This window comes from Pezoporus flaviventris, unplaced genomic scaffold (genome assembly GCF_033815535.1).
Source record: "Pezoporus flaviventris isolate CSIRO_AGI_PZ_B2104156 unplaced genomic scaffold, CSIRO_AGI_Pfla_v1 ptg000015l, whole genome shotgun sequence".
Lineage (NCBI taxonomy): Eukaryota > Metazoa > Chordata > Aves > Psittaciformes > Psittacidae > Pezoporus > Pezoporus flaviventris.
The window spans coordinates 20,565,392-20,827,878 of NW_026892563.1; the positions used below are offsets into that span (position 1 = coordinate 20,565,392).

General features: G+C 41.2%; 1 protein-coding gene and 1 long non-coding RNA gene across 6 annotated transcripts; both read left to right on the forward strand.

The window, feature by feature from the left end:
• The first annotated feature begins 1,187 nt into the window (after positions 1-1,187).
• On the forward strand, positions 1,188-2,058 carry LOC133269449 (uncharacterized). The gene is made up of 2 exons (XR_009743460.1): positions 1,188-1,255; positions 1,819-2,058. It is a non-coding gene; the product is annotated as an uncharacterized LOC133269449 (long non-coding RNA).
• Positions 2,059-31,930: 29,872 nt separating this feature from the next.
• APP (amyloid beta precursor protein) lies at positions 31,931-237,095 on the forward strand. 5 transcript variants are annotated; one of them, XM_061453748.1, is made up of 17 exons: positions 31,931-32,155; positions 68,623-68,790; positions 94,451-94,580; positions 125,923-126,035; positions 127,470-127,663; positions 144,367-144,572; positions 154,455-154,622; positions 168,708-168,841; positions 177,526-177,600; positions 178,577-178,726; positions 189,100-189,228; positions 191,288-191,387; positions 207,506-207,727; positions 214,178-214,231; positions 224,912-225,012; positions 228,041-228,187; positions 235,840-237,095. In XM_061453748.1, exons 1-17 carry the CDS (start codon positions 32,099-32,101, stop codon positions 235,939-235,941), a joined length of 2,250 nt encoding a protein of 749 aa, XP_061309732.1. In that variant the 5' UTR covers positions 31,931-32,098; the 3' UTR covers positions 235,942-237,095. The 5 variants fall into 5 exon arrangements, with proteins under 5 accessions (XP_061309732.1, XP_061309733.1, XP_061309736.1 ...); XM_061453747.1 differs by having other exon boundaries at positions 31,932-32,155; positions 178,568-178,726; XM_061453749.1 differs by lacking the exon at positions 214,178-214,231 and having other exon boundaries at positions 178,568-178,726.
• Positions 237,096-262,487: the final 25,392 nt, after the last annotated feature.

A 262,487-nucleotide genomic window follows, 5' to 3' on the forward strand; every position in this document is an offset into this window, starting at 1 on the left:
CACTCCAGAAAAGTTTTTGTGTCTTCTGTTGTAAGTACTAACTGCTGAGTGTGGCATGTCTTTGGTAACATACACTGGAACAGGGAAGTGGGGTGTCCTCATTTTCTCTGCAATGACTATTTTGGACATGTAGGTACTCATATGATTTGCCTTCTCAGATCCTTCACAGTTTCAGCAAAAGGGATAAGGATTATGGCTTCTTGCTGCTGTGCTTCCTTTTCATGGAATCCCTTGAGTGGGAAGGGTGCTCAGGAAGTCTCTGGCTCAAGCTCCTGCTCAAAGCAGGATGAGCTTTGGGATCAGGCCAGGCTGCTCAGGGCTTTCTGCATTTGGGTCTTGAAAATCACTATGGATGGAGGTTTTTCTTTTCTTCTCCTACAGATGACAGCCATTATCCTGGTGGTAAGACCATTCTCTTGAAGTAAGCAGGCTGAACAGGCCCCAGCAGAATGGGAGTTCTGGCATTTTATATAACGAAGGATAGCAGCAGCATCCTTCTACCAAGGATGCAGCCACTACTGCAGTCTCTTTAACACGTGGTTGTCAGGTGCTTTCTGAGAGTGTATGTTGGAGTATGGGTTTCAGAAGGTGCTAGTAAGGATTGACTTTGTGGTTAATTTAATGGCAGTAAAATGGCAGTTAAAATGGAATTTAACTGTATGATTTCTTTATATGCATAGGGACACATCTTCTCTAATGTACTCTTCCCTTGTCAGTGGTCTTTTCCTGCTTCAGCTCCTTGATATTCTCAAAATGTCCTTCAAAAATTGTACTCAAGTTATGTTGTGGACAAACTCTATCAAAATTAAAGGACAAAAGGTTCATTAATGTTGATGAATAATGAATCATAGGATGTTGCCCTCAGATAAACCAGCTATAAACATTAATACAAGTGACCATTTAATGTAAATACAAATATGATATTATAATTTATTTTCTGTTTCCTTCTGTTTGCTAATTCATTGATGTATTAACTTGCTTAACTGGAAAAAAGACTTTGCAAATAACAATTTCATTTGATACTTATAAATTATTAATACTAATAGTTTAGGAATTGAAGAGTGCAGGTCAATTGGAATGATGCTACCACCTGTGACACATGGTTTTCCCAGCTTGCCTTTATCTTCCTGTTGCTGAAGGTTTGGATCAGCACGGGTCTCCTCATAATCTCTGATTTGTGTGTACTATATCTGTGCAGGACAAGGATGAAAAAGCTCAGAAGAGACTCCTACCTACCATGTGTCCTACAGTCTCTGTAAGTAACCAGTGTACTGAAGGAAGAAGGAAAACACCTCTGTCCCCATGTATGCTCTCTTGCACTAGCAGATGGGCTGAAACATAATACCTTTCCTCTGTCCCCATGTATGCTCTCTTGCACTAGCAGATGGGCTGAAACATAATACCTTTAAGGACTGTATACATCAGAATTTGTTTGTTCTGCTGAATGGTATGCCATGCAAGGTACAGAAATTTTATGGTTGGTGCAGCTGTTGGATTCTTACTAGCATTGATCTGATTTCTCACTGCTTATTAAGAAATTACTCACACTTGTGATGAGCATCTTACAATGATAAGTCATACAATAGCTTTTTTATGCTACATCTTTCCAGCATTCATGAAGCTGTTTGGTTTTGCCTTAAGAAAGGAAAGTGAGTCTGAGTAGCTGCTCAGCTCCTCACTCTCTGACTTCACTTTTATTTTCTCATGACCTAAATTTTCAGATGTTGGGCATAGAATTATTATGATGTAACTCATGATCAATAACTCATGATCACATTACTGAAATGATTCATTATGGATTGTAACGTTTCACACTAGGAGGGTGGTTTCTAGCTGAGTACCTTCAATGCAGCTAGACTGCAAGCAAACACCTCTGTTTAGCTTTGATCATGGATTACACTGGAGTGGATAAGCTGCGTAACAAGAGTTCATCAAGGATCCTTTGGATGCAGGGTCTCTGAAGCATAAACAAGCAGGTTGTATCGTGACGAGCTCTCAGAATTAATCTGTTTCCTATTCATTCAATGAAAAAAAGAATAAGCTTTTCTCATTCTAGAACTGCTCATTCATTACTTTGGAGAGACAAAACCCCTTTGTTTTGTTGTTTGTTTATTTTAAAAAGGCATCTAATTTTTCCTCATAATTTCTGTTAAACTGCTCCATTCATGATAAGACTCAGTTGATCTTAATAAAGTTCTATCAGTAAGGCATTTGACCCAGTGAGTTTTAAAGCAGTAGACTTTTCTCCTACATGTGTTTGTTTAATTGCTACTACCTTACAACTTACCAGGTGGTCACATTCCTGTTTTGTATTATACATGGGTATTGTCTTCATGGGCTTGAGGATGGTTTCTTTACCATATCCTAATAAACACCATGATTACCATGGGGCCCTGATTATAACCAATAGGCAGTACATTCTCTTCAATCTCCTGAGTAAAAATCCTCTTAAACTTTACAATACTATTCAGAAAAAAAGCCAAAATGGTAAATGTTATTTCACTTTGTATTTTGTCTTGTTGGCAATCATTGTCCCTGCTCTGTGGTCAATACAGTGTGCTGCAAGTGATTTACAACACGGTTAAATCTGTTTTAACCATTAGAGCCCAGAACTGCCTTAACGCCTTTTGGCAAAATACCTTCCAGGGGCCCAAATAAGCTTTTGGATTTGATAGTCCCCATGTTGATATTCTCAGCGAAAGCTGATGAGTGCTTGCAGCAGGAGCAGCTTTGCGCTGAGATGTACCAAGTATTTGTCATGTATACTATGAAAATATTGGTGTTTTCCTACAGGTAGTCTGGTAAAGATTTAGTATCATCCTCAGTGTTTTGTTTTTATAAAGGTTAGAAATGTAGTTAAAAAGGGACAGTGGAGGATTCTGGAAGAAGCTTGCAAGCAAAACAACCCTGAAACTGCTCTTAGTGTTATTTTGTTGTGGACACTCAGCATCATGTGAGACGGTAAAGGGAGAAGTATGTTTCTGGGATGTTGGCACATAACTAGGAGGAACTGAAAAAATATTCATCAAAAGCAGTGTGGCCAGCAGGTCGAGGGACGTCATCCTGCCCCTCTACTCTGCTCTTGTGAGACCCCACCTGCAGTGCTGCATTCAGCTCTGGGTCCCCAAACACAAGAGGGAAGTGGACCTTGAATGAGCCCAGAGGAGCCCACAAAGATGCTCAAAGGGCTGGAACACCTCTCCTGTGAAGACAGGCTGAGAGAGCTGGGCTTGTTCAGCCTGGAGAAAAAGAAGGCTTCAGGGAGAACTTAGAGCAGCTTCTGGTGCTTAAAAGGCACCTACAAGAAAGCTGAAGAGGGGCTTTTTACAAGGGCAGGTAGGGACAGGATAAGGGGTAATGGTTTTAAACTGGAAGAGGGTGGTGAGGCCCTGGCACAGGTTGCCCAGAGAAGCTGTGGCTGCCCCATCCCTGACAGCATTCAAGGCCAGGTTGGATGGGGCGTTGAGCAACCTTTTTGAGTGGAAGATGTCCCTTCCATTGGCAGAGGGTTGGAATGAGATGAGTTTTAAGGTCCCTTCCAACCCAAGCCGTTGTATGGAAACAGCAAGAGAATTAATTTCATACTGCTTACATGAGACTAGAATGTCTCAGTCATTTATATAAATGCACTGACACATAAAATTAAGAAAAATGTCACTGTTGACTTTTGTTCTTAAGTGCTTTTTTATTCTCAACCCAAGAAAAACTTCTAGAAAAATCAATGCTTGTTAGCAGCTGCGAAATTTACTTTTCTACTCAAAATTTTGTTTTAATGAATTGAAACTTGCCTTTACAATAGTTTAGCTGCTGCTCAGGCCTTGGAGGTAACTTTCTATTTATTGCCAGCACTCCAATCCAAAACTGCTGCCTTGTAGCATAGCCACAGGACTTTAAGTTTTCAGACTAGGTCTGCCATACATTTTCCATGAAAAATAATGAAGGTCAGTGTTTCTCATCTAGAAACCCTTAGCCAGGACATCATCTATTTCATAGATTTACTTGGCAAAGCATTCTAGGAATGTAATCATTTGAGATGTCTCACAGACAAGAGATAAGTGCTGTTACGTGGAGGTGTGTTGCTAATACTGATGGGCAGAAAGTAATTGCTTTGTGGTTACTGGTAGTGTGATGTATACGTGGATACACACCCAAAGAGCAGAAAGCAGGGAACGATGGATTTAGAAAGATAGCTCTGATAACGTCTTTGCTGTTCTGTTAAATTATTAAGGCTACTTTGGCTTGAGTGCCTCCAAGAAGAGACCTGGGTCCTGAGGTCCCTGCTCTTTGCCTTTGCCCAGACTGTGGTCCCCAGGTGCTGGCTCATAGCCATTTAAAGCCTTGCATCCCATCAGGACGGGGGTCAGAAAGGATGTCAGGCAGGACCAGGAAAGCCTCTCCTGAGTCTACCCCTGAAGTAAACCATGGTTCCTGCTCCAGCACAGCACAGCCCTGGGGTTGTTGGACCATGCTGCCACTGCATGTTGAGGTCCCGTATCATTATCCGAGCAGTATGGCCACCTCTGCCACTGCCACTCTGTGGGGTGATGAGGAGACCCAGGCTGCCAGGGGAAAGCCTGCAGCTGCTACATCTGTTTTCTGTTCAGCCCAGGTGACAAACAGGAATGAGGTAGTGCAGGCAGGAGTACCCTGGGGAGGGATGTTCAGAAACAGCGAAGGCGGAGCTGCCCAACAGCCCTGCAGGCAGCATTTGCCCTTCCTGTGCAGACTGTTTCCAGAAAGACTGTGCTGAGGTCCTGGGGGAAACTCCTGCTGGAACTGGACTCATCAAAACTGTTGTGAACCTCCTTAAAAGTGTATGGCTCATGCCCTCCCTGGGCATGGGATTGCGGTTCTTCCCATGTGCCTAAATTTGTGCTGTTTCTTTCTCTGCTGCTTCCTATTTTTATTTTGCTCTAGCCAGTACTGGGAACATAAACTGAGGCAGATGTTGCATTTGCCATCTCCTAATCTTTAAGCTGACCTGCAGCCATAAAATCAGGGAATTTAGTATTTTTACTTCTGCATCTGAGCATTCCATGCTGAGTCTGACAAGGAGGCCCCTCTTCGCACACTGCTCTCCAGAAGGTGCTGAATGTTTTCCAGTAAGGAATAAGTCTGGTGAAATACCTGGGTTTTGTTATCCCAAATGAGCTGTGTGTAACAGCCAAATAAACATAGTTTGCTTGGGGCAGGATGAAGGAGGGGTAGAAATGGAAAACTGATGAGCTAAACTCAAAAACCTGAAAGTAATAGTAGTGTTGTTTTTGCCTCCAGAGCCTCTAATTTCTCTCTGAATGCTCTAACCCTGTGCTTCTGGGTAATACAGAGTCAGGGGGACCACCCCTGCCAGTCTAGGAATTCAAATGGAGTCAAGTTGCATGTTTTGAATGAGATGAAATGTACTGTGGAAGATTCTAATTCCTGTAAAGCAAAGATTTAAAGATCTGAAAATTTATCTGAACTATATGTGCATGTAACCTTTTGCTTCTCTCACTGTTCAATGAAAATAAACCTAGCTTTTGCACATCTCTGTTATGGACCAAATAGAAGAGATGATGCTAGAAAGGCTTTATATCCTCACACTTCCAGTAAATGATTTTACAATACCAGACTCGCGGCCTGCCTCTTCATGCAAATGTTTATGAAGTACCCAATGTATATCTCAAAGGCATAGCAGGGACAGATGCAGTTCTTTTGAGTATGACCTCATTAGGTCCTCTATAACTGTTTGAGGAAGTCTTGCTGAAAATGGTTGCCTTCAAACAGTATCCTCGTTGTCCTTCTGCATGTAAGAGAATTGAGCAAGAAGATCATAGTGGAAAAAAAACCAGAAAATTTTAGTACAACACAGAGCTGTTGAGATCAGGATGAAAGCACCAAGAAGGCATTTTTATGGTGAATTTTGTGAGCTTTGTGATAGAGGTTTCATAAAATATAAAATATAAGATCACTTTCTTTCTGGTTAGGTTCTGACCAAAAGAAAAGAGGATTTAGTTTGTTCTTTGTAAAATAAATAAAAAACATTAGTCAGATGGCCCGTCAGTAAGGATGGGTATAAACTGTGTTCACTGGGCACCACACAGATAAGAGCAAGTTTGCCCCTATTCTAAAAGCGTGAAGATTTGGAGAAGGCTTCAGTGTTAGCCTTCTCTGCTCCTATGAAAACAAGTGTGTGTCTTTAATTTTCAATCATAGAAATAAACCACCAAATTGTGGTAAAACTGAATAACTTTAGAATAATACTGACATTCAAACAAAAGCCTGAGCCAAATTTAGGAGTACAAATTCTGCCATCCCATTTAACCACAGCGTAAGATGTTCCCTCTTCCTTAAATAAATAGTTATGGTCATTGCAGGTGCTACCTGTTCATAAATGTTGTGCCTTACTATCTCTCTAACCTAAACCTGAAGCTCTGTATAGCAGGCGGCTGCAGGAGATCAAATGTGCCTGTTTCTAAATATATACATGCAAATGTGCTAGGACTGAGTTGGCTGAAAATGTTGTTTCTCCATGTGAAACACTGAGGGAGAAGAGATTGCTTTTCACATGGATTTCTTTTCTCCTTTGGGATCATTCTAACAAATTGTTTTCTGTTTGGGTGGAAAAATCTATCTGCCCTTCATTCCAGTTGATTTTAATTCCCCCATCACCTGTGCTGCTAGGAAAGCAGCAGATAGAAAGGGCCAGGTGAGGAACAGGAAGCAGCAGGCAAGGAAAACACTGATTTTTATCCAATACTACAGTTGTTTCCCTAACCCTGTGCTTGTGTATGGATGGTTGGTTTGGAAGGCACACCATAGGGAAAATAAATCAATAAAAGGTGTTCTCACAAGTTTGAAATTAAACATTTATGAAGCGTGGACAGAGAAAGCAGGTCTTGTGGTCACATTTTTTTCCACTACCCAAAATTCAGTGGAAATTTTCATGAGACTTTTTTCAATTTATAACAAAAGTTTGGGGATTTTTAATTTCTTTATGGTTCTAGATATGACTTTTGTAATTGGCCAATGAATTTCATTGGGGAAAGATTCTGATGTGCCTTCTGGGTAGCTGTTAAGGAATGATGAATTCCCATACTGTAAAGCTCCAGATTTTTATTCTTGTCACAAGGCAGGTAACCTGACAACTGGTCTTACTAAAGAATAGAAAAACTAATGCAGTCAATATAGCCTTGGAATGTGTTTCCTTTAACATCTATCAAATGACAATTAAAATCTTCTAATTAATGCAGTAATCTCTCTCTTTTCATGTGAACTGTATTAAGTCTACTCCTGATTGACTTAAATTTGTTCATTAACTAGAAATCTGAGGGGCTGCAGAAAAGCATTATTTCATGAGCTATTATTCCACTTGCAAAAAATGTTGTAAACCAGCAAGAAACAAATGAATGTCTAAAAGCCAAAGGCATGAATGATGTTGTAATTATTAAATCTGGACAAAGGGCCAGTTCCACAACTGCCTTAGGTCTCTACTGTGGCTCACTTCCGCGTGACACAAAGGGAGAGGCATAACTTTAGGCAGCCTTGCTACATGTCAGAATAACCTCCCTAAACCAGAACAAATTATGAAGTCAGGGGTGTGAGGATGACACCAGCTCTCAGAGTGTGAGCTCCAAACGGGGCAGGAGAGGATTCATACCATGCGTTTGGACAGCAGTACCTCTTCTGAAGGGAATGTAAAGACCATCACTGAGCTTTGCTATGGGCAATAAGGCCCCTGGTGTTACACTGGTGCTCCATAGTGATGCGCAGTGTGGAGTTCCCTGACTTGGTCTGAGCAAGAAAGCTGTGGGAGAGGGGACTACCACAAACCCTACAAAGACAGGGCACCATGTTCTCCAACTGCCCTTGCTCTCCTCTCCCAAAGCCTGGTATTTCTGTGCTGCGTTACCTAAACTTTCTGTTTCTGTTGCTCTTAGCACTTGTAGCTCTTAGCTGATCATCTGCTTAGGGTTTCTGCAAACCAGCCTGGCATGAGGGGGAAAGCATTGATAAGAAAAGTGAAGGAAGAAAGGTGTGCTTCAGAGATGCTGCCTACCGAATACACAAAGGAAGCATCCAGAATCAGACAAAACGCTGCACAGCGTAAATTGCTCTTGTCATCCAATGTACTACTCACTGCCTCAAGGAGAGGAGTTGCTTTTGTTTCGTTCCTGTTTTACACAAAACATGGTGTTCAGTATGCCCAGCTGAACTTGGGAGAATTTGAGCTAACTTGTTTCGTCAAAAAATTCCCTCCAATATTATTTATTGACGTTGAAATGTCGCTCTTCTAAGAAGAAATGGCTGAAGAATAACCATCTGAAAAAGGGATATTCTAAGGCTGTCTCAACAACAAAAAAAAAAAAAAAAGCAATGTCTTTGGGACAGAAATGCATCTTGTTTTCAAGAAAGGTACTCTAAATGTATGGTACCTGCATGTTGTGTTTTAAGCGCAGCCAGTAACTCAGAACCACACAGCCACGTGCTCACTCCCCGCTTCTTCCTCCGCCTGCTCCCGGAGGGATGGGGAGGAGAATTGAAAGAACGTAACTCCCACAGGTTGAGATAAGAACAGTTTCGTAACTAAGGTATAACACAAATCACTACTGCTACCACCAATAATAATAATGATAAGGGAAATAACAGGGGAAGAGAATACAACCGCTCACCATTCTCTGACCGATACCCAGCCTGACCCAAGTAGTGATCTCGCCCTCCCTGGTAACTGCCCCCAGTTTATATACTGGGCATGACATGCTGTGGTATGGAATACCTCTTTGGCTAGTTTGAGTCAGGTGTCCTGTCTATGCTTCCTCCCAGCTTCCCCTCCTCCCTGGCAGAGCATGAGACTCACAAAGTCCTTGGTCAGACTAAACATTACTGAGCAGTAACTAAAAACATCGGTGTTATCAGCACTGTTCCAGGCTGAAAGTCAAAAACACAGCACTGCACCAGCTACTAAGAAGGAGAAAAAATGACTGCTACTGCTGAACCCAAGACAGTACCCACCCCTTATTCCATACCATTCATGTCATTCTCAGATCCCACACTTTTCAATATGCCATCACTCTTGTCTTATATATATACATATATATATACACACACACACACAAAGAGAGAGATATCATTCCCTACTGCGTGAACCAGTCCCTATAAAGCTGCTGAGTCCATTCGGTCCATGATGTCAGGCTCCATCTTTTGTAACAGCCTTTCAGAACAGGATGGACAGTGTGCAGTGTTGGGTTGTTGCCTGCTGATGACACCACAAAACTCATCGGGTCACTGCTGAGCTCATCTGGTTTTCTCAAAGTTCATTCTTTGTTGAGATGATAGTCAGAAGGAAGTCGGGGTCAGTCACTGGTTACCTGAAGGCATCTAGTTGGTGAGCTATAGAAGTGCTACATAGCAGGCAATAGCATACAAGTAAGTTCAGTGGCTGTTTTCCCCTAAAATCAAATCCCCTTGAGGTATACATCGGACTTCCCCATCTTCCCACACTACCCACCAAGTATATCTGGGTCCCTGAGCAAAAGCAATCCCACGAATGGGTTTGCCTTTACCTGAAGTAGGAATAACCCAGACTGTCTTCCCCAGCAAATTCTTCATATGCATCACGGGAACTTTGTCCCCCTCTACAATACATAAAAGTTCTGACTGGGCTGGGCCAGCCCTGTTGGCAGATCCTCTGGTGTTGACCAACCAGGTGGCCTTTGGTAAGTGTGTATCCCAATGCTTGAAAGTTCCCCCACCCATTGCTCGCAGTGTAGTTTTTAACAGCCCATTGTACCGTTCCATTTTCCCAGAGGCTGGTGCGTGGTAGGGGATGTGATATACCCACTCAATGCCATGCTCTTTGGCCCAAATATCTATAAGGTTATTTCGGAAATGAGTCCCATTGTCTGACTCAATTCTCTCTGGGGTGCCGTGTCGCCACAAAATCTGTTTCTCAAGGCCCAGGATAGTGTTCCGGGCAGTGGCATGGGGCACAGCGTATGTTTCCAGCCACCCGGTGGTTGCTTCCACCATGGTAAGCACATGGCGCTTGCCTTGGCGGGTTGGTGGCAGTGTGATATAGTCAATCTGCCAGGCCTCCCCATATTTATACTTCAACCATCGTCCTCCATACCAAAGCGGCTTTAACCGCTTGGCTTGTTTAATTGCAGCACATGTTTCACACTCATGAATAACCTGGGCAATAGTGTCCATTGTTAAGTCCACCCCTCGATCACGGGCCCATCTATATGTTGCATCTCTGCCCTGATGGCCTGAAGTGTCATGGGCCCACCGGGCCAAAAATAATTCCCCCTTATGTTGCCAATCTAAACCCAACTGAGCCACTTCAATCTTAGCCGCTTTATCCACTTGTTGGTTGTTCTGGTGTTCCTCAGCGGCCTAACTCTTGGGTACATGGGCATCTACATGACGTACCTTCACCACCAGATTCTGCACCCGGGCAGCGATATCTTTCCACAGTGCAGCAGCTCAGATGGGTTCACCTCTGCGTTGCCAGTTGCTCTGCTTCTATTGCTGCAACCACCCCCACAGGGCATTTGCCACCATCCATGAGTCAGTATAGAGATAAAGTACTGGCCACTTTTCTCATTCAGCAGGGTAACTGAGGTACATGATCTAAGATCTTGGATGGTTTATCCATTGATTTTAATGCAAAACAAGTGTAACATTTTCATTTTATTCTCTTTATCCCAGCTGAAGAACGGATCTCTTGACCTTGCAAAGTGGATATGAATATATATTTGCACAGCAGCAATGCTTTAGATTTTATTTTTACAACAGAAGTTAAAAGTCACATCAGCATCAGGATGAAAAGCACCCTACTCAGACTTGTTGATATAAAATAAATCACTGGGTACTAAAGTAAAAGATGAATCCCTGAGGCATCTGGTTACACATAAGAAAATAATGTCCTGTGACTTAATTCCTTGGACTTTCAAATATGCACTCAGGCAAATAGCATACCCGAATTTACTTTCACTGTCTGCTGCTCTGATGTTCTGACTGTAACAGTGTATATGCATTCTTTTAAATACTGTGTCTCCCTATTTAAAATTCAGCCCTGGATTTGGATGCATACAGATTGAAATTGCCTTAAATCTATGATACAGAAAACAGCTGTGGTAATTGATCTATTACATTGTCTAAAGATAAACTGTATAGACAAGTGAGGAAGAGCATAGAAAATGAAGGGTTAAGTGACGATGTGAACAGAAACTGAGCTTGAAATTGGAGCTGTTCTAAATTGAGAAAACAACATAGCTCCAAGGTGTTTTATGACTTGAAAAGCTATTCATTCTTTACATAACATTACCATTAGTTACCTATGTAGGTTGTATTATAATAAAGCTGAGAGTTAACTGAACCTTACATTTTATAGGTGCACGTTTAATTAAATTGTATGTTTTATCTGTAGTAATAAAATACGAGACTCATCTGAGTTAACACATAGTTTTACAGTTTTAAGGCCTGAAACATCTCCAGCATCTCCATTCAGGGCTCTTTGGTATATGAGCCATAACATCCATTGGGGGAAAGTGCTAATCTCCGAACCTTTTCATTTGCAGCTAGAAAGCTATCCTGCTCATCATGCTGATGCTGTATTAAGCAAGTAAATAAACCAGCTTCCTGTTCTGGAATGAAGTGAACCTACAGACTCAAAGGAAAATTCTCCTAATCATCATAGAGCACTCAGCTTTGCATACGATTTAAATCTAAAAGCACCAACACAGGGTAGTATAATGAAAATGTATTTTCAAGCCATGCTGAAGGACACGAAACTGTTTCCTGTTGATGCTGGAGGACAGAGGAGGACACTTTTACGTAAGACTGCATTACATGAGAAGCTCTTAACCATCTGCACTGTGCTTGCAGTGTTTTGTTTCTAGTCATTGTTGACAGAGAATAATATTTCATATTTCTCCCTATTACAACAGGCTTAAAAGTGTTTTCTTCCAGGTATAGCCCAGGAAAAGGCCTGATTCAGTATATCCTGCTTCTTGAATTTTGTCACCAGAAGAACTGAATTTGTTTGATGTGTACCTCTAGATTATGATTTTGCAAACTGAATTTCCAAAATTTTTCCAAGGAAAACCAATGATCTGATCTGTCATCGCTCCCTTATTTTAGCACAGTCACTTGTCATAAAATCCTAGAATGGTTTGGATTGGAAGGGGCCTTGAAACTAATGTAGTTCCAACCCCCTGCCATGGGTAGGGACACCTTCTACTAGACCAAGTTGCTCAAAACCCCATCCATCCTGGCCTTGAACACTTACAGGGATGGGGCATCCACACCTTTACTATTTGTCCTTTTTTTGAAAACTAAAAAAGTTTCAACCCAGTTCCCCCTCAAATCAGCACAGAACCCCCTCTTTTTGCTAATGAAGTTGTCTCTATTTGGCAAAGCCCTGCATTCAGCTCTGCAAGCGGTCCAGTTGCATCACCATGCTTAAAAGGAGGCTGGGAAGTTGTGTGTGATCATCCAGCACATTGGAGGGGCCTGAGGGGGCTGGAACCTGCCAGGCCCTCTCTACAGTTCCTGTGGCTGCAGCTGAGACACAGCGCATGCTCCCAGCTCCAGGAAAGGTTTTAAACCAGAACATCCACTGGTAGGGAGTTATGTTATGTTGAAGCCAGTGCTATGCTTCGACTGTCCAGCCTGCATGACAGAGAGCTGTGAGGAACCAAGTGTGCTGAATGTCAGTTTTCAGAACATGCTGGAGTTTGGCCTATTCCTGTTTGTGTATAAATGTGTCAAGGCTTATGAATGGATTCAGACTGCTTTCAGTCCATCCTGACATCTCCTGAGCTCTAGCAACAGAGACAGTATGATATGAAACTTTTAAGTTAGAATGGGGTGTGATTGAAAGTCATTGAAATTCAACTTAGCCAAAGCTTGTGTGAGTAAGGAATGATTTGGACAAAACAAACCAGGAAACATTTCTTCTGGAATTGGATACAAAATTTCTTTGCGGTACTTTAGTGTCCATGAAAACTCAAAGATTTTCATGTCCACTTCTGTTGTTGACGTCCAAGATAATTTTTAGAGATAAGTTATCTGATATCAGTTTATTTCGTTTTCTCTAAAGGGTTTGCTGTAATTTGGGTGTTCTCTGACTGAACTGGAAGAGAATGAAAGAAATAACCTTTTTTATTATTGTTTTTTTGCTATCTTACATTAATTTTCCAACTACAATGGATTTGCAGTGGACTCTCAGCTCTCATGTAGCTGCTGAGTTCTCTATAAGTCAGTGGAGCCAATGACAACCTCTACAAAAAGCAATCATTACTTGTACTCTGAAGATCATCCTTGATTAGTAATGGTAATGATCTGTTTTCATCAGAGGGCAGAACACATCTATCGTAAAGATTAACAATCTGTTTTTCTCTAAAACACTGCTAGTAGGTGTTTTGGAAAGCTTGGGCAAGCATCTCTAGCTGAAGCTGAAGCCTTAGTCTCCCAAGTACAAGTTTCTGTTGTCTAACAATGTTTACCATGTAGTTATGCAAAAACATGTAACACTATACCCTTGATTGTAATACACAGTGGAAATGTATCTTTTGATAATTCTTTTTGAGGTTTTTAGCTTCGTGAATTCTTAGATAAAAAAAATCATAAGCTGACTCTTAAAAAAACTACCTTTTATTAGAAACCAATGCCTTGAACAGTCATTCCCAAGAGAAATAGTATTACACAGGTAACAGGAAATCACGAGTCATTTATGGTTTGGTCTTTGAGTGTAAATTCTCTTTGAGCAAAGATAGTATTCTTTCATCTCCCTATAATAGCACCCAGGGTTTGAATTTGAGACGTTGGGTGTTGCAGTGATGTATACATAATAACGCATTCCATGCACATTTACTGGGCAGATTTGCATGTTATTCTTTTCAGTGTGCACCCCAGAAGAAGAGAAGAACCAAAGATTATTTGAAGAAGAAGTATTTTGTTATCATGCCGGACCAGCCTTCCTGGTCTCTGTGACGAGATCACTGGCTGTGTGATGAAAGGGAGAGCAGTGGGTGAGAGGGTGTTCTATACCTCGACTTTAGCAAGACCTTTGACACTATTTCCTACAGTATTCTTGCTGCCAAATCGGTGAGATCTGGACAGCATAAGTGGACAATAAAGTGGGTAGAAATTTGGCTGGACTGCTGGGCTTGAAGGGTGGTAATCAGCAGTACAAAGGCCAGCTGGCAGCTGATTACTAGTAGCATGCCTCAGGGGTCAATACCGTGGCCAAGACTGTTAATGGCTTTATTTACAACGTGGGCAATTCAACTGAGTGTGTGCTCAACATGTCCCTTCTAGCATAAATTATTCTATGGTTATTTTCATTTGGGGACTCACCAAATAGGTAGGGTTGAACACAAGCAGATGTAAATGAATTCACTCAGTGAGTGTGCTAGCTCTCCTTGCTTTTAAGGAGCACTTATTTCAGAACAGTGCTTGACAAAGTGTGGATGCAATAACACGCTGACTTCATCTATAGCATAGCACAAAGAAAGTGGCATAGGACCAGGATGGACAGATCTGTCCTGAACTGGTATACTCCTGTTGGCTGAGGTGCTGCTCCTGGGACTGCCTCTTATGTGAAAAAACAATCAGTAAATAATGGTCTATGATCTAATGGTCTAATCTGACATGGTAAATGCAAACAAGTTGGATAGCCTTAGTGTTGCTTCAGATGCTGTTTTCCTGTGGCTCAGGATCACCCTCAGAGATCTACCTACTCTTTCACTGGCTAATATGTGTTTCTCTATGACCTGCCCTAAAACCTAGATATGCCATTTTTTCTCAGAACAAAAGTGGTATAAATCCCACTGTTTTGGGCATTTGTATGAGAAAGAAGTATTGCCCTGTAGTAGATAAGAAATCTAGTATTTGCCTGGAAAAGAAAAACTTCCATGTCCAGGAGAGAGGTAGCAGCCAGTTTGTTTTCTAACGGTTTGAGGTCTGGAAATTTTTATTGGTGGGTTTTGTGACCCTCTGTACCAAAATAGTTGTATTTTACCCTTGAAGCAATATGTGATTTGAGAAAAAAAAAAAAAGAAAATCCCTTGGCATTATATCCATTGGCTAGTTATTTCTAGACACCTGTTCCCACCTGCTGTTTTATAAACTACAGATTTAAAACACTTCAAATAGAACACAAGACACTCATTTTTCTGTTCCCATCTTCTGTTTTCAGTGTGCCTGATGTACACAATATGATTCATCCCTGTTCCTTTTACACTTCCTGACTACCAGTAGTTTAGGATGAAGCTTTTTTTTTTCCTTCTCAGCTGACATTTTCTTCAGGAGCAAAGGGCAGGGAAATATTTTAAAGTAAATTTAGTGTTTGAGAGTGTTGCTAAAATAGCGTGGGAACTTCTTTCCTCAGTGAAATCTGAAAAAGGCACAAATTTCATCCATTTTTTTGCTGGTGTTCTTCTATCCTAACCTGAAAGGAAAGCTTTAAGGAAAAAGAGGTCATTTAATTTTCCATACCATCTGGATTTCTCCACCCTATGTTTTCCTTCTCTTTGCCCTTCCAGTTTTTATTCCTGCTGTTTATATTTTTTTATTTCTTCTCATTTATTCCTCCCACCTATTCTGTCTCTCTTATGTGCTTTCCCCCGTCTGCATTTCATTTTCCATCTCAATTTCTCAACTTCCTTCTGATTTCAAACTTCTGCTTGCTCCTAATTCTTTTCTGTCTTTCTTGGGTATGAAGGCTCTAAATTATATGCCAAGAGTAGGCAAATATCTCATATTATAAAACCATATTGGTCTTAACGGCTACTGGCAAAAAAAACCAAACAAACCAAAACCACAATACTCAAATGCTCTGTCAATACTCAAATCTTTTCAATACTCAAATATTTTCTCTCAGTTGGAATACTTTTTCCCCTAGATACTTCCCATATTTTTGGTTATACAGATGGAAGCAAGAAAAAGTGAAAAAATATAATCTACTATATTAAAAGACAAATGCTTCCATTAATGTAAAATGCTACTGCCTCAAACATACAAATCTGCAGAATCAAAACTTGATTTCTTGTTCATTTTTTCTTGCTCATTTTCAAGCTGCAACGGAGATAAGACCAGTACACAAAGCCCACAGCAAGGAACAGACACAATTCATCTTAAAACACTGTGCAACTGCATACTTATAAATCCTTATGACAGACTTTTCTTACATTATAAAATGTAAAATATACATTTTATTGCTCCATACTTATTCAGCCATTTTGTTTCATTTCCAAAGTTACTGTCCACAGCAAAGATGATTATCACTTGTGTGATGTCAGAGAGACAGCGAGCACATTAAGCACAGAGACAGCGAGCACATTAAGCACAAACTCTTAGCATCTACCTATAGCAAATGATATCATAACTAACTTTGGTTTGCCCCGTTTGATAATGTCAAAGTCTTCCACAGGCAAGTTAAGTAATGCACAGTGTTATTTCAGGGCAACGCTTCTTTCTGTAAAAAGCACTTGCACCATTATTTCCTTTCCCATTCCCATTTTAACATATAACCATTTCTAAAAAGGCAAGATTGGGGGTTTCTTTCTTTCATAAAGCCATTATTTGTATTCTCAAGTCGGGAGGGTGTTTTTGCATCATTTCTTCTTGTGGAGGCAGAAAATCAATAATTGCCTTCAAAAAGAATGCATGTCAGAACCTGACAGAGGGAAAGGTATCCCTGCCATCATGCGTATGACTCCAGTAGACTCCACAACTCTACTTCTGTCCTTTGTAACCTTAAAAAAATCCTCTTAACATTGGACTTTGGATGTACTTTGAAGTCAGCAGTTCATTAAGTGTGTCATTCAGGTACTGAATCAACCTATAAAACATTTACATTCTTCAGAAGAATTTATCGTGTACTGACAGGAATAATGAAATAGGCCCATTTTTAGAATGCCCTAGAAGATCAGCTTCCTCTTCAACACTCAACCACAGCAAAGTTTTATGGTACAGATGGTGCTTCCTCAAATAAAGACTTGCCAAATAGACAAAGATCTATGATCAGACTGGATGAAGACCATCCACCCACAACTTCCATTTTCCAGGACGGTAACCTCAGGGTTTCAGCTGGACTTTGCAATAGATGCTAAAGACTCTGCGGGATCATTTCAGTGATGCTGCTGATATAAATAAACCCAGTAACTTGATCAGCTGTGTAGCTTTAACAGTTTTATCAGGAGAGTTCCTTATAAAAATTTCAAAAATGTTACATTGGTTTATTAACTGCAGGAGCTTAGGGGAACTTTTACCAAAACAGTTGTATTTTTACATGCTCTGGAAGGGGAAGAGGGATTTAACTGCCTCTCCTCCAACAGACAGTCTTACTGAGCCCAGTAAAGCTCATTGTTTCATTGCTCACAGATAGACACCTACTTGTGAGCAGATGCTGTTCTTTTCAGTGGGTTTATTCAAGTGCTTGAAGTTGTACACTTCCTTAATTACTTTCCTGAATCGAAACTCTGAGATGACATTCTTTTGGTTGACTCAGTCATTTCCTATTTGGCTGCACTTCTCTTCACAAAAATGATTGTGTTTGCTCTCCAGTGTCTAAACAAGCAGTCAGAAATGCCTCCACAAATCTCTGGATGCCAATACCAATGGCAAAACAAAGGTACCCCATAGCACTTTAGATTTGGCATTTTCACTTTTATTGATAAAACCCCATTTTTTTCATCAACTGCGTTTGTCCTTTCTGATTTATTTTTATATGCACAACTTTTAGAAACACAGCAAAATATGATTTACAGAATTATATCCAATTGACTGTACGTGGGAATATCTAGAAAGAAGGAGCACTGTTCAAAGCACTGATTTTTAAAGATTCGTTAGTTGTGAAATACATTCATGCTTCTTGGCTTGTTTCTGGTTTTCTATTCACTTCTGTTATTTAACTCAACACAGCACTTGCTTTATTGTGAACTCAGCCTGCCTCAAAGGAAAAAAAAAAGTCAGATCACTCTAAATCATATCTCAGTAACAGTAAGAGATAGTATCTTCTGTTTGTTATGCCTGCAAAAAAATGGCTAGACCAACAGGACTGCCAAGGCTCATAAAACTCTTGCATCACTACCAATTTATTGGCATGACTCTATCATACCTTCCTTTGATGTGTACTGGCTCATGCAGCATTAAGTTTCTTTGATTTTAACTCTCTGTGTGTGCTTAGGCATCTCTTTTGTAGTGGATATTTTTGGCTTGTTACATTTATGACTGTTTCTTTCTAAGGAAATTGATGTACAAGATTACCTTCAAATATGGTGTTCTGAAAAAGGGAGGGTCTGCTCAGTTTGATAAGCTCTTTTCTTTTTGAATATTGAGATAATTGAGTCTAAAAAGATATGCTCCAATATTTTCTTACTTGACAAATAATTTTTAAAGGTCATTACTTCAGATAGTCTTTTTTTTTTTCCTTAAAAGGCGTTGAATCTCCTTTGTCTACTATAAAGACCCAGCTCTATAGTAGGCAACATAATCAGCCACTTTCATTATTATATTGTATGATAGTATGACTTCATTCCTAATGCAATTTACTTGAATATTTTGGCAGATGTGTGCATGAGACTAGAGGAGCCGAACTTCTCTTAAATCACATCCTGAAACAACAACAGATTGTGTTGTAGATCTAGCTATGCAGAAGTTTCCAGCTCTGCTCATAACTTACTGCACATTAAAGGAGACATAAGGAAAGTACACCCTCCAAAACACTGAAAACCACTCTATGATATGACCATAAATGACATGCATAGATAAGTAATCTGTGATGAAGAGGTGTGCATAGCACTGCTACATAGTCAACAGAGGTCAGTAAATGTGCCCACTTGTGATTCCAATGACAGCAATTAGAAGAAGCAAAGACTTTTTTTTGTGAAAGACACCTTTTTTTCCTACTTTTATGTGCTTATATGTTGCTTTTTTTAGGACAAGTGACAATACCAAAATGTGATTCTTTCTGCAGGCTGCAAACTGTGCTGGCACTGTGGGGTTTTAGGAACGTGTGTGCAAATGTGTTACTTGTTGCTATACAGTAATGAGGACAGGTCAGAGAAATTCTTCTAGAACTTGGAATGAAGTCTCATGAGCGTCTGAAGAATCTCCATCAACAAATTCATAGCAGCCTCTGCGATCTGTGTCTCCGCCTAAACATAGGGGTACTCAAATGGCAGAACGCTGCTGAGGATGAAGCAGGATTGTCAAACACAGGCTTCAACCACAACCTCAAGGAGCACTGAGGTAACTTTTAAGATATGCTGGGTTGAGGGACAAGTTCTAGAACTTGATAAAATGTTCTGTGGAAAATCAGAGTGACTAAAATCTGCATCAATATTCTTATTTCATCCTTGTACTTTCTTTTGCATGTTTTCATTGGTGTTACCTGTTCTAGATCTAACATCTTTGACTAGGATAGTTTCAACTTGAATTAAGTCAACTTTAAACTGATCACAGGGCAGAAATATTCTATGTGAAGCATTAGATGTAAAGCTTTCTGGACTTTGGTTGTAGAGAACAATTATTAGCTCAAACCTGAAAGCATTATTAGTTCTCTACAGCATCTAAAAAACAAAGGAAAAATAATGACAAAACTAATTCCATTCTGCAGACCTTGATATTTGAATGAGCTTCTCTAATATGCTGAGATTAAAAATACAAGCAAATATGCTCGAAATGTGGGATCATCAAGCTCTAAGTGCCATGGAAGATAAGCTTATCTCATCTTTAATACTATTTCCTCTTTTCTTGACTTCCTGAGATCTTGACTTAAAGATCTATTTAAAGAAAAGAAGAAAATCAGATCAAAACATAATACTGGAGGTGCCACCTGGGTTGGCAAATCAGTAAAAGATGTACTTAGATCTGAATTGGGTAATATAACAAAGTACACCAACGATTTCAAACCTCTGATCAGAAAAAAAAACAACTCTTAAAACATGCCAGACATTCATGACTTTGAATAATCTTGTGTTTAAATGCATGTTTGAACGCACGAACTCAGAGATTACACAGGGTAAAAAACAACCCCAAGTAAAATCAGAAAATGTCTTACCAAAATTTGAATAGGAATATGCATCCCAAATATAAACAGAGACAACATTGCTTTTGTAAGTAGCTGATTGTTGGTCTGCAACACATTAAAAAATAGTTGCAAAAGCAATAGACAATAACAATTGGATTTTGGGTGGAATAGAGACCCAGTTCCCATGCCTCAAATGTCACTGAGTATCTTTCTTCTACCATCAAGATCCAATGAAAACTTAAGGATAGAATCTCAGTCTCCGGACTTTTCTCTTATTTGCAAGAGGTGAACTTCAACAGACACTTCCCACTGAAGAAAAACAACCAAAAAATAAACAACAAAAAAACCCCAAACCAAACACCAAAACAAAACCAAAGCAATACTTAAATGTAAAGCTATGATTGAAAAAAAAGTAAAAGATAAAGAAAAAATAAAAGCTGTTATTTCCTCTATTGCCTGGCGTATTTTAAGTTTAAGAATCAGAAATCAGGAGGCTGTGACTGTAATTGGCTTTTGTTACTTAGATGTTACTGAGAAGATTTCCTGGGTCTATCTGGCACTGCCTTTGGGGTCTTTGGTTTGGAGTTTTGCCTACTTCGAACTTGAAAGCAAGAGAAACTAGTGTTGGTTGCAGAGCTGCTTCAAGCTGTCTCAGTCCCTAGACAAGATAAAGAACCACCTCCCTTAGACACAGCTTCTTCTTACTACTTCCTGAGGGAAGTGTTGCACAGCTACTCCTTCCTGCACCTCACCACTTCAGAACTGAGCCTCCAAGACTTCCAAGAGCCTCGCCGCAGTCAATAGGATTATTCATATGTTATATATTAACTACAGTAAATGCTGTAATGGCTCAATGCCAACAGCTATTTGTCACAGAGATATTCTTTTGCAGAAAGCAACCATATTCAGCAGCAAAAGAAAAGGACCATTTTGAGAAAATGGGAAGTAGAAATCTACCTGAACATAGAAAAGAGTGGGGTTGGCTGCCTTGGCTGGTACAATAATTTCTTTTAGGGAGCCTCTGACTACCCAGGACTTACTTCTAAATGGCTCTGTTAGAGTCCTCATCTGCCCACTGGAAGCATGAAAGGCCATTAGTAGAGAGTCAATGGTGTCTAATAAGCTCAGAAATCCTGGGGCTGTGTCACTGGGGCAGTGGAGCTGTTTGACATCCATTCCTTCCAATTCTATTAATGAGAGCAAAAAGTGTTAAAGTTTGACTTGTGTTTCTTGTGTTTTAGTTTCTAGTGTAGTAACCTATATTTAACTTTAACTTTCAAAATTAAAAGCCTGATCTTTTCAGTTCCCATTTCTACTATTCATTTAAATAAATATACAGATGGAAAGCTATTTTCAGAAGTGCTCAATGTTGGCTTCTATTCTGTGGAAGTCAGCAATAAAACTCCTACTGATTTTTACCTGGGAGTAGAACTATGTCAACTCTGAACGGTTTTGAAAAACACAACTTTAGCATCATTTTGACTAAGTGCTGCCCATGTATAATCCTGAAGAAATTAAGTCAAAACATTTAATTAAATATATCACTGTATTTTCAGTCCATATTTTCTCTTTAACATGGGTCCCTTGTCTGCACAGGCAGAGACATAGCACAGAGTAAGTCAACTACTTCCTACGGATGCTGCTGCTTAATTCAGACTACTGTTATGACATATTATGTAGCTCTCAAAGTTTATCTGAAATGTGTTGGAAATACACCAGCCATTTGTATCCTTGCTGCTACACATAAGTCCTTTCCTTTTTTTTTATTTTTTAATGCGGATATCTGAAGGAATTTAGGTAATTATATTTGAGCTTGAGCAACATACCATTAACATCCGACCTAAACACAGTAGCTGATGCACTTCTGCAAGAGCAGAAAAATGTATCTTTACTCATAGTAATTCCTATTGATGCATATATATCTATATTCACAGACATGTACATGTACATGGACATACATATTTTGGTAATGTAAGCACACTGATTTTTAGTGTCTTTTTCACACTAGGTTCAGGATGTTTCCTGAAGAATGAACCTGTGGTTCCAGTGATAGTTTAAGCCTATATAGGCTGAGATGACTGTACAAACAAATCTCACAAAAAAACCCCAAGCTGTGTGTTTCAGCCAAATCAGTTCTGAATGGACTCACTACCTACATGCGGGTGCTGGAGTAAGACAGAAGGTGGAAAAGCCAGGCTGAAAGCAGAGATCAGTTACCCTCACACGGGCTGGTTTAAATGGCTGTGGAATTGCATCAGAGTATCTTCAGTATTTTTTTTTTTTACATGAACTGGAGACTGTAGGATTGTTCTCTCCAAATTCCATCTGGTATCCGCTAGTTAATAAAAAGGCTTTTGTTGATCATGATGAGACCTGGGTCAGCCTGCAAGCATGTAGTAAGTACAAGAAATGTCCTGCTTTCTTAAACATTTTTCATGAGATTAAGTGATCAGTGACGACTCAGTTCTGAATGTCACCAACATGCAGCAAGGCTAATGTGTTGCTGCCACCAGCCCACATGATTAATGGGGGTCAGGGCTGCTTTTCTCATCTAGATTTATAGATCTAGATCAATAACTACCTTAACAGATCTTTAGCTAAAAAATACACCATAGTGAGTGTATCATGTTATAAATATTTATATGTGTATATGATATATATATTTAATATACTCATGTATAGAAATAATTTCTGGGCAGAGATATAATGTTTAAGCCAGGAGGAGGGTGAAGGAATAGTTACTTTCATAGTGTGACAGTAAGAGCTCTACTACATTTGGTGTAAAAAGCATAAGCCAAATGGAACAGATTAACTATTGGACCCATTAATATTTGATTTATCTGCTTAATTACCTGCAAATATTTTTTTTTTAATTTGCTACCTTAGAGGCTGCACATAAGCATTTATATCTGCTTATTATTGTCAATACATTTAGGTTTATAGCCATGGTTTAGCAGATATACTGTACAGCTATTACAATAGAAATACTTGTACATTATGTTTTGCTAATCTGCTAATTCTAGTAGAACTTTTCATTTATTTACTCTGCCGTAAGAATTTCTCTTCTGTCTCTGGAAATTGAATTTGTATGAGGTTTCCTGAATGTATTATGTTCAAAACTCAGAGCAAATGACAGCTATATTTGCCACCTCAGCTGTGCTGTAAACTGCCTGCCACCTCTTAAAACATGCGGTTTTGTTTTATAATTGGAAAAACAATTGAGGCTCTACTTGGGGTAATGAATGTGCAAGTAAGATATGTCAGGTGATTTATTTGAAATAACCTCAGTGATTTTAGAGTCATTTCTCACATTTTCAAAAGTGGCTTTAAATTAAATGAAGTCAGGTTCGAACTAAGTGCTTTTGAAAACAGAATGTAGTGAGCTTTAACTGGATTTTAGCTTTTACAGCTTAATCTGATTCCCTCTATGATTGCATAGTGCAGTAGCTCACAGTAAACTGAACCCAGAGTTAGTTTGTGGGGAGGTCTTTATGCACAAAGATAGGCTTCAGACATAGGTGTCAGAGTCTGTTCTCTCTTCTGTTCTGTGTTGCTATCATGAAAAAAACAGATGGTTCTTGAAATGTCTAACATGACACTGATCCTCTTTAACTTTGTGTGTTTCCATGCTAATATAAAAGCTGCCACATCACTTTCAATGCTTCACTAGTAGCTCATTAAAAAAATGCAAAGAATAATGTCAGCATCTCTGTTACAATGAATATTTTGATGTTCACACCTCTGCTGATGGGCGCATGAACAACCACACTGTGTGAGCTGCGCAGGTGCTGGGTGCCTGGGCCTCAGCCCGAAGGCAGGTAAGGGGCAGCCCTGCAGCCCTCCAACCCTGCTGGCTGCTGAGGCAGAAGGCACAGCATATACAAGCCCTCTGTATCCAGCATGAGCAGGTTGGGATACTGTGTTAACAGCTGATGAGAAGAGCCTTGCTTTAGCTTGCCAGTACACAAAGTCTAGTTTTATAGCCTTTTTCAATGGAACCAGTGAGTGCCTGTCACAAATTCTGCTTTGGAGAAGGAAATTTCATCTACTGTCCTACTCCCAGTATGTTTTTGTGTCTTGGCTGTAAGTGAGGGAAAGATAGGTCCTCTTTTCTTTATTATTTCGTGTGTGTGTGCATAAAGGAATAAGGCAGATGTATGCTAAATCAACTTGTAGAAATATTTTAAAATCCTTTTACTGAGAGAAATTGCAGGGTGACTACAAAACGCAGAATATCTAAGAATGGCATTATTCTTGTATACAGAACAGTCTGCGGTTCTTCACTGCAATTGCCCCCCACCTCCTTCTTCAGCACAAAACCATCCATTACAAAGCTCCTGCAGTCACTGATTTATGGGCTGGTGATCAAACTTTCATGCTTCTAATACTGTGAGTATTTTATAAAAGATGGTTGCAATTCCTAGATGGACTGAGCATGTCTGTTCCTGTACTGTTGTGCAGCTGCTTTATTATGCTCCTGGCCTCTCATCAGTGATTTCGGTCTTACTATGAGACTCTACAGAAACTAATCTCTCGGAAGAGTTCATTTATATTTTGATGATCACCTAATCTGCATAGCTGCACTGCGCAATATGCTTTGTAATAACAGTTTGTGATACCCATGTGCTGATAGCCACCCTACAGCCAGTTTTCAAGGCCATGTGAGATGATACCGGTCCTTGTCCCAGAATGATATCAACTGTCTCACCAAGTAATCTGATCCTGTGTGCCTATTAGCCTAGCCACATTATTTTGAGCATCAGCTAATATATGAGAAAATGCCTCAGTGCAAATTTCTGAGGACACTGAGTCAGCCCGCCTGGCAAATGTGAATTACAGCTGCAGGGAGGGTCCATAACAGGGCTCAGCAAAGGATGTAATATTTTGAAGCTTCCTCCTCTTCCCCATTCTTGCGTTTTATTCTGCAAAATAAATTCACCTCTGGATGATAACCATAGGAGGCATGAGAAATCTCTGCAGCATGTAATAATACAGGAAGCCAACAAGAAGCATTACTTTTAATTTAAAGCACATTTTCCCTTTATTTTCAGGTCTACAACTTGGCTTGAACTGCAGATCTTGAAAAAAATACCAGATTTTTGTAACAAGAACAGGCCTTCTGCACAGGCTATTCCATGACACTCTTTCACGGTCTCCTAATATGAATTTACAAACGGCGAGTTACAGATGCACACTTTAGCCTCTGCCTCCCACTTCTCCTACCACAAATGCTGCTGCAGCATGGCACTGGGAATGCAAATATATCAGCACTGTGGAGGGTGATGCCATTTGTCAGAGTGAAAGCCCCAGTTGTTTACAGAGAGAGCATCTGGGGCTACAGCAGCATCACTGTTGTTTATAGCTCACATTTCCATCCCTCCAGCTGGAGCCATAGTCTTTCAGGTAATGCTTTTAGTTTCTCAAATAGCTGTATAGGGAACGACATGACAGAAACCTGTGGCACATACACACCCATCTACTGCTGAAATCATTGTACCCATGTAAGAGTTTCTTGGATTTGGTGTTTCTGTTCACATTTGAGGGGCAGGCTTATGGCTTCACAGACTTCCTTATCACCTGCCGAGTATCGGTGGAGTTGTGTTCCAGCTAAATTTGTCATTTTATAACATAAAGGCCTCAGACTACACTTCCTCTGAACAGCCTCTCTTGACTGCTTCAGCTTTTCACAGCCTTAAGAAAACCTAGTATATTATTTTCTTCAGGAACAGTTGAGGAAAGGCTAGTTCATGTGGTGAGTTAAGCCTCCTATAAGCAAGTTGAGGAACAGGGATGCTTTCATTGAAATTTCTTGACAAACAGATGCTCTGCATTAAGTTGGGTCCACTACTGTTCTTAAATTTATTGGTTTTAATTTCACCACTGCAAACTAGCTGACACCTTCAAAATCGAGTCGAGCATTGCCTTTGGGTCTTTGAGCATCTCAACCTGCTGTGTTAGCAATTAGCAGGTATTTTAGGATCTGGGGAACTATGCTGAAAGAATCAAAATAACAATGTATTTTCTCATTCTGTACAAATGTCTTCAGTTAACTGAACTTAGAATCGAAGACGTATTTTATGTATATATATATACACACATACACCATCTGCCGAATTTCCTGTTTGTTTCTTATTTCAGTTCCAAGACAGTGTTGAAACAAAGCACCGTGTCTGACTGTACAGACAGCTCCTTTTACTCAGCTAGCAACCTCTTTTTTATCTTGGGATCCATTCAAATAACCATGGAAGGCTTGTGTGGCTTGGAATTCAAAAATACCAAGACTTGTTTAATAACTGTGCAGTTAGTTGATTTATCAGCCACACCCTTCTCTCATGTACAAAGTCTGTAAGGGAAATCAGGTATGTGTTAATATGGTCAATCTCATACTATGGAAGAGGAGGTAACAAGAACCCAAAAGCTGGGAGGAGTGTTCAGGAAGTCCTGGTTTTTGGGGAGGGCTGGACACATGTAAAACAGCAGGACAGCTCTGGGCAAAGCTGCAGAAGAGCTAGATCCCATGGAGAGGAAGCTGTGGACAAAGCTCTAGAGCTGTGTCTGTGGAGAGATGGGCAAAGCACCAGGTAAGCATAGGAGGGGACAAAAATACTAAGTAAATCTTTAACAGAGAAAAAAAAAAATAAAAAAAAAAATTTAATGACGTCTGAATAGTGCTTAAAAAGCTTAGTAGTGCACTCAGATATTGAGAGAAATCAAATACATCCTGTTAGTTGCCTCTACTTTTGTGAAATATTAATGATTTGGGGTATTCACACCACAAACTGCAATGTTGTTTTATCTGGGAATACAAATCACAGTAGAACAAGCTGCTGAAAAGTGGCTGAGAGCACCATAACCATTTCATCTGGTGGCCTTCATAACATGCAAAAAGCACATTGTAACTTTCAGTTACAGGGGTGCAAATAGCTAACTATCATTTGAATAGTTGCTCTGGAGTTCCTGTGGAGTTAGATGCTCCCAAGGGCCTGCTTTAGCCTTTCAGAAGTGCTGACTGTCCTCTGAGCAGTGCTAAACAAGACTTGCCTGAAAAAAAAATTGGCTTGTTGTACTGTAGGGTGACTTTTTTATTTGTTGGGAAAAGCATGTTAGTATTGAGTTGTTTGCATATAGGACGGTAAGGAAAAATACCACCAGAAAGCCTGCTCCTGCAATACTTTACTGGTAAATTGACCACAAGGCATGAGGCCAAAAGTATCTAGGAAGATTCAGTGCGTGAAGTGGTGAACAAGAAAAAAAAAGGAATGTTAAATGTTTAGCCCTGATTCTGCTAGGAATATATGCATTATGTAGTAATTGGGTGCCCAACATCAGGAGTACAGAATCAAATGAAGAAGCAGCCACCATCAGCAAGCAACAGCAGCTTCTGTCAATGAAGGGAGAAGCTGTAATAACACTCAATCTGTTTGGTAAGGAATGATGGCCATGTATGCTCACACCCTAATCACTGGAGCAATTACTGTTGTTTGCATCTCCATTTCATTTCCTCAACTGAGCACTCCTGGGATTCTGGACTGTGATTTCATTAGTCACTTGGCATTGCCATTTGTATTGTGTACCTGCTCCAGTAGATACCATCTACTCTTAATACTTCTGTGCTATGCAGAACAAATCATTTGCATTTGAGTAGGTCGCTATGGCTACTGCCTACCTAACTGTGTACTGCACCGGTAAAAGCCAAAACCTGACAGCGCTTTGCAGAATTCAGACAAGGATCAACTGTTCACTATTTGAAATCATATCCACATCTATTGTCATTGCTAACAGCATGCACTTGTGTAGGGTTGATTAGGTAGAATCTCTCCCTTCCTATTTCGGATTAATATTTAGAGAGTCTCTTTCTCAGGGCTGCGGACTGACTCCAAAGGAATAAAATGTCTCTAGAGGACACTTGCATGACAGTGAGCAGATTAATTATACCTGCAGTGGTTCAAGGTGTAGCACAATATCGAAAGGTTTCCCATTAAAATTAATTCCATACTATCCGGAAATACAAATTCCTGCTGAAATTGTCTGAAGTAAATATGGCAATTTATGCTGTAGTAGTTTTCAGAGTACAGAAAAACTCCTTAACTGGGACTAACACAGAAGGCGCCACCTCAGTAGGATCCAAGCCTTTAACCTGCAGAGGTTCTCTCAGAAACACTAACCCTAGTGCTTTGTTCTGCTCCCTCTATGAATCACAAAGGCAGGGAAAATGTGTTATCCCCAGCAAAGAAAATGGTGAGCGCTGAAGTGAAGCAACTCCAGAAGGAGACAGTGAGTCAGCATCAAAGTCTGAATCAAAACTCAAGTTTGCCAACTTGGAGCCCTCTCCTCAGAGTTGAGAGCAAGTGGAGAAATCTCCATTAAAGTACTGGCTGTAGTATTGTACTGAAAGAATCTGTCTGAGGAATCATCCTTACTAACAAAAATACACCTGAGAGTCGGACTAATAACACTAATTTTGTTGATGTGCATGAAATAAGCATCCACCATCGGAAATTCAGTGAACATCGGTAAATTACATGTATTCTACAAAACCACTTGCACTTACTTGCAGATATCTGACAATGCTGTCATTGTGTCCATGCCACAGGCTGCCTGTCCCCCTTCAGAAAACATGCATGAATCCTTCCATTACAACTCTCTGCTGGGAGATCCATGGAAGGGGCAGGTTTATTGCGTAAAAGTAACTGAAGCATGTTCCAAGGGTTGTGATACTGCTTTTGTTTCCCCCCGAAACACCTTCAATGAGATATTGTTTTGGGAGGGGGGCTGGAGAATTTAAAAATTTCTCTCTCTCCACCAAAAGAAAGGACTCTTTTCAGGACAAAATATACATCTGACCCGACAATGTGCTGCTTTGGTGAGTGTGGCAACAAAACATAGGTGAAATGCCTCTTCACTTATTTACCACTGGAATTTATTAGGTTATGAAGCAGGCTGAGGTGTTTTATTGCCTATTGCAGAGTAATATCAGCATTTGTGGATAAGGTCCACTTGCTTCATGAGTGTTCAATGAGAAAACTGTAAGGCTGAACAATATTTCTATATAGGTAATATATTAAAACGGAAAGGCTGTAAAATAATATTAAACATCATTTGCACATACACAGGCCGAGTACAGAAGTGGTCAAAAAATGAAACTTGACATGCATACTTGCTCATCACTTTGAAAGTTATCAGATTTAGACTGAATAACAAAGTTCAGCAATTAAAGAGAAAATCACATCTGATCAAAGTTTGGGATTACAAGCTGAAAGCATTTTATTAGATTCAAAAGTCCCATCATGCTGTGATCCAACCTGTGCTGCTCTCATCCTCGGAAAGACCATTTCCATTGTTCACCCGGTTGTGAGGTGGTAGCGGGCTTCACTGGATGCCAGCTGGGACAGCTTCCAAGGCCTGGTAAGACTGAATTTCTATGCTGAGATGACAAGTAGGGAAAGCAAGGAAAAAAGTGTATTGGACCTTCTGTAGAGATCCTGAAAAGAGAACATGGAAAATAGGACACAATCTCTGCTTTATTTCCTACCAGCAGGTCATCTCCAAATTTTGTACACCTCACAAACAGCTTTCAGAAGAGTCTTTAGTTATGACCTTTCAGCATGGTTAGCTTCATGAAATCTTAGCAAATATTGTCACTGGATTTCAAATATTGTCACTGGATTTTGGATATTGTCACTAGTTTTTATTGGCTGTAAATGGAAACACCTATCTTACAGATGTCTTCCAGTACATTTGCCTTTCCCTACCTCTTCATTTGAACTTCCCTGCTCTCCCCCAAGGTGTGCAATCCCACTTGACTGCCCCACTCCCAGCCACTGGGGAGAAAGGACCTCCAGTCTGCCCACTGTGAGGAAAGAATCAGGCTTGGCTCATCCAGAGAAACAGCAGTGGAAATAATGTTTGATTTTAGCACTAGAAGGAAGTGACTACAAAGATTTACCAAGCCAACTTACAACAAAAGGGCTATATGAATCTATTTTGGTCTTCCATCTATCCCATTTGAAAGCCTAATTTTTTATTTTTATATCCTCCCCCCCCCCCCCCCGAATTTGGAGAAAGCTTCCTTCTGATTGCCTCCATTGTTTCTGGGAAGAATTGGTTTTGAATCACCTCCATCAGCTTCAGCAGGATGTTGGTTATCTGCAACCATGGCACTGCCTTTCCAGTGGCTGAGTGTATAAGTCAACCAGTTAGAATCGTGCACAGCAAATCCTTCCCTAACCCCTCAAAGCCATGTGATCATTATCCCAAGAATCAGAACAGTATTACATTATTACAGATAAACCTGCCACTGTTGCTGTTTAACTCATTTTAGGTTGTGTTGTGTCATTGAAGTGTGTTTCTTAAAAGCACCTACCAATTGCACTTGTTGGATATATTTCAGATCTGTATGTCTGGAGGGGAGGGAGGAGCCTCATGTGTTATCTGCCTGTCAGAGATGTCTCAAATTCAGTAAGCATGACGAGCAGTTCCCCAAAGCCTTCATACATTGCTGGTTTGTTCACTTGGATGAGAAGATTCATACTTGTCTAAGAACAGTCTTCTAACTGTATAGGGCCTGGCTATGGGGACAAAACATAGTGTAATAGGGTTTCCCTCAGCATGTTGCAGCCTGCCTGCACACAGCAACTCAGGTTGCTCTCCCCTGGTATGTGAGCACCCGTCTGCATCCGGTGCAGCTTTTGCCAAGAGCCTCGGTGGATTTCAGTTCTGACCGCAACAGAAGATGAGTGTGAGTGGCAGTGACAACAGAGTCCAGGCTTCTGATCTGAGCCATATGCTGCGGAGATGCCGACCTCCAGCCGCTTACGTGGCCTGGGTGCAGGTCCCTATTACAGCGTGGGTCCACTAGCTGCCACCTTTGGAGCCCTGGTGGGAGCAGAGATGCTGCCATGGAGTCCACCAGTCATAGGCAGAATGGGTCAGGTGGTGTCACACTGAATTTTGGATACAATAGCAGCTGTTTCAACATGAAACTCTCCTAATACTCATTTTCAGCTCTCCTTACAGCTTTACTATACCAATACTTGAGAAGCCAAGAAAGTAGTTTGCTTTGGCCTCTTGATTACAAGCTGTCTGACAAAAGCCCTACATTTTAGCTTTATTTCTTTCTCCTTCAAGTACAATAAATCTCTGCTCTGCCGATGCTCCCATGTGCCTTTGTTACCGATAGCAGTCCCACAAATTTAGCATTGATCTTGCAATTAGCAGTGGGCAAAGGAATACCATGGGGACCACAGCTGCCTCCCTACGCTGACAAACATGAGGCTTAGGCTTCTGGCACTTCAGGTACAGCCCACCTGTGCTTGCTCATCACCTCCACCTGGATAGCGACTGAAGACCCCAGGCTGGTGTGTGGCCTTGCCAGGAAAGCCAGAACTTGTTAAATAGCCTCCAAATCACCTAGCTGTTTGGATTTGGTGTTTTTTTTTTTTTTTTTGTGGACGCCCTGCAACCATGGCGGTTGCATTCCTGTACACAACACTACAGAGGGGTGATGGCGCACCGAAGCCCCGGGACTCCTGCGGGGGCCCTCCTGCAGCAGCAGTGGGCAGGGCGGTGCGGTGGCTTTAAAACGGTTATCGATGGTGTCCAGACAGCCAAGAAGGACTCTGCACCTGCGAACTACCGCTACGAGGGCAACCCCTCCAATGCTTTAAGGCTAGCCTAGGAGCCAGCCCGAGGCCGCACCGAGCCGCCTTGCTGCTTATGCCTAACCCCACGGTGGCCGGGCACGGGGGCCACGGCGCGGTGGTCCGGAGGAGAAAGGCGGGCCCGCTCCAGCCCGCCGGCGCTGAGGGCCGCCCCAAGCGCTGCTCCGCCCGGGCGCCGCCGCTAGGGGTCTCCGCGGGGCGGGGAGAGCCGGGCCGGGCCGCACCGCACCGCACCGCCCGCTCGGGGGCGGTCCGGACCATCAGCTGACCGGCCCCGCCGCGCCGCTCGGCTGGTGCCCCCGCAGCTCAGTTGCTCTTCCCGGCAGCAGTGCGGCCCCTCGGATTTACAGCCGGACCCTGCCGTCTCTCGCCGGCCGGCCTCCCTCTTTCCCTTCCTCCCCCCCTCCCGGCCGCCGCGATGCTGCCCCACTTAGCCCTCCTGTTGCTGGCCTCCGGCGCCGCTCGGGCTCTCGAGGTAAGCGGGGCAGGGGGCGGCCGGGCGGGGGCTTCCCCGCCGTCCTCCTCCTCCGACGCTTTGTCTTCCCGCAGCCGCCTCTGCGCCGGGGGCTCAGCCGGGGCGGGGCGGGCGAGGTTCTCCAGCACCTTCAGGCAGCCGGGCGGGGGGGGGGGGGGGCTTCTTTCCTGGCTGCCGTCGCCCTCCTGCCACCGAACAATAGGGGTGCTCCCGCCGAGCGGGGCGGCGAGGAGGAAGTGGGCTTGGAGAGCCCAGGACTGGCACCAGCCGCCCCCGCCACGGATGTCCGCGGCGGGCTGTGAGCGGCCGGCTCCGTCCCTGCTGCCGGGGCCGGCTCCCTTCGTTGTCCGGCTGCCGGTCGCTCCCCCGTTAACTTCGGCCCCCGCGGAGCCGCTTGGCGCGGCGGGCGGGGGTCGGGGCGTCGGCTCCAGCCGACGGGCGGGGTGGGGGAAGGGGCGAGCGCGCCCCGCGGAGACGCTGGCTCTGCCGAGAGGGTTCCTCCGCCGGGGACTGGGAAGGGAAACTTCCCCTGCGTGCGGGAGCGCTGCGGGCGGGGCACCTGGCGGCATCCCCTTGCGGGGCAGGAGCCGCGGGACGCAGAGCCGGGCTGCGGGGGTGCTGCCGGGGGAGGAGGGCAGGGCAGCGCCTCCCCCATGGCGCACCCGCAGGCAGGTGTGCGCGGCGGCAGTGGGGAGATCCCCGCGGGCTGGCGCAGGGGCCCTGCCCGTGCGGCGCGGGGCTGCGTGGGAAGGGGGCGGTGGCCGGGGCCGAGCGGTGCCGTGTTCCCCTTCTTCCCCTCTGCTCCTCCTCCTCCCCCCGCGGGCCGGTGCCGGGCGGCGCGGAGCCGCGAGAAGATGGCGCCTCTGCAGTGCAGCAGAGACGCGCCGCTGTGCGCGCTGCGGACGCCAGAAGCCCGCGCCCCTCCGCTGCCGCCCCTGCCCGCCCTGGCCTGCCTCCACCCTCCGACCGGGGTCCCTCAGTGTAGGGCTGGGGGTGGGAGGGGTTTCCAGTACCGCCCCTCCGGCCGGGGGTGCCAGCGCACAGCGGTTCCTGCCGGGGAAAGGGGAGCCGGGAGCATCCTGGTGAGGGGCGCAAGTCCCGACCTTAAAGGGGAGCCGGTATGGGTGGTGTCGGTGTTCCCCCACGCAAAAAGGTGTGGGAGAGGAGAGTTATCTTCTGGGCTCTTTTCGTCCCTGGTTGCCAGACCTTGGTCTTGAGACCTCAGTTTTTGCCCTTCTCTAGTGTTAACCCCTACTTCTGCATTTAGGGGCTCAAGGGGATGGGAGAAGTGAGGTGAATGCCAACCTTGAGACAGGAAGCGAAGCCTGAAGCTTGTGCCCTCCCCTGGGGAGGGGGATGCAGCCCTGTGGCTCAGGTGCCCCTCCCGGGAGGTACCTTGGTACCTGACACACAAGAGGAGACAGCTCTTCATCCTGGCTCTCCATGCCCAGTGCCAAGGCTGCCAGCCACAGGCTCTTGCTTCGCTGAGTGTTCTTGCCGGTATTGAGCAGTGTTTATCAAGCTGAGCAGTTGTAAAGATGTGCAGAGGTTTAAAGCTTCCAGTTCCAAAACTCATTTGGTTTTTATCAGCTTGATGCAACCATTTGTTGTCTGAGTGCAACAGAAGGAAATCTCTGCCTTGGGTGCGCAAGTGAAGTGAAAAATGTGGTTTTACTATTGAGTCTGTGTGTCAGGATAGACCACGGAGGGATGGGTGTTTCTGTTGGGTCCCTGTCACCCTGGCCTTACAGATAGGGATGTAGGCATTGCCACTGTAAAGGTGCTCACAAGAAAGGGGGCTTGGATTTTGCACCAAAACCGTTCAAAGGAGATTCTGTACTTGGAGACCTCCGCAATGGTGTCAGCCTCTGATAATCCAGAATATTCAGAGACATCTTTCGCCTTGAAGCGTTTGCTTCAGTGAGCACTGATGTTTTTGCAACAGCTTTCAATCTTGTTCTGTCATTCCACATGAAACATCTGAAGCTTTGCATTTATCCTATTTTGTTTGTGGTGGGTTTTTTTAATGTTTGGTAGCTGGGTAGGTTTAGGGTCTGGTTGTCTTGTGACCAGCATTTGTCAGTTTTGATACTCAAAGGCTGACGTTTTGGGAAGTGTTTTTGTAATAAAAAGGTATTTCATAATAGGAATTGTGTACGTACATTTACTGCACTGGAATTGTCGTCTTATACTCAAGTGTGAGACTGATGTTTGAGTTAGATTCTCTTTAGATCTTCTGAAATGAAACATTTTCCCTGCCATTTTAACAAATGCTTTGCGGAAAGCAAGAAAGAACCTGCACTTTGCTTTTACAGTTACAGGGAATGGTATAAGGAGGAGGGAAAGTGGGAACAAAACAAATTCTTTCTATATTACACATGAAGAATTCCTCTCTAAAATTGCAGGGAGATTAATATTTATTTATGCAGCTTTAAAGGAAATAATCCTTAGTGATGCTGTGGTGATGTTGTGGTTGCTTAGCATGCTGCTTCTGCCACTCAGGTGACTCATACTTACTGGGGTTAGGAAATCCATTAGCTGAGAGCTCTCAATTTTCAAAACTTGGATTTTTCAGTAGCTGTTTTTCCATTTAGTATCTTTCCATTTATTGCCTGATTTCAATAGATAAATTGACAGTAATTATCCATGTGAATTTACGTTAATGATCCATGTTCTTCTAATTATTGATTATTGGGATTTCTGCCATGCCTGCTCTGCTTGCTGCTCTAGCTCCATGTTTGTAAGTGAGACTCTTTTACCAGCTGACGGAAATCAAGTTAACGCATTGATATCATGCAGGCTGGCTCTCAGAAGGTTAGTTGATAAAAATTACATTGCCTGACAGTTGTTTGTTTTTTTTTTTTTTAATGGATAATGTAGTGCTTTATAGGTTCTTATTTTTTTTTTCTTTAAGCGGAAAACCCTGTATACTTCTTTCTTCATTGTTTAGTTTTCAAGCAGACTTTAAGAAATTACTTTGTAACATGGGAAGGGGAATGAAGCCTTTCCTTGCCTTCCATTACAGGCTGTTGGTTTCTCTTCCCATTGGTTCTGTTCCCAAATTCCCCTGGTAAAGCCTTTGTGTCTGTTGGAGGGTCCGTTTTTGTGCTGCCTGTTTAAAATGCTGCTGTGCTGGTATGGGTGGCTGCATGCGTCAGTGGGGCAGGGCAGGCTCTGTGGGTCCTGATGCACCATCGGGACCCTTGGCAGTCAGGTGAATAAATGAGCTGAATGAAAAATGCAGCATCTCCTTTGCTCCCTCATTTGCCTTTTGTTTGATTAACAAGCAACAGATGATTTTGAGACTCGCTTTCTCTCCAAATGTGTTTTCAGGGTGGGGGGGGTGGGTGATCAGCTGTTGTGCTGCTTCACAAAACACATGAAAACATGAGGGAGCTGACAGATTCTTATTTCCATTTTTTCCCATGAGCCATTTCTATGACAGATGCAAGTGATCTTTCTTAATCAGTTGTAATTGATTGGAGTTGCATTGTGTGGCAAACCTACAAGAAATATAGATCATCTTTGATGGCTTTTCATGACTTCCCTTTGCATGCGTTTAATAGACTGTAAAGGATAATAAACAGCTTGGTTTGTAAGATGTATGGAAAAGAGGGATGACAATTTCTTTTGATTGGCAGTTCTTTTCCAATACAAAGCTTAGCAAAATAGCTGAAGAACATTTTAACTTCATGTCACTGCTTGATGAATTGGCAGCTGTTTTTCTGAGCAGAATAATTTCTTTCTTTTTTTTTTAATAATTAAAAAATAATTAACACAGGCTGTTGGGTGTGGAGACTTCATTAAGAAATTTCTAGGTAGGATCGCAGGAGGTCTCTGGTCCAGAGGAGACTCAGAGATCTCCTCTGAGATCAGACCAGGCTGCGCTGGGCTTTCTGCAGTTGCGTCTTGAAAACAGAGCTCCAAGAACAGAGCCTGTGCACGCTTGCTGGGCACCTTGCCTCATCCATGTTTGGTTGGTTCACCTTTGCATTTAAACATGTCTCCAAGCTGTTACTTGTTTATTTTTAACGCAGTGTCTCTTACGCTTAATTTGCATCCTTAATCCTGAATTTTTTGAGCAAGTGTTGTTTTGACATGTCGCATCTTCCAAAAAATGTATGCAATATCCAGGAGTCAAAAAAATTGTATTTGGGTTTAATAAAAAAGTGTTTGTATCTGTCAAAGGTCTGTGTGTATGTATACACATAATGCATTAAAATCACCTGTGTTTATATAATGTATGAAAATGTAAATTGAAATCCCTGATATATTTGCATAATTAATGTATGGCATTAAAATCACCATATGTGTACGTCTGTGTATATACATTAGTGTATAGGATGTATTCAACCAGTAGTTAGTTATATATCTGCTTATATCCAGATAATGAAGAGATGAAGTTCTAGACTGCTCCTGATAAAAACATAATTGGATCTGTATATGGTAATAGGTTCATTGAAGTTAGGTGAGCTGTCTGGTGTGGTTTTAACACGTACGTCTAGAGCTGTGTGTTATTAGATTTAAAGTCTGGGGATTTTGAAAAAAAATCCTGTGGTGTAAGAAGATTAGAAGTAAAGCAAATTGAAAATACTGAATGACTTCCTGTAAGCTTGGTTAACTGTTAGAGCATGCTCTCGCAATGAGAGTTTACAGCAGTTGCCTCTAGGCTGAGGATTGCCAAGAGCAGTGTTGGTAACAAGTTTGGGCCTGGAATAATTTGGAGGCAAGGGACTCTTCTTAATAGAAGTTAAACTTTCACCCTGACCTGCTTTTTGGTTTTGTTTATAACTGAATGAAGTCTTTTGATGAGGCTTTGTTCCCACAACTTGATCTAGAATCTGTCCTCCTTCCCTGATGGTCCTTTAGAAACACCTACAGTTAATGTTTGAAAACAAATTTTCCATCCCTTTTGGTGATACCAGACCAGCTGACAGTATCAGCCAGTAATGGCTGGTGTGTGGTTTTGAGTCTTCAGCTCTAAATAAGTCACTTTTCTGCCCTTGATTATCGCGTGACAGTGGTTCTGAAACCTGGATATTTGTCATCTTTTTTTCATTAATTTTCATTTAAAAATAACGTTTAGGGACCAGCCTGATTATTAAGTCTTGGTGTGCTCTGTTGTAGATTCCAAAAGCTCTGGAGATGCCTCCAGTATACCAAAAATAGCTTCCTTTCCTTGTGAGAATTTAGTCATTTAACAAAAGAGAAATGAAATAAAGGGGGATTGATTGTAAAGACAATTAATGTGTGTGTGTGTGTATATATGAGTGCTTAGTAAAAAAATATAATGCCATACCTCAAGCTCCTTGCTATGTGGAGGATATAGGATTGTTTTGACACACTGCATGTTGTGAACACATGCTTAACAATGATTCAAATAAGTACAAATCCAAAGTTCACCTGATGGAAATATGGGTAAGGGGTGATACAGTCCACTTTTTAATTTAATTAGTTAAATTTAATTAATATAATTAGTGCCATTATCTTGCATTGGTGCGGAAAACATGCTTTCCAGATGATAAGCATGAATGCAAAGATACTAGAATAAGTGATGCTTTTTAGAAAGGGGGAAAACCTTAAACCAGCTACTGGCGATAAGAACACTGCTCTTCTATAGTTGCGTGTTTTAGGCTTCTTGCCCTCCTTTGATTAATAGAAACAGGAGAGCGATAGATACAGGTATTGCTGGTTTCTTTATTGTAGCTCCCAGTGTAACAGCTTTTTAAGTGCTGTGGTTTCTTCTGAGAAGGAGGACTTCTGGCTTTTGATTTCTTGATGGCCCTCCCAGCAAGTTCAGGAGAACTTGATCTTGAGGACTTAAAAGGTAGGTGTAGATTGTGATGATTTACAAGGGTGTCCAAAAGAAGCAAACCATCTAGTGAACTGATGGCATACCATGGACTGTGGGACAGCTGAGCTTTAAACAGAGGAGCATATGAACCAGGACGTGTTTTTTGTTACCTGGCTGCTCTTTTCAAGTGGTAGTTAAACACTCCTGTTCAGCTGTCAGCCTGCCTAGCTCTGGAGGTGGCTGCTGAAAGCTGCTCTTCCTGCTTTCACCAATGGCCACCACTATGTAAGCTCAGTCTTTTCAGTGCTCTTTGACCCATCTCTAGGCTGGTTTTATCTTATGTCATCTTATGCCACATTGAACGAAATAAGCTGTACTTTCTTTGATAGATGTCATCTTTTGGCAGATGCTTCAGAGACCCAAGCTGGAAAATGGGCACAAACAATTGAACTAGCTCAGCTGAAAGAGCAAGGAGCTGCTTTGGGGAAGACCGTGAACCTCTAAAACCGTGTTTGTTGAAGTCTGTATAATAGCATTTAATTAAGGTGTTAGTCCACTAGCTTCCCTCTTGTAACCTGCTGCAGGGTATGAGCAGTCTTCTCACAGCTAACTCTTCTTTAGTTCCAGATTGCTGAAGGTTAACATTAAGTTGCTGCAAAAGGTAGAAATCCCTAAGGGGCTTCATTCAGGGATGGATAACTGTTCGGTTTCCACTGACCCATTTTGAGCTAATCCAGATAAGAATTCTCTATTTGTCCTTTTCTAGTCTGTCTTCCCATAGAGCAGAGCTTATCTATTCAACCACAGTAGATAACGTGACAGGAATGGGGCAAACCTGGCTTTACCTGTTAGTAAAGGCATTTAAAATTGCTCCTTTTCAGAGCAGCTACCAGTGTGATCCAGTATGACAGTTTGTATGCTTCACGTAATTTCTGTTTGGAATTGCAATCAGTAGAACAAAGTGCATGTTTAATAGGAGTTCCAGATGGGTTCAGGGGGCAGAGTGAGCAAAACCGTGCATTGTTTGGGAACTGTATTAATACTGGACTTCAAGATTTTTCAAACTATGAAGGAGAAGTTTAGAGATACACAGCTCAAATTCAGGTAATACAGTTATTTGGTGCTAACAGATTTGACATGCACAATTAATTTGGGGTGTTTTTCATAGTGAAGGTGCAAGTTGCCTCATTCACCTTGAAAATTTAGTAGTGGTATCCAATGGACACACATAGAAAAAAAAACCAAAACAACAAAAAAGTAGAGATGGGGCAGGATTTTGGAGTTATTCCTGATCTCCCGGTTATACTATCACATTGTCTTTGTTCCTGTGGCAAACCTTCTCCTACCTTATCAGCACATTTTTGAAGTAGAGATTGCTTATTCTGAGAGCTCTAATCCTTATAACGTTGTGGTTTTTTTCTCTAAATTATGATTTCTGCAAAGGGCTGATATCCTCCCTCCCGCCCTTGCTTTGTCAGATACCATAATTCAGTTTTGAGACAAATGGCTAACTTGTTCTTCTTTCTATGCTTAGTTGAGTAAATTTATTTGTAGTTTTAGCTTTGGATCGCAAATAGAGATTACTGAGCTGATACAGTAGTTTTAAAGCATTCTTCTTTCTCATCGTTTGAAAGGTAGCTTGGAAACATAAGGACATTTGTTCCCTATGTCTTACCTGAAAACATGGAGGGAGGAATTTTTTTGATGTATAATGGTTAAAGGTTTGATTCTGTTGTAGTTAATTTTCAAAGCTCCTTGTAGAATCATAGAATCGTTAGGGTTGGAAAGGACCTTAAGATCATCTAGTTCCAACCCCCCTGCTGCGGGCAGAGACACCTTACGCTAAATCATACACCCAAGGCCTTGTCCAACCTGGTCTTGAATGCTGCCAGGGATGGAGCATTCACAACCTCCCTGGGCAACCTATTCCAGTGCCTCACCAGCCTAACAGGAAAGAATTTCTTCCTTATATCCAATCTAAACTTCCCCTGTTTAAGTTTTAACCCGTTACCCCTTGTCCTGTCACTACAGTCTCTAATGAAGAGTCCCTCCCCAGCATCCCTGTAAATGAAGTCATGACTTCCAGTTGTTTGGTTTTCCTTCGAAAAAAGACCCCTTCTTTTTAATATGCATCCCATAAAATGCCTGTAAATTTGTTCTCATAAACAGTGAAAAATACGGTATTATCTAAGGGAAGATAAACTGGGGAAAAGAAGAAAACACTTAATGCAGCTAAAAGGTAGTGGCTTTAAAATTGCATTTGTTAGTTTGGGCTTGTTTGTTTATAGATGTTGTAAACCTAAATGTACTAAATGTTGATTGGTGATAGTTTTAATTGTTGAGTATGGAAATAAGGGGGTTTTGTGCATGCCTAGCATTGGCAAGCATCTAGACATGTAGCATGTAGCTTTTGGGTTGTTTTGAAGCTTTTTTGGTGTTCTTCTGCAGCTCTGGAGTTGTAAAGCCTGAAAAGTCAAAGACCAAATAAGGGACCCAGAGTACGTGGTGTGTTTGAGGGAGTTTTAAAGACTTCTGAAGGTCCCCAAAGGGACCTGGGCAGTGGCAGTCTCTTTCACTTTTGATTAGATTCATTTCTACTTTGGCATTGAGTTCTTTTGTTTCTCATAGTGGTGATACAAGTTGTGAGGATCTTGTTTTCATTTTCTTGCTAGCGTTAATGCCTGAAAAGCCAGTTGCCACGTGCAAAGTGTTCTTCATAGCTGTGACCGCATCTCTGAGCTGTTGAAGCGTTTCACATTCTACTGCTCTAGCCTGTCAAGCCTGTTTGAATCTAGGCTGAGGTGACATCTCTGATAAAAACTGTGACTTGCCTGGTTGAGTTGCAGCCTGTTTTGTTTTGGTGAATGGCCAAGACGAGATGGGTCAGCATGAGAGGGGTAGATGCCCATTATGGGCAGTTCCTACTGTGTGCTCAGGGAGGGAGGGTTATGGTACCCATGTGTGTGTTGGCCTCCTGTGATCAGCTCTTGCCTTGCCATAGCTGACAGGCTTTGTTAAGTGCCTAACTAATTAAAGGGGGGCTTTCCTTTGGGCAGAAGAGCTAATGCCTTTCTGAAGGTGTTTGCAGGAAAAGCCGATAAACAGCTGAGGTTGGATGATGAACAGCAGGGTAAAATCACGGCAGTTTTACTTTGAAATCACAATCTAAACTATTTCTGAAAATTTATTTAAATGAGACTTAGGATTTGTCAAACAGCTTTAGATTAATATATAGTTACAATACAAATTCTAAATTGCTAAGTTCCTGTTTAAATCTAACAGAACTTCTGTGGGTGATGGGCAGAAATACTGAAGGTCAAGACCCAGGCTCTGCAGACTGAAGCTGACATACGCTGCTTGGCTCGCTGAATCAATCTCTTCTGTTTGTGTGGGGCTGCACATGCTTGAATATAAATGCATGCATGCATGTTTGTAATGTGTTTTAAGGAAATTGTATCTCTTAACTGGTAAGAGGAAGAAAGCTTTAATTAAATCTGTCCCTTAAAACTTCCGAGTAATGAAAGGCTGTTATGTACTCCTTTTATAAGTAGAAAGGCAAAATGTGATTTAAATGGAGCAGTTGACTTGTGGGACTCAACAGTAGCAGGTAGGAGTCTTCTGTTGTTGTAAAACTGGTGTTTGACATCACGGCTAGTAATTCAGTGGCCATCTCATTTTAATGAGGGATGTTGAGGCCTGGAGCCTGTATGGAAAATGGGCCATGGGAAGAATTATTGTTGGGTGAAGCCAGCAGTGCATCCTGCTGTTCTCCCTGCCCTGGGCTCCTCCTCTGCCTGCATCTCCTGCCCCCTTGCCACCCTGCAACTGAGCAGCAGGCTTTGCTGTGGGGCAAGTTTAGATAAAATCAGCATAGATTTGATGTTACCCTGCTGTGTGCTAGATGTGGGCTTGGGGAGCTGAGCCCATCCTCTCTAAGAAGGGCTCACAAAAGAGAAGGCTGGGACAGGAATTACTCTGTTGCTCTGACGGATAAAGGTAATAACTGGGGGGAGGGAGGAGTTTTTAAATTCCATCTCCGGAGGTAAAACCAGATGAGAAAAACGATCTGTAATTTGTCAGAAGGAAGAGCACGCTTTAGTTGCTTTCACAGAAAGGAAGTATCGGGCAAGGAAAGGCATGCCATGTACTGCTGTCTTGAAGGCACTTACATAGGAAACTGGGGACCTGTTTTTGACAGTATGGGCTTGGGGCAAGCTGAGAAGGGAAACTCATGTTTTTGGCTCCAGATGTGAAGACTGTGCAACTAATTTTTACCAAAGAAGTAAATACAAGATGTTGGGCTTAATCATGGTGAACAAGAGAAATGTAATAGCTTGGGATGTGCAGGAGGTCAGATCAGATGTTCTCTGTTCAGATTGTGGGATTTAAATCCCATACCTGTGGGGAGCTTCCCATGCCTTTAAGCATGCACCCCAAGGGGAATACAGCAGTGTCCAGTCCAACAAGATTTTGTAGACAGTAACACTGTTTGCAAATACAGCATAAGTTATTTGCTTGTTGATTTTAGGATAAGAGTTTTGGTGTTACCAAGATCTAATTATAAGCATTAAACTTGTTTTACTTATTTTATTTAAACCTGTTGTGAGCTGCTTAGTATGGTTTGGGATTTCACAGATAAGTGCCTTACTATTTGCAGAACTATTCAAAGAAACAATTGGAAAGTGTCTGTTCTTAGTGTTAAGTTGTGATAAAAGGTAAGTGATAAGCTTTCTAAGCCCTTTGAAAGGTATAGGGATTTTATCAGTCCTGCTGAAACAAAAGGGGTTGGAGCTGGACATCAGCAGGCTGGGCTGGTTGGGGCTATTTCTCATGCTGCTGGGTAGTGCCAAGCAAGTTTGGATTGTATCTGCTTACGTCTTTGCTTCATGCATTAGCCCAGCTCTGTGGTGTTCCAAAACAGAAATTTTAAAAGAAACAATTTTTAAGGAGTTGGCTTGAGGTGTAAGTGACCTTAACAGATAAAGGAATACTTTAATGCATTTTCAAGCCTTCTCATTTTTTAAATGGCTGAGCCTGCAAAAGGCAAAAACCTTGGGAGGATCATCACTAAATAATGTATCTTAGGAGTGATAGCTCCCCAGTGTTTCTGTGACAGCTGAGGCTGATGTAAAATGCCATGTGAGCCCTCGGGAATGCTGCATTTAAGCCGGAGTGCAGACTTTGGTTTTGTCCATTACTTACTGCTTTTTAGTTACAGAGAATGATTTGGGTGAGGAATTAAGCACATCAGAAATCTACAAGTTAATTTTCAGTATGGTACCCTTGCCGAGAGCTTTCCCTGGAATTAGGCTTCTGGCAAGGTATGCGCTCATCGAGGGAGGTGAAAGAAAATTGAAGTGACTGTGGGTGTCTCTGCTTATCTCGCCACTCCGTCAGAGCACCATTTGTTTTGTTCAGCCTGTGCTTGTCTGAAGTCTTAAGATTTGCTTTGAATTCTTGCCTTTACTTTGCCCATTCCAAAAGAGTGTGTACAGACACCTCTTAGGTTCTCCCTCCCTTTGCCCAGCACTGCAATTCTGGGGTTTCTTCTCTGCAGCTCTCCTGCCCATCCTGGCTGATGGATGGGTGTTGTCAGGAGCTGTCCCTCCAGGGCTTTTGAGTGTCTTCCACGCGGGTGAAAATTCCTGTTCTTATTATGCCATCAATAAATGCTTTTGTAATTCATGTTAAATATGTCTTTGGGTCAGTGCTGTGTCTGTCAGGTCTTTTTTGGTATTCAGCTGCTTTTGTCTTGCTCTAACAGTTTTAATTCTTGTTTCAGGAGAAACAGTGCAGTATAAGGTTTATCTAGGAAGAAAAAAAAACCAAAACCCAGTAAAAAACACCCCAAAGAAATGCCACCCCCAGCTGTTAGTCTAGCTATCTTACTTCAAGAACCATAATGGTGTCACAGGTTTCCTAATTCAAAGGCTGCTTTTAATCATGTCAGCAGCCAAATTGTTGGTCTGCCTGAAGGTGATCTGCAAGGGAGGAAAAACAGGAAGACCTTGTATGCTGCCCTGTGGTTTGTGACTTAATAGTTTTCTTGAGTTAATGGGAAGAGGCAATAAACAACTTCAAGAGTGTTTTTTGAGAGCTAGTGAATCTCTTACAAGAATCAAGTGCAAGAGCAGGGAGAAAGCTTTACAATTACTAATTAATCTTCATGTGGTTTAGCACTTAATTAAAATGCCTATAAATTCTGTTAATGTATAACTTGCAGATTCAATCTTCTACCGCTTGCTTTGAATTAACAATGTATATTGTAGGATACCAGGTTCCTTTGCTAAACCAGGTGGTACAAAAATCCAGAACTGATGGGGATTTTTTTTTTTTTTTGAATCAAAATGCTCAGAAAAGGAAGGGGCTGTTTTTTTCAGCCAGCCATTCCCATGGCTCTAATTACATGTTATGAAAAAGCACATAAAACTTCCTCTGGGAAGTGCCTCTGCGTTTTCAGCCCTATGTAGTTGAATCACTTATGGCATCTAAATTGGTACAGTGTCGAGAATATTAAAGGTTTTGAATTGTGTGTACCACATCCCTTTGTTCTGCTTGTGCTTTGAAAGGAGAAAATGCATCTGAGGCAGGAAGGGTACACAGGTTTTGGGTAGCCTGCCTACCTTGTTGGGATGTGGCTCTTCAGATCCATAAAAGATGCTTTGCTGTGTGCGATTTTTAAGTTTCCTTTAGGACACTGGGGACGATACAGCTTTCTGAAGTACTTCTTTTAAAATTATGGGTTTTGTTCTTGGAAATATTACTTTGGAAAATTTGTTTAAATTGGAGGTTTGGTAATGGGTGGGTTTCACTGATTGCAAGTCTGTTATTCTGGTTATACACTCATGTCTTTCAGAGGGTTTACCTCTGCAGTGGAAATGTTGAGTGTCAGGAGCAGAAGATGCAAAGAGTGTAGAAATGCAGTAGGGGTTGAACATGTATAGAGCTAAACTGAGACTTTGCATGTCTTTTTAAACATATTTGTACAAATCTGTGCTACTGGTTTGTTTTAGTCTGCTTAGAAACTTACCCTCCCCTTTGTCTTTTCCTCTCAGACCTGAAATGATACTTCAAAAATTCCTTAGTTTAAAAAAAAACAACAAACCCATAACTAAAGCAAATGATTTTTCTTTTTGTTTGTTTTGTGGTGTTCTTTTAGAGTGCGTTTTTGGTGTGTGTTTTTTGCCAGAGGGGTAGCTGCCCCTCTGACATACTTTATTCTTGAACCTTCCCAGACTGATTCTCCCATCTTTGTGATCACATGTATTGTATTAAGATGTTTCTGGTGCTCAGAATAGTAAATGCTGGTCTTTTTGGTTTTGGTCTTAGCCAGTTTTATGTACAGTATGTGGTGTGAGTTATGTGCAATGCCTAGATTTGGTATAAGGGTGCAAGCAAGCTGTATTCCCTTACAAATGACAGTAATGGGCAGGTGGCTTGTAAACCAACACTTGACAAGTTAATTGCATGAGTTTCAATACACCTTAAAAAAAAAAAAGAACAAAAAAAAAAAAACAACCCTAAAATGGAAAGGATATAATAGCTTTGTTTTCAGAGGCAGTGCGCTGGTTATGAATATGTGTCTGCAGAATAAATAATGCAGTTCTACAGCTTGCATTGTTTTGATTAGGTGTTCAGAAATGCTTATCATAATTGCTGGATTGTTGGCACTTGCAACAGGCAGCTGGGAATTTTTGAGAAATTGCTCACTTGTGGAAAAATGAAGTTTTGTTTAAACGTAGCTAAAAATGCAGTATTGATGAAGGAGAGGCTCTTATTTGGAATGAAAATGCCTCATCTCAGCAAGCCTGTGCTGTCCCCTCAATATTCAGTAAAGTTTTAATTTTGTAGTTGGTTTCCATGCTAATGCAAGCAGTGTTATGACTTGTGTGAAGAAATATGCTAGTTTAATTTTGTAGACGTGGGTTGGTTGCCTGAAACTGTAATATATAGCCCTGTTGTACTTGAAGGTACACATAGAGCAAATACTGTGTTAACGCTGGTTTAGTGGACACACCTATATCTCAGGGTGGATTTCTCTCTCTTCCTGGTTCTTAATGATGGGAGGAGATGGGAAAGATGCATTAATTATTACAACCAAAGCATGTGATTTTATCACTAGGAAAGTGATGTGCAGTGCATGCCTCTGTTGGCTTTGGTGCTGGAAAGTTTTACTAACTCGTGTTTTTGTCTGCTTGGCATGGCTGCACCATCTCTGCTGTGCCTGCCACCTCTGCTCCCTGGTCTGCCTCCCTTCTTCAGTCCTCGTCCTCAGAGCTGTGGTGCGAGCCACAGGTTTCTGCTTTATGCCATGGCAGAAGCACCTCTCTTGTGCCCTGTGCAGAGATGGAGTTTCTGCCTTTTGCTGCAGATTTTGGTTTGCGTTAGCGAGTGGGTGTGCTTGACTCGGATTGTTGTTTTCCCTTCTCTGTGTGCGAGCACATACAGTTCCCACACAGATAATTTTTCTGAGGTGTCAGAAGGAAACAATTTTCTCTCAATGAAAATTAGCTCTTAAAATGATCTTCTTTAGAAGTGGGGGTGGGTGAGTATCTACTGATTCCCTTCTCCTGGGGAATTGATGCAGGACCAGAGTAGGCTTTGGCAGGGTACTACAGCTCCCCTACTGGCTGCATCTTTTTGTCAGCTTCGCCCATACCTTTAGGAGCTGAGGCACTCCTGATACAGTTGAACAGTTGCTACGGTTTTGAGGGAGACTGCCTCCCTGTCCCTACCAGTTCTGAATGAGTTTATACTACATGGCACTAGTTGTCAGTTTGCCAGCAGGTCTGATTGGTGTCTCAGTTATTTCTAATAACTTTGTAAAAGTAAGTGAAGAAAAAAGACCAGCATCCAGAACCCTAGCTATTTTGGACTAGGTGCATTTTGTGCACCTACGTTAGAGCCTCTTGGGAGGTGGAAGAAGTCATGATGAGCCTTGTTTGGCTATCTGACATGTGCTGCTATCAGTTGAGAAACTCCATTGAAAAGACATGTTAAGCCTTGAAGGGGAAGATACCACAGCAAGTATAGAGAATGGAATAGGTTTGTGTTACAATACAGGGTGAGTTGGTGCAGCAGTTTGGCTTCAAGAAACTTGGTGAGTCTGATTTTGGTGTTCCCTTTTGATTAAAGTTGGTGCCTTTATTCTGTGCCTATATTAGTATTTATGTTCAAATCGCAACCATGAGCAAGGTGGGGCTTATGGGTTGACTTACTGGGCTTGGTGCTGTGCTGCAGCGTCACCTTGGAGCATGCTGGCTTCTTCATGGTGGAACCCAACTAGAAGATGTTCTTCAGGAACACGCCTGAAACATGCTGGCCCCTCATGGGTGCCCGTGCCACATGGCTGGACTAGGTGTGATTGGTAGTGAAATGCACTGAGGACTGGTAGAAGCACAGCTGTTCTACTTTGTAGGTCCTTCCTGTGTTTAATGTAGTCTCAGCTGCAGCAGTGGTGGGAGGGACAATGTCTTCCAGCCATGGCAGCTTGTAGGGACACTTAGTTTGTCTTAGGGTAGTGTAGTTACTGAACCATGGTCAGAAATGCAACAGCACATGCTAAAAAGAAAATAAACTGCTTTAGAAATTTCTTTGTGACTGGTGATTGTAATGCAAGGAGTTGATGCCTGTTGTGTCACCCATCTAATATAAAGGCACTCGGGTTGCCATGTCTGTTGGTCAGAAGTTGTGAGTACACATCACTGTCCTTCCAAGGCTCCTAATGAAGGGGATGAGGGATATGGTCTTAAATAGTGTTTGTAAACAGAAAAGTTCAGCTTGCAGATGTTTTTTTGTTTGTTTGGTTGGTTTTTTTTTTTTTGCACCTCTCCCCTTTTTATAAGGGAAAAAAAGAAGTGCCCGTTTGGGAATGACCGGTTAAAACAATCCCCATCTCTTCCAAAGCACTTCAGTGACTCCTTCATGTAATCTAAAAGCACATTCCTCTGAGGGCAGCAAGGGCGCTGTCACATCCGCTGTTGCAAATGCATTAGCACTGAGGAAATGTGCTGAGCCGGCATGTGGCTGGGACCCAGGCTCCCCAGGCATCCCTTCCTAACCTCGAGGGGTTTGTTGTGTTCATCATTTAAAGGAGCAGTGCAAGAGCAAGGAACAGGTTCCTGTGTCCTTTGCGGTAGCTGAATGCTTTCTTTCTGGCTGTGAAGTGGATGTTTTAAGAATGTTTTGATGTGGTTTGTATGTTATGTTTATATCTAGGCTAAAGCTGGCAGAACTGGATGCCCAACCTGTAGGGGTGTGTGTGGTTTTGGTTGGATTTTTTTTCTAAGTACTGATTATGTGGACTCTCTAATAAAATTAAAAGAAATTATTGCTCACTTAAAATACAGAGGCTAGCTCAGGTTTTCTTGTTTTGTTTTTTGTTTATAAATTCTTGGCAAGTCATCTCCTATGTTGTTACCTATTTGGTGTGAAGATGTAAACAGCTTCAGAGATGTGAAAGTAAGATGACCCTTGCTAAATGGGGTGATGACCATAGGGTGGAAATAAAAAGCCTATGGTAGGTGAAAATCAGTCTTGAGGTGGCACTGCAGGCTGTTGGAGTTGCGAACAGTGTTTGTGCTTGTGTGTTGACATGTATGCATCCTAAAGATAACTAATGCTAATTACGGCCAGCTGTAGAGCGCCTATCTGAGGAGAGGGTCAGATGCACAGGGCTCATTGGTGTCTCTGAATTTGTATTTGCTCACTTGAGTGGAAAATGTAAGCTTAGGGTTATCTAATGCACCTCGCCTTAATAAACAGTACATTAGATTCAGCCTGCTAATACTATCCTAAAGTTGACCTTTGCAGTAATAAAGTCAAAGGTGAAGTGTAGCAGCTCAGATAATACTGATACGTACTTGCAGGAACTGAATGTGTACAGCATGCAAGCATCTCTAGACTGATTTGCACTGTCTTCCACCATCATTGTTATTGCTGGAAGAGATGTTCTGTCTTACCTGTAATTGTATATGAATTGGGATGACAGAGATGCTGCAAGGCTGGGCTCTGCTGTGTGTCAGGGCCTTAGAAAGGAGATAAGATTGGAGCTGTAAGAATATGAACAGCTTCATATGGCAGCTCGCATCTGAGCGTTAGGCTTTTCTTTTGCAGAAAGCAAGCAGTATTTTTCAGTAATCTAATAAGCCTTGATGGATGCAGTAATGTTCTCACCTAAGCATTACTTTTACTCGTGGTTTTCAGATGTTTGCTGAAGTTACTGTTGCAGTGTGTTAAGTTGGCAGCAGAGGGGAAATGTGTCGAGGTGGCTGACAAAAGCAAATGTCAAGTTACCATTCTTGAATTAGGATGAGATGAAAAGTCAAATGATCTGCCTGTCTTAGAGGGAGATGTCTTAACTCTTTAATGCTGAAAGCAGGCAAGCACCTGGCTGGATCCCTGGGGGGTCAGGCAGGGTGGCATCATGTTGTAAAGAGGCACAGAGGTTAGCTTGCTTTGTTGCTTTGGCTTTTGCCTCCGTTTTCAGATTCTGAACTATTTCAGGTTGTGTTTTCAATGTGTGAAGCATACTTGTTTGTTCTTCTGTGTGTTGTCCTCATTGCAAGTTGGTGTTAATTAGGCCACTGCTATATGTAGTTTTTGCTGACAGATGGGCTTTGCACAGACTCGTGCAGTGTGTTGCTCTGCTGTGGCTGCTCAGTCTTGTGTACTGCCAGCTTGGGCACTTGCAGTTGCCTCAATTGATTTGGTCTCGGTGCGACCAGATCCAATGGCGCCCTGCATGATCTTGTTACGTTTGCATCGTGTGGCTTGCACTGAGTGTTTTGATGCCTGCCTGACCACAGGTTTATTATTCTGCCTTTTGTAATTTGTTATAAATTGAATGGAGAATTAGAAAATGGGATAACATTTCTGTAATAAAAAAAATTCCACGTGATCCATGCATACAGTGTTGCTGTGGTAGCTCAAAAAGGGTTGTCTCAGCCCTTCATGTGCTGGTAGCAGAAAAGGAAGCTGCCCGACTGAGTTTGTGGTCCAGTTCATCACCATCCTGACTTAAGAAGCTAACAGTCCCTGGGATTGTCTAACAGGTAACATCATTCTTCAAAACAAGAAATCAGCGGAAAATCTGCTTGGAATTGGTCTGTCTTAAGACGAGTGTTTTGGTTTATAGGTGGTTTCTGTAGCTTCAGTGGCACCTAGTTTTGTGAGCAAGCATTGTTCTGCTCCAAGGAAGCAATGGATACTCCAACCAGTGTGTTGATCTGGTTGGGCAAGGAGCATTTTGCACTTTGCCTTGTGGGTTTGTTTGGGACACTGTGCTGAGGTTACTGTTTGTTTTGTTTGTGAGAAGATAATTCCACCTTTTACTCTTTAACTTGTGTCGTTGGCAAACTGGCTAGAGGTCTGTATTGTCCAGTGGATTTAGCTAGTGTATGGGGTGGAGTTGTCACTGCTGTGCTGTTGTGTATATTGCAGCAGTCTTGGTTGTGCAGAAAAATAAAAGGCTGTCTATTTTAATTTTCCTTTTTGTCTGCCTGTTTTCCTCCCCTCATCCTTGCCCTAAGGTCAGAGATGGGTATTCTAGGCAGCATGTGTGCCAGTTTTTCTAAGGAGTAATAATTGCCTTTGATTCTTCAGGTTTGTTATTATTTAATAATAATAATCAAATAGCAAGTTATTTAATAAGAACAAGGGCTTTATTGTTTGTTTGGAGTATTGTGTTCAGCTCTGGAGCCCTCAACATAAGAAGGACATGGACTTGCTGGAGCAAGTCCGGAGGAGGGCTACAAAGGTGCTCAGAAGGCTGAAACACCTTTCCTGTGAAGACCAGATGAGAGAGTTGGGCTTGTTCAGCCTGGAGAAGACTCCGCAAAGACTTTATAGCAGTTTTCCAGTACCTAAAGGGAGGCCTACAAAAAAGGTGGAGACCCTTAAAGGGCCTGTAGTGACAGGACGAGGGAAATGGCTTTAAAGTGATAGAGGAGAGATTTAGGTCATATTAGGAAGAAATTCTTCCCTGTGAGAGTGGTGAGACACTGTCACAGGTTGCTCAGAGAAGTTGTGGATGCCCCATCCCTGGCAGTGTTCAAGGCCAGGTTAGACAGGGCTTTGAGCAACCTGGTCTAGTGGAAGGTGTCCGTGCATGGCAGGGGGGTTGGAACCAAGTCCCTTCCAACCCAAACCATTCTGTGATTCTATCCTTGTTAAAGTAACTTTCTTTCATCAGGTAAGGGTGATGTGGAGGGAGACTGCAGATCTAAGAAATAAATTAATATTTTTAATAAATTTTTTGGTGGATGTTTTGTAGAGCAGTTTTGTGTGAGATACGCTTTTTCTTTACAGTTTAAAGCAAGGATTTAATTGCTGGCAATTTCAAACTGGGTTTAGTTTCATGGCCTCAATGAATTTTTGAAAACAAGATGATCCATTTAGGAAGGAAATTATTTTTGTTAATTGTATTAAGGTCAGCTTTGATAGTTGAATTAATGCAGACATATATCCGTATTGATGAAAATGTGATGTTTCTTTCGGATCTCTTGATTGTGAAGGTGGATGTGAAAAAAAGAAAATTGAATAGAATATAAATGAACTATTTTTGTCACAGAGTCCAATTATAGTTCCTGAAACTGGCTCCTGACAGCCAGCTTCATTCCACGTTCTGCACTTATTTTGGTATTCCTTGAAGCTTGGTAGACATTTAAATTGATACCGTCTTTGTGTTTGCTCTGCCTCAGTCTGTTTGTCCATAACAGATGTTTTCCAAAGCTGAATGGGGTATTTCAGATTGACTAATAGCAAGTACTTTCTGTGATGCTGTAATCTTACATTTCCATCATTCAAAATTCAGCAGAACTGCCTGGGAAAGCTTTGAAAGTGGAGTGGGCTAAAAGAAAAAAAGTGGGCATCCTTTCTCTTCCTCTCCTCTGACATCCCTTCAGTCATGTCCCCCTTCTCCTTACTGCATTTCCTCTCCAAGGAAACCCTGTAGTGGTTTCTTCTGAGGGGAACTGTAGGGAGTATTTTTATTACAGCTGATCCCATTTTACTAATGGCAAGGGAAGACAAGTCTTGTGGTAGCGACTCTACTTTCTGTCCCTTGTAAACTGTGCTGTGCAAAGAGAGAGGAAGAACTTACCTTTGCTTTGCACGTGTGCTTTCTTATTATATGATGAAGTAGTAAAGAAGTTGCATGTGCAGGTTCAGAATGAAAATGTCAACCATGTAACACTAGTCCATTCCAAAAATGAATGCTTGTGTTGATTTGTGTTGCATTGGAAACCTGGGATTTGTGAAAGTCTGAATGGCAGCTGGAACAATGCAGGTTTTGTAGCCATGTGCTGTTTTCAGCAGAATAAAGAATGAGGGAAAGAGTGCTTGAATGGTGGTCTGGAGAAGCTATTTGATAAATAAAATTGATTTGGGCTGTTTGCTTTTTATAGTAGTTTGCTGTTAACTCTCCAGTCTGCTTCACATAAAATTTTAGCAGTAGTAATTTGTGTCTTAACTTTGTCTTTCTGAAAAGACTTTGCAGAAAGTTTAATATACAGATAGTACAGTAAAAATAGTTCCATATCCCCAAATCTAGATTTACAGAAACAAGTTTTTAGGATTTTTCAACCCATCTGGTTAAAGTTTTGTGCTGTGTTTGAGTCAAGCAGTGCCACCTTGGGGCAAGTCACAGTGGGGCAAGGGCACTGATAATTTTTAACAAGCTTGCCACCTTACTGGATAAAGCAGAGTAATGTGCTTACTGTACTGTGAAATACCATCTGAGAGTTAATGCATTCTGTTGGTGTAGCTGCATCCCCAAGGGATGTTCCTCCTTGGAGGGTGGGGTGAGCCCTGCATGGCTGTGTGCCCTGCAGGCACTATGTACTGTCTGCACTGCGCTGTCCTCTCCAGTGATCCTAACACTTGGTGTTATCTGGACTTTTAAAAATGGGTACTAATGTATTTAATGAAATACAGTGTTGTTTTGGGGGAGCGGGAAAGACATCCTTTGAGGGGATCTTACTGTAGGAACATTTCTAGGTATGTCCACCTCACAGCTCTGACCCAGATATTCAGCCTAGTTGGGGTGGTACAACACAACCACAGAAAGTGTGGTCTGAACCCTTGCAGGTCTTTAATTCAGTCTCCTCTTCAATGGCAGTGGTGGCTTTTCAATGGTTCAGAAGGTTGTTTGGATATCTCTTACTGAAGTGTCTTCCGTTTCCCTCAATGCAGCAGTACTTTGCCGGTGACCTGAATGGTCCTGAACCTAGAAGAGAAACTCAGTGGTGGTTTTCTTCCTCCTTTACAGCTGCTTCTGAAAACATCTTCATATTGCTGTTTCTGTACCTTGTTTTTTTCATGCAAGCCCCGGTGCAGGTGATCAGTCAGCTTTTTCATGCTTCAGATGTTGCTGTATGTGTAATCATATGCATCTGTTGTGTGGTTGTTGAAATGGATTTACAGTGTCTGCTTATTCAGGCTAGTCGCTTTTGACAGATTTTAATGAAAAGTTGCTGATCAAGAGTGGGTAGGTGCATGTTTGGACAGCTTGTGTCTAAGAAATGAGGAGGTTGCCTGAGCTAGACATAGAACATAGTATTTGTATGGAGAAGAGAGTTTTCCAAGTCTTGTGAAAACAAGCCAAAAAAGCCTGGTGACACAACTGCCCTGAAACCTTGCAAAGATCAGAAAATGGTATGAAATCCGTACTTGCTTGGAAAGGTTTAAGAACTGATGGCATGACATTTAAAACAAACCTTCATTTAATTTATTCTGCTATACAGTGTGGGAAGAAGTGTGTGTTGTAGACTCTGAACTTAACAGGCAAACATTCTGAAGATTTGCTGAGATGTTGAAAGGCATGGATATGGAATTCAGCTCACTATGAATGTGTAAGGACACACCTGGTGAAAACAATAACTCTTTCTGTTGAAAGCTGAGAAATTGTTGTAGAAGAACCAAAATTTTCACAGTAGTTTGCATTTGGAACTTGATAAAGTGAACAGATGTTTGCCAAGGTCAGGAAATGGTGAGGGGAGGAAAAATCCCTGTGTGATATTTTACCAATACTTAGTGCTCCTTGGAGCCAGGGTTGAGTTCATTGCTGTAATTTACTTCTGAAATGTAAAAAATGTTATTTTTATTGTGATTTGACACAACTGAGTTCACTTTTCAAAATCTTTGTTATATTAATACGAATTAAAACACTCGTTATGTCTGTTTCATGTGATGAATTACTTTGTATGCTTTTCATGTTTGAAAATAATAGGATGTTTTATATAAAAGTATGTACATTTTTTAAGGGAAGTAAGTCTCTATAGGCGCCCACAGTAGGTACTGAGCCTTCCTTCAGGAATTTGATCTGTTCAGGGATCAGTGCATGAGACCAAGAGACTGCTTGAGGTCTGTGCTAAAGATTGCAGTGAGTGCGTCTAAAGGAAGTACATAGACTGGTTATTCCTATGGCTTGTCTGAAATACTAGTATTCTTTCACTGTTACTGTACTGCTTCTTAGCCTCATTTCGTTAGTTTAGATTTGATGTTTATTTTCTGCCTTTATGTAACAAAATATATCTGAAGCTAAACTTCTGGTGGTATTCTTGGTTACCTTGAAAGAACTTCAGCTTTCCTCATGTTTATAACAATGCAAGTAAAAAAACAATGCTGGTGTTAATGGATGATAGTCTCTATTACATTAGCAGAGGGAAGAACCATGTAATGTACACTGGCTGATGCCAGAGAGTGAGGATGAAAGATATTGTTGGTGACCATGTCAGCAAAAAGGAAAACCATGCTGTTGGTTGGAATGACTTGAGGGGCTCTTAAAAGTTACACAGTTTCCAAAGTAATGTGGTTGTTGCTGATTTTGCCAATACAGAGCTGTACCATGAATGCCCATTGGTATTGGTATGCACATACATCCTGCGAGCGTAATAACTAGGAATTGCTGTATTTTCAGTTTCAGGTCATGCATTGTGTGGAGTACTTAATCACTGCAGACTAAAGGTGATGATGAATGCGTGGCTAAGCCTGGGCTGGGCACAAGTAAGAGGGCTGTGTATCCTCTCCTGTTGCCAGGATTTCTGGGTCTGAACACTATGCTGCTGTGCTGTGTTAAGTTGAAGCCTCTTGATATCTCAGCAAACACTGGGAAGCCATGCCTGCCTTCCTGAGTTCATGGGTAGGAAGGGGGGAGCTGTGGGAAGGCTGCTTGCCTGTAGATCAGTGTTGAGCTTGTCTCTTGCTGGAAGGTGGTGGTTACCACTGAGAAGGATCCTAAGCTCCAGTGCAAGTCTGACCTTTTCAGCTAGTTTGGGTTGCAAGCACTAAGCAGTCCTTGGTGACTTACTGTATGAAGGTAGTGCTTGAGATAATGTCAAGGCTAACATGAAGCTGGAAAACTACCTGCTTGGACATTTGAGCTCTGTGATGCACTCCCTGCCCATAGCAGTGCACTTGGAACCAGATGATCTTTGAGGTCCGGTCCAACCTAAACCATTCTGTGATCTTTTTACTCTTTTCTTACTTCCCCATTGGCATTTTCAAGGAATTTTACCAAAATAATTGCAGCTCATATTCTGAGCTGCTGCTTGTTTCACCAACTGAATGGGGCTGGAGATGGGAAGGAGAACATGAAGGGAGTCTTCTGAAGGTGGGAAATAGGCAGCTGTTGGCCACTCTAGAATATCTTAGCCTTTACATGGAATGAGAGCAGAGTTTTAAGGTGATACCTGATGTCAGCTGTATTTTGTGTTGTATTTTTAGTAGTACAGTTTCTTTCAACCTCTCAGCATGACAAGAGAAACCATTTGTAAAAGACATACCAGATTTAAAGGTTTCTTGCTCTGAGATTGAGTGTGTGAAAACAAGTGTGTGCAGCTTTCAGAGAGCATATTGTTCAGAAGAGGAAAAAACATTCAGAAAAGAGACGGTGTTGCAGCTTGGGGCAACTGTTTTGTCAGCGTAGGTCATAAAGAATTTTTAATATCTGCAAATAAATCTGTGGAGAGGACTGGAGAGGAAATACTGTTATGTGTTGCCACACTGTGCGGATCATGGATAGCTTGTGTACATCTAGTACTGTGGTCAAATTCCTGATGAGGCATCAGCATCCCTACTTAGAGTCCTTAAGCATTGCAGCAAGTGAAGTAAAATAAACATTATTTCTGCTTTCACTGCACATTTTGACCTAGCTAGACTTAAAGTTGACAGCCATCTTGCTTGTTTTTCTGTTAGTGAATAGAAATAAGGTTGCTTGTACTTCCGTTATGAGGCATCCTAAGTGTTCAGTAGGACTTTTATTTGGTTACAGAGCCTGGAGCTGTACTACAGAAAAGTTTTTCTTCCCCTCTGTCAATGGAGAGTGTGTGACATCTTTCACACACTCTTATTATATCTCAGTAAAACAGTGGGAGTTGGGAAAGTGTATCATCCTGATGATAATCGTCACAAATGAAGAAACAATACTACATCTGATGAGTTTTACAAAGCAAGATGCTGTATTAATCTTCCAGATTATTCATTCAAAAGACAAAAAATCTGCACTCTTTGAAGGATTTGTGTTCAAAATACCAGTAATATAATGGCAGTATTGAAAAATGAGCATTTTTGTCTTGAAGTATGTGGTTTCAACATGATTAAAGAAACTGAAGATTATTTTTTTTTATTCCCTTAGGAACGGGCTAATGCTTTGGGGGCTTTAGCTTATTTGTAAGGAAACAGCACTTCATCTTTATTATGTTGTTTTATTTGGACCAGTTCTCTCATCTGATAACAATAATTAACAATGAACAATCTCATCTGCATTATTTGATGATCTGAAAGTGCCTCAGAGTTGATCTTGACCTCTTTCATACAACTTTAAATTCAATTACTATGAATTTGTAGTAGTCTTTAAGGATGTTCATAAGCCTCCAAATCAAATGTCTGTGAGAATCTCTCTCCTGTTCTCACTGTTGTCAAGATGGAGAGCAGTTGCTGTTAGTGAGCAGACCTACCGGAGGACACTCGGGGTCTTTAGTATAGTTTAAACCCCCCAAAACTCCCATTCTGAATTTTGGCATCTAGTCCACCTCTTCAGTCACTTACTTTCTCTATCCTTGCCTGCATGTGAAACATTTGTGTGAGCTTCTGTTAAGTGTAATAAGAGCATGTCCTCATGGAAGAGTGAGAGCTGTCTGGCACAATTTTTCTCATGTTTCAAAGTTTTGCATAGGTAAGCTTGTATGCGATACCTACTGCTGCATTATCAGAAAGTTGTGGTAATAACTGGAAGAAAGTCCTTGAATTTATAGGATCTAATCCTCCCCCCACTGTAGTGCTCGGTAAGATCAGAAATCCAGAACCCATGGTGGTGATACCTATTGTGAATAGGAAAGAGAGAGAACATCAGAACATGCTTTCTTTTCTGTGAAATCAGAAAGGTTTCTTTGTAAAGACCATCTGCGGAAGAATTCAGATGAAGGCTGTGTCTCTAAATGTACATTTTTTTAGACCCAAAGAACAGGTACTCTAAGATACCCCACAGGTAGGGTTTGGAAATTTAAATGCATGACTCGGAAAAATTCATGTGCTTCTGTAGCATTGGCCTTCATGTATGGGGCAGTTGGCTCCTGTTCTGTAGTGCTTCCTACATATTAGTTGGGGGGGGGGGGGGGTGTTTTGCTTTTTTTTTTTTTTGCCCTTTTTTTTTTTTTTTGTCAACTTGAATTGCATAATGGATTTTGGAAAGTTGTCGACTTCTCACAGTTATCTGATTCTTTCCAGATATCCAGATTCCAATTATCCAGTTCTCTTTCCTATGTCATTGGAAATTGATTTAAGTCTGACTGAATTCCCTTAAGTCTGATTTTTGGGTTGTTTTATTTAGTTCTTCAAGCTGAGGAGTTGTGTTTTATAGAATAACTGGCTTGCATGGTCAAGCCAATAACTCCTTTGGTTTATTATTTCCGATAAGATTAAGACTCCTGGCTCCTGGGTGGTGGTGTTTGTTTGTTTAATTATTTTATTTTTTATTTAGTAGTGGGTGATTCAAATACCCTGAAAAGAGATCCAGGGCAGGATTTGTTTCAGCATGGCACGTCTAGTAATGCTGTATTAATTACCTTATCACTATTGCTGTTGTGAGGAGGTAGAATTTCATACACATTTATGGAGGGAGGGTTGAAGGACCGGACCTTCTGTTCAACTCAGAATGAATCAAAATCTGTCAGCCATCTATTTGACTTTGCCATGTAGCAACTAGTATCAGGCTTCTGTATGTGTTTGGAAAGTAATCCAGGTAATTCGCTATGTTGTTTAATCCTAGTGTTGACGTATTAGTTCCTTTTGGCTTGCTCACATTGGTATTTTTGTGAGCTAAAAAAGGTTTGTCTAATTAGAGATGTGTTGGCATCTTGGGTAGGGTAAATAATACCTTAGGAAGGTTCTTATGGACGTGCTCTTCCTTGTAGCAGTCAGAGAGTCCTCAACTTGCTAAACACTAGTGGTTAAAGTCAGCAAATGCCAGAAATACCTTGTTAATTCATCTCCACATTATTTGTGGAATGAAATTGATAATAGTAATAGTAGTAAGCCATCCAGTGGGACAACTTTCAGAGAAGACTGTGACTCACAGGCTTGATGACTGGGCAAAGAATAGTTCTGCATCAGATTAATATGAGAGGGACCTTTGGCATATGTATGGACTGCTGTAACAGTGTAAAATAGCTGAAGCGCGCTTCATGTTAAAACTAGTGAGTTACATCAGACTTCTCACATGTCTCTGTTCAGATACTTGTAGTTCAGCCAAATGGCAGCAGAGGAGGATGCCATTCTACATAGTTTGAAGAATAACATAAGCAATGTGGTCTGCTAAACTAAGCAGTTAATTTGTCGATGTAGGTTGTGCCTCTGTGCTGAGGGCAGATAATGATCTGTATGCAAAATAAATAATGACAGTAAAGTGTCAACCTCAGAGCTTCCTTTGAAATTCAGTTGATGAAGGGTGGAGGTCCTGTTTCACAAACAAAACATCAGCTCTTCTGGTCGTGAATTTCTGCTCGGGTAGATAAGGGTTTGTTCAGTCAGACTGTAACAGAAGAAAAATCTGCTGAGCAGACGGGTTTCAGCTTCTGTTCCTTCTTGGAGGAGCTTACAAAATGCACTGTATATTTCCTCCACTGCAGTAATAATTCTGCGGCTTTGGAGTAATTAGTTCAGTATTTCATTGTTGTCTTTCTGCAGCAGGAAAATGATGAAGCCTGCAGGATTTTCCAAATCTGGAAAAATCTGGTATCCCTTAAGGAGGTTTTTCAGGAAAACTTGGGTGCCTTGTGTACTTTAACTCACTTTGTCTAATTACTATAGTGTCAAAAATGCAGGATGTTTTTTATTACTGTGTAATAAATTAGTCATAGAAGAGTCAAGCTTGGAAGTGTAATTAGAGTATTGTGGTTTTCATACTGGGCATGTTTTTTTAAGTTTATTATTATTTATTTAGAAAGTTACAAGGCCAAGCATTTAAACAGAGCCCTTTAAAATGGGAGTGGGCTGTAAACAAAGTCTGCTGCTGTGTCCTGATGGCATCCCATATAGAACCTAAAAAGAATAAAAACAGTGCTGAAGGAGTAATTTAAATAACTTATTTCCTTCTTTCTTCTTCAAAATCCTTCTAAATGAAAGATACGATTCTGTGACAGGTTGAATACTAACAAATTTTATGGAATAGGGGTAAGATGCAAGTATCTCTCAAATGGAATAACGTCCTCTTTACAAACTATCCTTTGCAGCCCAGTTTTAGCAGGAAAAGTTGACAAAATAAACAGTGTAAAAATGCAGCAAAGATGTTGTATGGAAGACTTCTTTTTCCTTGAGATGCATAAGTGAATGAGGAACTGGAAATGTGATGAATGAGATGCGAAGCCATCTTAAAGTCAACAGCTACTTTGCATGAATTTCTGAAAAGTGAGGAGTGCTATTCTGTTTAAAAATAAGTCAGTAATTTAGATAGCACTGACATTTGAGTGATGTGGTTAATTTGAGAAGCTGACATTGCTCAAATATTAACTTGCTTATCAAATTGAACTAGATTGTTCCTCAATTTTTGACCTGGCAGATACAACTTAAATTTGTTTCATGGGTTGGGGTCTGGCTCTGCGTATGGTAATTTTCCATTTCACATAATTCACTCTTTCGTAAGAAAAAAGATGCTTTAACATAAATGAAAATTAGACCTTATTTATAACTCTTGTGTACTTGCTCTTGCCATGTAATTTCAATTTTACATGAGTAAGTTTCATGGGTATAATAGGATCTCAAAAGCTATTACTAAGCTTGGAATAGTTCTGTAGCCTGTTGTGTCGCTGTGAAATATACTTTTTTCTTATACTTGATATGTTTATATAAGATAAAGTAAGTGATAGTGGCTCTGAGTGTTGGAGTAGAAAATAAAATGCTGGAATTACATGGTTTGTACTGAATTATTTCAGTTGAAAATCTCAATTTGGTTCTTTAAAAAAAATACTGTGTTTTGGGGTAATGACAGGCTTTCAGGTGATGACATTTAAAGTCAGTATCATAAAATTTCTGCATTGCTGGACATACCAAAAGAAATCATAACACTTGTCGTATATATATTGGTGTTATTAAACACTTCTTTTGTCAAAATTGCACACTTGCTGGATTCCATTTTTTTCCTTCTTTTTTTTCCCAAGTTAGATGATGGAGGATATTTAATTCTGACAGGAATTCGTGTGTTTTCTAATTTTGTGTGAGTTTTGTTTGGTTTTGTTTGTGGTTTTTTGTTTGTTGTGTACTCTGCTGCTATTAGTCAGCACATTATATAGCCATGTAAATAACTAGATTGCTTCAGCATCTCAATTGAGGGGCTTTTTGTTTAAAAAAAAAAACCAAAACAAAACAAACCCAAAACCATAAATCCAACCAAAAAAACTTCTTAATACACTCTTAATTTTCCTTGCAAAATCTTTATTTCCCACCCTGCTCCCTGGCTGATACTTTCCTCACATTTTTGACCAGATGCTGGTTTTTGTAGCTGAATTATAGTTTTTCAGAGTCCTCTCGGGAGCATGGAAACGTTTGCATGGTGAAGCTGGACAGGCTCTGCAGGGGCCCAGGCTGGGGAAATCCTGCCTCTCTTGGGTGTGTGCTCGCACTTGTATGCAGGTCTGGTCTTTGTTATAGATACGATAGCAAAATTGCTGCTGAAGTCTTACAAGTATCTCGTGTAAACAATTGGTTTCTGGATTGCTCAGCCCTTTGGGGATGGGAGCACTCTACCTCCCAGTTGCTTCATGAGATATCTTTGAATGCTCAGTGCTTAGTCCTGGCTGATTTTTGGTTTGATTTTGGAACTTGTTTTGATTCCAGGGTAGACTGATGCCTGAGCCCTGGGTTCAGGTAGCATGCTACCAGTGCTTGGAATGTGACCTGAGGGAAGTGTTAAAACTAAGACGTATGCAATAAATACAGCATATGTAAATGGTATGGGTGGGGACAGTGGTCATCTGCCAGAAGGTAGTTCTGATAAAACTATTGCTTTCTCTGTAGCCTTGGAGACAGATTTGCTTTTAATATATTTGTAGAGCATGCCATCCTTGAGCTGCTGTGGAGAAGTGGGCAGTGTGCTGTTGTGATGCCCTTTTAGCATTGGTATTGGGTTGATAGCATGCCAGGAGGACTGCATACAAGTATTTACTCTTGGGTCAAATAGGGCAAATAAACATCTCTGATTTTCCAGGAGCTTTTCAGTGGAGATTTTTGTTTCTCAACCAAATTTCAGGTGCTTTTTAGTTTACAGAGTGCTTAAGCTTCTTCAAATCTGATGGCATTTTGTAAAGCAGATCTGGATCTTCTCAGGGATTTCTATAGTTTAGGGACATTACTGTTTGCCAGAAATCTTTGTCTTCAGAAGGGAGCAACTGTACTGAGCAACCAGTAATTTTTTTTTTTTCTTTTTGGCCTGTTTCAATAGGCTGTTGACAACAATAATTGCTGTTGCTGTTTGTATATTAACGTTATACAATAAAACCCTGTTTCTGAATTATTCATGTTGATTTTGACAACCTCTTGCGACACAGTTCGTCTCCAAGGAGAAGCACAGCGATGGAAATTTTTCTTGGTTTTGAGACAGCTATCTTAAAGCTGTGGGGAGACAATAATTTGATATTTCCTCCCTTTCTAATTTGAGTGCTTTATTTTTTTTCTTTTTTTTTCTTTGTCCTGATTGTATTTATAAGAAGAGTTGTTTTTTGTTTGTTTTTTTTTTTAATTTATGTATGTGAGCAGGATTTTAAATGTAAATAGACTTTAAAGCATTTGTGTTCTGTCTAGGTACCTAATAAAACTAGGAGGAGAACTAGCATTTTATGGCTTAAATTGGAAGGCTGAAAGTCTGTATTCTCTTACACTCTTCTCTAAAGTGAATGGTTAACCAGCGGGCAAGAAGCCGTGGATTTGTGTCTGGTGACATGAGCCTGTATTAGCATGACATTTGCCTGCTTTGAACTGTAGACTTCTGGAATTGAGGATTGATCTTCACTTGTAGGGTGCAGCAGACCAGACATAGTCCAGTGGAAGAAACTTGGTCTTCCTACTGGGGTTAACAGGGTTATCTGCAGTTTTCCTCACTGAGTGTATGAGGCCAAGCAGAGAGTCCTTTTACACTCAGTACCTTTAGTTTTAGTGCCACTCTTTATATGAGAAAATAGCTATGAGCAGCTCTGCTTCAAAGATAGAATTCTGTTTTGTTAATAGCCATAGAGGAGGCAAACTGCTTTGCACACAAATTGGTGCTGCTGCAGTTAGTGAGAAACCTCAGATTTCAACATGAATGTGGTATAAAAGTTTGCATGAAGTACAGGCATGGTTTGGAAGGGTGGCGTGTTACTTGAGTATGCTTAATGCTTCACAAATTTTGAGCCCCTGTTTGATTTTTATTGTCAGCAGAAGTTATTAAACCTAAAAACTGTAGTCACCGACTTCTTGGTTGAATGTTTGGAACTGGTGTTAGCATTAAAAATGGAAAGCAGTGAAGGATTATTTTAATCACTTCCTAAAATAAGGAGGACATTTGTTGTTCTTGAGTATGGAGGTTGTTACAGAATGTCCTCTCCTTGAAAGTAACTGCAAATGAAGCAATTAATACAGATTAAATACGCTTTGAAGGCTTACGAAAGTAGCTTCAGGTTAGTGTTTGCAGAATAAAACAACCTAAATCATGGTAGCTGTCTTAGGGACCACTGGGGAATGTTTTTTTATGTTTCGATGTTTAATAATAGCACATACAAGGTCTGGTGCTTATTTTCATATTATATTGTAGTCCTTAATTATAAGTTAATAGTGGAGCTATCTGGAGTGCAGTTGTGTTACTTTAGTCTCTATGGAAAACCTCTTGAGGGTAAAACCTTGCAGCCTATGTTTTCTGAATATAGCCTTAGTTGTGAAAAAAAAACAATGCTTGTTGTTGAAATAGGGATTATGAAAAGCTATTAGTGAATACACTAATTACTTTTGTAACTGCAGAAAGCAGTGACACAGAGTGGATGGAGAGAAGGCTATGCTTTCTGTCTGAAATAATGGTGTTTGATAGGAAAAAGCCCTTTGATGTTAAAATTAAATGGTAATGAGTTAAAAAAAATTCTCACACTTTGATAAGGTAGACTGTTCCTTTGTAAATTTTGTAATTAGGTAAACTTCTTTCAGTCCTCTGTATTCTGCTACCAAAATCCTTTTTGAGTGTCTCAGAAACTGTATAAATGGCATCCAGCATGCCTTATGGATGTGGAGTGCATGGATGTACTAAAGACCCTTTGCACCTCTACTCAAATGTGTTAAATTACCAGGGCTGAAGATGGGAAAGCAACGGTACCACTGTACTATAATTTAGCATGGGAAGGAAACAGATTCCCTACATACTAATCTCTTAATGCTTACATGATGGGTTTTCTTGTATTTAGTTTGATATTTTGATATCAAACAAGTACTTGGAATGATTGTTTTCCCTCTCAAAAGAATCAGAAAAATACCATGAAACTTCTGTTTTCAAAGACGTGCTCCAGTAATTAAACAAAGTCATTCAGGTGTATTTTCCAGGACTTAACCTTCTTTTGTTCTAAACTATTTAATTGACACAGTCTGTTGGGAAAACAGCTGAATTATGTCAGTCTTCTTTCCTTATTCAAAGCAGTTATAACCAATAAGCAGTTATATATCTGATAGGCTTTCTCTTCCGGAGTTGTCTTCTGATCCTAGTCTTTAGTGTTGACTGGTTTTCCTTTTTTTAATATCCCCACCTATAGGATGAGTTCTTAACTATGCTTTCTCTTTGAGAGTAGGCAAAATGCCAAGAACCTGTACGTGAAAGGTATTTTAATTTTCATTACTGTCAAATAACATTTTAAATGCTTCAGCATGTAACTGCTCATAAGAAGGAGATGTGGCAGAAGAGCACGCAGGATGGTGTGCACAACTGGAGGTGAAATGAGTCTGTCAGCTGAACGACAGGCCCCTGCGATGCTGAAACTCTTTAAGGGAGAGCCTGCTGTCAGCATTGAGCATTAGCACGGCTGTGGATCCTTTCTTTCCAAATGTGTACCCTCGCTACACTTTTGAAAGTTAATAATTAAAAGATGCATAACAACTTAATAATTTTGTTTCCTCTATAAAAAATGTCAAGCTGGTACCTCAACATCTTGTGACATACTAGGCTAGTGTATACAGAGCTCTAAATAGTGTACAATTGATTGAGGTAATCTTTCAGAATGCATTAGTTGCCGTTTTTAAAATTCAGGTAGTTCCCATTCTAGAAATACATCTGTGATCCAGATGTGGTGTAGAAGTGATGAGTAGCATTTTATTTACAAACTGGATATACTGTGAAAGCCAAAGCATAACTTTGGGGTCACTGTGAGCCGACATGCTAATCGGTCCTACTGTTATTTAATGATTTGCCAAGAGGCTTGGAAAAAGCACGTGCTACTTCTTTGAGGTCATATGCAAAATAGACAAAAATAATATGTGATTACAGTTTTGTTAATAAGCTTGGAGATTTTTACTTTTGCAGAATACTAGTAAAGGAAATAATTGCTGTTAATGTCATTTGTGTTGCATGAGTTATTCTTTGGGAGACTAATCTGCCCAAGAGCTTTAGGATTAGTCAAGGAGAGATTTGCCGCTATAGGCGTTATTGTAACAAACTGGACTGTAGCTTTATGTTATTCAGCATTACTGGATAAAAGCTGCTTATCTGTGTAGATCAGTGCTCTAGATTATTTAATTGCATTGTAATGCAGATGATTTTTCTTGTCAGAAAATGAATGTAAATGAATTAAACCACTGGCTGTGAAGAAAATGTGAATGATACATAAAATTCTTCACCAGGTTGCTTATTTAAGCTGGATATACCTTTTGATATGACCAGTGATTCGTGAATTTGCGTGTTTAAGAATATTATGGCAGCATGTATGGGACAAATTACCACATTTAGTTTTATCTTACTCTCCTGCCATTTGTTGAGTTGTTAACTTATCTTTTGAAGTGCATGTATTCTTAAAGTGCTACTTCCTCCCCACTATCTCCCAAAATACTGTTGTTCAGTCCTCTTTATGATAAAACTGCTGCTGGATGTCTCTGTTAAAGTCAGTAATAGTTCATTAGGTTTTACCGTATCAATAAGTTATGCAGACTAGAATCCTCTCTTGAAATCAACTAAGTTTAACCTTTTATTTTTGGCTTTCAGTTTGGTTTAACTTGGCAGTGTTAGGTTTACTGTTGGACTCAATGATGTCAGACGTCTTTTGCAACCTAAATCATCCTGTGATCTAAATGTTTAGTTCTGTTGACAGTGTGTATTAATTGCTCCAATATTTCTTTATGATTAGAAACATTTAGCTGTCCTAATCAATATAAAGAAGTGCTATGCAGAGCAGTTCATCAGTGTGACCCTGCCAGCTCAAAATGTAGAAAGCTCCATGTGATCATGGCTTGCGCTGGTAATGTCATTAAGCTGGGAGATGTTATGTGATTTTTGAAGGGAATGAGATTGTAAGTAGACAGTCACAGGTTGTCATATTGTTAGAGCTAAATTGATACCACTCTTAAGTAAATAGTCCCTTTGTTTTCTGCCACTTTTAGGTGCCTTCTTAGCTTCCTTGGGTAAGGCAGAAAATAATCAAAAGTTCCCTATTACAAAGCCACTAGGGAAGGTCTCCATGAAATTACAGCTTAAGATTTTGAGTGAAAAAAGATAAGTAGATCTCCTACTGTACTATTAATTTAATAGAGATCTCAGGTGGAAGAGCTGACTCTGAGTAGGTTTCACATTACGCACGTCACCTGTGGAATGACGCGCTTCTATTTTTATTGAAGTTTTGATAGGGTTGTGGTGCATCTATAAAGAAAGAAAATCATTAATTTGGAGGATTTTTTTGCAAGTGTTTGATACAGATGTGTCAAGTTTGATATGTTCTCCAGTTTCTGAAGATGTTAGAGGGAGTAAGCCAGTGATAGTTTCACTAATTAAAGCAAGCCAGACAAGGTGTCATCCTGGTTACTGGAAAACTCTCTAATTACCCAGTGGAAGGACAGTGATGGTTGACTGTTAAATCATACAGTGCTTACTCCTTCCACTGGAGAAGAAAAATTGAGATAGTAAAGAGAAATCTGTGCCAATATAAGTGTTCCTGAGGGCAGGAAAATTAATGTTGTTTTCTAAAAAAAAGAAAAATAAAAAGGAAAACAAAAACCCAACTTGTCTTAATTGTGGCATTTTAACTAACAATGCTAAGCTAATAGGGTAGTTAGATGTTGACTGCAATGTTTCTTGGTGTGATTTTATTATTCATGAAGCTGTTTTGTGTTTGTTTAAGTAAAGAGTAGGGAAACTGAAGATACAGGGTTTGCATACCTCGTGTGAGACAGTAATTCTGTTTCTTCAGTTTTTCATTAATTTTTAAAATGTTTCTGATTTTCCCCTTGAGAAGCCTTCTAGCTAAAGATTAAAAGTTAAAAATAGATATTTAAACCTAATTGCATATTCTGCTGTACCTCAAGTGTGACATGCTTGCCTTTGGGGCATATGGGGCAATGGAGAGCCATGGACTCCTCTCTTGAGGAATTTAGCTTGAAGAGGAGATTTATCTTTGTGTTGTGTTTTCTCAGATGGTAAAACTGAAGCGAGTACTTTCAGCTTATACCTTCTGAGGTTGGCTACATGAGAGAACAGAAGGCTGAAAGAGAGAACTCTTGACTTGTTTGCCTTAATACTGCAGTCCCATGGGAGGGATTTAAACCAGTGTTGAGGTTTGTGGGGGAGGAGTGTTAAGGTGGTTTATAAATACATATTATAAGGTGGGAAGCTCACAGATATTCCAGAAGTGCATGTAATTGGGAAGTAGTTGAGGGCATCTCTGATGTTTGGCTCTGTACCCCAGAAGATGGGGCACTTAAAGGGGGAAGGCAGCTGGGTGGTGCTGAGTCAGGGTGTTGCAGGGAGCGTGCCCAAAGGAGGTGAGCAAGAGCACTATAGGGTGGCCTGTCATCAACCTGGGTGTTTTAATGCTTGTTTGAGTAGATGACAGTCTGTAATATTTGGCTGTGAGCTAGACCTTTAGCAGTCCCATATTGATACCATCCCAGCCACTGCATTTTAAGATTCAGTTGAGACGAATCTCACTTGGAAACTGCTGCTTTTAACCCATGGTCTTTATAAGGCATGATAAGATAAAAGCCTGTGTGCTAAACGCTGGAAAAAAGATACATTGTGGGTTTTTTTTAGGAAGCTCTTGGGGAAAACTTGTTACTTTTTTGTTAATTATTAGTGAACTCTTCCTCTCAGTACACTGAATACATGTGGAAAATAAAATTCTATAATCATGCTTCAAGAATGATCGTTGTTGTGTGTTTAACCAAGTTGACAAGGTGACTATATTTGGGCAACAGTTTGGTTACAGCTTTAAAATCTGTGTTAGAATCATAGAATAGTTAGGAAAGGACCTTAAGATCATCTAGTTCCAACCCCCCTGCCATGGGCAGGGACACCTCACACTAAACCATGCCACCCAAGGCTCTGTCCAACCTGGCCTTGAAAACCACCAGGGATGGAGCATTCACAGCCTCCCTGGGCAACCCATTCCAGTGCCTCACCACCCTAGCAGGAAAGAATTTCTTCCTTATATCCAATCTAAACTTCCCCTGTTTAAGTTTGAGCCCATTACCCCTTGTCCTATCACTACAGTCCCTAATGAAGAGTCCCTCTCCAGCATCCCTGTAGGCCCCCTTCAGATACTGGAATGCTGCTATGAGGTCTCCACGCAGCCTTCTCTTCTCCAGGCTGAACAGCCCCAACTTCCTCAGCCTGACTTCATACGGGAGGTGCTCCAGCCCCCTGATCAGAGGAGGGCCACGAGGATGGACTTGTTCCAACAGTTCCATGTCCTTTTTATGTTGAGGACACCAGAACTGCACACAGTATTCCAAGTGAGGTCTCACAAGAGCAGAGTAGAGGGGCAGGATCAGTATTGTGTTCTGGATTCGTATGAAGACTGCATTAACGCTTCTCAAACCTGCGTGAATCAAACAGTTTCAGCCTTTGCTGCCATGGGTGGGTAAGCCTAGGGTTTGGTTCAGGCTTGCTTGAGCTGTTTCTGCTTTGGATAGACTGAAATGTCAGGTGTGGAATTAAACCTTTTTTTGTCATTTCTTCTTCTTCTTGCAGGTGCCAGCTGATGGAAACGCTGGGCTGCTGGCAGAGCCCCAGATTGCCATGTTCTGTGGGAAACTGAACATGCACATGAACGTGCAGAACGGAAAGTGGGAGTCAGACCCCTCTGGCACCAAGACCTGCATTGGGACAAAGGAAGGGATTCTCCAGTACTGCCAGGAAGTAAGTCCCATCCTCGAAAACAGCTGTGGTGGTTCTTCTTCTAAAGCACTAAGCTGCAGGGGTGTGCTGGAGAGCCAAGTCTGTAGGGACATTCCCTGTCTATTTTCCTTTTTCTCTCCTACTCCGTTGTCTTTTGTCCTTTTTAAAGAAGCTTTCTCTAGAACCTGTTAAACAGCTTCAAAAAGCGGTTGCTGGGGGAATTACAGGGACTGTTATTGGACAATTCCGTCCCTGTGTCTTCTACCCATGGGGGATAATTTTTGTATAGTGTATGCAGGGTGAGCTTCTTACAAAGTATTTTGAATAAAGCTGTGGTGACAGTTTATTCTTTAAAATGCCTTTGTTCTTTCTGGGCTGATCTTGAAAGAGTCAGCTGTAACATGTCTTCTGTCATCCTGCCATGATACTGAAATACACTGGGGCAGTCCAGAGTTACTGGTCTCTGCTGCACACTGAACCATTCAGGTTTTCTTAATAGATAAAGCCTGCCCTACAGATGAAGTCACAATGATTGATTTCATATTTCAGAGGAGAAACTTATTACCACTCCCTTATGTCCTAAGAACAGATTGTGGATCTAATTTTGTTTTGTCTCCATGCTGTGATACCGTGATGACCTCGTACCAGTGTGTGTGACAATGTGAAAAGAAAATGTGGATTTCATGCTATGAAACAAAAGGGCATGGCTTGAGTTTCTTTAGTCCTTATGTCTTTTTGTACCACCTCTGTTTTTTATTATATTTTCTTTTAAAGCAGGGGCTATTGCTTATTGCCATGGCAGTAGCTACATTGCTTCCTAAATGTCAAATCAATTCCTGTGAAAATGCCTCTTTAGAAAGCAATATAATTCATGCTTAGGGTCTCTGCTCTTTTAGCATCTCTATTCCCGTCTTTTACCCATTGATTGTTCCTTCTGTTTCTTGCAGTGTTTTATTCGTTTTTTTTTCCCAGGTTTGGGCTTTATGGTCTAGAACATTCATTTTAATGTTGTAGTGGTTACTAAAATTATTTTTCACCAGTAGCTTTGTCTTTTTACTGAGTATTACTTTGTGAAATTAATACTTTTGTTTACCACTGACTAAAATACCAAAGGTAACCTACTAGTAAGGTTTTGGAGGTTTCTGCGGACCTTCTGTTGTCTGATTTATATAAAGTTAATTTATGCGTAGTGAAATTACTGAAGGTGAGAAAAAGAGTAAGAAGATGGAAGTAGAGAAGCAGTTAATAAATGTCCATAGGGTAATAAGGCTCTATTTAAAGTTATAGAAAGAAATACATGAATTTACAGGAATTAAGAGTAGAAAGTTTGGGAGGTTTTAAGGCATGAATAGCTCAGTAACTTGGCAATTCAGTTACAAATACCACTGGTAGGGAAGGGCTCCAGAATGAGGCCTTGGAACTGTAAATCTCAGCTGGATGTGAGCCCATTTTGGAATTGTGGGTGGCATTTGAAAAAAACCCGAACAAAAAAACCCTCCCACACCCAAACAAACTCAAAAACCCCTCTTAAAAAGAGGGAAGAGGAAAGCAAAAGCAGTCAGAAGGTAGCAGCCTCATACTGTTAGATTACAAAGGGAGTAATAAGGAAAATATTTTTTTGACTTCATGTGAGAAAAAATGTCTTTGCCATGAGAGTGGCCATGTGGTGGCACAGGCACCCAAGCAGGCTGTACAGTCCCCACCCTTGGAGACTAGGAGAGCTGAACTGGGCAAGGGCCTGAGCAAATTGGTCTGGCTTAGAGGTAGGCCCTGCCTGGAGTAGAGGAAGGTCTGGTGACCTCTCCAGGTCACTTTAACCGGAGGTTGGTTGTTTTTTTTTTTGCCAGTCTCAAATTTTTCTCCTGACTTGAGAAACAGAGACCTTTGTTATGTGTGTTTTTAAGGGTAAATTTTGAAACTCCGTTGTGGTGGTAGCCTTGATTTGGGTACTCAAAAGTTCTTCTGCTTATTAGATGATCATGTCACAACTTCAGAGATTCTCTTTAGCTACAGTTAAAAGCACAGCTTAGGGTGTTCTGCCCTGTTGTGGGGCAAGGTGCTAGCAGGTTTACTCCCTAAAAATGGGGTGGACATCTTACACATAATCATATTGATTAGCTAAAATCAGTGTGTGATAAAGCAGTGTACTTTCATTAACCTGAAGTGATCAGCTCTGCTGTGGTGTGCTATAAAACATAGGAATCTGGCTGAAAAAAAACCAACCAACCTTTCTTTGCTGTGCTTACCAGTATGCTTCCTGCTTCTTGGTGGGAAACTGCTGGTGTCCTGGCTCTTCTGCCCTATCTTTCCCCCATGCATGCCAGCAACTGGCTGTAGGACGCAAGGCCGGATGCCTGGATGGTGGGCAGAGCCCTGGTCTGGAAGGTGCATGGAGTGCAGAAGGACTTAAATTTCTCCTACAGAGATGTACCAGGAGCCTTGTATTTTTTCTTGATATTGCCTTCGTTGCCTCTCCTCGTCCATTGCCAGCGTAGGTGGATTTTGAAGTCTTGATGTAGAAAGTAGCAGTTGAGGAGCATTGCAAGGGCAGAAAGGAAGGAATGGGGAATAAGCAGAACCACCTACATGTTTTAAAGGTTTATATGGCTTGTTGTTGCTTCGCTTCATTTTGAGTGGGAGCTCAGTGCAGCACAGGAACTGTCTGAATTTATATTTGGACAAAACATCACACAGTTTAAAGATGATAAAGCTCAGACTGTATGTTACTCATTTGAAAGGAAGTGGAGATACTTGAACGCTGCCTTCTAACTTCTTTGACCTCAGTTAAACTGCTACTGAATAAGTGGTTGTGGAAGCACAGTACATCCATCTCGTCTGCCTTCATACCTGTGCATTCTCCAGAGCTCAGCCAAAGCTGATGGCTTTTCTTCTTTTTAATTTAAATACAAGCTAATCAAGCTTTCTTAGGTGGAATGAGATGATGGTTACAGAAGTACTGTTTGCTAGTGGTCTTTCTAACGTCAGACTAGCTAGCATGCCTTCATATTAATTGTACCTGTGCTGAAAAGTAAAATGGCATGAGTTGCTGCAGGACTTGAATCTTGCAGATCATGCCCATGCAACATTGCTTTAGTGTAAAGGGAGTGGTTACAACTGCATGTGTGCCAAAATCATTAATGTGGTGTGAGTGTAGCTGACGCTTCACATCAGGCCATCAGTCAGTATAGTCCTGCTGCTGACATTGCAGTACCAGCTGTTTTGGAGGGGTGTTGGAAAAACCCTGCCATACATGATTGCTGGATAACCAGCCCCTTGGGGAAGGTTTCATCCTAACAGCCCCTGATGGGTGATTAGCTGATGCCATAAAATAGGTAGGGACCACTGCACCTGGAGTTTGCTCTTTCTTGTTTTGTGGAAGAAGCCAGTTGCCCCCACCCATACATATTAAAGCACTGAAGTGACATATTACGGTTGAAGGAAGGTGCATTTCAACGCCCATCAGCTCCTTGTCTTGCTGAACAGTTTTCATGAAACTGATCTGGAGCTTGCCCTTTGGCAAAGTGTGTTTTCAGAGTCATGTGAATATGCAGAGTTAGGAGGTTAATTTAGGTGTGCTCATTTCCCTGTTTAAACAGAATGAGTGCTCAGAATGAACAAACCGGTGTATATTTTATTACATTAGCAGTTTTGAACAACTCCTATGGTCTAAATTTTATGTCTAGTAATTAGGATACATTATATGAGTTCCTTGAAGGACTGAAATCATTTTGCCATCTGTGCTGAGCTTGGTGTCCAAAATGAACTGTAAAAACAATACAGCTGGCAAAAAAATCATTTTGTCTAATACATTTTTTTTCCCTACTCAGTTTAGTTTGGAGGTGCTCATTTGCATTTTAAATATGTGTGGAGCTGTTCCGTTTCGGGTTGGTCTTAGTTTTTTTTTAATGCTTAGCATAACTTACAGATGTAGGGTGTATGTTTGCCCTGGCAGGTGTTACATCTGGCATTTCTAAAACCATATCATGACTGCTTGATTTCTTTTGTCCACTTTCTTTCTAAGTGCCACTGATATCCACAAGCATTTTTTCACTGAACGTGTATTTATTAAAGTCCTCCCCAGAAAGGAAAAAGAGAAGAATTAATAATGAATGCTGCTATACTCCTAATTGCATCTTTGTGTTACATAGAGCAGAAAATAGTAGGGTAAATTCAGATAACAGGTAATTCATTATAGCTGTTGACAGAAGAGTGTTGACATTTCTAATCTCTAAGCATAATACTTTTTAAAATTACCTTCTTGTCATTTTTATCAAATATTCTGTGTTAATGCCATGGGTTTTACCAGGAACTTTGCCTAAACATGAAGCCACTTCTTAGCCAGATCCAGCACAAGCTGGAAAGTGACCATAATAAGGCCTTGAAATTAACTCACCACACAACCCCCAGCTTCAAAGCAGTCCTCAAGTCCCCTGTTTTGTAGGTGGGTCGAAAAGGCCATCGAATGACTTCCCTATCTTCGTTTTTACTTACTTGCTTGGCTCCCTACCACCACCATTTTCAATAATCCTTTTACTCTTGTTGCCCTGGGCCCATGTCAGGCAGAATCAGGCAGGACTAATGGCAGCAGTTCCCTCCTTCTCCAGTCTTTGTCCTTGTTGAGAGCTTCTGAAGGTTTGTTAAAGGGTTGCTGAACTACCAGGGATGCTGATGTTATAAAAAGGAAAAAAATAATTTGATCTTTTCTTCTGAGAAGAGAATTTGAGATGTGATGAAAATGGTCTTGCTGCTTTGATAATGGTTTCTCTCCATGTTACCTTGTCATTTTCATCCTAGTATGTTGTTTTTATCAAGGCTGCATAATGTGCTCTTTCTAGTTTCTCAAACCAAATAGCCATTGTATTGAAGAACAAAATCAATTGTAAACCTGTACCACTCTAAATTCAGCAGCCTGAAAAGCCATACATTTTGCTCTGAGGAAAATGATCCATTTAATGAAACGTCATGGAAAACATACAGATTTTTGGCAGCACAGATTGTCCTGAAAAACAAATGACATTTTCAAGAGAAATGTGTGTTGGTATATTCTGAGACATGTACAGTCATGCTTAAAAGTTCAGGTGAACAGTATATTAGCACTTTTGGCATTGATTATTGAGGGGTTTTGTTTTTTTTTTTGATGTAGCTTTTGGTCGACAGCGCAAGTTGAATTAGTTCATTCTGTCTGCCACTGCTTAACTCTCATTTGCTTCAATGGAGGCTTAGATTTTGGAAATGCAGGGTCTGCTGCTTGGTGGTATATTTACCCTTAATATGCTCACCATAGAACCCTCTTGAAAAAGAAGGCTGGGCTTTTGAGCCCAGACTGTAGTGTACCATTTAAATACATTTCAAATCAAGTGGCTAATGAAACTTGGAGCATATGTTACAAGATAATGCCTGCCTTTCATGAATGAAATAAAAAGGGTCCCCTGTCGTTTTCTCCCTACACAGACCTTTTTTTGCATGTCTCTAAGAAATAAAAAACATGAGGATCTTAGTATGTTGCTGCTTTCATGATTAGTTTTCCAGCTCTTTTTGAAGCAGCACTTTTTTTTCCTTGTGGAAGGAGGCTGCTTCTGCTTTGAGGTGGAGGGGGGAAGAAAGGTGAAAATAGGCAAGGATCGCATAAATATTTATTTAAGCAAGTGTGTGCTGCAGTGTTTAATGAAGCTGCAATGCTGCATTTTCCTCTAGATTAAATTTGAATTTTGCAGACATGATGGACTAGATGAATGGTTCAACTTAATCTGCGGGTTCCACCAGCACAGTGTTTGTGCCAGGAATGCAATTATTCCTTCTGTCCTTTAAAATACATGAATGTAAAGGCTGTATGCATGGTAGTCCTATTGCCTTTTTTGGCTCATAGTTGAGCTAGCAGACAATGATATAGCATGTGATGAAGATGTCAAAAGAAATCTGCTAAATTGGAGATAAAAAAGACAGGAAGAAAATGTTTTACATTGTCATCAACATGCTGTGCTCTGTGCTTGCGGCTTTGCTCCTCAAGGTTACAGAAGGACCAGCTAACCGTGTTTGCACGAGTCTCTCTGCATACAAAGGGAAGGGAGCAAAGCTCAGCTGGTCCAGTGCTTGGCCTTATTGGAGCCCAAGAAACTTCTGAGAGGGCTGTGTAGCTTTGGAGGAAGTCTGTAGAGTTGTTACCTCTCCTGCACTTGGTGGGGGCAACACAGCGGATCTTTACTGCTGTGTTTCTCCATTCTTTTTTCCCTCTGACACACACAGTTATCATAGTAAGTTGTCTGCTGTTTCCTTTACAGATACATCTCCCAAACATCTTACGCTATGTAGCTCTGAGATGGGCTGGTAGCAGCTGTCCTTTAGTAAATAATATTATAAGCCCAAGAGATATTAGGCATGAAGTGTGATGATTATCTTAAGGAAAGAAAAATGTATTATAAATGTACAGCTGTTACATATCAGCCCTTTTAAGGAGGGAATGTCCTTGGTGATATACTTTCTTTTTCCTCTACCTTTTTAGACCACGCTTGCATGGTTTGGCACAAATCTATCCCACTTTTGCTAAAGGTCATTCTGGGACCTCTCTAACTCCTGACAGCTTCCACTATGATGTAGTTTTTATTCTTAGGGGGTTGGTTTCAGAGGTAGATCAGTTTCTTGATCCAGCTTCTGTGTTAGCACTGGCTCATGAAGAGGTATTAGCAGTAAGCGGACAAAAGAGGAAGGAATCGTGCTCTGGCGATATCAGACTTGTGTCCATTTAAGGGCACTGAAACAGCAGCTCTAACAGCAAGTGTACCTCTGCAGATGGTGGTCCTGAGAGCTGAGGCTACCTGCAGGGTTTGGAGGTCTGCGTGATTTTGAGTGCTTAAAGGGATTTCAGCTCTTTCTGGTCTTCATACAGAAGACCAGAAAGAGCTGAAACAGAAAGACACAAAAAGTCTCTGTGCAGGACTGTGTGTATGTGTGAATAGGGAGTATACTTTGTCTTACTGCTTTTTCTTCTGGTATTGCGGTGGTAGTGGTACTTGATTCTAGGGGTTTTCTTTTTTTGCGGGGGAAGAAGTGGGCAGGTTTCTTTTTTCTCCTTTTTCCCCCCACCCCTTGCTTTTTTAGCTCTCCCCTGTTTCACCTGTGTCCATGTACTTTGAAATATATGGAAATCAGAAATAATGACTACAGATACGTTGATTTTACTGTAACAGTGCATGTGAAGCTTATTAGTGGCGGTTAGTGGGCTGATCTGTCCAGATTGGTCACACAGAATAGGTTCATGTTCAGAAGTCTGTCCTTGCAAGTAAAAGGACATAACACTCATAGATAGCTTCAATTGCCAGTTCTGTAGGCAAAAATAAAAAAGTAAAGACAGCTTCTTGTGCTGTGTAGCTTTGAAGTTGTCTGGAAGGTGATGCTTGCTTGAATTCATAGCAGGGCAGTGCTGCTAGATTGGATGGGAGAAATACTTCTTGATTTCTAGAACATTCACTTTTTTTCCCCAGGCAGCTTATTACCACCACTTTGTAATTCATACGGCAGCATAATAATCTAGTCAGCTTTTATCCTGTTAAAATTATTAGGTAGTGCTGTACTGAGTGCCTGCTTTAATCTTCCAAAGACTGAATACCTCTGGCTAAAAAATTCCACTGATATTCTGTTTTTCTAGATTTACAAAAAATTGTTCTAGGTGGTTGTTGATTAATTTTAATTATAATTATGAAGATGTTTCTGAATATCTGGCCAACTATTGATGGCTTCATCCACCTTTTCCCGTTTTGTATACATATAACATGGGTTTTTTTAATGAGTTTAAACAGAATTTTAGCCTTTATTTTCTTTTATTTGAGGAGGGTGAGACCTTAGGGTAAACCCTTGCTAGGGAAAGAGAAAGACTCCTTCTCTTTAGGTAAGACAGGACCTTCTGCTAGGAAGTGTTTAGAGGATGCATCACTGTATCTGTTAAAACATCAGCTTTGTATTTTGTGGGTACTGGTAACGGTTACATATATTAACAGGAGAGAAAAAAAGAAAATTACTTGTGTGGTAATGACAATACCATGTTTAATTTTTTTCTTCTGTTAATCTGGATATGAGAAAATACGATCTGATACACATTTTTTTCTTGCTAGCTTAGTTTCTTTTTCTATAAATATCAGTGTAGGTCAGAAGAGCACTGACCCCATGGAAATGTAATGATGTGCAAGATGTCCTAATTCCAGTTTGAAGAAACTGCACAAGGTTTCCATTAGAATATAAACCAAGGCAATTTAATTTGGTTCTTGTCGTAAGTCATATGTCTTCATAGGCATTTATAAAACATCTCATGTCCTCCATTCATTATTACTCCTTTCTTCCATTTGGCCTGGAAAGAGAGCTCTGCCAGAGAGTTGTGCTCAATAAATGACTTCTTTGTAAATTTAACTTTGGGTTGCATATGGGAAACTGTAATGTTTTGAGGCACTATCAAGATCCTTTAGTATTTTGCTTTTCCTTCTTTGAGCTAATTACAGACTTTTAAAAAAAAAAAATTAAAAAAATTATTTTGATGAGCATTTCTTTAAACGTCTGTGAAGTGTTGCAGCTTATGTTGCTTGTCCAAGTTCCCACACAGCTTGGCAAGTCGGTGTACACCATCAAAGAGGAATAAAAAAATCAGAAGGGATCATCCAAGGAATAACATTTATGCTTCTAAACAAGGAACCTAAGAGGATAGAATAAGACTGATCTTATTAAAGCTGAACTTGTAATATCTTGTAAGTTAATATGTGTATACTTTTTTTTTGGTGTTTTAGAGGAGATTGTCATAGAAACTCACATTTTGAGCTATTGCCGAGAACTCATTAGTGGATATGCTAATACGTGATTACTTGCTGAAGTCTGGAAGATGGCTGTTAAGATGCTGGTGTCAGTATGGATCAGAGCCTCTCTGTTGAGCAGCGGTGTGATGTGTTCCTATCATGGTTTCATTCCTTTACCCCAGGCATTTCACATGAAGAGCACTGCTGTGGTTTGGGGTTCAGAGCAACATAGAAGACTAAGAAGTCTTCCATATTCAATCAGTTTTGAATTTCCTCAGTGTCCCCACTTCTGCATACTTTCAGCTTCAGCATCCTGAGCTGTTGTAGCTTAAGATCTGTTGCAGGAACAGTCTCTCTTATGAGACAGTCATATTATGTGAGCTAATTTTAGAGTTTCTTACCAAACTAAGAGCAGTGCTGCTACAGAGCTGTTTAGCAGAAGTGTTGAGTTTAAGCAGTACATGCTGTTGCAGAAAGAGTCAGTTTTCTTTCCTCTTCCTCCTCATTTCTTCTCTGCCAGATTTTAGCATATGTCTGATCTTGCAGTGAGGACATTTAGGGAGCTGAACTGCACAAAGCTAAACCCCGCAAACAAACAGAAAAAAACCATGAGTTTCTTTCTTAACCCAGCTCACCAAAGGAGGTGGAAGGGGAAAGCAGGACTTCTTATGACAGCTGACCAGAGGATGGCTTTGCTGTAGTGTTTGAACAGCTGGAGAAGGAGAAGCTTTTTAGGTGTTTTTGAAGGCACTGCATCTTTTTGTCTCTTGGCTTTATGTGTTTTCAGAAGAACACATCCAGTTAAGCCCAAAATTTCCCCAGCAAGTTTTCTCTGGCGATAAGACAAAGACAACAGGAGCAATTTAAATGGGGGGGGGGGGGAAGGATGTTATAAGGTCTAGAAGACAGATGTCAAATCAAGCCTGTAATGAAGAACGGGCCACATGTTAGAGATGCAAATGTGGCTCCATGATTTAATTTTGGGCAGCAGTAGGGCCATTAGTGGAGAACAAACAAATTCAAAATACCAGAATGTGTGCAGAAAAGGAGAGAAAAGAAGCCAGGTGAAAATGAAGAAATGTGAACAAGGCTGGTATTTTTAGTCAGGATGATGACAGCAGGAAGGACAGAAAAGAATTGATGGATGAATGAAAGACTGAGATATTTGATATATGCAATATCCTTGTCGTGATTATCTGATCTGAAACGGAGTTTTCTTGGATCACATGGTAAACTACTTCCACAGGCCTGCCATAAGTATTTTGACAAAAAGGATATGGACCCTCCGTATCAAGTGTAGAGTCCTAACTGCTGCTTGTTTTGTTGTTGCTTTTGCTTCTTCCATGGTTTTGCAACTAGAGGTGGAGTGGGCTGTTCTCAGGAACATCAGTCTTGTGCTGTTTTCTAAGATTAGGGTTCTTTGTTGCTTTTTAGCAAACATAAATCCTGTCTTAAACGTAATGCAGAAGTGGATTAGATATTTGCAAATTAATGGGATGTATTTATCACACTGTTGCCATGTCATAGAAGAGGGAGAAGCTCTGGGCTGACTTACAGGGCTTTAGAGGGTCAGTGTGGTGGTTGCCACAGGGGAGTGGCAATAGATTGATGCAGAACTGCTTGCACTGCACTAGGAGTTTGATACAGAGCTATTTGAAGTCTGTGTAAATCCTTACATTGACTTTGCTGCTTAAATTCTCCATTGGAGAAAGAACTGCAGTTTAGTTTAATGTCTCACTTTCATGAGTACTAAAGAAATTAATGCTTATCTCTGAAGCAGTTACTCTGCTGAACAACAGAAACTGCTAAGCCACAGAGCGCAGTAATAAGGTAGATTGCATCATAACATAATCCTGGAGATAAGAGCTTTTAAAGCTTTGATCTGCTTTTTTTCATCTCCTGAAGTTTCAACAGAAGCGTAGGTGCAGTTCTGCAAAGTAAGAAGTAATCTCTCTCACAGAATGAGCCAATGCAGCACAGAGTGTTAAGGGTTTTTTGTTTCTTCATCAGCTTGAAAATCCTTTCCATCTGGAAGTACTTGATGGAAAGGTCAGACTTGATTTACTTATTTTTACTTGGTCCAGTTCAGTGAACTTAGTTCCTGTTGGAGAAAGGGTGCCATAGATTCAATTAATTTAATATAACTTAACGTATTGTTTGCCGGTCTTGCTCTGAAACGGAAGTGAGAGACATAAATTATTATACTTGCTTTTACTATTAAAGTTCTTTTTGGATTTTAAGGAATTGTCAAGTTGGAGGATCATGTAAGAATAAAAAATCACCAGATTGTGTTACTGCTACCTGAGTTGGGATTACCCTGATGACTCCAAATAGAATTGTTCATGTAGCAGTTAATATTAAAAAAAAATACATTTTTTTCTACTGAGCTGCTGTTCATGGTGCCAATCTGTTACATACTGTTATAGGAAACATTTTTGATGATGAAGAGCATGATGCCAAAGGTTGAGTTTGATAGTACTTGTCAAATGGTACTTGAAGCTCCTTGTTATTCTTTCCTTGATGCCTTTGCCTGGCTCTCCTGTGCAGAATATGCTGGGTTTGAGGTGTTTGGTTGGATGCAGCCACAACAGTTGCATGTTAATTAGTTGCCTCAAGCAACTGATTAATTGGGGAATTCTTACACAGTGAACAAGAAGAAATGATAGTGGACTCTGGTAGATTCCATCAGCACCTTTTATAAGTCAGTGTACTCAGCATGTGGTGTCCTCTTCTGGGCATTTGTAGCTTCTGTTTTCTTAGCTTCAGAATTGGAAATGTTAATCTGCATCATACTAAAATGTTCTTTTTTTTTCTTTTCTTTCTTCCCCTTCCCCCCCCACCCTTTTATTTTTTTGTTTCCCCCTACCAGCAGTCAGAGTGAGGTAACTGAAGGTTTTCATATACTGTTTACTTTGTGAAAGGTTTTTGTGTGGCTGCCTGGTAGGAGCCTGTTAGAGGAACCTAATCTTCATCTGTGCAAGGGGCACTAATGTCCAGCATGGGGATAATGAAAAGCTTAGGCAGAAAGAGGACTGATGCTATATGCAGACCTGCCCTCTCCATTGGCTTTGTTAAAGCATATTCAACCAGGGTCATGCTTTCTTTCCTGGTTTTTAATGCTACCATGCCATTTTTCCAGTGTATCTTAAAAATAACAATCAGCAAGACAGGAAACCAACTTGAGTGCCAGCAGTCAGGAATGACTGAATTTGCAGTCTGAAGCCTAAGTTTTTTTAACACAGTAGAGCATTTTCTATGGTTATGTCTTTGTATTTCTTTGGAGATTGTGTCTCTGTGAGAATGGGTTACAAGCTTCAACTGAAATTAAATCCTATTGCACACCTCATTGCTGTCCCCTTCAAAAGTCTCCTATAAGCTTGAGGTATATGAAGTTCAGAAAGTTGGTGCTAAGCTCTTAAAAATGATAGTAGTATTTAACTTATTCCACCCTCATGTACTCAGAGATGGTAGAAGGTGTTTTTGAATCATGCTTTAGGACCACCTTACTTGAGGTAGCGTGGTTCAGATTTCTAGTAACAGCAGGTCACCCAAGGTAGGAGTTACAGCTTGGCAAATAGCTGTGTCATGCTTTCGGTAACCTGTTAACACTTACTCATGTGAAGTAGACATCACTTTTTAAATATCATGTTTCATTTGTACATGCTTGAGCTAGTATAGCTTGATTCACATAGTACGTGGATTGAGATTTGCCCTTTTGACTTTATGACAGTGTCTGGCTGAGATGGTTGCTCTCTGCTCTTGGATGCTCACCCATGGTGTGAGAGGGTTGGGAGACCTCTGGCGAGAGGCATGGCGCAGAAGGATATGTGCATGGGCATGTTCTGGCTGTGCAGCATTTTGGATTGGAAAACAGATGCGGGATTACATCCCTTCCTACTCTGTCCTGAAAAAATTCAGGATCAGCGCATCTCAGGGATTCATAATCAACTTGGATTTTTTAAGTATAAACTAACGCTCCCTTTACCCATCTTGCTTTTGAGCACCTTCAAATGCACGTCCCATTTCTGCTGGAGAATAAGGTCTTACATATATTGGTGTGGAAGTTTTGTTGGATCTGGTTGGACTTAATATTATGCCACAGCAGTGTTGTTCTCTAGGGATTAACATCACTGTGGTCAGTTGAGTCATTGGGAGCAATTTGAAGCGCTTCTGGTTTCTCCATTTGGCGACCTTCCTAATCCTTTTGAGATTGTTCTTTTGTAGGAGATGGAAAGCCAAAGAGCAAAAAAAGCTTTTCACTTTTCTGGCTTTTTTTTTGCGTTGGTGGATTCAGTCTTTCTGTTAGAGAAGTCAGTGTCAGGGTTCCCATTGACTTCAGTGGAGCATGCAGTACAAGGCCTCGAAAAAAACGTTTTACCATCTGTATGGGAACAGACTGCAGGAAGGAGAAGGCTGGCAAGAGAATGTTTAGCTTCTTTTTTGGTGGGGGATGGAGCACTAAGACAGTTTGTTCTTTGATTTACACACTTCTGAGCTGCTTCTGTTAAAGGCACAGATGCCTATAGACAACCCAATGACTGGGAGTGTTGTGTACATCTAGACTTGGTGCTTATATACATGCTTAAGATTTGTCAGCTTTTGTCAGAACCATTCCCATGTCTGTGAGGTTCAATAGCCAGCTCTACAGCAATGTTCGTTACCTGTTAAGTAAAAAGATTACTCAAAAGCTTTGATCCCTGTTGTCTTCTCTGCTGTTGGAAGATGTTGGAGCCTGTGAGTAGTGGGGCTTGCTGAAAATATGCAGTGGTGGAGTGTGGGTCTGAGGGGCTCTGAGCTCCACCTCATGTGTTCTTGCTGCTGGAAAATAAACCAAGCCAGGTGGGTCTCTTGTGGTAATGTAGCAGCAGAGGGGGGGTTTTCTGCTACATTGGTTTTCCTTCTGAAAAAACAGTAATAAGGTGCTGTGATTTTACTAATAAAGAGTGCAGACTGAGTGTTCTGCAGCTGAATTGCCCTGGGAGACGATACAGGTGTCCTTCTATTTCAGATCTCAGTCTGTCACTACCGGCGTTGCTCCAGTGTGCACATGCTGTCCGACAGATTGGAAGTCTGTTGGGGAAGAAGGATGGTAGGGCTTCACTATATAGTAAAGCACAGATGATGATGCATGCTTCATTTCTTTCTTTGCTTTCAAAACCTGTAGACTCCAGGGCACAACTTCATCTGAAGGATCGTTGGCTGAAAGCTCTTGTTCTCAAAAGGGGAGGTGGTTGAGAGGTTCTCCTGTTAAATACCCACATGGACATCCTCCATGGACTCAGGGTGGCAGCTTATTTCTTTAGCAGCTACAGTATTTAGCAGAAAATTGGGATTAGTTTGGTTTTCAGTCCAATTTAGCAGGTGGAAATGAAGTACCAACCAGTCTAAGCTTTCTTACGAAGACATTTGCAGGTGGCAGTTGTTACATCCCTTTCCATTCCCTTCTTCTCTTCTGTCAAGTGCAGTTTACAAGTAAAAGTTAATTCTAAGGGATCTGGAGAGCCATAGTGCTTCTAATGGCTAATGAAAATTTCCTAATACCCTATTGGACATTAACTTTAAGTAATGCTCCGTGTGTGTTACCAAAGACATGAGCAGTAGATCCTGTTCCATATAGAGCAGAATTTGCACCATGTATGTACGAGCTGCTTTCTCAGGAGATTTTCTTCCTTGTGTCACCTGCTCAGGTTTCCATTGCTTTCACACTGGAAAACTGTTCCAGATTAATAATGCAAGTGTAAACTAAAATATTGAATAAGTCCATGTGGATCTAATCAGGCTGAAGTACATGCGTGCAGCTTATTCAACATTCAGACTGCAGTACTGAAATTTATTGTCTTGAGTTTTGGAACATTGTTTTTTTATAGTCTTCTATTTGAAACAGACACATGTGAAATGTTAAAGACTAAATTTATTTCTGTCTTGGTAGTGGCTCCAAATTGTGGGTCCCTTGAGTAGATTAGGCTTTAGAAAACGCTTAAGAGACAGTTTCTGTAGATGAGCTTTGACTATGAACTTCATTTAATCTGATATATAGTTAATATTGCTAATGGAATTAAGAAATACCTGATTTATCTTCAGACATGTATTCTCTAGGTTGCTGTCCTAAGAGAGCAGTTTGCAGGCAGAATAACTATATCTGTGCACGATAGTGGTGAGGCAGTTGACTACTGTGGACCAACTGTTCTGAGAAAGAACTTGAATACTAAATATACTGTGTTTGTATTTTAAAGCTGTAGTCTATATAATGTGTATTTCATGCACAAGCACAAGAATTAATGAAAAATATTGCTGCTTGATTTAAGAGGAAAAAAAGTGCAGTATCATCCTAGAGCTACTGACATAATTGCTGTAGGTATCCTTTCTTGAAGAACCAAGGCAGGGAAATATAAAATGGAATGCACATTCCTCTGCCATTCACAAACAAGAAATGTAACTGATCTGAATGTTTATACAGATGTGCTCCCTTTAGCTTCATTCTTCATGTTCAACTTTTTATTATTATTATTTTTAAGGTCAAGTTGTATTTCAGAACATCAGGTAGTCTGTTTCTAACTTGCAGATTTCCCAGACTTTTCCTGTATTCCTTTCACTACAGAACTAAACCATGCATGGTTTCCTTGTATTCTGGATAACAGAGTACAACAGCAGTTTCAGAATACGACCTTACGTTACCACTTCACATTCTTTGTACTAGAGCCTGAAGCTGGTTTCATGAAAAGGGAACTCACAGCCGCGTTTGTCTCTTGGGGCATGCGTACAACTGAATCTAGGCTCTTAGATTAATAAATTACCCTTTTGCTATTTCCCCAGTAAACTCAACAATGCATAAATTAATTAGATTATTAAAAGTGAGTTCCCACACCTGTTACTTTGTGACAGTCCTTGCATGGCTCCAAAGGCAACTTTGTCATAAAGTAGGTAATCTTGTAAGCAGTGGAAGTTGGAAATTATTGAATAGAGGACAATTATTTTATTTCTTTTCCAATTATAGTTTTATAGCTTTTATGCTACTGCTTAGGTATATTTTGTACTGTGCAGTACTCGAAGAGCATAACTAACAACTTAGTTACAGTCACATAGTGTTCCTGTTTGACAAGACAGGTGGGAAGTTTCTTTAGGTGAAGCTCTTGAAACTAGTTCAGGTAGATAATCTGATGATTTAAAATGTGTATTATAGCCCATATTTATTGATTATTTCTTTCAAAACCCAGGGAAATGGAAATTGCGGCTTTCCACATGTAGTGATTTTCAAAAAGCTATTAAATTGTTTAATTTCATACCTTTAGAATTGCACCCCAGGTTTAGGCAGAAATTGCTGGTACAAAATCTGTTTCTTTCCCTGCTGGCCCTTGAAACGCTGTCATGCCTGAGGTGACATGGTGTTTCATTTTCATAATGAAAATACAATGACAGGTCAGATGTTTGTTTGGGGGTTTTGTTATTGTTGTGGTGATGTTTATTGCTTGTTGTGGTTTGTGTGGGGCATTTTTTTTTGGTTTTTTTTTTTTTTTAATGTTTGAATTTTTTTAGAAGAATAGTCCTACTAAGGACTGCTTCTCCAACATCAGGTAGCTGAGCCTTTGTTGCAGTCCCTTGGATGCTGGTACTGTAGCCAGCACAGTTTTGTTTAAACACCTATGTAAAACTGTGTATCGGTTGCCTTGAACAGATCACTGTCAGTTTGTATATTGATGTCGGTGTGTATTGACACTCCTTCCTTGTGCCTTACGTTCCTCCCACTGACGTGCGCTGTTGGAGGGATGGCAGCCTGCAGAAGAATATGGAAATCCTGACCCAAATTCTCTAGCTGCTTACACTGTCCCATCTTCCTTGATTAGGGGGACACAGTGCTTCAGGCAACCCTTAAATCCATAAAGAAGGAATGGGGTGGATGAAATCTTCTATCATGACTAAAAGAGATTTTTATTTATTTAATATCTGTCTATCTGTCTGTCTATCTTTAATCCTGGCTGCTTGTTATTTCCCTCTTGGGAACACAGGAGTCCATATCCTTTGTGCGTGATAAAAATATCCTGTAACTTCATTAGATATTATTCCATCTCACTGCTCTAATACTTAATCTTATTCCTGCAGAACTTTAACTAAAAAATACGAAGGTACAAGCAAACAAAAAAGGACAAAATAGAACCCTCCAAACCCCAAACTGTTAATTGCTGCTGGCAGTGCCACAGAGTAACAGGCAGATATAATCTCATTTTCTGTGTTTGTGCTCAAGTGGAGTAAAATTGTGAACAGGCATATGGTGGCAAGACAAAGCGGGCCTTGCTGTCTCCCTGCGAGTAAAACTTTCTGCTACAAAGAGCTAGAAGTGCTCATTGCATTTAAACCAGTAAGTGCTTAAGGTGGACAGGGAAGCAGTTTAGAAGCGACCATAAGTCCACCTGTGTTTACTCTGAGGTTTTACAGTATGAGGAGCTGGATATGCTTCATAATTACACAGAAGAGACTTTAGACTCCTGATATGGTAAGTGGATTTTGCCTGGCAGAGCTAAGTTTTTGGTTTGGTTTCCTTACTGCATGTAAACATACTTGTGTTATAAAATGAAGGACTTGAAATGTGCTTGACCATGCAGCTTTACTTCTGCTTTCATAGTTTTCTGTCTTGCTTGTGTGCAGAGGAAGGCACTCAGAGAAAGCCAGTGTGCAAGCGTTCAGTTAAGTCTGAGTGAAGTCACAGGGCTCTGTGCGTGAATTAGGTTGAGTAGGTTATCACACATCTGGCAGATTTTCTGAATGCTTTAATTACAAGGTAAGTGGCAGTCTTCCATGAAATTCCAGGTTAAGGCACATAGGGATTTTTAAGAGATGAGACTGTGTACATGTGAAACTTCGTGTGGATGAACCAACCCACCTGGCCACTGTACCAAAACCAGCCCGCGTTTCTACCACTGTCAGTGCCAGAATGTCCTGGGTTCAGCTGCAACAGTTATTTTTAGGTTTTTTCTCCTTCCTAGAAGCTGGTGCAGTGCTGTGTTTTGGCTTTAGTCTGACAGTGCTGATAAAACACCCTTGTGCTAGTTGTTAACTCTGATCAAGGACCACACATAGCATGTTTTTTTTTGTGTTGGTGTGTCAATCTTTCTAAAGGTTGCATGACTTCTACCCTCCACCTTGCTTGGCAGTGAGGCAATGGAATGGGTTGCTTAGGGAAGTGGTGAATTTTCCATCCCTGGCGGTGTTCAAGGCCAGGTTGGACAGAGCCTTGGGTGTCATGGTTTAGTGGAAGGTGTCCTTGCCCATGGCAGGGGGGGTTGGAACTAGATGATCTTAAGGTCCTTTTCAACCCTAACTATTCTATGATTCTATAATTCAGTGCAAGGGTTGTGCCTGTGCCTCTAAAATCTCTGTGTTTGGGCAAGAGGACTGCAGAGCTGATGTACCAGAGGTTACTGTGGTTTAGGGTTACAGTGGCTGCTGTTTTGCCTGGTTAGCCTGCAGGCCTAACCAAGAGTTATGGCTAGAGCAGGTGCACAGGAAGCAAGGGTTAAAAATCATACCTGGGGCCAGCAGTTGCTGAAGAAACAGGCAAAAAATTAGGATAGCTGGTTGAAATGGGAGGAATCATAAAGGTAACAAACATTCATTGCCTGTGTTGTGTGCTGCATATGTTGTGTGTGCAATACAGTGATTGATTTTTCCTCATTTATAAATGAGAGCTTAAGGGAGAGTATTTATTTCCACAAGACTTTGTGAGGCTCATCTTTTTTTCATAGAGGTTTTTAGTTTGACATAATTTTTAGTCTTTAAATTACATGACTTTGCAGCACTAAGTAACAACAAAACCAACACAAAACCCAACCAAGCGAACACCAACAACAGCAAAACAAATCCCAAACAAAATCCCAGACCACCACTCTTTAAAAATTCTTGCTTCCCTAGTCCCAATTGGGTTTTAAATCTTACTGAATAAAGATTGAAAATTACCTTATGCCGAGACCCTCTACAGTAATGTAGAAAAGTGTTTGTAAAAACTAGTAATAAACTAGAATATTTTGACATGAGACATGTATAATAACTGGAACCTGTGTATAGCTGTCTATTTTCCAGATACAGGGCTGCAACACTGAGAACAGGGCATTTCATTCAGGGCTGGCGGTGCTTGTGTCATTGCTGCTCATGTGATGCCACTACTGCTGCAGCTGATCCAGGACAGCTGGGACTCTGCAGCATCGCTGCTCCTGAACTCATGGATTGGAAGGCTTGCAGAGACATTGTGCATGTACCCACAGGAACAATTACTGTGTTCTCTGTGTGGACATGCCAAACACTTGAGAATGTGTTCAGCGTGTAGGCTCGCTGCTGCTCTTCAGTAACGTACCAATGTAAAACACTGGGAAGGAGCTGTTCTTCTGTTTCTTTCTGTGTTTTGAACATGTAGGTTGCTTTCTGCCCTCTGAAAGGAAAATCCTTCAGAAGGATTTTATTTATTTACTTGAAGATACACTCCAGAAAGAAACAGAATTAGTTTTGATCCAGCTACAGTTTGTTAATCTGGAACTGAAGGCTTTTTTCATAGTTGAAGCATTATTTAGCTGTCCTTCAGATGTGCTTACTGTCAAAGGACGTTTTCCACAAACCATTTTAAGACCACAGTCTTCCTAAACACTTGTGGGTATTTTGTGCTTACAGTAGCTGTCCACTGACTACTTCACTGAAGTGGTAAAGAAAAATCTCTTAAAGCACAGCGATAAATAGTTACCTGTGTCACATCTGTGACTCGTCTGATAATTTCTGTGAACAGTTCTCATTCTTAAGGTAACATGGATAGTGTAAGTATAGAATATTCGTAGTACAAAGTTTCATAGTCCAGTTGTAAGTAAACTTGCTCACAGACCAGCTTGTTTGGTTGGGAATGTAGGGGACAAGAGTAGGAGGGAGAGTCTGGATGTAATCCAAAGTGTATCCTAGTTTGCTTATCTTCCCCTTTCTTTAAGTAAATCAAGTCATTCAGATGATTCAAGTTGTTAAAGGTGCAACTGCTAAAGCAACCCTAATTAGTTTCTGACTGTTTGCAACAGTAATTTCTTCATTTATTTTATCTATATGAGCATTCCTTGCTAGTCAGTCTTGCATTTAGTTTTTAATACAGATACTGTCACTGGCTGTCTGAGACAGGTTTCAAGCAGAATGGCAGCTTGTAAATACCTGTCAGCTCTGGAGTGCTTTAGCACCTGTCCATCAGTGGCACGTTGCAGAGAGACTGAGCAGACTCTTGTCATTGGGAGAGTAGGAGTTGAGCGTTATAACTGAATTCAGGCTGGTTTCAAAGTCTTCCTGTGCCAGGTGCTGAAGCTTAGGGTCAAAGAAGATCTAGAAACCAAATGTGTGATCTGATTTAAGCCAGGATGTCATGGCTAGGTACAGCAAACAACTGAAGGATAAGGAAAGAGGGTAGAAGGAAATTATAGTAAGAAAAATATGTCCACTTCAAACTGATACAGGATTTGGTGCAGTTAAACTAAAACACATCTCTGATTTGGAACAGCATTCAAACTGATGTGGTATGCACTTTGGAGAAAAAATGGAGGTGTTTAAATAAAAAATGGCAATTCATTACATGTTAATTTTGCACCTTAATTTTAAAAAGTTTGGTTTTGCCTGTTGCCCAGGATCTCTGCCATTCCAAATTGATGGCAAAGGTGGACACCAGTTCCTGATTATGCCTTACGTTCTTTACTCGAAAATAGTGTTTCTTTCTTCCTTTTTTTTTTTTTGTATTTCATGTTAAGTGTAACCCTACCCTGTATTTTACAAGGAGTGCATGAGTGCATGTACTTCTGTGTATTTGCAAGTGTGTGGATGTATGTGTTTCATACTCCATTAGTAACTTGGATCATTTGTTCTGAAGATGAATCTTGGTCTCTTCCCTAGGATGATTCTGCTTTTGGAATACAGAGGAAAAGATCCTTAAGTTCAAGCAGAAATAAGAATAAATCTGTATCACTGATTCCATCCATATACATTATAATAGTACTGCATGTTTTATATTTACATATTTCTATTGTTATTCTAATTGTGTAAGAAAAAATGCATCAGTAAATTGAAATAGCTCCACTAAACCCCTAGTCACGAGCTAACCTTGTAAACCTTTCAAAAATTTATTTGAATATATGATAAAAGAAGCAATATTCTGAATGGTTGTAGTTACTCTAGATGATGAGAGGTGTAATGAATAATACCAAGAGGTGAAATACTATGGTTTTGTGTGTAAATGTCATTTAGTTTCAGAGATGACTGTGCCTCATGATTATGCTCAACCATTACTTCAGGATCGCATCAAGATGTACAGAGTTCATTTGCTGTGTGTTTATGACTGTGTAGAGAAAAGCCTACTTGTATAATCATATATCAGGGATTGAATAAAAAAAAAGTATTGCTCAGAGATCTCAGTTGAGTTTAATGCTGGTGTTTGAGCCCTGGTGAAGGATTACCCTGAGAGGCTGTGGAGTCTCCATCCTGGAGATACATAAGAGTTGTCTGGACACAGTCCTGAGCAACCAGCTTTTGAGCAGAGGAGTAGGGCCAGGAGACCTCCAGAGCTCCCTTCCACCCTCAAACAAGTGTAGTAAATCAAGACGCTCACAAGTTTTAAATTTACGAAGGTGTTTGTAAGCTTCAGCCAAGCTTGGCCATACTAAATGGACTGTCTGTGGAGTTGGGTCCTTCTGCGCAGGATATGTGATCTCCTCGCTGCTCTTCAGCTCATCCTCATCCAAGTCCCCCTGAGCTGTTTCCCCCATGCACTGGGCCTGGTATTCCAGGAGGGCCTCGCCGCCCCATGCACCTGCGAGCAATGCTTGCCTCTTGCCCATAGCATACTGGTGACTGTCATCCTCTGGCCCATCTGGACTTTCCTGAAATGATCTCCCCACCCTATGTGTGTGCCTGGCATTCCTGGTGTGTGCACCCGCCTGTGTTGGCTGTGCCAGAAGGTCTCCCAGCTGGTCTTCGGTCCGCAGGTGGCGGGGGTGGTTGTGGTGGTGGCTGCGTGTACGCTGCTTTGTTTTAATGGTTTCCTCAGTTGTATCTTTTTGGTTTTCCTAGATTTGTTCTCCTGTTAGGTAACACATACTCGACTAGTTTATTGTAGCACTGTCACCCCTCTATCAACACCTTTGTATGCAGACAGATTAAAATGCCCTTTCTTTCCTTAAGCATATCTGCGTTTGAGTCCTAAATCCGTTTGTCACCAGGCTTGGTAGTGGTAAATGAGAATGTAAACAAGATTACACTAAATACTAAGTAGTCAGAGTGCAGAGGCTTTTTAGATGTTTGTTTCTGAAGTCGGTGTAATAGGGGAAGCTTAGTAATGAAAATGGAAGTAAATTAAGATCTAGGTATGACTTGGTTGACAGTTAAAAGTTTTAGATTATGTTGACCTCTGTTTCTTCCACTGTTTCCTTTGAAATATACTAAAGGAATTACTCTGCAAGCAAGTTACAATAACGGTGGAAGTTTGGATCTCCTGTAGCTTCCTATTCTTGCTTGCCCTAACTCTAGAAGGACCAGTGGCTCATTAGGGACACTAAAAATAAATGCGAGACTCATTTTTCTGTGCCACTAAGTAGGTCCCACTTCAATTCAGAGCAAAAACCTTACGTAAGTTTAGTGAAGAGAGCTTTCCTCAGTGCGTGCACGCTGCTGGCATTAACATACTGATAATGAAATCCAAAGCCTGTTTTCTCTTGTGAAGGGTGGACGGAGCTTTGTGCGAGCTGTCAAAAGAAATTAGGAGTTTAGTAACTGATGTAGAAACAGAAGAGGAGGGTTCTTTGTATGTCTTCGCCCCTGTGTGCTCTTGACAAATTCTGTTAACTACTAGAATTTGGTCCACTGTACTAACCAGAGCCCAAAAAGGTGGGTTTGGCAAATGTAAAAAATAAAACACTGATTTCCCCCTCTCCCCTCACAATCCTATTGTTTCAGTAAGGTTCTACAGTAGAGTTCTCCTTAGGAAAGCAACCAAGTGTGTCTTTATTCTCACAGATCAGAATCCTATTTTCTGTCATTTTAAAGCTACCCCCATGTTCCTGTGGATGCATAAATTGCTTTGAGGTGTTTTTTTTCCTTAATTTCATTTTTTTTAACATTCCAGTCAAAACTTTGTGACATTTTTATTTTTTTTTTTAGTTACCTTCACTTAAGGCATTTGCTTCCTCTGTATGTGACAAGTGCTGCTTAACCCCAAGCAACGTTAAAATGTCTCTGATGAGAGCGTCTCAGTGACACAGTGATACATCAAGTGCGTGGTTTGTGACAGCATGCAGTATTACGTAGCTGTGGGCTGTAATTACTCAGATGTGATGTCTGCAGGCATAAGAACTTGGAAGAGTGCAGCATGATGATGCTAAAGGCATCACAGAAGGATCTGATTTTCTTGCATCTTGGCTTGTTAGCTCTTCAGGCAGCCATGATGCCCTGTGGAGTAATATTTATACAGTAGCTGAGGTGTGAAATTTCCTCGTCATGGTGACCTCCTAATCCATTTTGGCTGTGCTGTGACAAGAGTCAGGGGCATGAGCATGTTTGGTGGAGCTGAGGGGACCCAAGAGAAAAGAGATTGAAGAGGAAAGGAGAGCTTTCCTTGAATTTGGAGCCTTGCTGTTCCAGTTCAGAGTTCAGTATTTGAAGCAGTGGTGGAGCAGAGGGAGCAGCAAGCTCCTCTGCTTTATACAAGTACTGTAAAAATGGTGATATATTTGTAATGTGGACAGTGACCATCAGCCCATGTCACCTGCTGACAAAAAGAGCAAAGCAAAGCTGCAGTCTTCTGAGTGCAGGAAACTTTCACTCTTAAGTTCTGAGTTCTACTCTGTGGACTTTCTTAAAGTGAACTGTGTCTTGTGTGCTGGGTTAATGTAGGTTGCTGTCTGAAACCTCTGCACACTAATTGTTGTGAGCTGAGTGTGCTGTTAAAGCTGGCAAAAAAAACTTATCAGATGGCTTCTGTGAAGTACTTAACACAAAGCAAGAGATATCTGTCTAAAAAATGCTGTTTTGTAATAGCAAGGTTGACATTCAGTCTCTTTAGTATAAGCATTGTTTCATAGTGTTTCTATAGTAATTTTCTTGGCATTGTCACTGTGCCTGGCCTTGTTTTGTCTATTAAGCTGTTAATATAGTTCAATTTTACAATTATTTTAGTGCCCTCCTGTCTTTTAATGGAAGTAAGAAGCTTGACCCAAGTGTTTCAAATTATGCTGTGATTACTTTCTTTTGTTACCATGCCTGTGACCCAGTCCATGTTCACTCAAAGACTGCTGATCTCAAATCTGAAAAGGCTGTACTCTTGTTTATTAGTGTCTTTTAAAGTTTGAAACAAGCTGCAGTTCAATAGTCTGCATCCTTCATTTTTGCCACAATTACATTTTAAGTCTTCGGTCAGGGAAGTGCCCGCTGGGATGCTGTGAGCTTGGGGGAGATAGGTGGTGGAGATAAATCCTTTTTCCTCAGGGCACTGCTCCTAAGTTTCGCAGGGTGATTTTCCAAGCATTGGGTTTAGAATCCCAAAATTCACCAAATCTCAGCCCAGCTCTCTTTAGCTGGAGTCATGTTCCTTTTTCTACAGGGTGTTTTTAGACCATCTCCAATTACTTATTTTTCCTCAGGCTCGTTTCTGTTTCTGTCTTTTCCACTGGTAGGTATACGTAGACTGTAGTTTTCAGTCCACCTAAATCCTCAGATCTGACATACTTGGAAATTGGTAAGGATTGCTTGGGGAAAGGCAAAGGAAAACTAGTACCTTCTGAGTATGATGCTAGGGCAGATAGACTGCTGATTTGAAAACTCAGAAGCGAGAGCCATAGGCTGTGTTAGCAACTGCTGTGGTGCAGTGCGAGCTGGGAGTGAAGCAGCAGCGGCTGAGCATCCATGCTGGGGGCACTGTGCAGGCTTCACTTTAGTTAGCTCTAGTCTGCTGTGGCCTGGACTATCTATCTGCTAGGTGTGCCCCAGGAACACATATTCCCATTCAGTTTTATCCATAAGGAATGTGTTTTGCATGCTCTGAAATTTTTCACAGCATGAACCGCAGCATAGTGTTCAGACAGTGTCTCAGGGAACCAAAATGCACATGTAGAAGGTGACAGGGAGGTGGATCTGTACAAAAGGTCAGTAGCTCAGACCTCTTCTTGACAAAAGAGGCCAGATAAGCCCTTACTGACAGTAAAATTAGAAAAGGGATAAAGGGACTGAGGGACATAAAAAAACAAATACGTGGCTTGATCGAAGCTGTGGCTTGCCAATAAATACGTCATCCAGTTTGCTGGTGGCATGGTTGTGGGCATAGAAGAGCATTGCAGTATTAAAAGCAGACAGGATTTTGATCTCGGCATTTTAAGTAAGTTGGGGATAGGTTTATATAGGTGATGTAAACCTAAATATGAAAAACTGATTCAACAGGCTGTTAATAGTACACAGACTGCAGTGGGATAGTATTATGATACTTGCTAAAATTATTGTAGTAACATAAATATGCTGTTAATTTTAGATGCATGGAGATTAGGCACAGTATATGGAGTTTTCCAAGGAGAGCAACAGCCTAGACATGGAGGAGAGGGTATCTTAGTCAACTGTAAAATCTGTTTAGCTGATCTCTAGCTTAAGCAAATGTGATCTCTACCTTAAGCAAGTTACATTTTGACAACCAGCTGTTGACCACCATAGTATTCTGAGCTGACAGCTCAGATGATGAACAAGCACACCAGTTTTCCAAGTAAGTGCACATACACCATGAAGTAAAAATGTTACTTAGCAGAAGAGGGAGACGATGGGAAAAGAGAATATTGTATTGTGATATCCATGTTCCAAATGTGTAACAGTATTGCATGACCCAGAGTGCATACCTGTGATAATATTTGTCTTTTTTACTCTTCTAATGCTAGGTTTACCCCGAATTACAAATCACCAATGTTGTTGAAGCCAACCAGCCCGTTACAATCCAGAACTGGTGCAAGAGGGGATGGAAGCAGTGCAATAGTCACCCACATATTGTGGTTCCCTACAGGTGTTTGGGTGAGTGACTGAGTTTCAGTCTGTCTTGCTCTGTGTTTTTTTGTTGTTTTTTTTTTTTTTTTTTTTACTTTTTGGTCTGTTCATGAAAAATATAGAGAATCTACATAAATGTCTTTTATACCTCTGTGCTGTCATCTTCTCTGAGGTGGGTTTCGCCCAGTTTTTCAGTCCTTTGGAACTGAATTAACTGGAGAGAAGATGTGCCTGCTCTTCCTGATACTATATTCATGAATGACTGCAAACCACATTTCTGCTTATTACGCGGTGTTTGTCATTTCCCCTCTTTTTCTCCAGTAAAGACATGCATGTGTGCACCTAGTTTACTGTCTTTTTGCTTATAAACCATTACCGTTTCCCTAAATAAATACCTTCTTCCCCCTCCCCACCCACATTATCTTTTGAACATCTAGTAATTGGTCTCTGTTGTGGTTTAACCCCAGCCAGCAACTAAGCCCCACGCAGCTACATGCTTACTTATGCAGATTTGGTCAGTGCCCTGGAGAACTTAGCATCTAATTAAGATGAAAGGCAATGTCATCACAAGAGCAAATGAATATAAATTGCCCATGAATAAATTTAATCTGGAAATTACAAGGAAGTTTAGGCAAGAGTAAGGTGCTCCAACAGTTGTCTTGCAAAAGGAATAAGAAGTCTAGTAATTTAGAAGGAAGTTCATAAATTTATGATAGCCCTCTATGTGCAGTTCCCTGCAGGAGTGAGGAACTGGACTTGTCTTTCCTGAGTTGTGGTTTTGAATGAAAAACTATCAAGAGTTAAGTGCCATGTGTGCTGTCTTAGGTAGCAAGGTAGGCTTTGTTTGCTGGAGGCAAAATATTTAGATATTTAAGCACCTCATGTCCATTAATGCTTTGCCTTTAGCTCCTATATGCTATTTTAACTGCCTCCCCTCCATTGTGTAATGTCCTCATAATTGAGCTTCTGCAGTTGTGCCTCCCTCTTTGTGTTTGTCATCCTTCTCCTATGCTGCCATTCATCTTTTGAACATGACTACAGTAAAACTAACAGAAACAAAAGCCTTAGATACCCATGTTTTCAAGAGTTTACTGGGGGGGGGGGGGGCGGAAGTAGCCACATAATTACTTCCACTGGAGGAACAATGGTAAACAGGCTGTTATCTGTCATGTGTCCATCAACCAACCAGCCCTCTTCTTGTTGTGTATGGTTAAAGTTAGACTTCCTTGCATGTGGTGAAAGTTTATTAGAGGAGGAGGCTGGAGGAGTGGGTCATTTTCCCACACGTAAGGCTGGGAGTACAGCCCATCATACGAAGTCAGGCTTGCGCAGTATGCAGCAGTGGGTGTTCATCTGTTGCGAGCAGCCCATGTTCTCTTTTCGTGTTGGCTTACTGCTTTCATAGTGGTGAAGCTGGTCATGAGGTGAACAGATCCTTTGGAAAGAGCAGAAGTCTTGGAGGATGGGGAAAAAAAGTGTTGTTTGGGGTTTTTTATGAAGACTGTTCATTTAATTTTCCTGTTGGCCAGTTACCCTTTTGATTTATTACTTCAATTTTTCTGTAGTCTGAAAGTTGTGGTCAGATACCTTAAATACTCTGAGTCCCTTATATGTCAGGGGACCTGGAGTATTCAAGGTATTTGACAGATTATCTTTTTAATAATTTTATACAATATCATGTTGGCTTTTTTGGGGGGGGGGTAACTAATCTTGTAGCCTGCGCTAACAGCTCAGTAAGAGGATACTGATTATATTAATTATCACCATAAGCAGTATTATGTCTACCTTGGAATATTTTTCCTAAATTCTATGTGTTATGGAGTTAAGGAGTTCTGAGAGGTTAATTTTTTTTTTCTATATCTCTCTCCGGTTAGTACTTCTTCAGTGTTAAAAGATACATTTTCAAGAAGTTTAATGTTGCTGTCAGTGCTGCGTGTGGTAGCTGCTAGTGGGCAATTTCAGAAGTTGGGCACTAGCAGTGCCCGTTCTTCAGTAATTTTAGTGCAAGCAGCCCCCTCATGCCAGACCATGGTTAAATCCATGGACTCTGGTCAGAATTAAGATGCCAGAAGGGAGTTTGGCAGTGGGCAGCTCATTGCAGGGTTGAGGCTTATAAATTTCACTTGGCTGTGACAGTTGCTTCCAGGATCTGGAGTCAGCTTATGGTTTTATCCATCTTGACATTTGCTTTCCACAGAGGTGAGAAACAGCGAGTGACAGAAATGTGTCTGCTTTCAGGCCAGAGCATCTTCACAGTCCATTTGCATACCAGTTTTCAGCTGAGGCTTTCTGAGACATGTAGAGAGCATATCGCTACAGCACTTGGCTGCTTCATGAATATTTTGCTCTGAGACTTGTGCATGATGGTAGTTACTGCAGCTATTTGTAGCAGTATACTTTAGTAATATTGATCAGATTTATTAGATTACACAGCTTCATATTTTATTTTCTTAAGTGTGTGCAACTAAAGCATAGAAACAGTAATTTAAATAGAATCATAGAATCACAGAAACATTTGGGTTGGAAAGGACCTTAAGACCATCAAGTTCCAACCCCTCTGCCATGGGCAGGGGCACCTCATGCTAAACCGTGTTACCCAAGGCTCTGTCCAGCCTGGCCTTGGACACCGCCAGGGATGGAGCATTCACAGCTTCCATGGGCAGCCCATTCCAGTGCCTCACCACCCTCACAGGAATAAGGCAGAATGAAAGCTTCTTATTTGAGTCAGCCATGGGTCTTTGCAGTTACCACATAAAAACACCCCTAAAAATATTCTAATTGAACCCAAAGAAGAAAAGCATCTGGTTTAATTTAATTTTAAGATAAGATTTGGTGCCTTTGTGCATGGCTTTGCAATGTTCTTAAAACTGTCAGCTTCTAGAAAATGTTCTGTGCAATAAATATGATTTACTGATATATTCACTGCATGCTTCCTGGAACACGGGGGATTACTGCACAGTTTCAGCTCATTGAAGAGGGAAAGCTTCTTGTGAAAAGAAAATTGTTGGGTAAATTTTAGTTACCTTTCTGAAAATGCTGAAAGCGTTTGACTTAAAACCGTCTTTATTTTTATCTTCCTGATTTTAGAAAATGACATCTTCCAGTGTGTGCTTGTTATGAATCAAAGCTCTGTTAGCCATCTTATGATAGAAATGGGAATCTAGGTGGAAATTTGGTCTCTTGAATGACAGTGTCAGACCTCTGTTTTCAGGGGAACAAAAAATCTGGGGTTTGAGGTTGGTTTGGTTTTTTTTGGAGGTAGGATGTTTTTACTAATACGAAGAGTAAAGGGTTAAATTATGCTATTTGAGTGAGGAGAGTGCTGTTTGACCTACAGCCACAAATGTGTTTTGGTGCTCAGGGAATGATGACGAGCCATGAGATGTACTGGTGGAAGAGTGAAGATCTGCAGCACTTCCTTGGCATGGTGCTGAGCGCAGGCGCTGGCATCCTCACACCCTCAGTATGCAAAAAGCAGGTGCTTTTAAGACAAGCCCTCCAAAATAGTGATAGTAAGCTTGCTGTGGGGCACGGCTGCAGGGTTTCATCAGGTAGTGCCAAGAAGCCCAGGATTTCCACTTCGCTGTATGGAGACTGGCCTTGAAAAATGTTCTGGCTGCGAACCTGGCCTTGTTAATGTTGGAGGAAGATCTGTCACCCGTTGCAGCATCGAGGCAGGAGTTCTGCCTGTGTTGGGGCAGTGTGGGCAAAAAGCAGTTCTAGTTTGCTCTTTCCTCCCTTCACTTCTTGCCTGAGAAAAAGCAGCTGGCAAATTTGTGCAGTGTGGACTGTGAAATGAGGTAATTCACTCTGTGTTCCTGGCTGGCAGTGGGAACAGGCATCCTTCTCCCAGTGTTCTGATTCTTTGAATGCCTTGGATAAATGTATGGTTACACTTCTGAATAGGTGGTGTTTCATTTACTGTTGGTGAAATACACCCGAGCCTAGCTGCTCATTGTGCACTGGAACCCCGGACAGAGGAAAAGCTAAGTTGGGCAGATGTCTGTGGATCAGTGTATGAGCATGGGGAAGAAACAACTGTGAGCTGGGGTAAAGGGAAGTTACAGGGGCACTGATTAACTGGGCTGAGTAAAGTCCTTGCTTGTATACTCACATGTGACTCTCTTTCATTATCCTGTTAATGTATGCTGCTAAGCACTGTATTCAGGCAGTGTCTGAAGGATCCAGATGTATTGGAATATCATTATGTATGTAGCCTCTGTCAGTCAAAATGTGATTACTTGCAATCTTTTGTTCATAAACAAGTGGATTAGGTTATATGACAAGTATATTTTGCTGTTCATTTATGCAGTGAAAAGCTGGCTTTTGTTTCCTAGTTTTAACAAAGACATCTTGAAAATATTTATTAACTTGTCAGGCTTTATTACTCTTAACAGCTTGTAAAGTTAACCACTTGTTGATGTCAGAATGAAGGGCATACCAAAGTTTTGATACACATTCCTAGCCAATAATACCAAAGAAAACACTGAGGTTATGCCTGGAATGAATCATTTAAATAGAGAAATAGAGATATATGTAATTGTCAGTTCTTTTGGTTTATCTTGTAGGTCACTTGGCATTTTAACTGGGATTTTTTCACATAAGCATGTGAAATGCTGTTTTCTTCTACTGCATGACATTACTTGCCTGTTTTTCACTTTCATTCCTTCCCTCTCTCAGTGCAGTGCACCTATTTCTGGCTGCAGTGGCAGAGCTTCTCTTCTGGGTACTTCAGCTTTTCCGTTCAACATAATGAATGGAATTTGCCTAATCAACACTATGACGTTAAATAATTGTCTCAGAGTTCTCCTGTCCCTGCTAGTTTAGCTGCATGCCTTCAGCTTGCCTCAGTCTCTGCTTAGCCATGTCAGTGATGGAGACACGCCTCACACCACACTGTTCCTAAAATACAGAAATGCAGTTAGTTTCAGCCTACACGACTCCATCGTGTCTGTTTTTTCTGACTGGTAGCTGACGGGAAGGAAAGATCTCCAAAAATACTGACAATCTGAATGGCTTAGTGGGTAGGGCACAGGTAGAGAAATCCTAGGCACAGTGAAAGGTGAAGCTTTTCATTGGGGAAAGTGTTCCATCTCTCTTTGCTCCCTCGCAGACAGCGTTCCTGCCTGCTAGTGGTGTTTTTGGTACAGTGCTGGTGGGCAGATGAGAAAGCCCTGCCCGCTCAGGCTAGGCACACACACATCTTCGTGAAACTGAAGTGCTGCAGGGATAATGAGGTCTGCTAACACACTGTCTTCCTTCCACTGCTGCAAAGCCTTGGCAGGTGGTCCCTAGCCAGGGCCCTGCCCAGCTCCAAACCCATGCTTGGCTGCAGGCTGGTAGCTCTTTGCTGTTGTGTCAACAATAGGGATTTTTCCTGTTTCTGCATCCTCATGGCTGAGATAACTCGGGAAAGCTCTTAGGGCCTCAGTTCTTTAAGTGTGTTAAGTGTGCTTATATGCAGCACTGTAATTAAGAGCATGCGCCGATATGATATGCTTCATTGAATAGAAATGGTTTTCTATTATACCTGAATGCTGGCTCAAATTTTGTGGTCAGCTTCTGTAATAGAGAAGAAAGTGGCTGTTAAGCATCAGTTGGGTTACTGATCATGCATGCAAACAATAGTGAGTTTATCTTTTTATGGTAGTTCTAAGCAGCTGTGTTGCCTCATGTTTTATAACTGAGTCTTTCCAGCTACCTTCTTTGCAGAGCAGGACTGTACGAACTGTTACAGTGGCCTTTTGCATGTTTAAGGGGGCAAAATATCATCTGCTTGGAGGAAGAGGTGGGGAGTGGGCAGAGAAATCCTGAATGCGATCACCCATCAGGAGCACGAAAACTTCCTCAGGCAGTCATGGATCTGTTTCTGGAGTTTTCCACCTCCTCACTGGAGCCAAACATCAGCTCAGCTGTTGATTTAGCCAAATCCTAGCTGAAGGCATAGAAACCCTGAAGTGAAGAAATACAGCAAAATTAGCATTCTGGTGGTGGCCAGAATATGCCTTTATATATGATTAAGGGTAAATATAAAAAATTTTTTTGTAAGCCCATAAAAAGGAAATAAATCTAAACTTGTATGTTTCTGTGTATTTATAGGGTATATGTTTTACTTGTTTGGTGACTGCAGTAAGGTTTTAATAAGAAAAGGATTTGTGGAACTGGTCACAACACAAACACTTTTTGAGATCTTGAATGTGACAGGTCTGCCGAGCTACTCATAACACAATAAAAAATACTACTTACAGGTACACACTGAAAATGAGGAGTATATTTGTCCCTTACAGTAGACAAAGGAAGCCAGAACAAGTGGTGTGTACACTTCAGTGCTTTATATAAAATCAGTTAAGCACAAAAAGTAGGACTGAAAGAATATTAGTAAGGTTAAAAAGAGCTCAAAAATTAGGAAAGGAGGGAAGCTAAGGTTGCCTCCTAACTGTAGTTTGACCCTTCCTGTGCAAGAGGTACCAGGGAGGCCGCAGTTTCAGGGCAGCCCCATCTGCCTGCCCTGTTTGACTGTGTGCACATGAATGGGCCATGAGGTGTTCCCTTCTGACCTTCTAGCTTGGCCTCTCCTGCAGCCTTAGTTACTGCTCACCACTCGAATCCTGCCTGAAGGCAAAAGTAATTTTCCTTTTAGAAATCTCTCTAACCTTACCCAAGGACTTTGGACCCACAGGTTTAGTTTTATAACCCTTATGAGGAGGTTATAAATCCTCCTTATGAGGAGCATCATCCCTAGTTTATAGTTGAAAGGCTGGGAGAAGCTTCAAAACCCAAAGTATCTATTGGTAGTCAGGCTCCAAATTGTGAAATGCTTGAAATAGCATTCATGTGTATGTGCACTTATGCACAGGATTCTTTATGAAGCACACCGGGTTTATCTGATTTTGATAGATGTGTGCATTCACAGGCACACAACCTGTAAGTAACACATGAAACCACATAAATCCCATAGCTTGTTCATTGTATGCATCCAGCTTTTGGAACAGACAAACCCGGAACTTTCAATCTGAGCAGCTTTGAGGTGTCACAGATCTGATTAATCTTTTTTTTTTTTTTTTTTTGGTGTTTCCTTCAACTTAGAGTACTTAATTTTGCAATGGGAGGATTCTGCTAATTAAAGCGTGTTATTATTTGCTTACCCTTCTAAGAAGGAAATATGGGGAGAGGGAGAGAAAGGAAGTGTACATGTTACCAGATGTCATTAAATTGGTTTGCATTTGAAGCATCTTCCCACAGATTTCTATCACCTAACTGAGAGCAGTGGTAAGATCTTCATGCTAAATATGTTCTGGTCTCCAAGGAGGACTGAATGTTTCAAACAGATTTGATAGTTTTTAACTGCAAAGGAAGAGTCAGTGATGGGAATCACTGGGTATTTCTAAAAGATGCTGGGGAAGAGCCTGGATATGCATTTCAATACGCTTATTTGGGGTGTGTGTGTGTGTTTTTTGAGGTGCTGGAATAGGCATAGGGATATTGGACTTGTCAGGGAGTATGATACAGTGCAAGAGGCTCTTTCAGTTTTGGGTTTTTTTTTAAGGGAGTAAGCAAATGGATAGTGTGTCTACTTTGATTTTCCGAAAGAAATTTAACAAGGTCCATTACCAGAAGCTATTAAAGAAATTAATCTACCATGGAATAGAAAACTCTTATGTGGCTAAATAAGAAGAAAGATTTTAAAAAGGCAGGAATTAATGGTCTGTCCTCAAGGTTGAGAAAGGTCACTAGTAGAATCTCAAGAGATCAGATCTTGTGCCTATGACATTTAAAGTCTTTGTGATTTAGAAAAGAGGCTAAATAAGTGGCCAATTTAATGATGACACTAAGTTACTCAAGTTAGAATTAATAAAGGCAAAGTATGAAGAATTTCAGATGAGTCTTTGCCTGAAGGTAAAATGGCAGGTGAAAACTGATGTAGTAAAGGCAATGTACATGGATGAAGCACAAAATAAATTTATCTCCGTGTATACAGTGATACTGTGATTAGCCTCTAACTTCTCAAGACTGATACCTTGGGTATTAATAGCCTGTGAAAACATGAATTCATTAATGTCAAAAAAAACAGTGTTAGAGTTTATTAGGAAAGGGATGGGGAACAAGATGCAGAACATAACTGTACCACTGGGTTAGTTGCAGACTTCCCTGTATTTGTGAACACTGTGTGCAGTTCTGGCCTTCCTCATAAGTGTATAATAGAAACTGAAGAATTTAGAGCAATAGTGAGTGCTTGAAGAATGACATGGCTTCTATAGAAGAAATAACACAGTCTTTCCAGTGTAGAAAGGAAGATGTCTGGAGGCTCTGAAATGCCTTTGTGAAGTCATGAGTAGCTTGGAAAGGATGGATGAGTGTCGTGGTTTAAACCCAGTCAGGTAATTCGTTCGCTCACTTCCCCCCCTTTCTTGCCCTCCCCCCACTCTCGGAGGGACGGAGAGGAGAATCAAAAGAATGCAATTCCCACGGGTTGAGATAAGAACAGTTTAGTAACTAAGGTATAACACAAATCACTACTGCTACCACCAATGATAATAATGATAAAGGAAATAACAAGGGAAGAGAATACACCTCACCACCCGCTGACCGATAACTCGCCCCCCAAGCCCGACCAAGCTCCGACCGATACCTCCTCCAACCCTGCAGTCTCCCAGCCCTTCCCGCTAACTCCCAGTTACCTCCTGGGCATGACGTGCTGTGGTATGGAATACCTCTTTGGTCAGTTTGGGTCAGGTGTCCTGTCTCTGCTTCCTCCCAGCTTCCCCTCCTCCCTGGCAGAGCATGAGGCTCACAAAGTCCTTGGCCAAACCAAAACATCTCTATCAGCTCTGTTCCCAAGCTGAAAGTCAAAACACTGCACTGCACCAGCTACCAAGGAGGAGAAACATGACTGCTACTGCTGAACCCAGGACAATGAGTAATGGTCATTCACCATATGAGAGGTTATCAGATGAGACTAGCAGGCTTCAGGCCCCCGGCAAACAGAAGTCGTTGCATAGTTGTAGATTTTGTTGCACATTGTGTATACAAGCTGCTCATCTTCCTGCCACAGTGTCTGGTGCCTGCTGTGAGCCTGTGAAGGTTCAAAGCCCAACAGGACAGTTCACTGCAGGCTCACTCATGAGGTGTTGGGAACCTTAGTCTTGCATTGGTGGAGGTGGGGGTGAGACATTGTCTTGAGGAAGTACTCTTGTCTGCTCCTCGACACTTTACACCCTTTATTGATGTTGTGTCGAGGGTACCTGCTGTGGACCATTTGAGCTAAAAGTTGGTGGTTTTTTGAACTGAGATACGTGTTCTCATAATTATGTGGGTTCCTTTCCTGTGGGAAAGAGTGCTTACCCCCATCCTTTCTAACCTGCTCCTCTGTTTTTCTGTATCTCGGAGGGCTGCTTTTGTCCATGTGCTGCTTTTGTTGCCAAGTCTCCCTCTCACTCCAGGTTCTCCAGCCTTGCTCTCTTCTTTGGCTGACCAGGCGCTACTGTCTTGTCTTTACCATTCTACTTAGGTCTCCTCCCCCCAGGCACTGATGTTTCTCTACCTCTCCTTTCCTTCTGAGTAATCCTCTTCCTAGCTAGGCATCCGTCTCCTCAGCATGTCCTCTCCTGCTTCCTCTCAGCATCTACTATCCAAGTTAGTCTTACTTGCATCCCCTTCCCTGCTCTTCGTCAGCTCTGCCATGCATCTCTTATCGTCTCATTTCAAATGTCACTTTGATGCTACCTGAGCCAGGCAGATAGCGGGACCCTGTGATCCTTCCTGGGATCAGCGAGATCAGTCTGGTGTAGCACAAAGGCAAGGTAGGACTCTCCTGGTTTTGGCTGGGATAATTTTCTTCCTAGTAGCTGATTTATTATGAGAATCATGTTGATAATACACTGATGATTTAGTTGTTTCTTAGCAGTGTTTACGCACTAAACTAAGGACTTTTCTGTTTCTCACCCACCCCAGCAGCATGCAGGCAGGGGGTGCACAAGGAGTTGGAGGGGAAATAGCTGGGACAGCTGTCCCCAACATCATGCTTGACGTATAAACAAGGAGCAGTGCTGGCTGGGGAGTGCTACTTGGGAACTGGCTGGGCATCACTTGGCAGGTGATGAGCAACTGCATTTTGCATCACTTGAATATTCTAGTTCTTGTATTATTACTACTGGTAGTAGTTTACCTTCTGTTCTTGTCCTATTAAACCATCTTTATCTCGATGCACAAATTTTACAATTTTTTTTTTTTTCCCCCCAGTTCTCTCCCTATCCCACTGCAGGGGGGTGAGTGAGCAGCTGTGTGTGATGTTCAGCTGACTGAGTTAAACCATGACAAGCACTTGAGAAAAATCCCCTCTTGTCACAGCAAAAACATGCTCTGGGTTCTGAGCAGTAAGGTGTTTGTGCACACCTGCCAGGACTTCATCAGATGTGAATAAAGGGGTAATTGCCTCAACTTTCCTTCTATTTTATATTTTGTTTTCAACAGATTTACCTTATTGAAGTGTTCTCAATTACAACTATTACAGACAGGCTGACAGTTGTTTCGAATGTTGCTTCGTTTGTGTTGAAGGAAGATCCTATTGCTGACCTACCTGCTGTGAGATATTCTACTTAAGGCTAGCTAAACTAAGATGACTTTGTATAACAAAAATGGTCGTTGGTTTCCGCTTTTGTGGTATCTGATTATTATTGTAAATGGTCTTCTATTTACCCTTTACAGTGAAAAATGCAGGTCTGTGATTCCATATTTTCTTACAGCTACATTGACTATTTATTTTTTTTTAACATAAACCACAACACCCCCCCCCTTAAATCCTTAAAATGTTTTTTTCCCTCTCCCCTATTTCTATCCCATGTGTGGCTGTGAACATAGGATGAGTTGAAGATTTTTTTCTGTCTTTATTTGAAGTTCATTGTCTTGTAGGCTGGATGGAAGAACATTGTCGTGTCTTTTTAAAATGCTAGCGTTGTTCTTCCAGTGCATCAAACCCAACATTACAACTGAATAAAATGGGTTTTGAAATCCAAAGGAGGAAAAGCTGCAGGAGTGGGCAGAATTTTAGGGAAGGAGTCTTTTTGTTATGAGCAATGCTATTGAAACCACAGTTCCAAAATCTTGTTGGAAAAGTGGATTAGGCTTGTGACATGCTCTTAAAATACACATTCCTTGACTGAGGCTTCACCGTCCTCTCTGCCATGTAGGCAGGAAATAACAAGCAAGGTAGTGATGCCACTTGATCATTCCTTTGTGCAGAAGCAAATGACTGAATTCTTTGGGAATGCTGGGTACAGTTCCTTTGGGGTTTTGTCTTTGAATGTGTCTGTTACTGCTTCTGGAGTGCCCTCGGGTCTGGGAACAGCCGAATCACCTCTCATTGAATGGAACATAAATTGGTTATGCTTCCAGGTTGTCAGCAGCCTCTCTGCAATGCACCTTGAGTTGTATGTTGTGTCCACGTTGTTTCTTTCATTACTTTCAGCAGTATTATTGTGCTCATGTAATTTAGAGGTGACTTTTCATTTAAGCTCTGCCACTTTAAGTCCTGAAGTGGTTTCTAGCTTTGGTATTTTTTTCTTTGTTGCAATACTTCCATCAAGACATCAGAAGTACTGTTAAAGAAAAATGTGGGGGTTTTAAGTAGAACAGTAAAATGGCTCTAAGTTTTTTAACCACAGCAACAACAACAAAAACATGCTATAACCAGCAGTATATATATTAGGTTTTTGTTGTCAGAGTGCTGGTATAAATTAATGTCCATATTTGTCTCTTTAATTTAGAGAGGAAAAACCCTGTATTTAAGTGGCGTTCTGTGAAGTGTTTTGTCCCTCATTGAAAGACCTTAAACACCTGTTTATAAATATGCCCTTACATTCTCATCCTGAGTGGATAGCCTGCCACTGGGAGGAAGCTTGTGTCAGAAAGTTCATCTGTAACCTTGGAAAACTGTAAGCAAAATGACTTTCAGTAAGTGTCGGATAAAGCTTGGTTATTTTTCAGCAAAGTATTTCTCATTTAGGGCACTTTGCCCATCAGGTAAAGAGGACCAATAGACCTAGTACTTATGATGTGACAGCGCCGTGCCACAGTGTTTATCTGCCCTCAAAGGATAAACTATCCATAACTGGCAAGGGGGGGGGGGGAGGCATGGCAGCATTATAGGGCTGTGCTTGAACTGCTGGAAGTTGCTTGGTTCATTCATCAGACCTCATCTGTGACAGCCTTGGGGTGAAGGAGAGATACAGCCTTGTGTTGGACCCAGCAGCTTTCCCAGGAAATGGCAAGCTGGTATTCAAGGGCTACAGGGCTGTGTCCACAGAGCTATGCTGGGGTGACACCACCCATATTCCCGCTTGATGGATTGCTGAGCTCAGAGTGGGTCTCTAGGGAAGAGTTACAGCACTTCATGCTTGTGTAAACATCCAAAGTCCTTGCAAGATGAACATGCTGACATTTGAAGGTCAAACATGCTTCTAGACTTCCAGTCCCTTCTGCACAAGCACGGGCATCTTTATCATGCAAGCAGAAATTCCCTTTGGGCTCCATTCTCCCTCACATGAAACCTTATACTTGTGATCAGTGTTAAAAACTACAGTGTAACACGAGACATTTTGTGGTGAAATGTGGGGGTTTGTTTTCTTGCAATCTGTGAGAATGAAGCATCCATTTACCATCTAGGGATTCAGGTTTTGATGAATCCATGTAGACAGCAGATTCTCTTTGAAATTGAAAAGCAAGCTATTTTTAGTATGCTGTCTTGTGGGGTGGGTAGCAACAGAAACTCAAGAACTTTCTCATGTAGTCACATTTGGTGTTTTGTTGTTTTTAATAGAATTGTCCTGAATTCTTTCAATTCTTGCTTTTGATGAGTTTGATGGGGAGATAGGGGATATCGTTTGGTTTGGTTTGTATGTGTTGGTTTTGTTGGTGTTTTTTTGTTTGTTGTTTTTAAAGTTTGCTTTTCTTGAAGCTCTTCAAATTTGGACACATGATTTGTCAACAGCCCCAAAACCCAAGAGCTGATTAGACTACAACTAGCAGCCCTCCATCCCACCCCTCTTCCAAAAGAAGTGGAGCAGTAGTGTATGTTTTTTAAGGAACCATTTTGACTGTGTAAGATTTTTTGTGCTCTGAAAGGACAAAAGCTGTGGCAGGGGTAAGTGGTCAGGATGGGTTGGGTGGTTCAAGGAACCGCCAGCTCAGCCTCTGGAAGCCAGGTCCTGCTGCTGATGGAAAAGTACTCTGCCCCTCCAAAGTGACCTGTTACTTCCTACCATCATCTTGCCTGCCGATCTTCTCTGGCCTGTTGGTATAGGGGTATCACTAGTTTCTCTAGTTTACTCAAGTCTGTTGTTACAGGAAGCTTAAAGGAAGAACAGCTACAGTACTCAGGAGTAGGAATGCACTGGCATTCACTTACCAATGGGAAGTTTGGGACTTTTTAATCCTATGCTTACATTTATTCATTTCCTCTCCATGAGACAGCTTGCATTGATTTTATTTGAATGGGACTGTACTCTGCTCTTCTCAACTTGCAGCTTTATTGGGCTAAAACTGAAGAAACAAGCCAGTGTAGGGGAGTTACAAAGTGATGGAAGTGAAAACTGATTCTGCAAAGAGGTTGTGCATGGCCAGTTTGGTTTTTAAACTTCTTGATCTGCTTATGTGTAGAACATACCAGCATAATACTTAATAATAGCCACAACCTGCTTGTTAGCAAAAGTAAAGCTAATAGCTTTAATACTCCATTAGCTTAAAGAATTGGTACTGGGTTACTGATTACAGTATAATCTTTCCTCATGAGTGGTTTCATCTGTATTAGTGAATATATGAGCAGTTCTGCATTTTGCTCTCACTGTGAATTTAAACTTTATTCAGCCATTTTGAGCTTTCTTACTGACCTTCAGCTTCATAAATAGTACGTTTTTTAAGATTGTTCAGAATCACTTGGAAATTATTAATGATCACTAAGGGAGCTTAAAGGGCAATTTGCTCCAGTTAAATATGTGAACCTGGAGCTAATGCAAAGTACTTCAGTTTTACTAGAACATAATGAGTATGCTTAAAAAAAAGATTATTTACAGTCATAACCTTTCTTCTTAATCCCCTGAATTTTTGTTGTTGTTTTCCACCCAGGAATTTTTTGTGTGTGCCTAAAAACTTCAGGCTTGATAGGAAGGAGTTGTATCTTAGTTCTGTACTCAAACCTGTCCGTTAAATATGCTTCCTAATTGTTTAGTTTGAAATATCAGAAGGCAGCAAAAGCCTGTACTAGGGATAATGAATGACAGTTGTGATTATTGGAAGTTATTTACTTTCTGCTTTAATATGTTTGATCTTTAAGTCCCAATGGCTTTATCAGCAAGTTCTTGATGTGCAAAATATTTAAATTACCCCATTTTTCCCTATTAGATCATTGCAACTAGGTCAACTGAAAATCAAATTATAACAATTCGATATCAAAATTAATTTTGGTAACAGAAATTAATTTTGGCTTTGTAATAATACTGGCTTCTGTTACTTTTTCCAGAAGGTACTTAGGTGAATACATTAGCAGTTTCTGCTCCTTAGGAACTCTGATCCTCCATACTTCAGAGGAGACAGGCTTTTATTATCCCCTGGGCTGTTGAGTTGGTCTTTTATATGATGTGGTTTTATACCTTTATATTGCAGTTTAACCTAAGACACAATTTCTGAATAGATGATATTTTGTCAAGTCATTCCCTTCCCCTCATGACTGTTCCTAATCTGTTAGAACATGACTATTTACAATCAGCTCCCTGTGACTACAGCTGTTTGGAACCAGTCCACCCAACAGAGATTACAAACCCTTTGGGAAAAGGACTATCTTACCATGTTGATGATACTTAACACAGAGGAGCATCCTGCGCTGTCGGTGAAAAGCCTGCAATTTCACCTTTCAGTACAAATGAAAAATGATCAACAGCATGCACATGAGCTTACAACCAGAACTGTTTCCTTTTACCTGTTCTCTTGGATTTGTTTATTCAGTCTGTTCTAAATATGGGATAGGCAAGATCGTTCCCTTCGCATAATGTGGACTTTTGTGTGTGTGCATAGTTTTCTTTTTGGAGAACAACCTTCAGGAGTATTTCCTTCTTACCGTGAAATCCCTCGTAAGCTCTGTAATCAACCTCAAATTCAGCTCCCTGCGTACCAGGCAATTTTTTTACCTCTGTTTTGTGATCTCACCAAGCTTGAATTGAATTACATACATTTCCTTTAGTCTGGGAAGAAATGAAGTCTTTTGGACAGGGTTTCCATCTCATGGTGCCTGCAGTACCATAGGGAGGCCAATAGCTATCTGTGAGAGCACAGAGCCACCCTTTTTTTTTGAGAGAAACAGTGACCTGGGTTGGCCTAAGCCAGTGTAAAATAGCATTTACACTATGCACAGGCTTTGCAAAATGCAAGCTCCTGTACTCATGAATGGCCTTTTAACTACAAAGGGGGGTTTTCTGTAGTTATGTTGGGTTTAATACTCTTATATACCGAGTTGACACTGAAAGTAGAAAACATAGCATGTGTGAGTCACAGTCATTGCTGTATTGTCATAGAGCACTGATGTCATCAAACTTTAATGTTTCTTTTCACATTTCGAAGTTTGGGCATGGGGAAGCTAGCCTTCAGTCTGGTTACAGTGTGAACTTCCCCTCCACATGCCCTTTTGCTCCATTCTGTAAATCATAACCATTTTGATGTGTCACTTTGTCAATTAGTTTGGGAAGCAAGGTTTTTAGATTAAAACCTGACTGAATCTTAAGCTAACATTTTTTTTCCTGTAGCTTACCAAGAACCTTTTTAGTACTTCATTTGTTCTCCTTCATTAGCCAACAGTGATCTCCCAAGTTGATTTGGCATATCATAAAGGAGTAATACTGAAGTCTCATATACCTTTCCTTCTGTTAAGCTTTAAAATGGTAGGTAGGCAGCTGCAAATTTTTATTTCAATTTTCAGTTATGTAACTGCTCTCAAAATTTATAAAATGTCTCCTGTGTCAAGGTGTTTCACGAGTAACTTAAATTCTAATAAAAATTGAAGCTGTAATTTCAATTCTAATGCCATTTTTATTACATATGAGCAATTGGCTGCGTACGATTACTGTTATTTGGTCTGTTACAACAGAATCAATTTGCAGCAGGTTTTTGTACATTATTATTCTTAAGAAAAATGTGCTCTAAAATAGCTGGACTCAGCAGAGTGCATGCTAAGTTTAGTTATGAGCATCTGAGAAGTGGGAGGATGCCCTTCTGAGCCTCCTGAGCACACTGAGGTCCCCCTCCACTCTTCCAGTGATATGCAAGGTGTCTCTGAAGTTGCTCACTGCCCAAAAATCCTCTGGTTGTCAGCTGCAAGTCTGCAGGAGAAAGTATGAATGATGTCTTCGCTGCGTTTTGTCCTATGTGCCACACCGCTTGTGACCAAACATTCCTCTTTGGTGCTGGTTATGAGTAGATAGTATCTGTTTGGGACACTGGTGCCTAGAAGCACCTTCCTCCCCACCTCCTCCCGACTCCTGAGTGTGGGCCTCTCATTTTGTCTGCCCATGAAACTGACTCTGCTATCCCCCTTGTTTGGATAGATAACAGGAGAACAAACCATTCAGTTAAACTTACATGCTCATACAGAGTGTGTGTAGGCATCTGTGAACTAGACAAGGCACCGCTTTCTTGATGATACTGTAGTTTGCAACAGCTTCAAAAACCCAAGCAGTACGTCACACGATGGGTGCAGAAATAATGATGTTTTGAAGGCCAGTGTGACTGAAATGAAGTCAAGGATTGTTGCTACTTTGATTTGTTGCTAGCATAAGGGGAGATTTAAGGTATGGATAGAATCATGGGGTCATTTATGACAGAAGTGGCTTCTGAACTTTTCAGAGTCCATTTTACTGCTGGAGGCAGGGCTGATACTGAATTTTAACCAGCTACTCAGGGCTTTGTCTGGTGTGATCTTGAAAACCTGCAAGAATAGATTCTGCAACCTCTTGGCAGCTTTTTCCTTATATTTAATTATACTTGTGATTATTCCTCCACAAGTTTATCTATTTGGGATCTCTCCCGTTTCAAACTATGGCCACTCTCTCTTCCTGCAGTGCAATGCTGTGAAGCAGCCCACTGTGTCTTCATGATGTCTTCATGGGTATGATTAGGCAGATACTAACTCCCTTGAAGCTATTTCTTCTCCAGGGTGAACAAGCCCTACTCCCTCAGTCTCATAGGCCAAGTTTTCTGGTCTCCTCAGTAGTCCCCTGTTGAACTCACTCCTTTTCATCTGTATCTTTCTTGTACTGGAATGTCCTGAAGTGGACACAGTATCCTACATACAGTCTAAAGAGTGCAAAGTACAAGGGGTTAGTCACTTCCTTCAATCTACTATATATGCTTCTGTTTGTACAGCCCAGGACACCACTGGCCATCTTTGCTGTCAGAACATGCTTGTGTTCCACTTGCTCTTGGACCCAGCTGAGACTTTTCTGCAGAGTTCCTCCCTAGCCTGTATTATTCCAACAGCTTATTCCTTCCCAGGGGCAGGACTTGGTGTTGAGTTTCCTATCAGCTCACTCCTCCAGCCTTTCTGAACAGCAGCTCTGCTGGTAAGTGTGTTGGCTGGTAATACTGCAAAGTCGTTTGCCCAGAAGTGGTGACAATTTGAGTGGAAGGTTGGTCTTGGCAAATAGAATATTTAGGGCTCAGCAGTATTGTGGAAAGTGATGGCTTAGGTAGTTAATAATCAGCAACGTATTTTTTGCTAAGGTGATCTTCAGCTGCTATTTATGGGGGTATTTATTCACTCATCAGAGCCTTTGCACAAGATGGCATTGAAGAAACAATTACCGCCTGAACTCGATTTCACAGTGATTTCTGTTCTTTGCCAGAAGAGAGAGAGTGAGCAACAACTTAATTAAATTACTGCTGAAGTAAAAAGAATATTTTTTTTTAATACAGAAATGTGCAGTGTGAAGGTGTTTGAGAGGAAGGATGGACAGACAAATGACCTACCAAACAAATAAACCAGACCTAAAATCTTACTGAAGTAAGATTTTCTTGTTTAAAGTGTTTTATTTTAACAACATTCCCTTGTTTAAAATGTTTTATATTCCTCATTGGACTCCTAGCATTTGAAATGGACAAACCTTCAAGGCATCTGTAGGATTTTCATTCTTCCTACCTATGTGTAAGCTTATGGCCATTACTCCCTCTTAGACATCAGTGACTAGTGGGACCTTTGCTAGCCTTACTCCTGATTCCTGATGCTTTACCACAGTTACTAAGAATTGCCCAAGATCTCGTTGTATAATAATGCAAAAAACAGTGGGATTACTGGACCCAGTTGTGCTGAATCGTTTCCAAGCATCTTGCCTTTATGCCATTTTACTGTTTGATAGGTGTCTTTAGCAAGTCACTAGTATGCATACATAAGTTATTAATGAAGTGCATGAAGTGTCACTTCAGCCAGAAGGGAGGCATGAGTTTAAACTGCTTGGAGATTTGCACTTGCAGATCTTGCTGCAAAACATATCTGCTACCTGCTGTGAGAGAGTGAACAGAAACAGTGGCAACTGACGTGCAGCTTGTCATGCATCTCAGCAGCAGCAGAACATGATGTTAATAGCTAGAGTGTTAAAAATCATGCTTTTGGTAGCATTTATAAAGCATAATCTGTTTGCAATTCACCCATCTTATAGCGTGGAAAAAAATCAAGACAGATTGGGGAAAAATAAGATTCACAAAGATATGATTGCTTAAGATTTGGAATGTTAAATCTACTTTTGAGAAATATTAAGTTATACTTGATATTTATAGTTAAACATAAGGAAGAGCGTTAAAATGGGCCCTGCAGTATCTGTCATCTTTATTTATCAAATCATGGTATGCAGTTTTGCTAATAATTTCTGAAAAGGTTCTTAGGAATGGTTTTAGTTTTTAAAAGCCACTAACTTTTTCTTCTCCTTTGATATTTTTGGAAAACCAGCTTCATTAAAATCTTGCTGAGTACAGAGGAGGGTCAGTGTTGCCTTGAATAGACCTGGGAATGGTTGACGACGTTCCTTCTTGAGATAAATCATTTAGCATACAGATTGAAAACAGTTAAAACCAATGCTGCTTTTACTAAGGGAATCTTACCTTACTAAAAGAAGCATTTGCAAATTCGGGGAGGCTCTTCTGCGGCATCATTCTGGTAATAGGTTCTCCGGGGGGGGGGGCAGAAATATTTTGATTTTCCATTCTCTTTCATTTCCTATTCCCTGCACCCCACACATTGCTTTTGGTACTTGACAAGGATGTGTGCACTTCAGTGTGGAAGAGAAAAAAAAAATCAACTGTTTTGGAGGAGAAATGCTTATGAAAAAAACATTTTGGGTGTTGTTTTCCATGCAAACTTTCAGGGGCACAGGTAGTTCAAGATACTCTTATCTTTTGCCCCTGCAGTTCCTTTCCAGACTGAGTTGGTCGGTCTTTGAGGAACAACATTTCTGTGTTTGTTTCACTGCAGCTTGCTGTAAAAAGCTACACAGAGACAGGATGTTTGCCAAAAAGAATGGCAGCTGGCATGTAATGGCAGGCATATAACTGCATCTTTCCGACAGTTCTGCATAAACAGCCTGCACATACTTCCTTGTGGAGTAAAAGTGCTGTTGTCATTGAAAGTATCACTTCCTATTTCCCTCCTGATTTTTTTTCTCTTTACTTGGTTGTGGCCCAGGATACTTGAAATAATGTCCATTGTCCCGGTATTCTTGACAGAATCTCACTAATTGTTCACAAATGGTCTAATTAAGCCTTTCACATTTCAAGTTTGTTCCTTAGAGTTTTCCAGTATTCTTTTTTCAGGATTATTCATTTCTGTGAATTTTAGCAACTGTTGTTTGTACATCAAATAATTTCCAATCAGTTCTTGGGTTATTCTTTCCCTCCAGTTTGAGGAACCCAGTAGTGTTCCCTCTGTTATGCTGTACATAGAATCAGTCTTGTCTGACTTACCTTGGCTTCCAGCACCTTCCAGATTTTCATTGCCTGTTCTTTTTATAGCACTGTGGAAAATCTGTTTTAGCTAGATATACTGCTGTTAGTTTAGACTGGGACCTTGAATTCCCCCCACATAACCCCTCTGCTCCAAAAAACACTGAAATACCCCACCAAATTACCCTGTCCAAGCACCCACAGGGTGACATCCTTTACTTTATAATCTTGTTTCCCACTGTAAGCAGCGAGATTCCTATCCCCAGTGCATTTGCCAGCTCTCCAGAGCAGCTGATCATGTCCCGATACAGATATATCGAACAGGGCTCCTGCAATGATGGAGTCGAAGTGAAAAGTCTATCTGGAAAGTCTGTTGGGGCTGTAGAGAAGAGAGGCGAAGGAAGCAATAAGCAATTAAGCACGGTGCAGGAGGAGGAGAAAAGGTGTTTACTTGGGCAGTATCACTTAGGAGCTCTGTGACTAAGGCAGGACAGTGAAGCTATCCAGAATGACATTTCTAGACTTTATTCATGCAGTTTCCTAACTATTTCCAAGAAATTAGGGAGGATTGTATAATTGGAAGGGAGGGGGCTATGTATGCAGCTAATACTCTTAATTTCTGCCAGAAGCTTTGCAGATATAACCAGTGCACTGAGGAATTGGGAGGGAGAGCAACTCAATCCTGAGTTTTGTCAACCTCCCAGGCTCGACTTTGCAGCCTGCTTTTGGGCCTGTTTCTCAGAAATCATGTTCAAGAGGCAGCATTCTGACTTGTGGTGTGGAGAAAAAAAGTTTGCTAGTGTGAGTGATTGGTGCATAGGGAAAGCAAACTGAAGGGAAAACCCTTCAGATAGTCTGTTTTGGGGGACCTTTCTTGCTGATCACACTGGTAAATTCTGGGAGTATGTTTTTTTACTTTGTGGGCTTTTTAGGAAGATGGGGCAGGAGGAAGAATCCCAGCATAACCCATAATGGCATAACCCATGATGCTTGGGTAATGGGCTTTAAGCACAGTTCTGTTATATTGCATTAATGAGTAAGAGAGGGACAGAAAAGGCATCTTACTGTACTCTCAGCAAGATTGTTCCTTGAAGATAGGAATGATAAGTGGAAAAAAGAAGTAAATGAACTTCATGCTTCAGTGAACCGTGGAGGTGCAGCAGACCTTTGAGGAATGTTTATATGCTTTGTCTATAAAGATGCCAGAATGTGTGATGATGTATATTTGAATCTTATTGCGTGTAAACAGATGTATCTGTTACTGGCATAATGCGTCAAATCTGAATGATGCTTGTGTTCTTGCCTGGAAAGTACGACAGAAAATTCTGTCAGGCAAATAAGTAGTGAAGTGAGCAGAAAGTCCATTTATGTCTATGATCAAAGAGCTACAAAGGAATGAAGAGAAAGGTTTGAGAATAGCCCCTTTTTATGTATGGTGTCTTATGAAAATGAAGACATAATAAAAACCATGAAATACAGGCTTATTCATTATTTTCATTCAGACAAATGTACATAAGGGATTTTAGCCCTTCAACTCCAGAATTTTGTGTGAGCTATTTGGGCTTTCCCATAATCACAGTAGAGCACATGATATATCAACAGTAGCGCTCCATGTCAGTGGGTTCATTATAGTGGCTTTTCTTTTACTTTGATCTTATGTCCCAAGTAAGGTCATATGTTTGTGAAAAGTACTGTAATAGTTTTCTCAGAATGGCTCTAGGAGCATCAAGGTGCTAAGATGTAGTACAGCTAGAATTGCCATTCAGTTTTTAATCTAATAGAAGAGCTTTGCTCAGCCCAAATAGTTGAATTTTGTAGCCTAATAAATGGCTAAATGTTGTCAATAGTAAAGGTGGTTTACTTGAGAGTACTTGCATCAGGGTGTATTTGTCTCTATGTTTGCCAAGTAACAGAACAATAAACCACTTTTTAGAGGGTGTACTCTTTACATTTTCAAGTTCCTTTGCAAGCAGGAATACAAGGATATTCAAGGGCTGCTCTGAAGCAGAAAAATACTAAAGCAATAGGCACTTGCTTTGATGCTGCAAAAATGTCTGGAGAACCATTGGCCTTTTTTTGGATGCTTAAAACATAGTGGATGGTTTTGCTCCAAAAAATAATAAAAACCCCAGCTATAGTTATGGCAAATAACTTCTTGGAACTTTATGAAGACAAAAGGATTGATACAGAGACAAGTTAATGGGACTGGTGTTGGTTTCAGCCGAGTCTCTTGAAGATGGAAGAGCTGCTGTTCCAGCCAGAGGTGGCTGTGCAGATTGTGCTGTCACTTGTGCCTTCTGCCCTTCAAATGTGGGGGTCTGCATTGCTGTCCATCTGCCATGCCATGTGTCTTTTACTGAAATTCGTGCTATAGGTTTCAGATAGAACAGTGGAGTAGGGACAGGTTTTTTACAGAGCTCTCTTTTGGGCACAGTCTTATGGGCAAGAGTGAAGCCAGTTACTCAACAGAAAAATGTAGATGATCCAAGCTGCCAGGCCACAGATCCATGTTTTATCAACACCACCATGCCTTTCTCTTGGCTGATGGATGGGGGCTAGGTAGAGGCCTCTAACCTTGGTGTTTGGGATGGGGTTGAGGAAGGTGGGTTTGAGCTTTTAAGGCTTGCAGGGTTTTGGTGCAAAACCAGTCCCTCCACCTCCCTGCTGGTGTCCCCATGTCCAAGCTCCCTTGAAGTGTGACTTTCACTAGTGAGTACCTGGGGTGGGGTTCAGCATTGTTCGACGCTGCTCTCAATGCTTGTAAATTACAGGGGGATGACATACACTAGGGTGGTATTTGATACCTGAGTGGGTACTGGTATTAATATTGGCAGCTCTTCATAGGTAACAGTATAGGTAGAAATTATCTTTTGTGGGTGCTTTTACATACTTCCTGAATACTGCTTCTTTTGAACTTTCATTTAAAATTAAATTTGAAATTGGAGAAATCTACAAAACCATTGTTGAGGGTGTTAAAATCCTGTAAACTAGACTGAAGATCTTTAACTTAAGATCCAGCTTAACATATCTCTTGCCCAAGTTCAGAGGAAAGCAGTGCTGTGGGCCAGGGCAGGTATCTATGCCCAGGGAGTTTGGAATGGCAGCAAACCCTCATTCAGATTGGCTTTTGACAGGCACAGCCTCTCCCTCTTGATCTGTAGATAACAAGTATAAAATAGTGAACTACACTGGTTCTGTATGTTACTGAATCATTTTACTGAGAAATGAAAAACATAAAGCATCTGTAGGTGCTTTGCATCTTCTCACCTTTTCTGGACTTCTAAAGGGAAAGCATTTTTCAATAAAATGTTGCTTCTTTGCACTGGAAGCCAATGTGTTTGGCTTGCACTCTGATGCAGATTGCAGTGAACTTTTAATTACCAATGTTATAAATAAAAGCAAGCATCATATGGAAAGACTTGTATAAACATCACCTTTAATAAAAGCACTAAAGCTGTATGGCTGCTTACATAAATGTAATAATATATGTGTAACATAATATGTAATAACTAAATGTTGGGTAGGCACAAGAACTAGCAGAGATGTTGTGGGGAGCTGAGCTCTTGTGCTTGGGGAGCAGAGCAGAGCAAAGCCAGGGACAGGGAAAGGCGCAGGGCTGACCTGCTCCTTGCTGCACTGTGCTGAGCGCGTGATGGCTCGGGGTAATCTGTGCGAAGTCACAGTGAAAAGACACATCTCTGAATGTTCTCAAATATGCGTGGTGCAAGCACTTGAGCTTTGTACATGCTTAGCAAGGGCCTTGTTCTTATTGTTGACACAGAAAATGAAGCCTCGAGTCCTAGAGCCTCAGTGTGTGTGCTGCCTCATGCAAAATTTAGCACAGGCTTTGTTTGAAAGTACTCCTCAGAATATAATTTGCACATGCTTGTTTGTAGGTTGGGGTCCTAACCATCTGCATCCATCCAATGTCATGGATTTTGGTTTATTTACCTTTATTATCGAATCTTTTTCTGTGCAATGGTGGATGGATTCTCACATCCCATCTGGTTTATGCAGTGCATGGAAAGTCTGATGATCAGGACTGTCTCTTTCTCAGGATATAGTATTTTTATATTTAATTACTTTTCACTGATACTGTACCTGCCATTAAACAGGTAACTTAGTCATTTTATGAGTGTGCCCACTTGATGAGTCTTTTTCTTCCTAGAGAAGATTTAAAAGAGTGTATGATCAGTTGCCTTCACTATAATATTAATTCTTACTAGGGATAGAAAAGCATTACATCAAGAATCTTAGTCTTTGCTGTGTTGAAAAATGACATTTCTGAACCAGAACTTCTGGTCTTACAGCCCAAAACCTGTTGTTCCAAGAGTATTTTCAGAGAATAGGACGTGCTTGACCAAAATAGAATTATTTAATAGTAAAATGTAGCATCATAACCTTTAGAAAAACTGTCTTTGAAAAATGTAAACTGCTGCTCTCTTGTAATACACCACGATGGGGTGATATGAAGAAGTATGCTACAAATGCAATGAAGAATTGGGCATCAGGAAGGGGATTACTGACATTAGGAAACAAATAATGAGAATTATAAAATGAAATTAAACTGTGACTTACTGTGTTAGCACAATTCATGTTTTACTGCTGTGCAGTAAAAGAAGGTGCAGGTTTGAGTTAGCAACTAGGAACTTATCAAAAGGGCAAGCAGTGGATTGTCAGCCTTCAGCTAAGTGAATGGTGGGCACAGGATGGTGTTTTTTAATGTGGTAAAGTGATCTCTGTCCAGAATTCCCCTTCAGGACTGTTTTTGCCAGATGGGTTAGAAACCCGCAAGCCAGGGAAGTCTGGTTTTGTCCAGCCCTTCCCTGCAAGAGTGGGTAAACAGGTACTGGAAAACAAGTAGTTCTTACACTTGTGTGTTGGATCACTTGAGGGAGTTTATTGATTTATGAGTTCACCACAAGACAAATTGTGCCATGGTGGTTTATTATTGGAGTACCTCAGTAGAGCACAGATGTACAGCTGTAATCAAATACAAGAGATGCTGAAGAAGGCAGAAGAGTACAGGAAAAAGTGATAAATGTAAGACCAACAGAAGTAGTGCCAGTGGTGGTGGTAATGCATGGTGTGGGTTTGGTACAAATTTTGTAGACCCTTCCATCCCTGGCATGGTTGTGGTTTAGCCATAGTGCACTGGCGGCTGGATAGGGCAGTGGTGGTAAGGTACTGGTAAGGACCAGGAGGCAGCATGGGGCCAGGGAGGCTTTTAAGGCAGTGCCGCTACCTAGGGAAATGCTCCTCCAACTTGAGCCTCACAGACAGGGTGTGAAGGACAGTGTGGTGGGGTGCAAGTTGGTATGTTGCTGTACTGGAAGAAAAAATAATATTGGAGTTGAATTATGTGTAGTGATCTCAGCACCTGACAGTGAAATTACAACCAGTGCTGGGCTGGGATGATTCATCAGCCAAGAAAAATGCACAGTTACCTCAGTCATGGCTTATACTGGCAAACAGAAGTACTACTGTAAATCTTCCTTATTTTTAGAGCTGTGCACATTGCCCTCTCCTCTTAGGAGGCACGGGATTGGTTGTTCCCCCTGTGTATGCTGTGGGTTACTTGTTGAAGAAAGCAAAGAATCTCCAAAGTCTTAGGATTCAGCAGCATTGAAAGTTAAATGTGCACTGGAATGACACAGGTAGAAGCTTCTATGCAAATCAAAAGTGTTTGACGTGCTTCTTTCTGCTGGATTTGTGTTTCTATTAGACTAGCCCAGGCAAAATAAATGTTGCAGTTGTCAAGTAAATTCAGTTTAGTTCATCGAACTGCCACGTGAACATTGAATTATTTAAAGCAACAACCAAAATAGAACAAAAGTTCAAAGCTTTGCATTAACCTTTAGTAAAAATTATAATGAAATGAATGAATAAAGTTTCCAGTGCATGAACTCTTTGCATGTGTAAATAATGGGTAGAATTAGATTTTATTTGTAATAAAAAATTGAATTGAAGGCAGAAGGTGTCACATGCAAAGTTGCAAGTGATTGCTGCTGCCCAGATGTTCACAACCCTGAATAATTTATTAGAATTCTGTATAAAGAAGTGGTTAGATTAAACAACCACCCTTCTCCCCAGCTCCTTCTTTCCTTCTGAAAACCATAGGGGAATTTGATCCAATGGATTGCTTATTTCTCTGAAATTCAGAAAGTGGTTGCAAAATGGAGCCTCATTTGAAATGAGAATTTGGGTTGCTGTTGGGATGCTGTTACCTTATTTTCAAGGAATCTGATTCTATAAAGCAGATGCACATTTTGTGTATAAAAGTCAAATCTAATACTCTACATTCAATTATATCCAAATGTCTTGTGTTTCTTTAGTGTACAGCCATTCAAGAAAGTGGGAAGTTTTTGTTGTTTAGGTGGTTTGGGGATCTTTTTTTAGGTTGGGTTTTTTTTTTGGTAGTGTATGTGTTGGGGGTGTTTTGGTTTTTGTGTTTTTTTTGTTTTTTTTGTGAGGGTTTTGTTTTGTTTTGTTTTTAAATTTACTTACACACTCATGCATACTGTTAATGACACCACAGCCCAGGCTGCATTGCCCAGAAGTTTGGACATGCAGCTTTCCATCTTGCATTTGGTGGCTGTAACTCAGTGGTACGTCTGTATTCGTTACTTTGGCCAAAATGACATGGGGTTATTTTTGTCAGTGATGAGGTATACCATTAATTGCATTCTAACTTCAGGCACACAATATTCTGATGATACTGCAGGGAGTTAAGGTCAATGGAATAGCTTCATTCAGAGGTTATCTGTTGCATGTGTACACATTTGGACTTGTGTGCCTGTGTGTGTCAGAAGTCAGATAGGCGATGCCAGCTCACACACATGCTTGTGTGCACAGCCTCTTGTGGTGGTTTAAACCCAGCCAGACAGCTTGTTCACTCACTTCCCCCCCTTCTTGCCCTCCCCCTACTCCCAGAGTGACGGAGAGGAGAATCGAAAAGAATGCAACTCCCATGGGTTGAGATAAGAACAACCCAGTAACTAAGGTATAACACAAATCACTACTGCTACCACCAATAATAACAATAATAAAGGAAATAACAAGGGAAGAGAATACAACACCTCATCACCAGCCAACCGATAACTCGCCCTCCCCCCCCAAGGCCAACCAGGCATTGACCGATGCCTCCTCCAGCCCTGCAGTCCCAGCCCTTACGAGTAACTCTCAGTTACATCCTGGGCATGAAGTGCTGTGGTATGAAATACCTCTTTGGTCAGTTTGGATCAAGTGTCCTGTCTCTGCTTCCTCCTGGCTTCCCCTCCTCCCTGGAAGAGCATGAGGCTCACAAAGTCCTCGGCCAAACCAAAACATCATTGTTATCAGCTCTGCTCCCAGGCTGAAAGTCAAAACACAGCACTGCACCAGCTACCAAGAAGGAGAAACATGACTGCTACTGCTGAACCCAGGACATTATCCCCCCCTTATTCCATACCATTCACGTCATGCTCAGATCCCACATTTTCAGTATCGCTCTTACAGATGCATATATATATATATACATACACATACACACACACAGAGAAAGAGGTCATTTCTTAGTGTATGGACCAATCCCTATAAACCTGCTGAGTCCATTCGGTCCATGATGTTGGGCTCCATCTCTTGTAACAGTCTTTTAGAGCAGGAGAGGCTGGGTGCAGTGTTCACACTCATGAATAACCTGGGCAATAGTGTCCATTGCTAAGTCCACCCCTTGATCATGAGTCCATCTCTGTGTTGCATCTCTGCTCTGATGGCCTGAAGTGCCATGGGCCCACCAGGCTCAAAATAATTCACCGTCCCCTTCAGCAGTTTCTGCAGCTTGTTGCTGGGGACTCCATACAGCTGCCTTCCATCTCCGACGCTTCCAAAGCACTGGAGGGGCCCAGTGGACTAGATACTTGCCCATACTGTCCCACACACCCTGCCACTCATGACTGTCCAGCCTTGGAGAAAAACCTCTTGGTCCCCCTGCATCGTTGTCTAACCCCAGACAAGACCCGAACCTGACTCTGCTTAACTTCTGAGATCAGACAAAATGGTTGTGGGTAAAACACAGTCTGTGTGTGTGCCAACATGCTGATCCCCATCACAATCAGCAGGCAGGTCCCAAGGATACCCAAAGGCCATTCAAAACCTTCAGAACTCTCAGTTGATGCTGCTGTACTTGTCACTGGGGCTGGTGTAGCTGCTGTGCTTGCCGGCTCTCCCACCACCAGCTTCTCTTTTCCTGAGTCCAGCTCTTCCTCCTCTGCCTTGCTGGGAAATGCTGCGTGGTCTCCTGCATCCTCCTGGGGCTCGGCGGACGGCTTCCGGGGGATGCTCTCGGCCGTCGCGGGGTTCGGCTCCGTCGCGGGGCTCGGCTCCTCCGCGGGGCTCGGCTCCTCCGCCGCCTTCTCCCGCTGCTCTGCAGCTGCCTCCTTCCGCTCCTCGACGACCCCAACCTCCTCCACCGGCAGCCGTCCCCTTGCGGCCTCCGGCCCCACTCCTGCTTGGTCCCCGGGGCCGCTCTCCCGGGCCGCTTCAGCAGCCGCCGGCTCCCGGGGCCGCTCCCCCTCGGCTCCCCGCAGCCTCACAAAGATGGAGGCGAGGGTGAGGACCAGGACGGTGAAGAGCAGCCGGACGGCCAGGTACAAGTCCACGGCCACGTCCGTCCCGCCCTGCTGCTGGAGCCCACCCGTATTACAAGTCATTGCCATAAAGCACAGTGAGGCAAGAACCTTAGCCCAAGCCCCACACTTGTTAAACACTAACACAGCAAATACCGGCTCTAAGTAATGTACTGCATTCTGAAACTGTGAGATCAAGAGGAACAACTCTGAGAGCCAATAAATCAGCATTGTGACGAGTGACTATTACTCCAGTCAGATCTGTCGTTATCTCAACCCCTCGTGCCCCACGTTGGGCACCAAAAAGAACTGCGGTGGTTTAAACCCAGTCAAGTAATTCGTTCGCTCACTTCCCCCCCTTTCTTGCCCTCCCCCTGCTCCCAGAGGGACAGAGAAGAGAATCGAAAAGAATGCAACTCCCACGGGTTGAGATAAGAAGAGTTTAGTAACTAAGGTATAACACAAATCACTACTGCTACCACCAATAATAATAATGATAAAGGAACTAACAAGGGAAGAGAATACATCAACTCACCACCAGCCAACTGATAACTCGTTGTCGTGTCCCGTCCCCCCCCCCCTCCCCCCCCAAGGCCAACCAAGCACCGACACATACCTCCTCCAACCCTGCAGTCTCCCAGCCCTTCCGAGTAACTCTCAGTTACATCCTGGGCATGACGTGCTGTGGTATGGAATACCTCTTTGGTCAGTTTGGGTCAGGTGTCCTGTCTCTGCTTCCTCCCGGCTTCCCCTCCTCCCTGGCAGAGCATGAAGCTCACAAAGTCCTTGGCCAAACCAAAACATCCTTGTTATCAGCTCTGTTCCCAAGCCGAAAGTCAAAACACTGCACTGCACCAGCTACCAAGAAGGAGAAAAATGACTGCTGCTGCTGAACCCAGGACACCTCTGAAACTGGATGTAGTTTGCTGGAGTAAAATGCACTCCAGGAATCTGTTTTGTTTTATAGATATGTTTGCCTTAAAGACTGAACGTTTTGCATGCCTGAACAGCCAGAAAAGTGTAGCTGCAATTCTGTATGCAGTCTTGCGTCCCAGGAGATCAGTCAACGTACTCTGTGTGTCTTCAGCAAAACACCCATGTGCTTGCTTAGTGCTCAGGTACTTGACTAAACTGAAGCAGTAGCAATTGCCAGTTACTTACGTGCTGACTGACTTCGGGTGTGGCAGGATGGTCCCCTGCAAAGACAAGTACAGCTAAAAAAGCCTTGCAAATTTATTCAGATTTCAGGGCAAGATTTGGGTGTGATATCACTGGCAGCAGGCACTTTGTTAACAGAAGTTGCAGATTTTGTATTTTGGGTTACAGGAAAGTGTTTTAACCCACTACTTTTGCAAGTTTATTTTGGAACCTTTAGAAGCTATTTCTGTTAATAATTTGCAGCCATTGCTTGTCACTGGAGGATAAAGTTTACAGAATCTTTTTTATCCTAGTGAACTAACTGACTGGCTTTTAAATGCTTCAGATCAAAAGCACTGAACTTTAGCAAAGAATTCCGTGTGAAATGCACATTTTGGTGATTCGCAGAGGTGTATACAAGTACTTGCTGAACCCAGCTTTGTCCCAGTGCATTGGGTATTGGTTATTTTTTAAACTTTGTTAAGCCTCAAGGGCCACTTCATCAGCTTCCTGAGATAGCCCACTGCTGAAACAGTAAACTCGTAGTCATCTTACTTTGATTAATTAACCTTTACTGCAACCATGCAGGCACTGGCCACCTTGGTTCATTCGTTTAACACACAGAGGCAGCAGTTTTTTGGAGGTTATGGACAAAACGAGCTTCAGGGAGCTGATGATTTCTGCCAGCTGAGTCACCTGCTTTCCAAATCTAGTGTTCATTCAGTGTATCGATGTCTTGAAGGTATTCTGTAATTTTTCATTTAAAAAAAAAGAAAAATCTTCAAAGGTGTTGGAGGTTATTTCATTGCAATGCCAGAATTATACAGAATTATGGTGATTTTAGTCCAATAAATTGTGTTACTTATCAGCTGAGTTTCTTCTTACTTGTCAGTACTAAAGCTGTGAGCATTGTATTTTTCATTACTGTATAAATTTTTGATCTACTGCTGAAGACAGCACAATCTCTTTAGTCAGTTGTGTCCTTGGTAAAGAGCCTTTTTCCCCCATTTCAACCTGTCCAGATACTCAGGTGATCCATGAATCACGTTGTTCTCTGGCTAATGAGCTCCACTCGCTCATCAGCCTTCTGGACTAACCTTAGTCTGTCTGGCTGATGAAATGAGGTTGCAATAAAGAGGCTGCATCAACTAAAATAGCTAAGTGGACTGTACTGCTGTTCATGCTGTAATTTAGTAGAAATACTCTCAACTTGTTTAAAATAATGTGTTGGTGTCATATTCATTTTGTGTGGAAAAACTAAGTATTTCAAAACACTTAAAGACCTCTCCCTACCTCTACTCGGGTGCAAAATGTAATTGTCTCTCCCTGTCCCTGCACTCCCCTTCCAGGAGCTGGGTCCATCAGCACCTAACTTCATGTTGCACGGCATATATGTCTTCAGTGGGTCCTGCAAGTTTCACACTGGATATCATAAAAGTTTTCATTATGTAATACATCACTGAGATCAAAGACAGGAGCTACTTTGAAATGGAAGGTTTGAAGAAGGGAGTAGCAGAAGCACCGTTTAGAAATTGTTCCATTCTCTGCTAACAGACCCTGCCACTCATTCATGGAAGCTGCCCTGTGTCTGGCTAAAGGTTTAACAAGATGAGGTACTGGAAACAAAACTAACATTTTTGGGTTTGTTTTTCTTTCAGTGGGCGAGTTTGTGAGTGATGCTCTTCTTGTACCAGACAAGTGCAAATTCCTTCACCAGGAAAGGATGGATGTGTGTGAAACTCACCTGCACTGGCACACTGTTGCAAAAGAGGTATATTCATCTGTTTTAATATTTCCCACCTTCCTTCTTTAGAGCTGTATCACTTTTTTGAGGATGAGTTTAAAAACTGTGATGAATGTTTGAGCAAATGGTATTTTGTTCTGCTTTGTAAGGCAGTCTCCTGAACACACCAGACCACTATTGGATATTTAACTCTGACACTTGGAACACTGACACTGTTTCATAGCACTGGATTTTTTAATTCACGTCCACTCACAAACCCACCATGTTTTCTGCCTCCTTTGGCTTCTTGTGTTAGTGCTGCTCTGGAGCTGAAGATTGATTACTAATGCCTGGGCTTTGCCTTTATCATTGTCCTCAGTATGGATATTGGTATGCCAGGTGCTTCACAGAGATGAAACAGGCTTTAAAGAATGTGATATATGAAATTCAGTGTAAAAGGGTAAGAGAGCTGATAACATATAGGACTAGCTGAATGCATTTTGCAGCCAAGCACAGTTTTTACAAATCACCAGTGATTTACTGAAAACAGAAATAAACCTAATGTTATTGCTGCTAATGCGTTTGGACTTTTTTTTTGTCCTTATGCAGAGAGGTTTTAGGAGTAAGAATGGGGATGAGCTACAAGATTTCTGGCTGCTCTTAATTGGAACCTCTTAGTTTGTGTGTTATCCCACCTTCTGGAGATCAAAATTGAAATGTGCTCAGCAGCTTTTCAGATTTTCAGTTTTTGCTTGAATCATACTGTTGTTCCTCAAATGAAGTATTGAAGGCACCAAGCTTCGTGCAGGCAAATCCTAGTCTATTTTAAGTATATGCAAATTTGGAATGGCATAGCATTGAAGAACACTATCACTGTGCACCATTGAACTATTTTCCTTTTTTCATCTGTCCTATATCACTACATCTTTCTGTCCTACATCACAATTTCTTTAAGGTATAATTATGCATTACTGATTTCCAAGCAAGGCTAGAAGCTGTCAGAGCAGATAAAGTGTGTTTCCAGTATGATAGGCATTTTAAATGTTAATCTGTCTTGCAGTGATCTCTTCAGTAGCATTAATACATCAGGATCAGGATTAATACATCAAATTAAACAATATTCTGCCTTTAGGTTTGCTGTTTATGGGGCAGAGCCTGTGAGGATTTTACACAAGAGGGTGTTGATTTGTATATGGGAGGAGACAAGTCTTTCTATAATGGGAAAGGTTAAAGGGCAGGGAAAGGGAGAGCTTGTTGCTTACAGTGGTCATGTGGATAAAGGCAGGGAACTACTTAACATGCGGATAGTGAATGCATACATGGCTATCCTAAATTGTTTCTCAAAATCCAGAGACCATGCAGTTCACCAGCTTCCAATTCCTAGGGCAGTACACGACCCCTTACATTTTCTTAAGATCTGTGACATTTTTTCTAGCTTCTTACATGAAAAAATTGTTGCTGTTTGCTTTCTATTTTCTATAGTCCTGTAGTGAGAAGAGTATGAATCTGCATGACTATGGCATGCTGCTGCCCTGTGGAATTGACAAGTTTCGTGGCGTGGAGTTTGTTTGCTGCCCGTTAGCAGAGGAAAGCGACAATCTTGATTCAGCTGATGCCGAAGATGATGATTCAGATGTCTGGTGGGGAGGTGCCGATGCAGACTATGCAGATGGAAGGTTAGAGTGACTTTCTATCCTTCAACTTGTTATTATCATCCTATTAAAATGCCAAAAATCTGTCTAAAAGACCTCTGTGTGTAAGAGTCACTGCTCCTTGTAAGTGAACTGGCAGCTACAGTGGTAGAAAACATCAGTGTTCTCATTTTATTTTTCACTTGCTACAGACCAGCTTTTTGCTAATAAGCTTTTTGTTAATATCATTCATGTGCTTTTGATGCCCTCATCATTTCTTCAATGAGAAATATTGCCATATTAATAACAAAAATGCTGAAGTGCATACTTTCTGACAACTAAATGATAAGTGCTGTACTCTTAAGATGCTTCATTTGCAGTCCAGGGTACTCAGCCAACATATTCAGGTATTCAGCCAACATAACTGTTGGAGGTTTTGAAACATCTTCATTCATAATAGGTATTAACCATGTGCCATTATTACTGTAAGAATATTTTTCTGCTGACAGTTACTTTCTAAATGTGATTTAAAAGAAAATCTGTTTTAATATCTACCTTCCGACAGTTTCACTAATACGCTGCTGTGAAGATGGAGTATGGAGTTTTCAAGACAGCAGTGAATGGGAAAATACCATGCTTGTCTTCACCCTTTAACATCCCCCATGCACATAGGCTAATTTTGAGCCAAATACAGGTTATGACTGTGTTTAACTGAGTGGTCTGGTGCTGTCAAAGCCTTTTCATACTACTCTTTTGAGCGTGTTCGCACTTAGGAGAACAGAGTATAGTGTTACGTTCTTGCAGCTGAATTCAAACAACTCTTAAGATGCTTTCCTTTATAAAACTAAGATCTACATTCCAATTCTGTTTATGCTCCCTAGACTTCTGTCACTTCATACTGTGCTAATGCAGTGTTTCTACTTCCTAGTTTATGATACTGCATCTTTTACAGATAATATACAAAATCCAGAACTTCAGGCTGATTACTAGTGGTTTCAGGGAGAGCCCTGAAAATACATGAGGACTGAATCAAGTGAATAATGTGGAAAGTTAATAAATAATCCAGATGGAAACAAGTTCAGGAACAGTGTAGAGATGAAGGACAGAGATTGAATTGCTGTAACTTGGTGCAAATAGATGACATTAAAACAGTGAAAAATTAGAAACTGTGTCATGGTGGGCATCTAAATCTTTCCTGAGAAAGCATTACCAAGTGTTCAGGGAAGAGTTCTTTGTAGATAACAGAATAAATTTAATTGAAATACATATTTCCACACTGTAATTTCCAGTTTTCTCTCATAAATTGGAGTGGATGGTCAGGACTTCTTGATGCAAGAAACCGGCATCAAGCAACATTGCATCTTCCACCTTGACACCTTCAGGCTTTTTTCTGCCTTGTGCTTCCAACAGCTGTCAAAGTGTCACAATTTACAACCCTTTCACGGCCTTTGGATTGTTGCTTTGTCACTTCTGTATATTTCATTTAGATATTGATTGGAACACATAAGAACTGAGTGCAGACCTTGTTCTAATTGAGGCAAATTTGCCTTTTTTTCATCATATATATATATATGTATCTGTGTGTATATATTTATATATGTATGTATCATATATGTATATATATGTATATACAAAAGATAGTGTCATATACCTATTAAATGTCTTATCTCTATATATTTATAGCTATATATATAAAATACATAGATAAAAAGCTTATCTTTCATATATTTGATCAAAAATTCCTGAAATATTTTAAATAAGAGTTCACAAGGGTATATATAGAATACCTCTGTTTGTATGACAGCCCATTTCTGTCTTTTTCATATTTGTCAATGAACGTTTAATTTACTACTCTAGCCCATTTTATTCCTCATAAAGCAGTTTAGTATCTGAAGAGATGAGTTCAAGAATAACTTCATAAATTTTGTATCCTCTAGGAATAGAAGCTGTAATTGCATTTGAATCTATTTCTGAAGCTCCAAGCAAATACTGATTTTTTGATTTTTGATTTTTTTTTTTCTCCTCCCATAGAAGTACATGCAAAAGGAAAATTAAAATATCCTTTTATAGGGCACTTCAGCTGCAGATGAAGAGCCAAGCAATTTGCAGGTCTTTTACACTGACTAACTCATATTTCTTGCTGTCTTTTCAGCTTCCCAACTTCATTTTAACCATGTGTACTGGTGCCAGAAATACTCTTGCAATTTAGTCATATGAAAAAAAAAAAAATTGCTTATTTTTTATGCAGCAGTGGGTGGTAGTTAAGATTCTGTGTGTGTATATTCATATATGTATGACCATATGTTTGTGTGAATGTAAATATATATATGCCTTAGTCCTAAGCTGATTGTAAGGCAAAAAGGAAGTGAGAAGTAGGGGGACACTTACCTAACGCTAAATTCACAATATGCTGTGCACCTCTGTTTCAAGTGCTTACTAAAGTCCATATTTTTCACCTTGCACGGATGATCTCACGCTGACAATGTTTGCTTTGTCTTGAAGCCTTCAAAGAGTTCAACATCCCTTTCTGTGTAAATACGTCCTCAGCGTGGCACTGTATGAAAGGAAGAGAAGGTGCTGGTAGCTTGTGCACTGGCTAAAGCTAGTGCCACTGCTTAGCAGCTCTGAAGTAAAACCCTGTCAGAGGAGTTTAGGTTCTTCATGGAGCCTCTGTCTGAGCAGGGAGTGGGTATGTTGTTAGTAGATCAGTTGGGTAAAACACCATCAAAGTATTTTCCTCATTCAGCAATAGCTTGTACTGGGGTTCGATCAGCAAGGTGCAAATTGTCAGTGTCTTCCGGTTGATGGCTTTTAAAGCACACTGGGAGCATTCCAAATCATGCTGTGTGTTTAGAGAGAGGGGCACTCACTAATCCTGGGGAATACTTGAGTTTGCTCTGCCATTTTTGGCATTTTGCTGCAAGTAATGGAAAGCACTTTTATTTGTGCCAATATGTGAAAATTAGAAGATACTATCTTATCTTTAGGGGAAGGATTTCATGCTGTGAATCTGCCACAGATTTGTGGTGGGAATTCCACAGCATTTCTGTTGCAGCAGTTATGGAATTGACCTATTTTGGCCATTTCTAACCAGAAGGCACTCTTTCTGGCTAAAATCAGTTGTCAATACCATGTGAGTACTTCAGTAATTACTTTTCTGGGTTTTTTTTGTTTCATTAAAATCGAGGTTTGGTTCTGTCGTACAAATAAGGCCTTATAGATGCTTTTGCCATGCATATCTCTGTGTCTTCAGTATGTAGAATCTCCAGGTGGGCCAGCTAGAACATAACCCACTCCTTGCGCATAAGTAGAAACCAGTCTTCTATAAATTACCTCAGCTGCAAGATTCCATATTTTCACATTCCTTGTTTCTCACGTCTGAAGCCTTCTCCACAGCCAGATGCGATTTGTCTTTCACCTTGCCCTTGCCCAGTACTACTCCCAGGGAGTGAAACCTCCAGGCTGGCTGCTTCATGCTCCCATCTCTGTCACACGACACTGAAAAACGCTGTGCACAAACCACCTCCCCATCAGTGGGTAGCAGCAGGGTGACTGCTGTGTGCCTTGTTATGTGGGCCTTCAAAGGGCTGTGACTGCTTTGAGATGCCCAAGTCAAAGTGAAGGTGTTTGAAGTGGAGATGCCAACCTGAAAAGCAAATGATTATATCCTTGTTTCTCAAAAGTCTGGTTGTGACAAAGCAGAAGCCAACAAATGCAGGTGATGTATTTTGAAGTGACTTTGTATCTCAGACTATTCAGATCTGAATTTTAAATACTTGCATTTAAGATTCTGACTATTTAGACGAAACTACACTGCAGCCTTCATTTTGTAAACACCTTTTTCCAGACTGTGTTGTGTTTTTACCCCCAACACTTGTCTCTGGAGGACTGTGTTTTCTTTTTCATTTTGTCATGGGTATTTCCTTCTGCACAGGAGAAAGCAAAGCTCAGCAGCACCTTATATCTGTGCCATCAGGGGCAGGTGGAGGGAGCTTGAGCTGTGGTGCCGTCATAGGCAGACATTCTTCCTACCTGGTGTCTGACCACCACCTTGGTCTGGGCGTAAAAGGATGTGGCTTGCCTCATGGTGTGGCTTGTTTGTAGCACCTGGGGGAAGGAGGGAGGCTGTATTTTTTTGACGGTATAATATACCCCTTTTTTGTTCCTGAGACCAACAGGCAGAATCTGCCCATGCTTTTGAAATTGCATCATGTCATGCTTGTCCTGAAATAGCATTAACTGACTAAGAGGTCACGAGTACTTTTCAGTAGTGGTGTTCTTTGTTATCCCCACCTTTAATTAAAATTTACCTTGAAGACTGCCTGAGGGGCAGCCAGACACAGGTGCTGGTTTCAATATAGCTGCAGAACTCCCTGCATAGCTACAGCTCAGTCAGGTGACCTGCAAGCTCTGGCTGTCCTTGAGACTCAGCACAGCCTGGTGGCCCTCCTGCCTGGACATGGGCACTTGCTGGAAGCTTTGGTGTCCTTGGTGTCCAAGGTTGAGCATCTTTAGGAGTGATGGCCAAGCTGGAAATTTCCAGGGTTTGTCTACATCTGTTTCATATGTGCCTGTCCTCTCACTGTGTGAGAGACCTCCCAGGCTTTCCTTACCACCAGGGAAACAGGCTATAGTCATTTTCCTTCTTTCACAGCAGGAAAACTGAGGCATGATAAGTCTTACTGTTGAGGGTTATATCAAATAAGTCCGATAGCTCAGGAGCAAAAAGAAGATAATGCCTTAACTTTAGCCGAGTCTCATTTTCCTGGGCAATCTGAACATATTTTCAAGGTCTAAAATAGGAGGTTTCAGTTCCCATTGTTGCTCCCTCAGCAGGTTAGGTCAAATTAATTTTGTCTGTTTGTTGTATAAAATGTATGTTGGGGCTGATGTAAAAATTGGGTAGTGTTGCAAATGTCACATTACAGGGAGTAGTGTATTTTATAAGAGTTTGGTTTACATTTCCTCATAAACTTCTGCCAAGTGATTGTTTTATAGAATAGTTAATACGGTAGGTTTTTTACTACAATAAATAATACAAAAGGGTGCAGTCACTTTGTGCTTATAATTAGGCGTCTTGTGAAGTAAAACTAAAATAAATCTGTGCTGCATAGCATGGTAATCATGTTCTCTGTTTTTTGCAACCCTGTACCAGACTGAGTTTAAAGATGAGTGCTCATCTCCCAGATGTTGAAAAAAAAAAAGTAGTTAAAGTGCTGTATGGTTTTTGACTGCATAAAGAGCTTAGGGTTTTTTGTCAATGTTACCTGGGAAAACTTACTTTTTTCTTAATTTCCTCCTCCAACTCTAATCAAAGAAATCCTGAAAGGCTTTTAAAACTTGTCAGTTCTTTCTGATGGTGAAAGCAGTGTTGTATATGTGCCTGTTATGCTGAATTATTTCCAGGTGAGTCCTTATGCTTGTAATTATCAGTCTTATTCTAGTGTTTGGGGAAGAGGAGTCACAGGGGCCCAACAGAATTGTTTTGCTGAGTAATTTGTTAAAAATCCTCACTTGACATTTGGGAAGCATACAACTCATTTCTTTCACTCTCTAACTCTTTTTCTGTTTTTATCTGTGCCTTCAGTGGTGTAAAGATGTCAATACATGTTTTGCCTAGTGTTTTCACTTCAGGAATGTCTGTAAGTTAACCTCAACATCAAATTAGTTACAATTGAAATTCCCCAGAGTGTTCTCCTTAAATCAGGCTGTCACAAGGTGTGTTTAAATTGGCCATGGTCAGTGCCTTGACCTGATAAAGCAGCACACTGAGTCCTTGTGGTGTGTCACACTACTGCCTTGACACAAAGTAGGCAGACAGGCAGTTGGGTGTCTGTCTGTGCCACATATTTATGAAAAATGCTGAAGTCTAAATTGTGACACATAAGCAAATAAATTTGGTAGTATACAAGAGTCAGTATAAGAATTTTGAAAGCCAACTTTAATGGGATTTAGTCATTTCTATACATGGGAAATTCTCTTTCCTTTTCCTACTGCTTAATCCTCTTTGGGTTTCTGCATGCCAGAGCAGTGGGGATTTAATGTAGGCAAGAGTTAGAGACCTGCTGATGTTTTAATTGTGAATGCGAGTAAAGCAGGTAGATGGTAAACCCAGCGGGGCTGTTCTTCAGTGTTCATCAAAAAAGGGCTATCCCAAACGTGAAACCCTCTTGCTCCATCTCTCCTGATTACATCTCCTTGTGTTCCTCTCACCCTTATTTTTACCCTACTTATCTCTTCCTCCAAGAAGATGTATTTGGAAATACGGCATGAAAGAAAAGTCTTTAAGGAATTGTTTGACCTGAGTGTATTTTTGGCCATTGCATATTAATTAAACAGAGAGATTAAGAGAACTAAACAAAATGCTGTAATCTTCCTTATCTATTGCTCTGATGGGTAATCTGGTCTCTTTGGTGTTTGAGCTACAAAGAAGAAAGGCAGCTTGAACATGGAGGGAAAAAGTGAGGAAGACGAGGAGGATGAGGATATGTATTGTATGATGTTGGTATGTATTGTCTCTTCCCATTTTGAAGATAGGTTTCTGTGTTGCATCCCCAGATGGGATGGACATCCCATCTGAATGAACAGAGTTTTGACCATATGATTAGTGTTGGCTGTCAGGAGTTGGGGATCATTTCCTTAATTACACCTGCAGGGAGGTCGCATTTCTGACACCCGGAGTAAGCCCCTGCTTCGGCCATGTGGACCTTGGGGTGTCAGTCCCCATGTGGTGGGGAAGTTCTACACTGCTGAGGAAGAGTCAGGCCCTGAGTCTTGTCATGATATGAAGTGGTGGTGTTGAAGAAATGAGGCAAGAGGCACATGAGGCACATCTTTCTGAGGTTCTCACAACTTAATTCTTCAGTTGTTTATTTCCTCATACTTGCATCTAGTATGTAGTGACATTGTGTTTCTTGACCAATCCCTCCTCCTCTTCTATTGGTCTTACTGTTAATATTGTCTTGCCAGCACTGAGTCAAAAATCCAAGCCTTAATTAGAAGATTTGTCCAAAAAAAGTAGAAATGGGATATCTGGAGTTCTTTTGATGTTTTGACTATTCTAAAGCTAAAAAAAAAGAGTTACTGATGAATCAAAAAGGAAGATGCTGAGGCTAAATTCTTCATTGGAAACATGCTTAGTGGAGCAAAAAGAAAATTAAAATTTTGTCTCTGTAGAGTGTTCATCTGTTTTCAAGCCATCTTGTTACTCATCTTTAACAACGAGTTCTTGTTGATGTAAGCTTTTTCATTAAATTGGAAAGTCAGTTTCTAATATTTCAATGAGAAATGCTCCAGTGGGAATCTCCTAAATGATTCTTTTAAAAAATAAATAAATCCACCCCCTGATTCCCAGCACTTGAAATGTTAAAGCTGAACCAGAAGTGAAGCTGGACAAAGAGTCTGTACTGCAGGTTCTGACTTAGAAGCAGGAAATGACTTGCATTTGGATGGCTAAAAAGAGTGCACTTTTCCCATGCTGTGCTGACTGAGCTGCAGTCTGTTCATAACCTCTGGAAATGTTAAGGAACACTGAACCTTGTGCCAGTAATGGTGTGCTATTGCAGTGGTTCAGGGTCTGCTTGGTGGGGAGCTCAGTCGTCCGTGACACAGGAGCAGGAAGGGGTGCAGCCAGGGGCAGTGTTCTCATCAGTTGTCCTAATACAAATTGTTCCTAATTGCAAGCCAGTGCCCTCAAATGAACACCAGGAATTACAAACTTGGTAAGTTTTTCTTGCTTTTTTCCCTCCTCTGCAGTTTGCCTTCAGTATAGATTAACACCAGTTACTGGAACAGGTGAATTTTGCAGTAAAAGATTTGTCCATCACTAAATTGGTTTGTTAGAGAAACTGAATTCTTAAGTATTTTAATGATAAAAACTAATTGCTTTTCTTTATAAATTAAACTAAGCCATCACCAAATGTAGGGTTAATGTTACTTCTGTTGAATAACTCCAAGTATTCTGTCTTATTCACAGCTTTTATATGCTATTAGCGTATTGTACCTCATATTCTTACATCAGTTTGTTTTGTGTCTCATGTTGGCTGTTACTCAGTTCATCATGTATTTTTAATAACATTTTTTAACCTTTTTTAATGTGGAGGTTATGATAGAAACACAAGCATTAATGATTTTAGAAAGACCAAAGTGTTGGATTTCTTCTTGGAACAAGTAAAGTTAGAATGGAATTGATGAAATCACATTGCTGTGAGAGGTAATTACAGCAGTGCTGAGCCGGCAAATCCAATCATCATTTGAGTATAAAGCATTAACTGAAGTGATGGATGAGGATAAGGGTGGAGAGAATGAATGTAATTGAGGAGGTGATGAGGAGAAGACAGCCAGGCTTCCATGACCCCTGGTGAAAGCAGTTTGCTAGCTGTGCAGGCTGCTCATACGACTCCAGTGAATGTTAAGGTGGTTTCAGGAGGTTAATGGCATCAAACTTGAACATTTTGTAGGTTAACTCACAGAGAAGGGTTCCCTTTTTTTTGACCTCACAAAAGAGCCATCAGCTGCCGTGTTTTCCTTAAGTAATAGGCAAAAATTTTATAAGCAAAAATTTTAAGTCATCACTTGCAGTGATTTGTGTTGACTGAAATATGGGAGAGAAAGGTTTTTGTCTGTCTGTGAGATGTTCTAAGTTCTTGTGACATCATGATATATGCCAGCCCATTTCAAGCTTTATACTACTTACAAGGCATGGAAAAAAAAAAGGGAAGTGAGAAATTTACAGCTGGGTTTTTCAACACATACTGTCACATCAGCGTGACTGTGCACTGGTGGATGCATTCTGGGTATCCCTCCATGAAGTTAACCAGCAATTCCTGCTGCTGTTTTACATTTCAGTGGTATTCATGTTCTAGAAATAAGAGCTCAGCATTGGGGTGGTTTGTGGAAATCTAAATTATTCCACCTCTCGTGAGGCTGTGCTATTAACAGCATAGTGTAGTAAAAAAAAAAAAAAAAAAAACAAACCGTAAAAAGGCATTTTCTGTAGTAAGTAGGTTTTTTTCCTCTGCCTTCTATCTAAGGCTGCGCACTTTGAATGCATGGAACAGCAAAACCATATAGGTTTGTCGAATTTTTTCTTTTTTTGATAGAAAAGGTTTCAGCTCTTGAATGCAAGTATTTTGGCTTTGGTTGTGTAATAACAAGCCATTTATTCACATGGGATTTCTATTTTGATCACTGCTGATGAAAGAGAATAACACTCATTTTTGACCTAAGTGAATAAGAAAAGGTTAAAACAGTAAAATGTTGACCTGGAGAACTGGATTGATGCTTGCTTCTGCCATGAAAGTCTTCTACTAGGCTTAGCATGCTGTGGCTGCCATAAAACACTTGGGACAAAAGATGCCTCTTATTGGCTGCGTGAGTGGACATAATCTGCTCTGTAGAAGTCCTGGCCTCTAACAGCTGCTGGCAGCTGTATTTAAAAAGTTGAAGATGGCACATTCTCTGAAAAATCTTATTCAGTGTCCTGAACACCCAGAGTTACTACATGCTTCTGGTATGTCTTTTGTTTGCTTTCCCAATTGCAAAACAAAGTTGTTATTCCAGTTTTACCCAGTCATCGTTGTGTGAGCGTGCCAAGATGATGAATTCCACAAACAGGGCAAGTACTTGGTTTGGTACAGAGTTCACACTGGCTGCCTCAGATGAGCTGTAGGATAGCAGGCTGGACAAAGAGGCACTGAATACTCCCTTCCAAACACAGTAGAAGTTTTGTGGAAACAAATATGTTATAACAGAGCTTTTTCTAGTGGTTCTTGAGCTGGTTGAAATAGGGCTGCACAAGTGACCTTTAGTGTGCCCTCTTCCGTCACATTCAGTCTTAATGCATGTCTGATGTTGGGATTTTGAATTCGGTATTTATTCATTGTCACCAGGTTCACAGAGCATGATTTTATGTACTTGCAGTTGTGTTTACTTTCAGAGTATTTATCTTCAGCAAAAATAATCAAAGTGAAAAAGAACATGGATTAAATACATTATTACTCTGTCCTCTCATACCTCTTGCTGAATCCCCCATCTTCCAAAGAAAACTGTCAGAGCAGTGGCACCAGGAAGGGCTTTGTTTCCAAGAGAAGACTAGGTCAATTTTGAAAAAAGTATTCCTGCGTATCAGGCAACAGGTACCTTGTGTGAAACATGAGATCAAATGTTACACGCCACCTTGTGCGCTCATCTTTTTGAGCAGATTAGCTGTGGAAAAAAGTTTCTGACAGTATAAAGTATACCTTCTTGTTTAAGCGTGGGGGCTAAAAATAACTGTACCTGTCAGAGGCAGTAGGACAAGGAACACATATTTGGTTTTTTGTAAATGTTCTATTTAAAAATTGAATTGAAAGATTTTTAGTGCAACTTTTCTTGTTTTCTGTCAACGTTAATGAAACCAGGCACATTTTTTTGTATTTTTTCTGTATAAAAGGTTAAATACTGTAAAAGCAGAGAGGTAGTCCAAAGCACATAATTCAGTTGTTTGATAAGGTCTAAGAATTGAAAAGCAGCCTATGTAGCGCTTATTTGCTTTTTCTATTAGGAAATGTGAAAATAAACATATTTCCAACCTCCCCAGAGAAGGAAAAGAAATAGGAAAATGATTAGAAGTGACAAAATGAATGTATGAAAAATACTAGGCAACATGAATTGCTTGTCCTGACTAGCCATGCAATGGAGGGTGGCTGTGTGAGTTTTTAAAAGTTTAACTGTCTCTTAGGAGGTGTTTATGTGTGTCTGAATATCACATTATTTCCTGTTGTGAGATACCTGATTTACTAACCTAGTATAATCCAGCCCTAATGAAAATAACTGAGGCGGTTCTTAAGCAATTTGTGCTTTTGTAGTTGCTTAACACACAGACCAGAAACAGCTGAGGTATCTTGTAGCTCAGACTTTTTCAGTTCTGTAGATCACTGTAATCTTCCAGACTTTGATGCCAATAGGCCATTTAAAAGATCAGTTACATGGACTGGAGGTCTGGCACAACACTTTTCTTTCCTGGCTCTGTGCCTAATCTCACAAAACCAAGTCAACTTTATTTTGACTTTCTTTCCTCTTTCTATGCCGTGCAAAATTACTTTGTTAGTTCTTGTTTACATTACTCAGTTTCACATAGCTATTATGCTCAGCTTTGTCTTGAAGTGGGCTGGTGTGCCAAAGTTAAATAAGAGAAAGTACAGTGAGGTGAGTGCTCATGTGCCAAAGTGCACTGTTGGCTTAGGGTTTAGCTTTAAGTAGTTCCTGTGTTGACTCATATGTTTAGTTAGGGACATCGTTCAAGGAGTGCAGTGCTGGGATCAGACCAGGTTCTGGAGAAATCTCATCCTTTGGTCAGAACTTTTTCTAGCGTGCAAGGTTTGGAAAAAATGTTAGGTGGAAAATAACCAGGCCTCCGATGTGCAGAGCTGTTGAGGGAGAATTTGGTTACTTGCCTGTTAGCTTTCCAATTTGCCCTTAATCAAAAACCTGGTAATGAGGCAATCTCAAATGCATTAATCTTCTTGTTTGGATTCCAAGCATGTGTCCTGCTCTTGTATTTTGCTTTGTGTTTTTGTTTTTTTCTTTAAGGCATTGGCTCTTATGGCATATAGAGGTTCACAGTTGAGTCTGCCCATTTCCAGTCCCACAGTTAAAGAACTTTGTGCTCTGGAGCTTTACTATAAATGGGGAATAATATATATATATCTGTTTTCATCATTAATCATTTCTGGAAGCAAAGCTAGACCCAGGCTGAATACTTGGCAATCCAGTCCCATCACAGGTTTCCTGGAGTTCATTTTGATATGCTGTAGAGGCTGTTGAGGGGTGGGGGTTTTTGTGCCTTTGGGAACCTGAAGCATAAGAGACTGGAAACTGGGATGATGGCACCTGCAGTAGTTAAGGTTATGGATGTATGAATTACCATCAGTTTGGCCTGTTAGGGTGAAAGAGCTCAGGCTGCAACTTATGTGCAGCAATTGCTTCTGCAGTGTAGCTATCTAGAGCCACTGTATGTGGCTTTGCTCTCTGTAGGCAGGCAGCAGCTTGTTGCTGCTTACTGTTGATTTGGTTCCTCTCTTGAATTAGCTTTCCCCCAGCTATTTGTTCAGGCTTGGTGGTTGGTAAAAAACACAGTCCAGATGGAATCTATTTGTGATAAAATACAGTTGCAAAGTGTAGGGAATGCTAATCTTTCCAGATATTAAAACATCTGTCTGGTGCACCTTTTTCAAACACTGATAGAGTATATCTTTTTGCTTGTTACTTGGCAAAATCACAGTTTAAATACATCCAAATGGATGAGCATTTAGTGCAGAAAAACGTGATCTGCTTCCCAATAAAAGTAATCAGTCCATAGTTATATTTTACTCTAAATTGGAAGAGTTGCCATGTTTTTGTCTGAAGTTAATAGCTGAAGACAAAAGCCTCTTCTTAAAATGTAGTTTATGCTGTGGCTCTATGAGTTCTGAAACACCATTAGAAAGAAGACTCATCATTCTTGTCATTTGCGTCCTGCCTATCTCTATTGCAGGTTATTGGAATACAGAAGGGAAATCTTAATTTACTAATGTTTTCTTACTTCTTGAACAGCAAGAGGTAGTACAGTTTGCTTTTCTTCACTTTACCTCTCCTTCACCTTTACCTTCACAAAGTAGCAGAACGATGCATGCTTCTGAGTGAAGGGAATAAATTGCTGCCAGCTCTCACTGAAGTGACTATGAAGAATTACGAAAAGGAAGTTTTTAGATACACACTACAGATCCATAATTTAAACATTGCTGGTAACTATGCACGTAGGTGCATATTAGCAGGAGCTGTACAGTTTTACGTGTTTTAAAACCAGAAATACACCCACTGGAGTGGTCAGTTTTTTCTGTTGGTGTCAGTGGAATCAGTGACTTCTTAAGGCTGCCTGAAACCCAGGGGTGTCTGTGGCATCAGATGTAGAATCATAAAATGGTTTGGACTGAAAGGGACTTTAAAGCTCATCCGGTTCCAACCTGCTGCCATGGGCAGGGACACCTTCCACTAGAGCAGGTTGCTCCAAGCCCATGTGTCCAACCTGGCCTTGAACACTGCCAGGGATGGAGCACCCACAGCTTCTCCCGGCACCCTGTGCCAGGGCCCTGTGAGTCCCTGCTCGCCTCAGCAGAGCTGTTGGCTCCTGGGCAAGGCCTGGTGAGGACTGGAGGCTCCCTCAGTGGCTCTCGCCATGCAGAACTGAGGCTCCTGGATGCAGGGTTTCCCCTCGCTCCGGGGTTGAAGGCTCCTCTCTGGAGCTGCTCACCTGACAAATGACTAATTGGCAATTTCAGATGGTGATAATACAGCTTTTACTTGTCAGCGTATCAGGTATATTTTTGAGCGGCCTTTGAACAGTCCTGTCACTGGCGCCACTATGCGAAGGCAAAATGTCAACAGTTTCTTGTGAACGAGACACTGCAGTCTGTGGTGCTAATAAAACCCTGGCTGGGACAGTGTCGAGGGATTATATAGAAAAAGGTGTCAAGGTGTCATGGTTCCAAGAAAAAACAGACCGAGTCATACTTGTTTACTGAAGAAGGTAAAATGCAATAATAATACCAGGAAATAAACACACCTGCTACGTGTATTAAATAAAACTCACAGACTTCTAAGGGAAATGTCAGTATCCACATTCATTTGGTAGTTAGTGTTTGTTTGAAGTGGTGGTTAGCGAGGTGAAAGGTGTGCGGAAGTTAGATGCATTGTCTGGGAAACAACACTCTGGTGGTGCAAATTGAGTAATGTGAATGGTACCTGAGCATTTAGCATGACAGGGAGAAACAGTCCTGCAGACTGTGCAGCAGGGAAGAGTTTTGTCCCCATTTGAAAAGTTGATGCTTTGTTCTCGATCTTGTAGTATAAGTTCATTCCCTCTTTGTTGTTCTCTGTCATCCCTCTCACGTGTGCTCTGTGAAGATGAGCTGGGATGACAACAGTGGTTAAATCCAAGGAAGCAAAAGCAAGCATATTTTTTCATGTTTCTTACAAGATGTAGTACCTTTGCTAACACTAAAAGTATGTGAAATTTACCCGCTGTCTTTGTTTGCAACAGGGGAACATCAATATGTAGTATTGTTTATACTAAACCTGTATCAAGCTTGAGGCTCAGAGTCCTCTGATAATAGGCAAATGCTGGGGGACCTGCTCCTTCCCTATGGCCTTGGGCCCCTGAGGAGTGCTGCAAAAGGAACTACTTGGCATTGTTGGTTTTCTCATGCCTGCCGTAACCATGGCCTCTTGAGAAGATGTGGTCATCTTCTCTTTCCACTGCAGAGCATGGTTGCTGTGATTGACTTAGGAGTGCATGACTTAGTGGGTAGCCTTGGTATCTAAAGTAAAGTTGTTTTTGTTGTTACTGTCAGGCTTTTCTAGGGTACGTCCCTGACTTGCATATTTATGCTATTTGGTCTGTTACACTGTGCAGTATAGCTGAGCATGATTAAACCATCAGAATAATGCTAGTCTGGTTAGTTTCTGGTATTCAAGAAGAAACTTGTTAAGAGAGCATAAAGCATGTCATCTCCCTGTCCCCTTCTCTTTGGAAGACACTACTAGTAGGGGAGGAGACTAACTCATCTTTGTATAAATAAAAATGAAGTAGACAGATGGAAAAATAATTATTTTTAGAGAAAGCGTGGAGTGCTTCTTTAGAACCTGAGTAGAGCTTCACACTTCTGTACAATGAGATCCTAAAAAAAACCTGTTAAATAGGGAAATGACCTTCTAAAGCCTAATTTCAGACATCTTAATTCTCTAAGTATATAGCAAGTCTTTCACTTCCATTTAGGTACCTAAATCTAAGGCAATACCACTTCTCTTTTGTTTTTATTGTTCCTTTTTTTTTTCTTTTAAGCTTTTTTTAAGCTACTACCCTTGTGATGGAGTCTTGCAGAATATGTTGCTGGCAGAATAGTTTTTCTAGGAGTGATCAAAATAGTAGAAAGAATATTCTAGTACATTTTTGTGCTGGCTTTTTAGAATATTTTCAGGAGCCTGATCCCATAAACTGATGTAGTCTTCCATCACTTCTGGGTTTTTTTAAGTTCTCAGATGTCTAGCTCTTCAGCAAGCAGAAAGTCATAAAGAGGATGCAGGTGAGGGCTGTCCTTCAAGCATTTACTTATGGTAAGTTACTGGAGAGGAAACCAGGGACTGCTATAATGGCAGGCACAGCCAGCCAGTGCACACAGAAATCTGTCATCTTTCATCCTGCCCCTTTCACCGTGACACTCCCCCCAAAAAAAGTGAAAAAAGGGAAAGGAAAAAATTAAATCTTAGCCTTGATGCTGAGAATTTCTCAGCAAAACACTGTGGACTGATATAGCTGAGTTTGTTGCTTTTGTGTAGCTAAAAATGGTTATTTGATGCACACATACTAATTACTTTTGAAGTGGCTTTCCATGTGACTAATTGACTTTCCTTTGTTTCATTTTGTTGTTTTTGTTGTCCTTTTTTAACTTTTATGAGCTTGGCCAATATCTGAGAATGATCATTCACGTGAAAAGGAGAGGAAAAATAATTGTGCTTTTTCTTAAAGCATGCCATGTTTGTGAGAGAAATACAGAGAGCAGCTTTCTTTAATGTTGAAAGGCATATAGTCTCTGATGCTTGAGATCAAAATCTGGATTTTACACTCCGTATGCCTAGTTTAGTTGTCTGTAATTAGCCAAGACTAGAAGCCTGGAGATCAGAAATAGCTACTGGACATTGCAAATCCACCTCATTCTTGAGAGTTGAGAGGTGTCCATATAGTGTTTACTTCATACTCATAAAAAGGTGAAATTCTTTATAAGAAACATAAAAACTTAGTCAACTTCACTGTTCCTCCTCTCATCCAAGACCAGTTAAAGTCCTGAGGATTTTAGGCGAATATATGAATTTGAAGCACTGTGATGGATAATAAAATTTAGGCCAGTAGTTTGAGGTTTCCTTGTAGTGGTGCACGTGTTGCCATCGTAATGCAGGTTGGTACCATGGGTCTTTTTATGGAGACCCTACACATCAATGCAGTGTTGGGAGTGCAGAAATCTGAGCTGAGCTGCTTGTGCTGGAGACAAAACCTCAAAGATGAAAAACTATCAACAGTCAGCTAAGTATCAGTTGCATCGCACCTCCACTGTCTCTGTCCTGTCCTTTGTGAAAACAGACAGCTCTGTGCGCAGTGCCAGTTCTTTGCGTGTAGGAATTGCATAGTGTGTCCTGTATGCTTTTCCATTCACACAGAACACTTTTAAGAATAGAACAAAAACTCAGCAGTCAGTGTGGACAGTTTCAGGTTGTTTCAACACTTGGTAGTCCTCCATGAAAGGCATACAAGTAGTCCACAGCGAGCCTCTGTGTAAGATGGCTCCTGTTTGAGTCCTGAGGAGCTCTTGTTTCGCTGTGCATTTTGAGCTAATGTGAGCATCTTTCAAAATAAGCGAAAGAAGCTGGAGTGTTATTTAGCTGTCAAAATACAGTGTTGCTGATGGGGATTCTTTTCCTATCCATGTGCAAAAGGAGGACCTCCAGTGTTCCGTCTTCCTAATTTTCTCACTGCATTGCTTATGATGACTTTGGGGGGATTTTTAGCATTTGTGATTTCTTACTTGTTGGGATATTCCAGAGTCCGTGATTCTTTCTGTTTTATTTAAAGAGAAGGAGGATAGACAAACAGATAACTTCTTGTCCTTGCAGAGTTTCTGAATAAAATGTTGACATAATTTTGTTGCTGACGCATCATTATCTTTTTCTTCATTTAGTGATGATAAGGTAGCAGAAGAACAAGGAGCAGAGGAAGATGAAGAGCTAACCGTTGTGGAAGATGAAGATGCTGATGACGATGATGATGATGGTGATGAAATTGAAGAAGAGACAGAGGAAGAGTATGAGGAGGCAACTGAAAGAACTACCAGCATTGCAACAACTACCACCACAACTACAGAGTCTGTGGAAGAGGTTGTCAGAGGTAAATTCGTGGGCATTTTGCTTGGGACTGGAAAACTGATCCTGCTGTTTTGCATGCTTGCCCTTTATGACAAAAAATGTTCCAAACAGCAAAATATCCTAAGTTGCAGCATTGTTATTATGCTTTGTCTTCTGTAATTTGCACATTGAATCCCCTCCCCTTTCCCATTACAGATATTCTTTAGAGGTGTCTGTGTATGAAGTGTGGCTGTTGTGTATGATGTGGATGGAAGCAGAAGAGTTGTTTTTGTTTTAAAACAATATTAAATAAAATTTGACTGCCATATGTAACAAACAACACAGGGAAAGTATGTATGTGGGTTATGTGCGTGGGTTGCAGGATGGGGAGCGTCAGCTCAAAGCAGGAGGTAGCACTAGCTGGTTTGGTGTCTTACATGAACAGCAGTGGTTAGTCATTTTGTGTGATTTCTTTTACATACTCGTTTCCAGTATTTCTCTATGAACTAGTAATGCAGTAAATTTGCAGGAATTTAGAAATAATTATGCAGAAACGTGAACCTAGCTAGTGAGCTGTAGTGGTGGGGAGGAGGAAATAGGAATGCGTTGCCAAAAAAAGGAAAAAGTGAAGTGAGAGAGAGCTCTTTATATCTAAATTGTTTTTCATTATCTTTTGTAGTTAACTGCATTTTAAATTTTGAATTTTACTGTAGTCCATAGACAATATAGCAACGTAATATTTTTAAATGCCACATTTCTTCTGTGTTACGTATTTGAATGAATTATCCTTATGTTTCAATTTTAGTAACTACAATTTGATATGATGTAAATCTTGGTAAGATATATGCCAGTTTTTCTACCAGTCAGTGCTGGAGATAATGGCAGAAAATGAGATGAAAGGCTACAGTTGAAAAGAAAGGAGTTGGGATATGCAGGAGGGACAGGAAAAATGACAGTGGTTGGGGCAGTCATGAAAGGAGGCAGAAAACTTCTGGCCTGGCTCCTTTCCTCTGCTTTTGCATCCCTTGCATCTAGGGATGCTTGGGACTGAAGTGCCAGAAGGGTCCCCCATTTTATGTGTGGCAGTGTCCTTTTCTCTTGAATCCTGGTGCCAGTTTATGGCAGAACAGGTATGGAGCAGAGGACTGATGGCTACAATTCATCACACATGCTGGGGACAGCAGAGTGCCATAGGAGTGCTTTGGAAAAAGCAGCATTATGTCCTTTAGTTTCTTCTGTTCAAGTCTCTGTGCAGATAAGCTTGCTAATCAAAAGCCCTAATGCTTTGCTAAAATTAGTTGCAACTGGTTCTTTCTAAGGGGTGGTAACATAGTCTTCTGCGTTTCTGCCTTATATAACAGTATTGAGTGCTTTGCTCAGTTGTTGGAGAGCCATTTCAGTGAGGAGGGGGCGGGAGGAGATTATGTTTAAATCTTTAAACCAATTAAATATATTTCCATATGTGAGCTTTCACCACCTGGGGATAAAACGCCCTGTTCTCACTGCATATTGAGAGGGAAAAAAAAAAGAAGTACACTTGACATTAATGGGATTTTGGATGAGTGGAAATGAGGACGAATTAGGTAGTACGTGTTCTTTACTGAGGTTGACGTTTCAAACAGGTTAAGATGTTTAGCCTTCAGGAAAGTAGTGTGTAATAATAGGAATCTAAAATACAAAAGAGATGAGGCAAGTATTGAAGCCACCCTTTAAAGTCCTTTAGAAACATACACACTTGCTAGCTGATAATGAAATGCTATTGCCCTGTTTTTCCCAAGTCTAAAATTTCCCATGTTATCTCCCACCTTGCATGACTGAGTGGAATACAAGTTGCTGCAAGTGAGGTGAGGGCAGCCTGTTACCAGCACAAGTTTTTGGTGCAGTTGTGTCACAGCCCTTTGGGCTTTCTGACCTCCAGCCCTCCTGGAGAGCGGGATTGCAGAGACTGTCCCCAAGTATGTAATTGGTGTCTGACAGAGTTGCACTATTACAAAATGTTTGTTTATTTGTTAATGTAAAAGTGTCCAGATAACATAGAGCTTTGGCCCTTGCTTTTGCTTCCCTTGCTGCACTTGAGGGAAAGCTTCCTACAGGGTCACACCCTCCTGATGCAGCCAGCAGATCCCGCATAGGAACTTCTGTGGTGAGCATCTGCTGTTGTCATGCTGTTGCGCACAGAAAAGTTTGTCACAGTCAGTACAAATAAAAGAGGCAGAGGTACCTTGTAGGTGATACACATACTAAGAAGTGGTCCATACTATGGAGACACCTTGAAAGCCTCTTCAGATGAGTTTACGTGTTGGACCTTCATTCCTGTGGACATGAGCTCCATTCAGGCTACTTTTCCCAAGCATTAGTCAGTGCAGTTCATAAAATGCAGCCTAGGATGCTGTTCACAGGTACTTTACAGCCAGTTTTATACATGCTTTATGAAGCTGTAACTAACATTGTCATTAGCATTAAAGAGCTCAGACAGTGGTTTTGCCCACTTTGAGAGGAGTTGTTTTTCATACGTGAAATCAACAAGGAGCAACTGTTCTAAACCAACCCGTAAATTAGGATCTAATTGTGGGCTGTACTGAGCACTTTCTCCCCCAGATCAGTGGGATGATTGCCCTCAACCATAAATAATTGGAAAACATAAATGTAATGTTACGCTTTAAGGACACTTGAGCTATTAAAGAATCAATTTGTTAGGCAGTTTTATTTCCTTGCGTATTTTAATGAATTGTGATTAAAATAGCAATAGTAGAAAGACTTACAAACTTCTTTTCAGTGAAAAGGAAGTTAGTCTTGCTAGAGAATGAGAGAGGTCATTGGCAGGAAGATAGTTTCTTCAACAACCATATTTCTATGAGCTATAGTATTTATCAAAAATGTGAATATACTTTCCATAGGACAGTATTTGCCAGTATGCACTTTCCTACCTTTTGTGAGAGACCATCTTTACTTTCTGTTTCATATGAAGTTTAAACTTTCAGATACGCTCCTGCTGGGCTTCAGATGTTAAATCCAGCCAATTGTGGATCCAGGGATCCAGACAGTGGAATTAATGTCAAATGTACATTTTCACCTTAGTCCCTGGGAGACGTTATCACCTAATCTGTGAAATTGTGCCCCTAATTGTGGCTCATTTATGAAGCCCTGCAGGAAAATGTGACTCTTTACTTTTGTCTCCATGTGGAGCAAGGAAGTGACTCTCTGCTGGCCAGGATTTAAGCAAGGGAGCAGTTTGATGCCTGCCGTCACTGCTGCAGTGTCGGGTGTTGCAGAGCTGCTCCTGAAGCATCCAGGCTCCAGGTGGTGGTTCTAGCACATGACCAAAGCAAGCAGGAGCACTGCTCTTCCGTCATCTGCAATTGTTTGTGATGTTGTTTCTGCTCTCCTTCAGCACAGTAGGTGACAAGAAAAATCAGTCTCTCCTGGTGTACAGCAACAAAAAAGTGATTTCAGCTTAGTGCTTCCTGTCAACATAGCAGTCAATCAGGTCTCATTTAGGGAGAGCAGTGGGGTCAGCGCAGCAGCCTGGCAGAAAACAATTGGCAGCTTCTTTGCATACCTGTCAGCAGGTGCAGGGGGATTCAGCAGCATGAGCCCGACCTGCCTCATGTAGCATATAGTGTTGTTCTTTAGCAGTTGGTTTTGCTTTCTCTAATTTGGCTGGGTTTCTTTAAACAGTTATGCAAAAATTTAAGCAGTGCTGCTTCATGTGACATTTTAACTGTTTACAATCTGGAGTTGCAAGCAACAGACCATATGGTAGTTTCCTAGCAAGAGAAAAGCAGCCTGATGTTTGTATGGTAGCTCTTAGCTTTATTGATCTCACGTGGAGTTTTTTAGCTGAAGACTTTTAGGTCTAAAAGACTTTAAATCCATTTAGTGACAGTGACCATCTATTCTAAAGCAAGGCAGGTTAACCCTGATTACTAGACCTGTTAACTAAATTTTGGGATAATACTAGTAACATATGCTAGATTGATTGGGCTTTTTTTCATCTCCGTAGCTTTGCCCCACTTTCTTTTTCGAAAGGTTACTATCTTTCTTTTAAAGTAGTAGTTCCTTCTTGTTCTTCATTTGCTTCAAGGCTACAGAGTACTCTGCAGTTGGAAAGTGATAATTTCTGATTGTATTCCATATTATGAAGACATCGATAGGTTGTTATATGGCTAGTACACACTGTAACTCTGCTATGGTTTTGTTAGGAGATCTTCATTAAGAATGATAATCTACTGTAACATACGGACAAGAGCTGATAAAGTTAACCTAATGCATTTGCATTAAAGTAACCGATAGCTTTTAATTAGGCATTATAATTTAAAGCTCTGCTGTTCCACCCTGATATAATACTTCAAGATATATTGCTATTGGAAGAATTTCTTTTTATGATGTAGTAATCTTGTTGATGGACAGCAATGTAGTACTACTGTTTTGGGTCAAGGGCAAAGTACTGAAGTACTAAACACAGTAATAGTGATGTTTTACATAAGGTTGGAGAGTGGTTTCATTTGAAACATATCCTGCCAAAAGAGATCCCCCAAGAATCTGTATCCCTAGAGAAAATACCATTTTACTATATTGAATGTGTTGGTTTGCTCTGTAAAAAAGACAGGAATGCACTTTTGGGCTAATCGTCATATTCACTGTCTTGCCATGTTAGCATAATCATGATATGTAGGAATGATATCTTTTCTAAAATACACATAAATTCATGACATTTTATTGGCATATATTTAAAATCAAGCTGGGGTTCTATCCATCAGTGATAACTACATGGCACCTTCCTTTAAAATGTAGTTGTGTTGTGCACAAGTAAATAGAAAATGTATTTTCATGTCTTTGTTCCACTTCAAAATTACAAGGCTTTGTATTCTAGCCAAGTATACAATTAATTTTTTTGTTGTATTTCAAATATCCCCTTCCAGTAGATGAAGAATAAACATTAGACAGAGAAACTGAATCTTAATTGCACAAAATGGAAATTACAATTTTAGGGTATTTAACAGTTTTGGAAGAGCTGTTCTTCAGTGTTGCATTTAAAAGTCATCATTTTGCTTTTTTAACTTTCTGTGTAGGAAGTATTTTAGCAGTTGTGTAGCTTGTGCACCAACTTTATTCCTACAGTATATGCCAGCTTCACAGCTGTCTTCTCCTAATTCCAGAAACCCCTTCTGAAATTAGCTTTTGTCTTTGAATACTGAAACTAAAATTTGGCTGCCTTTTCTAACCATATATTCAGAATGAGGAAGCTTTGTTTCAGTGCAATTATCTTTAAATATTTCCTTTTGATTAATTCATTGAGGAAAACAGTATTGTGCCTTTTTGGAACACGAACAGTATAACTAAAATTAAAGCAGTGCATTTACTGATGTCTCATTTTTCTCAGCTAGTTAGAAAATGGAGACTAATACAGATACATGTGTATTAATATCCCCAAACTATAGCTCTCAGTTCCTGAAGACACGGAAGCCAGAATTACTCTGGTTGTAATATTATATATAATTACTGTGGCTAAATTAAAGAACTTGTAATATTTATAAGTCCACATGATGGTATCTTTCTGCTGTAGCGTTAAGAGGATTTTCAGAGGTATAAACTCAACATAGGACCCAACTTCCAAGACAGGCCAGACCTGGTAGTCTGTCTCCTCCTGTTTGTCCTTTTTTCCTTAAATATCTTCAAATTTAATTTAAGGTTTAAGGTTTGGGACTAATTGTGCCAGCATTTAAATGAGCTTAGTTCTCACCATCATGTAAATAAATTCAAATCCTAAAGAAAATACTGAGCAACCCTGATGCTTACAGCAATAGAGGTATGTAAATGCAGTTTTAATTCTCCCCCCCTTCCCCCCATTAGAAGTTTAAATTTTATTTCAGATTCCTCTAATGAAAATGTTGATGTTCATGGAGTGTTACTCATGAGGGGAAAAGAGCATGGAGCTGAGATTTTGAAATAAAGCTATTATAATTTCACTTTGATTTAAAAGCGGTTTTCTTCAAGGAACAGTAAAAAAAAAAAAAAAAAATCAACCCAAACAATTTATATGGTAATGAAAACCTCTAAAATGCCATTCAGAACCATATTTTATGTTTGCCTTTGTAAAAATTGATCATCAAAAGTATCTAAAGTGTTTGCACATAAATTCTAATTAGGTCTACTTACAGCATTTTGGTAAATGAGTGTTTATGGAAGTACTTTGTGTATAGGCACTGTAAATCAATGTCCACGTGCTTTAAGACTCTGTGTTTCCTAGAGTGCTGAAGACTGCGCTTTTCAAAGAAAAAATAACACAGTCAGTACCGATGTTTAGTGTAACTGATTAGTTTTCAGGATATCATTTTAACTGTTAATTTAAAAGTAAATCAAAAAGCTTTGCAAACAGCACTGTCATTCAGGGAATGATCTACCTGCTTGGTTAGAAACAACTCCTTTTGCATCAAGAGGCTGGTATAAGTACAAGAAGCTTGGAATGAGGAAAGTTGAATTATACTTTCCTGATATCTCAGAAATAATATGCCATATCTGGGGTTTCAGAGAAGGAAGATATCAACAACTGTAATCTTTGGTTTGTGGCACAGAGAAGATGAGGGAAATTTTAGTATTTAAGAAGGACAGTTTTAAAACTGTGTCTGAAAACAGAATTTAGACTGCTTATGAACATGGGTTGTGGCAAAGGCTTGTCCTCTTTAATTTTATCCAGTTTCATGGATCCAAAAGCAAAAATGCATCTTTGGAGGGGGAAGAGTGAGCAAGTTCCTTAAACAAAACAGAGCTCTCACCATTAATGCTGTACTGCATGCAAATTTTTGTGGTATTAAAATACCCTAAATAAATACCCTAAGTAAAACTGAATTACGCAGTGGTAAAAAGTAACTCATCTTTTAATCAGTTTTCAGCAACAAGAGTAATGTATGAAGCAAAGACAGTTTTTAACTTTTTTACGAATTATTTAGCAGTATATGATGCCTGCCTGCTGCTAATATCTGTGAAAATACTGTAGCTCATCTGTCATAGGCATTAGTTGCTACACTTGGTGGCAGTGGAAGGGGAAATGATGTTTGATTTAATAGCCCAAGAAAACCTGTTGAATTTCCCATCTCTACACATCATTTCCCCATCTTCTCAGATGACGTGGTACAGGTGAGGATTAATGTGGTGGTTTTCTTCCGTAAGGACAGGTGATGTGGAGGTGATGTAGAGGCATGGGAGGAGCAGCTGGCCCACCAGCAGGAGCAATGGGACCAGTTTCCAGGCATGGAAGCTGATTTAAAAATGTACCTTCACCCCAAAGCAGGGGTGAAGGAATGCCTCTCTGGGCTGTCCACAGAGACATCCACAAGTGGTGGATGGTGGTGGTGACACTGGGAAATGGATAACAGCAGTGAGAAGTTTCCTAGACTGGGCCAGCAACATTTCCTTCAAACAGAGCAATAAGGAAACAGTAACCTAGAGCATTTTTCCCATCTCTTGTTTAATCTTCATTTAGGTCATAAACTGTTTATGGCAGTAGACCGTTTCTGTCTGTGATAAATAATAACCATTTAGGTGTCACCAATATCATACGGTTGGTTGCCTCTGTCAGCTGGAGGGGACTAAAGTCCCTTCACTGCCCTGCACTGTCACTCACCACCAGCCTGGTGGGAGGTAGAGGCAGGTCCCTGGCCGCAGCACTGGGCTGCAGTGCTTCAGGCTCACTCTTTTTACCCCGTTACTGGAAACGCTTGTTCTAGTGCATCTTCATGTGTATAAATTACTGCAGTTTCCAAAGAGACAATTCTGTGTTATCACTAGCATCTGTTACTTGATGGACAATTACCTTTGCTTCTGCTCATGCAAAAAATATCTGCTGCTCTTTCTGTGAGAGAGATACCTATAGGAAATTTCAGATTAAATCTGTGAACTGTTAACATACTGATAGCACTGAACAGTCTAAAATGAAATAAATTAGTCTTTATAGCAGAACTGGTATTTTGGGGGAAACCTAGAAGGCGCTAACAGTGTGAGTAGAGCTCAGCCCGTGCACAGTATTAGCCAAGAAAGACTGGGTTGTTGAGACCTTTGTGGTTTTTAAGATGACATTTCCTGTCAGCAAAAATTCTCTTGATTATACCTGTCTCTTTAATGTCAAGAGTCACTATTCATTTTTAATTGACATGTGGCAGCTCTTCCAAGGCTGTGCAAAGTTAGCTTTGTGTCAAGATTTGACAGTATAATAGGACAGCAGGGCTGGATTTGATTTAAAATAAATAGGAAGAAACACTTGTATACTGAATGTGCTATATATATATAGTTAATCATATGGTAATATTCAACTAATTGTAATTAGTGTCATCTACAAGTAAATATTCTTCTTACGTTTTTTCTTAAAGAAAAAAAATAGTACTCCTTCACCCTCTGCTGTTCTTCCCCCCTAATTACTTGGTCCAGAATTGCAATGTTTGTAGCACATTTTTGATGGTTGCATACACTTGGTTCTGTTTCTCTTAGACCAAATGCATGCTCTCTGAAATTGATTCTTGACATTATTTACAGATATGACATGTGAATATGTTAAACACATGTCAAATTACACCTTTATTATTTATTTAAGGAATTATAGGTATACACTGACTGCCCATGACAATTGAACAGAAAATGCATTTATAAATAGCTGTGCTCCTGGAGAGAGTGAAGAGATGTATCAGGACAGACTCTGAAAAGCATGATTCTTTGTAGCCAGCATCTAAGAGATGATGAGCATGCAGGGGATTTTCAGTGCTAATGCCCTGATATTTCTTCATACCTTTCAACCCTTAGGTATCTGCCTTCCACAAAACTCAAATAGATGCAGGGAATTTAAAAGCCTGTAGTTGAACGTAGGGGGTTTTCTGCCAATGCAGTGCGTGTGATGAAAGCAAATGAGGGGTGTGCTGGTGTCGAACGTTATGTAGATTGGAAACGACTTATACAGCACATTGAAAGATAAAACTGCTTTTGTCTGTTTGGAACATTATTGGTAAAGGGCTATACGTTTACGTGTGTAATTGGCTGAATTCCAAATTGCAGGCAGGATTTGCTTTGTCTTCCTTTAATTTATGTGGTTTGGTTCTTCCCTCAGGTTTTCTTGTGTTGCAGGATATAGGCAGAGGCTGTGGCAGCTCACAGTGAACACAGGCGCAGACCATTTTAATTTTTTACCCAGTATATATTTACTGGGGATGAGATTTCCTACGGTGAATGAGTTAAAGCTATGGCAGCAATTTTATATATGTGAATACATATTCGAACTGTGAATTAAAAACCCTGTGAAGGCAGCTTGCAAGAGGGAGTTTCTTCAGTAATGACAGTATATAAATAGGTGTCTGAAGAGAATTTATTTTCCTCTATAACTCATAAATATTTGGGGTTTGTTTTTTCTTTTGTATAAGGTAGGAAACTTCTCAGGCTGGGCAGGGAGGGAGTATGTAGGTAAAAAACAACAAATGAAAATACAGCTTCATGTGCTTTCAGATGTTCCGCTTCCAGACGGGTGACACCCTTCTAGCACTGAGTGTGCTGCTTGGGTATGAATCTGCCTGGGACCATAGGCACACCCCATGAACAGGCAGTGTTTGTACCCCTCTGGCCTGGAAGCAGATGAAGCTTCACAGTTCCCCCATTGCTACCATGCTGGAGCTTGTTTCAGGGCAACACCCCTCACTGCATGCAGATGAAGTAGCTAAAACCATAAAAATATAGGCAAGCTAAGGTGACTTAGCACCAATCTGAGTCAGTTCAGAATTGTCTCTGGGGTGGTTTTCTTGGGAAGGGTTTGCTGTTCCCCAGAACACCTCCTTGGTGCATCTCCTTCCTCGCTTGTGTGCGTGGACATTGAAAGGTACCTAATTAAGAATCCAAAGCAATACCAATTGCATGCTAAATGTGGTTCCTCCGGGTCTCCTGTGACTAGAGGTGTGCTCTGAGCAAGCCAAGACTGGTCCCTGCCGCGCGATGATCTCCCGCTGGTACTTTGACATGGCCGAAGGAAAGTGCGCACCCTTCCTTTACGGCGGCTGCGGTGGGAACCGGAACAACTTTGACTCCGAGGAGTACTGCATGGCGGTCTGTGGCAGCGTCAGTAAGTGCCCCTCCGTGCCTCCCCTGCTCCTGCTGTGCAGGAGTGGGCCTGGACTTGCACTAACCCCTGGCCGCGGTCTGTCCAAAGCCTCTGCTCACCAGTAGATCCTCAGTAGCCTCTCGCTAACCCAGCATGGTAGTGGGTGTCTTCTTGGTGCTGTAGATGGGGGTTTGCAAGTAGTTAGCTAAAAGCTTAACACTTCCTTAGTCAAGACCTTCGCACTCACCTTCTCTTAATTTTCTGTCAAAGCGTACTGACATGTTGTGTATGTCTGTGTGGGCATGTGCAGTGCATGTGCAGGAAGCAACACAAACATTAGATAAGCCACAGGTAAGTTTAAAAATAGCTCATAGTTTTTACAGTGTATTTCCATGTATTAACTGACCTTTTTTAATCAAAGCTAAATCATTAAAATAACAGAATGTTCGTTTAGAGGTTTTTTCATTCCAGTTTGATTGAATACTTTGTGTGTGTTTGCAGCAAGAACGGGAAAAATAACATTGATTTTTTTAGGTTTCCCTGAGGATGCACATGGATGCGAATCACCTCCCACTTACTTTAACATGCCATATATTTTAATGATCATTTTCCCTGAAGAAAGAGTGTTTGCACTGTGAATTTCGGTTTGAGAAGGATGGCTTTCTCCATCACAGAGTATTGAAGCTGATGAATCAGATGCTGAATTTATCAGCTGGGTTTTGGTTTGGGAACCACTGGTACCACTCCCCTGCTGTCTGCCTTAGCAGCATGTACTCTTGGGAGAGTATTGGCTGCAATTTACATCTGAAACATGAAGTAGTGAGTTCATATCTCACTGCCCTGCCAGCTCACAGGGCACAGAGGAGCAGAGCAGAAGTTCCATGTTGGGGTTCCTTTTAGCAAAATATTTTCTGATCTGTGCCTAGGAATGTTTGCAGTAAGTAGAAGGCATAAAAATGCAGACAAACACATGCAGTGCCCTAGCGAGGTGTACTGTGTGTGCTCGGCAAAGGAGCCAACCTGTATTTTTTTAGAGCAGGCGCAGACATGGAGGCAGAATTGCTGCTCTGGTGCTCCAGCTGCATTTCATCTTGGCATCTTTTTAAAGCTGTTCTTTGCACAGCTCCATGGAGGGACATAGAGAAAAACTAGCACAGTGTGAGTATGGGGGATGCCTCCTAGGTAGTGACCAGATTTTGCAACAAGACAGAAGATGTAGTGAAGAGAGAAAGAACTTTGCAGTAGATTGGAGTGAAGTCTGTAATATATTTGCTAAAGAATGAAATTTTGAGCCATTTTCTGTGGAAGGTGAGACATTGCCAGATGCAAAATGTGGTTTGTATCTGGTTGCGTGCCCTATGACAGGCAAGAAAAACTGGGACTTCATAACAAATTAGGGCTGTAGTAGAAAAAAAGAGTATTTTAAAGAAGCAGTATTTATGCCATGAAAAATGCAAGGTATGTGATATTGACGAGCAGTTGATATTGTAGATGTGGAAGGAGGAAAGAAAAATAAACTGAAAATAGCTGGCTGATGCAGATTGGAATCATAGAAAAAGCACTGCAGCAAGAGAGATGTTGAACAATAAGCCTAGACTCTTCTTCAGCTCTTGTACATTTAGTTTCAGGTGACCAAGGTGAGGCTGTGTTTATTCTTTACTGTTACAGCCAACAGAGAATTTGTAAAAGGCAGTTACTTTTTTCAGTCACACATGGGTGATTATCATGCGTAAGTGGTGATTGGATCCAGACATGATGATGGCCGTCAAAACTAATAACGGAAAACAGCTGAGAAACAGAACCTTTTGCTGCTTTGCACCTGGAAGTAGTCTCATTTAGCAGAGGAAGAATGACAGGACTGAACACGATTTGCTTGCACAGAGGTGCTTGCCTTGGTCTATATGAGGCAAATGAACATCACCTATCTCTGATAGTACTCCTCTTGTGACAGTGCCTGTTCCTTTCCCCAGAAACGGGAAAAAAAGGCGGGGGGGGACGTGGGACTGGATGGGATGCTTCATCCTTATGTTTTGTGTCCAGCAAGGTAAGACTAAAAAAGTCAGCCTTTTCACATAGCTGGTAGGAATTAAGAATTATTACTGCCTTTGTCAGCATTACTAAAACATGTATTTTTCTGAAGGCTGGACAGCAGCATAAATAAGGACTTGTAGATCTGGACTCTTGCAAGATTGCAATTTTGTTGAACATCCAGTTTTTACAGCATGTTTTGTCTCCTGCCCTTCAAGCTGAGCCATGTGAATGCATCTCTTTCTCCAAATTCTGCAGTGGGACTGTATGCAGACTCGGAGATCTCCAAAGACCGTGCATGTTGCATACAGATCTGTAGTTACCCACCACTTCAAATCTGAGAGTTTCATTTCTGGCTTGTATAGTGCTGCAGAGTTATTACACATAGGGAAGGGTGTTGCTGACTAAAAGATCAGTCACATCACAAAACAGACTTCATGAGAATTATACTTACACAGTAAAACTTGGAGGGGTGAGATTCCCATTTGTCACTTTGATAATGCAATGGTGTTGTCTTTCATACACAGGTTGTAGGTGAAGTCATAGCACTGACTGCTTGTAACAGCAAGCCAGCAGAGTTTATTGTGTTACACTTCCAGTCAACCTAGTGATCTTTTTGCAGGAAATGCTCTGCTAAAAGGGGTGATCTCAGCCATGATCTTAAAAAGAATATTATGGATTAAATGAAAGTTGGAAATAAATTGTCTTCCTTCTTAAGACCTGTCTCTTGGAAGCAGCAGTTGTTCAGCTTAGGCTGTTTGGGAGGAGAAACGATCTTCTCTTCTAAAACTGGCAATTCTCTTGCAGTGTGTGGAACCAGAAATTCTGAATTTGCTGTGTGTCATATTCATTAGGATATTGAGATAAGCCCTGGAGAGTCTTCTCTATCTCATGGAAGTTTGTTTTGTTTCATTTTGTTTTTCCTTAGGTTCAGTTCAGTGAAACAATGCCAAGAACATTACCATTTGTATTCTTTCCATAGTTATCTTGGTTTACTTCGGGGTTCCCATTATTTGGTTTGAGTCATTTTCTCCTTAGGGAAAATGGAGTTAGGTTGAGTACTTGAGCTGCTTGGCTTCATTTGCACAACTGGCTTTGAGGAAAGGTAGAGTTGGTCTTGCCTTTTAAAATAGATATCCCAAAGGCTTTTTCCTGTTTCCGGTTTCTTTTGTTTGTTTGGTTTTTTTTTCCTTCAGTAGTTTCTCAGACATTTGCATCTATAGGGTGCATTTTTCTAGCTACTTTAGTTACATTTTTGTTCCTGTATTTTCGTGATATTTCAATCTGTTCTGTACCTTGTACACACCTGTTATTTCTATCATTGGAAAAGAAGAAAATAAAAATAACTTTGTTTTCTTCGGGTTTCATCTACTGTCTCAGTATCACCATGATGTTCCTCCTTATTCTTCATCATTTTGCTGAATAGAAATGGTAATGAAAGTAGTTAAAGTGCTGAATACTATATATTTTAGTACTTCAGTGACATCCTGTCTTTGGTACTGGTCAAATATTGCTGAAAGAGGTTTTTTCATCTGATTGTAGCCCAGGTGCCACCCTCACTCACCCCAGTCATGCTGAAGAAGAGAAAAATGGTGAAGAGTTTCTGTCACGCTTCACCATTAACTTAATCTTTCTGTTTGATCTTTGTGCCTCCCCCCCCATTCATACTTACTTATTTACTCCATTCTTTATTCCTTTTCTCTCCAGTATTCACATTATTGTTGCTCCCTTGTGTGCTAGATAAAAAAAAATAGGGAGCCTCTCTTAAGCAGGAGACAAGATGGATGCTAAAAGCATGTATTTCCTTTGTCTAGCTGTTCTTTGCTTTGCAGGAAAAACTAGTTAGATTTGACATAGAGTAATACAAAGTTGTGGATAGCAGTTGCGTTTCTTCTAAATAGTGGGCAAAGGATGAAAGGGTGGGATGTGATTTTATTTTTCACGTAATGCATTGAAATTGGATGGAACCAAGACCTGAGGATGTTCTGTTGTTAGAAATACTCATATACTCTGAACACTGAATACTAATATCCTGAACACACAATCAACAGAAAAGAAAAAAAAAATCATGTTTTATTCTGCTTCCTTACTGAAGTCTCTTTGCTTTGATCTGAAGAGGTGGGTCTGTCCGGTCACTCTAAGCCTTAAACTGTCTACACTGTCAATGAATTTGTCCAGTTCTCTGAGGTCTGACAAAAATCATGTCTGTTGGGTAGGAGCTGCTACTGTCAGGTTTTTCCATTCATCACCCAGCTACATGGGAATTGAAATATAATTGCCCAGAAGTAGAAGGCTCTAAGGATCTTGTTACTGATTCCTTCAGCCTGCCAGACCACATGCTCGCTCTCTATTGATTTTTAATAAGGATGTTCAATGCTATCTGAAGTTTCTATTCAATATAAGGACTCAAACTTCTATTGTGTGACTGGCCATAATGACTTCTTTGAAATCATTAGGACCTATCAGGCAGTTAATTTGAATTTAATGATCTCAGAATTGATGCATATTGACAAGAATAAGCAGAAGATGATAAATTGATGTGTCCTGGTTTCAGATGGGATAGTTAATTTTTTTTCTTAGTAGCTGGTGCAGAGCTGTGTTTTGGCTCTAGTCTGAGAACAGTGCTGATAACACACCAATGTTTTTAGTTGTCATTAAGTATCACTTACTCTGATCAAGGGCTTTTCATCCTCTTATGCCCTGCCAGTGAGGAGGGGCACAAGAAGACAGGAGGCAACAGAGACAGGACACCTGACCCAGGCTATCCAAAGGGGTATTCCATACCACAGCATGTCATGCCCAGTGTATAAACTGGGGGTGTTGCCCAGAAGCAACCAATCACTGTTGGGGTTGGGCTGGGTATCAGTCGGCGGGTTGTGAGTAATTGTGCATCATTTGTCTTTCTTGGGTTTTATTCCTCTTTCTCCTCTTACCATTCTTTCTGTAATTATTATATTTTACTTTACAATTACTAAAATTGTTCTTATCTCAACCTGCAGGTTTTACCTTTCTCTGATTCTCCTCCCCATCTCATGGGGAAGGGGAGAGGGAAGCAAGCAAGCAGCTGTGTGGTACTCAGTTGCCAACTGGAAGTAAAGCACAATATGCTGTTATTGAAGGAATGATTTCTGTCCTATTGTCACACTAAGAAGTAATCTGTTGTATGACTTGTTTCTCCTGTCTCTTAATTGTTGCTTGTGAAACATCCTTAAAACTATAGAAGGAGCTAAAAAAGACCAGATTATTTTAGTAAGCACTATTTTGAAATTACATTGATGTTCAAGCCTTAACTTGGGGACACAAGGAACTTCCAAGCTGAGATCATTCATTCTCTTAGATGTTCTTCATTTGTCAGCTGTTGCATAGGAGAAAGCTCTCCCAGCAGGTCCTACAGGTCTCAGGGTGCTTTCAGAGCAGAGTGGAATGAATTCGTGCCACCGAGTTTTCATTTGTTTTGCATCCAAAGTGGGAGTGAACTGTACTCTGGTGGCACAGTCAATTTTTGTAAACTTTGATGTATCATTAAAATGACATTTTATAAAATAGGGGGCTTTATCATTTTACTGAATTCCTGTGGCTATCCAAAGAGGGAACCGACAGGGTTCAGTGTTGTCTGTTCCCTCCTTTCTTGTGTAAACCCTATAAACCTAATCGTAAGCTTAAATGTTAACACACTTTATTTTATCTCCCATCATTCTGGAGCACTGTCACAGATCTTTGAATTTAGGTAGAACAGTATTTCTTCTCTAGGTTAAATGTTGTAAACGTACAAACTTGCTGTATCTTTTGGTGATTTTTAAGTGTCAGATACTTTATTCCAATTTCAAATGGAAGAAACACAATAAAAGCTACAATTTCATAATATAGGTGAAATTTCACAGCAACTTAAATATGGATAAAAATTGTCCACAAGACTTATACTAACAGGGAGAAGACACTGCTTTTCATACAGTCTAACTTCAGCTTCCCTACAGATTAGTATCCGTCCATCCCTGATAATTGATGAGATCAGTCTCAATGTGTTTCCGGATCATGCTTTTAGAATCATAGAATAGTTAGGATTGGAAAGGACCTTAAGATCATCTAGTTCCATCCCCCCTGCCTTGGGCAGGGACACCTCACACTACACCATACCACCCAAGGCTTCATCCAACCTGGCCTTGAACACTGCCAGGGATGGAGCATTCACAACCTCCCTCTTAAGTGAGGGGAAAATTCATGACCTAGCATTTTGCAGAGTCCAGTTTAATTTCTCTTCAGAGGTAAGGCAAATGAGCTGTATCTTTTAAAAGCAGCAGCTTATGAGATGATACTCCCATTGTCAATAATTTGCTTTATCCATTTGTTACTTGTTAGGGATCTTGACATCTCCCCAGTTAGCAGGAAGTAAGTGTTTTGGCACCTAAACTTGCATGCCCACTTCCAGAGTGTGTCTAACAGATTAAAGAACAGCAGTGCATTCCTGTAGGCAGAATGGTAAAGTATACCAAATTTATTGTTAGGTAGCACATTTTAATCCTTAGTCTTACTTACTGGGTGATGGCTCATTTTATCTGTACAACCACAGAGCCAGCTTGAGCTTGAAGTCAGGTAGGAGTCTCAGAGACAGAAACCAGGCCACATCTAGAGTATGTTCATCTGGACATCGAGTTTTTACAGTGCACTTAGTGCTGGAAAATATTCATTGCAGCAGATAGCTGCAGTACTAACTTGTCACAGAGATACTACAGGAGGTGTAATTTAAAATGCAGAATTCTAGTGATGGCATTTCAAATCCTAAAAGTCTGCCTTCATAAGTAGTGATATTTGCAAGGAAACATTTTGCATAAGAACTACAAATTTGAATGAATTAAAACCCCCAAGTTATTGCACATTTGCCAAAGCCAGTCACATTAGAACAACCTGTTGCTTCATCACAAAGGCTCTTTATATTCAGTTGTCTTACTGTTTCCCAAAATTAGCAGTAAGGGGCATTACCTCTCAAGACTTGACTTGAATGTGTCCCTCTCCCATTATCTCCAGCATGAATTGCCGGTATTTGCTGGGTTTAATTTTCTCTAGCATAAAAGCTCAGCTGTATTATACATTTTGGTAAAGTTGAAGCTGGCTTCAAATAGTGTAGATGAAATCTTAAGAAAAGCATTTTTGCAGTTCTTCACTCATTGTGAGTGCTGGACAACATCATTCAGTGCCTAGGACATGAAACGGGATGAGTTCTAATATCTACTGAAATTGTTAATTTTTACTACCATCTTTAGTGGAAGCAAGTGACTAATTTCTGTTTCAGCAGTTTCTTCATCTATATAGATTTGCACTTACATTTCACCCTTGAACCACATATGGAGACAGTGTTGGACTGGGCCTGTTTAAAAAGCAATTGGGTAAACTTTAAGGCTCAACAGGGAAAAGATGCAAATATTTTCATATACGAAATTTAGAGTACTGATAATTTCAAGCACTAGGAATTTTATTAATGTAATGTATTATTGTAGACACTTTTTGCTGTACTTCTTTAGTCAGGTCTAACCGCAGTTGGTTTTTTTTTTTACTCTGGAACTTGATGACAAGAAAGGAAAGAGCATCCCTCTGGAACACTGAGTTCTCTTTCATGTGTTAACTCTATTCATGTCACCTGTGTCTGCAATCTCTTTCAATTAAACTAGTGGACATTTTTAAACAATGTACTTTCTAATCTGCTTTAGGAACATTCATCTAATTTATCAGAATTTGGGAGCTAAGAGGCAGCTTGAAATTGAAGGTGGAAAAGTCAAGTCTCCGAACTGGCGATTCTTTTTACTGCTTCAGACATGATCCCTGAGCATACAACCACTGCTGTTACAGGGGATGTTTTTTCCTTAAGTCAGTACCAATGTGCATGTTATCTTTTTCTGACAGAATATATTTGGTCTGGCCATTAGTCCATGTTTTGTGCTTTCAGAGTCCCTACCATTGTAGTCAGAATTCTTCAGTTGTTATGGTGAAGACTTTACTTGCAAAGACTTTTTTGGGTGTCTTAAAGATAATTGTCAAAATATGAGGATAAAGTAAACGTGGAAGATAAGTAAAACCCAGCTGAGTGGCTGTGTGGTCAGGCTGAGTGATAAATATGTGGTTGAAATGGATGAGCCTTAATATCCATCAGTAACTTAAAGGGAGTTCACATTATTGAGCATCTTTGCTGAAAATTAGAGAATGGGCATTTGGAGTTGAGTGGCTGAAGGACAGGAGTGCCACGCTCTGATCTTTATGAGCACAGTTCACTGCTGTGCAGTTAGCTTCCAAGCAGGGAGGTGTGCTGATGAGCCATGAGGTGAAAGGTCTGGCTCCCAGAATTCCTGCGAACCCAGGTGGGTGATGCCAAACCTTGGAGCACAGCAGTGCTGTCTATTTGGTCACCAAAACCCGAAAAAGAAACCAGCAGCAGTAACCTGCTACTTACAGGTAAAATGATAAAACTGGGGACATGTCTGACTTTCATTCTCACACGGTCTCCGTGGTGCTGTTGACTCTGAGAGGAACTCTGTCCTCCCATTTATTCTTCAGTTTTAGACAGGGTTCGGAAAGTAGTCTTGGTCAAAGCACGTATGAAAAGAAAGTAATTAAAAGTGAAAAGGAATGGTAGCCTGCTAGTCATGCAGCTCACAGTGCTAGGAATGAGAGTAGTTGTCTAATGCAGTGTATTATATGTAGTACGTGAATACAGTTACTGTTCCGTGCTACAGTATTGATCTCTACTAGAAAGCATACCAGTTGGGCACACATTTTTCTCCAAGTAATTAAATCATCTTAAACTTTAAAACTTCTTATGTAAAAACTGTCCTGGTACATCCATTTCTTTGTGTTTAAAATTGTGGTGATTTAGAATCATAGAATCATAGAATAGTTAGGGTTGGAAAGGACCTCAAGATTATCTAGTTCCACCCCCCTGCCATGGGCAGGGACGCCTCACACTAAACTGTACCACCCAAGGCTTCGTCCAACCTGGCCTTGAACACAGCCAGGGATGGAGCATTCACAACCTCCCTGGGCAACCCATTCCACTGCCTCACCACCCTCACAGTAAAGAACTTCTTCCTTATATCCAATCTAAACTTCTCCTGTTTAAGTTTTAAACTGTTATCCCTTGTCCTGTCACTAGAGTTCCTAATGAATAGTCCCTCCCCAGCGTCCTTATAGGCCCCCCTTCAGATACTGGAAGGCTTCTATGAGGTCTCCATGCAGCTGTCTCTTCTCCAGCCTGAACAGGCTGAACTTTCTCAGCCTGTCTTCATATGGCTGGTGCTGCAGCTCCCTGATCATCCTGGTGGCCCTCCTCTGGACTTGTTCCAACAGTTCCATGTCCTTTTTATGTTGAAGACACCAGAACTGCACACAGTACTCCAAGTGAGGTCTCATGAGAGCAGAGTAGAGGGGGAGTATCATGTCCTTTGAACTTCTGGTCACGCTTCTTTTGATGCAGCCCAGGATGCGGTTGGCTTTCTGGGCTGCGAGCACACACTGAAGCTGGCTCATGTTCATTTTCTCATCGACCAGCTCCCCCAAGTCCTTCTCTGCAGGGCTGCTCTGAATCTCTTCTCTGCCCAGCCTGTAGCTATGTCTGGGATTGCTCCAACAATTTGCTACAATCTTACATAAACCTTTTCCAGCCTTCATTTGTCTTGTATCATTCAGCTGGTAGCTTGTCTGTTTTGTAATAAAAAGGTAATAGTTATTTTGATTTCCCATTGTTTAAATTCTGTTCACTCATTTTGCCACCCGGCTGTAAGCGGAGTAGCTTACTCACAAAAGAATGGGGATACCATCTTGTAAAAACAGCTTATTTCATAAGGTAGCAGTAGCAATAATAGAAGTCCTTCTTTCTAAAGATACTCCATATGCACTTGTGATTGCCAGAAGTGCTATAATTAGCTGTGATCTTAGTCAACAACTGAAAGCTTTGATCTTAATCCTTCATTAATGAAGCAGTTGTATATGTGGAATTCAGAGGCAATGAATGTATCCACTGAATACTAAACTGTAGTTGGGTAATGCTCTCATTTCAAATGGTTTCCCATCTTATATGCTACAGCCAGTCTCATTCAGGAAAAGGGCATCTACTAATCCTTTTACTTCATATGAGATTGGTGAGAGGCCACTGATATTGTGGGTTTTTTTTTCCACTGGAGATGCTGATATGGTTTATTTATTTTTATGCAAAACCATGGAAGAGGATCTGGGGGCCTATTGTTGCATTTTTCTTCCTTTTTATTTTTTCCCTGGTCTTTTGATTATTAAAAATCGTTGTTAAATAGCAAAAAATGTAAAGTATAATTTGGCCATATTATTGAACCTGCGTCTCCAGGAAGGTTAGGATTTTAAATCTTAATAAAAACTAAAAAACCCACCCACAACTGTTTGGGAATTGACAGGTAAAATGAATGCAAGTGTGAAGAAAATGTCATCTGATACTGCATTTCTTCCACACCTGTTTAAACACACTTTTTTATCAGTTATCATACCATACTAGAATGACTTACCTAATAAAACAAGCAATGCATAGAAAATGAAACCTCCTTCTAAGAGCGGATGGGGTCATAAAACGAGATCAGGCTGCAGATTCTTGTGAGCAGCAAGCAGGCTGGGAGAAAGCACCCATTTTACTCTTTGCTTTCCCACTTGTTCATTGGCTAGGTTTTGGAAGGAGATGCTGAAGCAAGATGTTTTCAAGGATGCTTTTGGGCAAATGGGCATATATTTGCCTAAGCTGTTCAAATACTTAATTGCATGTACTGCGAAAGTGGGTGGCTTATTTCTGGTCTGGATTGCCAGCTTATTTTCTGCTTAGCTTTGGTTTCCGACCGTCAGACCTTGGTTGCTTCTTTCTGATAAAGCTGTTGTCAGAAATCTTTTCTCAGCAGAGATTTTCTAAATCAAATTAGTAGTGTGCTCCCTGGTGGGTGAGTGTAACTGATTGAGCTTCTTACCATGAGGCAGGTTCCCCAAGCTCCCATGAGCCCACATGCCTGTTTCGAAGCCTTCTTTCTTTTTGAGAGCATATAGTGGAGAGCCACATGTGGCCTTACACTAGCCGTTTGCACCAGGTCAGGGATAGCAGCTTTCTCCTCCTATGCAGTATTGCTCTTCGGTAGCTTTCCCCTCTTCAGCTTGGCTTGAGAGATAGCAGTTTGAAGTCAGATATCAGTGTACTCCCTGCATCCTTTCCCATGCTCCTGGGCCCAGCCTGGCTGCCTTAGGCACCCAGGTCTGTGGCCTTTAATGCCTACTCACTGTTTGATGCGGGTTTGCACAGCTTTCGAAGACGCCTTAGTGCTCTGACGTCCTCGGCACCAGGCACTGAAATCAGGTTTTCCAGTTCTCAGCGCCCGCTATTCTCACCCGTTCAGAAATGCAGCAGCAAGCATCCCAGTGGGAAGAAAGGGAACTGTCTGAAAACCTAGCTGTAAAGGCCGCGTGTGTGAGACAGGAGCTTTGGAAAATCAGACCTTAAATGTACAGGTGGCTTAAGTGATCCCATTGCAAATGCTGGTGACCTTTTTTCCAGTTCAATAAATTAAAGGTTAAATTTGCATAATTTATTGGACACTTATTTAGATCGTCACTTCTTTCCACTCACATTTGTACAGGCTTAAGTTTAAAAAAAAAAATAAACTGTAAAAGGTGGTGGAGAGCAGCAAATGCACTAGAGTTCTTCCCCATTCCATCTTAACATGATAAACCGTGCTGTGTCCTGCAGAGGCAGCAAAAGGAAGGTGTAAGCAGAGAGGAACGCTCCTCACATTGAGCTGATTAAACTGTGGAACTCATTGCCACACCGTATTGTGAATGTTAAATCTCATGCAATTTTCAGGGAGGTGTCTAGGGATTGGGGAATAAAATTAAGAGTCATGGAAGGAAAATGCCAGCAAGGTCAGTTAAACATTGCAGAAGAGCATTCACTGCTCCTGCCTGGGGGTGTTTGGTGAACCCCTGTCAGGAAACAGGAGCTTGTAGGGGATGGCCTTTGCTCAGTCTGACACTTAAATTTTCTGCTTTGAAATAAATTTTATTTTCATTTTCTAAACAGAATTAAAATGAACTACACTTAACTGTAAATAGTCATTAATAAAGATAAACAATAAAGATTCAGTTGGTGCTTCAGAGATTAAAAGGTGAACATATATGGAAATACTTCTGAGCATTACAGAAATGTTTTCACTTTCAGTCCAAAATTTGGGTGGTTTGGTTTGGAATGTGCTGTCACTGGATGTAGCCTTTCTGCAGGCAGCACTACACCCTTGCACAAACCACATTATCATTGTAGATGGGTTGTTATCCTTAAATATTTAAAAAGAAAGAAATTTTTTATGCTTTTAACAGTATCAGAGACTTCAAATGGTCTGAAGTTGTAAGCGAAACCACTGAAAACATGCAGCGTTGCATTCCATTATTGTCATTTTTGTGACTTGTCAGGAAGCTGAGTTGTTCCTTGCTTGATTGTTACAGTACTTCAGTGACAAAGTTTACAATATGTAAGTTTGACATGAAATATTTCTGAACCAAATCTGAAAATGAGGGGGGGGTGAAATTTTACGCTGCCTAGGACTTGTGAATTGGAATTTTTTTGGTTGCTGGTAGATTTTTGTTTGTTTATTTTGAGATAAACAGGGCCTTTCCTTTTGATCCAGTGAGTAACTTCCAAAATCCATTGTGCAGTCTACACCAACAGCAGACAAAACCATTCATACTTATTGCACAGAACATACAGAAATACCTCAAATGCAGCCAAAGGCTTTCTGTTCATTTGGGGGCTATTTTGTTTTGCTTTGGGGATTGTACTTCTAAAGTAAAATTTGAGGGAAAGTTTGGATTTTGGGTTAAGTTTTTCTTAAAATTTGAGGATGTATTTCATTGGGACTAACATGTTGTACTTCTAACCTGATTTTTTTATTTCTCATTAAATAATTTAGCTTACGTGTGTTTATATTTCGGCTTGTTTTAAGGAAAGTAGTCAGATATAAATACTGGTTGTTATTACTCAGTCTGACCTTCAAATTGAAGTTTGCTTTTGCTGAAGACATTGAGAAGTGTTTGAGGTGTGGGAGAGTTCTGGGTTTTCTCTACCTGTATTGGTCTATTTACTAAAATGTAAAGTTAACCATAGTACAGGAAGTCAAATGTATTTAAAACCAAAAATCCTGCACAGCTATTTGTACAGCCTTTGTTTGTCAGACTTTTTAGACTAACTTTGCAATTATTGAAGTAAATGTGACCAGGGATATGAAATTAATTATATAAGAAAATATTTAGGAGCAGTCTAGTTCACATGAAATAGCTGGAGAGTTTTTTTAAATGGCTGTTATGGCCCTACCACAGAACTCTTACTCTAGTTAATGCAGGGGTCATTGGACGTCACTGTGTAGTGAGGGAGCTGTTGCTCGCTTCGCTTGAATTACCCCAGACACAAATCTTTCCACTAACAGTGTGATAGGTATTGCCTAATTATCCGACAGGAATGGTTGGCGGTTAGTGAACGGTTGTTGATTATTTCCAGTATCCATGAGGGGTTTTCTTAATCAAATTTGTTACAAATAAATGTTTGTGAGACCAAACTGTCACTGAGGGAAGGATTTGAGGCATTTCATTACCGTACCATGGGGTCCATAGGTGCTTTAAACATATTTGCATTTCACTCCGTGTGTGTTATTGCAGTTTATCTTTTAAAAATAAACTAATATACAAAGTGTATAGCTTTGCAAAGGGCTTTTTGATGGCTTATGTACTTGTCATTGCCAGTCTTTTTTTGCTTGGAATTTTGGCTTTGGCTGCAGTTTCTGACCTGTTCTCTGTGGAGTTCTCCTGGTATATAAAAGAGGGCGGGTGAATTCCTTGTATATTTATATATATTTGCTATGTGTAACATATCCACTTAAACCACATTTTTAAATCTTCCTCTGAGGTTAAAGGAATGGATTTATTCCAAGAAAATTAGAACAGATGTTTCGTGATTGGTCCAAGTAAAGTTTTACCTGTACTAAAGTCGAAATTCTGCTTTTTTTTTCCCCCTCCCTTCCCTCTCCCTGCCTCAAAATTCCACCTCAGTCCCTACCACAGCTGCTAGCACTCCTGATGCTGTTGACAAATACTTGGAGACACCTGGAGATGAGAATGAACATGCCCATTTCCAGAAAGCCAAGGAGAGACTCGAAGCTAAGCATCGTGAAAGGATGTCTCAGGTAAGGAGAGATTTCTTCCTAAAAGAGAGAGTTTTGTCTGTAGAGTCATAAGATGCTTGCGATCCTTCATCTTCTTACTTCCCAAGGCTTCAGCCAGCTGCCCTGCTTATTTGCAATGCTGTAAATACACCATTTACTGCTTTTCTGACCCTTACCTAGGAATTCAGCTGCTTGGGACACACATTTGTGGTTGAGTGGCAGCTGTGATCATAAATCACCACAGATACTTGTGCTGGTAAAAAGGGAAGAAAAGTCTGATAAAAATTGCTCTCATCTTTGTGGAAGAATGTTTGGTTTGTGAGATGATTCTTGTTTCTAATTGAAGAACTTGACCATTTTATTAGTCATCTTTGCTGCAGCTTGTTATTAGGTTCATCCTCTGTGTATACGCATACATGGTGAGGCCCTGGGGTAACTTACGATCGCATATGTTCATCTAATGATCTTGAGCCTCAGGGTAACATGAAATGCATCTAAAGCCAAAGAAAAGAGGAAAAAATAGTTCTTTTGAACTGAATTAAAATCCATCTTAATCAACCCTTTTCTTTCATTCAACCAAAAAGATTTGTGTAGCCTGAAACCATACAGTTTTTAATCCTATTGAACACTAAGAGATGAGCTATCCACTCACTGAGAAATAATAGCAATGCCAATAAAAAAAATTCACAGTTATGCTCTAATAACAACAAAGAAAAAATATAAGAGGCTTAGAGGAAAGCCTGTGGTGCATATTTTTTTAGGATGGAACAACCACCAAAATGAATGTAGTACAATTCAGATGTGCTGCATATATCTGTGTAGGTATTTTACTATAGCTTTTATAGTTTTTCATTGTAACTTTGTTTCCCTGTTGCATTTTCAGTGTTTCTGACACATTAACCTTTAGCTCTGTGCTCAAATGTTAGAGTAAGCCTGAAACGAAGCTGTTAGTGTAAGTCCCACTCTGTTGGCATTACAGCTATGCCTGGCACTTTTCTAATAAGTAGGGCAGGGCATCTTACCTGAAGCAGTCATATGGTCAGCACAAATCACATACTGAGAATATGACACTTAATAGAAAGGAAGATAGGTGCTTCTCATCTGCCTCCACTTGGGAAATGTCGTAGCAGAAGAAAGCTGTCTCCTTAAATAGACAAAATGGAATCATAGAATGGTTTTGGTTGGAAGGGCCCTTAAAGCTCATCCAGTTCCAACCCTCCTGCCATGGGCAGGGACACCTTCCACTAGACCAGGTTGCTCAAAGCCCCATCCAACCTGTCTTTGAACACTGCCTGGGATGGGGCAGCCACAGCTTCTCTGGGCAGCCTGTGCCAGTGTCTCACCACCTGCATGGTAAAGAATTTCTTCCTACTATCTAATCTAAATCTACCCTCTGTCAGTTTACAGCTGTTCCCCCTTGTTCTGTCACTTTTGTAAAAACTCCTTCTCCAGCTTTCTTATTAGGCCCCCTTTAGGTACTGGAAAACTGCTAGGAGGTCTCCCCTGAGCTTTCTGTTCTCCAGGCTGAACCAGCCTAACTCAGCCTTAAAGTGCTATCATTTCCTTTCCTCTGGATGATTGAAGAACTTCATTAAAACAACCAGTGGCCAAGGTGCAAGTGTTGCCGAGTGTGGGTGCATGCAGCACCCAGCTCAGAGCTGGCCTGAGGCTGCGGAGTGAATCTGGATGGAGGTGAGCATGGTGAGCTGTGGCTTGCAAGGTGGGTGCTCTCTCAGGGAGCATATCATTCCAGTCTTCTTTGTAACAAGCTTCTGTGTGCCTGCAGTTTGAGAGTAAGCTGGAAATCGGGAGGACAAAAAAGGCAGGCATCCTGCCTGGCAGAGAGGCTAGGCATGCAGAGGGTTGGCAGGTAATGCAGTCATCACCCCGTTATTGCCTCCCCTTGAAATAGCCCTTTTTATCAAAGACACTGTAGGGGTGGGTGGCTTGAAAGCAAAGGACAACTCAGTGCAAAAGGCAGGTTTCCCTGTAACAGTCCTCAGATTCTCACCACAGTTTCAGGTTTGTCTCCAAAATCCCAATATGTAAAGGTCCATGTGAGTAATTAAGGGCAGTATATGGGTGAACCACTTATTTTCTGCTTTCTGCAGAGATGATGGCTTGTGAAAAATAGCTAACCAAGTGCACGGGCACCCAGAAATTATCATGCAGAGAGACAGACCCCACAGCATCAGTGCTTGAGACTAAAAGAATAAAGTGGGAAAAGCACTGAGCCATAGCCTCAGAAAACTCGTGGGTAAATGCACTGCACATTTTACTACGCGCAGAAATGAAGGCTGTGGTTCAGGGGTTTGACTGAAGATCACGTTGGTGCTGCCTGTGCTCTGCCCTTGTTAGAATGTTCCCAGCCATCCTTTCTGTCAGTGCTAATGAGTGTGCAGCTGCAGGGTGAGGTAGGTCAGCTCTCTCATCTCACTGCAGTGCTGTTCTTCGAAAAACAAGTAAAAATAATCAACTGTGGCCACTTCGGCACGATGCTGGGAAGCAGCAGCACGATAGGGACATCAAGAATGAAAGATCTTTGATCTTTAATTTGCTTATGCTGCTTATGAAATCACATCTTAAAGTACATATATCTTGAAATACACAGAAGCCCTGCAGAGCTTTGTAGGAGAGAGTTAGCTTAAGTTTTTAAAAGTTAGTTTTCCCTTCCATGAATGTTTTGTATAGTGCCAAACTAGCTCTCCTGGTTAACATTTCAAATGTTTAAAAAATGTACGATCTTACGGGGAAGTAGAAAAGCCAACTAGTTTACATTCAGTGTTTCTTCACATGAACTGGTATCTCTGTGTCCCATATCATTGGTGTCCTTTTCTAGCAATTTACTTAAAAACTGCTTTTTACATTTTCTTTATAATCAGGTATGTTTTAATACATAGTTAACGAAAAATTAATCTGAAGCTGTTTCTTGCTATGTTAAAAACAGAGAACAGTGATAAGTAAATTAAATCAGTAAGTTTTGCTGTCAGTGTTTTTCTCAAAAAACAAAAAACAACAACAAACCCTAAACTTAACAAGTGAGAGTCAGTATCCAAGTGCTCCACCTGCACTGAATATTTGTTTTATTTTATTTTTAGCTCGAAGTCCAGTTCTTTCAACGCTTTCATCTTAGTAAATGTAATAATCTGAAGTAAATTGGTTTGTTCACAAAATACAGGTATTTCTTTAATAAAGCAGCTAGTATTGAAACACTGTTTGATTCAATGCACACTTTACTTTGCAACAGCCAATTAATAAAAAAGAAACCAGATGCATTCTAGTTCACATATAAAATGTAATCACCTAAGAAGCACGGAAGTTTATCATTGAAAAAATAAATCAAGATTAAACATTTTAACCTAAACATGCCACCAGGACAAATGCAGATACTCTTCTGAGATTTCCCTTTGTTTACCATGAAATTCAGACAACCTGTATTTCTTTTTCTTGCGCATTAAGATATTCACACAGGCAGGGGAGTCTGCTGTTTTTATACGATGACCTGATGCTCTTCTGGTTCAGTCTGTTCTAATCCCTTCTGCTTGGATGTGTCCATCCCTTTAGACTACAGACCATGAAAGTTTTTCTGCCTTTATAACTATGCTGCACCTGGAGCAGCAAGGCTCATAAACTTTTCTAGGCAGATATTGTACTAGCATACAATTTTAAGTTTTCCCCAGGAATTATTAATGCAACTCCAGATAACAGCAAAGCTACATTCCCATGCAAACAAGATAGCCATTCAGCCATGCATGTGTAACCTTTAAATGTACATGTCAGAGAATAGCAAACAAGGAAGAAATTATGCTAACTGATTGCAGGATGCTGTGGTTCTTGTTTCCTGTTTTGGTGTGATTCCCCTTTACCTCTTTCTAGTCTTTTAACTCCTGTACGGCTCCCTCACTTAATAGTTGCTCCTAAATAGCCTGGTGGAACCAGGTATTGAACCTTGCTCAAAGGAGCAATATCATTTATCCATTTCTTTCCTCGAACATCTCATGACTAAAGGAGATGTCTTAAATTTATCTCGTGTCGTAAATTTACTTATCCTCTGGCTGTTTACAATATTTTAGGAATCATAGTAAGTACACTACTTACTATAGGAATTTAATGATGCCTTGTCTCCTAGAATAGTCTTGCTTCTTGGAAGTTCATTTCCAAAGTAAGCATCTGCAAATACTGCAGTCCCCAGCCAGCCTCAGTTGGGCTGGTGTTAAATCCAAGACTTTTTCTGGACCATTGCATGCCACTAGTTTAACATCCCAGAGAGGTCTTCAGCTGTTTTTTAGTGTCCCTGGCACCATAGAATCACAGAATAGTTTGAGTTGGAAGGGACCTTTAAGATCATCTAGTTTCAACCTCCCTGCCATGAGCAGGAATGCTTTCCAGGTTGCGCAAAGCCGCGTCCAGCCTGGTCTTGAACACTGCCAGGGATGGGACAGCCACAGGTTCTAACACATAATCGAAATCTACCCTTTCTCAGTTTAAAGCCATTCCCCCTTGTTCTGTCACTTCATGTTCTTGTAAAAAGTCCCTCTTCAGATTTCCTGTATGCCCTTTTTAGGCACTGGAAGCTGCTCTAAGGTCTCCTTGGAGCCTTGTCCTCTACAGGCTCCACAAGCCCAACTCTCTCAGCCTGTTTCCATAGAAGAGGTGCTCTGAGCATCTTTGTGGCCTTCTCTCAACTTGTTCAAGCAGGTCTACATTCTTCTTGTGTTGGGTGCCCCAGAGCTGAACACAGCACTGCAGGTGGGGTCTCATGAGAGCAGGGTGGAGGGGGAGAATAACTTCCTGGACTTGCTGGTCACACGTCTTTTGATGCAGCCCAGCATATGGCTGGCTTTCTGGGCTGCAAGCACACACTGCTGTCTCATTCTGTTTTTCATCCACCAGTACCCTTAGGACCTGCTCCTCAGGGCTGCTCTCAATCCACTCATTACCCAGCCTGTGTTTGTGCCTGGGATTGCCCTGACCCAGGGGCAGGGCCTTGCATTCGGCCTTGTTGAACTTGATGAAGTTTGTACAGGCTCGCATCTTAAGTCTGTTCAGGTTCCTCTGGATGACATTCCTTCCCTCTAGAGTATCAACGACATCACTCAGATTGGTATCATCCACAGGATATATGCAATCCCACTGTTCATGTCCTTGACAAATACGTTAATTAATACTGGTCCATGCATTCCCCAGATCCCACCATCTCTATTACTGTTTGTGGGAGGTCTCTTTCCTTCCTTAAAATCTTCAGGTTAGTAGGAACGCCCCTCTCAGTTACAGTCAGGGCTCTTGGGAGAGGTTTAATGGTGTTATTACCAGAAAAAAGGGCCAAGACTTGAGTGTGGAACAGAAGCCCTTGACAAATGTTAAGCATCTTATTGGCATGACTTTGACCTTCTAACTAAGCAAACCTTCAGGCAAGCTCCTCTGCTGGTCTGATTGCTGTAACTCAAGTGTCTGTCATAAATTCTTCTCTTGCAGATATGCTTCTGTGGGAGCAAATTCTGCTGTTTTCAATATAATGAGATTTGTGTACTTAGCATCTCTCTTAATAATGAATGACATTTTTCATGCTTCCTTTTTCCCTCTTGCTGTCTTCTGCAGCCCAGTTTCAAAAGAATGTCTGCCAGGCAGTAAGTCCTGAGTTCTGAACAAGTATGACTTTGAAATGGCTTGCTTCTTAAATCTCAACCAGAAGTTGTCATTTTCCCCACGTGAATCCACCAAGCCTTGAAGAGCCATAAATCTGTATGGCTTGATAGGTCTGTGCTGTCAGTGAAGGAGAGTAGGTTTATGAGTGCACAGAGGCCAAGTTCAGCCTCTTTCTGCCCATGCATATCTGGGGATTTTTTTTACCTTCCTTGCTCTTTGTATTCCTAGAGTGCTATGGCATATTTCTTAGTCACTCAGAATTCTTTAAAGCTGTGATCTTCAGTGAGGGCAGAAGTTTTCTCTGGGTGGTAGCATGGCTACCCATAGATAACTGTAGGGAAGCTGTATCTTCAGTTACTTAGCATGGCAGAGATGCTTTCAACTACTGAAGTCTTCTCAGTTGCAAAAATCGGCACTCAAAGAACAGCAGTCTTTACACTGAATATTGTTTCTGAAAACAGCCATGTTGTCCTGTATTTTTCACAAGCCATTCACTCTCATTGCACCAGAGCTGAACTCTGAAGCCCGTAATTTACATCCTTCCCAACTAGCTGTGTATGTTGTCAGTTTGTCATCCTGCCTTACATGCCTTAAAAGGTTTAGAGAAATAAAATGAGCAGAGACACCTGATCTAGCCAAAGGTCGCCTTATCACATTACCCACAGTACTTGTTTTCACCGTGTGGATTAGCAGAGGGTTAGTCTGGGGGATAAGGACAGCAAGGAAACTGTTGTTCTGAAAACCCATCAACTGCTCATTCAGAGTGAAAAAGAGTATTAGGCAGATGTCAGAGATGTGATTTGAAGACATGAAAGAAGAGGGAGAAGAAAATCAGAAAGTTGCTAACCTAGGCCAATACTTCTGTCACTGTAGTTTATTACTTGAATTAATGCCATAATTGCTGGGTCTTCTGTAATGCTCACATCTTGGCACCAGTGACACGTCAGCTCTCTAGAAAGGTGCTGTCTGTATACATGAATTTTCTCAGCCACCAGAGTCATATGGCCTAAGCATATATATAAAGAGGTGAATACCTAACTTAATATTATCACTTATGCTTAGAGTGCTGCTGTGTATTCAATAAGCTTTTACCAGAACACAGCAGGATCTCTCTATTATGCCAGTTCATGTCCTCAAGTACTGCTTTGTTGGGGAAGCAGTGAAATCTCCTGTGCCCAAGCAGTGGGAAAGTAACTGGTGGTAGGGCAATCTGTAACTTCAGCGCGCTGTACATCATGTTCTCTTCCTCACCTCAGCTGCTTGCTACAACCCCTTGCAAATGAATTTTCATGTCCCATTGCAAACTTTGGTTTCCTAGCTCCTTAGAGCTTGGATGCAATTTGCACATCAGTGTGTATTTGTCCAATGAAAAGATAATACAAATTGAAGAGGTACTTCTAGGCTGCCAGTTCATATAGGTTGCAGTGCGATTCTTGGGACTTAAGTTTCAATTTACAGTTCCCAGTAAAAGACTGATGTCAAAACTTGACTTCAGGCCTTTGTGCTCACAGCTGCTAACCATTCTCCTCCTGGATACCAGAAGCAGGAAAAACAATTTCTCACTTTAGACTTTTCAGCATCACATTAACTTTCCAAAATATGTATCCCCACTCTCTTGGGCTGTTACTGAGGCCAGAATCTCTTATGGATAAATAATTTCACTGACGTTGAGTTGACCTATTTTTACTATAACTGATTTATTGCTGTCTTGAAATACATGGCAGGGTTAAGAGAAAGATGAAAACTTGACAACAAAATCCCATAGAGTCGGTCTTGAATGTAGGTGTCTGTATGCTGGTTAATCTACATAGGACTGAGAGGGGATTGTATTTCAAGGATTGGGACTTGTAAAAGTCTTCTTTGAGCCCAGGCTTGGTTCTTTATTTTCTAAGGCACAGGCTCAAGCAGATACCCTGAGGCACCATCAGTGCTCTCCAGTCTGTCCCTCAAGGAACCTGGTCAGCAGTGTGCAGTATGTGGGAGAACTGGAGAGCCTGAGACAGGAGTCAAGTGGTAGAGGCTCAACTTGCACATATGAGAGACAGCAGGTCTAACTTGCCCTGCCTCTTGATACTAGTCTTGGTAAAATTTCAGTCATGCGTGCAGACTGAGCTTTACCAAAATCCACTTTAGAAAGTGTGCATTTGGCTATTTTTAGTGAACAGGATGAAAGTGTGGGTTTTGTGACAAAGAAAGAAAATGCACATTCTGAGTTACTGCTTCTGTATTTCTTGTCATCTCTTGACATTGTGCTAATCCTGCAAAAAACAAGTCACTTGTGTGCATTGCATTTGGTGAGAGCAATTGTTCCTGCATAAAATGTGTTATCTGAGGAGATTGCTGTTTAGGTGTGAGATGAATAAAGTCCCTGAGAAAGACCAGAGAAGGTTTCAGATGTCATGGACAGCAAATTAAGAATATCTCATTCCCTGACTATTGAAATACTGCCCTATGTTACCAGAGGATGTGGCCTCTCGCATTGCTGAAAGGAATGGTACTGAAAGTTCTCCTACATAATTTTTCTGTCAGTGTTGTACCTGAGATATAAATATATTCAGTTCCTGAAATGTGGGACACTTATTTCTGGACAGACTAGCACAAATTGCATGTAATTCTTGATCTGTCCTACTCAAAGGCCAGTGTAGTCTGAAAAAAATCTTAGCATTTTTGTGGTACCAAAAACGTGTCTGTTAGAACAAGTTGATACGCACTTATTTTGACCAAATATGTACAGTAGATGGATGTGGTTTCCTTTCAGTCTGAGATGAAAAGGGGGTTGTATATTCATCAATAGTTACCTCCATTTCCCTCGCTTGAGGAGTGGCTGTTTCACATTGGAGTTGTGAGAGCTTGGCACGATGTTCAGACGCAGAAGTGCCTCTTTGTTTAGTTTAATAAAAGGATCATACCTTTGTGATATGTTATAACCACTTTTTGTAGAGATAAAAGGAGGAGAGGAATATAAAAGGATGACTGTTGAGCTGCTGTGCTTGGCTGTTGCTAAGCCCTGAGACGAGAGAGGAAAATGGGAAAGTCACGCTTCTTGTTTTGTTCGTTAGGTCATGAGAGAGTGGGAAGAGGCAGAACGCCAAGCTAAGAACTTGCCAAAGGCTGACAAGAAAGCTGTTATCCAGGTAAAGGAAAATGCACCACAACCTTATCAGCTGGGGTCACAGTTAAAATGCGGGTGGTGCTGGGTGTGATACAACTTTGAGACCTATTTCTATGGGGATTTAATATTGCTGGTTTTGTTTCCAGCTGTTAGTGGCTGCTGGGTGCCTTTCACTTTGCAGCCAGTCCCTGGAACAGCAGTGCAGGGCATAGTTTAACTGCACAAAGGTGTAAATTTCTCTTGAATTCAGATTTGCTTTCAGTGAGAACTGAAAAGTCAGTTCCCATGGGCCCCTTTCAGAATTTAGTCCATGACAAACTCTTAGAAGCTGCAGGACCTAAGCTTAAAGCAGAGATGGAAAATGTAATTTAAGGAAGGAATCACCATCAGTTTTATCTGAAAGAAACCCTCAGCCAAGAAGTACTTTATCCAAAATGATGCTATAAATCAAAAATTCTGACAAGCCAGATACTCCTTAAATCTCACAGTGCCTGTGTTACTCAGTACTGCTAGAACGATTTCAGTGCAAAACTATAAAAAGTGGTGCTCAGAACAGGATTGCTTCACACATCAGATCCCACAGCTTTGCTCTCTGTGCATTTTACCCAGTCAGTCTTTTCCTTTATTGGAATAAGTTTCGACTCTTTTTTTCTTCCTTATAGGCAAACTCCACCCTCCTTTAGGCACAATTCTCTAGCACTGAATCACTGTCTTGGAGGTGAGGGGCAAATGAAGGATTCACTGGTGGTTGTGCTGAACATGTCAGGATTATTTTATTAGAGTAATAAAATATGGCTGGGTGTTAAGAAATAGAGCGCATTAGCAGTTCCCCCTGAAATCAGTAAAAAGTGCCTTCAGTGGAGAGTTCCTGGGAGCCAAGCTAGGCTGACATGGGGAAAGATCTTGGTGATTTGCAGATGGAGGTGTTCATGCCCGCTGTTCTCTCCTGATGTCTTCGCTGTTCCTGTTGTGATGGATGTTTTTTTCAGCATTTCCAGGAGAAAGTGGAATCACTGGAACAAGAAGCAGCAAATGAAAGACAGCAGCTGGTGGAGACTCATATGGCACGGGTGGAAGCCATGCTGAATGACCGTCGCCGCATTGCCCTGGAGAACTATATCACAGCCCTGCAGACTGTCCCACCCAGGGTGAGTGCAATACCACACGCTGTGTCAGCTGTGTCAAAATCCCTGTAGTCATCCTGGGGAAAAATAAAGTGTGCCCAAGTACAGTCCAGCTGTGGAGCAGTGAGTGCGTGTTCCCCATGCAAAAGCTACTACAGCAGTCAGCTAGTTTGAAAGTTCAGACTGTGTTCATAAATGTAGGCACAAGCACACGCACCCCTACATGCCTATAGGTAGGTAGATATGTCCATAAATACACTGAAGCAGATAATGTCGAAGTGATTTGGTTGTCAGAAATTGTAGCTGTTCACAGATTCTGCAGAAGGATGATGAAGTATCCCTCCAGGTGATGCCCAATAGGATACTTCGTCATGTCAAGATGGAGCTTAAGGGTGAGGGTGGTTGTGATTTTCTGTTTTGTTTGTTGAACTGTTGAAATGTGTGTGATGAAAGATTGTTTGAGGATTGTTGGGTGGCATGAAGACAGCACAGTCGCAATTCAGGATTGTCTGTGTTGGATGCAGTGATGGCTATTGCTATGTGTAAACACCAAGCTGAGAATGTGTATTGAGTAGAATCTCCATATCTGTAATGTTTGTATTCAATACCAGAATAACTGATCTGTGACCTCCAGAACAGAATCTGCACAAAATACTGGGGAAGACAAGTCAAATGTTTTATATACCTCTTGCCTCGAGTACTTCCTAGGTGGAAAAACTGCCATGTTACTAAAAGGCTTTGGGGTCAGCAGTGTAAGATGTAGCCGTTAGATCCTGAATTTGGCCTCGCAGGGAGTTACTTCAATATGGCTAACCTGGTAAAATTATATGTTTTAAATGAATTTCCTTCTGCAGAGGAATCTGCATATTTAGTGAGCATGGAAAAGTGATAATCACCTTGGTTCTTTGTCATCATCAAACTCTTTTCTCCACCCCATAGTGCAAAACTCTTGGTTTTACTGTGTGTGCTAAATAAAAGAAAAATCTTTTACTTAGGTGTGTCATGGGGAGACTTCAGAGTAGTTCTGTTAAGAGTTAATCTGTATTTTTCAACACAATAATTTGTGGAAAACTAAGCTAGTCTATTAAGTTATTAGAGGAGGATGTTTGCTCTGAGTACAAGATGCATATTGTAAGCTCTGGCTGTGAGAAAGGTAGTGAAGAGCTTGGGCTCACTAGCAGACGGATTAGAGTCACAGGCTGGGGTGCAGCTTCCTTCAGGAAACTGGAGCCTGCGGCTCAGAACTGAGAGTGAGATGAGGTGAGTGCATAGACTGAGCGCCGGTCGAGTTTGCTTTCTTGCAGTGTGGTTTTGGGTGGTTCAGCTGAGGTAGGATTTCACATCTGGCTTTAGACATCAGCTGTTGCTGTGACATTGAGCCTTACGCAAATGTAATCCTGCCGGAAATGTATCCTGGGCAAAGTTGTGTGTGGATCAGGCTGACAGCTTGGTTCTGCAGGTATCTGAGGTTGTGGAAGGTGAAGATGGGGACCACATATAACAGCAGAAGCATGGTGGTAACATCAGCTGGTGTTGCTACCAAATGGAGACTTATCTCAAGACTAATGGGGGTGAAAAGTTTAAATAATAACATCTTTAAATGGTTCTTTTGCCAGTCATGTTGATGGTACTGTCCTTGCCTCAGCATTTTTTGGTTGTGTGTTCTGTAGTTACTGACAGTGCAGGCATGTGCCTCTGTACTGCTGGTCAGATGTGTGCCAAAGCACAGGAAAAAAACTGACCTTGAATTCAGCAGTAAGATTTGTCTGGATTTATTGTGGGGTAGAGGGTGAAACTTGAACAGTGATCGATGATAGCTGAACAGCCTAATGAATGAATCCACTCTACTGACTGCTTTGCAGGATATGGAGCCAGAAATGTGAATACACTGTGAATCCAAACTTTGGCTGCCTAGACAAAGAGAAAATGGGGAGTAATGGAAAATTCAACTCTGATATTCTAGCTGAATTTCTCTCTGGCAGTTCCCTAGTACACTAAAAGTACATCTGATTCAACGGTGTTGTCTTTGGAAGAGTAAGTCGTAACTTACTGGTGACTTTTTAAGTAATCTTACAAAAGGGAGGTTTTTCTGGAGTTGCCCCCAAATATTTTTAAAAGCCTGCTTCAAATTACATGTTTTGCTATTAGTATGTTTACTATAAAACTAGATTCTGCATATTTAAAGCCATGGAGTCTCTTCCTCAGATGTTGTAAGGACAGGATTTGGGTTTAAAGTGAAAAATAAGTTAGAGTTTTTTATTGAAGTTCATGTCTTCTGCACACAGCTAGTGAGTGTATCTGTATACACCCTAAGTCTGGTGTATATAGATACATAACATAGATGTGTGTGTGTGTGCAAAAAGTATTTTCCATGTGCTGTTTAATTGCTTGGACATATTACCTTGTACTTGAATTTGAACATTTTCCAAGGTTTTTTTGGACTTCTGGCAGGCCACTTGAAGCAGCATGATTTCATTTCACTCTTGGATGTCTAGTAATCCGTGACCAGTCTTTGCCTGCAGATCAGTTATCTTAGGAGTACAGTGAGTCTGGCACTCCTGGTGTCATCAGACTGATCATGGGATGTGATGCACTGTTTTCTGTGAGTGGTGACATCCTGATTTGCTGGGAATGCTGTGTTCTGCATGTATACAGATTACGTGGTACTTCTGTTCAAAGGGTGGGCTCTTCGGGGGAGCTGAAGGGAAACTTCCTCTGCCTCGAAAGCTCCAGAGCTATGGAGAGGGAGGCTGTCTGTGTGAGAACCAGTATCGTCATTTACGTGCTCCTTTGGATGAGGCTTTCCTTGTAGGATAGCAAGGTATGGAACTAGGAGAACTTTTGCTCTGAGTCAGTAGGGTAGTCATGTTCTCGTGCACACCTAGAAAACCAGCTGTTTTCAGTGCCATCCTACCTGAAACTACAGAAGTCTGGGAATCCATAGCTTATGTATCAGACCAGAAACTTCCACTGCAGGTTTTCGTCACATGTTAAGCAGACGATTGCCTAATGCTGGTGTTGGAGGCATGTCTCAGAGTACCGCTCTGGGCAGCAAGGGAAACAAGGAGTGTGCAGAGACAAAATTCCATAGCTCCAAAGTCTATTATGACATAGATTTGAGCACAACCAGTATTTGTACTGTTGTTCTGTTCTCAGAGCACTCTCATGTGGGCTGCCCAGAAAACTCACATTTGATCCTTATCCCTGGTTCCTGATGCGGCTTAGCTGTGCTTCTGCACTGTGTTGCCTTTGAAAATGGGGTGCAGCTGTTCACTATCCAGTGTCAAAATACTGCGTTGTTCCATCCTGCTCTATGATCTTACTACAGAAAAGGATTAGTGGCAGCTGGAACCAATATGCCTGTAGTTTTTAAAACAGTTGGAAATTTTCCCCTTCATTTTGCAAGTTAAATAGAGGAATTCAGATCATTCTCTGTGAGTAGATTGATTCTGTAATTTGCTGCTATTCCCCCTTTCACGTGCATATCAAATTTTGCTGGATTTACATTTCCCTGTTTAATCTTTGTTGATATGAGAGGCACATTTCCTGTGGGAAGCCAGTGACAGGGGGCAAAGAGAAGCAGGAATGAAATCCCGCTCCTAGCAGTGAAATAAAGGGTTTCAGAACAAGGAAACATACAGGAAAACTCTGAAAGGTAGTTAATTAACCTACTTACTTTGCACATAGATCAAAGAGATCATATATCATTAAAATCACTTTAAAAAGCTTCTCTTCTAATTTGGCACTATTTTACTGAAATAACTAAAGTACATTTCAGTAATTTATGTTACCAAAATGTAATTTGTTGCTGAGCAGAGCAGGATCATTAAGGTCAGCCTTAGCATGTGCGCAGTCTGTTTGAATTTTTTGTTGCAGTTTTTTTTCCCCTGTTGTTGCTGTCTTCAGAATTCATTCTGGTACCTTTTGTGCTATGGAAGCAGTGTTTGTTCATATGAAGAGAGCACAGTGCAGGCTGAAACTATTCCAGTTTGGCTATTTGGCCATGAAAGAGGAATCTGCGGAGGGGCCCTTAGTGCCTCTGTGTTTGGGAAGCTTTAAGCCTTTCCTGAGTCCAGTGAGGTTGCTGTGGAAATATGCAGTTGGAGGCAGGCCAAAGTGTTGCTGCTGATCTAGTGATAAAAATCCTCCTGTGCAGTAGGAAAGAGCAGTCCAGCTCTAATACTCCACCCTCTAGCTCTGCTCCTCCAAAACCGTAAACTTACAGCTGTGGAATTTCTCACATACACTTAATTTTGTGGGTTTTTGTGAAATAGCATGGATTTCAGTTCTGCTCTTAAACCATGTCAGTCTTCAAGAAACATGGTCATCTAACTCCGTTTTCTAGCAGCTTCTGAGGCTTTTATGTGAATAAAATCAGTGCCATGTTTTCTCCCCAGTCTGTGGGCCTGAGCAAAATGGTACGGTCATACACCTAGGCTTGCCAGTAGTTTTATGTACAAGCGAATTGAAGACAGAAGATATGATTTCATATCTGTATTAAATTCTGCAAAACTCTGGCAGGTTCATTGTATTTAAAATGCAAAGGTTTAAAAGAATGAGCAGGAACAAAATTTGTCCGTAATTTGTCCAAGTTGAGTAAATTCAAATCCTGAAAGGCAAATAATGAGATTTTGCCCCAGGAAAAGCCCTTGGGAAGGTAGGCAAAGGGAAGGTTTGAGTACCACTATAGCCATGTGTTTGTCTTGTGTGGGGTAACATGTTTCGTTACAAATTAGCAAAGATTGTAGAAGGCATCGTTAACTCCACATGAAAGATAGCTGGGTGGGGGTTTGGTTTTGTCTCACCCATGAGTAAAAGTTGTGTATTCATCCTAATTAGTCTTTCTTGAATGTTCCTAAAATGAACTACTACTCCTGTGTCAAACGTGACCTGCAAGTTAATATTGCAGCAGATAAAATATATACCTAATACAGTATACAAGGTATTCCTAATAAATGAATGAAAAGAAGCAGTTGTTGCGCATTTCAGGAGCAGCAGTCATAAAGGACTGGTGATTGATTTTTCTCTAAAGGCAAGATTAAATAGCATAATATAGCATTGTGAAACTTTCCCATTTAGAGAGAATTTTGAGCAAAATGACAAGCCAGCTCAGAATTTCCCATGGAAGTTCCCTGGCACAGAGCCAGGAAGTTGTATTTTAAGTACACTGAAGTGTTTTAATATGATTTTTGTGTTGTTTCTCCGAAGTAAGTCTTTTGGATTTCCATGAGGAGAGTTTAAGTTAGATTTGTAGCAATCCAAACCACATTTGATGTTTCCATTTTCTGAGCCCAGTGAAATTGCACTTTCATCACTCCCTTAATCTGAAACAGTAGACTAGGATCACCATAGGGTTCTGGGAGGGGGGACAACAGACACACTATATGCATGCATATATATTCATATTTATATGTTGTTTATAATATTTGATTTAATCTGGTTTTGGGACAGTTTAGTTCTCGTGTATGATTCCTTTATGGGGGTGACCTTGTCTTGATGCTGATGCCACCCAAAATAAAAGCCCTGGATGACTAGAGTCAGTGGGGCTGGAACTCACACCAGGTAGCCAAGAGCCATCAGTGCTTTCTGCTTTGTTTGGGCTTACGCCTTGTACAGCTGGAAATGTGTTAGCCAGCTCTCTGGACTGTCTGGTTAAGCTTTCAAACCAGGGGGTTGCAGTACAGGTCCTTAACTCTGCCCTGGTGCATATATATGCATATGTATGTGTGTGTATGTGGATAGATAGATAGTTAGATAATTCAATTAGTTACAGAATATATTGTCTTCCAGACAAGAGACAAGGTATACTGTCTACAGAATTAGGTAGAAAATTAGCTTTTTAATGCTGCATTGTCAGCCTAGGTAGTCTACGGAGACCATAGGTGTAGTCTGTGGACCTGTCTACTTTGTACCAAATGTATTGAACACATGCTAGTCCCAACATGCTCTCAAAAACTGTAACAAATAATACTTTGAGAACATTCTCTAGTGTAAAGAGGATTTTAAATTAACAACTAAAATACCTACAAACACCGGTACATCTGTTGGCCTGTCACAATAGCTGATAAAAGGGCTATGATTGATCTGTGTTTAGTTTGAGATTAAAAAAAAACAGCAGGTGTTTGAATCTGCTGAGAAAGAGGAGTTTTGGAATGAGTCTCATGGAAGCAAACGGCTTGAGAGCGTATGCTTGAAATAGTCAGAAGCAGCATGTAATGGTAGCATTCATGCTGCTTTACCTTGCATTGCCCGCTGCACACCTTACTAGATGGATCAGCCAAGGTAACTAAAAACATGGGCATAACAGGAGTTGTGTCTGTTTGTTTTCAGAGGAAGACTGAAAAAAAGCCGGCAAACAAATACAGAAAACTGAAAGTAGTGGAATTATTTCATGAGGTTTAGGTAGCCCCTGGTGGCTGATACAAGTTACTTATTCTGTGACGTGTTTTTTGGTAAGGTGACTACTGTCATGAACACACCGAGTTTTCCCTGGCAAAACACACAGCAGAATTTCAAGTACTAAACCCAGAATTTTGTAACGGAGTTTGGAGATTGGTACATGATTTATGAAGAGCAAGAGGTGCCAAGCTGGCCCTGGGATATGTCAGCCATTTGTTCTTCTGCCAAAGACAGTGTCAGAGCTGAGACCTTGGGAACTTAATTTAGCTGATAATAGCATCACTTTCAGTTATAATTTAATATGAAGGTTCCTGCCTAGGGTTGAAGTAATAGATGGCTGTGGATATAATAGCTTTAGATAGAGGGTCTGTCTTCATCTCAGCCTGCAGAGCCTTTCCTCACCTTTGTGCCTGACTGTTCACTGTGGCCTCTCTGCTCTACCATCGCAAGAGTTCATATCACTGTTCAGTGTACCAGATTTGGGGGTGAATTGTGCTTACGAGTATCTCTGCAAAAACTGCCTGCATGGGTGGCATTTTTGAGCAGAACCAGTTCATTCAGTAATGACATTTAAAAGAAAATGTGCATGAAATAAAATACAGAGGTGGGACTTGGGGTACTTTTGCTGATCCAAAAATCTGTTAAAACTCTGCAAGCAGTAGGTCTGCAGTTCTAGGCATTGAGGAGAAAAACGATCAATTAATTTACTATTGGGGTGTTTTACTACTTAAGTTGCATTCAGTGTAGACCTTGGTCCTTGTTTCGTCATCCACACTCAGGTATGCAAAGCCCAGTGGAAAGCTCTTGCTGGCCATCACCAGCTCTGGCAATTCCACCTTCAGCCACAGCCCTGGGGCCGTGTGGCAGTAGCCCTGTAAAGTTGTTGCTAAGGTTGGAGGTATGACCTGTTCCAGTGTGAATAGGACTTCCAGCAAGGAAGCAGAGCTGGTGTAGTGTATGTCAGGAGTTCAAGGGATTACTATCACCTTTTGAGGTTTTTTTGATCAGTATAGGAATGACCTTATAATATAATAAGAATTATATTATGTAGTATAATATAGTATATAATATCCTATATGTAAAGTATAATATTACCTTAACAATGGAGGCAGGGCATGTTTCCTAAAGGTCACAGTAAAGACATTTTTGGCGGTAACAAGTCTGTATGCTAAGACTTATAATCCATTTCAGCTTCCACTTCAGAGGAGCCTGATTACATCTGTACCTCATGTCTCGATATTGTGTTCATGGAATACTGTTGTTTCCATAGATGCCTATTCATCCACCCTAGGAACCTGGCATGTAGTGCAGTGCCTTGCTGATTGGGAAAGCCTTGTGCATCTGTGCAGGGTGACTGAATGCTTCACAAGGACTTCTTAGCTTTGAATCACTTGCTGTTAATGTCACAAGCTTTTAGGCAATGTGAGATCGCTAGACCAATAGTTACCATCAGGGTTAAAATGTGCATATGGCTAGTTTTAAAAACAAAATACTGAAACTCTCTAGGCTTGTATACCTACATGCAGGGAGTTTCTAATGATTGATTGGGGTTTTTTGCTTGAGAAAAACCAAAGTCTCTATCCCTGTAAGGAAACATCTTGCATTTAATATTCTTTCTGCATTGTCCTAAATTTGAATTACAGTTTTTGCTGCCATCACGGGGACTTTTTGAGCAGACGTGCTAGAGGTATGCACATCCATTTCTTCTTTATAGCAGTAAGTCTGGGACATTTCTCAATGTTAGAAAAGTCACTGAAGGTAGGTTGCAAATTTACCCACGTATATGAGAGGTATTTTCAAGATCATTATCCTATTAACATGTCTACTTGTGACTCTTAAAGTTTCATTGACATATTACAGTGAATGCAAACACATTAAAGGAAAACAAAAATAGTGCCCTTCTGGTCTTAGACATTACACTTGAAATATCTCATGAAGAAATAGAAATTAAGCCATTCTCTCTAGTCTGCCTTAACCTGCTACCTTGATGTGTTTTGGGGGCAAGGAAAGCTGAATTGTTAGGAAAGGTAACAACATCTTCTGCCTTCAGAATTTTATTGTTGTTGTTAAAACTTTCTGGTCTTCTGTCCTTGATTCCTGTAAAGATTTGTGGTTGGCACTTTAGTTTGGCCATTACCCAGTGTTGTGAGGATTACTTACCTTCCAACATTTGTCCACAGTTCCTTGCAACTTCATCCCAGGTTGCTTGTCTTTGGGGACTTGGGGTTATGTTCCTTGTGAATGAGTTTTCAGTCATGGAGCCACTAAGTTTAATCCTCTGGCAAGGAATAGCTTCACATCTCTCTATTTCTGTCTGACAAATCTTCAAATAACCTCTACTTTACTTTTCTTTACATTTTAAAATCTCTTGCTTCTCTTAGCTGAAATGATTCTTAAATCTTTGAGCTCTGTAGCTTAGTATTCATGTCTTGTGTAAAGGTTAGATTTGGTTAGGCTCTATATTTGTCCATAAGTTTTAAGAAAACTTTGACTTCACCCACAGTCCTTCCTGCTTCAGAAAGCTGTGCATGGAGTCTGTGATGCTTGTCACTTCCCCACCCTTTTCCCTATGTCCCTGCCCGTGCCCAGACCAGCTGTTCACCACTTCTGCTCGTTCTTGAATCTGCTGCACAGTAAGGTCACCTTTCCCTTTCTTCTCACCTGCCTGAGCTTTATGCTTTTCACTGCTCAGCAGCTCCAGGCAGGATGTGCAAACACAACAGCACAATCCAGGGGGGAAGAATGTTGGGAATCCATCATAAACACTCAGTTAAAAATAAATGTCTTAGCTGGATGATAGAGAATTCTTACCTGTTTTGGCACTGTATTATTGTATGGCGTAGGAGAGTAAGGAAAAATACACCTTTCTTAGTCTTCACCGCTCCATTATCATTGTGTGTATATTTTCAAGTTCCCTTCAGCTACAGACCTTTCCTATGTTTGCATTCAGTTGTATGCCTTAAGGCATATTTTTGATAGGTTTTACTAGAAAAATCACCTGCAATGTATACATAAGATGAAGATTTTTACAAAATCGGGCACCCAAACTGAGTATGTTCAGAAAAACCAAGTAGGTGCCCCTTTTTTCTTGCAGCTTTTCAACCAGTTATGTATTCAGGATGTGTACTTTCTGTACCTCAGCTAAATGGTCCCTTTCCTCTTTTTTTTCTCCCTGGTGTCATACCAGTAGTGACAGGAGTGTCTTCAGTTTGTTTGGGAGGGGTTGGGGTTTGGTTTTGTTTGATTGGTTTTATGCTTTATGTTTTGCAGTCAAGTTTGATAATTATCCTTTGGCTTAGAGCAGTGCTTTTCACATGGTCTTCTGTGCAGCTTTGGGCAGGTTACTTTCTGTACTTGAATCTCTATGGATGCATTCAGTTTACTGTTGATAAAATTTACCAGTTGTGATCTTTTTTAGTTGCCAGAGTCAACTCTAGTTGCCAGATGTTGATACTGGTTGAGTGTTTAACATAGTAGAGCATACATGGTGAATCTTTGAAATGCTTCCAATGGAGTGTCCAGATTTCTGGGAGGGATTTTCCTAGTGGTGTTGAAGGTTGTGAAACTGGGAGCTTGAACTGTGGGGGCTTCCGGGGTTGGGGGAGAGGAGAAGTAAATTCTGATGGAGAGGACGGAAGCAAAGCCCAAAAGAAATTGATCTCAGGTGTCCATTACATATCATGCTAAGATGGCACTTGCTGTCTTGTTGGGCTGATAGTATAGCAGTTACATGAGAAGATGCCACAGCCAAACTTCTCCTTATGGCTGGGGAGGAAATCTGAACACTCTCCCCAGGGACCTTATCTGCTTACCTACAACTACTGTTTAATGGTGTGTTCTGCTGAATGGGTTGAGTGAGTGAATGTTCCTTATGCATTCAGAAGATTAACTGCAGGCACCACTGGCCAAGTGGTTTTGGTGTGGGATACATTTCTAATGCAAGGAACTAAAACGTGTTGCTTTAAACTGATTTTTCCCCACCTATTTTTTCCCCGTAGCCTCGTCATGTATTCAACATGCTGAAGAAGTATGTGCGTGCTGAGCAGAAGGACAGACAGCATACTCTCAAACACTTTGAGCATGTCCGCATGGTAGACCCAAAGAAAGCTGCCCAAATCAGATCTCAGGTAATCCCCACTGAGGGTTAATGGGATTGTATTTCTTCATAACCGTTGTGAAGTTTCTGACAACCTATTTAAAAAAACAAAACCAGACAAACCTGAGTCCATTCTGTGGACAGCTTTACATGCAGTAATAATCTGCTTTCTGCCAGAAGATCAGGGCAAAGTGATGTAGGAGTAGGGTGGGTATAATACGTCTTCTGAGAACTGAAAAACAGCTTTTTTATCTACCCAGACAATGAGTCAGTTGTGAGCATTTCCTGAGGAGCCCTCCAGAGCATTAATGCCCAGAGCCTTTATTAGCGCTCTGGGAAATGTCAGTAATAGATTTAGTGACCACACATGGTTATGCTTCCCTCAGCTGAAGTGGCAGAACCAGAAGTGGTGTAGCCATCTCACTGCAACCAGCCTTTCTATAGTCATTGCAGAGGTACTTGCAGTGTCTATAAATGTGATTACTACAGTGCTCTGGAGTTTAATGTGTTCTTTTAAAATAGACACTCTAGTTCATGGCATTTTAACTGCTGAATGTTACTGCAGTCCTGAATGTGTATGTTTTGGAACAGTTTTTATGTTGCCTTCATAAATCATGGAGGACGAGAAAGTAGAAGAAAAAAAGAAAAAGATTGATGTAGGTGTATTTCAAAACAGCAATTAAAATTGTAAGCACAATGGATAATCTGATTAAAAAATGCAATCTGCTGAATCTGCTGCTGTTCCCTCTGCAGGATGCAGTGGGAAGCGCTGATCCAGCCACAGTTCTTAAACTGACTGGTATTGCCAAAAACCAAATGTAAACCATATGCCTCCCTGAATGGCACAATTTGCATGTTAGACTTTTCAAACATCTATTCCAGCCAGACCTGTACATTGAGATTGTGCTGTCATGAAATTTCTAGAGTTAGAAGTGCACATTTCCAACATTCTTCTGCAGTGATTGTTGTCTTTCCCTTGTCTTAAATGTTAACATTAAATGTCCTTTTGCATCTAACATGACTTTTTGGTTTCTATATCTCTAGACTACTTTATAACAAAACACAGTGAAATTCTGCAGACTACAAATTGTGTGGCAGCACAGGTGAAGATTAGAAGCTGATATTTAAGTGCAGTGTATTGCTTAGTATGTTTTCATAGGAATGAGTATAGTGTCTTTGCTTCCAGAATTGGTCAGAAGATTGGGGGAATTTAGACTGAAGGATCTCTTTGTGAAAATTGTTTCCAGTGGAACATGGAAAACAAAATGTTTTTGTTCAAAAGCATAAATACTGTATTTGGATTTGAAGAAATCATGCCATTGTTTCATTAAAATTGCTATCTGCAACCCATTTTCCTTTTTAGGCTTACTTGCCTTGTCAGTCTTCTAAGATGCACCTCAATTTCCCTTTCTACTGAAGAGAGTTGATACTTGTGGAGAATACCCTGGGGGTGCATATATCATGGGACGTTATGACTCAACCCATAGCAGTGTACAGGAACCTGAGGCAATAGAGTTGTAATCATGAGATAATGCACTAATGCAGGGTGAAAATATTACTGTTTTCAGCTGAAAAAGCTTGCAAATGTTTTTTTACCAAGAAGATTGAAGGGTTTTTGAGAGCTGTTTCTTTCTGCAATATTAGGATAAAGGAAGGAAAAACCCAAACAGCTGAAACATTTTGATGCAGCAATCATTGCACCTCACTTGGTTTGCATGTTACGTGAAAACTTACAGGTATGGGCAGATATAAATGTTGTTAAAAGGTAAATGAGGCTATGGATTTCTGCCACAGTAGCTGCTTGTGTACATGCTCTCCCTCACAGCAGCTATAGACCCCTAGTTTAAATAACTGCATTCCCGTGGGATTTCAGATAGTTGCTATGGAAGAGGATCTAGAGCACTATTTTTGTAGCAGCTGTAGGAGAGGTGAATTTTGCAATGGATTTGACAGTTTCGGTACATAGAGCATACTGAAATCTTATACCTTACACAAGTGAAAACTGTCTTGTTCTCTATAACCTTTGCAATTTGTAATAATGTCACATTAACAGTAGTATTCCCCTTATTAAAATACTTTTATTTCTGTAGGTCATGACACATCTACGTGTGATATATGAACGCATGAACCAGTCTCTCTCCTTCCTCTACAATGTACCTGCTGTGGCAGAAGAGATCCAGGATGAAGTCGGTATGCAAACTATTAATGTAGAAAAAAGGAAAATATTTCTCTGATGAGAAATTATCACCAAAAGCTAAAATACAGCATAGAATCATAGAATACTTCTTACTTCCTGTATTAGTATGTTGTCCCAGCTGAGAAACAGGACAGTAATGGCAATGATCTTAAATTATAAAGTAAATTATAATGAATCCTTGGGAGACATATCCTTTATAATCTGTGCAGCAGCATCATCATATTGTTGTAAATGTCTTCCCTGAAATATGTTAATTTACATTTGGAACCTCCATGCTAAAGGGACACAGCTGTTGACAGTGAGATTTAGCAAATCCTGGGTTTGGATATTTAATTTTCATGGCAAGTATTTATATTATCTGATGTAGATATTTTGGAAATCCCTCAACAAAAAAAAAAATCAGTTGCAGACACAGGCATCTGAGACAAGTGCAAGTATCAACTGGAAATTGCTCAGTGCAGCTTGGCAGTATCTTACTGGTCATCCATTTAGTTCTTGGTTAGTTGGTCAAATGGTTCTCTCCTGCCTTTTTTTTTTAGCAGCACACGGGTGAGGCTGTGGACTACTCAGGTAGCAACAGTCCCATGGTTGCATCTTCCTCAAGTGCTGTCACAGCAGATTAACTGTGAGGGAGAATGGTCTTTCCTACCACTCAGAGCTCCTGGCTGTGAGTACCTCCAACAGAGGTACCTCTGTCACAGCATTTGGCCTTTGCTGTGTGCTGCTGTTGCACCAAGGCAACTTCACTTAGCCTGTATTAATTTCAGATATAGCCACAGCTCTGGACATCATGTTGCTAATGTGCTTCTGTAAAAAAAAAAATAATACATAGCTGAATGCAAAGGCCGGAAATAGGATGGTCATTGTCTTTGAAACAGGTTTGTTTTGCAAGATGTAATACTCTGCCAAATGGCAGTTAGTGGATTAGTTTCGCATATAACCAGCTTGGGCTGACTAAATAAATTATTGATTTCTTTAAAACACAAGGAAAGGAGGCAGGCGTGCCATTGCAGTAAGGGTTAGGATGCATTGAGGATGCAGGGAGGGGATGGAAAGGGAGTAGTGGTAGTCATTTGCACAAAGCACAGGTTAGGAAGGAGATGGGCTTCTACTTGAGAGGGCTGGGAATGAGATCGCAAAGTTGGGGAAGGGGTTGGGAGAAAACAAAAAGATAGCTGAAGCAGTAATTAATCTTCACCATGTTTTTCTATGCTCCACAATTAGAAGGCGCAATCAACAGTCTCCGTCTGTAGCTGTGCAGAAAAAAACACCTTATTGATCATTTGAAAACATAACATTTCTGTAGCAAAGGACATGTTGGTACTGTTAGGTCCTGGAGATGTCAGTTTGCTATCATTCCCTTGGGTTTTTTATTTGAAGTTTGGATTTCATCTGTTCTTAGTAATGGTAATGTTTGTTGATGAGGATATTCTAAATTTTCTTGTCCCTCCTAAATACTGAAATGAAATGGGAATTCCAGAGGCCTTGAAGTGACATGGGAGAAGAAGTCTGCTAAGCAGTTTAGAAAAATCTCACTCCGAATCTCAAATGTAATACTGATTGGGGGGGGGGGGGGGGGGGGAGCCTAAAGTTAGTGGGATATTATTTCCTAATAGGATGACAGAAAGTAAGATATCTCAAAGAAAAAGTCTGTTACAGTCTCTTGAGTACTTTTTCGCTACTTTAAGGTTGCTTATTTGTGGAGGGGTTTTTATGGTTTTTTGTATACTAAGAATTCTTCAAAGCATTGCAGGGTTTGAAGCAATGAAAAGTAAGTTCTCATATTGGGGGTGGCAAAAATTAAAGCACTATCAGATCTGAGCTGTACTAGATAAAATATTTTTCAGTAATGAGAGGAAAGCCTGTTTTCTTTCAGTATCAATGTTCTTGATGGTGTCATTGGCTGTATACTGGGGTTTACACGCTGGTTTTGGTGGAAGTTTGTTGAAGTCATTGCCATCTGTTAAAGGAGACAGTATCTTCCTAGCTCTGAACACTGATCTGTTTCAAATTCTGTTCTGAAATGATTGAATTTTTTTTTGTTTGCTTCTGTACTCTTCCTAAACCCATGGCAAAGCAAATCTCTTACAGGTGCAGAATCTATGAAGTAAAATACTGTTAAAATTGCACTTTATAACATTACCAAGAAAAACTACAACTTCCATTAAAACACATTTTGTTAGAACCATTGACTTAGAAAGTCTGAGTAAGTGGAGAAGCTGAAAAATGACCTAGGTAAGAACATCTCACCCTCGCAGTGTCAGAATTATAAGTTACATATAAGGAAGCATTGCTGGATATAGCTATTCTCTTAGGCTGGGATGCAAGTTAGATGGCTAATGGTTTAGTTCAGGTTTTTTGTTCATTATACTTTCAGTTTCTAGTTCCATGCTTTACTGCAGAGTTCTTCATGAACAGTTTTCACCTCGAGGAATTAATAATCTTTGGTTTAGAAGACACAGCTCTGACATAATTATTCCCTTAAATGAACAAATAGTTCTGTGAACAGAAAAATAAATGACATCTAGTTTCCTGTGAATTTGTGCTGTGGGTTTAATCCTCTTATATCTAATAAAATCCTGGGGTTTTACTAGATTTTTCTTACTGCTAGAAATATTATGCCCTATTTTGCACAATTTCTTCATGCTGTTGAAAATTTTGAATCTCAGGTCTTGGGATTTAGGGTTTTTTTTAGGTACTGTACTAGAAATATGTCCCTTATGTCTTCCTGACAGTCCCCTTCCAAAGGTTTATCTGTGAGAAATAGGTGGTGTTCTGTCATTGAAAGATACATGGGCCTGAAGATAGGGTGTAGATTTGTAACTTTTGTCTGCTATTTTTGGAGACTGGCTATTTTCAGAACTTCCATAGAGATGATGGCAGGAAGTTAGGGTAGAATTGTAGTCTTTACCTGCAGCTCATCTGTAGTCCTCATCACCAGCTGATGTCTATTTGCTTAAACAGAAGATGTCTTGGGATTAGTTTACAGATACAGAGGAAGACCCACAGCACTCCTAAGGGTAGAAAGCAGCACTTGCATGAAGTGAGGATGTTTTGCAAAGCATTTGCCCAGTGTGTGATGTACAAATGCCCCGTTAGGGTAACAGGCACATGCTGTAGCATCAAATTCCAGATGTGTAAGGAAGAAGACTGTGGCTGTCTATTCATGTTAGGACAGGAGAAGAAGGATCAGTGTATTGACATGCCGAAAGAGGTCTTTCTTACTATGGCTGTTATGACAAGTCTGGAAGGCATAAGCAGGTCATTTGTGTAGGAGATCATTTGCCGTTCTGGCTTCAAATGTGTTTTCAAGGGGCCCTGATGCAAATGTGCTATAGACAAGGTCACTCTTTGGCAACCGATGTAGTTCTTGGGTCGAAATAGTGTTTTTCATCGGCAGAGGTATGCCCCTTAGATAGGACAATGGCACAAAAATATTTAAGAGATACTTATTTGCACAATGCAGGCAGGCAGATTATTTGGTTACCTAGGTATTTGTAGTCACCTTTTCTCTTTGATAATTCTCGTACACTATTTAGTACGTACAGTAGCTCAGAGTGAGCAATGCAGGCTTTAAGAGAAATCAGTTCCTTTGAGCGCATCCTGCTTTAAATCCTTATTTGATTAGACTGCTTATCCGTGTATGTAAAAGGCAATTTATTGTTGGGAGTGGCACAGTTTCTAAATCACAAGCAACGTCAGAGCTTTGTGCATCAGTCACATGGGCAGGCAGTGAGCTGAATTTTTAATTGTCTTTGCTGCTCTGTTTCCATATTGAAGTCCTCAGCTCCATGTTTTCTAGCCCCACCAATGAAATATTCAGCATTGCCTACTGCAGCAGTATCCTAACTAAGCTCTGAAACATTCAGTGATGAGCAGTAAGTCAGAGAATATGATTTCATCCATCTCTTGACAAATAAAATCAAGCTTTTGTTATTTTACTATTCTGTTCCACTGTGTCTATCCCGTTCTTTTGCAGCATGATCTGCATGCCGCACTCACATTATATACCTGGGAGAAAGGCCAAACACAAGCAGACCCTACATCACTGCTTTCATTCAGATGCATATGGTGTGCCATGGGTCATGTGCTGTTTCAAGTATCTGTGTGCTCCAGCTTAGCGTGACGAGGTCTGAGCAAGAGAGATTTGCCTCTTGACATTTGGTTCACAACTTCCTGCAAAGATTTTTTTTTTTTTTAAGTATTTGGAAAAAACTGTAAATATAGGATAAGCTGCAGACTAAAGATGTCCAAAGGCTTGCTTTCTTTTAACCTTTCCTTTTGAACCATTAGGTCCCTATACCTACCAGTCCGCATCTGTGGAGGGCAAAGTTAGCGCGACCTTAGCTGGTTCCAGCCCTTCAGCATTTATAAGACTGATTGTTGATTTCTTGTTTCTAGCTGCTAATTTTGACCTCTAGTCAATCCATGGCCTTGCTGCATTTTTTGCCAAGAGTTGAGTTAGGATGCTGTTCTCCATTCATTCCATGGTATCCTTCTTAGGAAGTTTTGAGGGCATTAGCTGCTTGCCACGGGCTGACAGTCCAAAGCAGCAGCTATTGTGGTTTGGGGATTTATGTTCCAAAACTGAAGTACACTGTTGGGGCCTTTGCAAAAACCAGTTCTCTGTCTGTCCTGTTTGGTGCCATTTCTTTTGTGATTGTTTTCTTCATCCACTCCCTTGAAATGCTATGAGTATGTAATTAGCAATGTCTTTCAGACTGTAATGGGACTTCTCAGTGTCTCGTTTTTCTCTAACTCTTCCTTATACTTTCTGTCTGAAGATTTAGCTGAAGGGAAGAGATCTACCTTCAAAAAATATTTAAGATCAGGAAGTGATGCTTAGAATTTCTGCACCTTTATTGAAGCTCGACTGCCGTATTAAGGTGTCAGAATAACAAAGTTGATGTCTGTTAAACGTGTCAATAGCATGTTACAGGGATATTGTAAGGTTACCAAGGGTATTGGAATGGCATCAACAGAACAGTATAGTTTATATCAAGTAGGAACAGTAATTATGACTCAATTTCAGTACATTACACTATAAAATTCCTGAAATTGCTTGTTGGTCGTGGAGGTGGAGGTTTTAGTCTGCTTCATGGGAAGCAGTTGTAGTCTTCTTCCTAGACTAGCGGCAAAAGTCCTGGTAGCAGTTGTTTAATGCAATTAATGTCGTGTATCAGAGTGGTTATAATGCCTTAATTTTTTTTTTTTTTCTGGTGAAGGAAAACAGAGATGTTGAAGCATGGGTAAGTGAATAAGGACTCTAGGATCTATCTGTACTGGGAGAGACCAAGTTTAGTGAACCAGCATAGAGAAAGATGAGGAATTGTCATCAGTGGTGTTCATCCTCAGGACAGTTTGGTTTTGCACCAGTTGACAAACCTGCTTAATCTAGTCAATGTAAGTCCTCCTGGTTCTGTCTGCAGTAGCATTTTGGCTCACATGGGAGTAGAGTTTGGTAACAGATGTCTCTGTTGTCCCTATTTACAGTGTTCCACTTCACAGCTTGCTAGTGTAAGCATAGGCTCTGACTGTTCTTGAGAACAGACACTGGGGAGGTCCACTTGATTGCTAAATAAAGGCACTTCCTAGCAGTAGATGGAGGTGCAGAGAAGCACACTAAGGACTGGAAAACTAGATACTTTCCTTTATGAAGAAAAGCAGTTCCTCTCTGGTTTTGGTTATCCATGCTTTCCAGTTGGTATTTCCTTTTATAAAGGAGTTAGATGGAGTTGAACTTTTTGCCCAGGGTAAGATAAACAGCCACAATTCCAGTGTGCGCTAGTTACAAAAGATCTCTACCTGAGAAAGTTTAGACAATTCCTATTAAGTTTTCTGGAGGTCAAGAGAATTGTTTCTCAATTGCCCCAGGCACTAGGTTGGTACTTGAGAGGGAGCATCTTCAATTTTGGACACAAGGGAATGTCATCTTTGCCAAACCAAAAGTGTTGAATTTCTGCCTTTGTTGCTTTAAAAACAACATATTTTTCCATGGCAGAAATTCTTAATTCAGATTTGATGGGTATATCTATACCATACAGAAATACCTCAGTAAACTGGAAGTAGCACAGTTATTTGCAGGTCTTACCCTAAGGTACTGTAAAACCTACGTTCTTGTTTTCAAGAGACTCATTGGTGTGTCTGTGTTGTATCATACAGGCTTCCCATTCCTCTCTGCGCTTTTTGCCCATAAGGATAACAATGCAACTGGAACAAGCAGTCAAAAGCAGCCTTCAGCAAAAGTATATTTGCACAGGTACCCTGGAGTGACTTCCAGCACTAGCTCTGCTGGTGCTTTTTCCCCACAGTTGAATAGGTGATTTGTTAGAACTCTACTAAAAATTATATTGCAGAGTCAGTGGTTAAAAATAGTAAGGGGTTCTCCCACAAAAGCAAATGAATTCTCTGTTAAGCTTCACATAGCAGCTTTTACATAGATGGAGACATGGCGTCGGCCAGGTGGACTACCTAGTAAGCAATGAAGACCTCTTCCACCCAAGACATTTTTAAGTATTTGGCTTGTTAATATATATACACACACCTCAGCCTTTTTTTCAGTTGGTTTGGTTTTTTTTAAAATCATCACAAGTTTATGGTCTTTACTAAGCCACCAATTTAACAGACGTTAAATGTTCGGAGGGAACCTCCTGTGTTTCAGTTCCTGCCAATTGCCTATGGTCCTGCCACTGGGTGCCACTGAAGAGAGCCTGGCTGTGTCCTCTTTGCACCTTCTTTTCAGGTATTTGTACACATTGATAAAATCCCCCTGATTCTCTTCTCCAGGCAGAACAGCCCCAGTTCTCCCAGTTGTCTTCTTAGGAGAGATGATCCAGTCCCTCTGTGGACTCTCTCCAGCATATTCCAAGTCATAGTGGGGAACCCAGAACTGGGAACAGCACTCAAGATGTGGCCTCACCAGCACTGAGCAGAGGGGGAAGAATCCCTTCCCTTCTGCTGGCAGTGCTTTGGATACCATTAGTCATCTTTGCAGCAAGGGCGTGTTAATGGGATGTGTTCAACTTGGTGTCCGCCAGGACCCCCAGGTTCTTTTCTGTTGAGCTGCTTTCCAGCATTTATTGGTGCATGAGATGGTTATTCTCCAGGTGCAGGAGCAGGACCTAGCACTTCTTGTGCAACTAACTTACTGTCCTCCTTTAGTGTGCTGTATTTTAATAGGCAAACATAGTTGCCAGATGGAAGGACAGTTTCATGTTGCTTTGTAAGTTCTGAATGACATTCGGGATCTTGGAAGAGCTGAAGAACCTCAGTTACTTTTCCGGATTGAAAACTCTACGTCCTTTGCTGCAGCATAGGGGAGAAGGAAAAAAAAAAAGTGGAAATAGATACAATGTTTTCCTCTTCTAAGCATCTCTTATTTTGGTCCCAATTATTTAACTGTCATAGAAAAATAGGCAGAAAATAGCACATGATTAAAATAGATATAAATGTACTTCATTGGCATTGATGTTCTCAAATGCTTTCATTAGCAGCATTTTGTATCCTCCCCATCTTTTGTATCTAAATGGTCTATTGTGTCTTGTCACGGGCACTAATGTTCTTCAGAAAAGATATGAATCCTGAGTTTTGTGCGCACAAGCACTCTTTTAATCTCATAAACATTGTGAACATGACTTCAGTCAGTAAAAGAGCCAGCTTCCTCCAATCTTACAGATATTGTGAAAAGGATAAATGGCTTCACATGACTTTGGATTGGGGTGGCTTTTCATCACGGAAAGAGATAGGACATCTTGTTTTCCATCCCCTCTTCAGAAATTTTGTCAGAATAAAAAGGTCTTATGAAGTTTTATTATTTTTTCCTCTGTTTTGAAAAACGCTGTTCTGTTTTGCTTGCACCTGTAAGAAAATCTCATGATCCATGTGTTCGACAAAACCAGGAACTTCTGATAATAATGATGGACTCGTAGATTATAAACAAAGTTGTTTTTAATTTTTGGACATCTGCTATTTCAATGGCTATTTAAATCTTTCATTCTAAATAATCTGTCCTTCAGCAGGGGAGATATAAAGGTGTTGCCTTGATTTTCTTCAGGAGCTGATAGCTAGAACACTGTCCTGTATTGGTAGATCCTTCTTGAAGTCTATTCTGTATCCTTTCCGTTACTCTAGCCTGAAGTACCTTTTCATAGACACTTCTCTTTAAATAGCAAGTTATCGTGCTATTTAAGGTCGCACAGGAAGTTAATGACCAAAAGACAACGCTGAGCTCGCAGTGGCAGCTGGTTGAAGAGTATTATTTCCACTGGTAGAGGGGTTACAGTTGTGTGAAAAAGTTGAATATAGGAGTGTGTATATTGTTTTAAATCAGTATACTGGATAGGTTTTATTTTTAAAAGCATTGTAGGTCAGGATTACCTCATAGTTACATTTGTTCGTAAACAGTATTTTAGTTGATTTCCTGCTCTGTTGCATGTTCGGTGTAAGCGTAAAGAAAAGCTGGAGCAGTCATAAAGTCTGATTTTACTGTTTTATGAGGGGGGATGACTTCTCTCAGCCTTTCTCATTTGTATTTCCTGATAATTGCTTCTGCCATTATATTTTAAGAAACTAATAAATTAGTTCATCATGTGCCAAATTTAAGATGTCATTCTTTTATTGGATGGATGACAGAAGTCTGAAAACATCTTGCACTTGTCCAGCTTGCATGTATGATGTGGGGGCAGGTTAGCTCAGATGAGCTTGACTTCCTGAATGCATACCTTCCATTCAGATGGGAAGGCACTGGCTTGGTGAAACATTGCCCACTTACAGAAATGTCATTGCACTTAGTTACTGAAAATCTTCTTGGTGCCCTGAATATATGTGTAATATAATTCATAAATATGTCGTCTTGCCATCTTAAATCAAGTTAATGATGTCCACTAGTACTGAAACAGCCCAAAATCATGGGAGCACAGACACACCTACAGCAGCTTTCACTTTACTGTTGACCATTCGATTTTCTTTTCCCAGTTACTTGGTTTGGAAACACAGTTGCGTCATTCTCTGTGAGTCACTAAGAGATCATATTTCTAGTAGGGAGGAGTGCTGGATTGTGAAAGAAGCAAAGTAATCATCTTAATTCTTACATGCCAGCAGATTCTAAGTGTCCAGTGAGAACCAGTTAGACTGTCTGCACAAGCTATATATTACAGCTTTATATATTATATATTACAGAGCTAGTGTGTCAGTTGTCATTCCCACAGCAGTTTCTGGAATTGTTACTCGGGGGAATTCAGACACTGAAGTCTGAAATGCGTCACTATGGGCAAGTATCTGAGGGGGCGCACTTTAATTGAAAAATGCGTTTTCCTGAATAGTGCTACCTATCTGGGATTCGTCCTTTCACTGTTCTGTTTCCTTCTATCAGATCATGCATATGAAAGCAGCATAAAAGCCATCAAAACAGACCATATCCCACTTAATGGGTATATTTGTTAAATTAAATAAATTCATCTCTTCAGAATACTCTGACAACCAGGGTACATTTGGCCTATCAAGTGCTAAAACTGCACTTAATAAGTAGGCAAAATATATTTTATCTTGAGCAGATACTGCACGATTCAGTTTTGGTAAATTCTGATTTAAACTATTATAAGTGATTCAGATTGAAAATGCTCTCTGGGTTGCTCAGGTGCAACAAATTAATGTCTAGATTTTTATATTTGTATGGACTGTTTAGTGGTTCACCAGTTGCCTCCAAGTTCAGTAAACATCAAAAATTGCTGTGGGATTCGTACCTTTAGAAATTTTCATCAGAAATGATGGGTAATGGACATTTTTTCAGGGGTTAGAAAGTGGTAGAATTTTAGGTTCTACTGCAGGTTTCAGTTTTACTGTGTAGTACAAGGTTGGCAAGTAAATCTGATCATTTTAATCTGTAAATAAGCCTGATAAGTAATTTATGAGTAAATTAAGTATATTTTCAGAAAATAAGGTAATAAAACTTGATAGCAGTTTTTCATATAAACACTTTTTTGAAGGGCTGTTTAATTTACAAGCCCTATAACCTCCTTATTTAGGATGGAAATGTACTTGGCTTTTTCTAATTCATACAAGACTGAGGGGGAATAATGAATGCTGATTCATCTGGCAGAAATGTCAGTGATTGGGGGGGGAGCTGTTTATTTCTTTTAATCTAGACTCCTCAGTGTATTTTAAAGCACTTAATTATATGTTAATTTGGAATTAAATGAGTTAAATTTAAACCTTGTGAATTTGTTACAGTGCCTTATGTGGATCAGAATGATGACATACAATGTATATTCTTGAGTATGGTATAGAGTTTCAACAGGGTCTTTAATTGGCACAAGCTTCTGGTTTTGGACTTAACTTTATCCCATCAACTTGCTTTAATACTTCCTGCTTTGAACTGAGGGGGGAATGCAGTCATTAATCAGAAGACTGGCCATTAATTTTTTAAAAATCATAAATGTGCGCACATCTGTAGCCATGTGTTGATTTTTAATTTTAGTTAATAACTGATATATGTAGCTGTCAGGTAGCTGAGGGTCTGTAGTAATTCTGATATTCTTTCACTGAAGGCAAAGAGTGTCATAGCTGCCTTCTTATAAAATTAAACAAAATATCAAGACCTTGAGTTTCATGCAGCATGCTGTAAAAATGAGAGAGGGTGGCTGTGGTTCTTCCTTGATGAAGCGGTGTGGAAATTTTCGTGAACCTTTACTCAAAGCTTTCTGCAATTGCATAGTTCTCTACAAAACTAAATTTGCATTAAGGTCCATCCCTAATGAGTAAGACGCCTGGGTCATATTGGAATTAATCGTTACATGGTAGAAAATGTTTTTCTGAATTGGATCATCCAAGCTTTGAACACTGTTTAATACCAGAAAATTGCTTATATCAGTCTATCTGCAGGACAGTTGCTATGTATAGAAGTTAAACATCCTTGGGGTTTTTTGTAATTTCAGACGAATAGTCTGCAAGGCAAATCCAACTGGAACATTATTACATGTACCTGCTTATAGAGGAGATTCAACTTGGGTTGCTTTTATAATGCAATTTGGGAAACATTGAAATGCACATAGTCCAGAAGCGAAGAAGCAGCAAGAAGTGGGAAAGAAATTAAAGGGATCTAGTTGTGGTCTTCTTAAAAATACCAGAAGCATGTTATTTTTAGTATGGTTCTAAATATGGCAGCTCTTCTTAAGTTCGGAGGTGTCATTCTTCTGAAGTTTGGTTCTTGGGCAGCAGGGTATTGTCTAAGGCTATGGGATGATTATTCCTTTACTAACTTTAGGGAAAATTTCTTAGGTGAGCTGCTTCATAATACCTTAAATGTTTATTTCCTGAGCAGTTGAAAAAGGAAAAGTTTTTTCACCTTATTGAACAAGATTTTGAGGCACATAAGAAATTTCTGAAATCTGAAAAACTACTGCTGCTACTTACTCTTGCCATAATGGTGAAGATTCTAAAGGACAGAAAATAAGAACTGTGAAATACTGTTTTCGATGGTTCTTCCTCTTTCAGTCTCAGTTTAACCCAGAGAGACATACTGCACTGTAAAAGTTTCTAGATAAGACAGCCTGTGGCATAATTTCACAGGCTAGGCAGGAGAAGAGAAGAAAGCCTAAATCTGACGGAGTGGTCACGTTTCTCTGTCAGTATGGATCTGAGCATTGCAGGTTAGGCTTGTTTCCAGTATTTCACAGTAATTATCTAGCATACCGCTCTTCTGTCGTCATCATCAGAGAGTGCAGGCAGCAAAACCACTCACACCTTCCATATGCTGGTCACTTTCAATAAAGGTGTCATGAGAGTTGCTCTCTAAATTATATTTGACTTGTACTGTATAAATGAATGAGTTCAACACTGAATGCCGCATAATTGTGATTTGCAGCTTGATAATGTTATAATTATGGCACCCAGTAGTATGTAACATTAAGAATTTACATGCTTGATTGAGCAAAGCATATTAAAATAACAATATGCTTGAAACTCAGTGGGGCTTAACTCTCTGTGGTAAGGCACAGACTTCAGTGTGATTAAATTTAAGCACATGATTGAAATTTCCACTAACTTGGGCAGAAGCTGGAGGAAATACCCATAGTATTTTCAGGTATGTTCTCTCCTTTGACCTCAGAGAGTTATATATATAAAACCCACAGGATATACAAGTGACTTAACTACCTTTCTGACTCTGTAGAATTTGCATTCATCACAAGAACAGAAAGTCCTTTGACCCTTAAGTGTTACTTCTCTAAAACGCCTTCCTTGCACTACTAATACTTTGTATTTTGGAGTTCCCTACATAAACTGTGTATTTACAACACGTCTCCGTAGAAATGACTTGTGGAAAAATAAAAGTGTTTTCTGAGTGTGAAATACATCTGTTCATTTGGACGTGCTGCCACATAAGTGGCTTACAGGTATGCTGTCAGATTATGTAAGAGCTCTAATGTAAATGCAGATGTAGAGGTAAATAATGTTTTGGGTTTAAGTATTCACTAAGGCTAAGCTTTTAAGGAGGCTTTGTTTTCAAATTTACCAGTTTGGGGGAGTTTTGATTCATACAGCTGATCAGATGCAGATGTTCAAATTTATTTAAAACCTGACTGCATTACATCAGTGCAGCTCCTTTAGGCACATGATCATGTTGAAGATTGAGCTGTGACATGTTGAATTAGCCCATAAAGTAGGTATCATGAAAGCTTCATCTAAACGTGTTACCTCTTATCACATGCACTGCAATAAATGATTGTGTAAATGTTCTTGGTGAATCCTAATTGTGATATACCGCACTTGCATGATTTAAACTGTCTTCAGACTGCTATAATATGTGCGCACCTGCAAATGAGGCCAGCGCTATGACCCAGGCACTTGTTAATCTCTGATGTTAAGAATAGTGAGGTTGCTGACACTTAAATTTTGTCTTTTTGAAAGCACATGTTCAAAAGCAACCATAACTTTGGGAAGAACACATGTTCAGTTCAGATTGAATGGTCATTGATAAGATGGTGAATATAAGGCAGTAAGACTCTGCATTTGTACCAGTTTGAGATGGTTCTCAAACCTGTCTTTGAATCAATATGCATTCTGTCATGTAGATACTGTTTTACAAAGGAAGTTGGGTGTTGTGTCAAAGCTATGTCATGTACTTTGACAGTGTCTTAATTAGATGTGTTTGAGGTGCACTTTGTTTAGTCTGGTTAAGATCTTAAATTGCTTTATAGACCTTCCAAAATTACAATTGCCAATTTTAAAGTTGATTTTCAAGTAAATTCAAGAGTCTTACACACAGCAGTTATTGCAGAGCTTTCCATCTAGTAAACAGGCCCCTTGTAAAGAAAACACAAATAAATGGAGCTGTTATAGGTGAAATTTCTGTCATTATAGCTATGCCTGTTCAGGGCTGGGGTAAGTATGCCCCAGAGTTCAACACTGGAAACAGTGTTGTATGCCAATAAAAAGTAGATAAAGTTATAAAATAGCATGGGTTTTGCCACTCTAAGACTCTCATCACCTCTGTTAGGATTCATCATGGTACATTTTCTAGTATTGTGGTCTTTGCAGAGCTCTAGGAGTAAAAATGTGGTCTAGGGGCCATTGTGGACGACTGGCTTGTAGCAGTCCAGTGTCCACCAGAAGATTCTGTAATAAGTTTTCTTTCTTTTCCTCTACTCCTTCTTTGCTTTTGGCTCTGTGTGTCTCTGGGATAAGAGAATAGTCTTGAAAGGAGCTTGCAGTCATATTGCCCTCCTGTCTAGTTCACTACATGTGTTTCACTTCAGTTTTTCTAGATGCTGTTGTTGAGTTGTGATGACTCATTGGGAAATGAGTGAGCCCAAGAATGAGATTTAAGGTCCCAAAGGTTTTTCCCCAGGTCATGGCTGCTTTTGAGCACATGCTCTCAGAGGGACAAAAAGTTTCAGCATCCTTCTTTTTCTTCTCCATGGCAGGACATGTAGGACATGGTAAGACACTACAAGGAGATAATAAGCCAGGCAACAAGAAGTTTATTGTAGGACGATTGTCATGAAGTTTTTGTCCTGTTGATTTGATGGGAGATGCAATTTTGAAGAGCAAGCCCAGAATCCCTCTATTTTCAGCACCTAACCATGAAGATATTCACCACACAAGAAAACTCCTGAAGCAGTCTTGAATGCATGTCCTAGCCTGCAGCTGTGTCTGTATCTCTCCTTGTTTAGAGAATTGTCTTTTGGAGGGTGGGGGAATTCAAGTTGGCAACTGTGAAAAGGAGAGCGAATACTGTATAGCTGTGTAACAGCCAGGCTATATGGCTTTCCATTAGTGTAACTGATGATTGAAGTAGTTATCAATACTTGGAACAAAATCGACACTGAAAAATTGGTCTTGGACTTTGCCAGCTGGTGTGGATAACTGGACACCCTAGGGCAAACTTTTTTAGCAGCAGTTCAGAGATTGAAACAGTGTTTGCGAATGATTTACTCAGTGCAGACACAGCTGCCTCAGTCTGATGGACTCCAGCATGGTTTCTAAGCCAGGCACTTCCAGTTTCACACTGTCGTTCAGTGTCAGATTCATCACATCAGATGGGCTCGTTCATTTTGGCCATTGTTTCCCTGCTTGTAAAATGGATGCAATCATAATAATCTGTTGGTTGTACTAGCTGTCCACCTCATTTGAGCTATTGTGTGGGTCGGTTAATGTCTGTGCTCTGTGCCACAGCTGAATGAGAGACAATGGAGCCTGCAAGTGCTGGCAGTGACGTCCTCCCAGTTGGGTAGCATTGAGAGAGAGACTTTGTGTATGCATCCCTCCCAGCCTCCTGGGACTTGGATATAATTATGGTGTCATGATGGGAGTTGGGTACCCCCCCTCTGTCAGGCATGCCTGTACCATAGCATTCAAAAGATTTTACTGAGGGGTCTAAAAGATCTGGCATGTACAGAAATTTAGATGCTCTTTCTCACTTTTGATACTGGGAAATAAGCAAGCCCATGCAGAGTGACAGAAAAGGTTTAGCACTAGCATGGCGACTCCTGTCCCTGAATTGCTACAGAGTTCAGATGGGGTGTGGAGCATTGACAGTCAGGGGACCCTTAACCAAGTGAAGAGAAGCCATTCTTAGTAAAAGCTCTTGTATCATCTGCTGTCATGGATGTGCGTATGTGTGCAAGCACTTAAACCCTATTAATGTAACCTTTACAGTCTTTGATTCTGAACAATTTAGCTCTGTAACATCTTCTTGCTAATTACATTGGTGCATTATTAGCAGTTATTTATCTCCATTGTGGTTGCTTGCTTACTTGAACATGCCGTTGTGCACCAAGTTGCCTCAAAGTACTTCCAAATAGTGTGTTGTTCCTACAGAAAACTGGCAGTGAAGAGGGAGATGGAGGGTAGAGGAACATCGATATGAGAAGGGAGTTGGAATAATGAAGCACACGCTGCCTCCGAACTTATGAGTTGGACAACCTATCCTGTACACCTGATGGAGCTAAAAGTGCTTGATCTCATCTTGTTTCAAATTAAAAAATACACAGCCTAAATAGTACTGCACCGCTTTAGGTCCTGGTTTCTTGTAAAATAATTTGCCTGCAGATGTCTATTCCTACTAAAGATTTTTATCAAAAAACTACTTCAGTATTTTGGCAAAGTTATATATGTTAAAAGAGTAACTGCTTCTTTAGATTCAGTTTGTTGTTGTAAGCCAAATTTCATACAGTAACTTTTACAGTGATTTAGGATTTAAAGAGCTTTGATAGGGAGCATGTAAGAGGAAGGGAAATAACAAAGACATTGCTTCCTGTGGGCTTTTGCTGACTTAAAGCAACATGTTGAGTTGAAGGGAATCGATTTGTGCTTCCTTTAAAAGTTGTGGGGAAGAGTCCAGGGACTCGCAAAGCACAGACATGTGATCTCTGGTGGAAATGGGGGTGGGAAACAGTATTGAACAATTCTGGTTCATGTTGCAAAAAAAATGCTTTGCTTAGCTGCAGTGCTTGTCACATAGTTTTGACTATTGTAAGCCTTTATGCGTTTTTTTTATCATAAGAAAACAGAATCTTGTAACAGTAAACTATTACTTCAAAAGCATTGGAAATACGTCCTCAGAAGTGCTAGCTCTTTCAGATAATTTCTGTGTTGAAAATCCCTTCCCTTGCAGATGAATTACTTCAGAAAGAGCAAAACTATTCTGATGATGTTTTGGCCAATATGATCAGCGAACCCAGAATCAGCTATGGAAACGATGCTCTCATGCCTTCGCTGACAGAAACTAAGACTACAGTTGAACTTCTGCCAGTGGATGGAGAGTTCAGCCTAGATGACCTTCAGCCATGGCATCCATTTGGTGTTGATTCTGTTCCAGCCAATACGGAAAATGAAGGTATGTACAATAAGGGAAGAAACCACAGAGTATTCTGAGTTAAGCTTTGTGGTTTCTCTTCACATTGTTCCCTGAAAATTGACGTCTTTCTGATGTAAGCAGGATAGAGTTCCTCAGATGTAAGTTTAGAACTTGTCTGCTGTGTCCCTTCGATGGAACAGAAAATCCTAACTAAAATTTGAGATTTAGTAGCTTTCAGTGTTGAGCTTACTTTCCTTGAAAAGCAAATCAAAATAAATTAGCAGAAATTATGAGTGACAGTCTTACAAAATACATGGCAATTAGCTAAGGTAGCTCAGGAAGTTTTTAGACTTGTGCCATGATGAAATCAGTGTTTTAGTTAAGGAAAAGCTTTTTGTTTGCTGGTATAATAATTATTACACATCCTGCACAATCCTAGCATGAGAGTTTATTTTGTTTCCACACACGCACTGGTTGTCTGGAATGTACTGCAGAAATATTCCTGCATATTCGCAAATGCAACTAGCTAGTGAAAACTTTTTTTCCTGAGTATTTCATGTTGCTCATGGACTAATTTATTGAAGTGGCTGCATACTTCTTTAATAATTTATGCATAATCTGGAATTGGTAGTTAATTTAGGTGCCAGAGCCAATTAATCAGAAACCTCAGGGAATTCGATCCTGTTGTTAAGGTTTCTCCCATTGTGTTTGTTTTCATTTATCAGTTCAACTCTGCTGTCATTAGTGCTAAATTAATCACATTAGTGAAAGTTTGTTACTGCAAAGCAGCAGATTCACAGAGGCTGGAACTACAGAAGTCTTTTTTCAGGCAAATTTGTAATTCCTAACTGAACTGCACAGACATTAACCTCCCTCAGAAATCTCTTGAAATCACTGGCTTAGCCTGTACCTGCTCTCAGAATGAGTTTTGATACCAGCCTTAGTTGGCAGTTAGTCTCACTCAGCACACCATGTGACTGTTGGCAGCTGGGTGCTTGGGAGATGAAACATGGGACATTGATTTGCCAGATCTCAGGTTGATGCCAGGTGAAATCAGTGGAGTCAGAACCAGTTCTGTCATCAAAGTGGATCATCCCCAGGAGTCAGAGAAGGCCAAGATGAAGTAAAAGAGTATCTGAGCAAAGGTCAACAAGTCAGTGAAGCAAAATTTGAGGAGGAGAGGCTGGTCAGGAGTGGGGCTAAAATCAGACTGCCAGGGGGTCAACACTACAGGTAGGAAGCAGGTGAAAGCGCAGAAGGAGAGCTGGTGCAAACTAAACGGACTGGCCAGCAGCAAGAAGCAGAAGGCAGGAAATGATGACAAGGACTCCAGATATGTCTGCAGGGCACTTGCAACCAAGTGATGTGCCGAGTGTCTGAGAGCAGCTGACTGGATTGCATCAGGTGCTGGTGAGTAGTACAGATGGCTGACCAGGCTGGCCGGTGGTGTCTGTCCTGCGGGAGTATTCCACTACAGCTCTGGCTGCTGTTTCTCCCATAGCGGAAGCATGCAGGGCATCAGTTTCTATACCCACTGACTGCTTTCATGAAACTTTATGACGATTAATTACTCTTGAAGTCTGTCCTCCCACCTTTCAAAATGTACTGATTTCAGTCACCAAGTTCAGAAGTTATTGGGTAGACAGGTGCACCCAGACATACCCACAGTATAATCCTTCAGAAACCTGGCAAAGCCCAGAGTTTAATAATGAAAAGTACATACTTTAGTGTGGCACTGAATTCCCAGAGGCAAATATGTTGAGTATGGTTCTTTCAAAATGTATGACATCAGATAACAAACAAAACCTCTCCTGCCTTGATTAAGATACTGTTTAATTATTAATCCTGTGTATTTTAATGCACTGCATGGTTTCTTGCAGCACTTCTTAACGTTTACTATGGGAACATCTTTTAACTTTCATACTTTTTAAGTTGTTGGGGTTTCAGGTTGGGATTTATTTTTGATGTCAGGGTTGTATTTGTCATAAAATTACTGCAGCAAACAATTCTATTGGGCCAACCATTATCAGCATTTAAGTCTGCACAGCTAGAAATTATTTGCATACTTAAAACTTCTTCAAGTCCTCCTTGTTTCCCATTGCCCTTCTCTTTCAACTACCCAGACCACAACGTTGTTAACGTGCTCATGCGTACAATACCTTTTTTCTCTCTTCAGATACCCTCTCTACACCCTTGCCCATAGTATCAAAGGGAAATTTCACAGCCTTGTCTTTTTCCTTTGTCTTTGTCTCCCACCCCTTTGTTCCAGAAACCCAGGACTAAATGTGCCATTTGTCCTCGCTTCCCATGCCTGTTTTCTTCTGTGGCCATGGTCTAATCATAGGCTTTGTCTAAATTGCTTCCAAAAACATCTGTCTGTCTTGTTATAATATTTGGAAGCAGCAAGAAGGAAATAACACTTGACACAATTTTCTCCTTTTTTCTCCTTTCCCTCTCCACTGAAGGTCTTTTTGCATAGTCTTTCACACATAAGTTCCCTTTGTGCAGTGAGGTTTTTGTATTTTATGCAGTCATTCAGAGCAAGTCATTCCTGTTTCTTAGCAAATAACAGTTCATCAAAAAAGGTGTAAGTTCAGAAAAAGTATGCTAGGGAAACCTCAAATACTGTAATGTGACTAACTGTTGCAGTATTAGTGACAGTCTCTTGCTGCTGAGAGATGCTGAGCATGCCATCACAGGTAAGAGAACTGAACACCTCAGCTCCCATTTACTTGGGTGAGGGCTGAGGGTGCTCAGCACTGTCAAGAAAATCACAGCATGTTCCACACAGACAAGGTGGTATCTGGGAAATCTGCTGAGTGGTTGGTCCAGCAGATATCAGAGACTACCAGAGGAGTTTCAGATGTCAAGCAAGTTACCCATTCATTTGTTAATACTGTTTTGGTCTAGTATGAAAGCTGAAGGCAACTTTGTTTTAAACTCTGCTTAACACAAATCCAGAGTGCTAACAGCTGAGCACGCAGATAGGTTTCTAGGTAGAATGAGAGCCTCAACTTCCTCACTGCAAAGAGCTGCTGCACTGGATAAGCAATAGTTCAGTCCTGAGCAGGCACACCAAGTAAATCATTCACCTCACTGCAAATCTGCATTACTGTCAAAACAGATTTCTAATGGGACCATTGACATGTGAGAGGCAGCTAAACAAATCCTGGAGTTGGCTGGATTAGGACCTGGGATGCCACCCCCTCCAGCACAGTCACAGTGCCAGGCCTTGTTTTTAAGAAGCCATTCAGGAAATGCTTAAACCAAAATGTGGAAGGAAATGCAGCCATAAAGTCTTAGTTTCAGAGTATCCAGTATTCTGCATACAAGTGATGGAAGTTAAACTACAAAAAATACCTTAGGTTTGTCATTAGTTCTCATGCCTTTTTTCTGCCATGGCCATGATCTAAACCCAGCCTTCAGCCAGAGATACTAATAGTGTATTGGATTGGTACATTGCCATATAATCTCATGGCTTCATAACTCAATTTGAAATTTTCCAGTCTTCTAAACTGCATCTTTTTAGGTGAAAGGATGAGGTTTATGCAGTTTACTCAAATTGCTTTTTCTGATGAATGAGTGAAAAATAGTCTAAAATTAAAAAGACCTTGAAAGTGTAGGTAGCTCAGTATTTTCTGAAAGAATTTCCTTCCTTGTAGTTTCCCAGTGAATGTCCACAGAGATGAATCCACAGCACTACACCATACACAACACATACTGTCTTTAAGACTGGGCCAGTTACTCCCTTCAACACTCTTCTTGGTGGGTGAGCATCATATACCTCTCCTCACCTGCTGGTTTGTACTAAATTTGAGCTTTTTGATTCACCTTTATTTTACTTTTGAAAAGAGAAGCAACGATGGTCTTTCTCTTGAGATGCATTAGTATTAGATACATGGTGGGTTGTAGAGCCTGTATGAAACCTGCATAGTCAGTGTAAGCAGATAATGTACCAATTGCGAGGCTGTTTGGAAAATTTTCAGTCTTAATTCTGTGTATTTCTGTGCACATGGAAGTGTGTTGAAGAGAAATACGATTCTGGAGCATCAAAATGAATGCAGTTTTCATAATAATACAGAGCACATCTTACAGTTTCGATTGTTAATGAAAGCTGTAGTAGGTTTAAACTTCTCCCCTCTATATCAGCTGTTGAGAGGTGCTGTGGTCCAACAGGGGAGGCAGTGAGGAAACCCACAGACAAGGTTTTCAGAGTTAACTGCCCGTCAGTACTGGGGCAAGAGAAAGCAGGTTTTGAAATGCAGCTGTAATTCAAAAGGTGGCAGCTCTCCAGAAATCAGCCTTCGTTTGTATCGTGCTGCTTGGGGCACGCTGTACTTCGGTGCCTGGAATCACGATCTGCTTTGGAAGACCTTTTGCTCTGATCTTTTGCCTTCAGTTTTTCCCCTGCAGCTGGTTTGTGACCTTGAAAAGGTTGATTTAGTTTTTGTGTCTGTTATGAAATGTGCCAATGATGTTTGCCTTTTCCTCTGTAGAGTGCTTCCAAAACTATAGATGGCAAGAAGAATTATTACTAATACTTTCACTAGTCCACAAATACTGCATTACGCTGAGGTCAGGTCCGTGCTACTGTACAACAGAAATTTCCTCCATCCTTTTCTTCTTTCACCTTCTCCCATTTTTATTGCTACCCACAACCTGCTGTCCCAGTTCTCCATAGCTATGGGCATGTAGGGTTACAGAGTGAGAGGGAAATAAGACCCCTTAGCCTTCTAGGGAGGAGGCAGACACCGGAGCGACAGAGGAGGGTTCTTCAGGAGCAGTTTGAGTAATGTTGGACCTTGGTTATTTCTTCCATTCAGACGTTTTCACTGAAGTTTTACAGCTGACCTATCTGAGGGTTGTTGTTGACAATATTGGAAAACCTAGCAAAAGACTGAAATAGGAAAGTACTCAAAAATGTAGTTTTTATTTAAGGATGGAAATTGGGTTTTGTACAGCAGTATGTAAGGAAAGCAATTACATGGTCTGCTAGTGCCACTCTGAACTGCTGTGAAGAAGAGTGGTTTGATGGCTTGTCTCTGCAGCACCAGACCAGCAAGCCCTATGAAAATTTTGCCCTTCTGGAAACAGAAGCAAGTCAGATACGAGGATGCACTTTTAGTCTGCAGCCACTATAAAGCTTACTGTTTTTTTTTTCCCAGAGGGAGGAGCTATTGCAGTCATGTCCTATGTACAAAGGACATGGGTGCCACATAGGCATAGTAGGTTATTTGTCAAACCCATAGGAGCACTAAGCAAGTGACACAGACTTGCTGAGAAGATGGGCAGTCCTGTTACTTAAATCAGCAGTATCATCAGGTTTGTGTGATTTCTTGATGCCAAATGCGATGAGCAGTTCTTAGTGATTGAAAACTGTGGTTTGTCAGGTTTCCTGTGTTATTGTGGCTCCTTACTGCTGATCAGAAGGTTCATACTCGAATTCAAGAATTCAAATGAATGAGAATACCTTATTCTTAAAATTCTGAATTCTAAGGTAAAACATAATATTTTATTTCTGAATTTTAGTTTCTTTCTGACAGCAGCATTTGGGTAGATGAAGAAGGCAACAGTATTGGAGCAAAAGAGAGAAACAACAAAAAAAGAGGAGGAAAATCTGAATGTTTTAATTAACTTCTCCAGTATGTTTGAACTTAACTGAGATAGTAGGTAATGACTTAAACAACTCCTAAGTTTTGCAAATCCTGTTTTTCTGTTAATGCCAGTGGGTTCCATCAACCTTAAGTTTCAGCTGATAAAGCCTTAGTACAGGAATACAAGAGTTTTGTAAAACTATGTATGGCACACAATTGGGAAGAAAATGGTGTTTTCCTTTTGCCTCCCTGTAAAAAATTGGAAGACAAATATGCTGTCTGCAAATCTGAGCACATTGCAATGAAGTATTGATCGTATTTTCAAAATGCACTTTACTTTTTTCAGACCTTATGGCTAGTGCTGTAAGAATCCCTGTTGAAAGGCAAAAGGAGTTGGCGTTCAGTGGGTTTATAAGTCAGCATTGATCAAGAGTAGTCGCAAGAGCTCATTGTGTGCATTCTTGCTGCCAGATCTGATCATCAATTGGAAAAAGTTTGCACATTATGAATATAGCTTCCCTCTGCAGACAGAAATTTTTATCTTGGATGTTTTTTTCACTTTAAGCAGTAACCAGGATATAATGTAAAATTGACACATCAGCTGTGATTTCCTTTAGAAATCATGTCCATCCCTTCCTTTTATTTCCAGAATTAACTGAAGTTGTTGCTTTGGTAACTTTGGTAAAATTGACACATCAGCTGTGATTTCCTTTAGAAATCATGTCCATCCCTTCCTTTTATTTCCAGGATTAACTGAAGCTGTTGCTTTGGTGACTTTGTCTATGCAGTAAGTGTCTCCTGCACTGTCCCAGTAGAAGAGCAGTTGACTTTATCATTTTGGGGGATTTTGTTTATTTTTTGTTTGCTTTTCTGTTTCTTTTCTGCACATGCCCAGTTGAGCCAGTTGATGCCCGCCCAGCAGCAGACAGAGGACTCACCACACGACCAGGTATATAACTTGCATGGCTTTTACCTAACCTGTGTTTTTGCCGCATGCATGTGGTCTGCTTGTGCTGAAATGATTACCTTTACTTTTGTATAACCCTCTCTTAAAATGTAATGCTGTGCCTGAACCAGGGAAGCATTCCCACACAAACTCTGTGAACCTGTGTGAGTGCTGTCTGTACCAGGCATGTTCTAGATGTGTACTTGCAGAGGGAGTGGGACCCAGAGACTCAGAACTGATACTCTTATCAAGTTGTCATCCCTTCTAGCAATAATGCATTGGCAGGTGCAGAAGGTGGTAGACATGGCACCCCCTAGTGCAGAGAGTACTTTTAATTTGGGAATGTGTGATAGAAATGTTGAATCCTCTGTGTAGAGCATACAGTTTCTTGAAGTTGGGGCTAATAAAGAACTCATGTATATCTTCATGCAGGGGGCATTGATGTTTTTTACTGTGATACTTTTCTTGGCTAACGCCAGGTATCTAAAAATTGATACATATATGCTCCCTCTGGATTCTCTAAGGACACCTCTGTACACCTATGCATTCCATTCTAAGATGGAGAAGGGTGATTATTTGCCCTCTGTCATACCTGTATCTTCCTCTTGATTTCAGAGTAATAGCAGATGACTAGTTTGGTGCGTAAGGCTGCAAATGTTTGGAGAAAGTAAATGGGACAAATCCGATTTTCAAAGTAAAAGAGTGCTTTTCATGCTAACTTCTTTTGCTTTTTAGGTTGATTTTCCTCTTGTATTTGTTTAGGATTATCTTGAAATGGCAGATTCCATTGAAAGCAAGCAGCCTTTCATTTCAGAAGAGCTCTCCAGCACATAGCACATAGTGAGATGAGATTGGTGTATTTTAGGGTCAGAATTATTTTAGTGTCACAGCATCGTTATGTTTTTTTCTTCAGATCAGATCAAACTGATCAATCTTTCTTCTTTTTCCCTTCATCTTCCCCTCCACAAATGTCCGTTAGATAGAGTATGGACAGCACCCTCCCAATGTGTTTATGCCTTTCTGAAAGCTCACCCATATCAAGGTTTGCCAGGTGATGTGTTCCTAGCACTGTTTTAGGAGTCTGACATCTTGTGTTCAGAGTCTTAGTTCATTCCATGAAGAGAGCCTGGAAACAGGTATGGAGTTAGCTCTCCAGTGGTGCCAAAAATCATGGCATCAGGGAACATCTCTGCCTTCTGGATTAGATTTCTTCCCCAAGAGCAGTGAAAATATCATCATAAATGAAACCGAGTGTGTTTAATCTGAATTTTGTAATATTAGTTCAATCTAGGAATTTCTTGTAATATTGAAGTTTGAGACTGTTAACTTTTAAATTTTCAGTCTTGAAAAATCTCCTGTTATGAGGCCCTTATTTATTGCTAAAGATTATTCCTTCCTCCCTTCTATTCCCTCACACATACACACACATGCCAGAAGCCTTTGGTGTCTGTTCTCTAGAGAACAGGCTTTCTCACACTGCCACCCTCTAGTTTCAGAGTGAAATTGTGTGTTCTAGTCCGCTCTATCAGGGTGCTTTGTTGTTTGGGGTAATATAAATAATACTGAAAGTATGGCTAGCATAGGTCATGAGTGATCTTTCTGAATAATACATATGGAGAGGTAAAAAATATTTTAGCATGTCACCATTATGGCTTGACATTTCCAGCAGATACAGTAACTTTTGCACTATGAAAACCACATGGGTTGTTTCCTCAGTTCTCTGCTCAAGTGCAAAAGCAGTACTGTCCAGGGGCCTGTGCTGCTTTTATCACTTTTAGCACAGATTTTAGGTGCTGTGAAGGCCCATTCTCTGCTTTTGACACAGAGTGAACCCCTCCAGCCTGGCAAGGATGCATGCTACATTCCTCTGCAGAGAGATAATGCTTGCTTCCCTGAGAGACTGGAATCTCTCACTGCTGTGCCTGCATTCTGAATTTCACAGCATAAAGTGTATTACATGGGCTTGTGAAATTAGGATTTTGCCTCTTTACAATAGTGCTAAATGTAACAATAAGCAAAACATTTTCTCTTCACTGTTGGTAGACCTTAAGTTCCTATGCCTTTAGTCACCATGTCCAGACTTCTACAAATTTGTCCTTACTGATACAAATACTGGCAATAAATGTCCACCTGATTTTGTCTCCCTGGAGCCTTCTCTTCTCCAGGCTGAATCAGCCCAACTCTCTCAGCCTGTCTTCATAGGAGAGGTGCTCCTTGGAGTGTCTTTGTGGCCTCCTCCTCTGGACTCACTCCAGCAGGTCCATGCCCTCCTTGTGTTGGGGTCCCCAGGGCTGGATGCAGTACTGCAAGTGAGGTCTCAATTAAACTGTGAAATACAAAAAGGATTCTGACAGTTTAAAACTGTGTGCTTTAAATTTGTTTTACTTGCTAATTATAGATAAAACTTCTATGTTACAGGTTAAAAAGGGAGAAGAGATACTGAGGGTTTTGCAGTCACTGTATCTTTTCTTATGGTTTGAGGCTAATTTTGGAAAAAAAAAAGAAGAAAGAAAAATGAGCATATTATTTTACAATGAAAAAGCATTAATGAGGGACCTGGAGGCAGATTAATGCATGCAGCTGCTTGTAACTTTCTGTTTTAATTGCCTAGATTCTTGTTTTTCCGAAAGGTTTGCCCTTTTTGTAGTCCTGACTTTCCAGTTTGCGCTTCTAATTGATATGCTCAAGTGAACAGGCTGGTGACCTGGTTCTTTAGGGTGAAAAAACAGGTGTCATGTCAACCTGCAACAGCCCAAGCCTGGAAATAAGAACAAGTGAATATCCTGTAGGTTTTCAGAACCCTTGAAGAAAGTCAGTTCTGAAAGGAATATGGCAAACATAGAAACAAGCACCCTTTTTAATCTTTACCATTTTCATTTTACCACTTTTCACCCATACAACATTCTTACAATGATTAGTACATTTTTCTTACTAATAATCAAAATCTTTCAGATGACCTTTGTGCATTTCCCACAGGAGAGATAATTTGGTCACAGTACGGAAAAGAAGAGCAAATACTCAGTTCTTAGTAGTGTTTGTGATAACTAGGGTCTTGTTATTTCACCGCATGATTCTCCTTTAGAAAATCAAGTCTGTGAGTAAAGTCAGGAAAAGTAGAGTTGTGCAATCCATAGAGCAGAAAAGCTTATAGGAAAGGGCCAGGTGTAAAGGATTTAGTAACATCTAAGCCAGAAGAAGTAAAATCTAAGCAGAAAAGCTTATAGGAAAGGGCCAAGTGTAAAGGATTTAGTAAAATCTAAGCCAGAAGAAGTAAAATCTAAGCAGAAAAGCTTATAGGAAAGGGCCAAGTGTAAAGGATTTAGTAAAATCTAAGCCAGTTGTCCCAACCCCTACCTCTGTTGCACTCCACCTTGGCTGTCAGCAGTCAGAGATTGAATGTGAATCTGATCTACATCAGTCCCAGGAGGAGAGTACTGTCAGAGGGACCTCCATTTCCTAGTATAGATACAACATCTATATGATTCACACCACTGTTTAAAAAGGAGGCTAGTGCTTCAACATACTGTCCTTCTACTTTTTAATACACAAATAGGGGAACAAAAATAAGAATTATGCTTAAATCCCTTTCTTGTCTCTTTCCTGAAAAAGGTCAAAGGCAAGGAAAATAGATGTACTAAGTAGTCATCACTGAGCTGGTTTTTAATATAGCACAAAATAAGAGCTTTATAATGTTTCTTGCTCTTTAAAAACTGCTGTGTACAGGGAGACATTAGAAGGCTTCAGTCCAGCCTGAGAACTTCCACAGGAAGAGCTTCAAATAGAAGTACCTCTTTCCTTGATAGCCTAACTCTAACAGCTTTTTTCAGTAGTGTTTTCTTATCGCCTGTGCCCCAGAGGTTGCTTTTTCAGGACAAACATTTAATTTCTTGCAGCCGAATTCTAGGTTTAATATTAACTTTTCTCTCTTTGTGTGTATATGTAGAGATTAGTTTATACATATATTTATGTATATACACACATAAAGATACATACAAAAGCATCTTTTAATACTCATAAGCAAGATCCTTTTTACTCATGTTAATTCCTCAGGTCTGATCTCTGGAAACTGAGTGAAGATTAGAGAACCTGCATCAGAATGGAGGCTGCTTAGCATCAGCATATTTTCTGAAATTCAAGGTGATAAAGCAAACAACCAGTGCTTTGTTCAGGGTTGATCATGTTATCATCTGCTGCACAGTTGCAACTGTAATTATTCCACTAGCAGCTGTAATGGTATCACTCTCAGGACGACCACTATTCACAATGCAAGGATTTTATTATATTAACTGTGTTACTTTTTTCCATGTAGTCTAGTTTGGGGGTTGGTTTACATTCTCCCAACTCATCAGTTGGTTGTTTTTGCAGTCAGTCAACAGTTTTGAGGAGACATTGCACATAAAGCTGCTTCTGTGTCTCTTGCCCTTCTGCTGATAAATCATTATATGTCTGTCTTTATTGCATTATATAGAAAGCTGAGGGTGTTTTTTTCATATGTGGTTGCAGAGGCTCTGAGCCCAATAGCTGTTCTACAGAATCATTAGCACATCTGCTGCAATCTGTATGAGGTGAAGGCATATAAAGCTTAGTGAATTATTTATGATTTTCTTGACAGAAATGGCCAGGGTTTTTTTCCTCTCTTAGTGATATTAGTTCGATACGGTTAACTTAAACCAGTTGTCTGCAGCTACCAAGTAAAAATCATTAATGGATTTTTTCTGTTAGATTGTTTTGTTTTATAAATCAGATAGTTATTAACTGTGAATGCAATTATCTGCATATGCACAGCATCTGCATTGACATACCAGAAAGATTACCAAATTTTACTTATTTGGATTATTCATTTTTACACACATTTAAAATAATCTCTGGTATTCTTAGAAAGGATATCTCATACTAAGGTCCAATGAGATTCTTTTTTAAAAAAAAGGTAGCATTCTTTTTTGCACTTATGTTCTGCTTTCTCCAATTTGAGAGCCCTGTAGTCATCCACAAAGCTAAAGCAAACCACCACTCAGTGACTTCTAGAAAAGACCAGGAAGTTTTAGTTCCATGCAGTCTTACAGGTACTTAGTCCTCAAGGATATTTGGGTTGTCCTTGCAAAACTGAGTATATAACCTTCATTCTTCTTTCATTTCAAAGTGAAATGGCCTGTACAAAGTCATAGAGTCATATGGAAATAATAGTTGGAAGAACATGCAGGTATCTACCCAGGTAATTGTTCAAACACTGAATTCATTTCCATCCACCCTTTTATTGTAGGTGAAGCTTTACCCAGATAAAGCTGTTTACTACGCTTGTAACAGGCCTTGATTCAACAAATCTTTTCTTGTTCTTGCCATAACTCAAAGACAGTTCATGGACATGGAGTTAAATATTTTCCTGAATGCGGTCATTTCATCTGTTGCTTAAACATGCTACCTTTCATTTTCTCTGTGTAGAGACCACCCAGGTCTGGTAGTTTCAACTGTGCTTTACTTGGAGGTTTAATTTTTAACTCTAAAAGTAACTGGAAAACCATAGGCACAGCTAAATACTGTTTCAAATCCTTGCAAAACAAAAGCTAGGCTGTTACTTAACTGCTAGTGTTAGCAAGTAGTGTAGTAGATAATGAACACCTAATTGCATCCTTGCTGGAATTCATTCTATACCCTTATTCTTCTTAAAGCCTAAATTTATGTTACACAAACACAGAAGCTCTCTGTGTACGAATAAGGTGTTCACTAAAGTAGCTACTTACTTTTTTTTTTTATTTTATATGGGTAGGTTTTAACTCCATGGGGGTTTTTTTTCCATTTATTTTTCCTTTAAGGGTAAGGAGCAACAAGGTTTCCATGTGCTGCTCTCTTTGATGTTTGGAAATGTGTGTGTGTGCACGCACATGCGCATGTGTACACATGTATGTATAAAAGCAGTTAACATTGCTAATTGGCAGCAATAGAATTATGTGCCATCATAGCTTATTTTGCTGGATTTTACTAGATGCTTTTAAGCCTGTGTTTTTGATGGCTAAATAGTTTTGTCAATTTTTCTAAGGAGTTGCAAGTTAATATGTCTGCCATCTGAATTGTAGCATTTTTAAATTGAAGTAATTAGGAGCACAGTTCCCTAAAGATAGTATGTAATTCATGAGGAAAAGCACTAATAATTATCATTATTTGTGAGGCTGTTGCTCTCGTTTTTCCTGCCTTATGTTGGCTTTTGTGTTTGGGTACTTTAGACTTGCTAGTGGAAAAACATTATATTGTGTCAGAATTAAAGTTCTTATAGTTAACTTTTCTTTGTATGCTTGTCTTCAGCACAAGAGTAGAGTGGTATAGGTAGTAGCCCTTACCTGTTTGCATCTTACCCTGATTCACACACCTCTGATGAGGGTTCCTTCTTCAGTAACTACCTCTGAAAAATAACGCTTTGATTTTACCATGTAGCTCTAAAGATGTAGTCACCAGGACAAGAAAGTGAATTAATTGGAAATAGAAGCCTGTTAAATAGAAAGTCTAAATTCTGTAAAGTAACATGGTGGGAAGGCATTTATAGTCCCAGATACATATTTTTGTCTCATACCAGGTACTTAATAGATTCCAGTACAGTCCTGCTTCTCTTACTATGTAATCAGTTGTTTTCAGGAGACTGCCAGTTTACCCTAGTCATACTTCTAAAAGTTGTTTTCCTCAACTCAAAGGGAGATAAGAGGAAGGAAAAAATTGCCATCAAGTTTGTTAGTGCAACAGAACATTTTTCTGTTTCTGACCTTTTGCCTGTGCTAGCTACCAAAACTAAGTTTTAATTAGTCATTAACTTCCTAATAGCAGGTCCTGCTTTGTGTTCAGATCTCCTGGAGGTTTTACAGATTGGTAAGGCCAAGTAGGCCACCAGACCTTCGTCACCTGGCCCAAAGCAAAATATTTCTGCCTGATATCAAGGCAAAAGATTGTTTAACCCACTGCATGCTGGAAGTACAGCTCAACTGCTGCTGTTAGATGGGGCAACTCAGCCCTCAAAGAGTTGTGGCTTTAGGGAAGCCTGAGCCTGCACTTTTCCAGCAGCTGAGACTACTGATGAATTTACCCTCTGTCACTCACTCATTGATGTGAAGGCTCCTGACCTGTTCAGCCCCCTGAAATGGTGTTGTAACTCCTGCATATGGCTCTGCTTAACGGAAGCTACCAAAGACATATGGTCTGAGCTATTGTAGCTTGCTTTTAGTAAAAGTGGTCAGACCCCAAGAGCAGAAGTTCCCAAGTCCATTATCCTGCCTCTAGCAGTGGTGCATACAGGGTACTTACAGACTTCATGTCTGCCTTACACTTCTGGCACATCCACTGAGCTTTTGGCAGCCAGCATTTGATAGGTTCTAGGACTGGAAATGGTATTGTCACTGTTATTCTTAGTAACTGTGGATGGAGCATTCTTTTTTTTGCTTGTGTTCCTTTAAATTCTGACATCCTTGTGATTTGTGCCAACGAGTTCCACAGTCCAATTTTGCATTATGCCAATCTATATACTTTCATTAAATTTTAATCTGCTGTGTCATAGCCATGTTAATGACCTGTAATTTCTTAGAAGAAATAATGAATGACTATTTGTGTAGATTTTCTCGTTGCCATTCACAGTCATGTAGGTCTCTCTAGTGTTACCCCTGGGTTGTCTGTTCCAGTCTGAAGACTCAAAATTTGTCTAGTCCTTCATGTACCGAAACCATTCCATACCAGTGATTGTCTGTGTCTCCCTGCATTGTTATCTTTCCTAGTTCTGCTTTTGTTTGAGGTGGGGTGGCCAGATTTAAAATGAGGGTACATCATTTATACAGCACTGTAACAATGTTTTCTGTTTTCTCTGTTCCCTCATAATTACGCCTGTCTTTCTCTTTGTCTTTTTGACTGCTACTGAGCCAACTGCCCACAGAGAATTACCCACAGTGACTGCAAGGTCTCTGTCCTGAGTGGAACAGAGATAATTTAGAGCCTATTGTTGTGTATGTATTAGGGTTGTGTTTCCCTGCGAGCACCACTTTACGTTATATCAACATGAATATAATTTCCCTTTTATTGTGCACTCAGAATTTGTAATATCCTTCTGCGGTTCTTTGCAGCTGGTTTTACTTTGACTATCCTCTGTTTTTCTTACTTGTCAACAAACTTTGTCACATCACTATTCACTCCCTTATCCAGATCACTTTACAAACAGCACAGCACAGATCCGTGTGGCACCCTGCTGGTAACCTTCCTCCATTGTTTAAAATGGCTGTGTATTTACACTTCATTTCCTGTCTTTTAATCAGTTATGGAAACTCACATAGGACTTTCCCTTTCAATCTTTGTCATCCAAGCCAAATCACTGTTTCCCATGTGCTTCCTAACTCTTCCAGTGACCTCTAGGAGGTTTGGGAGGCAGGACTTCCCTCTACAAAAGACAACTTGATTCTTCACCGATTTATGTTGTATATGTTCTAATCAATGTTTATAGCTTCAGTGAATTTGCCAGTTGTAGCAGGAGTGTTGTGCAGTTCCCCAGGCTCTTGCCTTGGGGAAGTTTCCATGTGGTGCTTTTGCCAGCATGTCAAAGATGCAGCAAGTGTGGCTATGAACGATGGCAAGTAGCTTGGAGCTGGCCGCCTCATCAGCCACTACAGCTCTGGGCAGTGAACCAAGTCCTGGGAAAGCCCTTTCTCCCAGCTGTTTAATTGGTGCAAGACACTCCTGTTCTACTGTTGAGTTTTTCCCCATCCCCTTTGTTCCTAAAAACAAAAAGGGTTGAAGAGGCGTGGAGCCAGAAACACGTTTTCATTTTCTTCACTTCCCACTGATGCAGGTGTAGAGGCTATTTTGAAACAATGTGCAAAGGAGAGTAAATTTTACTCCTATTTTAATCTGGAAAACCGTAACTGCTTCAACGATAGAATGTTAAACCTCTTTTCAGGTACCACCTGGGCTTTATTTTCTTAACCTCCATGTTCTCCTGCATTTCATTGACAGAACATGATGGTTTGTTTTCAAACTGCAATGTACTTTATGGTTCTTACATTTAGAAATGCTCTCATATATAAATGTTAAAGTATACTTGTGTCAGTACAGTAATGTGGCATCAAAAATCAGATGCTTAATAAAGAAATTTGAGATCTTTAAGTAAGTGCTTTATTCCTTAAAAAAGAAAAAAAAAAAAGACATAAGGTAGAATTTATGGGCAGTCAGACTGCTCAGGAAAATAACCATAAATACTTCACTGCATGAAGATGATTCTTGTTCTCTCCTTTGCATGTTTATTGTGAAAAGAAAGATCAGAACTTTTGAATTCAATTGTCTGTACAGGCCAAAGAAGTTCTTGGAAAGGTCTGTTCTTGTTGACTCATAATACACAAATAAATCAACATTTAATGAAAAAGAAATTGCACATTCAAAGGCAATAAAAGGGCAATAATTCTTTCTTTGAGTGCTACTTCAGACTGTGGAGCTCATTGGCACATGGAAGTATTCAAGAATTTATTGAGAGTCCAGAGACACGGTGGAGCACAAGAGCAGTCGTAATGTTGAGAATTTTAAAAAGAGGTTCTTCCTCTGCATCAGAGTCTAAGGTCAGCCCAAAATACTAAGAAGGAAGTCTTAGCAGGGTGCTAAAATGCTAAAATAAATATAGATGAGGAATTAGAGCCAGTTTGTTCTTATTGTATTAAATAGGGTGAGGAAATAACATCTCATAAACACCATGATTCTGCCATGTTTGTACCTCCAAGAAATACAAATGTCAATCAGCTGGTACTGAGCAGGAAAATAACCAGCTACATGAATACCCATATGTTCTTTATAAGCCAGAGCCAGCTTTTCAGGACAAAACATTAATTCAGGACACACATACAGGATGTACTGCTTAGCTGCTTTAAGGCTGGTTCCTTTTCCTCAGGCTATTTTCTAGGAGAAAATCCTGGTTTTTCCAGTTAGACAGCTGTAGCATCTCCCCTTTACACCAATAAGGGGAGAATGGACTGAAAATTATCTACAATTAAAAATGACTGCAAGCCTTGCTTACTTGCTTTACGGTGTGCTTCTAATCAAGGACAATGACCATGCCTCAGACAAAAGTGGAGACTAGAATCATGTTAATTCTGAAGAGTCTAAAATACAAAACCAAGATAGAACTGTGTAAACTTGAACATTTTAATAACCCTTATTTGTGCACACTTGCGTAAAAGGTACAGACCCACAGGAAGCACGAAAATGTCGTATCTGGGGTTCCCACCTTACACCGTGGCTCTGTGTTGTTTTTCCTTACATCAGCCTGAGTTTAGGGAGGAAGAAGATTTCAGCCTAAATACCAAATTTTCTTGACATTGTTAAAGAGGCTGTCAGAGCAGATCTGTCTGCATCCTGTGAGCCAATTCAGGAGACTTTTATTGGTCCCTTGCAGCTTAATTCTTGCATTGTTTCATGCTGAAAGACTTTGACGCTTGTGCCAACATAGCTGCAGTGGATTAAGGAACATTCAACAGAGGAGAAATTTTACCAGCTCATTCTGTGTCACCTCAGTGGGACTGAAGCATCCAATATACCTCACTTTCCTCCTAGTTCCCTCTCACACTGCACCACACCTCCTCCACGTGAATGACTGCCGTCTGCTCATGTAATGGTGGAAGTGAGCAAAATGTAATTGAGTCAATGACTTTAATGAATTATCATTGTGGTGCAATGCAGGTTCTGGGTTGACCAATGTTAAAACAGAAGAGATCTCTGAAGTGAAGATGGATGCAGAGTTCCGACATGACTCAGGATATGAAGTTCATCATCAAAAGCTGGTGAGTGAACAAACGGTGCTTTCCACGTGTCCATTTTGAGTTGTCAGTTTGGTCTTGAACTAAGGTTCAGTTATGGCCATGTTTCCTCTTGAGTGATGTGGATGCTGAAAGATTTCAAGTGAACAGATGGTGATTTTTCTGGTTCTCATTTAAATGAGGGTAAACTTGGAATAGTGTCAGCAGAGAGGACAGAAAGCCATTAAGTCTCAAGTGAGAGGAAATTCTGATAGTACTTGCATTGCGCTGCCATGTGACTGTATGTGGTCATACGGACAATGCTTGTCAAACCCTCCATCCGTCATGGTCTTGTAACTTAAGGTATACAGAGGGAGGAGAATGGTAAGTAAGTTTAAAAAAGAACAGAAGTGCTGTGGAGACCCGCAGCATGATGCAGCAAGAAATAGAGTGACACTGTTTCAGGAATAGATTCCTTTACTGTCAGAACAGGTGGTGGTGGTGCATGAAGGAGGCTGAACTCCATGGAGCATAACTTTTCACAGTATTGCCTGCTTGGGATAAGAGGAGATTCTCTACTGGCCTTAATTATACTTGGATTTATCTGTGTGTTTTGTTCCTTAAAGTATATTACATTACTAACAGGTGAAGGGCAGGTAGGAGCAAAATGTTGCCCATTTGAACTGTGTTTCTTATGAGCACAAAAGTAGCAACCAAAAATAATGTAAGTTAGAACAAGTATTTCCTAAAAGCTTTTTTCAATCCCTTAATAAGTAATGAAGAACACATACAGCAATGTTGACTACAAACCTTTCCAACTTCTTCTTTTTTAAAGGCATATTACATTATGAGATTTCAGTTCTATGACTTTCATTATCCAGATATTAAACTTGAAAGCTTTTTTTCTTAATATATTCTTAAAGCTAAGTAGTGCTGAAAATTAAAATTAACGTGGGACTCAAATTTGCATTTGAACTAGGCAATCACTGCATGAACAGATATTCTGCCATCTCTTTGATGCTGAGAACTGAGAATTCCCAGTTTGACAAGCTAATCCAAAATGCATTAGCACTAATTTGGGAAATTCTGACATGCTTGCTCAGATGGGTTAAACATCCTGATGGAGTAAATCCGTGCAGTTTACTGAAGGGAAGGCACATGCAGGAATGTATTTCACACACAGTAGTTATTGATCCAGTGTCATATGCACTTCCCAGCAGTAACATTTAATGTTTAAGTGGTTTGATCCTGAGCAGTCTGATGCTGGAAGCAGCCCTTAACCATAGTGGCTGATAGGAAATGAGTTGCAATCCCTGCACTTGGGTAATCTGTGTTGTGCTTAAAATAGGATCTTTCCAACTTTTTAAAGCATTTTATGCCATACTTCTTATTCATAGGTACAGCTGTTACTTAAATATTGGCAAGCTGTCCTCTAGGTTGCCTTTTTGGTTGAAACTGAGCAGGGAGACCAGTATCTCTGAGAAAGTAGTGAGTGATGCCTTACACAGTACTGCTTGCCTACTACATGCCATATCCTAGCCAACGCCTTTCTCCATTAGCTTTAATTCAAAAGCATTAAACAGAAAATACTTTTTCATCTATGTTTTCCTCCTCTGTAGGATTTATTGAAACGATCTCCTTAGGATATAGTTTTGAATTCAGCTGCACATTGTATTTTGCACACAAACTTCTGAATTGAGCTGAAATTGCGGTGATTTTCTCCTTTATGGATGTTCATGTTTTAACTGTACATTAAGTTGGTATTCATGGCTCAAAGTGCTTAAGACCTTCCTCTGTTGCACATGTATATTAGCTGGGACATTTCAACAGTGCTCCTAAATAGTGCAGTAACAGAATTTTGGTCCTGGGCACGTAAAATTGTCAGAAGAAATTACTACTTCATTTCAGCTTATGCCAACACTGTCCATTGTGTGCATGTTCTAGTGAATTCTTAACCTTATTCAAACACGTTTTTTGCCTATGACTAGGAACAATATAAATATTTATACTGCATGCTTTAATACCTGTCTGAGGAAGGTTGTGTTTCTTAAAGTGCAAATGTTATACAGCTGATTGTAATTCTCAGCTGGTTTCCTGCTTCCCTCTGCATTTTTGTTAAATACTTGTCAAAGTATTTAGTCTTTCAGAGTGAGGTAGTCTTATAATTCTGTGAATGTAATCCTTTTTGCCCATTTTGGTTAAAAATAATAATAGTAAAAGGCTGCTATTGACAGGCGGATAAAAGGTTTGTAAAATATGCATAGATGTGAACTAATCCAGCATATTGCTTGAATGCAAAACAGGACAGTGAAAACAAGCACCATTTTTTGTACCTGCTCCTGTTGCTGAAAGACAGTCTTACTGGATGCATGGTAAAGCATCTTGCTGTCCTTGTTGTCATCAGTATGTATAATTCAGGTGATCTGTGTTTTCACACAACTGTTACCTCATCTAGCTCTCACATGAGCATTGTCATCACCCGTCTCCCCTTACCCTGCAAAATCTTGAAGCATCCCTTGATGATCACTTAAATCAGCATGATTGGACTCTGTCTCTTTGGTGTAAGAATCTTCTTGCAACCTCAACTGCGTGCAAGTTCCACTGTTGTCCTACAGGTCTTCACTACTCTTTGATAAAATAAACGCAGCATGGTCCAAACAAGCCACATAGATGTAGATTTGTGAGCACTTTAACCATTAGCATTCTAAAAGTTAAAAATCTGTATGCTTTATGGTTACTCCTCTATATGCTTATCAGCCATTTTGCAATTATATTGACTATCTTCCCCAAGAAAAAAGCAGCTGCTATCTTAAGACCTGTGTGATGCAGAAACACAAGAGATGAGTCTTCCCCTTAGCCACCGCACTGCTACACCAAAGGCAATCCAGATTTCACAAATCGCTCTTCTCCAGCTGTGAGAGCATTGTGGTATAGCGATCCAGTTTTGAATTACTGGAATGACGTGCAGTAGTGTTTAATAACTGATACTTCAACAGGCTTTATATTGCTGAACAGGTTAACCAAATATTCAGTGAGCTATTTATTAGCCACCTTCCATTATTTTTCTTTTTAGGTGTTCTTTGCTGAAGATGTGGGTTCAAATAAAGGTGCCATCATCGGACTTATGGTGGGAGGTGTTGTCATAGCAACAGTCATTGTCATTACTTTGGTGATGCTGAAGAAGAAGCAGTACACATCTATTCATCATGGAGTTGTGGAGGTAAGAAAAGACTACCAAGCACAACTGGTGTCACATGTACCACAGTCAACATACTGCTCTCTCTATAAATACATTTACAAATGAAGAAACCATGGTTTTGGCAAGCCTCATGTTCAGAGTTGGAGTAGTTGCATCTAGCAGAGCGGAATCAAATTGCCTTATTTAGTAAATGCAGGCACAATATAAACCATATTAAGTTGGGTAAAACCACAAATATCTCTTCTGGAATTATCCCAGACCAATTACCACATAATGTGAAGGTTCATTTTATAGGAAATTTAAGTAGGTAATGAACAGATACTGCACAAGAGGAAAAATCTGGGTTTACTGTTGTTGGGAGTTCACATGCAGAGAATTCTGTATTTAGCTTGCAAATAAACATTTGAGGCAGCTCTTCTGTGGATTGTGCTGTACATGACAAGGATTTTCCCAATACAGATACCTTATTACTTTTTGTTCTGTAAACAAAATTTCCTTTTGCTACTAACAGCTTTTGATTTATGGCTAATCTGAAACTCATAGGTTTGAGAAACAAATAATACATAGACTCTTATATGAGGTTTTCAAAGTGAAAACCCTTGTGTCTTCCCAAACTAGCAAGTAAATTTTTGGTCAGTTTGCAGCAACTTAAAACGCTTCATCTGTTGCTTGGATTTAGGACAAGATCTCTGTAAGTAGAAAAATTCAATTATGAAAACTGGAAGGGGGTTCATATAACTTTCCCTCTTGCATATTGGTGCATAGTTTACTGTGTGAGTGTCTGGTTTGTGAATAGTATTTGTGCTAGCAAGGACTAGAGATGTGTGTTTTTCCTTCCAGGTCTTGTTATGTTGATTTCACCTTGAGTCAAATGAACCTAGGTCTTGCTAGAGACATACATGCTTCCTGATGCATGTATTCCGTTGTCTGGGGCAATGCAGGGTCTTAAAAATACTTCTTAAAAATACTTGAGTAAGCCTTTGCGCAGTGCTTGTGCATCCCTGCATCCATGCTGTGGTTGCCCATGTGGTTTGAAAGCTTCCAAAGAGACATGGTCAGAAGAGCACCAACTGTTTGGGGTGAGATTTGAGTGGATAGCAGAATATTGGACCAAGAGACAGGAAATAGCAGACAAGAATTTCAGCTTTAACTTTCCGTATGAAAGCTTCCAGCTCATTTTGTAGAAAATTTTAACAGGTTTTAGTTTTAAACGACAAAGTTGATAGCTGCTGCCAGCAGTTGCACATCAGACCCTTCTTTGGCTGAATTAAGCGACAACAGAATAGGGCAGGAGGCTTGCTAGGCCAAAGGCCTGAATCAAGCATTGAATGTAGACAGACCATTACTGCAGTAACACCTTAAAACTTCAGGTGAGCTTCACCTGATAGAACAGCATGGCAAAGATAATCCTGGATTCCTACAGACTTTCTTCTGTGACAATGAATTTGGAAATGTTGGACTAGAAATAACATGCACAAGCTGAACAAGTAATTCATGTCAAAATGACATTATCACTTAGGGAATAAAAAACAATTTACAGATAAAACCATAAAGCCATAGCTTGTGGATGTACCAAGATATTAGTCGATTTATAGTACCACGCTGTAGATGGTTTTGCCTTGTAGATTTGCTGCGTTGTGTCTGGCATTGGCAGGCGTGATTCCTCATTCTGCCAGACTTGCTCTGTGGTCTTTCTTGGCACACTGCATAACCTCACTGTCTGAGCTTCTCGCCTGCAAGAAAGGCATAACATCTATATTTTCCTAGGTTGGTGAAAATTTTGTAGCAGTTATTTGGGAGGGAGGGAATCCATCCTAGAGAGGATTAATCTATTTAGCAGCAGCACACCTTTAATGTGCTATGCACAAAAAGCATGAAAGAGCAAAATCACTTGATGTAAAAATAACTGTATGTGAGATCTAGGTTGGCTGAGAGTATGGTAACAAATCTTGCAACGTGTTTGTTGCATGTCAGAAGTTACTGTGAGAATTCAACTCTGTGATAATGGATGCAAGATTACAAAAGAGGTCCTGTTCCACCTGTATGCTTGTCTTCCATAAAGTCAATCCTGTAGTACTACTTCTCATTTCACTATGATTTCTGTAACAATAGATGTTATTAAAAATCAGCCTTTTTTGAAGCTCTGAGGAGGAATATATTTGTCCTGTTTTGAAAAGGGTCATAATGATTTTCTCCCACAACTGAGAATAAAAATGTTTCAGCTTCCTCAAGGAAAAGACTTCCACCACTAAGTAAATAACTGACTGAGGGTTTGAACATTGCCTGTTATGTGTGCACATAGGAGCTGTCTGCAGGAGTTTACTTACTCCATGAAAGCAGGTGGCAAAAGAGAGATTCTCACCTCTCCTGTGCTCTGGACAGTGGCTGACTGTCTCAGCTTGTCTTCTGTGAGAATCTTCTCTTTGAAGCTCATTTGTTATGGAGGCAGCACCTCCAGCAGGAGTACGTGGGGAGAGGTGACAATGGGAGGGCTCACAGCAGTAGCAGAGATGATACTAAAATTGCTGTAGTACTCTCCAAAGCCCTTCTCTCAAGAGTCTGATCTGCAGGTGTGTATTAGGCAACATCCATTTACCATTGTGTTCAGTCAATCTCTGAGGGCCGCCAGCATGTCTTGCCTGTTTTATTGATATACCCCATGTGTGTAGAGGCAGCATGTGAATTTTTCTGCAGCATTGCCATCTTCCTGACTCAATGTTAAGATTTTCTTTGTGAAAGATCCATAGGCTGATGGAGCAGAAGGGGATAGATGGACAAACAGTCTCAACAGAGGTTATATACCCATCCGAGCTGTTTTCTCAAGAGGCATCATGTTGTAGAAAAGAGAAGTCTCAAGACTGCTTCTCAGCAGCACCAGAGTACCCACACCTCTTACATGCTGTGTTCAAGTTCTGTCACCTCTATAATGGATGCAAAAAGCTTCTTAAAATGATGAAGGGCTTTAGGGATTTACTGACAAGGAGGTAATCTGGTTCAGGGCATGTTGTTTGGCAGAGCAATGCCTAGGACAGAGGTTGTAAGGAACATGAGGAAGAGTTTGGCAGAGTCAAAATGGGTAAAAGGGAGTAGAAAAGGCGACATTGAGGATGAGCGATAGCGCACATAGTTTGGCGGCTAGATGGATTACCCTGCAGCAGATAGTTGCAGGAAGGAGAGGAAGTACCAGCCCTAGTCATTTTGAAGGCTAAAGAGGAAATTTAAAGAAAAAAATTGACTGCAAGTAGGAGCCTCAGTAAATCCCTTTCATCTATAAATGCCGCATTTCAGAGGTTATTGGACTTTCACTACAAACTGGTTTTATCAAAGTGAAACTGTTTAATATGGAATATTGTGCAAGGGCATTAAAAATTCAGCCTAATTTTACTGTCCTTCCTCATATTTTATCATAATGTCTTTCTCCTCCCTGATTTTCTTCCAAGTTTCTCTAGTTTCTCGTCAATTCTTTACTCTCTTCTGCCTTGCTCTTTCTTTGATTCTCTTTTATTTATGTTTAGCAGTAGCAGTCAATTTTTCTCCTTCTTGGTAGCTGGTGCAGTGCTGTGTTTTGACTTTCAGCCTGGGAACAGTGCTGATAATACCGATGTTTTCATTTGTTGCTAAGTGATGTTTACCCTGACCAAGGACTTTGTGAGGCTCATGCTCTGCCAGGGAGGAGGGGAAGCCGTGAGGAAGCAGAGATGGGGCGCCTGACCCAGGCTAGCCAAGGAGGTATTCCATACCACAGCATGTCATGGCCGGGGTGGGGGGTAACTGGGAGTTACCTGGAAGGACACAGGCTTCCGGGTGGGACTCGTTTCTTGGCCAGTGGTATCGTATTCTCTTCCCTTGTTATTTTCTCTTATCATTGTTGTAGTTGGTGGTAGCGGTGGTGATTTGTGTTGTACATTGGTTGCTGGACTGTTCTTGTCTCAACCCGTGGGAGTTGCACTCTTTTGATCCTCCTCCTCATTCCTCTGGGAGTGGGGAAGGGGAGAGCCCCCGCGGGGGGGGATGCGGGCCTCGACTGCTTCCAGCCCAGCACCACTCACTGGGAGTGAGTGAACGAGTTGTCTGGCTAGGTTTAAACCACAACATTGTCTTAGCCCATTTCTTTGCCACAAGCAGGTTTATGCTGTGTGCTTATCATGTCTTCTGGTCCTTCAATAACAAGTGCTGAGTGGGAGGCTTAAGCTAGCTGGGTACAGAGTTCAATACTGTGTTGTTTGGAGCTTAAATATGAAGTACAGCACAGGTTCTGGCATACCCCTCCTCTGCATCCCATACTAGTGGGAGAGCCTCCCAGAAAGGAAGATGCTCCCAGGCAATACACAGAGTTTCCTGATTCTTCAACCCCAGAGCTTCATACTGTGCTTTAATTTCATGCTAGAAAAGAATCTGTCAGTGGGTTTATTTGTGAATAGTGAAGGTCTTGCTTCTTGCTTTGGAGAAGCAGTAGACGCTTCAGTAGCATGGTATTGTGCACAAGAACCGGGACTGAATTGATGCTGCAGCAGCCCCTTCAAGAATGAAAGGAAGGGTGGCTTTTTCCTGTGCACTTGCTTTGTATTCTTATTTTCTGTAAGTGCTGAAAAAGGCTACACGGACGTTTGCTGTTTTCCCTGCTTTGTACTTCCCTTTGCAGCCATGTTAGTGACAACTCCAGCAGCAGTCTGGAGTGGCATATGGCATCATTGTCACAACGGAAGTAGTTAACGCTGTTAAATTTGCGTGATCCTCAGGGCAGGGATTAGTCGTTTTGTTAGGACCTACTGCTGTTACACTGATGACATACATTGAAAACCAGTGCTCTGACAAACAGCAATAGCATTTCTCACTACTTCTCACCCTGCCCCACCACTGCTTTCTCTGCTGGGCGTAGGTGAGGCTTCAGAGGCAGACATGGACAAGTCTTTAAAATGCGAGTGCACAGCTGTATGCTGGCTGCTGAGCACCTTGTCGTACAGGAATGTCTTGGGGATTTGGGTGTAGAGGTTGAAGAGGAAACCGGCTGTGAAATTCCCTGGGGTTCTCTTGTCCTTGATGGATCACAATGATTGTGAGACAGCCAAGCTGAGCACTCACCATTCATGTGGGCTGGCTAGGAAGAGCTTGCAACTTTCAGGAAAGTAAGTGTCTTTTGTTACTTTTGGAGAGGGAGGGAGCAGGGAAAGAAAAACGGGTTCTGTCCTGCCCCCCCCCCCCCCCCCCCAGATGTCTAAAAAAGGGAAATCTATAAAGAGTAGCTTAAAGAGTGACTTGTCTATAAACAGGATCTCACTGCCTAAGAGCATGTCACAGAAGGTGAAGAAATAGATGGATTTGCATCTTGTTGCATAAGAGAATTACTCCACACAAATGCAACTTGAAAAAAAAAAGGGGGGAGGAAGGGGGGAAGACAGCCTTTAATGGGAGTATTTTAACAACAAAAAAGGTCAAGTTACATTGCAGGATCAGAAACACAGCACAGTGTTAGCCTAGGTCAGTGATCCTTTCTGCCTGGCATCCTGCTTCCTGCCGGCAAGAGTCAGGGGCTTGCTGGAAAGCTCAAGACTCCCAGCTACAGAGTTTCACAGCAGCTTGCAAGCAAAAGCAGTATGTGGCCCTTAAAGTTGGGCATTTCACAAAAATGTGTAATTATTGTGTAAGAAAAAGAGATTTGATGGAAGAAAGAGTGTTGATTGAAAATGCAGTTTGAGAGTTGAAACATGGGCAAGGCGATTTGGAAGGGACACAGATATGAAAATGGATCAGATTTGGGGTTAGCAGTTCATCTGAGCAGTCCAATACATGTGCCACACAGAGCTATTTCTTCTCTTCAGAAACAGACAAAAGACCATCAGGAGAGAAGATGGCTCTGACAGGAGCCATTTTCTGGTGGTACTGTGGGAACAGTGCTACTGTGGTATAACCAACCTCAATAAGCTGAACAGCCTGCGTTTGTCCCAGTCATGGAAGGACGTAACCTTAATCTTTCTCCAAGGAATCAGGAAACAACTTACCAAAGGTCATAGGTCTGTGCTCACAAAGCTCTTTCCAATATTGTAGAGTAGATTTTAAATAAGTATCAGACATAGGTACTTCTCTTTTACTTTTTTATTTAAAGATTGGAGTGAGACTGCTGTGTAAGGCTTCTTGAGATAATACACTTTCCATTATCTAAAAGGCTATTTTCATGCTAAATGTAAATGGATGTTTTTCCTAAAGGTCACTACATATCCAAAGGAAAATGTGCATACCTAGAGTTTTAGGCACTTCCCTGATGTTAAATTTTAACAAGGTAAAATTGGCTTTTTATCTTCTCTCTTAAGAGCTGTCAAACACTGGAGATACCAGATAGCAAGTGAAATAGCTGACAAGCAGGCTTGCTTAGTTCTGCATTCATAGGTGGTTAGCAAGATAGCCAGGGTATGGTAGATTTTGAATACACAACAGATATTGAGCTTGTAAGGCAGAGGTAAAATACCTCATTAACATTTAGAGACTGTTCTTGCCCTCTCTAATTTGATGGAGTTTTGTATTACTGTAATGTTCAGTGAAGGAAGAAAATAATTTGTGGAGCTGCCACAGGTATTCAGTGGAGAAGTCTGGACTGAGCTGTCTTTATGCCTGCATTCCAAGTAATCAAGAAAGGTCAATTTTTGTTAAGTAGAAATACTTAAACCAGTGCAGACACATCAAGCTTTTTGTCACTAAACTGAACCAAGCTCAGCCTTGGAGCTAGAGGATTTCTATTTCCATGAGTGCAATGGGATCTTTTGCTCACTTTGTGCCTGGCTACTTTTGTCATTTCTTGTGACCCTCATTTTTCCCAATTAATTTTTTTTTTTGGTCTTGAGATCACAGCACCTCCACAAATCTGAGAGCGCAACACAGACAGAAGGCAGCTTCAAGCCACTTCCTTCAGCTAAGAAGCAGGCTTTTTCTTTTCTTTTGAGGTGCAGTTGGTTCTAAGTATAGATACCGATATATATCCATGGGGGGGGAGAAACCTAATAATGAGAGACTAGTGGGGAGATGCAAAACATACCTCCTTTTTTGTCGGTGGAGTAGCATGCTTCCTGAGCCAGACAACAGAAACCAAAGCTGGCATTGATGAGTTGGTCAGCTGGTTTTGAAGTCCTGCAGCTGTTGTGCAGAATTGTTCCTTTTGCCTTATCTTCTCCTGCATGTTACTCTGTCTGAAAAGTGAACCATGACTGTCCAAGCTGGAAAGGACACCTTTTGCTCTTCAGAGCTGTTTGCTGGTTTCTCATTTGTTGCTGGGTGCAGGGCCTTCTATTGATTTTGTCATGATGCTGCTCACAGTCCTGTGTAACTTCGAGAGAAGAGCTTTCAGAGACAGTTGTCTCTTCAGACAAAACAAGGGCCTCCAGATTTTGGGTTTAATACTCGGTTTAGTGGAGAAGTATCCCTATCACTTGCCAGCCACCTTTATTTTAGACTTTTATTTAGACTTTCATGTGATATTTGGGCTGAGCTGGCTCAGGATCTAACTTACTTTTGGGTGGGGAAGAACCTGTCAAACAGACTCTGTCTTGCGTTTCATACAATGCTTTCTGCCCAAATGTACAGGGGAGGATATGAAGTACATTGGATGGCTGTGACGTGGGGAAATGTGGGGTATGTTGTGAATGAAGCAAGAATCTGATGGTGGTGTTTTCTTCTCACGACAGGTGGATGCTGCAGTGACACCAGAGGAGCGCCACCTTTCCAAGATGCAGCAAAATGGCTATGAAAATCCCACCTACAAGTTCTTTGAACAGATGCAGAATTAGGACACCACAGCAGCCTCATGATTTGGACAGCAGAATGATTGCTTCACTGCCCATCGGTGTTCTGTTATAGAATAATGTGGAAAGAAAGAAAAACACTCTGTTTTATTATTTACTCATTCTCGCCTTTTGACAGCTGTGCTGTAACACAAGTAGATGCCTGAACTTGAATTAATAAAATCAGTAATGTATTTTCTCTCTCTTTCTCTTTACATTTCAGTCTTTACACTACATTATTAATGAATGTTTTTTGTGTACTGTAAAGAGGTTAGCTGTATTTAACTAGTGCATGGATAGATTCTCTTTCCCAATTATTTATCATGTAGCTCCTTAGCCAGTTGTATATTATTCTTGTGATTTGTGACAAAATTAAGTCCTAATTGAAATATGCTTTAAGAATTGATGGGGGATGCTTTCTGTGTCTGTGGGGGTTTAGCTGCTTCTCTTTGCTGAGCATTTTTTTCTGATCACTATGCATTTTAAAGTAAACCAACATTTTTTAAAAAGTATTCCAGATGAGTTACTGAAATTCCTTTCCTCTGCAGCTGCATTTTATTGTACAGATTGTTGCCTCTGCTGTATTAGTGATGTAGGAATCATGGGAATACACATTCGTTTCTTTGTGCCTGTTTTATGTGCACACTTTAGGCATTGAAAGGTAAACTTTATTTTCTTTTCCATGTATCTTTTTGATCTAAAAAAAAATACTAAAAAGAATCCCTGTTAATTGTGAGCACTTCTTGGGGGGGAAAGTGCCTGCTGGTCGAAAATTAACAGGGATCCTCTGCAGGATGATTGTACAGAACCATTGCTTATGAATTGATAGCTTTCTACACTGTGTTACATAAATAAATTAAGAAAAATAGTTTGGGCAAGAGTTTTCTTTGGAGGCAGAAAATGATTCTGAAAGCCACTTAAACAGAAAACATGGATGTTCACATTGAGAGGGTTGGGAAGGGGTTTTCCTACAAGGATTGCGGCACTCACAATCAGACCAGAGCAGAAGGAAGGTGGCAGCAAGATGGGGTGGGGAGTGAGGGGCGCTGACTTCAGCACTCCTGCCTCACTAAGGTGTTGTCTCTCTTTTTTTTTTTCCTTTTCCTCTCTTTCAGTTTGTATAATAGTCTTTTAATGTAAATAAATACATTCCTGGAGGAGCCCTGTTGTGGTGGTGTGTTTCTGTGCTGACCAGCCACCCTTGCTCGTGCAGGAGTGTGGTGTGAATGACTAACCTGCCTCCCCATCCATCCCCAGTAGCAACTTGTCAGCAAGTTCCACCCCACTGCTGCTTTGCTGCTGCCAGCTTTCTGGCAAGGTAATGCCCTGCAATGTGCCTGATAGGTGAACACGTGGAGGAGAGCCTCGCAGGCTGCACGACCATCCAGCCCGGTACTGAGCCATGACTGCAGCTGCCTAGGGAGGGTTAAACAGCACCACCATTAGTTTGTCTCAAAAGCTGCAGGAAGAGGACAAAGCTGATGGTGAGCTGTGGTGCATAAACCCCAGCCTGGCACCTTCTGCTCATTGCTGGTTGGAAGCATGGCTGAGAGCTTCCTTCAGTGCTTGTCCCTCTATGTGAGGGACAGCACAGCAACCTGTGCCACAGGGCCTGTCTGCTGAGAGGTGAGACTGTGGTGGGTGAGTGGACCCGTTGATCTTCAAGGTGGCCTCTACACTTCAGGTTGAGCTTGGAGGTCAGCTAACAGCTGCAGGCTGGGTCATGAAGCAAAACTGGAGATGCGTGTTGCATGAGAAAGCAAGGTAATTATTCTTTCTCTGCAGCAAATGAGCTAGATAAACCAGGACTTAGAAAAGAGTTAGGACTAGAATAAAGATAGCAGTATCTGTCCAGGGAAAGGCTCTTGTTAACTCAGTTTGTCTGCAAACCGTGGCAGCCTCTTCTCCAGCATTGCCTGCAGCTTTTTTCTCCACAAGAAGATGAAGCGTGGCAGCTGTGAGGCTGCACACCTCAGGTGAGCAGCTGAGTCTCGGCTAAGAGAAAACCGCAGTTTCCAGCCCTGTTGCATTGACTCTACATTCCCCATCCATGTCCTCCCACAAAACTCTGCTGACCTGCGACATAGTTGTGCTGGCTGGCTGAGCAGGAGGAATGGTCATTCAGCAAGGAGACAGACAGGGCAGGTAGCTTCACAAGCCACCTGCAAGGATGCAGGATGATGAAGTGGCACTTGCTACTCTGAACTAGTAGCAGGAAAAACTTCAGAGCTTCCCATTGCCTGTCACCAGTCGGGTGTTTATTCCCTCTGCTCTCCCATCCCTGCTGTATCAAGGGGAAGTCAGTTCAAGGGATCAGAGCCCTGGAGTACCAGTGTCCCCAGAGAATTTACTATCTCTGATTTTAAAGCTGGGCTGTTTGGGCAGGAATAATGAGTGATGGTGAGCAGGAGTCCCAAACTGATCCAGAACAACCAAATTATTGTTTTTTAATTTACAAATATTTAGGGTTAGGTCCGTGTCTGTCTGTGTAGGTCTTGTTGTACAGGTCATGCATACCCCTAGAAAGGAATACATAAGACTCTTCTCTGTGTGCACGTCCAGTATCATATTAAAATCCCACTTTGAGCGGAAGACGGGACATAATTCAATTTAGCATGGTCTCATTAATGGAGCTTTATGAAAATTCTTTCTAGGAGAGCTGTAATCCATAAGATACAGAGGGCCACTGGCCTTTAGAGCAAATCCTGTTGATAATACCATAATCTCATGCAATCCCAGCTATAGAAAATGCTAGTGCTTTGAACAAAAATTCCCAGATATCAAGCTTCCTGGTGCAGGGTTATTTGTCCAGTGAGACAGTGGTGCTGCTCTTGCTACTCATGGATGACCTGTTAATTAATCACTCAGTTTTATGCGCTGATTAAGTAATCCATTGTTACGATTCCCTCTGCAAAGTCACGTTCCTGACAGGCAATAAGTGCACACCGTGACATGCACATAAAGCACAGTGGAGAGCAAAGTTCCTGGCACTTCAAGAGGAACACTCCCATGGCTGCTGCAACCCTGAAAGCTGCCTAGCAGTTACCACAGCTCCCAGGTAATAGCATGAGCCTCCGCTAGCCATGCAAGCTCCTTATTGTGGGAAGATTGTGTTAGAAGTGAATAAAAACAGTTTGACAGGTTCATAAGGTAGAAAAGCTGACAGAGGACAGTCACTAAGCACCTCACTTCCAAGTGTGGGATGGATTGGATATCACCCACTTCAGTAATAAACCAAGCAGGGAGGTTGTGTGCAGCTATGGGCTGGAAACAAAACTCCTCTCTCCAGCCCCAAGGAAATTACTCTGAGTGGGGAATAAATAAAATGAAAGCAGCTCTGGCTGTTGTGTTGATGCATTTAATGGGAAAAGTTGTTTCGGCAGAATGGGGTTAGGGAGTGCTAACACTGCGGGTCTGTCAGCAGAGCTGGTGAGGGTGACCCTGGAAAGGGAGAGTGGTACCGGGTAGGGATGTGGACCACCCCCACCCTCCTCAGCCACTCACACCCCTGATGGCTTTTGAAGATGCTGGCGGTCCCACTCTTGATTGGTTTGCATGGGCCCACTCAGATCAATGAGTACCAGATCCAAGGCGAAGCTTCAGATGTTATCAGTCACCCACTAGAGGAGCCACACCAAAAAACACCTTACCCCTAAACTATGTGCAGTGCCCTGCATTCAGTACCTGGCTGCTGCTAAACTTGGTTCTTCGGCTATGGGGTAGTCTAGTAGAAGCAAAGTGAGGCCTGGTGTTACCGTTGCAGAGAACAGCTCACGGTGGCTGTTTTCCATTAGGTCTGCCATGATCCTCACATAGCTCTGAAATCTCCATCCTCACTATATCTGCACTTACCAGGGCAATTTTAGGTCCATTGCTGTCTGGTTGAAGGACTCATTTTTATTGTTTGAACTAATGGATTTTGCGAGTGGTGGGTTAAAATGTCTCCAGGCAGCAAGATTGAAAACACCCTAATGACATATGAGAAGAGGTTACAAATAATGCTGTGTGCAGCATCCAGGCTGCATTCCTTTGCAATTTTTCCACCACTTGAAAGTGAAGGTCTCGATTTGGTCAGGCCAGGCCAGGTCCTCTCTCTGAATGCTTCCCAGTAGTTCTCTCTTCCACCTTCTTCCTAGAAGCAGCAAGCTCTAAATCTTCCCTGCAACTTCCTACGTTCCTGTGAAATTTATTTGGCTGACTACCCAGAAAAATCTTTAAATGTTCCAAACATAAGCATTGTGATCTATATAGAAGTAATAAAATATTCTGGCTTTAATGGGATTCTTAGTTAAAGCTGAATTTGGAACAGAACTAGTCTCCCCAGTGAGACCTTCCTGTGTTTGTAACCCTGTTTCTCTAAGGTAGCTCAATGGATAAAGCATCCACCCCGGTTTCAGGGAGGATATCACCTGGATCAAAAGGAAAACTTCACCCTGTTTAAATGCTGCTAATAAGTAAATAACAAAAATAAAAGAGAGAGAAAAATACCTGGCACAGGGCAGACACCGCTCAGCAGGGCCCGACCAGCACCTGCAGGAAGCAGATCCTTGAAATAGCTGCAGCTCTGCTGCTGATCCAAAACAGGACGTGGTAATTAGGGCTATTTTGAGTCCCTGATCGCCACGCTGAGTCCACCTAACTGTGCCTAAGCTCTAGCTCTGGGGAGCATTTCAAGTGTGGGACCTTTTTCCATGTAATTACGTTGAGGCAAAATCCTGTTTACCCCATGTGCTGCTCCTCTGAAAAGGGGCTGTGGAGAGAGCTCTGCACCCCTCCAGCCCCTGCCAGAGATGGGAGCAAACCAGAGCTATGGCCAGCAGTGGTCCCTGCCAGGCTGTCAGGACAGGGCTGAGCTCCGGCAACGTAATTTGATGTCTAGAACCCCTTGGAAGCAATTAGCAAAACACCCCACAACCTAGAACAAGCAAACACTGAATCAGGTGAGTTTGTTCTCCTTTGAACAGCCTCGTCCCCCAGCCTGGTTTATAAAACATTAGATTTATTTTTATGGTTACCTTGTTATGTGAAGGAGCTGGCTGGCCCTTGGGAAGGAGGAGGCCAGACCTGCTGCTTGTTGTGCTGGTCACCCAAGGGCAGCAGCCACTGAGGCCCTTGGGCTGGTGGCTCTGGCACATGGCTGGCACAGCGGCTTGTCACTGTGTCACAGGAACACCCAGCTAGCATGGAACTGGTAGCTCAGGGTGCCCCCCGAGGGCTGCCTAGAGGCTGTGCCTCGGCCTGCAATGCTGCTGTGCCGTGTTGAACATGCTGCTCCTTCGCAGGTTGTTAATGCCCCAGGTGCACAGCTGGGCTATGTGCAATGTGCAGGCGTTTTAGGCTAGACAGGATCCACCCCAGTCGAATGTGCTGGTCATGCTTCTTTTCATGCAGCCAGGAATATGGTTGACTTTCTGGGCATCAAAGTATTGCCAGCAGGTCAAGGGAGGTGATTCTTCCCTTATACTCTGCTCTCATGAGACCCCACCTGCAGTGCTGCATTCATGGACATGGATCTGTTTGAGCGAGTCCAGAGGAGGGTCACAAGGATGCTCCAAGAGCTGGAGCACCTCTCCTATGAAGACAGGCTGAGAGAGCTGGCCTTGTGCAGCCTGGAGAAGAGAAGGCTTCAGAGAGACCTTAGAGCAGCTTCCACTTGCCTAAAGGGAGTCTACAGGAAATCTGGAGAGGGGCTTTTTACAAGCACAGGTAGGGACAGGAAAAAGTAATGGCTTTAAACTGACAGAGGGTATATTTAGATTAGATATTAGGAAGAAATTCTTCCGTGTGAGGGTGCTGAGGCTCTGGCACAGGTTGCCCAGAGAAGCTGTGTCTGCTCCATCCTTGGCAGTGTTTAAGGTCAGGTTGGATGGGGCTTTGAGCAACCTGGTCTAGTGGAAGGTGTCCCTGCTCATGCCAGGGGGTTGGAACTGGGTGAGCTTTAAGGTCCTGTCCAACCCAAAGCATTCAGTGATTCTATGAAAATCATAGCACTAGTGAGGGCTAAAATCCTGCTCCATGTCATACACATGCGGTGCCTCATGACCACCTGCAGGGACTCTGCTTACTGGCACTTTGAGGGCTGGATGTGGGGAGATGACCCACAGCCAAACTGACTTTAGCTTGCGGGCAGTTATTACAGAGCCCCTGGTCTGCTGCCAGTGCTCTCTGACACAGCACTACAAAAGATGACCATCACCTGCTTTGCAGATATGACCATTAGAAACCCCTTATGTGTAACACAATAAAATCCCCCCAGAACTGACATAAACAATGAGCAAAAGAAAACTGAGCTGCCATTACCCCAGTCTTTTTTAAAATACCATTTGTGCCCATTACTTACTTAGAGAGTAATTATAATACAGTTTGTCTTTTGTTTTCTTATGGCATAGAAAACCTGCAGTGCCAAGGCACTTGGCTGGTTGTGGCAACCAGGTTGCTAGAAAATCTGCTATGAAAGTCTGTGGGCAGCCTAAATTCATTAACCAAAATAGTTTAGCAGTCAATAGCCTGTGTTTTATAAAGTCTAAATTTTACACGGTTGACATAAAAAGCATATATAAAAACTAGATGAAGAGAATGAAGCTCTCTATTCAATGCCCCAGGGGAGATGTTATCCCTAAAAGACCCCATAAATGAAGGGGAAGTCAGGATGAGCAAGCTGATGACAGGCAGCAAATAAGAGCTGCTTTCCCTGGCCAAGCTTCCCTTTGCTGCTTGCCAAGGACAGCCCTGAATCCCCAGCTCTGGCTGGCCTGGTGCAGAGAGGGTGTCAGCCTGTCTTCTCTCAAATCTGTTGATGCTGGGGCACACTAGAGGTTCACGTGCCCACAGAGAGTGGAACAACTCAGCCTCTTGTAAGAGAAGGAAACACCTGGAGCCACAGATTTTCTCCATGATCCCAATCCCACTTTATGATCTGTGGTTTATCCAGAAAACAACCACACCCCCACCCTGACTCTCTTCATTGCATAATCAGTGCACTAAGTAGGGACTAGAGGACACTTTCCCAAGTGTGTAGGACTTACCAGTGGAGGCTCTAAACAGAGAGAGAAAAGTCTGATTTGCTCTGTATTGGCATGACCAAGGCTGTCCTAAGCCCACCCAGAGGATAATATAAAGAATAAGGAGTAGCAGAAGCACACAAATGAATATACATTTTCAGAGCAAAGGTCCATGTAAGCCCAGCATCCTGCTGGTGACCAAAACCAGAAGGCTGGGGAAGGGTGTAAGAGATTCCTAGATATTCACCACATATCTCACTGTGTCAGGACTCCTTGAAAGATGCTAGTGGCTGAGTGTACAGTAACTGGTGCAAACCTTGGAGAACATGTAGCATCCACAGTGCCTGGTCCAGATGGGCACGTCTGGAACACAGCAGTGCAAGGTGGGGCTTTGATGGGATGTGGGCATATTGGCCCACTTTATAATGCAAATATCACAGCAGAGTGTGTGCAGTCAAGACAACTGCTACTGCCTTGGCTTATATTGGCATTTTAAAGCAGAATCACATTTGTGATATAGAATCATTAGAATAAAACCCAGCACTTTTAGTCAAGCAACATGTCTGAGAATAAACTCTCTTTAATTTGGCTGAACATACACCAGTCCCACCAAAGGACTGAATCATCATTCTGAGCATGTCATTGATCAAAAAGTATAATGCTTAAACATAATGGTTAAATAACACAATGCAAATCAGAGTGATAATCTTGCGGTTTCCTCAGAACTCCCACCTTCTCTAGCCTTCTGGCAACATTAGGGAATTGGGATTTGGTATGATTCTAGTTGAAGTTGCTGCTGAGCTCATGGCTAAGCTAAACAATATAAATGCAGATTGAAGGTGGTTTCAGCTTTCAAATTTGAACTCCAGACAGAAAAGTAGTCTCAGTACTGTGGCAGGTGGGTAAGTGGCATTTTGGACTTCTTTCTGAAATGCCATGTTAAAACACTATGCACAATTAGAAATCTATTGGATGGCTGACAATAGAACACCTAATGTATACTTAAGCCCCAGTCACTGGTCAAGGCTCAAGACACGTGCATTCAGAGAGCTGCCATGCCTCACTCGTATTTTCCTTATATTTTTTAATATAAAACAAACAAGGGCAAAAACCTCAACTGTATTTTATGAGCAGAAGAATAAAACCTTGAACAGTTTCTGAAAGGAAGAGACAAACAAACCTACTTTCTGGGAAGGATTTATTGCCCTACTTCAGCAGGAAGCAGAGACAGAGCTCTGAAGCCTGAAGGATACGGAATAAATACCCACATCTTCAGTTTTTCTTGCTGGTTTGCTGTAGAGGGCTTTCCAATCATTATCCTGACTGTGAAATCTCATCTAAGGTTGGGAACCAAACGTTAAAAAAAAAAATCCCAACAACACAGCTTTTATCTACATCAGTCTTCTATTTTTCTGCCTAGGTTCATGAGCCCTGGCATATGGCTTTCATAGCCGCATGTGAGAGCTGTAACAAGTTTAGTTGAAAGAAGGAGTGTTCTGCAGCATTAGCAGTCCTATGCATTCAAAACACGTGCTTGAGCAATGCAAGATCCTGAGTCTTGAATATATTATGCCTTCTTATCTGCCTCCTGATTTCAGGGCCTTGAAGGCATACTCGCATCTCACTTCTAAGCGCTTGGCTGCATTCACATGGACCACAGCCTGCTTGTGATGCTGTGGTTAAAGCACAAGATGAGATGCTTCTGAGATCAGTCCAGTCCATCATCAGCCCAAATTAAATTCCTAATGCTGCTGAGACTGACACAGAGCAGAAGATTATATTGCCCTTTTGTGACTATAAAATTGCCCTTAAAAAGGTGGGGGGGGGACATGCTTGCGAAAGCAAGCAATTTTGTGTCAGGAAATTTTGCCAAGTTAGCATACCTAAAATACATACCTGTTCAAAATGCAGTGCCTGCATGCAAGGCAAGACACCAAGAGTCAGGGGCTTAGACTCAGAAGTAAGCCTGAAGATTCACTTTTTCCCCATACTTGGCCCAATAGTATATGGCAATACAAACACAGCTAATAATGAATCAATTTCTCTTGCTTGCTGAGAAGAAAACCAGAAGGTGCTATTTTGAAGTAATTGCAAGCCCATTGAGGTCCACAGTTCTGTAGCTTTATAAAATGAGTAAGATTCCATTAAACAAATTTAAATACGCAGCTCAGAAAATGTTCTAAAGTCAAAGGCCTCTATCACATAGTCAACTACACTAAGCATACACATATGTAGATGCATCTCTGTGAACCTCTAATTATAATGCATGTTAAATATACACACAGTGTTGTTAAGTCAGTACTAGCCAAATGGCATTTTAAATGCCTCCATATGCTTTTGACTGAACTACTTTGTAAGTGTACACAATAAATTTTTCAACATTTTGCTACTGAATAATGTTTCCCTTAGTTTTACAGTGCTGCAAACTATTATGCAACTCAAGAATAGACTGGCTTCATTAACACAAAACCATGGATTTGTATATTAATCTGCTCAGATTATTTTTCTCCATCCTGGCTGCAGACTGCCTGAACGGTAAACTCTTTGAAAGTGTCCTTTTTTAATCTCCTTTGATGGCACTTAGCTGAAGGAAACTCTGGGCCAAAATTGGTGTTTCTTCAATAATTAATAACTAGACCTCCATAAGCACCGTTAGCATTTTCTTATCTGTAAGGAAAAATCGTAATAAGTTTTAAAGCAGGCAAGGTATTGTCTCTGTAAACAAGTAAACTTCATTTTGTATCTCTTACAGCCTAGGAGCATTCAGCCCTGGAAGAACTTGCATTTATTTTGCAATACTGAGACCCAAACACTCCCCACTTTCATGAAGCAGAATAAATGCAAGTTCTTCCAGGGCTGAATTATACAAAGCTGTTGAAGCAACGGGAAAGGAGAGCAAGGGAACCATGAAATATAAAAGCTGTGCTGAAGGAAATGAGTGCTGAAACGCATAGGAAACTTCATGGTGCTGCTGCTTTTGATGAAGAGAAAGCTGGTGTGACATCTGGCTCAGCCTACCTTAGCAGTTAATGCAGTATAATAAGTGTGGATCTGCTGATCAAAGCATTTGGGCCTGAGGCATCCCACGTCCCCATTACGACCTAAATTCAAGGTGTTTATTTCAGAGTATCTATAATCCTGCCTTCAGGGCTAAACAATTCAACTGCACGTACAGTCTGGCACTTGCAGGAGCCAAGTGACCCCACCAAACCCTATCTCCCTCACTTTCCATTCCTTCCAGAAAGAACCGCACTTTCTTCATCTGTCTTCTGTCCATGTGTCACTGCCCACATCAGTTTGTACTTCCTTTGTAAGGCTTGATGCCAACAAATCTCTCTCTTTCCTGGTACAAGCTCCTGAGTGGTACCACAAAGCCAGCTTCTCCATCTGCTACTTGGATCATATCTGGACAGTGTGATCTGCAAGGGGCTGTGGGCCAAGGGCTGAAGGTGGGAGTCTAGACCTGAGGTAGTACTGGGAGGACACTGATACCTGTTGTCTTGAGATGCTTTTTTCCCAAAGGATGAGGATGGCAGGATTTCCTCCTGAGTGGCCACCGTGCTTGAGTATGACCAGGGCCTTAGGGACACATGGGGCAGCATCACCCTTGGGCAGCCTGGCAAACATCCAGCATCTTGGTATAAGTGGCCACAGACAAGGCCATCAGCTATGACTGGAATCCAGTGCTCCATCTCACCTTTTGGAAGCTTAACCCTGGGATCAGAAGTGGAGCTACTGCCCTGTGGCATCTCACCATGCAAGTCCTGATAGTCAACCATTACCCAGTTTGGTGTGGACAAGACTGCCAGGGTTTGTGAGACAACCCTCTAGGCTCACTTCCTTTGAGCAATGCAACTGGGAGAGGCTGCCGAAATAATGCAACCCTCCCGGCCTTTGCTCCCCATGAGAGCCATCACAGTTGGACCTGCTGGCTGTTTTCTCCTTTCTGTCCCAAGCTTAGCTCAAGGGAGGCTCTCACTGCTCTGTGAGAGGCTGTTCCTTGCCAGAAGGAGAGCCCTGTGTGACTGATGGGGTACCAGTCCTCCCATGGCATCCAGCACATGGAGCCAATAGTTGTTATTGTTGAGATCTACAAACACACTGATCACCAGGAGTGGATTGCATGGCAGGGCAGAGGAATATGTTTAATCACTCATGCTTTTGTCATTATAGTTAATGTAATGTCAATACAAAGAGACTCCCCATGTTTGTCTCTGTGATCTTTCCCCACTGCCCATCCTTACAAGAGGTTTATTCTTGCCTTCTGACATCCTTCTCTAAGATAGGCTGCTCCACTCTCTCACTCCTGAGTAACGTTCAGTCTACAGGCACGGAGCAAACAGGGTCCCTTGCGTTACACCTTCTCTGACCCTCTGTGATTTGGCCCCTTACATCTCCGTCAGGCACTGGTGTACCTTTGAAATGGATTTTGCAGGCTCATGTCCTCTGAAAGGGGTATATATTATATGAACTAAACCCCCTCTGAGAAACAGACATGTCCATGGGGGAAATGAAGGCTCTCAGGGGGGTTGTTGCAAACCTGCATACAACAGTTCCTAACCATACTACTCAAGTCAACACAATGCCTCTTTTTCAAGTGTGAGACACAGTCAGTCTTTCCTGTCTTCCTCTCTCTTTCTACCCCTCCTTCCCACTCGGTAAGAAATGTTAGCGCTACCCTCAAAATGCCAAGTGATTTTTCAGCTATTCCTGTCTTGAATCTGGAACGAGCTAAAAGTAGTTGAACCCAAGTCAGCTCCGCAGGAACATATATTTGCTTTTGCCTGACAATTACAGATATTTTTTTTCTTTTGGACTTGCCTGAGTTTGCTCATTGTAGTTAATGTGATGATAACTACTTTCCCCATCTAACAAGTGTACAGGGCCAACCTCTGAATTCACCAGACACACCATCAAAAAGCAAAAGCCACATTGGGTCTTCTTACTGCTATCCAGTCTTGTGAGTCCAGGCTGTGCAGTCTCTCAATGCTTTTATGATTTTACACTATACATTAAGGTCAGTGGAGTCAAGCAAATTATTCATCTCAACCCAGAATTTATACATTTGTTCACAGGAACTGCATGCTAAACTAGATCACCATTGACTGAAATAAGAGAGGAGACAGCCAGCATGGTAGGATGTGGGAGGCTGTAGCTGTTACAGACATGTCTCGTGGCAGTACAAATGGTAAAGATCCCAGTCAGGGAACTATAACCTTGGTCTGAATGGGAGAAAATCATCTCTCTCTGTTCTCTGGGTTCCTCCTGCTTGCTTTTATCCATCTGAAGTGTAGGCATCTGCTTCTGTGTGGCCTTTTCATTGACTATCATGGCTCTAAGGGACTCACCCTGTAACTGCTATAGCTACATGATAGAGTTTTAAAATGAGGCAAGGTGAAGTGGAGTAATTAAGAGTGCTAACTGAAGGGGTCACTAGCTCTACAACAAGGACTCTGATTCAAAACTGGGAGCAAGAGTACCAAATTAGAGCACAGCAGCTAGCAAAACCATAGGCTTAGTAAAACAATGGTAAATATATTATTCATTCACCAGGTGGCCAAAAAAGAATGCCAGTAGGGAAATGTATTGACAGAAAAGTTCAGTTCAAGGGAGGAAGACAGCAGGAATTCCTACAGGCACCACTTAAAACCTTTTGCTCAAAATACCTGAGACAGTGAGGGCTTTTTAAAGCTTTTTTGATGGCTGCCTCAGAAAGCTTCACTTGACAATAATAGCTGTTGGTGCAAAGCTATAACACTTTCCTCTTTTCCATTCTGACTATAAGACACCACCTTCACCTCTATGCCTACAAACGATTAGTTCGACAGCTGGTGTGTGGATGCTGCTAGTCACACCGGAGGAGCAATGGCAATGCACACAGTTTGGGGTGTGAGTTACAAAGCCAGCTGTCCTACGCTCCCTCCATGGGCAAGGAGACAGAGCTTCTGGGGTGAGACAGGGAAGGCAGTCTCAAATGCTCCTCAGCATTCAGGCCTGGGTGCCACAGAGGAGATTAGAGCCAAAACTGTCCCAGGCAGGCACAGCTTCTGCTCTGTCGCTCACTCAGAAATAACCCAGTTGTAACTAAGTAGTACCTGCATTTTAGAAATGCAGGAAGAGAAGTGCTGTCTTTTGCAGAATAGATGTGAAGTGGGCATCTTTCTTTATATAAGGATATAAAATGGTAAGGCAGAAAGAAGGGACAATCAAAATAAAAACTGAGAGTTGGAGATTACTAACAGTGTACTGCTGGAAGTGCCAGGAAGGGTTTTCCTCCTTCATAGGGAACCCTGATTGTAGCTTTGCAGAGAGAAACACAAGTGGAGAAGAAACCACTGAGACTGACTTGCCATTCCCAAGACATCCCAGCTAGCTGATGATCCACAACAATTTTACCTTGTACTACAAAATGATTTTGCCTGCTGGTACCTGTCTCTGAATGAGCCACAGGCAAACCCTACACCCAGCAGTGTGATGCACAGATGTGGAGACAGGGATGGAGATAAGTTCTTTTTCATTTGAGCAGATCAAGACACATCTGGAAAATAAAGCCTGTCTAAAACATCCACATTTGGCTGTCCAGTTCATTAGAGGAAGAGTTTCAGACTAAGGCACTGTTACTCAACATTAATCAGAGCATCCTCATAGAATACTAGGTTGGAAAGGACTTCAAAGATCATCTAGTCCAACCTTTCTTTACAAAAAAAACAGTATAGACAAGATAGCCTGACACCCTGGGCTATTAATGATGAAACTAAACCATAAATAATCACGTGGCAACTTACAGAAACCTCAGTAAGGAGACAGACAAAAGAAAAGGTAATATGCACAACTTACTTAAGATGCCACCATTTCAGGAAACTGTTTTTAACCTCTTAAAAAATGCATTTACACATCCCACACATTAGCTACATAATCTCTTCCGAACACTAACAAGCCAACAACCTTCCCTATCAAATGAAATATAAAAAGCTCATCAACTGCTTGGAAAAAAAGCAAGGAAAGCATCATTTGGAGAGGCCTTGGGGCAGGGTGTGGCTTAATATTTCTGGAGTTGTGATGCCTCATGCAGAACTGTTATCCACCACCTCATGCATGGCCAGAGCTTGAAGGCACCTGCGGAGCCTCACAGGCCAGCAGTCCCAGGTAGGAGAAAGTAAGTACATCTTTACACCACAGGCAGTCAGTTTTCATTCACTGCCTCAGGAGCTCAAGGGGGCAGACAGGATCATCAGGTGCAAGACAGGGCTAGAAAAATTCTTCAAGAACAGGTCCATAAATAAATGCCAAAGGGGCCAGGCAAGGATGTTCCCTCTAACAGCCCAAATACAGTGCCTGGGAATGTATGGAGAGTGAGAAGGAAGGACTGCCACTGGTAGCTGGGCTCACATGTTCACTTTAAATGGCATCTCCCGCTGGTCCTGTCAGAGTTAAGATGCCGGGCGGCTGCGATGGCCCATTAATCTGATTCAGGAGCACATTTGTCATGTTACAAATAACCTTCAGGGGGAGAAAAAATAAAAAGCTTTTCCACGTGACTGCAAAAAGTGAAAGAGGCAAAGAGAGCATTTGCACTCCCGGGAGCTTCAGCAGTGCTGGCTACCTCAGGAGCTGCTTAATTACACTGTTAAGCCCATTTCCCTCAGGGGCTCTGCAGCCAGCTAGCACTGGAGAAGCAGTGGGGGTAATATTTCAGATGAACTGACAGCAGAGATCACTGGCAGGGTCATTTTGCTGCTTTCTTTTCCTTCTCTATGTGCATTAGAAAATTAACATGAAAATTCAAAAGGTGGCAATTCTGGAGTGGGAATGGGTACTGATACAGAAGAATAACACCACAGTGCTGATATAGAATAAACTCTGACCAGGGAGAAGTTAGGGGTATGCATGGTTGTTGTTCCCTTCACTGATCACATTTAAATCAAACGGTGCAGGGAGTGAGGGAAATTCAGGAGAGTGTCTAACATTGACACTAGGGTGCAATGCCTCAGACGTTGCTGAGCTAACGGTTTGCTTTTCCTCTCTATGCAGAGCAAGTCCATGCCATGCAGTCTCAGCTTGTCATTGCAGCAGCCAAGGCGTGTATCACTGGGAACAGTGGTACAGAGCCAGGGAGGGAGATGGGTAAATTGCCATGGTCTGGATCACTTGGCCACCGCACAGTGCAGGGAAGTCTGATCTCTGTTGGTGCTGAAGTGGATGGGTGTAAAGTGGAGATCTCTGTGAAGGTACAATAAGCAAGCTTGCACTGAAGTTTGGGGAGCAGCTGCTGAATTCATCTGTTGAACATGGGTTTGTGATGCTATAGTTTAGACCAGAGGTTAACAGATCTGTCTTCAAGTAGCCATCAGGGACGTGGCAAGGCAGACCTCGTTTCTTTGCTTGCACCGTTCTTGTTGAGCGCTCACCTGTGTGATAAAGCCACCTATACTGTCACTTTTGCTTCATACCTGTGTTTGTACGTGTACATGCTTTCTCCCTACCAGCAGGTGCCTTCTCGCAGTGAAGGGCCTTTCAATACAGGGTTACCTTTTTTACACCATCATTATGGTAATGTAACATTCAAATCCCAGTTAGGACCTCCATGCTCTAATAAGATTTCTAGTCAGTAGGACTAAGGCAGCTTTATAAAAAGAACATGAAAAAAATAACTTAGTCTTTTTGATAGCCACAGTTATTTTTGCTGGTTCTACCTAAAGGCAGTGGGATGCTACCTGCAGCTATCTGGCAATGGACGGGTCTTATCTTCTCTTAGGGCTTTACTCAGTGGATTTGTCAGGGGAAGCTTTCCAGTCTTGAAAGGAGATAGGCAGGCTGGAAGCCTCAGGGAAGCACAGGAAGGCTCAAGAAGCCTACAGATGATGAATTCCTCACTAGTCTTTTGGATTTCTCTCCTTTTCATGTCTCCACAAGGTCACACTGTTAAGGATGCTGGAGCTGTAGGCTCGAACTGTGCCAGTGAGAGGTAGGCATCAAAACAAGCTTGCCAGACTACCTGAAATACCTCTTTTTTTTTTTTTTTCTGAAAAACAAACAAAACAAAACTAACCAAAAAAGGCTTGATCATTACTGAGAAACTCACTTAAAAATTCTGTAACCAAATCCTATGACTTAGCACTGTAGATACCCCTTAACCTTTCCTGCGAGGATGAAGATAGATGCTAAACTGTGCTGTTTACCTCTCTCCTTTGTCCTTTGCTTTCTGCTCACCTCCCTCTGTGCTGGGCACTGCGGCCATACAGCCAGCACTCACTCCTCCCCCGCTTACAGAGAGAGCCCAGCCGCCCCTGGGTTTAATTTATTTGTCTCTTTTGGCTTTTATGGTGCTGAAATAAATCTGTAAAAAATGTGAAAGCTATCATTTGTGTAATGCTGGAACGGAGAGACTGTGTGCAAAAACAAGGCAGAAAAGGAACAGAAAAGCTTAGCCTAGCTCCAGAGATCATCGCTGCCTCTGCCTGCCGTGGAAGGAACAGCCTGTGTGTGAGGATAAACACCAGGGAACTTACAAAGGTGCTGATGCTGTACAGCCTCTCTACTTCCAATTAGGATCCTGCCACCCCTTTTGCACAGACCTTGGAGGTGAGAGCTTCTCCCACAGGCAGGCATCTGTGTGTGCAGTTTCAGCTCCATCTCACAGAGAGCCACAGACCCTGCTGCCACCATCTAGGAGAGGAAGGTGACATTTGTGCATGCCTTTTCTGTCAGCACCTTTTATAACACTCCCTATGAATTGCTTTATCAGCGGTTATCAGTGTTACAAAACCCCTCCACATGTGGGGCAGGGAGGGAGGAGGCAGATAGCAGATTATTGTGCTGTGCGTGGAAAGACGCAGCTCTACCATTACTACTTATGCAAGGACCATGGTTTGCTATGACTGGTTAAAAACATTATGGCATCTCCTACACTTTTTTTGAAAGAAAATCCTCTACAGCCTTGAAGGCTCTGCCTTGGGCTGCCCCATGACTGCTTTAAAGGCAGCCCCTGTGGGCATTGCTCACCAAACTCACATCCCTGGACAGCTGGGGTCTGCTGGCTCTGGTGGTTGCAACTGCACTGTACTTGAGACCATGACAGCAGGCTTGAAATAGAAAAGGCAGGCTGCTTGGTTTGGAGAACCATCACTGGGCTGTCCTTAACAGAAAGTACTGGCACAGTAGACTGCTTTTCATGCATCATGCAGTATGGGGAATTCTGGGGTTGGGTGAACATTACTGTCTCTTACAGCTGGCAGGCTGGGCACCATCTGAGCCATCCTCACAGGGAACCTGCAGGAACATCCACCTGGAAATAGAACATCAAGGGGGATTTCCTTTCCACAATGCAAGGGTGTTTTCCCTCTCTTAAGTCTTCTCAGCAGGACTGCCCATGGCAGGCAGGGTGGCTGGCAGTGTACCTGTGTGGTGGTTTGACCTTGGCTGGATGACAGGTGCCCACTAAAACTGCTCCATCACTCCCTTCCTCAGCTGGACAGAAAATATAATAAAGGCTCGTGAGTCGAGATAAGGGTAGGAAGATCACTCAGCAGTTACCATCATGAGCAAAACAGACTTGACTTGGGGAAAATTAATTTATTACCAATCCAATCGGCATAGGATAATAAGAAATAAAAACTAAATCTTAAAATTCCTTACCCCCAACCCTCTCTTCTTCCCCGGCTCAATTTTGCTCCTGAATTATCTACCTCCTCCCCAGCAGTGCAGGGGATGAGAAATGTGGGCTGCAGTCAGTTCATCACGTTGTCTTTGCTGCTCCTTCCTCATTGAGAGGATACTCCTCACACTCTTCCCCTGCTCCAGCCTGGGGTCTCTCATACGGCACACAGCCCTCCGTGAACTTCTTCAATGTGAGTCCTTCCCATGGGCTACAGTTCTTCACAGACTGCTCCAGAGTGGGCCCCCCGCAGGGTTACCAGTCCTGCAGCAAACCTGCTCTTCTCTCCATGGGGCCACAGGCTCCAGCACAGGATTCCCATGGGGACACAGCCTCCTTCAGGCATCCCTGTGCTCCAGCATGGACCTCCACGGGCTGCAGGGGAATCTCGGCTCCAGCGCCTGGATCATCTCCTCCCCTCCTTCTGCACTGACCTTGGTGTGTGCAGAGCTGTTTCTCTCACATATTCTCACTCCTCTCTTTGGCTGCAATTGCTCCTGTGCAGTAACACTCCTCTACTCAAATACTTTATCCCAGAGGCACTACCACCATTGCTGATGGGCTTGATCTTCGCCAGCAGCAGGCCCATCCTGGAGCTGTCTGGCATTGGCTCTATTGGACACAGGGATAGCTTCTGGCAGCTTCTCACAGAAGCTGCCATTCCTGTTGCACCCCCGCTACCAAAACCTTGCCATGCAAACCCAGTGAAGCCTGTTGTCTCTTACCTCACCTATAGGGAGGATAGCACAGTATCCTCAAGCAAACAGACCCCCTTAACATGGTTTAGGTTTTAGTTTAAAAAAACAGGAGTATCAGCAAGCTCAGGCTTCAGGGAGCTCAGGAGCAGTGGGTGATGTTCTGACTAAGAAAAGGCAGCAGGTCAAGGAAAACATGTGGGCTACAATGCATTCACTGATCCCAGGGTCAAGATGACTCACTATGGGACCGTGTGAGGACAGACCTGCAGAGGGCTAATGTACCTGTTAGGTAAGCAGGGAGCACCTGAAAATAGAGTTTTCACTAAACTGCTTCAGAGAGACAGCTTCCAGCAATCACACACAAAGGAAATAGCGACACAGACGAGTAACTGCCATTGACAAGAGTCAGCTCTTCTACACCCTGGGTCTCTCCAGCTTTACCTGGTGATCTCTGGAGTCAAATATCACAAGCCTTACTGAAGCAGGAAGCTTTGCACCAAATTTCCACCTCTGTCTGCGTTCCAGGAGGTAAACAAGCTCATGTGTTTGTACCCTGTGGAACACCCCTTGCTGGAGACGCATCGGCCAGACACTGAGTATGAACAAGTGTTGGCAGCATCACTTGATGTGTTGAAATTGTGCGTGGTGGAAGACTTTTAGGTACAGTGAAAGCACACCCGACAAATGCTCAGGCTGAACAGCTGTAGTCTATCCCCTGGTACTTAACAGAGGGGTTCACTTTGGCATGAAATAGCCTCACTGTTTCTCCTGCATGGGAGCAGCATTAGCAAGGCACTCAGAAAAATTGGGGTTTAGTGGAATTTTATCATTTGAGCAACCTGGTCCTTGTGACAACTGAAGGGTGGGCAGAGCAGGGTGCATGACTGCAGAAGGTGCTAATGGGGACATGGGATTGAGTGTAAGGTATCACCTAACTAACTGCTACCTCTGATACTGAGTGATGTATACTATTTCCCTATATCTTAGAGCACCCCAGAGAAGTGGCAAAAGCTATAGCAGAGTTAGAGATAAGCCTCAGCAGAGCAAGCGAAGGCCTGAGGGAGGCAGGGAAATTGGTTTTTATGCCTATGTGAGTACTGTTTCTGGTATTCTTTCCATGATCATATGACATTAAAACAACAAATTAAGAAAGATTCTTCTTTTGCTATGGCAGAATATGGTGACATAAAATTCAGGCCCACTGGCTTTGGCTTTGCAGCCAAGGGGATGCATTTATGCAGACTGGAAAGAAAATAAATCCCTCCAAAGAATAAGCTTCAGAAAATACCTCCCTGGTAATTCGCCCGTCACTTCTAATAAACTGGTGATGCAGTATCAGGTGTTGTCTTCCTCTGGAAAAAATATTCCTCCAACAAAGCATAACACTGGAGGGAAGCAAAAGAACTTGTCTGAGTTTCACTACAGGAGGTCACACACCCCAGACCTTGGAACCCAGGGCTTACTTTTGTCTATGTTACACATGTGTTTTAGATATATATGGGGCAAACCTCTCCTGTGTCCTGCTGGCCTCTCAGTCCTTGATCCTATTTCCCATCTCTATATATTGCCTGCTCTTTCTGCTTAGACAAGACACACTTAGAAAATCCCATGGACAAGCTCAGCAGGCACAGCTTTTGGCACAGGCAAAGCTGCAAGCAGCCGAGCAGCTGCAGCCCAGGTCCTACCGAATGGTGCTGTTGCAAGAACCAGGATTTTCCTCTTGTCCTCTGGACAACAGAATTCAGTGTTGCTCATGCTGTGAGGGCTCTGAGTTGCCTTTGTGTTTTATATTAGCAGCATCCTTTCCACCCTGGCTGCTGCAGAGTGGGTTTAGGAGCAGGAGAGGTGAGCCCAAGATAACTTTCCCTCTCTGGCAATGACTCACGTAGGTGGGAGATGTCTTTTCCTCCACTGAGAAGTCTGGATGAAGGTTTTTCAGGCAAAATATTTCCATTTTCAGAAAACAAAAAAAAAGAGTCCCTCAGAGGTGTCAGTGGAAAAATCAGACAAGCCCAAAACCCATGTGTTATCTTCAGAGAACAAAAGTTCTGTTATCAAAAACCTTAATCTGGCTGAAACCTCCACCAGCACTGATGCTGACATGGAAATGTTTCTTCTTTCCTTTTTGGTCCTGTCCTTTTATCCTTTAACTCAGAAAAATGAGGTACAGGATGTCTCTTGCACTCTGAAGGCCTGAATAAATTCAACCAGACAGATGTATAATGAGGTTTATTTAACAGACCCTTTTACACTTCATATGTTTCCACAGATAAGTGTGCATGTGGAATCATGCGTTTCACAGGAAGCCCATAATACCCACTTGAGTTTAAAATACACACTAAAGAAAAAATTGCACTGTATCTTAACAACTGCAGGGGACTTTGGAGATCATGAACATGGGGAGGCAAGTGGATGTATTATCATCAGGCATTAATTCCCTTTCACAACGTCTAGCAGCACATGGTAGTCCTTGGCTTGTCACAGTGCAGTGCTGATGTTCCAGTCCTGAGTGGGCCTTTTGTGACCAGAAACCAGCAATTGTAAAAAACTGCATTGCAATTTTATTAATGACACAAACACCCATTGGAGGCTGCTGCTGTCATTAACAACTCGCTAACACCTTTGGTTAAGTCCCATGCATAGCACCAGCAGGCATTTAAACGGTAATTGAAAGTTCGAGCCAAGGCTCATTTGTGCACTATAAGGGTTACCTTACAGCTACCAAGTTTCACATCAGAGTGAAGAACAGAGAGAAAAGCAGCAGCCAGCACAAGGTAAGACATCCATGAATTGCTTTGGTTTTCCTGATGGCATCCTTTTATTTACAAAACTACTGATTTTATTTCCTCAATGCTGATAATGGAATGGCAGGACACAGAGCTTCCAGGCACAAAAGCAGCCAGTGGTGTCCATGTTGCTCAGGTCCCTCCTTAGGCTGAGGGTTGCTGCAGCCATGTGTCTTGGTACTGCCTGAAAACCTGTTTGCAGCCTTCAGGAACTTTCCCCAGTCATGTTTCCAGGCTGCTGCCAGAGAGCATTTCAGGCTCAGAAAGGCTTTAGGGGGCTTGCTGACTTTCATTTATGCATGTAATTTGTCAGAAATAATAGACTTGTAGGAAATCAGGATAACCTTGACTGGATATTGCCTCCTATTTCAGGTTTGAGTAGGGCAGCAATTTATACCTGCATGTCACCACATGCAAAAAACCCACCCAAACCCAAAAGATACCACAAGGATCTATTAGCTCCCTGTGAGAGGAGGCCAGCATTTTACACCAGTTTACTGCCTTAGTGGCTGCCTGTAGCCAGTCAGAGTTGAAGGGGAATGAGCTTCACCTCGACACAAGCAGCCCAAATCTACAGATGCTGTGAGAACTCGCCTGGTATCAGTTTCTCTGCAGCATGCTGCCTTCACGCATGGCTCAGTCTGTCGGTGTTGCTTGACACTGGATCCTGTAGCAGACTGCTGACATGAGCCAACAGAAAGCAGCAGCGTCAGGAGAGCACACATTCATCTGTTTGGGTTTGCTGGCCTTCCTTGTCTCAAGAGAAAGGATTCTTGAAAATCCATGATGTGCTCTTGGGGTTCAGTGTGATTGCAGACACCAGTAGGAGGTCTCTGAAAATTAAAAATATCATCGTTTTAGCAGGACAGAGGACTAATATGGTGGTTGAAGGAAGGGGGGGACCTTCTATCTTGCTAAATTACAGTGGTTACAAACATGAGACTCCTGTGTCTTTAAATTACTGCTTACTGAGGCACTTCAGTGAATCAATCTCTGCAAATAGCTATCCCATTTTAACTCCTCGCTAGGTATCCACTAACTCAGCCTTCTGCTCTGACTCTGAATGCAAGAAGTGGCTGCCACTGAATTATAGTCTCTGGCACCATCGCAGTGACATTTTATAACAAACAAAAATTAGCCGCAGTTTAAAATGGAGGGGAAAAAAATGGCAGGAGAAAGCATCTGAGGGGAGAAAGATGTTTTTTTCCGTCCAAACGCTGTACATGCCACAGGATGGCATCCTCTAAGACAACATGAGTAGGACTTGGTGCCAACACACTAAGAACGAGCCACCTACTACTTCTCATGAAACTGCAGGCGAGAAGGATCCCCTCCAATTGTCTAGCAACATCGCTAGGCCAGTTACTGGAGTCCAAGTGTAATTTTAGCAGCTGCTGGCACTCGGGAGATGCGGGCAGTTGTGTGTTGCGCATGCTGAAATCTTGTAACAGTGTTGGCTGATCCTTCATTTCTCTATAAAAATAGCACTTGCAGTAAACTGACAAAGGAAGATTTTAGGGATCAGGGCTAGGAGCACCTTGCAGCATCAGCCCTGTGCCACCTCTCATCCCAGGGGCATAGCTGCCAGTGCCTGAGCAGGGGATGGCCCTTGTCACATGCTGGTACATGCTTCTATGCCTGTGCAGTCTTCTCTGTTGAGTCCATACATCAGCTTACAGGGACTCCTCAGCGACAGCATCACTGAACTGATCCAGCTGAAAAATAACACTGGCAGAACAGGCTGCTGGAGGTTGAAGGGCTGTGCCCATGCACTTTGCAAGGGCCTTGTCTTGCTCAGGAAGCGGTTCTCCACTGGCCAGCCAGGCCAGGGGTGTCTCTTCTGCTGTGTGAGCTGCAGCCACAGAGTAGTCCCTTGCTTCTAGCGCCACTTCCCATTCCTTGGTTCTAAAACATTAAGAAGTTGTACAATAGTGTAGCAGAAAGGATTTTTTAATAAAAAAGGCCCCACTTTTGAAGCCAGAGGTAAAAAGATCATAAATCCTTAGAAACAGCTCATTAAAAAGCTGGAATTATGCAGAAGTGAGTAGGAATGTTAAAGATTATGTTCTAATTTTTTCATTCAAATTATTGATACTGCAGTTGTCTATTAATTTCCCTATAATTTGTGTACGCACTTAAGAGAATATATACCCTCCATCCATCTTGTCAGGCACAAACACCCAGGATTTTACCAGCAGGAGACTGAGAGAACAAGCCAAGGTTGTTAGAGAGAAAGCTGCAGCAACACCCACTGTCACAGGGAAACCAGAGTGCCTCTCCAGCAGCTACATCGAGTCCTGTTAAATAGGAGGCACGCAGGGCCCATCGCTTCACACCTTTTCTTCCCCCCCCTTCTGCACTGCTTCAGTTGAACTTCTTCAAGCATGCTACCGAAAATGTCAGAGAACAAATCAATATCATTGAGAGGAGCGTGTTGTTGATGTAATCACCATATCACGTGAAGAGAGGGACAGCACTCGTGTCTGTCTGCAGTGGTTTTGCTGGTACAATGCTACTGCCTGACATACTGTCCCTGGGGAAGGGAGAGGTGTTGAGATTTTAGTCCTATTTTGGGAACCACCCTCACTCTAATTCATCTCAAAGCTCAGACACCATGACAAACCATCTGCAGGGTGTGTCATAGCAGACAGCCAAAGTGCTGCTTTAGAAAGGATGGGAGTAATTTTTGTATGTGTGGAAAAAGCCTGGGTTGAAAATAACCATTTTGCAGCTGATTCATTGCATTTGCTACCTGCTGCCTCAGAGGACACATCTCACCGGCAGAGGGGAAGGCAAAAGCTCTGTGCTGACAGCCAGCAGCAGAAGGTGGTGGTGGGGAGGACGAGAGATGTTCATGCACCCTGGGGAGGGGCACCCCAATCAGCAGCTTCAGAAGGGCAAAGGTGCAGCTGCAGCAAATGTGACAAAGTGGTGTGAAGCAGCATCAAGCAAACCTAGTGAAAACAAGCGGTTCATACCTTTCAGTGCAGTTCTGCCAGAACCTGCAAATTCAGGCCAGGAGCCCTGAGAGTGCTTTGTCACTGCAGCCCCCATCTCCTTGATGTTGTTTAGGCACCCAGTTAGGGGATTAACCAATGCAAACATCTTCCTCACTGGGAAAAAAAGGAGGCTATCTTCACAGAGAATTTTGCCATGTGACATGGTCTTATTTTGGTAACATAAGAGAGAGTTTTGACAAAAGTTATGGAAGATGAAGGGTTTTTTCCCCTTTTTAAACATCCTGCTACTTGCCATTACTTGGCAATCTTCTGTTATGCTTACCTCACTTGCTAAGCCTACCCATTTTGAATTGTTTCCTTGCTTTTGACTTTATAAATCTTTTCCACTTGCTTTCCTTTTCTTTTTTTTTATGCTCCTTTGTGCATTTGCACATAATCTTCCTAGATTTTTCCGGGCTTTGTTCTGATGTGAAATACAACCAAGTTACATGCAAATCCTTGGAGCGTATTCATCAGTACTTGCTTTCTGGATTCAATTTCCCCACACCCTTGACAGCATTATTCATGTGTTTCTTGGCTGGAGATAGTGGACTTGGGATACAAGTGCCTGATGACTCTACTGAGATCTGAACAAGAAGAAACTTCCCCTGCCAAGCTGCCAAGCACCAGCGGCAATCACAAGCTGCCCCTCCTGTTCCTTACAGGAAGGACGTTGCCCGGCTGCTGGGTGACAGAATCTCTACCCAGCCCCAGGCTTGAAGTGGCGAGGGCCAGGCTGCCACACGGCGCTGTGAGCGAGGGCAGAGCCCCAGGTGGTGGCCGCATCACCCTGGGAATGCCCCAGGCCATTTCCCTTGGCCAGGCTGCAGCTGCAGAGTGACACTGTGGGCTCAGCTGGCCCCTGGTGCCCACGCTGAGCCTTCAGCTCCACCAAGTGTGTTAATACATCTCCTTCCTACTCCCCCAGAATGAGTGTCCTCTCTGTTCAGGAGCATCATTTGATTGTATGAAGAGTGCTGTTTTTTTTTATCTGGTGTGCTTGAATTCGTTGTCAGAGTGACATCAGCTGGGAAAAGCTGGTACTGGAGCAAAACTTCATTTTAAAGAAGTTTCTGGCCATCCGGTAGCAAGTTTGCCCCATGTTGTGCAGGAGAACACCTCAGTTCTTCTGAAATCCAAGAATCCTGGCCAAATTGTAACTTCCCATAATCTGGAAGCCACTAATGACCTCCCTCTTCAAGAGCATTACCCAGTTAATATAAAACAAAGTTGTACTTTAATTAGTTACTGTGAATTCTGCATACATGAAACAAGGAAGAGGAAACTGGAGTGTGATGATGCAGCCAGCCTTGCTGAAGGACAGAGTTGCATGCAGTGGGGAGTTCTCTTTCAGTTATACAGGACTGAAGCTTTAGTATCAGCTGTTGTGGGGGCCAGAGGTGGCCATTACCATACTGAAGGGCTGGCTGCTTGATATGTTTGGGGATTTTTTGTCCTTCTGGTGGCAGCAATTGTACTTTAGAATCACAGAATGGTTTGGGTTGGAAGGGACCTTAAAGACCATTTAGTTCCACCCCCCTGCCATGGGCAGGGGCACCTTCCACCAGACCAGTGGAACCCCATCCGACCTGGCCTTGAACACTGACAGGGATGGTGTAGTCACCGCTTCTCTGGGCAACCTGTGCCAGTGCCTCAACAGCCTCATAGTGAAAAATTTCTTCCTGATATCTCACCTAAATCTCCCCTTTATAAAGCCATTCCCCCTTGTCCTGTCACTTCATGCCCTTGTAAAAAGCCCCTCTCCAGATTTCTTGTAGGCCCTTTTTAGTCACTGGAAGCTGCTCTAAAGTCTCCCTGGAGCTTTCTCTTCTCCAGGCTGCACAAGGCCAGCTCTCTCAGCCTGTCTTCATAGGAGAAGTGCTCCAGCCCTTGGAGAATCTTTTGTGGCCTCCTCTGGACTCGCTCCAACAGATCCGCATCCCTCTTGTGCTGGAGGTCCAGAGCTGAACGCAGCACTGCAGGTGGGGTCTTACGAGAGTAGAGGGGCAGGATCACCTCTTTCAACCTGTTGGTCATGCTTCTTTTGATGCAGCCCAGCACACAGCTGGCTTTCTGAGCTGCAAGTGCACACTTCCCACTCATGTTGAGGTTCTCGTCAATCAACACCCCCAAATCCTCCTCAGGGCTGCTCCCAATTCAGTCTCTGTTATATTAAGAATACAGGCTTCTCATTAAAAGGCAAGGCAGTTGCAACACAATACTGTGATTCAACACACATTCATAATCATTTCTTCTTCTGACTGGCAACGCATATTACTACTCAAGAACCTAATATGATCCCAGCATAAATCAGGATTGTCTTTCCTTCTGAAAGGTATCAACAATTGCTGTAAAGTACTTTGGACAACTCTGGTATACATGGATGATCAGGAAATACATCAAGATTTCGTTTC

Coding starts and splice junctions, on each gene's coding strand:
- APP (XM_061453747.1), top strand. CDS start 32,099: ATGCTGCCCCACTTAGCCCTCCTGTTGCTGGCCTCCGGCGCCGCTCGG. Junction 154,623..168,707: donor GGCGGTCTGTGGCAGCGTCA/GTAAGTGCCCCT, acceptor ATTCCACCTCAG/TCCCTACCACAGCTGCTAGC. Junction 177,601..178,567: donor ACAAGAAAGCTGTTATCCAG/GTAAAGGAAAAT, acceptor TGTTTTTTTCAG/CATTTCCAGGAGAAAGTGGA.